At 42.5% G+C, this 232650-nt stretch overlaps 3 protein-coding genes across 3 annotated transcripts; 2 read left to right on the top strand and 1 right to left on the bottom strand.

Annotated features, from left to right (window-relative positions):
* Positions 1-2136: 2136 nt before the first annotated feature.
* LOC129702759 (cilia- and flagella-associated protein 44-like) lies at positions 2137-119421 on the bottom strand. The gene is made up of 32 exons (XM_055644704.1): positions 117029-119421; positions 113874-114005; positions 109414-109552; positions 107172-107334; positions 97581-97683; positions 94821-95037; positions 94225-94339; positions 86708-86872; positions 85272-85424; positions 83978-84025; positions 75608-75707; positions 72040-72134; positions 70614-70823; positions 63346-63456; positions 62522-62671; positions 57664-57912; positions 54183-54331; positions 50613-50892; positions 46353-46408; positions 38412-38574; positions 36782-36912; positions 35340-35530; positions 30454-30628; positions 25940-26117; positions 21291-21746; positions 17103-17306; positions 13358-13553; positions 10719-10829; positions 9785-9915; positions 7439-7555; positions 6853-7054; positions 2137-2315 (listed from the first exon to the last, which is right to left on the bottom strand). The coding sequence occupies exons 1-32, from the start codon at positions 117039-117041 to the stop codon at positions 2152-2154; spliced, it is 5067 nt and encodes a 1688-aa protein (XP_055500679.1). The 5' UTR covers positions 117042-119421; the 3' UTR covers positions 2137-2151.
* A 2514-nt stretch (positions 119422-121935) lies between these two features.
* LOC129702758 (uncharacterized) lies at positions 121936-150657 on the top strand. Its single transcript, XM_055644703.1, has 9 exons — positions 121936-122862; positions 126089-126460; positions 130556-130576; positions 131796-132047; positions 134231-134302; positions 138299-138364; positions 140136-140372; positions 143902-144318; positions 149006-150657. Exons 1-9 carry the CDS (start codon positions 122832-122834, stop codon positions 149893-149895), a joined length of 2358 nt encoding a protein of 785 aa, XP_055500678.1. The 5' UTR covers positions 121936-122831; the 3' UTR covers positions 149896-150657.
* Positions 150658-159335: 8678 nt separating this feature from the next.
* On the top strand, positions 159336-213575 carry lamp1a (lysosomal associated membrane protein 1a). Its single transcript, XM_055644702.1, has 9 exons — positions 159336-159479; positions 166255-166373; positions 171638-171851; positions 176413-176571; positions 180356-180537; positions 196634-196756; positions 197365-197431; positions 209043-209210; positions 211456-213575. The coding sequence occupies exons 1-9, from the start codon at positions 159431-159433 to the stop codon at positions 211593-211595; spliced, it is 1221 nt and encodes a 406-aa protein (XP_055500677.1). The 5' UTR covers positions 159336-159430; the 3' UTR covers positions 211596-213575.
* Positions 213576-232650: the final 19075 nt, after the last annotated feature.

Raw genomic sequence — 232650 nt, 5'->3', positions numbered from 1 at the left:
TAGAGGCATTAGTTGTGATCTTTCAAGAATCACTAGAGTCAGGGATGGTTCCAGATGATTGGAAAATTGCAAATATTACTCCGCTGTTCAAGAAGGGTGCGAGGCTGAAGAGTTGAAACTATAGACTGGTTAGCCTGACTTCAGTGGTTGGTAAAGGACGAGGTTTCTTGAAGCACACGATAAAATAGGTGTGAAAGGGAGATCTTGCCTGACGAACCTGTTGGAATTCTTTGAGGAAGTAAAAAGCAGGATAGACAAAGGAGAGTTAGTGGATGTGGTTTGCCTGGATTTTTAAAAGGACTTTGATAAGGGGCCGCTGGTGAGGTTGCTAAAGATGAGAGCCCATGGTATCAGGGAAGATAGTAGCATAGATAACAGTTTGGCTGGATGGCACGGCAGAGAGTGGCAATAAAGGGGGCTTTTTCTGATTGGCTGCCAGTGACGAGCGGATTTCTGCTGAGGCTGCAACTCCTCACGTATATAAATGATTTTGATGAAGATATTAAAGGCTTTTTGGCCAAGTTTGCAGATGATACGAAGATAGGTGAAGGGGCAGATAGTGTTGAAACATAGAAACATAGAAATTAGGTGCAGGAGTAGGCCATTCGGCCCTTCGAGCCTGCACCGCCATTTAATATGATCATGGCTGATCATCCAACTCAGTATCCCGTACCTGCCTTCTCTCCATACCCCCTGATCCCCTTAGCCACAAGGGCCACATCTAACTCCCTCTTAAATATAGCCAATGAACTGGCCTCGACTACCCTCTGCAGCAGAGAGTAGGGACTTGAGAAAGCAGGGACTCAGCAGAAGGACTCGGATAGGTTTGGAGATTGGGATGAGAAGTGGCAGATGGAATGCAGCGTAGCAAAGTGTGGAGTCATGCATTTTGGTAGGAATAAAGGCATAGACTATTTTCTAAATGAGGAGAGAATTCAAAAATCAGAGTTGCAAATGGACTTGGGAGTATTGGTGCAGGATTCCCAAAAAGTTAATTTGCAAGTTGAATTGGTAGTAAGGAAGGCAAATGCAATGCTAGCATTTAATTTGAGAAGGATGGAATACAATAACTAGTGTGTAATGCTGAGGCTTGAAAAAGGCACTGGTCAGAGTATTGTTAGCAGTTTTGGGCCCCATATAGGAAGAAGGATGTGCTGGCATTGGAGGGGGGACAGAGGAGGTTTACAAGAATTATTCCAGGAATGATTGGGTTAACATGTGATGAGCATTTGATGACTCACTGGAGTTTAGAAGGGTGAGGCGGGGGACCTCATTGAAACTTACCGAATATGTTTCCACTAGTGAGAAAGTTTAGGACCAGATGCCATAGCCTCAGAATAAAAGGACATACCTTTAGAAAGGAGCTGGGAAGAAATGTCTTTACGCAGAGGGTGGTGAATCTGTTAAATTCATTGACACAGACAGCTGTGGAGGCCGTCAATGAATATTTTTAAGGTGGAGATAAACAGTTTCTTGATTTGTAAGGTTGTCGGGTTGTGGGGTGAAGGCAGAAGAATGGTGTTGAGAGGGAAAGAAAGATCAGCCATAATTGAATGACAGACTAGACAATCGGCTGAATGGCCGGATTCTGCTCCATGAACATAAGATGCATCATCAAGACACAAAGGAAACAAACTAATTTACATTTGTACTGGAAATATTTTCAGTAAGATGATATAGAGCACTATCACATCTACATTGCCCCATTTAGCCATGATTTAACTTTGATTCACACACGTTGGACTTCTGTTCTGTTAATGAAGCCTAATTCCTGGTTCATAATGGGTTCCTTTTCCTTAAGGTGACAATTATTTAAAGCTCAACTCTGTGCCTTGGAGTTGCAGCCTTCACCTTATACCTGCACAATTGTCTCAGCCCTTGCACATCAACAACGACAACTTGTTTTACGTAATGCCATTAACGTATTAAAAGCATCTCAGGTTGCTTCTCAAATCAGAGAAAGTTGGATAGAAGCACCTAAAGAGATATCAGGAGGCCTTTCCAGATATAGGGAGGAGATGGGCTAATGAGAGACACAATTTAGACTTTAATGTGCCAAGCGTGCCGAGCTAGTAAATGTCCAGTACCAAACATCTAGTTACCAGCCCAGCCTGCTTCCTCTTGTATTACGCACACACTGTAAACACATGCTTACCTCCCTTTGTGTATCTTTCTGTGGAATTTATTGTTATTGATATCAATCTTCTCTTTCAGTTCTTCCAATGTCATGTTCACTGTGAGAGTTTGCAATGCTTCCAGATCAACAACACGACCAAACTTCCGAATCATTTCTTCAAAGCATTTTTTTTCCAACTCTATAGCAGTACAATTGCATGGAAGAAATTAAAAAGTGAATTTTTGATTTTTTATTCACTTTATTGAAGATGGTAACCTATGGATTATTCCCAATAAGAACAGACGTAAACCACAGCTGGGCTTGTGGTGCAAGGGCCCTGTAAGAATATTATGCTATGGCAGTAACTGGGCAAAAACAGTCCGGACTGCACAGTTAACATTCTTGCATACAAGGATACCAGAAAAAAAGAATCAAATGTACCAAGTTACATTCTGGAAGGATCGCCCACTGAGACTACATGGATAGAAGAAAATAAGAAAGATGTATTTTAAAAGAAGTGCACTATCGGCTAGGAGTAAGAGATTGAGGAACAGATATGCAGACAGATTACTAAAAGATGCCAAAGCATCTTGGGTTGTCTCGTGAGTGACTTTAACCTCCCCATTATTGACTGGGTCTTGCTCAGTGCCAAATACTTACACTGGACAGAATTTGTTAAATATATCAAAGGTTTCCTGAAACAGTATGTGGATAATCCAACCCAAGAAGGCAATATACTGAACCTTGTGTTGGGAAACGAGCCTGGCCAGGTGACTGGTGTTTCAGTGAAGAGTATTTTGGGGATAGTGATCACAACTTCATAGGTTTTAAGATTGATTTGAGTAGGGATCGGTCTGGACCTTGCGGGATGGTACTAAATTGGAGTAACACAAATAACAATGGTTTGTCTGCATTTTGAGCATTGCGTGCCGTTCTAGTTGCTCTATTACAGGATGGATGTGGAGGCTTTGGAGAGGGTGCAGGAGGTTTACCAGAATGACGCCTGGGTTAGAGGGTATCAGCTAGAAGCACAGGTTGGATAAGACTTGGATTTTACACAGAGGGTGGGGGGTGCCTGGTACTCGCTGGCAGGGACGGCAGTGGAGACAAATACAATAGTGGTATTTAAGAATCTTTATGCAGAATATATAATTTAAGAATATATGCAGGGAATGGAGGGATATGGATCAAATGCAGGCACATAATATTAGTTTATCTTGGCATCATGCTCATCACAGACATTGTGTTCTCTTTGGTATCTCTGTTCTAGGTTATAAAATCTAAAGATAGAGGGGAAATCAGAAGAATGGGAGGAGGAGTGTACATTTCTGATTATGCATGGAATTATTCTAATTGTAAGAGAGGCTAAAAGATGAGAGAATTATAGCATAGGTACAACTCAGAAAGAGGCCTGTCTGCTCATTCTATTTGTGCCAGTTGAAAAAGAGATAATCTGACATAGCACCATAATCCAGTACTGAGTCTGTCAACCTGCAGCCTCAACAATTCATATATCCAAGTTATGTGACAAGAGTTTCTTTGTCTCCCACCCTACTTCACAGTGAATTTCAGCCCTCCTATTGAATTAAATGAAATTCTCATCTCCCCACATCATCTTGCCCATGACTTTAATTGAGCGTGTATTAAATTTTCCAATTTGATATAGTTCTTTCTATTTACTCTGTCTAGAATGTTTTAATTAAATCTCCAGTTAATCTCCTTTGTTCCCAGGAAAATAATCCCAGTATGCCCAGTCTTTCTTCATTGCTGACATTTTCACTCTGACAACATTCCTGCACCATCTCCAGTGCATCACATCTCTCTTATAATGTTGTGACCAAAACTGTGCACAGTCCATCTGTAGTCAAACCAGTATCTAGCATTACCTCCGTTCAAGGACCCAAGCAATCAACTCCGTTCAAGGACCCAAGCAATCAAACTCCGTTCAAGGACCCAAGCAATCAAACCTCTACCTCCGCTACATCGACGACTGCTTTGGTGCCACCTCCTGCACCCGCACACAACTGACTGACTTCATCCACTTCACCACTAACTTCCATCCGGCACTCAAATACACCTGGACCATTTCCGACACTTCCCTACCATTCCTTGACCTCACTATCTCCATTGCACTTCTGACCGATATACACTATAAACCCACTGACTCCCATGGCTATCTGGACTACACTTCTTCCCACCCTGCTTCCTGTAAGGACTCCATCCCCTACTCCCAATTCCTCCGTCTATGCCGCATCTGCTCCACGGATGAGGCGTTCCACACCAGGACATCTGAAATGTCCTCATTATTCAGGGAACGGGGGGTTCCCCTCCTCCACCATAAATGAGGCTCGCACCAGGGTCTCTTCCATACCCCGCAACACTGCTCACTCTCCCCATCCCCGCACTCGCAACAAGGGCCGAGTCCCCCTAGTCCTCACCTTTCATCCCACCAGCCGTCACATACAAAAAGTAATCCTCCGTCAGTTTCGCCACCTCCAACGTGACCCCACCACTCGCCACATCTTCCCATCTCCCCCCATATCTGCCTTCCGCAAAGACCGCTCCCTCCATAACTCCCTTGTCAATTCTTCCCTTCCCTCTCGTACCACCCCCTCCCCGGGCACTTTCCCTTGCAACCGCAAGAGATGCAACACTTGTCCCTTTACCTCCCCCCTCGACTCCGTTCAAGGACCCAAGCAATCGTTCCAGGTGTGACAGAGGTTTACCTGCATCTCTTCCAACCTCATCTATTGCGTCCGCTGCTCTAGATGTCAGCAGATCTATAACGGTGAGACCAAGCGGAGGTTGGGCGATCGTTTTGCCGAACACCTCTGCTCGGTCCGCAATAACCAAGCTGACCTCCCGGTGGCTCAGCACTTCAACTCCCCCTCCCACTCCGTCTCCGACCTCTCTGTCCTGGGTCTCCTCCATGGCCACAGTGAGCAGCACCGGAAATTGGAGGAACAGCACCTCATATTCCGTTTGGGGAGTCTGCATCCTGGGGGCATGAACATCGAATTCTCCCAATTTTGTTAGTCCTTGCTGTCTCCTCCCCTTCCTCAGTCCCCCTGCTGTCTCCTCCCATCCCCCAGCCTTCGGGCTCCTCCTCCTTTTTCCTTTCTTGTCCCCGCCCACCCCCGCCCCCGATCAGTCTGAAGAAGGGTTTCGGCCTGAAACGTTGCCTATTTCCTTCGCTCCATAGATGCTGCTGCACCCGCTGAGTTTCTCCAGCTTTTTTTTGTGTACCATCTAGCATTACCTTCCTGCTGTTACATTCTATGGCTCAGGTAATAAAGGAAGGACTCCAAATGTATTTTTAACCACCTTATTGGCTTCAGGAATATGTGGACATGTATTTCACTTCACCTTGTTTCTCCTTCCCACGCAACAACTCCAATTCACTGTATGCCCTGTAGTACTTCCAATGTTGTATTGCCTCATGTTTTTGTGAGTTCAATTCTATCTGCCACTTTTCCGCTCAATTGACTCAATCTAAATATTGCCTCCTTACTGCAGATGTTTTTTGTACTGAGGAAATCTAGGGATATGGGAATTAGGTAACATAAGGTAAAATAATAGCTACTAACATATTTAACAATGACAGCACAGCCTCAAATGCTATTTTTGCTCTTCTTACATTATGTTCTGTAGTAAAGCTGAGACACAAACCGTCCCAAGTAAACTGGAGTTATCCACTAATGAGTAAATGAGCAGGTCTGGCTCTTGCTATCCTTCACCCCTTAGTTACCCATGGATAAATCTTTTCCTGCAGAGATTTTATTTCACAATAGAATATACGTTAAACAAATACTTCTTTAAATATATGCCATAAGAATATCATTGAATATGAAAGCAAATCTTTGAAACTAATTTCTCAAAATACCTTCTCAGGATTTTAGTCCAAATATTATGTACATTGAGGTGTACCTTTTAATTCTAAATTGATACATGTGGCATATGGGACTGGCTAATCGAGTTTAATGGAGATAAGTGTGAGGTGTTGCATTTTGGGAAGCTAAACCTGGACCAGGACTGGTATGCTTGCTTTCATAGGTTGGAGCATTGAGTTTAAGAGTCAGGAAGTCATGATGCAGCTTTAGAGGACTATACTTAGACCGCATTTGGAGTATTGTGTGCTGTTCTGGTCGCCTTATTACAGGAAGGATGTGGAAGTTTTGGAAAGGGTGCAGAGGAAATTTACCCGAATGATGCATGATTTAGGGAGTATTAGCTACAGGGAGAGGGACACCTGGATTGTTTTCTCTGGAACTCCGGAGGTTACAAGGAAACCTGATAGAAGTATATAGAATTATGATAGGCATAAATAGGGTAGACAGTCAGAGTCTTGTTCCCAGGATTGAACATTGAAATACTAGAGGGCATAGCTTAAAAGGGTAAAGTTTAAAGGAGATGTGGGGGTAAGATTTTTCCACAGAGTGATGTGCCTGTTGGGGTGGTAGTTAAAGCAGATACATTAGTGGCATTAAAAGACTTTTGCATAGGCGTATGGATATGCAGGGACAGACGTTTGGGTCAAGTTGCCTATTCTTGTGCTGCATTATTCTCTGTTCTCTATGTCAATATTTTCACAGCTGCCTATTTGAGTTATAGAATTGACACTGTCCCTTATTGTGCTTTTGTAAGTGTCTTCCGAGTCTTGCCAGTGCTATTCATTGCTGAGCCTGGAAGTAGTTTCTGATAATAACTTCCATCTTGTTGCCGTATGCAGTAGTTACCTGCTATTTCAGCTTCCATCTCTGCTTTGTCTTGGAGAAGCTGGACATGTTTCTGCCTGGCTTGCTTATACAGCTCTCGCTGGTCGGTCTTCTCCACATGCAATTCTTTGATCCTCCTCTGCAGTGACGTTAAAGCCAGATTGGTGAAGACCAGCCCAGACACTAGATCACTTGGCATGTCTCCATTGACAATATACTCTATCTGCCACAGTTGGAGAAAGAATATTGTGTTTTGCAATTACCGATTTGGATTTTGACCATGCTTATCTCTGTCTTTAAATGACAATGTGAAAATAATTATGCAAATATTAGCAGCTGTTGTTATATCTTAAGCTGTTGTGATGCATCTTAAGCAGCCGGAAAAAGGTGAACCATATGTTCCCATATCTGCCCCAATGGTTTTCCTGACATGTTTAAATTGACTAAATAAATATTAAGGTGGACGCTCTATGCCTCAAGGTTATTTGGCCAACATCAAAATGTAAATATTGCTTGAGATTTTGCTGTCTATATCCTTGGTCATAATAAATCTCCAACATACTGATGTTGAAATTCAATTTTCTTACAAAATGATTCATTCTCTTACCTGGTGCAGTTTTAGAGGAACAACCACAAAGAGTTCATTCAATTTCTGTTGTTTCTGTCGTTGCAAAACCTCCAGGTCATTTTTTGCAGATTTGACTGTTCCTTCAATAACTTTTACCTGTGTAATTATGGTGCAATTATATTTATGGTACAAACCTCTAGGAACATGCTGTCCATTGACAACAGACATAATTTATGATCAATAATATTAATGCCACTGATGGCCACTGTCCTATTGAAACTTGAATAACACCAGCTATCTCTTAAAGTTTCAAATAGAATTGAAAGCTGAACATTTTATTTTGTTTCTGTTTTCCCGAACACATGCATTTCCAAATTTAGTCCATTCTTAAGTTTGCCAAGGGCTCTGTCATTAATAGCTTATAGGAGCCGATTGAAAGATAGGATAGTGACCAAAGGCTTGGTTCAACGAGTGAATTTACAGGAATGTCTTCACTGCAAAGGCTAACAGGTGGAGTATTGAGTGACTGAGTCATGCAGCATGGAAACAAGCCCCTTGGCCAATGACTCGCTGCTTATCATCAATCTCCTATATACAGTGCATTAATCCCATTCTATTTTCCTCACATTTCAATGAATTCCCCCCAGAATTTTAGTACTCACCTATACACAAGGGCCATTACAACAGCCACCTATGACTCTGCACATTTGTGAAATGTGATCACAGGTCGCACTGGAGGTCATGATTGATTCTGGGTCACTGGAAGGGTGAGGCAGTGATTATAATAGCTGTACCATATGGCTGCCCAGTGATGTGATGTGACTGGGTATGTCACAGTGCAAACTGAAGTAGTCAGTATGAACAAAATAGAATTTGGAGGTGGGACTGGCTTTTTTTATTTTTTACAAATTGTTTTTCTAATTAACAATTAATGGTGGAAGTGAAAACAAAGAAATTGAACAATCTGTTGGTTGAGATGGATCATTCACTGACTTCTGACAGTTGTACCCTAGGCTATCGACAGAGAAATAAGAGATTTTGAGCACAACATTTCATTCCTCCTTAAGTATGAAGGCTTCGGTTTAGTCACTGTGGCACTTTTGTCCAAAAAGGGAATTGTAAACTATAACTCAATAGTTTAAATATTTGTGTACAAATTGGCCAGTTTCCAAATTTTAATTTCCGGGTGGTTTTGCCTCTGCCCACATCACCTTTTTACCAGCATGATGATCCACCTGAGTAACCAAGGTAGGATTAATGGTTTCTCTGTGTTACTTAAATTATACATACTGAGGAAATAGACGGAGGGAGAAAGAGAATGGGAGAGCAAGTAAGAGAAGGGAGGGGGAAAGCGAAGGGGAGGGGGAGAGGGAAAGAGGGAGAGCAAACGAGAAAGGAGAGAAAAAGTTTTACTGAGGGAGAAAGAGCTATTTTTATTTTATTTCAAAATATATGTTATTCGAGAAATAAATATATACAATACCTGATCCTTACAAAACTCCATCCAACATTCTCGGAGGCTATACATTCAATACTGTTTACACAAATTAGACAAATTTCCCCCCCACCCTTGCCACTCTTGTGGCCCACTGGCATGGAATCCCTTCCCTTATATTGAGGGGCATCTTCACCACACCCTGCCTCCCATGTCCAGCAGCGGAAGGACCCTAGACTGTGGTCCTTCCCCACAAGGCCTTGGCGTTGGCTGCACCAAGCTTCAGTGTGTCCCTCAGCCCATACTCCTGCATTCTGCAGCGGGCCAGTCAGCAACATTCCCCGACGGACATCTAGCTCTGCTGGGAGGTCAACAAAGCTCGGGCAGACCAAAGAGCATCTTTCACTGAGTTGATGACCTTCCAGCAGCACTCAATGTCATTCTCTGAATGTGTCGCTGGGAACAATCCATAAATCACAGAGTCTTCTGTGATAGAGCTGTTCGGAATATGCTGATGGAGAATTGGGGCAGTTTTAAATTTTCCTTTTGGCTCATTCCTGCACTTTTTTGACAAACCTTCCTTTGACCTCCTTCAAGGACATAGTGAGGCTAAAAAGTCATTGGTTAAAATGCCTTCAGGTTCCAGATGACATTGTCAGAACGAGTTAAGTATGCGTAAACCAGAATGTTGCTGGTTTCAGTTGGGTACCTCAACCAACAAGCCAAGAGCCAGACTTAATGGAATCCAATCTATAATGCAGATCTTTGGAGTAGTCCACAGATTAATTTTCTGTTCATCATAAAAAATTGCTAGACTAGCTGGTTCCTTCTGCATCTTTGGCACAACTAGAATTTACTCAGTGTTACTGCACTGCTGAACTAAAGTTTTGCCTTGTTTTCTGAAAGTCACTTTAGTTGTTTTTAAATGTAGAAAAGGTAAAGGAGCAAACCTTTTTAGCAATCATATCATATTCCTTTTTTATTAATTCTAGTGTTTTTTTCTCTTCTGTTAAGGCCTCCTCAATATCCAGTCGTTTCTCTCGAAGTTGAAGAGTGTTGTCAAATAGTGCTGGGTCACACGCTGTATGAAGAGGATAGGTGACAGATATTGTATGACTTCATTTATTTTTATATGATACCATAGCAAACTATAGAAATGTTCTGTCAGGGAATCTGAATATTCTTAGAACGGTATAGTACAAGAACAGTCCCTCCACCCCACAATGTCCATCGCTCCTAGTCTCTACCTCTTTCCCTCTCACCTTGCAGTCTACCACTCTCCCTCACTTTGTTTCAGCTGTGGTGGGAGTGAGAATGGGTGTGGTGGGCCCCAGTGCCTGATGGAACGGTTCAGAGTTTGAGGGCTAACAGTGGGAGAAGGATGACAGTCATGGATTCGTCAAAGCGTTGTCTAAATTGGTCAGCAGAATCTATTATGAATTTTTTTTTTTTTAACTAATTTTTGTCGCTGCGAACATACCATTAATGAATTAACCTATGTAGGTACCAATTGCCCTATTGTCAATGATTCATAGCCTGCCTTAATAAGGGTAAAACAGAACATACTAGAGACACTCAGCAAGTCAGGCAACATCTGTGAAGTGAATTGTTGTTTCAGGTTGATTTCTGGAGTTTCTGTATGTCTCCGATGTGCTCCAGAAACCTCGGAATTTGCATTGTGGAAGAGGTGGAGATTGGTATCAGGATGAAAGGGAAACATGTGTGAGAGAAAGGGAGGATATAGAGTTTTATTGTCCAAGAGATAGACGTGTTGATAACATGATAAGGTGAATTACAAATGCAATTATCTTTTTGAATTATTCCAATAAAATCATATTTATAGATTTTGTTGTGGCAGCTAAAGCAGTACATGTTATCTCTTACTATCTGGGCAAGCAGTGTCATCCACTCCACCATCATCGGAATCTGATTCATCCTCTTCATCACTATAGCCCATATCTTCATCTGATTCTTCTTCACTCTCATCATCTGACTCTGTAAAGTAGAAATGATGGACATAAATAATGATGGCTTCAAAAGTACTGCTAGAACTATTAATGTTGATATGCAAGGAGGGAAAAATAATAAACTCCAAAGCAAGACTGAAAGACAGAGCAACGTCAACCTAAGAGAAAACCAGAACTTCAGCTAGATGAGACGTGTGCAACAGTGGGCAATATGTGAACATGACTGAAACCAGCACCAATATTAATATACTGGGCAAAACTACAAAGAGACTAATGGAACATAGGTACAGTATGGAACAGGAACAAGCCCTTCAGCTCATAATGTCTGCACATGATCCCTTCATTCCCTGCAGACCCATGTGCATATCCAAAAGCCTCTTGAATGCCACTGTTGTACTTGCCTCCACCACCACCACCCCTTGCAGCGTGTATAGGGCATCCACCACCCTTTGCATAAATAATTCACCCAACACCGCCTCTAATCTTTGCCTCTCTCATCTTAAAGCTAAGTCCTCTAGTATTTAACATTTCCATCGTGGGAAACAAGTTCTGACTGTCTAACCTATCTACGCCTCTCATAATGTTATGTACTTTTATCAGATCTCCCCTCAAACTCCAGTATTTCAGAGAAAATAATCCCAGTCTCTCCAACCATTTGCTGTAGCTAATACCCTCTAAGCCAACCATCATTCTGGTAAACTTTTTCTGCACCCTTTCCAGAACCAAAGGATACAGGTTTGAGAGAGGAAAGGTTTAATAGGAACCTTAGGGGTAACTTTCTTATACAAAGGGTGGTAGGTACAGTAACCCTTGTTTTAATGGACCTCTTTATAATGGATTTTAGTTATAGCGGACAGACCTGCAGATGCCACCCCCAGCTCGCATCACTTCCCCTCCGCTTACAGCCCTGGCTTACAAGGCGTACGAACGAGGCCTTCTTCACGTTGGTCACGTTCACGTTGTAGCCCCTGGGGACAGCTCTTTCATTAGGCCGCCGCCACTGACTGGACGCATTTGGTCACCGTGGGGCTCCTTCCCTCTCACCAGCACCCTAGATCCACTGTTTCCTCCTCCTCCCCCGGAGTCACTGGTGAAGAAGTGCTCGCTGGTGCAGACCAGTAGCATCAGCGCCTAGTTTTAAGGCGAAACGACACAAAATGCTAGAGAAACTCAGCAGGCTGGATCAGTCTGAAGAAGGGTCCCGATGTCATCTATCCATGTTCTCCAGAGATGTCACTTGACCCGCTGAGTTACTCCAGCACTTTGTGTACTTTTGTGTATTAACCATCATCTGCAGTTCCTTATTTCAACTAAATACAATGATAATACCTTACTTGGCTATAGTGGACAATCAGCAAAAATGGACACCATTCTCCCCCGATCGTCCGTTATAACAAGGATTTACTGTATTCTGAACGAGTTGCCTAAGGAGGTAGTTGAGGCAGGTACTATCACAATGTTTAATAAACAGGTGGACAGGTACATAGATAGAATAGGTTTAGAAGGATATTGGCCAAATGTAGGCAGATGGGACTAGTGTAGATGGAGCATGTTGGTTGACATAGGCAAATTGGGCCAATGGGCCTGTTTCCACACTATGTGACTATGACTCTAACATAAACAAAGTATTACATGAAAAACACTAAAAAAAGGCAGCAATATTACTAGAGGCCCGGGAGAGGCAACTATATTTGTATGCCAGAGAAGGAATGATACAGGAAGCAACATCAACCTTCTCACATAGCCAGTCCATTAGGACTGGCTATGTGAGAATGGTCTGCTCAAACTGCAACGGGTGCCAATGGGTCTCAGCATTGTTCATACTTCTGCATGTCCATGGTATGAGGCAAAAGTCTGAGATGAGCAAGAGATGTGTTGCTGCTATATCTGATCACTCCAATACAAAATGGCAGAGGATTTGGCTGCCAGGGATAGCAGGCGTACAATTGGCAACCTATTTGGAAAGAACTGAACCCCATATGTTGTATGAAGGGATAGGGAACAAGGTACAATACTAAATAGGGGATTGTTCTGGAAGAAGTATTAATTCCTGAGAAAATAATATTTTAGGATCTGCATATTCCTTTGCTGGTGTCTCCCTGCTGCTGCCTGCTTAGAAACTCTCCACCTGCTACCATATTCAAGCCAGAAGCTTTATAGAACACTCCCCAGTCTACTGTGGTATACCTTTCTTCAACTTTCAGCAGTCAAGAGAGCACAATCCCCACATTCAACAGCCACCTCCACTCTCACCAACCCAAATGGCCACCAAACCACCTAAATGTCCAAAAAAAAACATCCCCACGAGGACTGCAGTTATTAAAAGAAAAGGTCTGTCATTAATGTTGAAGTAAACTGATAGAAGTGATCATACCAGTATTATCATTTAATTGTGAACTGTGCAATAAATAAATCTACACAAATATTTGGTTTTGCATTGTGATTAACATATGTATTATTTTGAAAAATGCAAATCAAACCTGTTATTCTTTTGAATTCTAAATGAATCCCATGAAAAATGGTAAACAGTGTGAAGAAAAGCATTGTTCTGTGCACCTGTAGAAATTTTTGCTTCGCTCCTTTTTCTTCGTTTGATTTTCTTCTTGAAGACTTTGGTGAGGAAATCAGCATGTCTGTTGTTTTCACCCAGAGATATCTGGAAGGTTGTATAAAGAGTTTTCTCCTTTTCTTGTTGTTTAACAATATCTCGCTTTTTGGCCTCTTGTTGTTGAAAACATTCCTCTGACTTCATCTGTAATAGAAAGTTCACCAATTTTTGTGTGATTTGTGAGCTGAAGGATGTCAAAGTAATATTGTAAGAATAACCACAGCAGCAGCAGGAATTATTTGATCTACAGGAGAGCTTGCATTTATATAGCCACACATCCTTAAGCTGCCTTTGTATTTTTCAAATGTAAGGACGATTGTCCTAGTTGGAATTATCATTCGACAAGGGTTGTTGCATTTTTATTTCTATTTTGACATACAATCTTGTGAATTAGGCAAAATGTAAAATTGTGCTGCTTCAGGGTGGAAGGTACAGAGTCAATAGACAATAGGTGCAGGAGTAGGCCATTCAGCACTTCGAGCCAGCACCGCCATACCGTGTGCAGACGTGGTGTCGACAGAGAGAAGCCGAAGCAAAGAAGTCGAAGCCAAAGAACCTAATGGAATCGAGTCCGAAACGCCAATAAACCGAAAGAGTACGAAGACGAAACGCCTACTAACCGAAAGGATGGGACGCCTAAATGCAAACTAACTGAAAGGGCGGGACGCCTAAAAGCCAACGAACCGAAAAGCTGCGTCGCCAAAAAGCAAACTTACCGAATGGCCGCTCTGCCGAAACACCACCGACCCAAAAGGCAGCGTCGCCTAGAAGGCAAAGGACCGACTGCCACTTAAGAGAAAAATCCAATAACGGACTTCACGATGCCGGGGGGTGGGACTTGTCAGCGATTGTTCCAGACCCCCGCGTCCATCACGTCACTGTGAAGGGATGAACATTGTCCCACACCTCCGCTCCACCCGACCCACAGCCCGCGAAGGGTGGCCGTGGGACAGTGGGGGCTGTCCTGAGGGATGCGCACCTTCGGCCGGTTTCAACTTAGTGCTAGGGTTCAGATTGCCCAGTCACCTATGGCTTGTGTGGGAAAAGGACCCCCACGATCCCGTCTCCCCTTATCTCTCCCTCTTCTCTCTCTCCCCCTCTCTCTCTCTCTCTCTCTCCTTCTCTCTCTCTCTCTCTCCTCCTCTCTCTCCCTTCTTATCTCTCTCCTCCTCACTCTCCCCTCTTCTCTCTCTCCTCTTCTCTCTCTCCCTCTCTCCCTTCTTTCTCTCTCTCCGCCTCTCTCCCCACCTCTCTCCCTCCCTCCATCTCTCTCTCCCTTTTTCTCTCCTCTTTCTTCCCCTCCCCTCTCTCTCCCCCTTCTCTCTCACCCCCCCCTTCTCTCTCACCCTCTCTTCTCTCTCCCACCCTTCTCTCTCCCTCCCTTCTCTCTCTCCCCCTTCTCTCTCTCCTTTCTCTTCCCCTCCTCCCCCAACTCTCTCCCTTCTCTCTTTCTCTCCCCCTTCTCTCTCTACTTCGTCTCCACTGGCGGGAGCGTCCCACAGTCACCGACCGTGATGCACTGCCATCGGACCCCAACCCCCACATCACGGTGACTTCCCCCCCCCCCCCCCCCCCCCCCTCCCCCCTTCAAATAAGTGCGCTCAAATTGAGATCTCACATCTTTGCGAGGGAGGAAGGGATGGAATGGATGTAATCACCGGCTAAAGCAAAGGCCGTTAAGACATGGAAATAATGCCACCAGTTAATTAACCATGTTCCCGAATGTAGGAACGATTTATACATGTAACATCTTTGTTTTTAAATTAATGTAGCTCTGTTTTGATTTTTAATGCCGAGTTAAAACCCCATCCCTTGGGATGGACTTGCGGCTGCTGGTTTCACAGTGCCTTCATTTTCACACGGACACTGCTAGCTTTTGATTAATTAACTTGTGGCATTATTTCCCTGTCCTAATGGCCTTTGTTTTAGCCTGGTGTGGGGGTTGGGGTCTGATGGCGGTGCATCGCGGTCAGTGACTGTGGGACGCTCCCGCCGGTGGAGACTGAGGAGAGAGAGAAGGGGAGAGAGAAGGGGAGAGAGGGGGGGGGGGGGAGGGAGGAGAGAGGGAGAGGAGAGGGAGAAGAGAGAGAGGGAGAGAGAGAGAGAGAGAAGGGGGAGAGAGAGAGAGGGGGGAGAGAGAGAGGGGAGAGAGAGAGAGAGAGAGAGGGAGAGAGAGAGAGAGAGAGGAGAGAGAGAGAGAGAGAGAGGGGAGAGAGAGAGAGAGGGGGGGAGAGAGAGAGGGGGAGAGAGAGAGGGTGGAGAGAGAAGGAGGAGACGGGAGCGTGGGGGTCCTTTTTCCACACAAGACTGGGCAATCTGAACCCAAGCACCAAGTTGAAAGCGGCCGAAGGTGTGCATCCCTTGGGACAGCCCCCACTCTACCACGGCCACTCTCCGCGGACTGTGGGTCGGGTGGAGCGGAGGTGTTGGACAATGTTCATCCCTTCACAGTTATGTGATGGACACTGGGGACTGGACCAATCGCTGACAAGTCCCGCCCCCCGGCAACGTTATGTCCGTTATTGGACTTTGCTGTTGAGCGGCAGTCAGTCCTTTGGCTTGTAGGTGACGCCGCCTTTCCGATAGGTGGCTTTTCGACAGAGAGGCCATTCGGTAACTTTGCTTTTAGGCGACGCAGCTTTTCGGTTCGTTGGCTTTTAGGCGTCCCATCCTTTCGGTTAGTAGGCATTTCGGCTTTGTACTCTTTTGGTTTATTGGCGTTTCGGCCTTGTTTCAATAGACAATAGGTGCAGGAGTAGGCCCTTCGAGCCAGCACCGCCATCCAATGTGATCATGGCTGATCATCCACAATCAGTACCCCGTTCCTGAATCTCCCCATATCCCCTGACTCCGCTATCACCCTTTCTGCTCTATCTAGCTCTCTCTTGAAAGCATCCTGAGAACCGGCCTCCACTGCCCTCTGAGGCAGAGAATTCCGCATTTACTCTGTGCATTCCCTCACGATCTTATCCAGCTCTCTAAGATCACGCATCCTCCTGCACTTCAAGGAATAAAGTTCTAGCCTACTCAACCTCTTCCTATAGCTCAGGCCTTCGAATATTGGCAACATCCTCGTAAATCGTTTCGGACCCCTTTCCAGCATAACAACATCTTTCCTATAACAGGGTGACCAAAACTGAACACAACACTCCAAATGTGGCCTCACCAATGTCTTGTACGACTTTAACATAACCTCCCAACTTCAATATTCGCTTCTATATTTATTCTCCCTTGTGCACTCATCCTGACTTCATTTAAATGGATCCAAACAATTTGCTTTCACAGCAACCTGCGGTAGTGAATACAACATTCTAACCACACTTTGGGTAAAGAATTTCCTCGTGTTTTTTTGGGTCATTATCTGATGTTGATGGCCTCCAGTTACTTGTTTCCCCTCAAGTAGAAACATTCCCTTTATATCCATTCATAATTTTACAGACCCCTATTGTGTCACCCCTCAATCTTTACTCAAGAGAAAAGAGACTTTGTCTGTTTCCCTTTTTCTGAAATGCATGCAGTCTTAATTCTGCCTTTTAGGTAATTTGCTTGGATAAGAATCCAGCTCGACTCCTATAGAAATACAGATGGTAGCTACCTTTAATTTCTAATCTCAAAATATAAAATGATTTAAATTTCACCAAAATTAAAAATTGTTTCATCACAAGGCTAGAGAGAAATAAATGGGCTGCCTACTTGTGTTTCCACCCGTTCATTAATTCGTTGGTTGACACGATCCTGCAAAATGTCCTCACTCTTTTCAAATTCTTTCAAGAGAAGAACTTCTTCAAAAAGTGTAACATGCCGCAGGTCAGCCATCTTTAAAGCAATGTCCAATTTATATTTTTGGTGGCAAAGAACCCGCAGCTCTGCATCAAAGTTATTGATTAATTCATTGATCTAGAGACAGAAAAAAAACACTAAGTACTGGAGTAACACAGCGGGTCAGGTAGCACTCTGGAAAACATTTATAGGGGGCGTTTGGGATCGGGACCCTTTTTCAGACTAATTGTAATGGTGGGGAGAAAGCCGGATGAGAAGAGGGCCTGGGACAAAGCCTGACAAGTGATAGGTCGATACTAGTGTGTTGGGGGGTTGATTGGCAGATGGGAGGATGAAGGCCAGAGGTGAAAAGAAGATAAAAGGCTGTAGAATATGGAGAATAGGAATGAAAGATGAAGCCACAGGAAGCATTACAGTTGGGGAGGCTGGAGGGGAAAGGGTAGTGGGTTCAATGTGTGCACATCTAGATTGGGACACAAGGAAGAGAGGAGGGAAAATGGGGGTGGGAGGCTTGGGTTCTGACCAAAAATTGGAGAATTGAACATTCATATCTTTTAGTTGTAATCTACCCAAGCAAAAGATGAGGTGATGTTCTTCCAGTTAGCATGTGGCCACGCTTTGGCAATGGAAGGGGTCCGGGGCAGAAAAGGTGGTATGGGAATGAAAAGGGGAATTAAGATAGTTGGCTGTCCCTGTGAAGGAGACAAATATCGAGAAGAGGGGGGGGGGGGGGGGGGGGGGGGGAAGAGAGATATCAGAGATAGTCCAAGTGAATTTGAGGGTAGGGTGCAAGTTAATTAAAATTAATCACATCAACATTGATGTAATGGTGCCAGTTTAAGTTTGGAACTAGGACTGTTTAAGGTAACCAATAAAAAGGAAGGCATAGCTGTGGCCCATGTGAGTAGCCATGGCAAGAAAGTGAGAGTCAAATGAAAAGTTCAAGAGAGAGTTAGATACAGCTCTAGGGGCTAGTGGTGTCGAGGGATAAGGGGAGAAGGCAGGCACATGTTATTGATTGGGGACGATCAGCCATGATCACAATGAATGGCGGTGCTGGCTCGAAGGGCCTCCTCCTGCACCTAGTTTCTATGTTTCTAAAAGTTGTTGAGGGTGAGAACAATTTCTGCCAGAGGGAGAAGTATTTTAGTTGAAGAAAACTGATTGGGCTTCTGTTCAAGGAGGAACCAGAGGGCCTTGAGACCTTCATGAAGGAAATAAACTCGACGTCTATGGTAGAAATGGCAATTTGTGGCTACGAATTGAAAGTTATTGAAGTATTGAAGAGCTTGTGGGATGTTTCAGATGTATGTAGGAAGGGCCTGCACAAGGTGTGACAAGATAGAATCAAAAAATTACTGGCATTTCTTAATCAGTTTCAGTTGAGCAACAGAAATTCGGAGCAGAGGAGCGAGATTTTTTAAAATGAACAATTAACAAGGTTAGTTTCAGTTGAGCAGCTAAAAACAGCATCACGAGTGACTGCTTCTAAGTGAAGTATAAAAAGGAAAGCAGGCATGTGTGCAGTGGCCTGTTAGGAGTGGCTGAGTGGAAGTGAAGTGCATTGTGGAGGGTAAGTGCTGAGGCTTTGGGTTGAATGGCTTCGCTAATAGTGGGACCCTTCTTCAGATTGAAAGTAGGGGGTGGGGTGTGAAGAGCTGGAGGTGTGAAAAGACCATGACCTCAGGCAGGGCGGTGCCTGGTAGGCAAATTGTTGACTAGAGAAGGTGTGATGTCAAGAGGGTACAATGTGAGGAACGGTGGAACTGGTAAATTGACTAGGGTGGAGAAAGGGGGAGGAGAGGAGTGTGAAAGTAGAAGATACTTAAAATTACAGACTTCATTGTATGAAAATTCATAAACGGAACTGCCCTGGCAGACCCATTGTTTCTGCTTGTTCCTGCCCCACCAAGCTCAAATCTACATACCTTGATTCTATCCTATCCCACCTTATCCAATCCCCTCCCACCAACGTCCAGGACACCTCGCATGCCCTTCAACTCTGTAACAACTTTTGTTTTTCAGGCCCGTTCACTCCTTTATCATGGATGTTCTGTACCTCTACACCTCCATCCCCCGGCAGGAAGGACATAATGCCTTTTGTTTCTTCTTCAAACAAAGATCCAAATAATTTCCCTCTTCTAACACTCTCCTCTGCCTAGCAGACCTGTCCTCACCCTCACAAACTCCTACTTTGACTCTTCCCACTTTCTCCAAGTCAAGGGTGTGGCCATGGGCACTCGCACGGGTCCAACCTATGCCTGCCTTTTTGTTGGGTATAGCAAAAGTCTTTATTCCAGGCGTACACTGGCCCTAACCCCCATCTCTTACTCTACTACATCAACGACTGCATCCTCATGGACTTTGTTAACATCACCATTAATTTTCACCCTGCCCTCAAATTTACCTAGACTATCTCAGACACCTCTCGCCTCTATCAATGGACATCGATTGCAAACCTACAGGCACCCACAGCTACCTGGACTACGCTTCTTCCGACCCTGCCTCTTGCAGCGATGACGTGTTCCATACTGGGACATCCGACGTGTCCTCATTGTTCAGGGAACATAGGGTCCCCCCCTTCTGTCATAGATGAGGCCCTCACACTGTCTCTTCTGTGTCCCATAGTGTGCCCTCACTCCCCTCCCCCCAGAATCAATACGGACAGTGTTCCCTGGGTCCTCACCTTTCACCTCACCAGCCTCCACATCCAACACATGATCCTCCGACATTTCCATCACCTCTAATATGATCTCACATCTTCCAATCTCCACCCCTTTCCACCCTCCGTAGGGACTGCCCCCTCCACAACTCCTTGGTTCACTAATCCCTTCCCACCACCGCCTTCCCAGTTATTTTCTTGCAACTGCAGGAGATGCAACACCCATCATTATGCCACACCAGAAAGCACACCAACAACTCTACTTCCTTAGGAAGTAGGAAGGCTTAGGAAGTTCATCATGTCCCCAACAACTCTCACCAATTTCTATAGATGCGCTGTAGAAAGCATTTTATCGGGATGCACCAGAGCATGGTTTGGGAACAGCTCCATCCAAGACTACAAGAAATTGCAGAGAATTGTGGATGCAGCCCAGATCATCACACAAACCAACTCCCTTCCATTGACTCCATTCATACGTCATGCTGCCTCGGCAAAGCCACTCGCAAGGACGAGTCGCATTCTGGCCACACCCTCTTCTCCCCTCCCATCAGAAGCTTTTCACTGTACCTCAGTACACATGACAATAAAATAAACTCAAAATCTTTCCTTAACTCCATCCAGGAACCCTGACAGTGCTTTCCGGTTGGACAGAGGTTCACATGTACCCCTCTAAACTCATCTACCACATCTGGTGTTCCCAATGTGAGCTTCTGTACATTGGCAAGACCAAACGTAGACTCGGTGGCCGTTTCGCTGAACATTTGTGCTCGGTCCACTTGGCCTGTGGGATATCCTGGTTTCCAACCATTTCAATCCCCTTCCCACTCCCACACTGACCTTTCTGTCCTGGGACTCCACCATTGCCATATTGAGGTTGCCATGCAAACTGGAGGAACAACATATATTTTGTTTGGGTAGCTTACAACCCAGAGGTATGAACACTGAATTCTCTAATTTTAAGTAACTTCTACTTTCAATGAGATCTAATGACGACCATGCAGGATTATAGTAAAATCCATCAGGAACTCTGTTGCGAGGCTATGAATAGGGAGATAGGGATATGGAGATTCAGTAGCAATGGTGCGGTGGGAGAATACTGCACGGCAGGAATTGCATTGAGATCTAGCAGAAATTGTGTGAGAGAGACCAAATAGAAAGTGTTCCTGAATAGGATTATCAGTATTACCAACTGGGGTGGAGGATTGCAACCCTCACGTGGTCCGCCCTGTTTCGACCAATGCAATCAACCCGGCGTGCACAATCAAATAAGATCAAATAGTACAAGTTGTCCTACAACTTTAGGCTGTGCACGCCATATGCAAGAAGAATATTACCAACAGGTTTAAGGCCCATTTACAGGCTGGCTAAAAGCAATTAAACCTTTTAACGCAAGCTAATATGCTTTTATCTCAATATTATCATCACCGTTTCCAGCATACCTTCCTTAGTATTTCTGTTTGCATGTATAAATTTGTTTTCTCTTCAATCATTTTGATTTCCTCTTCCAACTTTGACTGCTCTGCCGTTTCATACACTACGAGTTTCACAGCACTTCCTTCTATTTGATGATTTGTGCTATCTGATGTTGCGTTGGAATTTCCAGGTATTTTTTCCGTCTCAATTGCCTGCTCGTATTGTTTTGTACGTTTCTTACTCGGAAGGTTCTCACCTCTGAATTCCAAAAGCTTTTCTTGATCATACTGGAATTTCTTCTCAGGCATTTCATCAGGATACATACTTGGGACCACAGGAATAGGGAGATGTTGTGAAGGATCGAGCTTGATCTGTATTAACACCAGCTCCTTAGTTAGATTGGTAATTTGCTCAATAATATCCAGTTTTGTGTTACGAAGGCTGATTATCTTTTCGCTCATTTCGCTTTTGAGTTCATGGATCTGTACAAAACAATGACAAGAATTAGCCCACACAAATAGAATACCCCTGGAATCATAGATTTTGAAGTCTGTATCATTTCCCAACATAGAATCTGGTGTCCGATATGAAAGAATAAATTTGACCAGAGACCGCCCTTTAACCGACTGAGTCGACGCTCTTTCTAGAGCAGCAGTTCCTTGGACACAGCCTGAGTTAGCAGCATGGATTGGATGAAACGGCTTGGATGACTCCAAAAACCTGATGTGGTCCTTCAATAGTTTTAACTTTATAGATCAATGCAATATTTTACATCAAGTGCAACACCTATAGAGTGATATCAATAAGAAGGGATAAGAGATTCAAAGTGGTTAAAGCTGGAAGAGTTAAAGGGTTGGTAAGATAATAGGCTAAATTGTGAGAAGGATATAAATCCCCAACTTGGTTCTGTTTTTGAGAAAGGAAACATACGGTTAGATTAGAGGAAAGTTCATGTATTGCTTTGTGAAATGGATGAACAACTTTTTCCATGTGGATGATAAGAACTGTGTAATTCATTGGGTCAAACATCTGGGGTCTGTGCTGTAACATGCATGGCTCTGCATTCAGGTGAAATTTGTTCTGCTGCCTGTAATTTCTCACAGTTCTGTGTGCGTGTTCATTAAATAAGATGTTCAGACTCTATCAGTGATCGTGCAAACTGGTCATACCATATAACCATATAACCATATAACAATTACAGCACGGAAACAGGCCATCTCGGCCCTACAAGTCCGTGCCGAACAAATTTTTTTCCCTTAGTCCCACCTGCCTGCACTCATACCATAACCCTCCATTCCCTTCTCATCCATATGCCTATCCAATTTATTTTTAAATGATACCAACGAACCTGCCTCCACCACTTCCACTGTAAGCTCATTCCACACCGTTACCACTCTCTGAGTAAAGAAGTTCCCCCTCATGTTACCCCTAAAATTCTGTCCCTTAATTCTGAAGTCATGTCCTCTTGTTTGAATCTTCCCTATTCTCAAAGGGAAAAGCTGATCCACATCAACTCTGTCTATCCCTTTCATCATTTTAAAGACCTCTATCAAGTCCCCCCTTAACCTTCTGCGCTCCAGAGAATAAAGACCTAACTTATTCAACCTTTCTCTGTAACTTAGTTGTTGAAACCCAGGCAACATTCTAGTAAATCTCCTCTGTACTCTCTCTATTTTGTTGACATCCTTCCTATAATTGGGCTACCAAAATTGTACACCATACTCCAGATTTGGTCTCACCAATGCCTTGTACAATTTTAACATTACATCCCAGCTTCTATACTCAATGCTCTGATTTATAAAGGCTAGCATACCAAAAGATTTCTTTACCACCCTATCTAAATGAGATTCCGGCTTCAAGGAACTATGCACGGTTATTCCCAGATCCCTCTGTTCAACTGTATTCTTCAATTCCCTACCATTTACCATGTACGTCCTATTTTGATTTGTCCTGCCAAGGTGTAGCACCTCACATTTATCAGCATTAAACTCCATCTGCCATCTTTCAGCCCATTTTTCCAAATGGCCTAAATCACTCTGTAGACTTTGGAAATCCTCTTCATTATCCACTATCTTGGTATCATCTGCATACTTACTACAGATGCACAACCTTTTATCCGAAGATCCAAATAACGAAAACCTCCGAATAGCGACATTTTTTCGGTCCTTGAAGAAAGGTCCTTGAAAACGTTCACCGAGGGCGGCCCGCAGAGGTGACAGCGGAACCTCCGGTCGGTCCTCGAAGAAAGGGGAACTAAATCCCCGTTCATAAAAGAGAAGGTGAGGGTATATTGCGCGGGAGGGTTAATAATTGACAATATGCTGCTACCTGCCAGCTGAGTTAAAAAGTTCCCACGGTAGACTCACGATACACAGTGTATCGTAAGTCTCGCGTGGGAACTTTTTAACTCAGCGTGCAGACAGCAGTAGATTGTCGCTCCCTTCAGTTTCACCCCACCTACACCCCTCTGCTTCCCGGCCATGTGTGTGACCCCTTCCCTCCTCTCTCCAGCTCCCCGCTCATTGCACTGGCGCGGGGGCTTTGTACTGTCTTCCCGTCGCGATCCTAGCAGCACAGTGCCAGTCACCAGAGACGTCAGGACCAACGGAACACCGACCCCCAGGCCCACTGCAAGCACGGAGATCCCAGATCAGCAACTCCAGCCCAGCCCCGTTCCAACTCCAGAGGAACACGCTCCCCGTATGGGCAGAAGCTGATGGTGTGCAAGGGGCGTCGTGTTCTTGGGGTCACGCAGCTCGGGCTGTGGGCGAACTGCCACTTGTCGCCATAGCGGCCCATCGGGGAGCGGATTCCTCTGGAGTTGGAGGGGGAGGGGGTATTGTGCTGTTTGATCGCCCCCTACTATCCCAGGGACAGGGAGACAGGACATTCACCGAGGGCGGCCCGCAGAGGTGACAGCGGAACCTCCGGTCGGTCCTCGAAGAAAGGGGAACTAAATCCCCATCCATAAAAGAGAAGGTGAGGGTGTATTGCGCGGGAGGGTTAATAATTGACAATCTGCTGCTACCTGCCCGCTGAGTTAAAAAGTTCCCACGGTAGACACGATACACAGTGTATCGTGAGTCTTGCGTGGGAACTTTTTAACTCAGCGTGCAGGCAGCAGCAGATTGTCGCTCCCTTCAGTTTCACCCCACCTACACCCCTCTGCTTCCCGGCCATGTGTGTGACCCCCATCCCTCCCCTCTCCAGCTCCCCGCTCATTGCACCGGCGCGGGGGCTTTGTACTGTTTTCACGTCGGCGATGGCAGCAGGGCCGTGCGAGTCACCGGAGACGTCAGGACCAATTGGACGTCGACCACCAGGCCCACCGCAAGCACAGAGAACCCAGAGACCCACAGCCAGCAGCAGCCCAGCCCAGCCCCGCTCCAACTACAGAGGAACCTGGGTTGCGGATGACGGGGCGCAGCTCGGGGCGTCGTAGGGGCCCATCGGGGAGCGGGTTCATGTTGATCCTGACGTCTCCGGCCACCTGCTATCCTCCGGGAACTGTACCGCCCCTGCAGGAGAGTGGGGTTGTTTGCAGTTGCAGAGGGAGGGGGCAAGGGCGGTACAGTTCCCAGTCTCAGCTCCAGTCCAGGGGGGTGGCCGGAGACGTCAGGACCAACGGGACAGCGACCCCCAGGCCCACTGCAAGCACGGAGATCCTAGAGACCCACAGCCAGCAGCAACTCCAGCCCAGCCCCGCTCCAACTCCAGAGGAACACGTAGGGGCAGAAGCTGATTGTGTGCAAGGTACGAATTGTTCTTGGGGTGGCGCAGCTCGGGCTGTGGGCAAACTGCCACTTGTCGCCGTAGCGGCCCATCGGGGAGCGGATTCCTCTGGAGTTGGAGGGGGAGGGGGGTATTGTGCTGTTTGATCGCCCCCTACTATCCCAGGGACAGGGAGACACAGCGGCTTTTTAGACTGGTGGGCAATCACTTCCAAAGTTCTGCCCACACAGTCAGTACACCTCTCCTACACTGCATTTCATACAAACATTTATTCTACAAGAAAAAACGACATTGAAGACTCAAACTCGCGACCGAGTATCTGCCGGGATCAAGGCGCAAACTCACGACCTTGCGGATATGAGCCGAACACTCTACCACTGAGCCAGCCATTAAAATCTACGCTAAAAAATTTCCATTCTGAAGACCGACAAATTCTGAATTACGAAAAGTGTCTGGTCCCAAGGCTTTCGGATAAAAGGTTGTGCACCTGTAATCCAATTTACCACACCTTCATCCAGATCATTGATGTACATGACAAACAACAAAGGACCCAACACCGATCCCTGAGGCACCCCACTAGTCACCTGCCTCCAACCCGACAAACAACCATCCACCATTACCCTCTGGCTTCTCCCATTCAGCCACTGTTGAAACCATCTTGCTACTCCTGCATTTATACCCAACAGTTGAACCTTCTTAACCAACCTTCCATGAGGAACCTTGTCAAAGGCCTTACTAAAGTCCATATAGACAACATCCACTGCTTTACCCCCGTCGATTTCCCTAGTAACCTCTTCAAAAAATTCAAGAACTGAAAGCATCTGCAAGATAATTTACCATTCCCATGCATTTTAAAAGAATCTGAGTTACAGAAGCATAACTCTAACACATGCAGAAACAGCAAGCAAAAAGAATACAAAGCACATTCTGTGCTGATACAAACCAGTTCCTCAAGGAGAATAAGCTGGTTCCTTTTCTTCTCTGCATTAATACGCAGATGTTCTGGTACAGTGTAGTCAGGAGCTGTTTTTAACTTGAAATCTCCCATGTGCTCCTGAGCATTTTTGATTGCCAGCACATCATTTGGATCTTCGTAATTATCATCAGGTTGGCTTAAATAACTACAGAAGATAAAATGGAAATGTAAAGAAATTAATGATGCTTCTGTGTAGGCAGGGTGTTCTGGCCTCGAATGCAAACAAAGGATCAAGAGAACAGGAGTGGAGCACTCCACATCCACAACCTGTTCCAATATTTAACGATATGATTGCCCGAACTCTTACTCCATTTACTTCTTTCGTAACCCATAACATTCTTGTTCGGAAAAAAAATCAAAATCACCACATTGAATAAAATAACAAAACAGTTTGGAATAGCTGGGATCCATGAGGCACACAGGTTCCATCTACAGTACGTCACAGCATCTACAAAAGTTGTGCTCAATCAGTGAAGCAACTACCATCATCTGAATCAATATATTATATTAAACATTCTGAACCTTTCTTCTAATGAGCCATACCGGGCTAGTTTGGGCATTTTATTTCCAAGTAGGATGGGACTTGGTTTATTTAATAGCAATTGTAATATGAAGAACTCAATCTTACTGACTGAGAATATAAAACTTCAACATCAACTGTTCTCAATGTATGATGTAATTTCAATTATCAGAATTAGTTTATCATAAAAAAGCATTCTAAGTTACTTTTCATTGTGCAAACAGAAATACTAGATTGGTTAGAAGAATCTACCTCAATATTGGACCTGGCTCCTTTCAGTTAGAAGACACAAAGTGCTGGAGTAACTCAGCGGGTTTGGCAGGATCTCTGGAGAACATGGATAGGTGTTGTTTGGGTCGGGACCCTTCAGACTGATTATAGCTTCATAATTCACAACTCTCAATCCATTAGACTCACAGCTGGTCTTTTTATATATGGCCTTTAACAATATGTCTCAAAAAACCCTCATTTGTATCAACCTATTACCTGCAAGGCTTTGTACTGTCTCTCTTCCCTTCCAGCTTTTCCCCCTCCTACAATCAGTCTGAAGAAGGGCCCTGACTCAAAGCGTCACCTGTCCATGTCCTCCAAAGATGCTGATTGACCCGCTGAGTTACTCCAGCATTTTTCTGTAAACCAGCATTTGTTTCTTCCTTTCAAATTCCTATTCAAATATTGTTTCAAATAATAATTGCGGTATGAAGGGTTATATCTAGTTCAACCATCTAAAAGAGACGATGACACTATCTGAAAAGTGCATTGTATGCACACAATATAATTTCAATCAAATTAATATATTTCAGATAAGAAGCATTTTGATCCAATTCACTTCATGTAAAGCATAATTCGAGCTTAATTAGAAGTGTTTATCTCAATTCAAGACATAACTCTGTTTAGCTAACAACAATTAAATCATAAACATATTTAACAGTATCCAACAGTGCCCAAGGGATAGAGACAACAGCATTATCTGCAAAACTCACTCAATTTATGAAGTGATTTATATCAATTGAATTGATTTGCATATGTGAAATTTTCTTCATGGTATTGGGCAAGACGTTTAGGATGACAGTACACCTGGGGTGGCTCCGTTTAATTGATAGCAATCGTAGTACAAAGCATTCTCTTGTTCAAATGAACTTACAGTATTGTCTGTACAGACCATTCTCAATGTCTTAATTCTCAAGGTAACTTCTTCCATAGAAACTGAGCTGAGACTCTCCATTTATCTTGTGAGTGTCCTTCATAGGATCTAATTAGTGTTGTGTTTCTCAACATTATGCTAATAACAACTCCATAAAGGCGTCATTGGTTGCAAAGTACCTTGGACATCCAGTAATCAACAGTATTTTAACATTCCCAATATTGGCTGAGATCGCCTCAGTTAAGGTGCCTTAGCTTAGATAGCGTGGAATTTGTTCAGTTCATCCAAGTAAGTTTTGAAGCAATATGTAGAGAGCCCAACTACAGACAGGGCAGAACTCAATCTTAGGAAATGAAACTGGACAGGCGATGGTAGTGTTGGTGGGGGAACACTTTGGGAACAGTGCACATAATAATATAAGTTTCAAGGTGGCTATGGACAGGGAAAAAATTGGTCCTCAAGGTTAGATCTTGAATTGGAACAAAAGCTGATCTCAATAGTACTCCGAAGAATCACGACCTGAAACATCACCTTTCCATGTTCTCCAGAGAAGCTACTTGCTCCGCTGAGTTACTCCAGCATTTTGTGTCTTTTCTTTCAATGGCATAAGTGAGGATCTGCTGAAAGCCAATTAGGAGCAGATTCTTGTGGTTAAAACAACTGCTGATAAGTGGGAAGGAAGTCAAGCATGTTCCATTAAAGGTGAAAAGTTAAAATGACAAGATTAGGGAACCTTGGATGAGAAAGGATATTGAAGGTTTGATCTGGAAAAATAAGAAACATGTGGCAGGTTAGATGACTGGTTTTGAAGGAGTCTTGAGTAATGGGATGCATAATAGTTGATAAATCCCCAGGGCCAGAGAGATCTATCCCAGGTTGCAATAAAACCAAAAGAGAGGATAGCTGCAGCCCTGGCAGAGATTTGTGCACCTTGGTTAGCCACCAGTGAGTTGTCAGAAGACTGAAACATTGCTAATGTTGTTCCTTTACTAATGAAGGGCAACAAAGATGAATCAGATATCCTGACATCAGTTGTAGGGAAATTATTTGAGAAAATACTAAGAGATTTATATATGTTTGGAAAGAGGTCAATGATCAGGTAGAGTCAGCCCGCCTTTGTGTGGAGAAAACATGTCTCACCAATATTGATCGAATTTTTTGAGGAGGTAACTAAGAAGACTGATGAAGGCTGAGCAGTGAATGTTGTTCATATGGATGATAGCAGGGGCTGGCAGGAGTTTGCGCCAAAAACTAAGCGGACACAAGTTGTGTGCCTGAGACTGTTTTAATCGGTAAGATACAACTCCCTACTCCTCAAATGGGCACGAGTGTTGCCCGACCTTAACTACCCCTAAGGGTCAACCCCGTGACTTGCGCCTCCCACACCGAGACACCTAACTCCTCTTTCCAGAGCCGAGGGTTCGCTCTGCCAGTGGCCTACCAATAGGTGCCGCCACAGGATCTTAGTAAAATATTTGACAAACTCCTGAATGGTAGGTTGGTGTATCCGGTCTATGGATAACTACTTGCATATGTGCAATCCAGTTAAAGTTTAAACCAACTCAATTTGCCTCACCAGAATGTTTTTAGCAATATCCCAACAAACTTTTGTGAGGATTTTATACTCCTATCTCTCACAATATTTAGAGAAATGGAGGTCCATCAAAAATGCTGAGTACAAGGAGGTTTCATGAATGCATCCACTACTTAATGGGAATAGGTTCCACATTCTGATCAATGCAAGTTTGTCCTGTGTTTCCTAATTCCTGTATAAACTGAAACTCTCGAGTCTCGTTCCCCCTCAAGTAAAAACATATTTTCAATGTTTAAGTTGTAAAAAACCTTGTGAACTATTAAACAGGGTAAGTACTCTGACAGAAACAATACCTTAAAGATTACAAAGTGCAAAGTTCAAATCACCATGCCAAAATTGTGGTCTAACATGTAACTAATTCCAATTTATCTCCATGTGTCAAAACCTGTGCAAGTTCACCACTCCCTTCCACATTTGAGTGGTTAGAGATACAGATTAAAAATTGCATTTTTCTATAACTCATAAGAACTATTTAGTTTCCCACACACTGTGCTTAACTGTATAAAAAAAAATGTTTAAACTACGGATGCTGAAGTTCTGACCAAAAGACCCAGATCTGTAACGTTAACTGTTTCTCCTTCCACAATGGCGCGTGGCCTACCTGGGGTGGAGGGTATTGCACCGAGGTGTTCCCTGCAACCTGTTTCTCTCGCGGTTCACAGACTCACCAGCCGCCTGCCACTTTTGCGGGCTGGAAGAGTCTGTGTACCACGTGCACATGGAGTGCGTGAGGCTGCAGCCACTGTTTGAATATCTAAAGGGGCTGCTCCTTGCCTTCTGGCTGCATTTTTCACCCACCATCCTCATCTTTGGACACCCTGTGCATAGGGGAGGGGGTAGGGCTGAAGATGTCCTGGTTGGGTTGCTCCTGGGCCTGGCCAAGCTGGCCATCCGCGAATCACGGCGCCAGACGGTGGAGGGCTCTACCCGAGCCAGCTGCCTGCCCCTTTTCCGGGGTTACGTCCGTGCCCGGGTGGGATTAGAAAGGGAATACGCCCTGTCTGTGGGCACCCTGAGGGAGTTCCGGGACTGCTGGGCTCCGCAGGGTGCAGGAAAACCCATGTGTGGTCCAAGAAGAACGTGTAAACTCCATACAGGCAACAAATAAGGTCAGGATTGAAACCGGGTCTCTCATGAGCCAGTGGCTATTTGCAAACCTTCCCTCTTTTTTACTTCCCCCACTGTAAATCACCATGTAAATAGTGAATTAAAATACAACTCACAGCTCTGTCCATTCTCTTTTCCTCTGCTCAATTTTGGCTTTTGCTTTATCTGTTTGGCTAATCAAATTTTGTAGTCTTTCAGCATGTTGAATTCCAATAAACATCTTTGATACAGGTTGTTGTGACCCTGCCAATAAATCAACTTCCAAGTCCTGGTCTGTAGTCTTATCAATACCTAGAGAGAATAAAGCACCAATAAATCAAATTGTGGGTTAAACCAACGCATTTGCATTCAAACTACAACAACAACCATAAGAAGACATCAACAACAGATCACAAGACCTGCAATAGGATCTTTGTCCATCAACACAGGAGACCACAATGTAGCTTGGCAACCTTTAGCACCTAACAAGAGGGTTGCTAATAGCCCTGTCCCACGGCACGAGTTCATTCCAAGAGCTCTCCCGAGTTTAAAAAGAATCAAACTCGTGGTAAGCACGGAGAATGAACGTAGGGGATACGTCGGAGCTCGGGGACGTCTCTTAGCAGCTCTTAACGCTAATGGCAGGTACTTGGGAAGACTGGCTAACGGCAGGTAAGCACGGGAAGACTTGTGAAGATTTTTCAACATGTTGAAAAATGTCCACGAGAGCCCCAAGTACAGACGAGTGGCCATTACCGTAAATCTCCGAGTTCGAATCAGGGCAAACTCGGGAGAGCTCTTGGAATTAACTCGTACCGTAGGACAGGCTTTTAAGGTTCATAGTGAAGATAGACATTACCAAAGTGCAACACCTCGTACTTCGACCTCCATCTGCCATTTCTTTGATCATTTCTGTACCTGACCGATATCTCACTATAATGTATACATTGACAGCCTTCCTCACTGCTCACGTCCACCAATGTTGTTAATAAAAAAGAAATGCAGATGCTGGTTTATACCAAAGATAGATATAAGATTGGAATAAAAGCGAAATCATGCCAATAACAAAACTCAATTTACATACATTACACCAATCCCCTTTTAAAATAGTTAAAGATAAACTTAAATATTTAGGAATTTACGTAACTAAGACATATACCTCTTTATTTAAACTAAACTTTCCACCCTTACTGAATAAACTACATAAGAATATTCAGTATTGGAAAACACTTCCCATTTCAATGCTTGGTAGAATTAATACTATAAAAATGATCTTCTTACCGCAACTACTGTACCTATTTCAATCAATCCCGATATATATCCCAACATTTTTTTTCAAAAAAGTCGATTCCATTATTACAAGCTTTATTTGGGATTATAAGAATCATAGAATAAGTAAAAAACATTTATGTAAGTCAAAGATAAATGGAAGTTTGGCCTTGCCAAATTTCTTGTTTTATTTTTGGGCAGTCCATATTAAAAACATGAATTTCTGGCTGGAAGAAATGGATCAGCAACCAGATTGGTTAAGGATGGAAAAGGAAGACTGTTTACCTTTTGAAATTGGTTCGATTATATTTGCTCCCACAAAACTGCACAAAAAAACCTATAGGGAAAACCCTATAATACATAGTGGAATACGAATTTGAAAACAATTAAAATAAAGCTTTAAAATTGGGTAATATACCACTATGTCTTCCCATTGTAAACAATCCTTTATTCAAACCATCCATATTGGATAAAGGTTTCACACAATGGAAAAATTACGGAATTAAGAAGATTGGACATCTTTATAGGAAAGGCATTTTTCTTTCATTTCAAGAGTCACAACTGATTTATGGACTGCACTCAAATAATTTCTTCAGATATCTACAAATGAGGGATTATGTTAAATCTAATACACAAGTTTATAGGACTAGGGAACCAGAAATTCTTGATGAATGTTTGAATAAGCATCCTAACACTGAAAAATTAATAGCTTATATTTATAACACCTTCTTAAACAACGAGGTACCACCGATGGAATTATATAGATACACATGGGAAAATGAATTAGGTCAACCTATAACGAAAGATATTTGGGACAAAAGTCTACAACATATACATCAATGCTCGTTAAATGCCAGACATGCAATTTAAAGTCTTACACAGATTACATTACTCCAAAATAAATCTAAATATAATCTTCCCACATATTTCTCCTATTTGTGATAAATGTCTGCACCTAGAGGCCAATTTAACACATACTTTTGCAAATTGTACAAAAATTAAAAATTTCTGGACTGATATTTTTGGAATGATTTCTGAAGTTGTTAATACTAAATTGGATCCAGACTCAAAATTAATAATACTTGGAATATCAGAACAAAGTTTAACACTCACAGCAAGCCAACAAAACTTCCTCGACTACAGTATAATAACTGGGAAAAAATTAATATTAAAATTTTGGAAAGGCCCTATAATCCCCACAATTAAAATGTGGATTGTGGAAATGTCGGGAACCCTACATCTAGAAAGAATTAGACTTGTCTTAATGGACAAACAATAACTTTTTGTTAAAATATGGGCTCCATTCATTAACTATTTGAAGGGATAGATTGGCCCGGCACGAAAACCCAACTGAAGCTTGAACTCAGGATTAGATGAAAAGTTATACTTAATAATCTAAGTAATTCATTCCAACGTTTCTCTTTTTTGATATTTGTAATTCTTTTTTTCTCTTTCTCTTCCTTTCTATCTATATAAAAAAACACTAGAAGCAGAATTAATCGACAATTAAAAATGTTTTTTTACTATAATATGTAACTATACTTTACCATAATGTGTTTGCTTCTAATAAAAATATATATTTTTAAAATAATAATAAAACTCAGTGGGGCAGGCAGCATCTCTGGAGAAAATGGCCAAGTGACGTTTCGGGTTAGAAACACTTTTGGTGTCATCTGTAAACTTGCTAAGCAACCCATCATCATTTATGTCCAAGTAATTTATATACAATGCATTCAGAAAGAATTCAGACCGCTTCATGTTTTCCACATTTTGTTACGTTACAACGTCTAAAATGGATTAAATTCATTTTTTAAATTATCAATTTACACACAATACCCCTTAATAAAAAAGTGAAATCAGGTGTTTAGAAATGTTTGCAAAGTAATTAAAAAGAAATAACTGAAATATCACATTTACATAAGTATATGGGCCCTTTACTCAGTACTTTGTTGAGACACCCTTGACAGTGATTACGGCCTCAAAACTTCTTGGGTAAGACACTACTAGCTTGGCACAACTGTATTTGGATAATTTCTCCCATTCTTCTCTGCAGATCCCCTCAAGCTTTGTCAAGTGAATAGGGAGCGTCAATGCACAGCTATTTTCATGTCCCTCCAGAGATGTTCGATCGGGTTCAAGTCGGGGCTCTGGCTGGGCCACTCAAGGACATTCACAGACTTGTCACAAAGTCACTCCTGCGTTGTCTTGGCTGTGTGCTTGTCGTCGTTGTCCTGTTGGAAGGTGAGCCTCTGCCACAGTCTGAGGCCCAGAACACTCTGGAGCAGGTTTTCATCAAGGATCTCTCTGTACTTTGCTCCGTTCATCTTTCCCTCGATCCTGACTAGTCTCCCAATTCCTGCCACTGAAAAACATCTCCACAGTATGATGCTGCCACCATGATGCTTCACCGTAGGTATGGTATTGGCCAGGTGATGAGCGGTGCCTGGTTTCCTCCAGTTGTGACACTGGCATTCAGGCCAAAGAGTTCAATCTTGGTTTCATCAGACCATAGCACCAGAGAAAACAACCCTTTTGGTGAACTCCAAGTGGGCTGCCATGTCCCTTTTACTGAGGAGTGGCTTCCGACTGGCCACTGTACCATAAAGGCCTGATTGGTGGAGTGCCGCTAATATAGTTGTCCTTCAGGAAGGTTCTCCCATCTCCACATGGGAACTCTGGAGCTCTGTCAGAGTGACCATCGGGTGCTTGGTCACCTCCCTGACCAAGGCCCTTCTCCCCCGATTGCTCAGTTTGGCCGGGCGGCCAGCTCTATGAAGAGTCCCGGTGGTTCCAAAGTTCTTCCATTTAAGAATGACGGAGGCCACTGTGCTCTTCGAAACCTGCAAAGCTGCAGAAATTGTTTTATACCCTTCCCCAGATCTGTGTCTCAACCCAATCCTGTCTCGGAGGTCTATGGACAATTCCTTCGTCTTCATGGCTTGGTTATTGCTCTGACATGCACTGTCAACTGTGGGACCTTATTTAGACAGGTGTGTGCCTCCAAATCATGTCCAATCAATTTAATTTACCACTGGTGGACTCCATCTCAAGGATAATCAATGGAAACAGGATGAACGTAAGCTCAATTTTGAGTGCCATAGCAAAGGGTCTGAATACTTATGTAAATGGGATATTTCAGTTATTTCTTAATAATTACTTTGCAAACATTACTAAACATCTATTTTCGCTTTTTCATTCTGGGGTATTGTGTGTAGATTGATGATTTAAAAAAATGAATTTAATCCATTTTAAAGTAAGGCTGTAACGTAACAAAATGTGGAAAAAGTGAAAGAATCTGAATACTTTCTGAATGCACTGTATGTCACAAACAGGAAGCCCCAAGTTAGATCCCTGCAGAACTCCACTGGTCACAGACTTCCAGCCAGAATAACACCCACCACAATCCTCATCTCTGATTAGGGCAATTTTGAATATACACGACCATTACTGTGGATCTCATGCATCTTAATCTTCTGGATCAGCCTACCATGAGGAATTTATCAAATGCCGTACTAAAATCCATGAAGAACATCCACTGCCCTACCCTTATCGATCACCTTTGTCTCCTCATAAAGTCAATCATTCCTAAGACATGCCGAGGATAAAGCCATGCTGACTACCCGAATTAGCAAATTCTCTTCGAAGTGTGAACCCATTCTGACCATGGCAATATTTAAACATGTCAGGTCAGTTGAGATTTTAAAAAATAAGATAACAAATGCATGGGGATATTTGATCCTGAAAAGGACTTTACCTGCCCCTTTGTTTTCCTTAAAAAGATTATCTTTGCTTTTTTGCGCCACCTGCAGTTGGCTCCTTCTCAGCACGTCCAACTTCATTTGGTGATACTTCTCAGAGAATGATGTGACTCGATAAGTTGACACCTTGTGATCACTTTCAAAACAATGCACGATAATTGTGTCATACTCTACTGCATTTCGAAACCTGTGGAAAGATGGTAATTTGGTAATTAAAAATAAAGCTACATCATTAAAATGTTTAAAAAACTAAAAAAGTCTACAAAATATTTTTGTTGTCAAAGTTTTTAAACTCTGATCTGTATTTCAGAACATTTTCGCACAAAAGGGTGGTGGGTGTATGGAACGAGCTGCTGGAGGAGGTAGCTGAGGCAGGTACTGTCACAATGTCTAAACAACAATTGGACAGGTACATGGATTGGACAGGTTTAGACGGATATGGGCCAAATGCAGGCAGTGGGAGTAGTGTAGATGGGACATGTTGGTCAGTGTGCACAAGTTGAGCATTAGGGTGCTATCACTCTGACTGGGAAAATATTACCAGTCCTTAGCAGAAGACTGCAACAGTTCAGGGAGGCAGCTTGCCACCAGCTTTTCAAAGGCAATTAAGAAAGGGGTAATAAGTAACAAGTGCTAGTGTAAAGAATTCTAACAATGAATACAGGGGGGGGGGGGGGGGGGGGGGGGGGGTTCCTATCAAACAGGCTCCATCACAATTTTTTGTCACTGAAAGCTGCCTCATCTGCACGTGCATCAAGAAATGTGAGTTGTAAATATACATTTTTGTCTGGATTTGTTTCCTTTTTTTTCACATTGCAAGAAATTGAATTTTATTCCATATCTCAAAATTTTGGGTAGTGATTTATGAATGCTGCAAGGGTGAATTCTTTCTCCTGAATAGCCATTCCCCGGGTTTGCTTGTACATAATTATTTGTGATAGTCATAGTGTGGAAACCGGAGCACTCGCTCCAGCAAGTAATATTAAGGAAGTTCCAAAGAGATTAAGATGACATCAAAGGAAAGATGATAAGCAGAGAAAAGATAGGCCCCTCAGAATTTGGTTAATGGGAATATGTGAAGAATTTTTAAAAGAATGTCAGAATAGTGTAAATGGGTGGCAGATGGTCAGCGTGTACTTAGCGGGCCTATTTCCATTCTGTATGCCTCTATAAAGTATGACATAATTTGACTTAAATCAGAGTATATTCTGTTGGATGTACTTTGTATTCACTGCAAGGTCAATACAGTTATCCTTCCTTGGAATCTCAGCTGGGATTTATTAGACCTTTGAAATAATTTTTGAACTTGTCCACTGCTTTTCATAATTTCTCTCGCAATTCAATCAAGAATTCTAATGTTGAAATGATCAATATGATAAATGACAATTGATAGCATAGTGAACACTTGGGAAAGTGATGCTTGTATTTAAAACTGTACCTGGCTTGTAGTTTTTGGAGGCCAATTAGATACTTCTCTTGTTCCCATGCCATTTCTTTGTAAACAAACTCAATCCGGTCAGTTATTTGTCTGTTAATCTCTTCTTGAATCTTTTTATTAATTTCAAAATCCTAAAAGTATGTTTCAAAAGACAAAATCAATTCCAAAAGAAATCCAGATAAATTGGAAAGATGAGCTGATAATTGGCAAATAGCATTTTATGTGGATAAATATGAGGAAATTAAATTGTAGAGGGGAGATAAAAGTGCAGATATGAACTGAATGCTTCCAGGCTTCAGGATACGGAACATGAGTGGCATCTTGGTTACAAATTCCCAGCCTTGGCTCAAAGCCAGTCCTGCTGTCTTGGGCATCAAAGTGTTCAAGTTCCACTCCTACACTTGAGTTTCTGGTTTATGACTAAAGTTTCCTTTCGCAACTGGACAAATTATTAGATGAGAAACTATTATTTTAGAGGAGAAATCTGCTTATTCCAGCAGAGTATTTTACACTATCCCAATCAACGCTCACTCTTCAAAATTATTTAATTTCATTATTGTGTAATTGATAATCTTGTTGCTCTGAATCAGTGCCAGTGAAACAACTCGTAATACAACTATCATTAATGCCCTTGGAAAATATTCACATCACAATGCTATGACAAAATTCTTACAGCCCTGCCAATAATTGCCTCTATACCTCTCCCATGAAAACACTGTAATTAAGAATGTTAATGGGCCTGTGTCACAGGCGACTTTTTAGGCGACTGCAGGAGACTATGCAGTCGCCACATGTTGTTCGCGGGTGGTTGCCGGGGTGTCGCCTTCATGGTCGTGAGGAGTTCCCGCATTCTGGGAATTAGTTGCGGCCTCCTTATGTTCGCTGCAAATTTTTCAACATGTTGAAAAATTAGCGGTGACTAGAATGAAGCCGCCATGGAGGGTAGCGAGAATTCTTGTGCCGTAGGTGGGTCGCCAGGAGGTCCTAGTGGGTTGCCAGGAGGTCGATGGTTCTCGTAGGTTCTCGTAGGGTGTAGCCAGTGCTGACAGGTGAATTTCATTGGCTCATTGGGGAAAAAATAACGTAAGCAGTAGTTTTCAGACCCAAGGATAACTGACCGGTAATGTTAATGTTCGCCGAGCTTCACAGCCATGTATCTCTGGCTTCTTAAGAGTTGTCTCCACTCCTTCTCCCCCATCTCCCCCACCTCTCTTAAAGGACTTACCGTACACTGTGCTTAGCCGTCTTAATTACAGCGCCAACCTTCCTGTTCATCGCGGTGTGTGTCTGTATCACCTTGGCTTTGCACCATGGGAATTTTACTCAGACCGTGCTGCCCCGCTTACCCTGTCCCCCACCTGCATAATGGAGGAAGCAATGTGTGTGTGTGTGTGTGTGTGTTCCACTCTAACAGTCGCCGTTCCAGTTGCCAGTTCTTCAGGCAACTGCCAGCACCTTGACAGTCGCTGGTAGTCGCCTGAAAAATCGCCTAAGTGGGACAGGCCCATAACTTCCCAGTTGTATGTCATTCTAGTCAGAATATCATGCCCTCCTCGCTTGTGGTTTAATAAAGTTTTTCATGATTGTAATTGGTTAATCAAAGATTAAATAATAAACTCTTAAATGTCACCTCTTTCTGGAGCTGGACATGTTCAGGGAGTTCTGCATTTTTGATTTGAAGTTCCTTGAAGTCGTTTTGCAGCTTATCTAACTCCACCCTTTTCTTTGCCTTCTTTTCCTCTGCCAGCTTCAATATTAGATCCGACTCTGCCTTCTGTTTAGCATCTTCAAGACTTTATACATGGCAAAAATAGAAAAATGTCATAGTATCTAGTAACTGTTCAATTCACATCTACAAAAGCTGATGAGTAATGATGAATTGGTAAAAATAAGCTACCAATAGGTTCAGCCGTACAACCCAAAGGAATCAGCAGTAGACCCCAGAAAGAGAGGCTGAAAAACATGCTCATACTTCAATTCCCGAGGTCTGTGCAAGACAGGCACGTGCCATCAGGGTAGGCAAGGTAGGCACTGCCTACCCTGATTAAAATTATGAAATGGTAATTGTTAAATAGAAATAGTAAAGGCATGGGAGAATTATGCCTATCTAAGAGATCAATCTCTTAGGTAGGCATAATTCTCCGTGCCTTTCAACCGCAGCACTTGTAACACGCGAAGGTCTGTGCAGCCCAGGTGCCGTCGGCGCTGCTTCAAGCCGTCAATGACAAGCGGGGCTGAAGGCAGCTGAAACTTTGCCTTTGCTGTACTGCACAAGCTCAGCAGCCATCTGTGCATGTACAGCGCAAGCTCCTTGGTGAGTTTTTCAAATATGGAGTATTTGGTAGTGATTGCCCATGGGGTTCACTGTCGAGGACTTCATAATGCAGAGAGCATTATAAACAGTGGAGCGATTAACCCTGGAAAGGGGGGAAACTTCTCTCTGAGTTGGACCCAGGAAACTGAAGCAGGCTCACGTAGACTTAATATTTTCTTGATGTTATTAATGACAGATAAATGGATGGGAAGGGTTTAGAGGGCTAAGGGGCACATGCAGGCAAATAGGACTATCCCAAGACGCCAACTTGGACGGCACGACCAAGCTGGGCCGACGGACCGTTACCGTGTTGTACAGCACCATGACTAAGGCCTGTCCAGTGGGATTGACATGTTTTGTATTTTTCCTTTCTCAAGATGCAGTGTATTTTGGTGACTATTGCAAACTGCAGACCAGAAGCGCCTTCAATACCCAGATATACCAGATCCACACAAAATCTTTTTTTGCGGAAACTGTTTATAATGCTCCCTGCATTATGAAGTCCTCGACAGTGAACCCCATGGTCAATCACTACCAAAGTGTCTGCCCATACAGTCAGTACACCTCTCCTACACTTGCCTCCCATACTAACTCACCCGAAACCCCCCACTCCCCTCCCCCCCCCCCCCCCCCCCCCCCCCCCCCCCCCCCCCCCCCCCCCCCCCCCCCCCCCCCCCCCCCCACCTTTCCCTCCCCACTCCAGTCCCGCCCCGACCCTCTGGGAAACTGAAGGGGGCGACAATCAACTGCCACGGATACAAATAATATAATACACAAGAAAGGGCAGATGACAAAAAGTGAACACACAGTGCTGGAGTAACACAAAGATGCAGCAGAATTTTGGAAACGTCATCCCGTCACCCATTCCTTCTCTCCAGAGATGCTGCCTGTCCGGTGAGTTAAATAGTGCCCACGGTAGACTCACGAGTAACTACAGTACACTCACGAGCTACTACGATCTTACAACGAGTTTAAAAGTTTTAAATTTTTACTTCAAGAGTAAATTTGACTCGTGGAAATCTTTCATCATGTTGAAAGATTTTCACAAGTTAACAAGTTTCCCGAGTACCTGCCGTTAGCGTTACGAGTTCCGACGTTCCTGCTACGTTAATTCTAGGTGATTCCCACGAGTTTGATTTGTTTTAAACTCGGGATCACTCGTGGGTGGACTCGCACCGTGAGACAGCGCCATAAGGCAGCAGCTCAACTGCTGTTCTATCTGTTTGTTTTCCTTCTGTTAAAACAGCAGTTATTGATTTTTCTTTCTTTTTTATAAATGAGGGGTTGGTATTTATGATCGACCAGCTGTCTGGTGTGATTTACAAAGATGATTAGACAATTGAGATCAGAGCTCATCATATTTTTGCCCAAGCCATCTTCTAAAATGTATCCCACAAGAACCAGATGATTTGTTAATTTGGAATAATGCCCTTGCTGCTTATTTTTAATTATATCCAAGATCTTTACATCCCCACCCCACGCAATCTGAAACATTGTTTGAATTTAATTCCTCTTTATTTGTGAAGATAATTGCAAACAAGGACTTACATTAATATTACAACTTCTATTTAGATTTCAGATCATCCCAGAGCACTTTACAATCATTGATCTTTGAAATGTTGACTTAGAGCTGAGAGAACTCCAACTGGCCCATAACATTAGCTCATTCAGAACCTCTTCAATGCCCACTCTCAGCAAGAAATTTCCCTTGTCATAATTGTTCACACCATTGCCTTAACTATTCTTTCATATTTTCTATATTTACATACCATTTTAGATTTTCCTTCACTGTCATCTGGTGTCCTTTTACATACTATTTATTTTCTTTTTTTTAAATTCTATTTTACAATTCACCCTGAACTCTTGTTAGTTAACTAGATATTAGTAAAAAAACAATTGTGCTGGAATTATGTGTTTAAGTAACAAAAGCATGGGTATCCTTCATGAAGGTTTTGTTTCATTTTCATATTTATTTCCATTGTGATCCAGGGAGTTCTAGTTGTGGATATGCTTTCCTTTCTCATTATGAGAATCTGCTCAGTTTGTATCGACTAATCATCACTTTCAAAGCCCATCATTGCTCAACAGCTACATCCAACACCAATCTTGATTTCAATTCACCCTTCTCAAATCACAGAAAATGTTTCTTATCTAATTGGATATTTACATCTTTTAACTTTTCTTTATCCTTTTCCATAAATACTTCAACATAAATGCAGCACAAACACTGAAATCTATATGTTTACACACTGAATCCACATGCCTTGCCCTACTATATTCCCCATAAATAGGTTTTGTGTTGTTTCTTCCTCATTAGTACATAAACAATTGATTGAGAGTCCTGAAGACTTGAGACTGCAAATGCTGGAATCTTGAACAAAAAATAGACTTCTCCAGTCCGAAGAAGGATCCCGACTCGAAACATTGAATGTTTGATTCTCTCAACAGATGCAATTTGACTCGCTACATTCCACCAGCAGTTCGTTGATTGAAAATCCTAATTAATATAATTTATTAATATGTCTCTTCCAATGTTTGCACAATTTAATTGTATATCACAATCATATAATGGGGGACAGAGTTCCATGAGTGACCTTTTCTTTCCCAGTACAATGCAGTTTCCTACAGAGTGGAAAATGGTTGGTGGAATCGATGTCGATACATCGAAGCAGGCTGTGCATGAGTGTTTTCTATCTGAGTGGGTATTACCAAAGCAAGTTAATAGGATAGCCAGAAATGGAATAAAAGATTGGTTAGAAAAGAGAAATCTCTGCCATAGATCACCGCAAGAGTCCACCATTCTTTGAAAGGATATTGTTTGCAAAATCATTGCATTAACTGGGTTTGTTACCAAAGGCAGTAGAGGGTCAGCAGGGGAATAGAAACATAGAAAATAGGTGCAGGAGTAGGCCATTCGGCCATTCGAGCCTGCACCACCATTCAATATGATCATGGCTGAGTATCCAACTCAGTATCCTGTACCTGCCTTTTCTCCATACCCCCTGATCCCTTTAGCCACAAGGGCCACATCTAATTCCCTCTTAAATATTGCCAATGAACTGGCCTCAACTACCTTCTGCGGGAGAGAATTCCAGAGATTCACCACTCTCTGTGTGAAAAAAGTTTTCCTCATCTCAGTCCTAAAAGATTTCCCCCTTATCCTTAAATTGTGACCCCTTGTCCTGGACTTCCCCAACATCGGGAACAATCTTCCTGCATCTAGCCTGTCCAACCCCTTAAGAATTTTGTGAGTTTCTATAAGATCCCCCCTCAATCTTCTAAATTCTAGCGAGTACAAACCGAGTCTATCCAGTCTTTCTTCATATGAAAGTCCTGACATCCCAGGAATCAGTCTGGTGAATCTTCTCTGTACTCCCTCTATGGCAAGAATGTCTTTCCTCAGATTAGGAGACCAAAACTGTACGCAATACTCCAGGTGTGGTCTCACCAAGACCCTGTACAACTGCAGTAGAACCTCCCTGCTCCTATACTCAAATCCTGAATTAGACAGAATTGAATATTAGGGATGAGGAAAGTTAGTGGGGAATGGACACTACAAGCAAAGAAAGTGGATGTTGCTTATAGGACAGAAATACTTTCTCTGACCCAAGATGTAGAGCAGGTAGGGCTTGGGTATCATCACTTACATGGCAATAACTTTTTTGTTTGCATGCTGTTACTTCACAAAAATATAAGAAACAAAATGCTGGAAATACACAGTAAAGTCACAGAGCTGTACAGCATGAAAACCCCCCCTCCAGCCCACCTTGTCCATGTTGGCCAAGTTAGCATTCTAAGCGAGTATCATTTGCCTGCATTTGGCCCATATTCCTCTAAACCTATTCCTTTACATATATCTGTTCAAATGTCTTTGGAATGTGGCAATTCTATAGCTTCCTCTGGCACAAAGAGGGACTTCCCTGAATCTCTTGCCTCTAACCTTAAGCCTCTGCCCACTAGTTTCAGAATCCTCTCTCCTGGGAAAAAAAACAACGATCATTCACTTTATCAATGTCCTCATGATATTATGCACTTTAGTTAGGTCACCTTCAACCTCCTACACTAAAAGAAAAAAGTCTTAGCCTTTTCAACCTCTCCCTACAATTCAAGCCTACAAGTCCAGGAAACATCTTGCTGAATCTCTTATGCACCCTTTCTAACAGTAATATACTTCCTATAGCTGGGTGACCAGAACTGCAGACAGTACCTCAAATGTGGTTTCAGCAATGAGCAGTTTAGCTGCATCATGATAATCCAATAATTGTACTCAATACCCTTCAAAAAGGCAAGCATGTCAAATACCTTCTTCACCACTCTGTCCATCTGACTTACAACTTTCAGGGAAGCCTGCATCTGTACCCCCAGATCTATCTGTTCTGCAACACTTTCCAAGGCTCTACCATTTACTGTGAAAATCCTATCCTGCTTTGATATACCAAAATTCAACATCTTATACTTGTCAGAGTTACCGTAAATTCCATTTGCCATACCTTGGCCCACTTTCCTTACTAATCTAGTTCATTGTCCAAACTTAGATTTCCGTCCTCACTACCGACAATACCACCAATTTTGGTGTCCGCTGCAAATTCACTGCCAATGTTATCCGAATCTTAATGTAGATAACAAATAGCAGTGGACCCAGCACTGACACTGCAACACTAGTGAGAGAAATGGGTAATATTTTAGCTTCATGGCCTTTCATCAACATTTTAGAAACTAAACAAGTCTTAAGATGCAGAGAGGAGAGAGTGAGCCGAAGTTCGGGAATGTGTGTGAACTTCTGATATTTCTTAACAAGAAATGGGTGTTGGCCAAAAATTACTTCCACAACCTCTCTATCACGTTGCTATCATCACAATTATCTACCCTTATCTACCTTGCATTTTCCCTTTCTCTTGGTCAGACAGCATTATCCCCATATATATTAATAACATATTCTGGTCTTGTTACCAAATGTAATTTCATCGATCTACAGTGCTCTCCATAATGTTTGGGACAAAGACCCATCATTCATTTATTTACCTCTGTACACCATAATTTGAGATTTGTAATTTTTTAAAAAATCACATGGTTAAAGTGCACATTGTCAGATTTTATTAAAGGGTCATTTTATACATTTTGGTTTCACCCTGTAGCAATTACAACTGTGTTTATACATAGTCCCCCCACTTCAAGGCACCATAATGTTGGGGACACATGGCTTTACAGGTGATGGTAATTGCTCAGGTGTGTTTAATTGCCTTCCTAATGCAGGTATAAGAGAGCTCTCAGCACCTAGTCTTTCCTCCAGCCTTTCCATCACCTTAAAAAATGTATTGCTGTTTATCAACATGAGGACCAAAGTTGTGCCAATGAAAGTCAAAGAAGGCATTATGAGACTGGGAAACAAGAATAAAACTGTTAGAGACATCAGCCAAACTTTAGACTTACCAAAATCAACTGTTTGGAACATCATTAAGAAGAAAGAGAGCACTGGTGAACTTACTAATCGCAAAGGGACTGACAGGCCAAGGAAGACCTCCATAGCTGATGATAGAAGAATTCTCTCTATAATAAAGAAAAAAACCCAAACACCTGTCCAACAGATCAAAAACACTCTTCTGAAGTCAAGTGTGGATTTGTCAATGACCACAGACCACAGAAGACTCCATGAACAGAAATACGGAGGCTACACTGCAAGATGCAAACCACTGGTTAGCGGCAAAAATAGCTAGCCAGGTTATAGTTTGCCAAGAAGTACTTAAAAGAGCAACCACAGTTCTGGAAAAAGGTCTTGCGGTCAGATGAGACAAAGATTAACTTATATCAGAGTGAAACATGGTTGTGGTGGTTTTATGGCCTGGGCATGTATGGCTGTTAAAGGTACTAGCTCACTTATCTTCGTTGATGATACAACTGCTGATGGTAGTAGCATGATGAATTCTGAAGTGTATAGACACATCCTATCTGCTCAAGTTCAAACAAATGGCTCAAAACTCATTGCCAGGCGGTTCATTCTACAGCAAGACAATGGTCTTGAGTTTTTGAGTTTTTCAAAGCTAAAAAAATGGTAAATTCTTGAGTGGCCAAGTCAATCATCCAATCTGAACCGAATTGAGCATGCCTTTTATATGCTGAAGAGAAAACTGAAGGAGACTAGCCCCCAAAACAAACATAAGCTAAAGATGGCTGCAATACAGGCCTGACAGAGCATCACCAGAGAAGACACCCAACAACTGGTGATGTCCATGAATCGCAGACTTCAAGCAGTCATTACATGCAAAGGATATGCAACAAAATACTAAGCATGACTGCTTTCATTTACATGATACTGCTGTGTCCCAAACATTATGGTGCCCTGAAAGGGGGGGGGGGGGGGGGGGGGGAAAACTGCTGTAATTTCTACATGGTGAAACCACAATCTATAAAAATGGACTTTATTAAAATCTCACAATATGTACTTTAACCACATGTGATTTTTTTCTATTACAAATCTCAAATTGTGGAGAACAGAGACAAATGAATAAATGATGCGTCTTTGTCCCAAACATTATGAAGGGCACTGTATGACCTAACAAGTGCAACTTTGGAGGACATAGAACCAGAAAGCAGCTTTCATGCCTGTTTCAGTCCTATGATCTGTCTTTGAACTACTTTTACCAGCCTCGATTGCATAAACTCTTAAAAGCTATGCAAAGCAAAATTCTATAAATCTCAGAAATGTTTTATAGGCTTGGGTATTAAGGTTTACAAAGCAGAGAAAGGTAGAGAATTAAGAAATATATTAGCCCTGAATTGCTGAGCAGGTTTGAGGGGCAGGATGGCAGGACTGGCAGCACTCACCTCATTTTCACCCTATTAATTCCGAAATAATAAAAATCAAGCATGTTTGCAACAAATAGATAATATACTCTTATCGTAGGACTCTCCAACAACATTATTTAAGCAGCCCCATTAACAAAGCAGAACATCCCAACAAGTTCAGTAAGGTCATCAGAGAAAATGTGGCACTAATGTGCATGGATGGATATTAGAACTAATGACAACGTTTGTGCAAAAGGTAGGTTCAGAGGAACATAAAGGAGGACCGATTAGCCGTGAAGCAGAAGGCTTTAGGGAAGACAATTTTCCATTAAAATTCTAGCATCCAAAAGTAGTGATTAACTATAAATCTGAACTTTGAACTGTATAGATTTAAGTAGATCTATTTATTCAATAAAACACACCACATTTACATCATGTGGACAATGTTTTTTATATTTCTGAATAACAGCATACCTGTAGGCATTTGGATCATCAATATCATTTGCTAGTTTATCACGTGCAAAACCCATCTGTTGGAAATAAATAAATATATTATTACCCTGTGTAATTAGTGTACATTTCAGCAAATCATACATATTAACGTTTGATGTTTAACGTCCAAGTCAAAGTCAAAGTCAATTTTATTCATCACATGCACCCGAAGTTGCAGTGAAATGAAGTAGCAGCAAACGCGAAGCTCATCTCATGGTTAAATATAAAACCAAAGTTGCAAAGGTAGGCTTAGCCTACTTCGGTGTCTCAAGAGAAAATTCTGGAAGTGGTTAAAATTTTCTCTTTATACTCTTCATACCCCACAGGATATGTCGTGTCGGTTCGGCATCAGATTGTTTTTCGGCTTAAGATCAGATGGGGAATGAACATGAAATTGAAAAGCCTCTGTGGCAATCACAGCAGCTTGGAGTCACTGCCACTATTTTACAAACGCAAGCTCAAGCTTCCCCCCCACCCTCTTGTCTCCCCCCGGCTAGTGATTTGATGGATGCGGGGATCTGGACCAATCGCAGACAAAGTCCTGGACAAATCCCGTCCCCGGAGACGTCATGTCCGTTCTGCGTCTTGTCCTTTCAGCGTGGTGTCCGTTCGGCTTCGTATCCTTTTGGCGTCGTGCCCATTCGATATCTTGGCTTCCACATCTTGGCTTCGGCTTCTCGTCCTTCGATGTACCATCCGCACACGGTATTGATTTGATTTGATTTGATTCAACTTTATTGTCATTGTCCATAGTACAAGTACTTAGACAACGAAATGCTTTTTCCCATACAGCCATACGAATAATTTTTTTTTAAACAAATAAATAAACAAATAAATACATTGAAAATGTTTTTAAAAAGGACAGATAAATAAATAAATAAAAGCACATAACACAATCATCCATAACATAAACATCCCCACAGCGGTACCAAAGTTTCCCACTGTGAGGGAAGTTCAGTCAACCTCCTTGTTGATGTTCCCCGATGTTCACCCATGTTGGGGTCTCCCAAGCCGCCCACAGTCACCGCTACAGGCGGCCCGATGTTCAGGCCCTCTCTCCGGGATGATGGGACTCCGATGTCGGAACAGAAGAACATCCTCAGCGGCTTGTACCTCCGAATCAGCCACTTCCTACCAGAGTCCGCGGTTCCCGAATTCCACAGGCCGAGCTGGGCGGAGATTCAGGCCCTCGGCAAAGGGTCCCAGGATTCCGCGATGTTGGTCAGCGCCACCCACGCTGGGAGCTCTACAAACCACAGCTCCGCGATGTCGATGCTGCAGGCCCAACACTCCGGAGCTTCAAACGGCGATCCCAGGTGAGGCATCGCCCGCTCTGCGATGTATCCAGCGCTGCGCCACCGCTGCTGAAGCTTTGGTCTGGTCCCCGGCAGGAAAGGCCGCACCAATCCAGTTGGTAAGCCGCGAGGAGGGGGGTGTGGGCGTGACTCGAAAAATTGTCGCATCCTCGCCAGGAAGTATATTCATATAATGTCATAAAGGGGCATAATGGAGGTGATAAACAGAAGATGTAAAAGAGGCTCTTAAGAGGCTCAGGAGATAATAGGTTGGGAGTGGAAATAGAAGACATTGCAGGTTCTTGCATGGCTGGTTAGGTAAAAACAGAACCTGGGAGGAGTGACAGGTGAAGAAGGATCGTGTGGATACTTTATGTCAAAGACTGCAGTAAGATTGAGAGAAATGAAAGTTTATCACTTGTGGCTGATAAATACTTAAGCTGGGTAGAAACCTGACTGGATTGAATCAAACATGAAGTTGTTGGGAAGACAGATCTAAATTTGAAAGGTGACAACACATTCAATGCTTTTGGAGAAGCATTTTATCTGCCTCAACCGCTAACCCCAGCAGAATTCACTAGACACTCACCAGCCTCTGTGTAACAATGTTGCTCTGCACATCTGCTTTAAACACTGCCCCACTCACTTTAAAGTTATGCCCTCTAGTATTTGATTTTTTTCAAGATTCAAAAAGATTTTGACTGTCTACCCCATCCCTCTCTCTCTCATAATTTTATATAATTCTATCAGGTTTCCCCACAACCTCCGGCGTTCCAAAGAAAACAAACCAGGTCTGTCCAGCTTCTCTCTGTAGCTAATACCTCCTAATCCAGGAATCATTCAGTTGAACCTCCTCTGTACCTTTTCCAAAGCCTTCACATCCCTACTGCAATGGACCAACCAGAATTGCATGCAATCGTTCAAATGCAGCCTAATCAACGTTCTATGAAGCTGCAGCATGACTCTTATACTCAATAACCATATAACCATATAACAATTACAGCACGGAAACAGGCCATCTCGGCCCTACAAGTCCGTGCCGAACAACTTTTTACCCTTAGTCCCACCTGCCTGCACTCATACCATAACCCTCCATTCCCTTCTCATCCATATGCCTATCCAATTTATTTTTAAATGATACCAACGAACCTGCCTCCACCACTTCCACTGGAAGCTTATTCCACACTGCTACCACTCTCTGAGTAAAGAAGTTCCCCCTCATGTTATCCCTAAACTTCTGTCCCTTAATTCTGAAGTCATGTCCTCTTGTTTGAATCTTCCCTATTCTCAAAGGGAAAAGCTTGTCCACAACAACTCTGTCTATCCCTCTCATCATTTTAAAGACCTCTATCAAATGCCCCCAACCTATGAAAGTAACCAAACTAGATGGTTTCTTTACCACTCTATCTACTTGTGTTGCCACTTTCAGGGAGGTATAGACTAAGACCCCAGGAGTAAAATGCTGTTTAGAGTTATGCCATTAATTGTATAATATTCCGAAACATTCACCCTATCTATTCCCCTCATGATTTTATACGCTTCTATAAGATCTCTCCTCAGGCCTCTTGCAGAGAAATAAATGCCTTAGTTTAGAGAAATAAACAGCCTTAGTTTAGTTTTGAGATACAACGTGGAAACAGGACCTTCGGCCACCGAGTCCACGTCAACCATCGATCACCCGTGCACTAGTTCTATTTTATTCCACTTTCGCATCCTACACACTAGCGGGAATTTACAGACGCCAATTAATCTACAAACCTGCATATGTTTGGAACTTGGGAGAAAACCGGAGCACCCGGAGAAAACCCATGCGGTCACAGGGAAAGCACACAAACTCCACACACAGCAAAAGTGGTGTTTAAGAGACTTTTAGATAGGCACATGGATATTCAAGAAATGGATATATATGATCATGTGCAGGCAGATGAGATTAGTTAATCTTGGCATTGTGTTTATATAGGCATTGTGGGCTGAAGGGCCTGTACCTGTGCTACCTGTTCTTCCTTAGAAGATTGAGAAGATTCGGTAAGGCAAATAATATTTTATCAAATTTCTACAGGTGCACAGTAAAGAACATATTGACTGGTTTTGGTTTGACAACTTAAATTCTCAGGAATTAAGGAGATTACAAAGAGTGGTGGACACTGCCTGATCCATCACAGGAACTAACCTCCCCACCTTCAAAGTGATCTATAGAAGACAGCCAATATTATCAAAGACTCACACCACCCTGGCCAGCTCTCTTTTTGCTCGTGCCATGAGAAAGAAGGTACAATACAGGAGTCTGAAAACCATGACCACTAGGTTCAAGAACAGCTTCATCGCATCAACCATCAGTCTCTTAAAAACTACACAAAAGTAACTATGAAATTCAATGGACCTTGTCTTTGATTGAGCTATGTACTTCGATTTTGCACTTACATAAGAATCCACCTGGAATAGTGCATTTCATTTTGGAGGAGAGATTGCATAGGCTGGGTATGTTTTCCTTGCAGCAGTGGAGGCTGAAGAGATGGGGAATGGGCTGATAGAGCTACATAAAATAGCACAATGGCAGAGTGGTACAGGTTCTGTCTGTGTAGAGTTTGTACTTTCTCGCTGTGACCTTGTGGGTTTTTTTCTCAGCTGCTCCAGTTTCTTCCCCTATTCCAAAGACGTACAAGTTTGTGGGTTAATTGACTTCTGTAAATTGCCCCTAGTGTGCAGGATGCGAAAAGGTTATAGATTGTACAATGTACAGCATAGACATCATGAGCCAAAGGGTCTGCTTCTCTGTTGCATGACTGTGATACATAATTAGTTAATGAGCCGAATGCAGCACTAGTGTAGATGGGGCATATTGGTCTGTGTGGACAAGTTGGGTCGATCTGTTTCCACGCTGATGACGCATGACTCTAAACTGCCATGGGTCTTAATTTGCAACCGTAAGTCATTTTATTGAACTTACCCTAGGAATTGGCACGACGGCTCGCTTTCTACTGACTAATTCATCAATTTCCTCTTGAGGAAAAATACAGAAGGCAAAGATGTTGCTATCAGCTCCGCATGTAAGCAGAAACTGTTCATCGTGACTGATGCAAATTTGATTAATGTGACCATAGTCATTGTCATGTACATTAAGACTCCAGAATCCTTGCATGGATTTCAGTTTGTAATCATGTGCCTTAATAGAATATATTCGCACAGCTCCATCTTCCATCCCACAAAATAGAAGGTCCTTTTCCGAACTAGAACAAAAAGAAGTTCAAGTGAGTATCTTTGAACTCGTTGTATTGACTCTGTACTGTCAACAGTGCATCCACATCAAAAATAAATTAATCTAAGTGTGGTTTATTCATTCTTTCATTAACTGTTACTTCTCACACTGGAAAGGGAAGTGTTTTACATACTCACACATATTTTTGTATTCTTGTGACTTCAAAGATATCATTTCTATTGATTAAATTAAAGTGAGTTTTAAGCCAAAAACGTGTGATCAACAGCACGTTGCTGCACATCAGGAGTGCATTTTATCAGTTGCATCATTTGAATTCTGGTCAGAAGGACAAATATCTATGTCATTTTTACAGATAAACCTTTGCAAATTATTGGATTGCACATCAGTTATGCCGGATTAGTAGATTTACCAATTTTTTCTATGCTGCAAATTGCAAATCCATGACATAGAAAATCTGGAGTATGATTGATCTTGACAATAACAGTTTTATATGTTACCATTTAAGCCTATTTGCAAGGGTCAATCTGATTCAAATTAACACATCAAATGCATAAACTGAGTGGCCTCTGGTGTTTTAATCTGCAAAACAATTTAGGCCAGTTACAATGGAACCATAGAAATTAGGACATGTCAGTAACATTATGGCTCAATCTGGGGTAGTCTGAAGATGGGACCCAACCAAAACATTATTTGTCCATTTCCTCTATAATGACCAGGTGAAGCTTAAACCAAGCATGTGTGTAGTGTTGTATTTTAGGAGGTCGAATGTAAGAGGAAATGATACAGCTAATGGCAATATTCTAAAAGTGTTGATGTACAGAGGTATCATGAGGTCCAAGTCCGTAACTCCCTAAATGTGGCAACACAAGTAGATAGAGTGATAAAGAACCAAGGCATCATTAGAAACGGGTGAGTTGCAGGAAGACTGGAGGATGGCAAACGTTGTGCTTCTGTTTTAAAAGGGCTGCAAGGAAAAGACGTGGGTCTAATATTGTAGTGGCTATTTGGCTTGTTTTGTGTGTCATTAACTATGGCATGTGTCTTTAAATTTTAGACTGCCCGTTATATTGTGAGTGGGATTTATGACGTATATTAAAAGGCGTGTTTTGAGCTAAGTTTCTTGTGCAGAAGCTTAGTTGTTAGTTTAGTTTTGGACCAGCATGGAGAAGGTTTACCCTTTGATAATGTGAAGTGTAACGGGAGACACGAGGAGTTTCCTAATATTTAAAGCGATAAGCTGGAGTTTGGTGAAGATTATAGTAATGAGTCGGAAGAAGTTTGGATGTATCTTATTGTTTTTCATCAACAATAAAGAATTTATTCATCAAAAGACTGTGTTTTTGAAGACTTATCTGTGAAGAAGCTCTGAAGGTCTCTGACGGTGAACTTGCATGCATATAAAGACATTCCCCTTAACCATGCAGTCCATTTAGCGGCTAGAGGGAGTAATCTCTTGAATTATATAAATATCTGCCGCTACAAACCTCTGTGGTCGGAAAGCTACTAGACAGTATTCTGAGGGACGCATTTTAAAAGACAAGGGCTGATTAGAAATAGTCAACATTGTTTTGTATGTGGGAGATGGGGCTCACAAATCTGATTGAGTTTTTGAAAAAGTAACCAAAAAAGTTAATGAAGGCAGAGCTGTAGATATTACATATATGGATTTTAGCAAGGCATTTGGCAAGGTTCCGCATAGCAGACTGTTCTGGAAGGTTAGATCTCATGGAATCCAAGGACAGCTAGCTAGGATAGAAAATTGGCTTCATGGAAGGAAAATTGAGGGTGATGGTGGAAGGGTGCTTTTCGGACTGGAGGCCTGTGACCAATAGTATGCCTCAGGGTTCAGTGCTGGGTCCATTGCTGTTTGTCATCTATATAAATGATTTGGATAAGAATGTACAAGGCATGATTCGTAAATTTGCAGATGACACTGAAGTGTGTGGCAAAGTAGATAGCGAAGATGGTTGTAAAAAATTGCAGCAGGGTCATTTTTGGTTAGGCAAATGGGTTGAGGAATAGGTAATGAAGTTTAGATAGATAGATAGCTGGGGCGCAGAGGGAGAAGAAAAGTGTGGAATAGTGTGCATTTTGGTAAGTCTAACCAGGGTATGACCTACAAGTGAATGGCAGTCCTGAACTACTATCTACCTCATTGGTAACCCTCGGACTATCTTTGATCGGACTTTACTGGCTTTATTTCGCACTAAATATTATTCCTTTATCATGTATCTGTACACCGTGGATGGCTCAATTGTAATCATGTATAGTCTTTCCGCTGACTGGCTAGTACGCAACAGGACAGATCCCTGCAGAGCATCGCCGGTCCAGCCAGAGTCACACTCTTCCACCACAATCCTCTACCTCGTTGACCAAACTCCTGCTTCCTGAATCCTATTCACCCAGTTAGCTGACCTACATTGTGACCTATGTTGGCTCCCTGATAAGCCTTCATTATAAAATCCTCCTCCTTCAAATCCTTCCATGATTCCACATTTGTCGATCCGTGTTATTTGCTCAAGACCTGATTCTCTAAGGTCTCTTCGGTTCTTTAATTATGGCATCCTTCAATCTTATGTGTAGGAAATAACTGCAGATGCTGGTTTAAATCGAAGGTAGGCACAGAATGCTGGAGTAACTCAGCGGGACAGGCAGCATCTCTGGAGAGAAGGAATGGGTGACGTTTCAAGTCGAGACCCTTCATCAGACCCGAAACGTCACCTATTCCATCTCTCCAGAGATGCTGCCTGTCCTGCTGAGTTACTCCAGCATTTTGTGTCTACCTCCTTCAATTGTTTTAGGAGAGTCAGGCATGTGTCAGCTGTTTCGATAATACATTCTAGAATTTCCTCCTGAAAAGTTTTACTCTCTACCTCTTCTCTGTAAAAGTTTCATAAAACTTTGTCATGTGCAAGATCTTGTTAACCGTGTTGCGACATATCCTAGGAGATGTTTTACTATATTAGGGAAGGTATATAAGTGAAATGAAAATGAAAATGAAATGATTCAATTTATTGTCATTGTCAGTGTGAGACAAGATCTGCATTTTTAATCCCCTTGTTGCCCGACATAACATCCATTACAGGAGAAGTTGGGTGAAGTGTCTAAGGACACAACGACAGTATAGGGATTTGAAGGCTACCCTATAACTGCCCATTGTGTTGTCGGTTACAAAAATACATATTTTACAGATTTACTGTAAGACCAAAGTTGAAGTACTGTGCATGATTTTGAGCTACATTTTGAGATGTTTAGAGAATAATTTCAATAAGAGTTAAATTATTGCTTAGCATGGCCTACTTGAATTTCATTTTTCTGATAGAGGTTTCAGCTGCATCTTCAATGGCAATGAAAGCAAATGGCTCTTCTTCACTCTTGGAGATGTCCTCGCTAATTTTATGATTATCTGAAAACTTACAGTGGTAGATATATCCACAATCATAATCACCCTGAAAAAAAAAATTTAAGATTGTCAGTGATTTCACCATAATTGGCCCCACACCTTTCAAACTCATTCACTATTTTCACTTTCACCACAACCCAGAGAAATTGTTCACTTTTATGAAAGTGAACCATTTGACTCATTCTACACTGGAATATCAGCAATCTTGTAGCCAGACATGAGAATAAAAAGCTGAATACCATCACCACTAATATCAATTTTGCCTGTCAACTCTAGCGAGGGCGAGGAGTCCAAAGATCCCAGTCAATGCATATTCCAAAGTGTATCCGATTCCATGGATCACTTCTCTATGTGAGTTGACTTCCCATTTTCATCTAAAAAAAACAAAGCTCATCCAAAGCTCTGTTGCCTTATTGCAACTTTCACAAACTTTCATTCACCCACAACTCTTTTGTGATCTACAGCGACTCTGAGGTTGACAATTATAATATTAATTGGTATTTGAAAATCCTCCCGTTATAACATAGAACTTGGAACTGTACAGCACAGTAGCGTGCCCTTGGGCCCACAAGGTTTGCGCCGAACATGATGCCAAGTTAAACTCATCTCATCTGTCTGCATCTATTCTTCACTCTTGGAGATGTTCTCGCTAAATTTATGATTATCTGCATGATCCATATCTATTTATTCCCTGCACTTCCATGTGCCTATGCAACGTGTCTGCCTCCATCACAACCCTGGCATTGCGTTCCAAGCCTCCACCACTCTATGTATAAAGCTTCCCCCTTCACCTAATGGCTATGGCCTCTAGTGTTGGACATTCTCACCCTGGGAAAAAGGTTCTGTCTAGCCTATGCATGCCTCTCATAATTTTATACACTTCTATCCCCCCAACCTCCGATGTTCCAGAGAAAACAATCCAAGTCTATCCAACCTTTCCATATAGCTGAAACCCTCTATTCCAGGCAGCATTCGGGTAAAACTCCTCTGTTCACTCTCCAAAACCTCCACATCTTTCCCGAAGTGGGGCTACCAGAGCCACACACGATATTCCAAATGAAGCCTAACCAAAGTCCTACAGAGCCGCAAAGTCATATTTTCAATGTCCCTAGCAATGATGGCAAGCATACCATGCACTTTCTTAACCATCCTTTCTATTTGTTCTACTACCTTCAGTGAGCTATTAACTTGGACTTCTGAACAAAAGTCTCAACCCAAAACGTCACCCATTCTTTCTCTCCAGAGATGCTGCCTGTCCTGCTGAGTTATTCCCGCATTTTGTATCTACCTATGCCTCTCATAACTTTATGTACTTCAATCTAGTCTCCCCGCAGAGAAAATGATCAAATTTTGTCCAAACTCTCCTTATAGCTCATAGCCTCTAATCCAAGCAACATTCTGGTAAACCTCTTCTGCACGCTCTCCAAAAGCTCCATATCTTTTCTGTAATGAGGTAACCAGAATAAAGATCTTAAAGATATGGGGAGAAGGCAGAAACCGGGTACTGATTGGGGATGATCAACCATGATCACATTGAATGGAGGAGCTGGCTCGAAGGGCCGAATGGCCTACTCCTGCACCTATTGTCTATTGTCTATAGAACTGCACAAAATATTCCAAATGTAGCTTAACCAAAGCCCTATAAAGCTATGACATGACTTCCTGACTTTTACACTCAATGCCCCCGATGAGACTTTCCATTCTGATGTCCTCTTTCTTTAGTGAACTTGGTTTCTCCCCTTCTGTCCTAGATGGATCTCTCACCTACGTCTCCTCTGTGTTCCATATTTCCACTCTTGCTCTCCTTCCCTCCCAGACGGAACAAGAATAGGGCTCCCCTACTCCCCACCAGTTTTCACCCCACCAGCCTTCATGTCCAACACATTATCCTCCGACATTTCCGTCACCTCCAACTTAATCCCAGTCACATCACCAGTCACATCTTCCCATCCCCACTCCTCTTTGCCTTCTATAGAGACTGCTCCCTCTGCAGCTCCTTGGTTTACTCATCCCTCCCCACCCAAACCACTCCCTCCACAGGTACTTTCCCCTGCAACCGCAGATGTAATACCTATCCTTATACCTCACCCCAGGGCTCCAGCCAGGGATCCCAGCAGTCCTTCCATGTGAGGCAGAAGTTCACATGCATCTCCTCTAACCTCATTTACTGCTGCATTCCCGATGTGGCCTCCTGTATATCGGGGAGACCAAGCATACACTCGGCAATCCGTTTTGCTGAAGATGTACGCTTGGTCAGCCTAGGTCTACTGGATCTACTGTTTGCTAAACATTTTAATTCCCATTCCAATACTGACCTTTCTGACCTCGGCCTCCTCAATTACCAGCGTCAAGTCACATGCAAAATGGAGGAATAGCACCTTATATTCCACTTGGGTAGCTTACAAACCAACGGTATGAACATGAAATTCAACCATTTTAGGTAACCTCTAACAACCCCTCACCTCCCCTTTCTCCACCCCACCCCCCTTTCCAGCCCCCCCTCCCACCCTCTCCTATACCCCACCTGGACTCTCTCCTATTTATTCCCTCCACCCCACCTACATTCCTTCATCTGGTTTCACAATTCGCAAGACTTCAATCCTATTGCCTCACACCTATTTATACACCTCTGGCATATTCAACCATCAGCCAATCACAAGCCCCCTTGCCTGTGCATACCTATTACTTACTGCGCTTTCTCTTGCCACTCCTCTCTTCTTGCTTAACTCCCCCTTCCCCCACAATCAGTCTGAAGAAAGGTTCCCGACCCAAAATGTCACCTATCCATGTTCTCCAGGGATGCTACCTGACCCGTTGAGTTACTCCAGCCGTGTCTTTTTTCGTACACTAGCATCAGCAATTCCTTGTTTCTACATTATCAATTTTGGTTCACTTGCAACTTATTTATCATGCCATTTACACTTTCATCCAGATCGTTTATATATATCACAAACAACAGAGGTCCCAGCACTGATCCTGTAGAATACTACTGGTCCAGTCAGGTAAACAATCTTCTACTACTACTACTACTACTACTGTCTTTTATAAACAAGCCAACTTAGATTTCAGCTTCCCAAATCACTATGGATCCAATGTTACTTACTGGACCAACCTACCATGAGACACCTCATCAAATACTTTATGAATCCATGTAGACAACTGTCTATCCTAATCAATCATATTAATTCCTTCCTCAAAGAGGCAAATTTGTGAGACTGGACCACCAAGGACATTTCTTAGAATCAAGTGATATGAGGAAAAAGCAGGAATGGGGTACAGATTTTAGAAGATCAGCCATGATTATATTGAATGGCCTACTCCTGCAGCTATGTGTCTATGTTTCTATGCTCTGAATTGTTTATGATCACAAAGACTTACCACAGACAACCAGAATGTGTCTGGTTTTGAATAGAAACCACACAATATGGGGCTTGGTTGAGGGGGAATGTAGATCTTTGGGAGTTCCGCCTCTGGCTCCCCTTCTTCCTCTTCTTCTTCCTCTTCGTCTTCGTCAGTGGTAAATTCTGGATTTTGTGCCTCCAATTCCTTCTTTTTTTTGAGCCGTTCTTGTTTTTCTTTTTCTTTTTCTTCCTTTATTCGATTTATCCGATCAAGCTCATAGTTTCTCTATCATAATGACACAAATTGTAAGCTCAACAATTAGAAATGCTCAGATTGATTACTTCAGCAAGCAGATACACATTAATGCCCTTGGACTATTTATTTACTGTCAAAATCCATCCCTATAAAAGGTATTACAAATCAATATAAAGGCCATGAGGCACCCAATACTATCAATACAAAAGGTTTAAATCTACAATGTTAGTGATATGATTGTACCAGGAAAAATATATATATATCTTTCATCCCTGACCATGAGAATACCTAACAGGCCTGTGGAATAGATTCCTGATGACAATTTTCTGTTATTTATTCGTGGATTGAGGATGTCGCTGCAATGCCAGTATTAATAATTCATCTATTGCTCCTGAATTGAGGAGAAAATCAAAAGCCAACAGCTTTGGAGGGAATGGAGAATGTTTTAGGGGAATATAGGCTCAGTTTTAAAACAGCCTGGATGAGTTGGCCGTGTTGTATGACTATGACATGTGGGCCAGACCAGATAATGTTGGCAGAGTACATTTCATGAAGAACTTTAGTGAACCAGACTGGTGTTTCTGATAACTAAGAATTTACATGGAAGTTGCTACTGAGTCTAACTAGATTATTATTTTAAATTTTGTAGCTTATTTAATAACCTGCAATTAATTCCCCTGCTGTCATGGCAAGATTTAAACTCTGTCTCTGGGTCAATGGTTCAAAAGTCTGCCTTGGTAGTTCAGCCATTTTATTACAACGTCACTGTGCCTTCACAAGAAATCATTGTTTTATTTTCTCCCTTTTGCACTGGTCGTCTAACCGACAGGAGAGAAAATCAAGGTATCTTTGCAGCTGACTCATGGCAATCATAATTCTGACTCAACTGGGGGGGTGTGGGGTACTGATCCTTCTTCTTTCTTTATTGATTCATGCAATGTTGATCTCTGTCAGCAGGATCAATTGTTGCCAGCGCTAACGGTCCTGAACACTAAAGGATGGAAGAAAGAAACGGTGTTGGTGAACAGGCTGGGGACTCACTTCCCACGCCCTCTGAGGAACTCTTGGTGGTCCGAGGCTGGATGTGGGTCTGCAGGAGAAGTTGGAATTGGAGTAGTGGCTGTGGTAGGAGAGGGTAAACACGTTCACGAGTCGACGTGTCCGGGTCCATGTGCTTGTGGAGTGGGCTGCTGAAGGCTCTGCAGAATCTGGGGATCGCTTTGATCAGGTGCCGCTGAAGGCCCTAAAGAGGTTAGACGAGTGTGTGCATCCGATGCGCTCTGCAGCAGCCTAGAGTGGCACACCAAGATCATTGCGAGGCCAGGCCGACCCCTGCAACTTTGACCCAGTGCCGCCCAAAGAGGAAGAATGATTCTAAGGGGATAATGAGGCGGCCGTAGCTGACAAGGGAAGTCAAAGACAGCATAAAACTAAAAGAGAAGGCATATAACATTGCAAAGATTAATGGGAAGCTAGAGGATTGGCAAGCATTTAAAAAACAACAGAGGTAACTAAAAAGGCAATACGAGGAGAAAAGATGAAATATGAAAGTAAGCTAGCCAATAATATAAGAGAGGATAGCAGAAATGACTTCAGATATATAAATAGTAAGAAAGCAGCACGAGTGAACATTGGACCACTGAAAAATGGAGTGGTGATATTGGACCACTGATGCTGGAGTGGTGGTAATAGGGAATAAAGAAATGGCCGCTGAACTGCATCAGTCTTCACAGCAGAAGATACCAACAAAGTGCCTGATATTCAAGAGAATCAGTGGGTGGAAGTTGGTGGTGGCTATTGCTGAGGAGAAGGTGCTTGGGAAGCTGAAAGGTCTGTGAAGGTGGATAAGTCACGTGGACCAGATGGACTGTACCCAGGGTTCTAAAAGAGGTGGCTTTAGAGATTGTGGAAGCATTAGTAGTGATTTTTGAAGAATAAATATAGTCAGAAGTGGTTCCAGACGATTGGGAAATTGCAATTACTCCACTGTTCAAGAAGGGAGTGAAGCAGAGGAGTGGAAACTATTGGCTGGTTAGCCTAACTTCAGTGGTTGGTAAGATTTTACAGTCCATTTTAAAAAATAAGGTTCTGTATACTTAGAAGCACATGATAAATAGGCAGATGTCGGCATGATTTTGTGAAAGGGAATTCATGCCTGATGAATTTGTTGGAATTCTTTGAGGAAGTAAATAGCAGGGTAGACAAAGGAGAGTCAGTGGATGTTGTTTACCTGGATTTTCAAAATCCTTTGAACAGGTGCCGCACCTGAGGCTGCTAAAGAAGATGAGAGGTCATGGTATCAGAGGGAAGATACTAGCAAGGATGTCAAGTTGACACTTGGTCTGTGTTCACTGGAAATTACAAGGATGAGGGGCCACCTCATTGAAACTTATCGAATAGTGAAGGCCTGGATGGAGTGAATGTGGAGAGGATGTTTCCCCTAGTGGGGGATTCTAGGAAAAGAGGCCATAGCCTCAGAATAAAAGAACATACTTTAGAATGGAAATAAGAAGGAATTTCTTTAGTCAGAGGGTGGTGAATCTGTGGAATTCATTGCCACAGAAGGCAGTGGCCATCAATGGATATTTTTAAGGCGGAGATTGATAGATTCTTGATTAGTATGGGTGTCGGGAGTTATGAGAAGGCAGGAGAATGGGGTTGAGAGGGATAGATCACTCATGATTGAATGGCGGCGTAGGCTTGATGGGCCGAATGGCCTAATTTTGCTCCTATAACTTATGAATATGACCCCACATTGGGAACGACAGATGCAGTAGATGAGGTTGGAGGAGGTACATGTGAGGAATCTATGGAATTTTGGCAGTTGATGTCCAGTGCATTGCCACGTATTTCAAATCTATTTCAACTTTTCTGTATTTTCGTCGGTGAAATTGGACACAAAACATTTCTCGATAATTGTCTTACTTCTCAATATACTTTTTCTTGACTTGGTCTGTGACAGGACCCCATGTTATTTTTTATTGATATTTTCCTTTATATATAGCTAAACAATATAATGGGCCTGTCCCACTTAGGCGATTTTTCTGGCTAGTCGCCTGAAAAACCAGCAACTGGAACGGTGACTGTCAGAGTGTAACATGCACACATCACCTTCTTCACCAGCCCGTTATGCAGGCGGGGGACAGGGCAAGCGGAGGAACAAAAAGGATGCCAGCATCATAAAGGATCCACACCATCCTGGCCACTCACTCATCTCCCTGCTGCCTTCAGGTAGAGGGTACAGGAGCCTGAAATCTGCAACATTCAGGTTCAGGAATAGCTACTTGCCCACAGCCATCAGGCTATTCAACTCAACTCAAACAAAACTCTGATTATTAATAGCCCATCGCACTTTATCTGTTTATTTATATGTGTATATATATATTCATTGGTATATCGTCGCAATGATCTGTTCTGTTCTGTATTTATTTATGCCTACTATATTCTGTTGTGCTGAAGCAAAGCAAGAATTTCATTGCCCTATCTGGGACACATGACAATAAACTCTCTTGAAGCTTGAATCGTATTTCACTTGGTTAGCTTGCAATCCAGCAGTATGAGCATTGAATTCTCCAATTTTAAGAAACATCACTTCGCCACCCCCTCCTATTCCCTCTCTATTTCCTCTGCTCCAACCTGTCCTTCCACCACCAACCCCCCTTGCCCCTTCCATCCTGGTTTGTACTAGTTTCTTCTACCATCTTTCTCCTTTTCCCCTTCCCTCTACCGCCTTTCACATTTAATCCTCCTTCTGGCTTTACATTTCACTCTGCTTCTCTCATATCTGACGTTATTTTGTCTCCTTATCATCTCTGGCCTTGGTCACTTACTCCACCCATCAGCCAATCAAACCCCCCTCAGCTATATCTGCCTATCACTTGACAAACTTTGTCCCACCCCCACCTCTTTTACAGATTTCTACACCCCCACCACACAGTCTAAACAAGGGATCCGATCTGAAATGGTGCCTGTGTTACTCCAACACTTTGTGTTGTATTCAAGATTCCAGCATCTGCAGTTCCTTGTTTCTCTGTGTAACCACTTTTCCTGTTGAGTTTATGTGCCTATATATTTACACTTTGTATTTATTGTTTAAATTTATTAATTTTTTAGACTATTGTTTGTGTACTGTTATTTTTAAATTTTCAATCTACCATTGTCAACTCAAGCTTCACAGTTTTTTGTTTTGTTTAAATGTAGCATTCTGGTATAAGATTCTAACTTGTTTTCATTCATAGAGTCATACAGCATGGACACAGGTTCTATTTGCTGATCAAGGTGCTCATCTACACTAGTCTCATCTGCCTGTGTTTGGCACAAAAGTCTCTAAACCTTTCGTATCCATGTACCTGTACAAAATATATTGTAAATGTTGTAATTTCTGCCTCAATGCCTCCTCTGGCAGCTCATACCATATACCTACCATCCTTTGCGTAAAAAACTTGCCACTCAAGTTCCTATTAAATCTTTCATCACTCACCTTAAACCTATAGTTCTATTCTATACCAACGTCTTACACAACTGCAACATGACCTCCCAACTTTGATACTCTATATTCTATACATAATCTTGCCTATAGCAGGTAGTTAATATAGTTTGATGGGCTAGGGGTTACTGCATCCATTGAAACGTAAATTACCTCTATGCTGGACCTGATGCTCTTGAAACGGTAGTACTGTTTCTGAAGGGGAATCTCAAAAGTTAAAGTTGTGTCCAATTCATCAAGTTCTGGACATGCCACTTGAACGACATATCCATTTTCACAAAATATAAGCAATGTGTTTCTCTCCTAAAAAAACAATGCAACCACTGATTAGCAATTTTTAAAAAATCAAGAAATTTATGCACAACCAACATTTAAATCATAAAAATCACTAAATATTAATGCCATAGAAGGAGACCATCACGTCTGTGCCAGTTTAGTACACATTGTATTGCTAATTTTCTTGCTCTTTCTCTATAGAGAGAGGAACACAATATTTGAGGTCGAAGTTGGAGTGGGGTGACAATTAATGTGGCAGGCAACTAGAAGTTCAGGGTCACTCCTGCAGTCGCATGACAGATGCTCTGCAAAGTTATCACCTAATCTGCATTTGGTTTCCTCACTGTAATGGAGACTACATTGTGAACACCAAATGTAATTCGCTAAATTATGAGAACAAGTGACTCGCTGCTTCAACTAGAAAGCCTGTTTGGGTCCTAGTTGGTGAGAAGGGAAAAAGTGTTGTTGCATCTTCTGTGATTATACGGCAAGGTGTCAAAAAATGAGCTCCAGTTAGTGGCGATGGTAGAGAGTGAATTTACAGCCATTTCATGATAATCTGGACCTAAACAATCCAATTTTTTTCTTCAGCAAGATAATAAGCATGATGAGAAGATTACAACTGAAAAAAGCAGAAAAAAGTTTCACGAAAATTCAATTATTTAATTTCACTCTATTATAGAATGCAATGCAGTACATACATAGGAATGTGGGGACCACTCCAAGCTCACCACCGGTCCCGGCACTCTGATGAATCCCACTGGCACATACTGAGTCCGAAATTGGAAAAAGAACACTGTGTTGTCTTTGCTCTATGAGGGAAGAAGAAAAATGAAGATCCTTTACACATTACTTTCAAAAGGGATTTGGTATGATTGCTTTTATCTTCATACACCCTACCTGGGAAGAATACGGTGAAATAAAGGGAACAGTTTAGTATTTTTGGATTCAATCTGGAGGATCGTAGCACAGAAATCAAAGTGCCTGTATGCTCCCACCACAAATGCCACAGAGGAAATAATGCCAGATTCCAAAATGCATTTTTGCAATGCTATTGATCATGAAGAGCTTGATTACATTAAAGTTATTGATTCACTTTGGCATCAGGCTTGGTGGAGATACGAGAGAATAAAAGCAAGAAGTTACTTGTGGTGAGGATGTACAAGCCCTTTAAGACACAATACGATACAATAGAACTTTATTTATCCCAGGAGGGAAATTGGCCTGCCAACAATTGTAACTATGCAGTAGAAACAAGAAATAAAGGAGTTAGCCAGAAAGATATAGAAATAATTACAGAAGACTAATCAAAATATGGTCTGAGAAAATCAGGTGAGCAAAGGAAGCCAAGAAATTAGTGCTTTCAGGATAGAATAACGTGCTCTAGAGAGGAGTTGGAACTAGACCTGATGTTGTGGGTATATGGAACTAGCTGCGAGAGTAGGTGGTGGAGGCAGAAACAATAATGCAATTTAAAAGGTATACTTGGGAAAGATTAAATCTGCTACTGGAGCAGATTAATAGGATAAGGCCTGCAAAGGGGATTAGCGTAGCTGGGTTTCACTTTGAGCATAGACAATTTGGTCTGAAGGTCCAGTTTCTGTGCTGTACAGCTCTCAATCTTATCTGCCAAGGATATTTCATGGCTCCTCTTTGGCCTCATAATTTATTTCTTAAATTTTCTCCTATGCACTCTATATTTTTCAAGAGACTCCCTCAATTTCAGTTGCCAAAACTTACTACATTGTGAACTGAGGGCCTGTTCTTGTGTTGTACTGTTCTATGTTCTCTATTTAACTGAGAGGAGAAAGATGGTAGGTGGTAGGTATAAGGAATTGCCAGAGGCGGTAGTTGAGGCCGATACTATAACAACATTTAAATTACTTTTGGACAGAAACATGGATAAGGAAGGTTTAGAGGGATATGGGCCAAAATATGCCCAGTTGAGAGTGGTATAGATGGGGCATATTGGTTTTGGGGAACTGAAGAGTCTATTCCATGCTGTATAACTCTATGACCCTCTATTTGACTGAGAAAGTAGGCCAAGGGCCCTTGAGAATGTTGTAGAACAGAGACACCCTGGGGCACAATTACATAGGTCTCTGAAAGTGGAGGCATATGTAGACAGGGTGGTGAAGAACGTGTTTGGCATGTTAGCCTTCATCAATCAGGGCATTGAGTACAAGAGTTGGGATATCACATTACACTGTACAAAATGTTGGTGAGACTGAAGATAGACACAAAAAGCTGGATTAACTCAGCGGGACAGGCAGCATCTCTGCGAGAAGGAATGGGTGAAATTTCGGGTTGAGCCCCTTCTTCAGACTGGTTTGGGGTAAGGGAAATGAGAGATATAGACGGTTGTATGGAGAAATAAAGAACAATGAATGAAAGATATGCAAAAAGGTAACTGATAAAGGAAACTGCCCATTGTTGGCTGTTTGTAGGGTGAATACGAGAAGGTAGCGTGACTTAGGTTGGGGAGGGATAGAGAGAGAGGGAATGCCGGTGCTACCTGAAGTGAGAGGAATCAATATTCATACCACTGGGCTGTAAGCTGCCCAAGCAAAATATGAGATCCTATTCCTCCAATTGGCGTCTGACAATGGAGGAGACTGAGGACAGAAATGTCTGCGTAGGATTGGGAAGGAGAATTAAAGTGTCCGGCAACTGGGAGATCAGGGAGGCTCACGCGGGCTGAGCGAAGGTGTCCAAATCGATCGCCCAGTCTGCGTTTAGTCTCACCGATGTATAAGAGTCCATATCTTGAACAACGGATACAGTAGATGAGGTTGGAGGAGGTGCAAGTGAACCTCTGCCTAACCTGAAAGGACTGTCGGGTCCCTGCACAGAGTCGAGGGAAGAGGTACAGGGTCAGGTGTTGCATCTTCTGCGGTTGCAGGGGAAGGTACCTCAGGAGGGGATGTTTTGGATGGGATGAGATGAGTTAAAGTAAAGTATAAAGTATAAAGTATCCTTTATTGTCATTCAAACTTTTGCTTTGAACGAAATTACGTGCCTTGCAGTCATGACAGAGGATAAAATAACAGAACACACTATGAGCACAGTTTAACATCCACCACGGTGAGTCTACCAGTCACCTCTTCACTGTGATGGAAGGCAAAAGTCTTAAAGTCCTTGTCTCTTCCTTCCTTGTTCTCCCTCTGCATTGAGGCGATCCAGGCTTTCGATGTTGGGCCCCCCGCCGGCTGATGGTAAGTTCCGCGGCCGAATCCGAGCTTCGCAAACGGGCCGGTTCAAACTTCACTGCCCGAGGTTGGCGAAGCTGCCACCCTCCAGTCAAGTGGACAAAGCTGTTGTTGCGTGAGCTCCGGAGAATCGGTCACCAACCTGCGACCTGCCAGTTCCCGATGTTGTCATCCACTGGGCCCGCGGCCGAAGTCTCCGAAACTCCGAAGTTGGGCCGCCGCCGCAGTGCCACCACAGCCCCGAAGTCGGCCAGCTTTGCGATTGTAAGTCCTTGCTCTGCCTCCGGAACCTCGAGGTCGGTCCCAGTTGGAGGCCGCCAGCTCCGCGATTAGGCCTCAGCGCAAATGGAGACGGAGACGGAGATACGACAAAGAAAATGTCGCATCCCCACGAAGGAAGAGATTAAAACAAGTTTTCCCCGACCCCCACACATACACAGCTAAAAATAAACTAAAACATACATCCATCAAAAAAAAAAGACAGACGGACTACAGGCGAGCCGCAGTTGCTTGGGCAGCACTGCCACTTGGAGTTGCAGAGGGAACGGTCTCTGTGGAAGGCAAAAAGGGGTGGAGATGGGAAAATGTGGCTAGTGGTGGGATCCCGTTGAATATGGCGGAAATTTTGGAGGATTATGTGTTGTATGTGACGGCTGATGGGATGGAAGGTAAGGACTAGGGAACTCTGTCTCTGTTGCAACTAGAGGGGGAGCAAGGGCGAAGCTGCGGGGTACTGTGGAGACAGGAGTTAGGGCCTCATCAATGATGGGAAAGGGGAACCCCTGTTCCCTAAAGAATGAGGACATCTCGGATATCTTGGTATGGAACACCTCATCGTGGGCACAGATACGGCTTAGACTGAGGAATTGGGAGTAGGGCATAGAGTGTTTGTAGGAAGCAGGGTGGGGCATCTCCTTGTGCAGTTCCGGTCACCTAGCTAGCTCTAAGTTGTCATTAAGTTGGGAAGGGTGCAGAAAATATATTACTAGGGCTTGTGGGTTTGCGTTATAACGACAGACTGGATAGGCTGGGACTGTTTTCCTTGGAGTGAGTGAGATTGAGAGGTGACCTTGAATGAATGAATGAATGAATGGATGAATTAATTAATCAATCAATTAATTAATTAATTAATTGATTGATTGATTGATTGATTAATTAATTGCTTAATTAATGGATGATATGAATGAATTATATCTTTATTTCGAACAATTAAAAAAAAAGAAGATGAAAATGAATTATATATATACATATATATATACATAAATACATACACACATACATACATATACATGTACATGTATACATACATACATATACACATATACACACATACACATATACATAACATAAATTTAAAAATCCAAAGCCAATTTCAACATAATACACATTAGACTCGTTCGAAAAGAGATAGGAAGAAGCCTATGCTTGTCAAGTCCTACCCCCATTCTTCACCATTAACAAATGCAAAATTCAATAAAATAAACTTAACAGACAATTCAAATAAAACTACTCCAATCAAGCTATTAAGAAAAAAAGAACAAAAAAGAAAAGAACAAAAAGAACAAGCACCATTAACCATTAATGAGTGTGAAATTTACATTCTCCTTCCTCATTATTGTACTTTTCAAAGATATATCTTTTGTACATTTTTTTAAATTGCATTATATTCATACTTTGTTTAATCGTTTCGTCAAGACCATTCCACAAAACCACCCCACAAATGGAAATACACATACTTTTTAAAATGCTGTTTCAAGTTTAGTTTCCCTCTAAAGTTAAAACCCCCGTCTCGGTCTTTGAACAGTTTTTGTATGTTTACAGGTAGCAGTTTATTTTTTGCTTTATAAATTATTTGTGCAGTCTTAAATTCTACCAGATCCTTAATCTCCAGGGTGTGTAATTTTAAATACAGTATATTGGTGTGTTCATGATATCCTACATTGTTTACTATACGAATAGCTCTTTTTTGTAGTGTGCTTAGTGATTGTAAGTTTGGTTTTGTAGGTGTTGCCCCATACTTCCACACAGTAATTTAAATACGGTAACACAAGTGAGCTGTACAGAATATACAGTGCTCTCTCATTCAAAACATGCCTTGCTTTCCCCATCACTCCAATACTCCGTGCTACTTTTGCTCTCACATGTTTTATATGGGGTTTCCAGCAGATTTTGTGATCAAGAATCACACCCAGAATGTATTTTCATACGCTCTTTCTATTTCAACATTATTTATCATTACTTTTACTTGTGTTTTTATTTTGTGTTTTCCAAACAGCATAAGTTTGGTTTTGTTTAAATTTAATGATAATTTATTCAAATCAAACCATGTTTTTAGTTTACTAATTTCTGCTGTGACCACCTCCAAAAGCTGCTGCAAATTGTCCCCATCACAGAAAATATTAGTGTCATTGCAAATAACACAAATTTCAAGAGGTTTGACACCCTACATATATCATTAATATACCAAATAAATAATTTGGGGCCCAAAACCGACCCCTGTGGGACTCCACAAGTTATTTCTAAGCATGTTGATTTGCAGTCCCCTATTTGCACAAACTGATGTATTTTACTTATGTAGCTTCTCATCCACTAGTACAACCCTTCTGATTCCATACTTTTCCAGTTTTTTGATTAGCAAATGATGATCAATTGTATCAAATGCTTTTTGCAAATCTATAAATACACCCATTGCATATTTCTTGTTATCTATAGAACTGGTAATGTCTTCAATTAACTCCATTAATGCCATGGATGTCGATCTGTTTGACCTGAATCCATATTGACTATCAACTAGCAATTCGTGCTTCTCGATAAAAAAGGAGGAGGGGGTATCTAATCTACTTACATACAGTTTTTCTAATATTTTTGAGAACTGAGAGAGTAACGACACCGGCCTGTAATTTGTAAATTGATTTCTGTCTCCCGCTTTGTATAGTGGGATGACTTTGGCAGTTTTCATTTTACATGGAAATACACCAGTTTTGAAAGATAAATTGCAAATATGTTAAGGGTTTTACAATTACACCAATGACTACCTTGATTAAAACCATATCAATGTCATTCCAGTCTGTAGACCTTTTATTCTTACAATTACTAACAATGTCAATAATCTCCATTTCATCAGCTGCTTTCAAAAACATTGAGTTTGGGTTGCTGTCTAACAAATCCACAACCTTCCCCTCTCCTTCTTCTGACTGTGGATTATCGATTTCTTCTGCCAGTTTTGGTCCCACACTTACAAAAAATTTGTTAAACCCATTAACCACATCATTCATATTGCTTACAGTTGTATCATTGTCTTTAAAATACTGAGGGTAGTTTATATTCATTGATCCATTCCTGATAATATTATTTAACACATTCAATATGCCCTTGATATTATTTTTATTATCATTTAATATTTTATTATAATAATCTTTCTTACATATCCTCATAATACTAGTCAATTTGTTTTTGTATCTTTTGTATTTACTTTCTGCTTCTATAGTTCTGAATTTTATGAATTCTTTATACAAGATATTATTTTTTTTGCATGCATTTTGTAGTCCTTTTGTCATCCATGGCCTATCTATATATTTTTGCTTCTTGTTGTGTTGTTTCAAAGGACAGTGTTCATCATATAATTATTTAAATATTATCGGGAATGTTTCATGCGCTTTGTTGGTATCAGTCTCTTTAAACACTTGTTTCCAATTTTGGGTCAGTAATACATTTCTAAATTTATTTATAGATTATTCTGTTCTTACTCTCCTGTATCTAATCTTATTAACATTCTTACACTTAACATAATCACAAACAAACATTACAAAAACCGGCAGATGGCCACTGATGTCATTTAATAGTAACACACTCTTTATGCTGTTTTCCATACTGTTTGTAAATATGTTGTCTATTAGAGTTGCACAGTGAGATGTTATTCTGCTTGGTTTGGTGATAAGTGGAAAAAAACTCATACTGAACAATACATCGATAAATTCATCAGTCTGTTTGTGCTTGTTGGGATTTAAGAGATCTAAATTAAAACCGCCACAAATGAACACAACTCTGTGATCTTTCTTGGCAAACAATCTTTCCATACTATTCTTGAATATTTCAATATTGGAACCAGGTGCTCTGTATACACAACTTACAATTACATTTTTCTTTTTTTACAGGTAGATTTCTACAGTAATAATCTCCATCACATCATCAATATTAGTTGTCATATTTTCCACTATTTTATAATTTAATATTTTATCTACATACAAAGCCACCCCTCCTCCTTTTTTTATTTTTCCTATTTATGTAATTCAGTTCATATCCATTGTATCCATTCAGTTCATCATATCCATTATATCCATTCAGTTCATAACCTTGTTAAGATATATAAGATTATGAGGTTTAGGGTAGGGTAAATGGCTATAACTTTTTTCCCCAGTGTTGGGAATTTGAGAAATAGAGGGCATAGATTAAAAGGAAAAAATCAAAGGGGACCTAAATTTAAAGAGGACACAGATGGCAGTGGATATGTGGCTCCATCATCTACCAAAGGATGCGGTAGTGGCATGTACAATAATTATGTTTAAAGGACTTTTATGTAGGTACATGGAGAGGAAAGATTTACAGGGATGTGGGCCAAATACAGCTAAATGTGACTACCCCTGGTAGGCATCTCAGATAGCATGGGCGAGTTTGTCTGAAGTGCCTGTTTCCGTGTTACACAACCATAGGACACGATGACTTCAAGGTACTTAACATACATTTATCTGTATACAACTTACACCAGTTGCCAATATATCTCCATTGTGTTCATATGCAATAGCAGTGACGTCCTCTGTATGCGGCTTCAGGGCTTGTTTTAGTCGAAGTTCAGCATCACCGACTTGTGTTCGGCCAGCAACTCGAGCCAGGTCTTGAGGATTATATATTTCCAAGACACGGATAACACCATCATGAAACCCCACAACAATTATGTTTCCATCTGGATAGCGCTGGAAACAAAAAAATAGTTTAAATGGTAAAATTGCATGGGAGAAGGAAAACTAATAATTTCTTCAAATTAGTTTACTTTCTGAAAAGAATTCAAAGATGCAGTTCAATGAACAAATTTAATAAGAAATAATACATAGAACATAGAAAATAATGTTAGTCTGCGGGGAACACTGGTCAGTGCAGACTCGTGGGGCTGACAGGCCTATTTCAACGCTGTATCTCTAAACTAAACCATGTAATGGATAAGGATAGTGCAGGCTCACAAGTTAAAATTCTGAACTGTGGCAAGGCCAACGTTGATGGTATTATACAGGAACTTGTTAAAGTTTTTTGTAAAAGTGGGTTGCTTTTAAAAGAATGATGATGAGAGTTCAAGGCATGCATGCTCCTTTTAGAGTGGAGAGCAAGGCAGATGGGCAAAAGGAAGCCTTGATGACAAGAGAAATTAAGGTTTTGGTCAAGAAAAAGGAGACATGGGCTAGGTATAGACAATTGGGATCAAGTGGGTCTTTAGGGGAGTGAGGAGTATACTTAAGAAGGAAATCAGGAAGGCAAAAAGGAAGCAGGAGATAGCTCTGGCACATAAAATTAAGGAAACCCCAAAGATATTTTATGTTTGTTAAGGGAAAGAGGGTGGGTTTATATCTGATTGGTATTATATGGTAAATAAAATTAATTTGTACTTAAAATTAGTCCACTGGCAGCTAAAACAAGACTGTTATGCAATATCTCTCTCTCTCTCTGAGATTAATGACATTTTGTTTTATGAAGAATAACAGTGGATGCCTGACTGCCGAGTAATTTTGCAACATTTTCTGATTTTATTTCATATTTTAGGTCTGTAGCTGTTAATTTTCATACAGTAATTATTTAAACTGCACACAACTAGAAGAAATAAACCAGCAATGTCAACATTATTTCACTGGTTCACCCACTATTTTAGTATCTGCAGTTTTGTTTGATTTCCATACACCAAAAATAACCTGAACATTCGTAGATGGGAACAGGGTTCTTCAACGTGCATAATATTATATTCAGCTGTGTTAGTGCAGGGACAGCACCAGCTGCAGTGCAGTGCTCCAGAGTAGTAGCACTGATGTCAAATCATGCTTGGTAAATACTTCCAAATCTACCAACTCCAAATGCATAAGGGCTAGCGACTCTTTTAAATGCTGCAGGAACAAGGTCTTGCGCTATGCACGAGATTGCACTTACCTCCAGTGGTCCCCATGTTAATGCAGTTCCACCTTGCCTGTACTTCACAGAGACCAGCTCTTCATTTCTCACAAAGTCAAAGATGCGCACTGTGCCTGAAATTGTATTGAGAAAAACAGTCCTAAGAAGCACCAGTTTCCTGAAATAAAATTAATGATGCACATTTGCCCTCAAGGACAACGATTGATATGGTAATTAAGAACACTCTGAGCAACTTGCTTCTACAAAAATTTAGGTAAAGAGTTTGGATAAAGGATTCAATAAAGAAGATCTACTGCTAACAAGAAATAGAAGATTTCAAGTGGATGGAGATACAAGAGACTGCAGATGTTGGAATCTGGAGCAACCAACAATCTCCTGGAGGAACAGCAAGTCGCACAGCATCTGTGGGGGGAGGAGGGGGTTTGGAATTTTCAACTCTTGGAATCAAAATCATGCATCAGGTTTCCAACCTGAAATAGAGTCATAGAGAGTCACAGATTCATACAATATTGAAACAGGCCTTTCGGCCCAACTTGCCCACACCAACCAATATGTCCCATCTATACTAGTCACACTTGTCTGCAGTTGGCCCATATCCCTCAAAACCTATCCTATCCATATACCTTTCTAATTGCTTCTTAAATGTTGCAACAGTCCCTGCTTCAATTACCTCCTCCGGCAGCTCATTCCATATACCCACCACCCTTTGTGAAAAAGTTATCCCTCAGATTCCTATTAAATCTTTCCTCCTTCACCATAAACCTATCCCCTCTGGTTTTCGATTCCCCTACTCTGGGCAAGAGACTCCGTGTGTCTACCCAATCTATTCCTGTCATGATTTTACACACCTCTATAAAATCACCCCTCATCCTCCTGCATTCCAGGGAATAGAGTCCCAGCCTGCTCAACTTCTCCTTATAGCTCAGACCGTCGAGTCCTGGCAACATCCTTGTAAATCTTCTACCTTGCACCCTTTCTAACTTAACAACATAGTTCCTATGACATGATGCCTAGAACTGAACACAATACTCTAAATGCGACTTCACCAAAGTCTTATATAACTGCAACATGACCTCCCAACTTCTATACTCAATACTGATTGATGAAGGCCCATGTGCCAAAATAATTTTTGACAACCCCATCTACCTGTGACATCACCTTCAAGGTGCTATGCACCTACACCCCTAGATCCCTCTGCTCTATATCGCTTACCAGAGCCCTACCATTCATGGTGTAGGTCCTTCCCATGTTAGACCTCCCAAAATGCAATACCTCACATTTATCTGTATTAAATTCCATCAACCATTCTTCAAACCACCTGGCCAGTCGACCAAAACCGTGCTGTAATTTTTGACAACCATCTTCACTATCTGCATTACCACCCACTTTTGTATCATCAGCAAACTTGCTAATCTTGCCATGTACATTCACATGCCAAATCATTGATATAAATGACAAACAGTAATGGGTCCAGCACCAAACCCTGGGGCTAACTAGGCACAGGCCTCCAGTCCGAAAAGCAAACTTCCACCATCACCCTCTGCTTACTTCGACAAAGCTAATTTCTATACATTCAACTATCTCTCCTTGAATCTAACCTTCCAGAGCAGCCTACCATGTCGAATGCTATGCTGAAATCCATATATACATCTACAGCTCTGCCCTCATCAAACTTTTTTGATCACATCTTCAAAAAACTCAATCAGATTCATGAGACATGACCTCCCGTGCACAAAACCATGCTGACTATCCCTAATTAGCCCGTGTCCATCAATATGCCTGTATATCCTATCACTCAGAATACTCTCCTGTAACACTCCTACTACAGATGCACCTCACTGGCCTATAGATCCCAGCTCTTTCCCTGCAGCCTTTCTTGAAAAGAGGCACAGCATTTACCACCCTCCATTCCCTTGCACCTCGCATGTATTTAATGACGATTTTAATGATGACTTTCACCCAGGTCCCCCGCAATTTCCTCTCTAATTTCGTTCAGTGTCTTCGGATATATTGGATCCGGCAAGTTTTTCCTTGCTTCCTGCCATGATCTTCCCTGTTTATCTACCCCTCGTAAATCTTTTTGGTACCCTTTCCAGTTTAATGACTTCCTGTAATGTTAACTCCGCTTTTTTCTCAGCCACAGACGCTGCCTAATCTGCTGAGCACCTGCACCTGCAGTGTTCTTTTTTATTCCATTAACACAGTTTCAGCTTTGCCTTGCATCTTCTTTTCTCTATCACCTCATTCCTTTTAGACAGATCACTTGAAAGCAATGTCTTCACTACACTTTCCCAACTGGCATCTCACCCACTTGTGTTATTCAGTCTCTCCTTATCATCATGATTTCAGATATACCCTTTCCCCTGTTTATCTTTTCCCCTTCTCTGCAACTTAAAATATGTTTGATTTCCAACACTTCCTATGATGAATGATCGCAAACCTGAAGCAACTCTTCCTACAAAGATGCTGCATGACCTGCTGAGCATTTTCAGCACTTTTTTGTTTTTATTTTGGATTTTCAGTATCTACAAGTACTGTGCTTATTGAAATTTGGCCACCATGGGTAAATTTAATGCAAAAGTTCCCCACCTATTTGTTTTGGTTGACTATAGTTCACTGTCACACGCACAAAACGTACTTCCCATGTATTCACTAAAACAATATTTGTATCTATTATATGATATTAATAAAATACAAACCATTATTCAGCAATTCCTATCATTTCTACAAAAATCTATCAAATATATATTTTTTAAAGCGAGCTAAAGGGTCTGTCCCACTTGGACGTTATTTGCGCATCATTTACGCAACATCATTTATATGTCACGATGCGCGCATGGCGCGTGGTGAGACATGGTGGCGTAGGCAGTGACGCGCGGTAGCGTGCGGTGCCCCAGGATTTTGGGATACTCAAAATCCTCGCCTGCCACATGCGTGACGCACAAATGACGTCCAAGTGGGACAGGCTCTTTAGTTTCTTTAATATTCTTTTTTGTGCTCTGACTGCCTGATAAGACAATAATTTATTGCCCATCCCTGATTGTCCCAAGAAGATGGCAATGAGCTGCTTTCTTGATCTGTTGCGGTACTTCTTGTCCAACTTGTCAGGGAACTTCAGAATTTAGACGCAGCAGCTGGTGACATATTTCCATTTCAGGACAATGTATGACCTGGAGGGGAATCTGCAGTGGGGTTTCCATTCACCTGTTACTCTTGCCCTTCTATGTACAGAGGTCATAGATTTAAAGTGCTGTTGGAATGGTCTAGAGATAACTAACTGCAGGCATATATATGAAGTGAGTGGCAGAATGTTCAGAGGGGATCTGAGGAATAACTGTTTTTTTTCCTGGAGGGTGGTTGGAATCTGGAAAACATTATATGAGAGTGCAGGCAGATTCTGTCACACCATGTAAGAAGTACCAAGATGAGCCCTTGAATGTCAAAGGCAAACAAAGGCTTTAGACCAAGTGCTGATAAATGTGTACTTGGAAACATTGGGCTGAACCCCTATTTCTGGGCTACATGACACTAGGGTTTTCTGAACTACATCATGTCACGTCATACTTAAATAAGAAAATGTACCTACAGTCAAGTGCTGTTGTTGCCATCAGATAGGTAAGTGGTGACAGGTCCATAGCCTGGATTACCCCAGTGTGGAAAGAAAATAAACATTCCGGATCTTGCGTCTGTAAAGATATCAGAAAAGCCATTAGGATACTGCAGAAGAACTGTTACTGGAAATAATGTGTGAAGGATACATTGGATATACAATGTGGCGCCATGTTCTGTTGGATTTTGATCCACACTGATTGCAGGAAATGAAAATAATAGAGAAGTATGACCAAGGCACATACAGTGGCTTGCAAAGGTTTTCATACCTCTTGAACTTTTCCACATTTTGTCACGTTACAACCACAAACGTAAATGTATTTTATTGGGATTTTGTATGATAGACCAACACAAAGTGGTGCATAATTGTGAAGTGGAAGGAAAATGATACATGGTTTTCAAATTTTTTTACAAATAAAAAACTGAAAAGTGGGGCGTGCAAAAGTATTCAGCCCCCCTCAGTCAATACTTTGTAGAACCACCTTTCGCTGCAATTACAGCTGCAAGTCTTTTGGGGTATGTCTCTACCAGCTTTGCACATCTAGAGGCTGAAATTTTTGCCCATTCTTCTTTGCAAAAATAGCTCAAGCTCAGTCAGATTGGATGGAGAGCATCTGTGAACAGCAATTTTCAAGTCTTGCCAGAGATTCTCAATTGGATTTAGGTCTGGACTTTGACTGGGCCATTCTAACACATGAATATGCTTTGATCTAAACCATTCCATTGTAGCTCTGGCTGTATGTTTAGGGTGGTTGTCCTGCTGGAAGGTGAACCTCCGCCCCAGTCTCAAGTCTTTTGCAGACTCTAACAGGTTTTCTTCCAAGATTGCCCTGTATTTGGCTCCATCCATCTTCCCATCAACTCTGACCAGCTTCCCTGTCCCTGCTGAAGAAAAGCATCCCCACAGCATGATGCTGCCACCACGTGTTTCACAGTGGGGATGGTGTGTTCAGGGTGATGTGCAGTGTTAGTTTTCCACCACACATAGCGTTTTGCATTTAGGCCAAAAACTTCAATTTTGGTCTCATCTGACCAGAGCACCTTCCTCCGCATGTTTGCTGTGTCCCCCACATGACTTGTGGCAAACTGCAAACGGGACTTCTTATGGCTTTTTTTCAACAATGGCTTTCTTCTTGCCACTCTTCCATAAAGGCCCGATTTGTGGAGTACACGACTAATAGTTGTCCTGTGGACAGATTCTCCCACCTGAGCTGCAGCTCCTCCAGAGTTACCTCTTGGCTGCTTCTCTGATCAATGCTCTATTTGCCCGGCCTGTCAGTTTAGGTGGATGGCCATGTCTTAGTAGGTTTGCAGTTGTGCCATACTCTTTTTATTTTCGGCTGATGGATTGAACAGTGCTCCATGAGATGTTCAAAGCTTGAGATATTTTTTTATAACCTAACCCTGCTTTAAACTTCTCCACAACTTTATCCCTGACCTGTCTGGTGTGTTCCTTGGGCTTCATGATGCTGTTTGTTCACTAATGTTCTCTAACAAACCTCTGAGGCCTTCACAGAACAGCTGTATTTATACTGAGATTAGATTACACACAAGTGGACTCTATTTGCTAATTAGGTGACTTCTGAAGGCAATTGGTTGCACTGGATTTTATTTAGGGGTACCAGCGTAAAGGGGGCTGAATACTTTTGCACGCAACACTTTTCAGTTTTTTATTTGTAAAAAAAAATTGAAAACCATGTATCATTTTCCTTCCACTTCACAATTATGCACCACTTTGTGTTGGTCTATCACATAAAATCCCAATAAAATACATTTACGTTTGTGGTTGTAACGTGACAAAATGTGGAAAAGTTCAAGGGGTATGAAAACTTTTGCAAGCCACTATATACAATTCACAGCAGCAGTAAATTGGCTCAAAACAAAACCACAGTAACTCAACACCATTATCCTCTCATCGGTATCTCCACCCACACCATATTCATGTAAGTAAATGGCTTTAATGAGTATAAGGAAAGTGAATCTTAAGAGCATGTAGGGAATTTCAGTGTTCAAAGAAAGTAGTTGTTAACAGGATATTACGGGAAAATTGATTTTAGGACAAATGTTAGAGGTGAATAGGTAAACAAATAAGAAAGGAAGGAAAAGGTTTCACAGGAATATTACCATCAAAAGTCCTAATGAAAACCACTGGAAACATAGAGTCCTATTTGCATAAAATTGGTGTAATTGACAACTAAATATTTCCAGCTACTAAGTTCCCAGAAAAGGCAAAGGAACAAAGAAATGAACAGGATGAAATTGAGTACATGCCACTGATCAATTGCCCATGTAGGACATTAAACAACCTTTGCTAAAGTTATGAATAAAATAATATATCATAAAGGTATGGAAATAGAAGAATAGGCTGTTTCCCCTACTCCCTTGTGCCTGCTCCATCGTTCAGCAACATGAATGGTCATAAACACATACAATATTCAAACAGGCCCTTCGGCCCAACTTTCCCACACCAATCAATATGTCCCATCTATACTAGTCACACTCTTTGAGTATCCAGAGATAAACAAACCCAATAAGCCAAGGATAGTCCTGGTGTATTTCTATGCAGCAAATTCCCTGTAGTTTTTGGTTGAATATTTTCTTCTAGTTAGTATATAAAACTGTGTGCCTGCCGCCGTCCGTCCACCGTCCGCCGTCCGTCCAGCTGCCTGCCTTTCTTCCTTTTGATTTGTTCCATCATGTGATGTCACAATGCCCAATGCTCACAGATGTCCAATCGGAATGGATCCATTTGCATATGCCTTTGCAGCAGTCCCAGCCCATGGTGAACGTTCCATTGTGTGATGTCACAATGCCCAATGTTCACATATGTCCAATCGGAATGGATTCATTTACATATGCCTTTGCAGGAGCCCCAGCCACTGGTGAACATTCCATCATGTGATGTCACAATGCCCAATGCTCAAAGACATTCTTGCCATAGAGGGAGTACAGAGAAGGTTTACCAGACTGATTCCTGAGATGTCAGGACTTTCATATGAAGAAAGACTGGATAGACTCGGCTTGTACTCGCTAGATTTTAGAAGATTGAGGGGGGATCTTATAGAAACTTACAAAATTCATAAGGGGTTGGACAGGCTAGATGCAGGAAGATTGTTCCAGATGTTGGGGAAGTCCAGAACAAGGGGTCACAGTTTAAGGATAAAGGGGGAAATCCTTTAGGACCGAGATGAGAAAAACATTTTTCACACAGTGGTGAATCTCTGGAATTCACTGCCACAGAAGGTAGTTGAGGCCTGTTCATTGGCTATATTTAAGAGGGAGTTAGATGTGGCCCTTGTGGCTAAACGGATCAGGGGGTATGGAGAAAAGGCAGGTACAGGATACTGAGTTGGATGATCAGCCATGATCATATTGAATGGCGGTGCAGGCTCGAAGGGCCGAATGGCCTACTCCTGCACTTAATTTCTATGTTTCTATGTTTCACCCTTGGGGTCCAGCAACAATGCGAACTCCCACTTGTCACTGGAGATTGACCCATGCTCACCCCACCCCCAGGTATCCAGTCAGGAGAATGAATGCCCACCCACTCTGGGGATACAACCAGGGGTGTGAGCATCTACCCCGGGCATTTAGCTGAGAGAGTGAGCAACTGCCTTCAAGTGGCAGCGGAGGGAAAGTGGGTCACTTGGGCAGGAGAAAAGTAACCACAGCACCTATTCTTCATTCACCAACCTCCTTAAATGCTGGTGAACATCACAGCTTTTGCTTTGCCACAATTTAAAATTAAAGCAGCTACATTATAAAGATATCAAATCAAATTTACAATGATTGCTGCAATTAAAATACAAATAATCTCCCTTTGACATATCTTGTCTTCTGTATGTTTTTGCCTGTTTAGTGCTTCAGTGCAAGGATTCTTCCACTGGCTCCACCATGGCTAATGAAGGGAAGGTGAAAGATGCTGTAAGGAGTTTGGAGACTTAAGAATGATTTCATGTTTTGGATAGCCAACACGTTTGTTAGTTAGAAGACAATAGCAAGCGCAATGGCAGAATCATTGAGGTAGAAGGACAAATTGTTTTCCTGAGCAGCACTCCAGGTTTGTGTTCCCTGAAGCCACCGCATCTCCTCCAGGCAGTGCTTTAACAATTCTTTTAGAAAATGATCACTTGATGGGCAACCTGATGGAGGTATATAAAATTATGTGTAGATCGGATATATAATCAGTCTTTTTTCCCCAGGGTGGAAATGCTAGTGGGCATAGCTTTAAGGTGAAAGAGAAAAGTTTAAAGGATATTTGCGATCAATAACTTTTATTCTCAGAATGGAAGGTGCCTGAAATGAGTTGCCAGGGGAGGTGTAGAACAGGCAAGGAATTGACAGTATTTAAGTAATGTAAAAACACCATTAAGGAATTGAAATTGAGGAAATACCAAGAAAAGAAATTCAATAAAGCTTGAAGAAGAAGCTAACAAATATACAAACGGATGTGCGCAATTTACCAAATAGAGCTAGACAGAGCTGAAATAGCAGAACTAAAAAACGAGCAGTACCCTGAGGATGACAGAGAAAGACTCTGTCTATTATAGACCTTCCCTTTTGTTCCCCTACTTTTCTTTGCATCTTGAGTTGTTTATCTCTATTCCCAGCTCTGAAGAGGTCATCATCCAAAAGGTTTCTTTGCAATCCGCTCACCAATGACACCACCCCCATGGACAGTGCCTGACCTGCTCAGCATCTTCAGAATTTTCTGTTTTTTATTAGTATGACATCAGAGACCATAAGATAATAAGACCATATGACCATAGACAACAGTCAAAAGGTCGTGGGCGCAGTGGCAGACCTACATTTTTGGGGCCCTGAAGCTTGAACTGTTATTGGGGCCCCTTCGCAACCAGCAATGAGGTCTGAGTAACCACTGTTATCTTCTTCAATGGGGCTGTTCCATGACAGATCACCACAAATGTTAATTTCTGTCATAAATGTTAATAGTGTTTTAAATTTTTTATAATTATTTTATATTAAATATATTTAGAATAAAACATCCTTAATTTGAACGTTTATTCATTTATGGCTATAGCCTACATGATACTTTAATAATCTTTTAATTTTTATTTTAACTATTGTTTTGTATTGAATTACACTATATTTTATTAATATTATTATTTTTTTTTAAAACCCTTCTCATACAGTAGACCCAAGTTTTTTAAAGCAATGTGGACTAAGCACGATATTCACCTCCAGAAAAAAAGTAGGAAGTATTGGCCGGGGGTCCAGGAGTCTGGCTAGGCCCCCGGCAGGGTCCAGGGGCAGTGCCCTGGGGCGCGTTCAGGGAGCAACGCCCCAATGAATTGAAAGTGATTCTCAAGCTTTCTGCCGGTAGTTTACATAACAGAAGCTTAAATTTTTCTAACACATAAGCAGTAAAATAACCCTCAAAATATATATATTTCATGAAACATAGAAACATAGAAAGTAGGTGCGAGAGCAGACCACCAGGTCCATCGAGCCCGCACCGCCATTCGCTCATGGCTGAACACTAAACAGACACACTTACCCACAAACAGTAGACACAAGACACAGAACACAAGACACTACCCTCCCCTTTATACCGCTATCACCCCTCTCCACCCCAAGAACCTCGTGATCTCCTGGGGGAGGCAAAAAACCGGATAAAAACCCAGGTCCAATTCGGGAAAAAAATCCGGGAAATTCCTCTCCGACCCCAATCTAGGCGATCGACACTTGTCCAGGAGATCACTCAGGTCTTACTATACTAACCATACCTAGGTCCATATCCCTGCCCTCTCCCCATAGCCCCTTATCCCCTTGGCAGCTAAAAAACCATCTATTTTAGTCTTAAATATATTTAAAGTTTCTGCTTCCACTGCTCCCTGGGGCAGTGAATTCCATAAATTAACCACCCTCTGGGTGAAGAAGTTCTTCCTCATCTCAGTTTTAAAAGAGCCCCCCCTTATTCTGCAACTATGTCCCCTAGTTCTAGTTTCCCCGATCATTGGGAACATCCTCGGTGCATCCACCCGATCAAGGCCCCTCACGATCTTATATGTTTCAATGAGATCGCCTCTCATTCTTCTAAACTCCAAAGAGTAGAGTTCCAGCCTACTTAACCTTTCCTCATATGTCAATCCCCTCATTGCAGGAATTAATCTTGTAAACCTTCGCTGCACTGCCTCCAGGGCTAGTACATCCTTTCTTAAGTATGGACCCCAGAACTGTACACAGTATTCCAAATGTGGTCTCACTAATACTGTGTACAGTGAAATAGGCAATAGACAATAGGTGCAGGAGTATGCCATTCGGTCCTTCTATCACATTCACTGTGATCATGGCTGATCATCCACAAGCAGTACCCCATTCCTGCCTTCTCCCCATATCCCTTGATTCTGCTATCTTTAAGAGCTCTATCTATCTCTCTCTTGAAAGCCTCCAGGGAATTGGCCTCCACTGTCTTCTGTGGCGGAGAATTCCACAGATTCACAACTTTTTGTGTGAAAAGGTATTTCCTCATCTCCGTTCCAAATGGCCTACCCCTTATTCTTAAACTGTGGCCCCGGTTCTGGACTCTCCCATCATTGGAAACATGTTTCCTGCCTCTAGCGTGTCCAATTCCTTAATAATCTTATATTTCAAAAAATGGCCTCATATAGCTAAAAAAACTTTACAAAAAATATGTTACCTGAATGTCTCTTTGCCCAGCACTGAGATGAGAGAAAACTTTTTCACCCAGAGTTATGAATTTGTGGAATGCTCTGCCATAGAAGGCAGTGGTCTTGTCTCCTTCAGCAGCTACTCGGTCTCCCTTCCTGAGCTCAGACACCCACTTCTCCTCACCTCACCTGCACTCACTTCTCCTCACCTACACACCTACACCTTGACTAAACCCCTCACCTAGACGATACCTCACCACCAAACTTCTCCTCACACCTAAACCTCGCCTCGACTAAACCGTACCTCACTAAACCTCGCCCCTCAAATAAACTTCACAGCTCACCTCATACCTTAACCCCCACCTCAATTTAACTAAACCTCCCACCTCACGACTAAACTCCACAACACACCTAATCTGTGCCTTGACTAATCGTCACCTCGTTCCCATTCCGCTATTTATAGCCCCCCCCCAACCCCGGCCTGACATGAGCGGAACGGCTCCAACCAGGAGGGCGGGGGCGAGCTCGGAGAGTGCAATGACTGAGAGAGCCAGTGGGAGGAAAGGAGTGCACGCGCGCTGACGTTGACGTCGAGCCTGAGCCCCGCTCCACAACCCGCGGGTGGCCTCAGCCCCTCCCCGCAGGAGCGGGAGAGAGGCGCCGATTAGTCGAGGCGGGGATTATGTGTGAGGTGGGAGGTTCACTCGAGGCGAGGTTTAGTGAATTGAGGTTTAAGTGTGAGGTGAAGTTTAGTCGAGGAGAGGGGTTTAGTCGAGGTGAAAAATCTGATTAATTTCTAGGAAAACAAAAAAATTTGGAATTCCGATTTAAATCGGAAGAATATCTGGACTAAAGTCGCTTCTGTCGCCCCTATGGGATTAGGGACCCTGAAGCTTATGTAGCGGCAGATGTTCATATCTTTCAGGTAATTAGCACCCTAGCCGCTAAATAGAGGAGAATGGTTGAAGGGGGTGTCTTCGAAACGCATGCGAGCTCACTCACAGAGACCTTCAGAACTTCTTCACAGATATGGCTTCAAAACACAGTCTTTTGATGAATAAATGCTTTATTATTGATAGAAAACAGCAAGAAACATCCAAACTTCTTCCGACTCGTTACTACAATCTTCATCGAACTCCAGCTTATTGCTTTAAACATTAGAAAACTCCTTGTGTCTCCGTAACACTGGCATGATCTGGCATGTGGCCCGCACGATCCCGCATGGTAGAAGGGTTAACCTTCCCCATCGTCTCTCCAAACTAATCTAAAAACTAAACTTCTGCGCAAGCATCTAAGCTCCAAACACACCCCAAAACATGTCATAAATCCCACCCACAATATAACGGGCAGTCTAAAATTTAAAGGCACATGCCATCATCAATGACATGCAAAACAGGCCAAATGGCCACTCCAGCTTAAGCTTCATTAGTTTCACAGTAGATCCGCCCCTGCGTGGGCCAATATTTATTCACAACAGGCAAAAGAAAAGTAAGGGATATAGGGAAGTCAGAAACAAGGAGAATCTCGACCCAAAACGTCACCCATTACTTCTCTGCAGAGATGCTGCCTGCCCCGCTGAGTTACTCCAGCATTTTGTGTCTACCTTCGATTTAAACCTGCATCTGCAGTTCTTTCCTAAACATTACAGTAATGCTAGTTTCTATGCTTTTCTGTTTAATAAACCAAATGAATACAAAACAAATATTTGTACTTACAATGTTTGAAAACGAGAGGTCAAGTTTCCATATTCTACCACTGGCATCCTATGGAAAAATAAAGTTGTAGATTTTATCTTTCGGTCAGCAGTAACGTGGCAAAATTGTTCTTTGCTCTTGCAACTTCTGTCGTAGTTAGATAAATAAGAACAAATTATACACCTGACGTCCATTAATTTCCTTGCTGTATTAAGAAGGAATGTAACAGAAAGTTGAACCGAGAGAAAATCCACTAGCTCCCCCATTCCACTATTACATATGGGATTTGTACTGAGAATATTCAAATATCTGAAAATGCTAGTACAAAGTATTGACATCATTAATGCCACATCAACAGAAGCCACTTTAAGGCTAATGGCTTTTCATTTACCCAAATCACTCATACAAAACATTACAGACACAATTTTACGCCTTACCTCCCAAGGTGATCTTTCCTCGGCAGGCAAACATCCACCAATAGCGTATAAACGAGCTTGAATATTGCCTAGATTCAGCATTGTAGCATTAACATTGCATCGGAATATTAACCAAATAAATTCCTATTATTCATTTAAATTATATGGGACACCCTAATCCCCTATCTTAATCTAATCATTCTTTAAAAAAAATGCTGAATCAATCTCCAAGTTTTGCAATGCTCTTCTGAGATGCACATTGAAACAATGATTTTTCATAGAAGATCATTCTGCTTTAACAATCATTGATATAGAAAAGGAGATCCTGGAACCTCCACATTGAAAGAAAAATCTTGAAATCTTGGCTGGCAACATACTTCAATGGGCATGGAGTCAATAGAAATCAGTCAAAGACTTTTAAGACTGGCTAATTTTTGAAGCAAATCATTAATGGTTATTAAAAAGACAATTCCATAATTAATTTAGTCATTCTGTTGTGAAGTGCATATTTTTATTCTATACATGAAAAACTATTGTAATTAAGGAAAACATGGGAAGGCAATACATGTTTCCTCGATTAAGCATTTGGGCCAATTAATAAAATTTCCTCTCTTTTCTTGGTAGTTTCTTCAGATTGATAATATTCATGATGTTAATGGTTTCTTAATTTCAATTAGTTTTTTTAATTGTGCGATCCAACCCCTCTGTTCTGGATTTATTTATTTTATCTTTAAGCTGCTCAACTAAATGAACTGCAGACACTTAAATAGAACGGGTAAATTAAACAGTTGTTTTATTTGAAAAGAGTTGAATGTTGCATTTCCCGTTGCTGCACCAATATGGTTCCTTTGTGCAATGCTTTTAGATTAGTTGTTATATTATTAGATATTTTAATATACCTGAGCACACCAAATAAGGTTTGAATCTTTGAATTTCACCATGGATTGGAGGTTAACATTTCTTCCAACGGTTAATTCATTCATTGGTTCCATCTCTACTATGGAATCCTCGTCATAAGACTCTGCTGTGTCAATGGTCTCAAAGTCCCACACCTGGAATCAATTGAAGCAGTTCAGAATACATGTGGCTGAGAAACATACCAAATCTATGTGCAGTAAAGGCAACATTTTACCACCTCAAGAGTATCTGTCCAATATCTGTCATTTGAGATGTGATCATGCCCTATACATTCACTGTCATTTCTGATGGAAGAACATGAGTTAAAAGTTACCCACAACTGGTTTTGAATAAGTTGAGAGAAACACCAGCACACATGGCCACCAATACACCATCACAACAGTGCAAAGTATACAGATAAATGAAGCATTTCTAGCCATTTCTAAAATTTATTGGGGCTAAAACTCCTTTAGAATTGACATGATAGCCTGGCCTGTTTTTATCCACTTGAGTATAAAGAGGGAAATAATTGCGTTTGATAGAGGTTTTGTTTAAGAAGGAACTGCAGATGCTGGAAAATCGAAGGTAGACAAAAATGCTGGAGAAACTCAGCGGGTGAGGCAGCATCTATGGAGCAAAGGAATCTTTCGCTCCTTTGATGAAGGAATCAGTTGTGAGGGGAGTGAAGACCAATTTGAGATGCAGTACTGAGATCAGACTGTAATGAATGAACATAGCGGAAAATAGGATGCAGTGGTATAGGTTAGCTTAGTTTAGTTTAGTTTCTTGTTGCGTGTACCGAGGTACAATGAAAAGCTTTTGTTGGGTGGGGTTAGTTTGCCCCAAGTGCCTCATCAACAGCAAGAGCAGTGAACCAGAGGAATCAAAGGAAAATTGTCTTGAGATCTAAACTGAAGGGCGGTCATGGTGGTGCAGCGTTAGAGTTGCTGCCTTACAGTGAATGCAGCGCCGGAGACCAGGGTTTGATCCTGACTAGGGGTGCTGTCTGTATGGAGTTTGGACTTTCTCCCCGTGACCTGCGTGGGTTTTCTCCGAGATCTTCAGTTTCCTCCCACACTCCAAAAACGTACAGGTGTAGATTAATTGGCTTGGTAAATGTAAAAATTGTCTCTAGTGAGTGTAGGATAGTGTTAATGTGCGGGGATCCAGTGGGCCAAAAGGCCTGTTTCCACGCTGTATCTCTAAACTAAACTAAACTAAATTCAGGTTCATAAGTTGTTCAAAAAGGCAACCTGTAGTCATATTTCTATATAGAACAGCAGTAATATTATATCAACCTAAAGTAGCGGTTTGTGATGAATGAAGCCAGGGAAGAAAACAGACTTCATACTGATTTTGACATAGGACATATATTTGGTAGCAAATGCCACGTTCGTTTATCCCCTGAGTTTTAATATCTGCCGGTATCATTACTCACCCGCACACATCCATCACTTCCAATTGTGATAAGTTCTCCTTCATCCAGTACACACTGATTTATGGATCCTTGATGACAGGGCTTTCCATCCTTTCTGCTCAGCTCTACCTTAATAAGACCACCATCCCATAGCAACATATTGCCCCATTCAGAGCCAGATATTACCTGCAACAGAGCAGTACATTATCTCACACAATTACATAAATAACTGCATAAAATTATTCTCTGAAATCTCTCTCGTTCAATATTACCATAAATAATATTTTATTGGTTATTCACTTTATTTCCTGTGGATAAAGTTGCTTACAAACTACAAAAGTGCTAAGCTACAAAAATATATATAATTGGATCTTAAGATTCAGGATATTTATGATAAATGAATCCAATCTCTTTCTTATATCAATTATGTATTCCAGTTTTCATTGTGTGGTATTATTTGATTACAACTTATGAATGTATCCAAAAATACAGGAAGCTAAATTGAAAACAGTAAATGCTGGAAATACTCAGCAGATCTTGCAGCACATGCGGAGAGGAAATGAAGTCAAGCTTTCTCGTCCATGGCCCTTCATCAGATTTCCATAGTCATACTGCATAAAAACAGGCCATTCAGGCCAAAATGATCGTGCTGGCCAAGATGCATCATCCAAGCTGATTTTGCACTCGTCTGGCCCATATCGATCTAAATCTTTCCTCTCCTTGTGCCTGTCGAAAGTATTTTAAATAGTTGGCGCAGTGGCCCAGGTGGTGGAGCCACTGTCTCACAGCACCTGAGACTCAGATTCAATCCTGACCTCGGGTGATGTTGGTGTGGAGTTTGTAATATGGTTAACCTAAGAACCTTGCGTACAGGAGAATCAGGATTGAGAGTGTGGCTGTTAGTGAAGGTAACTTAAATGCCATGTTAGGAGAGGTAGTAAGAAGATTAGGGAAGCATGGTACAGAAGTAGAGGACATTTGGGGAAAACAGACTTGGTATCATAGAGTCACACAGCATGGAAATAGACCCTTTGGCCCAACTTGCCCATGCCAACCAACATGTCCCATCTACACTTGTCCCACCTACCTGTGCTTGCCCCATATCCCCCTAAGCATCCAATCTATGTACCTGTCCAAATGTTTCTTAAATGTTGTGATAGTACCTGCCTCAACTACCTCATCTGGCAGCTTGTTCCATATACCTACCACCCTTAAAATCTAAGCCTGCTCAACCTCTCCCCATAGCTCAGGGTCCTGTCCTGGCAACATCCTTGTTTATCTTCTCTGCACCCTTTCCAGTTTAACAACATCTTTCCTATAACAGGGTAATCAAAATTGAACCCAATACTCTAAATGTGGCCTCACCAATGTCTTGTACAACTATAACATGACCTCCCAACTTCTATACTCAATACTCTAACTGACTGATGAAGGCCCATGTGCCAAAAGCCTTCTTGACCACCCTATCTACCTGCGATGTCACTTTTAAGGAACTATATACGTGCACTCCTAGATCCCTCTGCTCTACAACACTCCCCAGACTCTGCCATTTACTGTGTAGGTCCTGCCCTTGTTTGACTTCCTAAAATGCAGCACCTCGCACTTCTCTGTATTAAGTTCCATTAACCATTTATCTGCCCACCTGCCCAACCTATCACGATCCTGCTGCAATTCTTGACAACCTTCTTCATTATCTAAGATACCGCCCACTTTAGTGCCATCTGCAAACTTATAAATCATGCCTTGTACATTCTCATCCAAATCATTGATGTAGATGACAAACAGTAATGGGCCCAGCACCAAACCCTGAGGCGCATCACTAGTCACAGACCTCCAGTCTGGAAAACAACCTTCAACCATCACTTTCTGCTTCTTTCCATGAAGCCAATTTTCTATCCAGTCAGCTAACTCTCCGAGGATCCCATGCGATCTTACCTTCCAGAGCAGCCTACATTATGGAGCCTTGTCAAAAGCCTTATTGAAATCCATATATACAGTCTATCCTGAGCTAATTCTGCTACCACCATCATTTATTGCGACAAGTGATGGCTACCACTGATTGTCGCCGAAACCTTGCGTCCTTTTCAGGATGGACAATGAGACCGAGGCCAACATTTGTCACACGATGGACACGAAAAGAAGAAGAACATTTTTAGTCACATCTTCAAAAACTCAGTCACATTCATGAGACACGATCTCCCACGTACAAAACTATGCTGATTATCCCTAATTAATCCCTGGTCATCTAAATGCATGTAGGGGGGATTGGTGAGAAAGGAGCTTGATCTGTGAACTGAATGCGATGGTTCTTGGTTCTTGGTTCTTGGTCCTCCAAAATATTCCAAATAGAATTTAAACTGGAGGTGGATCAGGATTATATCGCACACATTAATACTTGTAGTTAGTGATTGTAATTGTTTTGGCCTTTTTAATTTTGACATAATAGAGAGCACTATAGGAAGTCAAAGATCCTGCTATTGTCAAGCAGGTAGGGAGTGAGATAGGCAGGTAGCATTTGCATGTCGAATGTGTGTTAGATGGTGTTATTTAATAAGGCTCACTTGTACATGGCTAAATGCCATCAGGGGGGTTTAATGTAGGAATTTCTGGAAATCATAAGAATATTGAGCAAGTTTCGTTCATGGTTAATCCAAGCTCCTTATATACTGGAGAGTCATGATGGGAAATGGGGTCAACATAGTGACGGTAATTTAAAACTCATGTTAGGAGAGGCAATAATCAGATTAGAAATATGTTTAGATTGCAAGGCATACATATATACCTACATTAAAAACAAGATGGTAACCAGGGAGAAGGTAGCACTGCTCAAGGATAAAGGAGGGAATTTGTGCTTGGAGTCTAGAGATATAGGCGACGTATTTGCCTCTGTTTTCACCAAGGAAAGGGCATGGAGGACAGTGATAGCAGTGTGGGGAAGAGTAATATGAGAGGGCAGTTTGAGATTAAGAAGGAGGAGGTGTTGGGGCTCCTGATGATGATTAAGGTAGATACACCCCTAGGACCAGATGGGATCCATCCAAGATTATTGAGAGAAGCAAGAGAGGAAATTGCAGGAGACTTGAAGATCTTTGTGTCTTCTCTAGCTATTAGGCAAAATCCCAGGAGAATAACTATTGTTCCTTTATTTAAGAAGGAAAGTGGAGAGTATCCAGGGAATTATGGGCCAGTAAAGACCACAGCAGTGGTAGGGAAGCTATTGCAGAGGATTGTTCAGGATAGGAGAAATAAGACCCAAAGCCTGTGTTGGGGAGACACCCGGTGGTAAAACATAATACAACATACCAGTAGGGAATGTAACATACTGCAAAATTTTGATATCAAATGGGGACCCAACAGATCCATAGTACAAACAATAGTGGATTATAAATGGATCCAAAGACGTGCATGTTTGGTGAAAACAGATGCAAATACCTCACCTTATTGGCTTCTGTAAATTACCCCTAGTGTGTAGGATGCGAAAGTGGGATAACATAAACCTAGTGTACGGATGACCAATGGTGTAGACTCAATGGCTCGAAGAGCATGCTGTATCTTTGTATCTTTATAATTAAAAATAACTTAAAATGATAATGCAGGTGACAACCTGGAGGCACTCCTCGCCAGGTGGAAGGACAAGGAAAAGATAAGTGTGGAAAAGGAGTAATTATACTCACAGAAATAGCGAATAACCAACAAGAACAGGTGAAATTAGTAGCAGTAAAGCGTGCATAGTTTGAGAAACCATGAAGGTGAATGGTGGCGGCTGGATCGCCTCCTGCTCCCAAACTAGCCCCAAGCCTGGACGGGAAATTATGCCACAGGTAAATGTGATACGACATGTACACCATTCACCCATCAGGGATGGCAAAAGTGGAGATATTAAACTACAAAGGGTAGTATTTAATGGACATGTGTTAGGAAATTAAGTTATCTGAAAGTAGAACCGGCAACAGTATTGGGGAAACACATTTGAGGGAGAAAGGAAACATGCTAGGAAATTGCCACAACTAAATAACAGTGAATGGTGCAAGGAACGTGCTGGGATTAATTCATGAATGTGGGAATTTTGTGGAAAATTATTCAGAATTGGCTGAACCTCTGCAGGAACTTACTAAGGGAGGGGAAAGGTGCGTGGGGCGGGGAGGCAAAACTCAAGCAAGCCCTGACCTCTTCTTCCCAGCTCTGGGGCAGCCAGATTTGACTAAACCCTTCCAGTTGTTCTGTGATAATAAGATAAGTCACCATTCAGCAGTAGCAACACAATGGAGACAGAATGAGGCCATTTGCATACTATTCAAGTATGCAAAGCACAGTGGTTGCTGGGCTGCACCAAAGTGCGCAAGCACTCAACAGTATGATACGGGCAGTGGAAGTCTCAGAACCCATCATTCTGGTGGGGACTATAGTTTTATATTCTCCTCACAGTATAGTGCAACCATTAGAAGTAGATACCATTAGGGCAGTATTAGATAGTTGAGAGTCTGACAAGCACATACAGGTAGTCAACGACAATGCAGTGAATTTGGCCACAATGATGGTGAAGGGAGGAAAACATTCTGTGTACAGAAGTCATAGACACGTGGGTGAGCAGCAGAGTTGTAGAAGTACCTTTGGAAGGGCCGGATGTGCAGGAATTTTACATGGATAGATCATTCTAATGATTTGCCTAGAAAAGCATGGATAGTGGTTATCTGCGAAGGGAAAGTGCTAATAGAACAAATACCAGGTCAGCATTGTTGGTGGAATTAACAGCCTTTACAGAGGCCCTCAAGGTAAGAACTGGCAAGATATACATACTGATAGCTGATACCCCCTTTGGGGTCACATGATTATATGATGGATGGACAAGTATATGTCGTCTCCTCTGAAGAATACATACAACACAAGAAATATGTTAAAAACCTGTAATCAGCAGCTGTGCTAAGAATAAGCACCTATAAAAAGATTCTGAACCCACAACACAAAGTAAATGTTATGCAGAAAGAATGGCAAAAGCATTAATGGAGGATGAATGGGAATGGGCGGGGACACAAGTTATGCCTCCAAAAGCAGAGTAACCAATACAATGGAGAATTTAAAGAACATTCACAAGTCCATCCCATGGGAGAAAAAGCAATAGTGGAAACTTCAGGAAGGGAGTCCAGAATTGCATAGGACTAAGGATGGAGAGCAGGTGAAGATTAAAATCTTCCCAGAACGACTGGAGTCCAAAACCAGTGAGTGGACCTCACAGATTTACATTCGCAGAAGAAACGAGTACCCTAATAGACTTGAAGGGGATAGCTAGGTGGAAGTTTTGGATCCAGCTGAAGCCATATACACTATAAAGTAGAAACTTAATGAACACTGCCAGCAGTTTACTGGATTTGTTTCTGCCTCGTTGCAGATTTATAATATGCATGCATCAGAATGAAATCATGAGCACTCCGATGATACCCCATTTAATCATCAGACAAACAAATTGGAATAAGAAACAAAACCCCAGACCGAATGTGTCTGTAGATGATGATAGAAATACAACTACCTGCACTGATGGAGCAGCACAAACGATAGGCCAAATGGTGTAGTGCGAGGGGGAAATTGTTACTTAGACATTTTGGAATTTCAGTGTTTGGGATTAGCTACCCAGAAATCTACAGGAGAAGACACAAGTTTAGTTTAATTTTAGTTTAGTTTATTATTGTCACGTACATCAAGCTACAGTGACAAGCTTTTTGTTACGTGCTACCCAGTCAAAAAAAAGACTATACATGATTACAGCCTAGCCATTCACATACAGATCAGGAACAAGGGGTACAAAATTTATTGTAAGATAAAGTCTCATTAAATATAATTTAAAGGCCTCCAATGACAGGAGGTCAGGTCTGCGCTCTAGCTGGTGAGAGGTTGGTTCAGTGGCCTAGTAACAGTTGGGAAGAAACTGTTCCTGAATTTGGAAAGGCAAGCTGCCACAAAGCCTGCATAGGTAGCAGATGAGCTATAGAGATCAGAGTATATAGTGGGCTAAAAGTGGCAGAGTATCAGGAAGACATGGCTAAAAAAAGTATGCCAAGCTTTATCAAATCCAGAATCAAAGTACAAGGAATGCATTAAAAACTGATACAAAATGTTGAAGTAACACAGTTGATCAGGCAGCATCGCTGGAGAACATGGAGAGGTGATGTTTTGAGTCAGCGCCCTTCCTCTTGAGACTTTAGTGTTAATAGATTGATAAATTTAAAGAGACAAGAGTATTTTATTGTCATATGTCCCAAAACAGAACAATGAAATTCTTACTTCTGGTAGCACAACAGGTATGTGAGCGTAGTACTCAGTAGACACCATTATAAACAATAAAAAGTTCAATAATAAAATTAAGAATATAGTGCTAAAACAAAAAAACAAAGCCCCCAGTCCCTAATGCAGTTCATAGTTCAGAGTTTAGTTGGAGTTCGTAATGTTCATTACTCTGATGGTTGTTTGGAAGAATCTGCTCCTGAACCTGAATGTTGCAGTTTTCAGGCTCCTGGATCTTCTTCCTGATGTCAGGAGTGAAATGAGAGCATGGCCAGGGTGGTATGAATCTTTGATGAATTGGCTGACTTTTTGTGGCAGCTTCTTCTATAGATCCCATCGATGGTGAGGAAGACTGTATTTGTGATGGACTGGACAGTGTTCATCACTTTTTATAATCTCCTTTGTTCTTGGGAATTCAAATTGCTGAAGCAGGCCATGATGCAACCAGTCAATATGTACTATATCATACACCTATAGAAGTTCAAGAGAATATTTGCCGACATACCGAATCTCCTCAATCGTCTAAGGAAGTTAAATCCCCCTGACTCTCAGCCTGAAAGGTCTCAACCCAAAACATCACCTATTCCTTTTCTCCAGAGATGAAGAAATGTATGTCTTCTGGGTAGCTAATCTTCTGCCACATTAAGGAAGTAAAGACATTGATGGGCTTTTTTATGAATGCATCAATATGCTGGGACCAGGACAGATCTTCAGAGATATGAATGCCCAGGAACTTGAAGTTGTTGACTCTCTCCACCACCAACCTATCGATGAAGACAAGGTTTGTGGATCCTCAGCCTTCCTCTTCCTTGGTTTCAGTTCCTTGGTTTCACTGATGCTGAGAACGTTGTTGGTGTTCTGGTACCATTCAATTTTCCAAATTATTGGATATTACTCCTACTAGTGCTTTTAGATACTTGTAATTCAATTACATTTTTAATTGTTACACTGTAGTATAATACAATTTTCAGTCTGAAGAAGGGTCCCAACTGGAAACATCACCTATCCGTGTTCTGCAGAGATGCTGCCTGGCCCTCTGAGTTACTCCAGCACTTTGTTTCTTTTTTTTTTTGTAAACCAGCATCTGCAGTTCCTTTTGTCTATATCGCATTAAAAAAACTAGTTTAACTGAAGGGGATGGGGCAGTGTAGTGAGACTCGCTGGATAGCTCTTAGGGACTGTACAGACATGACTAGCCAAACGAATTTCTTCCATGAGGTTACTATTCTATAATTCAGGATATAGAAAATGAATGACTGTACCTTTCCATCTGGCAACTCAACATAGCCCACAATGTCCGTCAGAGCTGTTTTGCCAAACCTCCCAAGTTCACCTTGTAGTTTCAGTCCAGTGAAGGTTTCCACCATCTTCCAAAATCTGTGGAGGTGAAAAAAACAATGAAACCCTCTTAGTATAGATCAGATGTCCCCCACATGGGAAACAGTTAAGTTGAATTCTCAAATTAATAAGTAATTGGTAAAGTCTCAAGCAACAAGGAACTATATGTATCTACAATATGGATAATTGAGGTAGATAAATTCACTGCTCTAATGCTACCATTTGGAAATGTAACATTTTAATAGTATGTGCTTTCGCTGACCTGCACTTGCTTTAACCGCGTACGAATGTAAAAGAGAAGTGTCGACATTTTTTAAGGATGCTATCTGTCTAGGCTTGCGCAATCAAAATTAACTGACCACCTGTTAATATGTAAACAGAAAGGATATAATTCAAGTCTGAAGAGGGGTTTTGGCCCGAAATGTTGCCTATTTCCTTCGCTCCATAGATGCTGCTGCACCCGCTGAGTTTCTCCATCTTTTTTGTGTACCTAAGATATAATTCAAGCTTGATCACATACTTGATATGACCTGTTCCCGAGGAGGTCAGTTGTTCTTCATTTTCCAGAGAGAAGGTGATCCGATAAACTTCCTGGGAAAAGGCTTTTGAGCGTAGCACAATTTTTTCCTTTTTCCAATTCCAAATGGTGGCCATGTAATCTGGGTATTCCCCTACGCTGACCAGAAGGTTGCCTGACGAGTTAAAGTCAACAAAACTATAGGCTCTCTCTGTCCCATCTGGAAAGGAAATAGACATAATAAATATTTCCTCCGGTAATCTTGTTCATGACACAACTGAATTGTCAATCCATCACACAATTCTCACATCATACCATATGTGAGATGTGATAAATACTTTAATTAATTTAACTTAATTTCATTAAAAACAATCACAAGGGAAATAAATGACTGGTTACTTACTGCAGTAAATCTCTGATAATTCCGGAACCTTGAGACTTTAGTATTAGCAGATTGGTAAATGTTCCTGGCTATTGGGTATTACTCCTATTTGTACCCATAGAAACTTTTCATTCAATTATTTTTTCTAGTTATTACTCAGTGGTAGAATACATTTTTCAGTGAACATATCAAGTTTAAAGGGAATTCAAAAAATGGAGCACCGGTGAGTTTAAAGGAAGTGTGGGAAACAGGCCCAGCAAGTGTGGGAAACCATTTAGTTAAAACTGAACCATCCGGATTTTTGAGTAGTTAGATATTTAACTGTAAATTGCATTAATATATGGACCTTGAACCGGAACTCAAAACACCTTGCAATTTTTTAAACACCAGGAATATCTAATTAAACTTTGGGTTTTTAATTTACTGAAAAAAAACAAGTACCTGAACTTTGCTGATCAACAAAGACAGTGTACAATAATCTAATCTGTTTAGTTTGACTTGGTTTATTATTGTCACGTGTACTGAGATACAATGAAATGCTTCTGTTGGCATGCTACCCAATTAAATCAGATAATACTATACATGAATACAATCAAGCCAAATACAAATACAACAGACAAAGCAAAGAGAAATAAATCAAATTGCATAATATAGTTTTTAAGAAGGAACTGCAGGTGCTGGAAAATCGAAGGTAGACAAAAGTGCTGGAGAAACTCAGCGCGTGCAGCAGCAACTATGGAGCGAAGGAAATAGGCAACGTTTCGGGCCAAAACCCTTCTTCAGACTGAAGAAGGGTTTCAGCCTGAAACTTAGCCTAATTCCAGCACTCCATTTTCTCCAGTACTTTTGTCTACCTGCAGAATATAGTTTTTCAGCACGATAGCATTATACTTTCAGAGAAAAAGTCAAATGTCCACAATGAGAAAGGTTGGAAGACAGAGACTACACCCTAGCTTATGGGAGGACCATTCAGAAGTCTGATAACGGAGCCAAAGAAGTTGGAGTTAAGGGGCTGTCCCACTTGGGCGACCTAATTGGCGAGTTTAGAAGAGTTTTAAAAAATGACATGTTGAAGACCTCCTTCAACTATGTAGAAGACCTCCTTCGACCTCCTTCAACTATGTTGAAGACTAGCTTCAACTAGCTACGACTAGCTGCAACTAACGTCGGGAAAATTGGACACCGAATAGTGGAGAGTGAATACGACCTCCTTCGATCTCCTTCGACCTCCATTCGACAATAATGAAAACTATCTACAACTACCTTCAAATACCTTTGACTACCCTCCATTAACTATGACTAACATGCCAACCTACTACGACCTACTACGACTAAACCTACAAGTAAAAAAAGTATTGATTTTTTCCATGGCGACCTTTTTATACTCGCAGGCATTTTTTAACATATTGAAAAAAACTGCGCGACCTAGCTGAGGCCTCAAGTACGTGGAGACCAATCTCGAGCATGAAGGAGAGTTACGAAGACCTCTTACGACCTCTTGACGACCATGCTGCGAGTATGAGTCGAGGGAAAACTGGCCAGAATTTGCGGATTAGTCGCCCAAGTGGGACAGGCCCTTTAGATAGTACATTTTGCAGACCATTGGATATTATTAGTACCTAAAGACACTTAGAGGAAAAACAAGGAACTGTAGATGCTGGAATATTGTGTGGAACACAAAGTGGTGGAGTAACTCTGTCGGTCAGGCAGCATTTCTGGAGGAAATGGACAGGCAATGTTCTATACTTTCAGCGCAATTTGTTTTAGTTGCGGTTGTTGAAGCAGGTACTTTAACAATATTAAAATACAGGATAGTTACATGGACTGGGAAGGTTTAGAGGCATCTGGGCCAAATGCTGGCAGGTGGGACTAGCACAGATGGGGCATATTGGTCAGCACAGACAAGTTGGGTAGAAGGGCCTCTTTCTGTGCTGTATGGTTCTACGACCAGCCTGAATTAGACTACGTTCTTCACCTGACTCTATGTTGCAAATTACATCAATGGTGTCCCAAACATTACCATGGTATTATAGATGTAAGGATATGGTCACTGTGTATAACACATAGTCAGTTGAGTGATGGGAATCTCTGAACATGCTTGGATGATTGTGCCTACAACCACATCAAGTAATGCAATGCAATCTAGCCAAAGCAGTCCACTTGATTGGCACACCATTCACCACTTTGTATTCATTCCTCCACCACCAACCATGTGTACCATTTAAAAGATGCAAGCCATCAACTCACCAAGGCTTTTTTCACAGAACTTCTCAAACATGTGAACTTAGAGCAATGGTAATTAAAGGCACATCCATGAATGATGGGGCAATGAAAATCAGATGTATTAAAAGACGTAATTGGCCTCACAGAATTTCACTTACCTCTCAGTATTCTGTATGGCTTCAGGGAAGGATATTCATAGATAATAATATTAGGCTTGGTGCCCTTTTCACCTACAGCAAAATAATCTCCATCAGGGTGAACCTGTTGGGTGAACAAGAAAACAGGAATTAACTGGATAGATTGACTTTAGTGGGTTTACTTTGTGCCAGTGACTGGAAAGGTTCTCTGTTTTGTAGTGAGGTTTTTTTTCAAATGTTCTGAATTGTATCATGTGTAAATTAGTACAATAGCTTATTCACTGTAAGGACAGGACAGAGTAAAGTTGCTGAGACCAACCAGGCTCATCCCACTACAATTTGGTGAATGATAATATGTTGAATATTTCAGTGGTTATTTTTTTATTTTAATGTTCTGGTTCTGGATATTGCTGGCGAGGTCGGCATTTTGTGCCCACCATTAATTGCCTTTGAAGGTGGTGGTGAGCTGCCAGTTTGAATCACTATTATACTACAGGTGAAGTTAGCCCTACAGAGCTGTTTGGGATGATGTTTCAGGATTTATACTCAGCAGCAATGCAGAATCTGCAATATATTTAAGGTCATGATGTGTGGAGCTGAGAAGAGAATTTGTAAGTGGTGTATCTGCTGCAGTTATCCTATGCACCCACGGTGTTTCTTTAAAGATGTTCTACTGTTCTCTTTGCCTTCTTTCATATCAATTCACTAGCCCATCCAGTTTTGAGTTTATGCAGATTAATATGATATATACCTGTCTAGAATCCCTTTTTAACTCATACTTTTCAAATCCATTGTTAAGGCCCTGTCCCACGATGCCAGTTTACCCAAGAGCTCTCCCGAGTTTTTAAAAAATCAAACTCGTGGTATTCTACGAACTCCTACGACCTTCCACGAGAATGTACATGAACTCCTACGAGCTCCTACAAGTATGTCTACGTATCCCGTTGACTTCTCATTCTACGGTCTCCTACGTTCCTCTTGAACCAACTACGAGGAGCCATGAGTGGAAAATTGATCACATGATTCCCCCTCCGCTTTAAGGGGAGCATTTTGCTCCCCCTATCCTCCATCCCTTTGGCCCCCAAGAGAGACGATCGCAGTGGGGAGAGAGAGAGCGCAACATGCCTTTCCAAATCAACAATTCATTCCATGCTTGCGTTGCTCGCTGCGGTCCCCAGCCCGGTTACATTCACACTTGTAAACCACACACTGCCGGGGACTAGGGGAGAAATGTTTTAGATTCCCCAGTAGGAACAGAGAGAGAAAGCTGGAGTTACTCAGCGGGTGAGCATCTCTGGAGAGAAGGAATAGGTGACGTGTCTGGTCGAGACCCTTTTGCAGGCTGAGAGTCAGGGCAGAGAGAACTATAAAGCTACAGAGATCCAGAGATGCTACCTGACCCGTTGAGTTACTCCAGCTTTTTTTTATGTCTATCTTCGGTTTAAACCCGGCACCTGCAGTTCCTTCCTACACACAAGAGAGAGAGAGAGAGAAAGAGAGAGATAAATGGAGAGAGTGGGAGACAGAGGAAGAAAGAGGGAGAGAACGAGAGAAAAATAAATAAAGAGAGAGAAAGAAAGAGAGACGGAGAGAGAAAGAGAGAAAGAGAGAAATAGAGAGTGCGAGAGAGACTGGGGTAAGAGGGGGGGAGAGAGAGGGGGGAAGAAATATAGAGAGAAAGAGAGAAAGAGAGTTAGAGAGAGATGAGAGAGAGATTGAGAGAGTGAGAGAAAGAAAGGGGGTGAGAGAAAGAGAGAAAGGGAGATTGATAGATAGAGAGAAAGAGAGAGAGAGAGAGAGAGAGAGAGAGAGAGAGAGAGAGAGAGAGAGAGAGAGAGAGAGAGAGAGAGAGAGAGAGAGAGAGAGAGGGGAGGGAGAGAGAGAGAGAGAGAGAAAGGAAGGAGAAAGCAACAGAGAGAGAAGAGAGAGTGAGAGAGATATATATGACACCTTTCCACACCAGCACCGTGTGTGCTTGCTTTAAATTCTGACTGTGGCAGGTCAACTTTGCAATGTTGTGCTTTACACTGGGAATATATCTGGAGTGTGAGGAAAAGTACTTTCTGTTTACAAACTCTCAACCAGGGCCGGCCTTAAGCCGATTGGATCGATTGCTCCCAATTGGGCCCCGTGCCTAAGGGGGCCACGCGCTAGGGTAATCAAAAGATCCTGGAGCTCCGCAACTGTTCCCCCTGCGAGAGGCATAACTGAACCAGCGTTGCTTTCGGCCGCACGTTCGCTCGCTCTTGGTGCCGGCACTTCTCCCCTCAGACTCCGCCAAACAAACACACACACTATGTCCGGCAGATCAGTGCGGGCCGAGACCAGGAGCACTTTGAGGAGCAGGGCGAAGGATGACATCAAACGGGTCATGGCAGCTATCGAAAAAGTACGGAAATGTTTAGGGGGAAATTAAAAAAAAAAAACCAAAGGGGGGGGAAAATGAAAACCACGGGGGGGGGGGGGGGGGGGGGGGGGGGGGGGAGATGGTTTGAGTTCCTCTTTCCCCTGACTCAGTTTGAAGAAGGGTCTCACCGGAAATGTCACCTATTCCTTTTGTCCAGAAATGCCGCCCGACCCGCTGCATTTTGTGTCTATCCTTTAATGTCTCAGCTTTGCTTTGGAGTAATGTACTCTTGACTCGGGTAGATCTACCTCAGGTGGAGGGGGGAGAGAGGGGTGGAGAGAGAGAGTAGAGGGGCGGAGGTGGAAGAAAGGGATAGACGGGGAGGGGGTGTGAGGGGGAATGGAGAAGGGGGAGGTGGTTCGTTCCCTCAAGGTCCCGGGGGAACGTCCCGCCCCTCCAGTCGCCGTGCTTCACGCACACAGCCCCGGCTTGACCCCTCTCTCTCCCCGGGAAGACGCGGTGAACAACACAGGGAGGGCCGGGCCGGGGGTTGGAGCAACGTTTACAAACCTCGGCCTCAGCACACACCCGTCAGCCCGGACCCCAAAATCTGTTCCCGCCGTCGGCCCCCTACCTCCCTTCTCTCCTTCCCTTCCCTCCCTCCCTTCCCTTCCCTTCTCTCCCTCCTTCCTCTATCTCTTATCCCTTCTCTCCTTCCCTCCCTTCTTTCTCTCCTTCCTCTCTCACTTTTCCCTTCTCTCCTTCCTTCCCTCCCTTGTTTCTCTCCTTCCCTCCCTCCCTTCTTTCTCTACTTCCCTCACTCCCTTCTCTCCTTCCTCCCTTCTCTCCTTCCCTCCTACACACACACATAAAGCACAGACGACTAACACACACATCACGCACAGACAACTAACATACACACAACTAAGACACACACGCACACACGCACACCCACACACCTAAGTTTAGATGGGGTAGATGTCCAAAGGGTAGGATGGGGCTGAAGCCCAAAATTTAATGCCTGGACTGGTTTTTCGCCAATAGTTATTAGTTTTCCAGATCTATTTGGTCCATTAACTCACAGGCACTTTTTAAGCGCACATTTTGATTACTTTCCATTCTACCATAGAGATGTGAAGTCTGTAATAGACTTTATTTGTATTTCTATGATTCTACAGACCTTGGCTGGGAACCTGGGGCTCACTAAAATTGTTCCCAATTGGGCCCCTCACCTCCTAAGGCCGGCCCTACTCTCAACGACGGACGGGGCCACCCTTCGTGTCAAGAGGTGCATCAGATGCCCCGTTTCTTCTTCTTGACAGACAAAGGAGACAGCTCTTGGTAGTGGAATCACCCAGTTTTATTGTCTGTTTCCATATCTCCTGTTCCGCCTCGGGCGAAACAAGACTGAGCAAAAGGCCAGAACCCAGGAGCGTTGTACCGCAGTGCGCTGGCCTGAGCGCCAAAAATACACCGGAGATGGGGTTTTTCTGGAAACGTTTCAATCTGTGGTCTTTGCTTTTCTTCTCACCTCATGAACCCTTCCACCACAGCTCCAACGCCACACCCCCGTCACTTTACTACTACTACACACACACATAATACACATATATATACGCACACATTATAGATACACACTCGTACACATACAGACTCATACACAAATTCACATATATACACACAAATACATATATAGAGACACACACTCATAGGCACACACTCATATATATACTCATACACACACACACTATATATACAAATCATGACTCCCAGGTGACTAGTTTTTATATGTGCTGACATTAGCTGAATAAGGCATCTGTTCTGTTGTACAGGTGCACAACCTTCAAGTTCCAAATATCCAGACTCAGTCCAAGAAGGTCCTTGACACCGAGTTGACATCGACCTCCCGCCGGGAACTCCGATACACAGATATACAGCGGAACTCTCGGTCCTCGAACACACAAATACAAAAGAGAAGGTAGGGTATATTGCACAACACACCCGCTGAGTTTATAGACTCACGATACACAGTGTATCGTGAGTCTTGCATGAGGCACACACTGCATATATATCTATCACACACACACCCCGTTCTATATACAATCATGACTCCCAGGTGAGTCTAGTTTTTACTCACAGCCAGCAGCAAACTATGGGCTGCTAGCGGCGCATAAGGGAGCGGGTTGCTGAGACGTCAGGACCACCAAAGCCGCTCCCCGATGGGCCGCACAGCAGTGGCATTAGCCTTCTTCAGATCAAGTTGCGCCCCCTCATCGGGACACCGACCCCCAGGCCCATTGCAAGCACGGAGATCCCAGAGACTCACAGCCAGCAACAACTCTGTTCCGTTGTACTAACTGGCAACTGGACAGAAAACAACCCTTCCTCCTCAGTATCTGCAGGTCTGAAAGATTAAGGGCAAGTGATTTTTAAATGAGTGAACAGTGTCATTTTTCATCTTATTTTAAAAGCGCATTGGGCGGAATTCTTACTTTTTTTCCTTCGTTGACGAATTATCTACGAGTCTACTACGGTCTGCCCACGAAATAACTAAGAAGTAAAAAGTAACAATTTTTTTCTTCATGAGTATTTTTTACTGTGTACATTTTTCACAGTGTTGAAAAAATGTCACGAGTTACCGGGTTTCCCGAGTACCTGCCGTTAGCATTACGAGCCGCTACGAGACATCCACGAACTCTTACGGACCCGCTATGGACATTCTACAAGTTCGAATCAGGGGAAAACTCAGGAGAACTCGTGAATTGCCTCGTATAGTGGGACAGGGGCTTTACCCGAGTATATTGTAACTAGTTTGGTTAATGTGGATTGGTTACTTCACACTAACCAATGTAGTGCTTTATTATTAGAAGCTCCGCCTACTACACTGTTACTATTATCAGAACCCAACGTACTGTCAGTCTATTGCCACTACACAGCTGAAGCAACATGGTGTAGTGTATTGTAAGTGCCTATCAATAAATACTGTTGTACCACTGGGAATGACTGGGCCATTTACAGTTAATTTCCCTTATTTTAGCAACTTAGTAGACTGAGGTTAGTAGGTTTGCAAATGACATCAAGGTTGTTGGGATCATGGACTGTGAGGAATACTGTTAAAGTATACAGTGGAGATAGACACCAAATGCTGGCGTAACTCAGCGCAACAGAGTGAAACCCAGCACAAATTGGAGGAACGGCACCTCATATTTCGCTTGGGCAGCTTACATCCCAGTGGTATCAATATTGACTTCTCTAACTTCAAGTAACTCATGGTTTTCCTCCCTCTTCAACCCTCCTTCTTCCTAGTTTTCCGACACACATGAATAAATAAACTGATATAGTGCAAATAACAGATAATGGGCTATTAATGATCAGAGTTTTGTCCGAGCCAAGTTTAATAGCCTGATAGCTGTGGAGAAGTAGCTAATCCTGAACCTGGTTGTTGCAGTCTTCAGGCTCCTGTACCTTCTACCTGAAGGTAGCAGGGAGATGAGTATGTGGCCAGGATGGTGTGGGTTCTTGATGATACTGCCAGCCTTTTTGAGGCAACGACTGCGATAGATCCCCTCGATGGAAGGGAGGCCAGAGCCGATTATGGACTGGGTAGTGTTTACTAGTTTTTGTAATCTTTTCCTCTCCAGGGCACTCAAGTTGCCGAACCAAGCCACGATGCAACCGGTCAGCATGCTCTCTACTGTGCACCTGTGGAAGTTAGAGAGAGTCCTCCTTGACAAACCAACTCTCCGTAATCTTCTCAGGAAGTAGAGGAGCTGATGTGCTTTCTTAATAATTGCATCAGTGTTCTCGGACCAGGAAAGATCTTCAGAGATGTGCACGCCCAGGAATTTGAAGCTCTTGACCCTTTCAACCATCGACCCATTGATATAATTGGGACTGTGGGTCCCCATCCTACTCCTTCCAAAGTCCACAATCAGTTCCTTGGTTTTGCTGGTGTTGAGGGCCAGGTTATTGTGCTGGCACCATATGGACAGTCGCTCGATCTCTCTTCTATACTCTGTCTCATCCCCATGAGTGATACGTCCCACAACAGTGGTGTCGTCAGCGAACTTGATGATGGAGTTCGCATACGCAGTCATGAGTATAGAGTGAGTACAGCAGGGGGCTGAGCACGCAGCCTTGAGGTGCTCCCGTGCTGATTGTTATCGAGTCTGACACATTTCCACCAATACGCACAGACTGAGGTCTGTGAATGGGGAAGTTGAGGATCCAATTGCAGAGGGATGCGCAGAGACCCAGTTCTGCGAGTTTGGTAACCAGCTTGGAGGGGATGATTGTATTAAATACCGACCTGTAATCAATGAATAACAGCCTGAAATATGAGTTTTTGTTGTCCAAGTGGTCCAGAGCGGAGTGGAGGGTCAGCGAGATCGCATCCACCGTTGTTCTGTTGTGGCGGTAAGTGAACTGCAGTGGGTCCAGGTTTTTGTCGAGGTAGGAGTTGATTTGCGCCATGATCAATCTCTCAAAGCACTTCATCACCATAGGCGTTATTGCCACCGGTCGATAGTCATTGAGGCACGTCACCTTACTCTTCTTGGGCACTGGTATAATTGGTGCCCTTTTGAAACGGGTGGGAACCTCAGACATCAGAAGTGAGAGGTTGAAAATGTCCGTAAAAACTCCAGCCAGTTGGTCCACACAGGTTTTTAGAACACGACCAGGTATACCATCAGGTCCAGGCGCTTTTCGAGGGTTCACCCCTCTGAAAGATTTCCTGACGTCGGCCTCTGTGACTGAGACTGAGACTGAAATACCAACACAGCGAATGGGGGCTCGGGAAGGCATATCGGTGTTCTCCCTATCAAAACGTGCGTAAAACACATTGAGCTCATCAGGGATTGATGTTTCGCCGACATTCGAGCTGCCTCCTGGTTTCGCCTTGTAGGAGGTGATCAAGAGTCAAGAGTCAAGAGTCAAGAGTCAATTTAATTGTCATTTGGACCCCTGGAGGTCCAAACGAAATGCCGTTTCTGCAGCCATACATTACACACAAATAGACCCCAGACACAACATAATTACATTTAACATAAACATCCATCACATAGCTGTGATGGAAGGCCAAATAAACTTATCTCTCCACTGCACTCTCCCCCCCCCGATGTCAGAGTCAAAGTCATAGCCCCCGGCTGGCGATGGCGATTGTCTCGCGGCCATTAAAGCCACGCCGGGTGGTGCGAGGTCGCACACCGGGTCTTGATGTTGGAGCCCCTGGCGTGCGCTCGCAGAGTCCGCGGCCATTCCAGCTGCGCGGGGCAGTGATGTAGGCCCCGCTCCAGGAGCTCTTCAACCCCGCAACTCGGGCGGGAGAAGTCGCCGTTGCAGGAGCCCTGAAAAGCGGTCTCCCTCCAGGGAGCCGTGGGCTCCCGGTGCCGTCGTCCACAGACCCGTCGTTGGAGCCTCCGACTCTCCGGTAGCAGCAGCAGCAGCAGCAGCAGCAGCAGCAGCAGCCTCCGACTCAGCAGCAGCAGCAGCAGCAGCAGCGGCAACGCTCCTCCACCGCTCCACCCGCTCCGGACCCGGCCAGCTCCGCGACGGCAACGGTGAGTCGACACCTGAGTGATTGCATTCAAGTCCCGCCACAGCTGCCAAACATTTGTCTCATCCTCCAGTTTGGAGCAGAAGTCCCTTTTGGCCTTTTTGATGGCCTTACCAAGGTCGTATCTGGACTTCTTGTAGAACACTGTATCATCAGACTGTGTTAATTGACTGATAAATATTAACACATCATATTGTGTTAATTGACTGATAAATAATAGCTAATTTACTGGAGTGATCCTTCTGATCCTTTAAAAAATTAACATAAGAGCAGACAGGGGCAACAGTGAACATCACAGCACTTCTCAATCTATACAATGAATATTAGAATGCAAAGTAAAATTTCAAATTATAGGTTGAACACTGTTTTTCCGGCACCCTCAGTTCCAGAGCCCTTCTGGATTATCCATTTTTCTGGATCAACAGAGGTCACGTGATAATGAAACGACAGTACACAGCTGGCCCCTCCTGTGTATCTAAAGCACCATGGAGTGCCAGAAACTTAAATAAAACAAATATAAAATGTAAACTGAATGTGAATGGAATAGGCTGCCGACCCCATCCCTGGCTCCCACTGTCTCCTCGGCCGTTTAGAGCCCCTGGTTTCAACACCACTCCCAACTTGCAAGTTGCACCTGTGAGCCCTTCTTCACCAGGTTAGGCAGATCAGGACCTCTGGAGAATATGGATAGGTGACATCGGGAGTTTTCCTCAGAATGATTCAGTTGGCTGAAGTACTGCAGCACTTTGTGTCGTTTCATCTTAAAACTAGACGCCGAAGAGGTGGCAGGAGGAGGCAAGCCAAGGTGGGAGCCCGCTCCTCTCTCTCCCCCACCCCAGTTCCCCATTCCTTACTCTCCCCTCCCACCAGCCCCCTCCTCCCCCCATTATTGCTGCCTCCTCCTTCACCCCCGGAGTCGTCGACCCACTCCACCTTGGAAGTGACAGCAGGTAAGAGTGGAGAGAGCCCCATGGTGACCGATGGGACAAAATGAAGATCTACAATATGAGCCGCAGCAACAGCCGTATGAACCGGTGAAGAAGGGTTCGCTGGTGCAGACCAGTGGCATTCGTCCTAGTTTTAGTGAAACGACACAAAGTGCTGGAATAACTCAGCCAACTGAATCAGTCTGAGGAAGGGTCCCAATGTCACCTATCTATGTTATCCAGAGATCCTGACTCACTGATTTTTTCCAGCACTTTGTGTCCTTTCAGTGGGTGAAGAAGGGCTTGCTGGTGCACCTTGCTAGTCGGGAGTGGCGTTGGAAACTGGGGCTCTACACGGCGGTGAGGATGGTGCGAGCCGGGGATGGGTCGGCAGGTCCATCCACTACATCTAACATCTGTTATAAAGGGGGTCGTTAAAACAAGGGTTTACTATATTGTCTTTGCGAAACAGTTTGGGGAGAAGATTGAGAGCATAGTTAATTCTTTCACGATGGAGGGACACAACAAGAAAGACCACTCGCAATGCTATCTGTGGCCGCTCAGGGAATTTCAATTGAATTCTCATAATTTTGTACGAATTATAGGAGTGGGTAGACCATCAATTGCCGGAAAATCGGTGTTAAACCTGTACTGTAATCTGCAATTAATCAAGTTAAATATTATTTAGGTGGTTTCAAAAGCAACAAAGAGCAGATTAGCAGTGTAAATTAAATATATTGTTCTAATTAGTGTATTGTGACACTGGCGGAATGAAAAATTACCATCACAATGCCAATGCCTCCCCCACTGTTGCTTCGAATATATTGTTGCCCTTTCGTCCTAATATCCATGAAATTCACTAGATTGCCAGCCACAAACATGATGGTTTGCTCGCCAATGAGTTGTAAATTCGCTCGTCGGGTACTGTCATAGCCAAAAGAATGACTGGTATCAATATGGTTAAGTAGGACAATAATAAAGATGTTTGGAGGATGACAAACAAACGTAAATAGATTTAACATACATTAAAATCAATTAAATTTATTCTACACTGGAATTCGTTCAAAAACATTTACTGGACATGGATTAGACGACCCTCCATAATGTTTGGGCCAAAGGCCCATCATTTATTTACTTGTCTCCGTACTCCACAATTTGAGATTTGTAATAGATGTAACATGTGGTTAAAGTGCACTTTGTCAGATTTTAATAAAGGCCATTTTTATGCATATTGGTATCACCATGTATAAATTACAGCAGTGTTTATACATAGTCCCTCCATTTCAGGGTGTCATAATGTTTGGGACACAGCAATGACTGTAAATGAAAGTAGTCATGTTTAGTATTTTATTGACATCCTTTGCATGCAATGACTGCTTGAGGTCTGCAATTCATAGATCGCACCAGTTGCTGGGTGTCTTCTCTGGTGATGCTCTACCAGGCCTATATTGCAGCCATCTTTAAATTATGTTTGTTTTGGGGGTTAGATCCCTCCAGTTTATCTTCAGCATATAAAAGTGGTGCTCAATTGGGTTCAGATCAGGCAAATGACTTGGCCACTCAAGAATTTACCATTTTTTTGCTTTGAAAAACTCCTTTGTTGCTTTAGCAGTATGGGATCATTGTGTTGCTTTAGAATGAACCGCCAGCCAATGCGTTTTGAGGCATTTGTTTGAAGTTGAGCAGATAAGATGTGTCTATACACTTCAGAATTCATTATGCTACTACCATCAGCAGTTGTATCATCAATGAAGATAAGTGAGCCAGTACCTTCAGTAGCCATACATGCCCAGGCCATAACACCCCCCACCACCATGTTTCACAGATGAGGTGGTATGCTTTGGATCTTGGGCAGTTCCTTCTCTCCTCCATAGTTTGCTCTTGCCATCACTCTGATATAAGTTAATCTTCGTCTCATCTGTCCACAAGACGTTTTTCCAGAACTGTGGTTGCTCTTTTAAGTACTTCTTGGCAAACTATCACCTGGCCATCTATTTTTAATTTAAATCTTTTTATTTGAATTTTTGAATTTCACAGCAATTTGCATACATACAATGATAACAGACAGTGATAGTCAGGACATAATTGTACAACAGTATGTAAACGACCCTCAAAACCCTTACCCTTACCCACCCTCGATCCACCCAAATCAGGTCGGGACCAAACAGGGACAAACAACACTCACATACGTACACATCCACACAAATACGATATTTTTATTTTTGCGGTTAATCAGTGGTTTACATCTTGCAGTGTAGCCTCCGTATTTCTGTTCATGAAGTCTTCTGAGGACAGTTGTCATTGACAAATCCACATCAGACTCCTGAAGAGTGCTTCTGATGTGTCGTACAAGTGTTTGGGGATTTTTCTTTTTTATAGAGAGTATTCTTCTGCCATCATTTGTGGAGGTCTTCCTTGGCCTGCCAGTCCCTTTGCGATTAGTAAGCTCACCAGTGCTCTCTCTCTCTTCCTAATGATGTTCCAAATAGTCGATTTTGGTAAGCCTAAGGTTGGGCTGTCTCCAACAGTTTTATTCTTGTTTCTCAGTCTTCTAATGGCTTATTTGCATTTCATTGGCACAACTTTGGTCCTCATGTTGATAAACAGCAATAACATTTTCCAAAGGTGATGGAAAGACTGGAGGAAAAACTAGGTGCTGAGAGCTCTCTTATATCTGCATGAAGGAGGCAATTAAACCCACCTGAGCAATTACAAACATCTGTGAAGCCATGTGTCCCAAACATTATGGTGCCCTGAAATGGGGGACTATGTATAAACACAGCTGTATTTTCTACATGGTAAAAAAAAATGTATAAAAAAACCCTTTAATAAAATCTGACAATGTGCACTTTAACCACATGTGATTATTTTTCTATTACAAATCTCAAATTGTGGAGTGCAGAGGCAAATAAATAAATGATGTGTCTTTGTCTCAAACATTATGGAGGGCACTGTAATTGATAGTGGTATTCATTTTAAGGTGGAACCATGTGAAAAAACATTACTACAATTTACAAAGGATACATGAGGACAAGCAAATTTGTTGGTATCCGTGCTGTTGATGAAATGAACGGCTTTGAGTATATTTCCTCATAGTCATAGAAGAAATCATCTGCGAGTGTTGCTTCTTCTGTCTTCTTGGTTTCATTTCCATCCTGCTTCTCTGTAATTAACAACACACCCATTTGGTTTGCCTACACATAAACATGTTAATGCAGTTGAAATACTGGCAGAGGACTATAATTTTATTTTATGCTCCATTTATAGGTAATCTTAATTGCAACTGGCATAGCTACATTGTAAATATGTTGTACACTCTTAAATCATTGTGAGAGACTGAGACAGGCACCATAGTTTGGCAGTCACAACAACTGTAAATATAACCTTATATCCAACACTCCACTCTCCTGTGGAGCTCATCTAAATGCTAGACAACTAACTACAACCACAGTCTGCGTCATGGTGATGACTATTGGAGTCCTCAAAATGAAATTTTACAAGCTGTACTTGACAAGGTTTATTCCATAGTACCCAGTCGGTCTTCCTCTTTGGTGCTGTGGTAATTAGGAATGAAAATGACCACCGTGGTATAGAAGATTGGGTAATGTGCACAGTCTTGAACATCAAAAAAACGAAGGAGCTGATCATGGACTTTAGGAGGGCACATCATCCGAGGACGTACACTCCATTGAGGATAAATGGGGATCCTGTGGATAGGGTGAACTGTTTTAAATATCTGGGAGTCCACATCTCCGAGGATATGACATGGGCATCACACGCCTCAGCACTCGTGAGTAAGGCAAGGCTGCGCCTTTACCACCTCAGGCAATTGAGGAAATTCAGAGTGTCTCCGAGGATCCTCCAGTGCTTCTACGCCGCGGCGGTTGAAAGCATCTTGTCCGGGAACATTACCATCTGGTTTGGGAATTGCTCTGCCAAGGACAAGAAGGCTCTGCAGAGAGCAGTGCGTTCGGCCGAACGCACTATGGGAACTTCACTTGCCCCCCTGCAGGAATTATACATCAGGAGGTGCAACTCCAGAGCCAACAATATCATGAGAGACCCCTTCCACCCCTGCAACGGACTGTTCCAGCTGCTACGGTCAGGCAAACGCCTCCGTTGCCATGCGGTGAGAACAGAGAGGTTGAGAAGGAGTTTCTTCCCAGAGGCCATTTGGACTGTAAACGCATATCTCACCAGGGACTAACTCTACTGAACGTTTTTCCTTCCATTATTTATTATGTAAAGGTATATGTGTGTTATGATTGTGTTCATAGTTTGTTTGGTTGTTTGGTTATTTGTCTTTTTGCACAAAAGTCCGCGAGCATTGCCACTTTTATTTCACTGCACATCTCGTATGTGTATGTGACAAATAAACATGACTTGACTTGACTTGACTTGACTTGACTTGACTTGGTTGTGCGAAATTGCAGCAGGATGTTGATTGATTGGCTAGGTAGGCTGAGGAATGGTTGATGGAATTTAATACAGAGAAATGTGATGTCTAACATGGGCAGGACCTACACAGTGAATTGTGGGGCTCTGGGGAGTATCGTAGAACAGAGGGAGCTGTGAGTGCAGGTGCATGGTTCCTTGAAGGTGGAGTTGCAGGTAGATCAGGTGGTCATAAAGGCTTTTGGAACATTGGCCTTTATCAGCCAGAGTATTGAGAATAGAAGTTGTGAGGACATGTTGCATTTGTCAAGACGTTGGTGGGGCCACATCTAGAGTATTGTGTTCAGTTCTGGGCACCATGTTATGGGAAAGATATTATCAAACTGGAAAGGGTACAGAAAAGTTTTATGAGGATGTTGCCAGGACTAGAAGGTCTGAGTTATAGGGAGAGGTTGAGTAGGCGGGGACACTATTCCTTGAAGCGCAGGAGGATGAGGAGTGACCTTATAGAGGTGTATAAAATCATGAGAGGAATAAATCGGGTAGATGCAAAGAGTCTCTTGCCTAGTGTAGGTGAATCGAGGACCAGAAGACATAGGTTTAAAGTGAAGGGGAAAAGATTTAATAGAATCTGAGGGGTAACCTTTTCTCACAAGGGGTGGTGGGTGTATGGAACAAGCTGCCAAAGGAGTCAGTTGAGGCTGTAGTTGAGGTAGTTGAACATTAAAGAAACAGTGAGACAGGTACATGGATAGGATAGGTTTGGAAGGATATGGACCAAACAGTGGGACTAGTGTAGCTGGGACATGTTGGCCAGTTGTGCCGAAGGGCTTGTTTCCACGCTGTATCACACTATGACTCTATAATAAGATTAGTGCCATACATAAGTACAATCCCCGGTTATGTACATAATGCATAGAAACAGCCCATTCAATCTATATGCAACAGTCGCAAGGTTTTCACGCCATTTCACAGTCCCAACCACAGCTGATAAAGGCCTGTTGCAGCTGTCAGCCCCATCAGGTTGTCCCGCGAACCAGCCATCTTCAACCTTCTTGCCCTGGTGGCACCTCCCACATTTGTCCTTGAAGATGTAGAAGGTAAGGCCATCGGTTCTTCCTCCTGTCCAGTGTTCACCACCGTCGCCGACTCCCAAAATCACCTCTCCGGTTCCCGGTCTTTGAGCAGGGGCCGGGCTCGGCTTCTTCTATCTCCAAGTTCCACGGGGGACATACCAGGCCTACTGTCAGGGGATGGCTGTGGCTCACCAGGACCTTCTGCGCACGCAGCACGCGGGTACTTGAACAACTCAATAGAGAGAATCTGTTTGCAGGTAAACAATTGGCTGGCAAGTGGGAGCCTTCAAAAGTGAAATAGCAACAATACAGGGGCAGCATGTTCCTGTTAAAATGAAGGGCAAGTATGGCAAGTTTAAGGAACCCTGGGTAATGAGAAATATTGAGGCCTAGTCATGAAGTAGAACGTACAACTACAGAACAGTACAGCACATGAACAAGCACTTTGGCCTACAATATCTGTGCCGAACATCATTACAAATTGAACTAATCTCTTCTCTGTGCGTAATCCACATAATCTAAATTCCCTGCATATCCATGAATCCATACAAAAGCCTCGAAAATGCAACTATCATCCCTGCCTCCTCCACCACACCTGCATTTCGTTCCAGGCACCACTTTAAAAACACGCGTAAAAAATGCCTTGTGCATCCCTTGTCAACTTTGTTCCACTCATTCAGCTGCTCATCTACATGAAAGATATGATGCTATAATGGTTAAACAGAGTTAAGGCACAGATCAGTATGATCTGATTGAATGAAAGGCAAAAGAATGATGAAGTATTGTTCTAATATTCTTAGAACAAAACCCCCAGGCTTTTCTATTTTTTTTAGAAGCCACGCATGTTGGCATAAGCCTTTATTGTCAATTTCACTTGTTTTTACCATTATATTGGGGGCGCAAACCGATTTCCCTTTGAGATCTCTTCATCAGAGGAATTGGGAAGATATAGAGGACGTAGACAAATCCTAGTAAGCTCAAACAATGCCCATCTGCCAGAACCTGTATACTCAACTCTGCAATTTGGATTGTGTGCATTTCCCAGTCATCTATTACAGGAAGGTTGCAAAAGCTTTGGAAAGGGTGCAGAGGAGGTTCACCAGAACGATGCCTAGATTAGGAGATTATTAGTTACTGAGAGAGGTTTGACTGACTTGGATTTTTTTTTTTTTTGGAATACCAGGGTGACCTGATAGAAGAATATAAAATTATAAGGGGCACAGTTAGCGTAGATAGATAGAATCTTTTTTCCAGGATGGAAAAATCAAAGACCAAAGAATGGCTATAAGGTGAGAGAGGCAAAGTTTAAAGGAGATGTGCAGGGCATGTTTTTTTAATATAGGGGGTGGTGAGTGCCTGGAATGCACTGCCAGGGGTGATGGACGAAGCGATACATTAGTGGCACTAAAAGACTTTTGGATATGGATATGCAGGGAATGGAGGGATATGAGTAATGTGCAGGTAGATAAGCGATGGTTTTCCATCATGTTCGACACAGACATTGTGGGCCAAAGGGCCTGTTCATGTGCTGTGCTGTTCTGTGCAAACAAAGGTCAAAGCATCCCTTGCATATTATTGATTAATTATTTTCACCTTTCTGATGTTCATCTTCAATTAGTATCTAAATGTTATTATGTGAACTATCTGAAAATATTTTTATCTTAAATACACACGATATTCTGACCATGAGACAAAAAATCCCTGGCTGAATCAATCAAACTGAAGACATAGTATGGCACCAAACCATAGTCGGTCCCAGGGCAAGCCAATCTACTAACTGAGCTCTAAGGCTGGATTAGCTGACCAATAAAACCCTACTATAAATGAGCTTTGCCCTGGGGCAAATGATCAATAAAGCTCTGGTCTCAAGTCAGCTATATTCTTGATAGCGCATAAAAAATGTGAAAAGGAAAAAATATATTGAGCCATCTGGTTGAAAAACAAGGTTTTACTATCGCCCAGATTGAAACATGGAAATTTGACGATATTAATTAAATAATCAGGAACTTTTACCTTCCTCATTAGCTGAAGAACCTTCTGCCTCTTGCATATTATTTTCATCTTTCTCATCCTTCTGGCCACCATCAGGAGCATCAGAAGTAGGGATTTCTGTAGATTGCTCCTGCACGACCTCCTCTTGTTTTTCTGAATAAACAAAATAAATAATTATTTAACGCTTTGTAACAATCAACAAGAATACCACATATTCACTCAATTTGATTTCACTTTTGCAAGATCTTGCAACTGCTATAAAAACATAAACCATTGAAATATTCAGGCAGGACTTGAACCAGAAGCAGATTGAATATCAGGGTGTCCTGCCACCAGTAAATACACCTTACTCAAGACCATTCTTCAGTCTGATGAAAGGTCTCAACCTGAAACGTCAATAATCCTTTTCTCCAGAAATGCTGCATAACCCGCTAAGTTACTCCAGCTATTCAAGGAGGGAACATATGTGTGGAGTCAGAGGATGTAGGTGACGAAAGTGATCAATAAAGGTAGGGCAATGGATGGTAATTACATTGATTTTATTGTCATTTGATAGTCCCTCAAGGTAGGCTGATCCAGATGCATTAAGATGCATGGGATCCATGATGACTTGTTCATTTGGATTCAGAAGTGGCTTAATCATAGAAGACAGAGTTTGGAGTCACGGATAGTGAAAAAGGCTGTCAAAGTACACAGTGGGATATAGATCAGTTGAAGAAATGGGCTGAGATTTGAAAAAATAGTACACATGGAACTTGGTGGCCATCCATTGTGAGTGGCAACACAATGAGTGATAAAGAAGGTTTATCGTATGCTTGCCTTCATCGGTTGGGGGCATTGAGTATAAGTGTCAGGAGTTCACCTTGCAGCTTTATAGGATTTTCGTATGGCTGCATTTGGAGTATTGTGTGCAGTATAGTCTCCCCATGACAGGAAGGATGTGGAGGCTATGGAGAAGATGCAGCAGAGGTTTACCAGAATGCTGCCCCGATTAGAAAGTATTAGCTATGCGGAGAGACAAGGAACTGCAGATGCTGGTTTTCCAAAACAGACACAAAGTGCTAGCAACAAAAGATACAAAGATGTCAGTCTGAAGAAGGGAAATACTGTCTGACCTGCTGAGTTACTCCAGTACATTGTGTCTTTTTTAACTATAAGGACTGTTTGAAATATTTTCTTTTGAGAGTCAGAGTTGAAGCTGATAGAAGTATATAAAATTATGAGAGGCATATATAGGGCAGACAGTTGGAACCTTTTATCCCAGGGTGGAATTGTCAAAGACTGGAGCGCATAGCTTCAAGGTGAGAGGGCCAAAGTTTTAAGGTGAAAGCAAATTATTTTATACAGAGAGTAGTGATAGGCTGGGAGCCCAATACACGCTGCCTGGGTTGGTGAGGGGGGCAGGTACTAGGTATGTTACAATACTTACCTTCAGCGGCGCTGCAATTCTGCCACTGGCTGTGTGCACGATTTTGGCGCGTTTGAGGGGGGGCGGGGTTAAAACGCATTTTTTTTCCGACCTGGTCCTGGATTATATTTTGTTGGAGTGCAAGATTTTGCTAAAGAATCGTTCCGACGGCCGTTCTGTGCGTTTTTTTTTAATTTTGCCCGACAAGTTAATCGCTGGAGAGATTTTAAAATAAGCTTCTGAAGCCGTCAACGCCGACAATGGGGACGGATTTTATGTAGGGGACAGGTATAAGAAAGTAGTTTATTTTTATGTATAAAAGTGTTTCTTAAGATGCCTTTAATTCACATTTAAGTTACGAAACGGTGATTTTTTTCCCCGAAGAATCGGCAGTGTTTTTGCCGCCGATATGGGGACTAAATCACTGCAACCGCAACATTCCAAATGGTCGCGTTCCAGAAAAACACACTCGCAAGCTGAAATGGCCATTAATTTACAGGTATTAAACATTAAATTCCTTCCATTTGGCCTATAAACCCATGACAATGAGATTTAAAAATTATGTTATATTGTGAATTCTTGTGTGAATGTTATTTGGACACTTAGGCTATTTAAAAATGTTAATCTATTCTTAAGAAATCGATAGATGTTGAGATTTAAAAATTATGTTATATTGTGAATTCTTGTGTGAATGTTATTTGGACACTTAGGCTATTTAAAAATGTTAATCTATTCTTAAGAAATGGATAGATGTTTAGATCTAGTAATTGAATTTTGTAATTAGCTACAATTAGGTAACTAACTAATTATATGCTTTAATTTCAAGTCATCTAAGTAAGATTGTTTCATATTTGTTTCAGAATGCTTTCAATCTATAATAACTGAAAATGTATTTTAATTTTTCTTAATCTTTAAGAAAGTTATGGGCCTTTGACTGTTCTCGATCACAGGTTTTGTGTTAAGTCAAGATGCTAATTTCCGAGTATGAAAATGGCCATAACGTTTTTAATACTGAAGATATGAAAGTGAATAAGGTGTCAAATTAACCTTCTTTTTATGCTTTATCTGATGGGATAAATTAAAGCATTGATTTTTAAATCTCAAAATTTTGTAACATTGCTACAGGTACTATCGTAGCACTTGAGAGGCTTTTGAATACACACATGGATATGTAAGGAATAGATTGATCACTTGGAAAAGGAGATGAGTTCAACTTGGCATCATGTTCAGCGGGGAAATTGTGGGTGCTAAGTCTTGACCCTCTGCTGCATTATTCGACATGTTCTCACACTGTATTCTCCATCTCCCCCTTTCGTAGACGCCCGCTTCCCGTCTCCCCCCATGTCAGACGCCCGCTGCCCGTTCCACATGTAGGAAGGAACTGCAGATGCTGGTTTACACTGAAGATAGACACAAAGTGCTGGAGTAACTCAGCGGGTCGGGCAGTATCTCTGGAGAAAAGGAATACGTGACGTTTCGGTGGAGACCCTTCTTCAGCGCTTTCCATCGCCTCCTGTGCCAGACACCCGTCTCGTGTCTTCCTCTTCTCACCGATACCCTCTCCCAGATTCCCGCATCCCATTAACCCATCCCCACGCTCACTCCCCGTCACCCGCAATGTCAAATGCGCTGTGCCCATGCAACCCAACCCCCACTCTGCAGGTGCCCACTCCCTGTCGCTCCTGTGTCAGGCGTCTGCTCCGTCCTCCCGCGGCAAGCACCACCGTCTCCACCACCATTCCCTGGCACTCATCTGTTTCTCACTCACCCTGGGACTCCATTTTAATCGGTTGCTTGGCAACGATAGATGCGGGTCTCCCGGCAGCGGCGCATTCTGGGATCGCGGAGGAGTGCGCTGGGCTGCGGTGGGTGGTTGCCTGGGCAACGCCGTTCCGGCGGCTGTCGAAGGCCCAGTGCGGGCGGAATGGGGTTGTTTGGTCAAAGCTACAGCAGTGCGTGAACTTGACCTGTGCAGAGTGATGGGCAGAATAGATTTATTTCATGCATTTAGGGAAAGCTTCTTAGGAAGTTGGTGACGGGCTTAAGCGGCTGTATCTGGAGGGAGCGAGAGTCTGAGAGAAGCGGAGGCGTTGGGTTGCAACAACTTTACACTGGACTGAGGGCGGTGATGAGAGGCCTAACAGTAACAGTACACCCGGTCTGATGTACGATGCCGCTGTGCGCTGTTTCTGCGATCGGAATAGTTAAAGCTTTAGATTTATATCAGGGACGAAGAGCGCCGTTTTTTTAATATTTCAAAAATAAACTATGTTCGTAATAAAAAAAAATAAACAAAACAGAAACAAGGCAAAACTCAATACTTTCAGTGTATTCTCAATGATCACCACCCCCTTTGGCCTGTCTTCACACCTTACACTTCTTATCTATGTATATCCCTCTCCCCTGACATCAGTCTGAAGAAGTGTCTCGACCAGAAATGTCACCCATTCCATCTCTCCAGAGATGCTGCCTGTCACGCTGAGTTACTCCAGCATTTTGTGTATTTTCAATCGAAACCAGCATCTGCAGTTCCTTCCAATGCATTCTTAGTATCTATATGTTAAATATTGCTTGGGTTATGCCCTGTTTTATTAGCACCTATTTTCATTACACTTCGCACTATTGCCACTCACGTGGCCCCCTGGGATGATATAATTGAACAGCACAGCATAAGTACAGGCTCTTTTGCCACAATATGACGAACATGATGCCAAGACCATCACATCGATCTGAACAACCCATATTCTGCCATTTCCTGCATAACCATATCCCTTTGCAAAAGTCTTTTCAATGCCACTAACGTATCTACTTCAACCACCACCCTCCAGGCAGCACATTCCACGTACTCACCACCTTCTGTGCAAAAAAACATACCCTGCAAATCTCCTTTAAACTTTGTCCCTCTCACCTTAAAACTTTGCCCTCTGGTATTTGATTTTTCCGTCCTGGGAAAAAGATTTTGATTGTCTATTCTCTCATCATTTTATATACTTCTATATGTCTCCCCACAACCAAACAAACAAAACAAGTTTATCCAACCTCTCGCTGTAGCTAATATGCCCTAGTCGTGGCATACCATATGCCTTCTGTAACACAGCCTTTCATACAGTCAGCAACCCAGGCAATCTGGGTGTCATCTGCAAACTTATTAACCAACCTATCTATGTTAGCATCCATCATTTATATGTATATCACAAACAGCAGCGGTCCCAACATAGATTCGTGCAGTGGGGCAAAGCTTAAAGGAGATGCGGGGGGGCAAGCTTTTCACACAGAGGATGATTGGTGCCCAGAGTACTCTGCAGTGTGTGGTGGTGGAGGCAGATATGATAGTGGCATTTAAGAGGCTTTTATATAAGCATGTGGATATGCAGGGAATATCCTATGGATATGGTATGGATCATGTGCAGCCAGATGAGTTTAGTTTATTCAGGTAACTAGTTCGACAATGATAGTGTGGGACGAAGGGTCAGATTCTCATAGAGTCATAGTATCATAGTCATACGGCATGGAAACAAGCCCTTTGGCCCAACTTGCTCACACTGACAAAATTATCCCATTTACACTAGTCCCACCTACCTACATTTGGTCCATATCCCACTAAACCTATCCTATTAAGTAATATCTAAATATTTCTTATGCGTTGCGATAGTACATACCTCCTCCAGCAGCTTGCTTCATACACACACCATTCTTTGTGTAAAAACGTTACCTTTCAGGTGCGTATTAAATCTTTCCCACCCTCACCTTAAACCTATGTTCTCTGGTTCTTGATTCCCCAACTCTGGGTAAGACCAATCTGTTCCTCTCATGAATTTGTACACCTCTATAAGATCACCTCTTGTACTTCTGTGTTCCAAGGAATAGAGTCCTAGCCTGCTTAACATGTTCAATCATAGCTCAGGCCCTTGAGTTCTGGCAGCATCCTTGTAAATCTACTCTGCACCCTTTCCAGCTTGACAACATCTTTCCTATAACATAGTGCCCACAACTGAACACAATACTCTAAATGTGGCCTCACCAACATCTTATATAACTGCAACATGTTCTCCCAAATTCTATACTCAATATTCTGACTGACGAAGGCCAATGTGCTGAAAACCTTTTTGACCACCCTCCCTGTGATATCACTTTCAAGGAACTATATACCTGCACCTAGATCCCTCTGCTCTACAGCACTCACCAGAGCCTTACCATTCATTGTTTAGGTCCTGCCCATGTTAGACTTCCCAAAATGCAACACTTCACATTTCTCTGCATTAAATTCCATCAACCATTCCTCAGCCCAACTAGTCAACCGATCAAGATCCTGCTGCAATTTTTGACTCCTGTGTTGCACTTTTCTATCTTTCCTGTTTCAAGCGGGTTATGTGTAGGAGGGAGGGGTATGCCCTTCTGAGAGAGGAGAAAAAATTGATAGGACAATGGAAGACAGGAGGCTGATGGGAGGAGGGTAGAAGGAAAGATTTGGAATAAAGTAATGAAGGTCTTTTGGGGGGATAAGAGGAGAAATGTGGATGTGGTAAAGAAGAGTGGGAGCTGAGAATGGGGAGAGAGTTACCAGGGGAGAAGAAGGACTGCATATTAGAGGGTGGACCAAATGTAGAGGATAAATTGAGAATGGCCTACCATATGAATGGGGTTGCGAGGGTTGGTGGAATTAGTGTATTAGAGATTGGAGAGGTGACAGGAGAAGGGAGAATAAGTTGGTCGGCGGTTAAAATAAGAGATTTTTCCATGGGCTGAGGGGTGAAGAGATTTGTAAGTTTACATGGGAACTAGAGACTGTCATACAGATGATTAAAATGGAATTACATTGGGCTGGGGTTGGGGAGAGTTGCTTACATCAAGATTTGAGACGTTTACACTATTATAGATACAGGGATTTATTCTTCAAAACCACACAGTAAAGATGACTGATAAAAGCCTTTCAATGTGGGTTTTTTGGTGGTAATGACTTTGGTCGTCCACCTCGGTTCAAAGTTACTGACAAGGAAGTTGAGTAACAGTTGTTCACTTTCTATCTGATGCATTCAGTAATTATTTGGGAAGGTAAGGTTCACGCTTTCAGAAACCATGATTTATTACAATGATAGGTCTACTTAAGAGTCTCCCATGGGCTTTAAATGTTTTAGCGCATCAATGGTTGTGATAATACAGATTAATGCTCTATTTAATTCAAGATAACTGACAGAATGTCACTGCTTTAGCTGAGTGTCAGTCACCGGGACACAACTAACTGTGATGAGTCATCCTATCTAAGTAGGACTATTTTCTTTGTAATGTAAAGTTCAATGTACTGTCATGAATACATTGAATGATAGCAGCCGATATTTGGTCCACCAACCCACACATAGTAAAATAATAATGCCATTCAATAAGCCTATGATCAATCTGCATCAAATTTAATTCCCTCCTTATGCTCTGTCAGCTAAAAAAAACTGACCAATGTTAAATTTATCGCAGTCGCTGCTTCAAAAAGGCTGGCAGTATCATCAAAGACCCACACCATCCTGGCCACACACTCATCTCCCTGCTACCTTCAGGTAGAAGGTACAGGAGCCTGAAGACTGCAACAACCAGGTTCAGGAATAGCTATTTCCCCACAGCCATCAGGCTATTAAACTTGGCTCGGACAAACTCTAATTATTAATAACCACTTTCTGCTATTTGCACTTTATCAGTTTATTTATTCATGTGTGTATATATTTATATCATGGTATATGGACACATTTATCGGTCTTGTAGTAAATGCCTACTATTTTCTGTGTGCTTAAGCAAAGCAAGAATATCATTGTCCTATACAGGGACACATGACAATAAACTCACTTGAACTTGATTATCTTAATTATTATGTGTAGGAAAGTAATCCAGTCTGTACTTGAAGGGATGTTTCACCTAATTTATTTCCTGAATAGCTTGCATAGCATTTTAAGGTAAACCCTTATTGTCCTAAATTCTTCTACCTGTAATTTCTCCTTATACTAAAACTTTCTTTCAAAATCCTATTCACTTGAATTCACCCATTAATCGTCTGTAGCAATATTAATATATAGTCATAATAGTTAGTATGTAGAAATAATATATAGTCACAATAATTAGCACACAGATAAAGCCTATTTATTGTAACTGATCCTCAGGTGCTTTACATGAGAGTTAACCATTTAAATATGCCAAATAAAGGATATAATATGGACACAAACTTGGTAAAAGATTTTTGGGAATTATGGGATTATGGGAATGCAGCAAAGCATAGCATATTTAGATTTTTGTGGATAAATATGAGGTTATCCACTTTGGCAGTAAGAATAGAATAGCAGATTAATATCTGAAAGGTGATAGATTGGGAAATGGTGAGGTGCAACAAGATCTGTCTACCTTTTGTGGACCAGTTGCTGAAAGTAAGCATGCAGGTGTCGCAGGCAATTAAGAAGACAAATTTAATGTTAAATGTTATGGTGGGAAGATTCAAGTATAAGGATTGGGAGGTCATACTGCAAGAATTTTATATTAAGAGAGAGTAGATAGACTGTTTTTATTTTCCCTTGAGCGTCGGAAGTTGAGGGGTGACCAGATAGCAGTATATCAAGTTATAGGAGGCACAAATAGAATCAATAGTCAGAATCTTAATTCTGTGATGTGGTATCAAAAGCAAAAAGACACAGGTTCAACAATTCAGCACAACAGCATGTTGGGAGCAGCAATGTGTAGTCAAAAAAGGACGTGTCGTTTCAGTGAAACTGCAAAACAGGATTTTACGTGTGCTAAACAGAAACAAAAGCATGGAATGGACAGAGCCAAGTCAAGATCCTATATTACCGACAATCTGTCATTGATCAACCACATTTAATGACAAGTAAAAAAAACGCACCAATGCCTCTACTTCTTCAGGAGACGGAGGAAATTTGGTCTCTAATGACTCTTACAAACTTCTACAGATGCACCAGAGAAAGCATACTGTCTGTGGTATTATAGCTTGGTTTGGATGTAGTCCAGTCCATCACACAGATCAGACACCCCTCTATTGATTACATTTACAGCTCACGTTGCCTCAGGAAAGCAGCTGACTTGCCAAGATATTTCCCATGCTAATCATTCCTTCTTTTCCCGCTCCCTTCGGGCAGAAGATACAGAAGCTTAAAAGCACGTACCAACCAGACTCAGGAACAGCTCCTTTCCCACTGTCATCAGAGTTTTGAGCGACCTTTCCATACAGTCCTGATTTACAACTACAATGTTGATAACTATATCCTGCATTCTCTAGCTTTCTCCTCACTTTGTCTTTTGTACTTGTGTTTGGCTTGATTTTATTCATGTATAGTACTATTTGATTTGATTAGAAAGCACACACAAAACAGCACTTCACTGTAGCTACCTGCATGTGACAATAATAAACCTAAACCCATTAAATCTCATTTGGGTGAACTTGCAGAATTTGATGTACAAAATAATGCCCCCAGTCATCTGAAAGTTCTATATATGCCAGTTGAAACTATTTTGAAGTCTGTGTATTTACCTCTTCTGTACTTTTGACATTTTTATCTTCACAGAAAGTTCAACTATCCTTAAGAATGGCGCAATATGAAGGGATTCAACTTGAGAGTAAGTTGATGCTTTGCACTTTATGATGGCTTATTCTTTGTAAAACTTTACAGAACGATATGCGAGGTAAAATAACCCATATCTTCCTTTTTTCGGCTTTTATTTTCATACTTGTAACCTTCAGTAAATAATGTCAGCATGGTTTGGTATATTTGACCATTTCTTTTAAATGTTTTATCCATGCTCCTTCATCCAAAATTGCAAAGGCCCTTGCAGAGATATTTGCATTATCCTTAGCTACAAGTGAAGATTCAGAAGATTGGAGATGGCTAATGTTGTACTGTTATTTAAGAACAGTAGCAAGGACAAGCCAGGAAACTGCATGCTGGTGAGCCTGATGTTAGTGATGGAAAAGTGTATTCTTCGGGACAGGTTGCACCAGCATTTTGATAAACACGGACTGATTAGGGATAGACATCATGGCTTTGTGCATGGGAAAGCATCACAGAAATTGATAGTGTTTTTTAAAGAGCGCACCAAGAAGGTTGATGAGAGCAGGCCTCCTCATAGGCTCCAAAGCCACACTCAGCAAAATCAATAACCCCACTCTCGCCATCGACGGCACCACTGTCTCCCCATCTCCCCAGGCCCGCAACCTTGGCGTGATCTTTGATTCCACCCTCTCCCTTGAGCCTCACATCCGCCATGTCATTAAAACCTCCTTCTTCCATCTCCGCAACATCGCCAAACTCAGACCCTCTCTCACACCTCCCGCTGCTGAAAGACTCATCCATGCCTTCATCTCCTCCTGACTGGATTACTGCAACTCACTTCTCCTTGGCATCAGCTCCACCTACATCAACCGACTCCAACTGGTCCAGAACGCAGCCGCCCGACTCATCACCCACACCAAATCCTGGCATCACATCACTCCAGTCCTCAAACAACTTCACTGGCTTCCCATCTCCCACCGGATCAACTACAAAATCCTGATCCTCACCTACAAAGCCCTCCACCATCTGGCCCCCCCCATATCTCACTGACCTCCTCTCCCCCTACCAACCCTCACGGTCCCTCAGATCCACATCAGCCGGTCTCCTCTCCATCCACAAGTCCAACCTCCGCAGTTTTGGGGACAGAGCCTTCTCCAGGGCAGCTCCCAGGCTCTGGAACTCCCTCCCCCAACTGATCCGCAATTCCGTGTCCCTCACCATCTTCCAGTGCCGCCTCAAGACCCATCTCTTCACCTCTGCCTATCCTTAGCCCCACGTCCCCCTCCCTTTTCTTATGTGCATTAATTGCCTCATATTGTGTTTTGTATTGAATTCTGTCTTTACATTGTGTACTAGTCATGTCTCTACTATTTATTTCATTCCCCTTACATGTTTTTCCTCTACCTGCTAAATTTTTGTAAGGTGTCCTTGAGACTCTTGAAAGGCGCCCATAAACAAAATTTATTATTATTATTATTATATGGACTTTAGCAAGGCCTTTGACAAGAGCCCAAATGATAGGCTGAATTGGAAGTTTTGATCACATGGAATCCAAGATGAGCTCTCCAATTGGATTCAGATTGGCCTGGACAAAGGAGTTAAAGAATAATTGTGAGGGATTGTTATTCTGATTGGAACTATGTGGACAATGGAGTGCCGGAGGGGTCGTTGCTGGGTGCACTGTTATTTGCTATCTACATTCATGATTTGGATGGCAATGCAGTTAACATTGTTAATAAATTTGCAGATTACATCAAAATGGGAGGTATGTTGGAGAGTGAGGAAAAATATCAAACATTTACAACAAAATCTATATCATTTGGGAAGGTGGGCCAAGAAATGGCAAATGGAATTGAATCCTAATAAGTGTAACATGTTGCACTTTGATATGTCAAACCAGGGCAGGACTTGTGCAGTAAATGGTGGAACAGTGGAGAGTGTAGCAGAACAGAGAGATTTTGGAGTAGAGGTGCATGGTTCAATGAAAGTGGCGAATCAGGTAATTAGCAGAAACACGTGAAAGAATGCACCGCCCTCTCAGAAAGCTATGTTCTCTGCCTCATAATCAGGTCTCAGGTGGATAAGCTGAGACTTTTTCTTTGGAGCATAAGAGGCTGAATGTTGACCAACTTGAGGTACACAAGATCATGAGGGGTACGGATAAACTAGACACACACAATCTTATTCTTAGGGTAGAGGATTCTAAAACTAGAGGCTTAAGATGAGAGGGGAAAAATTTAAGTCGGATCTCTAGCAACTTTTTGACTCAAATGAACAGCCCATTTCAGGAATGAGCTTTGAAAAAGCCATAGCAGCGGATACAATTGTGACTTTTAAAAAACATTTGGACATATATGGCGAGGATCTGTTTAGAGGCCTTTGGGCCAAAAGCAGGCAAATGGGAACTTGGTAAACATGAACAAGATCGGCCGAAGAGTGTGTTTGCTTGCTGACATATCTCTATGTCTATTCCACGATTTTTCAGAAATAACTGTCCTATGTGTCCAGAATTTAAACACTTTTAAGAATCATTCATCTCCTTTATTAGAGCATGTACATATAACACACAACAGGATAATACAAGAGTTTAAGGTTACACAAAAAAGCTGGAGAAACTCAGCGGGTGCAGCAGCATCTATGGAGCGAAGGAAATAGGCAACGTATCGGGCCGAAACCCTTCTTCAGACTGATCGGGGGCGGGGGTGGGTGGGGACAAGAAAGGGAAAAGGAGGAGTAGCCAGAAGGCTGGGGGATGGGAGGAGACAGCAGGGGGGCTGAGGAAGGGGAGGAGACAGCAAGGACTAACAAAATTGGGAGAATTCGATGTTCATGCCCCCGGGGTGCAGACTCCCCAAACGGAATATGAGGTGCTGTTCCTCCAATTTCCGGTGCTGCTCGCTGTGGCCATGGAGGAGACCCAGGACAGCGAGGTCGGAGACGGAGTGGGAGGGGGAGTTGAAGTGCTGAGCCACCGGGAGGTCAGCTTGGTTATAATACAAGAACTGGCCCATTGGCCAACAATGTCGTTGTCCTGTCATACTGTGACACAACTTATGCTGTACCTTCCAATAATGAAGGCTACTCACCGATTTCCTTTAGCGAGGTGCTATTGAGTCCTGTGGCAATTTCTTAGACTGAAGCAGTAATTTTGGGATAGGAGTCAATAGCTTTCTGAGGGGGCAGTGCATTCTTTGACGTGTTTCTGCTTCAATGTTAGTGTGTGAATTCTAAAGTTGATAAAAAATATCAATATGGTATCACAGCTAAACAACTTTTCTATTATTTTCATTTAGTCACTGGCAAGGATCGTGACACCATGAAGAATTACATCCAAAGTTCACATGATATTCTAGTGTCTGCACTGTATAATATTGACCCCCTGCTTGACCAAATGATTGCATCCCATCTTTTGACCCATGAGAATTACTGTGAAATCCGAACTGAGAAGATTCCACCGCAAAAGGCTAGAAAGCTCCTTGAAATTGTGCAGCTTCAAATGAGTGACAGCGATGTATGGAAATTTGTGGAATGCCTGAAGAAATGTAAACACCATTACCCCCGTCTGAAAAATTGGCTTGCAGAGGACATTGGAAAGTTTTCAAATGTTGCAAACAAAACACCATTCTTCATTTCTGTAGAGCAGCACACATTGAAAAGCATAGAAGGTATGTTAAAATTGTACATAATCTTGGAATGTACAAAATTCAGGACTGTTACAAAAAGGCTATTTTTTTTCAGCTTCCAATGCAATCTTTAGGGCTTAAGGGTCTAGATCTATGGGTTTTGAGGTCTCCGATTTGGCAAATATGGGATCTGCAGACTCTGCCATTGATAGGCAGGAGGTTCTATATATGGTCAGTAGATAGGGTTTTTGGAAGATTCTGCATTCCTATTATTTTTTTGCTGGACTCTGTGTGTTCACAACAAATATATATTCAAGGGATTCACTGCCTTCTTGGTTGTTGCATCTCCATTTTGAGTATTTTCAATGACCAGATAGATCAGAGTAGTGTATCTATCCCAGGAGTCTAGTGTTAACCTGGCTAGTGGATCTGGCTACGTGCGATTAGGACCTCAATGTTGGTTGTGTTAACCTGGGAGACATTGATTTGTCAATCATATACGTTTAGTTTAGCTTAGTTTAGTTTAGTTTTGTTTAGAGATACAGCTTAATCCGTGCCTGGAGCGCCCAGAGAAAAGCAACATTTGTTACAGAGAGAACATACAGACTCCATAGAGACAGTACCCATAGTCAGGATAAAACCTGGTTCTCTGGCACTGTAGGGCAGTAGCTCTACTGTGATGCCATATTAGAGTGGTTCTGGTGATAAGATTATGTAGGATGGTATCAAAGTTTCCATGATACAACTGTGTCAGCTGTGATTCAGTTGGTGGTAGTCGTGCCTCTGACTCCAAACCTTGTGTGTTGACATCCAACTCCAGAAACTTGGTTGCAGTAAAGCAGAGCTGAAGGGTTGCAGCCCCCTCAGGCATGCCATTTCTTTGACTGCAACCCCATCTGCTCTCATGAGAAAAAACAATCCCACGGGCCTTTTTGAAGTAGAGTGAGGCGTTATTCTGAGCAGAGAAATTACAGGTGCTCTGGCTGAAATTTATGTCATTAAATAAGGGTGAGATACCGGAAGACTGGATGGTGACAAATCTTGCGCTCTGTATAAGAGGGGATGCAAGGAAAAGCCTTTGAACTATAAGCCAGTTAGTCTAACATTTGTGGTTGGAAAGTTACTGGTGAATATTCTGAGGGATGATATACATGCATTTAGATAGACAAGAAGATTAGGGATGGCCAACACAGTTTTGTATGTGGGAGATCATGTCTCATAAATCCGATTGAGTTTTTTGAAGATGTAACCAAAAAGATCGATGAGGGCAAAAGTGTAGACATTGTCTATATGAATTTCAACAAGGCATTTGACAAGGCTCAGCATGGTAGGCTACTCTGGAAGGTTAGATTGCATGGGATTCAAGGAGAGCTAACTGACTGGATCAAAAATTAGCTTCATAGAAGGAAGCAGAGGATAATGATGGAATGTTGATTTTCAGACTGGAAGTCTGTAAATAGTGGTATGCCTCAGGGTTTGGTGCTGGGTCCATTGTTGTTTGTAATCAAAGTCAATGATTTGGATGAGAACATACAAGGAATGATTAGTAAGTTTGCAGATGACTAAAGTGGGTGGTATTGTAGATAGTGAAGAAGGTTGTCAAAAATTGCAGCAGAATAGTTGGGCAGTTGGGCTGAGGAATGATTAATGGAGTTTAATACAGATAAATGCGGGGTGTTGCATTTTGTCAGTGAATTGCAGACAGCTGCAAGATTAATAGAGTTATCATAGCAGTGGATTTTAACTTTCCCAATATAGACGGGGACTGCCATAGAGCCAATGGCTTAGATGGGGTGGAATTTGTCAAGTGAGCCCAGGAAACAGTGCAAAGCTCGATCTTCTTTTAGGAAATGAGGCAGGGCAAATGAGTGGGTGAGCATTTTGGGATCAGCAACTACAGTTCTATGAGTTTTTAAATAGTTATGGGTAACAACAGAGCTGGTCCACAGTTAAAGTTCTAAATTTAGGGCACGGCGAACTTTGATGGTGATAGACGGGAACTTACAAAAGGCGATTGGAATAGTTTGTTTGCGGGCAAAGGGACATCCCAAAGTGGGATGTCTTTAAAATTGTGATACTGCGAGTTCAAGGTTTGCATAATCATGTATGTCCCAAATTCTATGAATGTAGATAAATCTGTTGATCCTGATCAGGCACATTCAAGGACTCTGCTGAAAGTTTTAGAAGAATTGCAGCTGACCTGGCTGAGATACATGAATCACCATTTGATATGGGTGATGTGCCAGTAGACTGTAAGGTTGCTAATGTTGTGCCTCTATTTAAGCAACCCCACAAAGAAAAGCCTGGAGACTATAGACCAGAAACCTAACACTGGTTGTAGTAAAGTTACTACATTTATTCAAATTATTCTGAGGGAGATTATTCAGAAGCAAAATGTATATATGCATTTGAAAAGACAGGGGGGAAATGTTGTCTGAATGGACTTCAGCAAGGCCTGTGGTAGGCTGCTCTGGAAGGTTCGATCTCATAGAATCCGGCTTGCTTTTCGGACTGGAAGCCTGTTACTAGAGGTGTGCCTCAGGGATCCGTGTAGGGCCCATTGCTGTTTGTCATCTATATGAATAATTTGGATGAGAATGTACAAGCATGATTAGTAAGTTTACAGATCACACAAAAAAAAATAATTCGTTAGTCCACATCCGACATGTGGGAGTCATTCATTGGGTAAGTCCACAGCTGACACGTAGGAGTCTTTTAAAGGCCAGCTGATCGAAGTTCAGGACCGATATGTTCCAATATGGAAGATGAATAAGAATGACAAAGTAAGGGAACCATGGATGACCAAAGAGGTTTTAAATTTGGTCAAAAAGAAAAAAGGAAACACATGCAAGGTTTAAGAGGGTGGAATCAGACAGAATATTTGCGGAATATAAAGAAAGGAGGAATAACTCGTGGGCAATTAGAAGGCCGCAAAGGGGCCACGAGATGGCTTTGGTGAGTCGGATGAAAGGAAGTCCCAAGGCTTTGTTTGCCCACATTAAAAACAAGGGGATAACCAGTGAAAAGGTAGGACTGCTCAAGGATAAAAAAGGGAATTTGTGCTTGGAGTCAGGGGATGTAGGCGAGGTACTAAATTAATACTTTGCATCTGTTTTCACCATGGAGAAGGACATGGAGGACAGTGAGATCAGTGTAAAGAATACTAATATTGAGGGCAGTTTGAGATTAAGATGGAGGAAGTTTTGGGGGTCTTAAAGTGCATCAAAGTGAATAAATCCCCAAGACCTGATGGGAACTATCCCAAGTTATTAGGAGAGGCAAAAGAGGAGATTTGCAGGAACCTTGACAAAGATGTTTCCATCTTTCCTAGCCACAGGCCCGGTCCAGGCTAATAATGTGTGCTGGGACCTCTATTGTTTGCGATATATATAAATGACTTGGACGTAAATGTAGACAGGTTAGTTAGTAAGTTAGCAGACAACACCTACAGAAATGGACAGAGAAATGGCAGATGGAGATGGAGTTTAATCCGAGCAAGTGTGAAGTGTTGCACTTTGGCAGGTCAAATGCAAGGGGAAAATAAACAATTAATTGTAGGATATAGAAAGTGGCAACACAAGTAGAATGATAATGAAGGCAGTGGCGGACTGGGTCTAAAAATATTGGTTGCCAGGAGACAAAGGGGGCCCACTTCGTCAGGGGCCCCCTTGATATAGGGGCCCCACTTCATCAGGGGCCCACTTGCCATCGGGCAAGCTGACACCCTGGCCGGTCCGCCACTGAATGAAGGCATATGGTATATTTGCCTTCAATGGGCAGGGCATTGAGTATAAGAGTCAGAAAGTCATGATGCAGATTTATAAACCTCTTGTTATGCCGCATTTGGAGAATTGCTAACAGATCCGGTTACCCCATTACAGGAAGCACATGGAGGCTTTGGAAATGATGCAGATGAGGTATGCCAGAATTATATCTGGATTAGAAGATACTAGCTACAGGGTGATGTTTTGAATTGGATTGTTTTCTCAGGAAGACCAGAGGTTGATGGGAGACCTAATAAAACTATATACAATTATGAGAGGCATATATAGGGTAGAGAGTCAGAACCTACTTCCCAGGATGGAAATGTCAAATACTATGTTCTATATTCTAAGAAACTCTTTCACTGTTTTACAGGTATCAAGCGTGGATCAACAGGTATGTCATATGTAAGCCTGTGGTGCTGAATACACTTAATTCTTCTCTTTGTGGTTGCATCTTTTCATCTTGGTGCTCATTTGCTTCCTTTAATTGAAATACTTTAAGGCAGGCATTGTATTGTATAATTAAAGGATTGGATCTGATCATTGCCATCAATAGTCTTCTTCTTCTTTCGTGTGGCATGCATAGCATAAAGTTGTTGGACAACTTGTTCTATTTGATCTTCCGTTTGTGCACGTCGAGTTAATTGCATTAGTCGAAACTGGGCAGACCATGTGAAGGTTGCAATCTTCCACCCCACTATCAATAGTGATTCACATGTACTAAATGTCTTATTTGTAAGGCTTTAAAACAAGTGATACAATTTGTAAAACATCTAAGAATAGGAGCAGTGAATACAGAAATACAGGACCTTTATAAATCACTGACGTTACACAGCTGGAGTGATGTGCAGACACTTCACTGAGTAGTTATTAGACAGGGCAGCACAATGGCGCAGTGGTAGAGCTGCAGCCTCACAGTGGTAGTGTTTGGTCCTGACCTCCAATGTTTCCTATGTGGAGCTTGTACATCATCCCCGTGACTGCATGAGTTTCCTCCATTCCTCCTACATCTCAAAGACGTGCGGGTTTGTAGTTGAATTGGCCTCTGTAAACAATGGCAGTGGATGAGAAAGTGGGATGGCAGTGTGGAGAACTAGTGTGGATGGGTGAGCGATGATTGATGTGGACTCAGTTGGCTGAACGGCCTGTTTCCATGCTGTATCTCTAAACTAAACACTTCCCATAGCTTTGGAATGGAATTTGAACCCACAATCTTCTGATTCAGCACTAAGCAGTATATGTGCAAGTTTATAAAGAAAGCAAGTTGGAAGAGGACGAGAATAACCTCCTGGTATCTTGGGGTAACTGATGGGGCTGGGGACTTCCAGAAAGAGTCATCTAATTTTGCTCAAGATTCCAGCATCTGTAGTTCCTGGTGTCTCCATTATGTTGTGTTCATGTGTGCACTAATATAGGCATTGATGGCCTATTAAAAAGCATGATCACTGCATCCATTATATGAATTAATGAATTAAACTAATTGATGGTTTGCGTTCTGTGTAAGGTTGATCATGAGAAGAGCCTTTTGTAGTTTTATGATAATAGCTGGTTAAACGTAATCTTATATAAGTTTAGAGGCAATGTGAATAAGTCTGTAATTTCTATCCCAATAGAACAGAAACTACAAAAACAGGCAAGCATATTGTGCCAGAGACTTGGTCATCTGATCACCCCTATTGCCATGAAGTTGTTCTCCAATGAAACAATCTCGCAGTATGAGTTGGATATTGTGCAAGGAGAGACCACACTCTACTGTCAAGCCCAGCGTTTAATAAACATTTGCCTGCAGAAAGGAGAGCGTTCCTGTCAAAAACTCTATGAAGCTCTACATGATGAAGATACAGTCCTGGCAGAAGACATTGATGGTGAGAGCATTTAATGTAGTGCTGTGACTTTTGGGCCTAGCGGGAAAGAATCTTGACTTGTCAGGTTGTTGAATGTAATGATCTCAGGACATTCAGTTGTTAGACATTTTGAGTATTAAACAAGATCATGAAGTAGGTTACTTTCTGGGGCTCTTGCAAGAAAGAATAAATAGCGTGATACACATTTACATTTATACCAAGCCAATTAATCTACAAACCTGTATATCTTTGGAGTGTGGGAGGAAACCGGAGCTTCCCGGTTTCCTCCCGCACTGGTCACGAGGAGAAGGTCCAAACTCTGTACAGACAGCACCATAGTCAGGATCGAACCTGGGTCTCTGGCACTGTATGGGTGCAATTCTACTGCTGCTCCGCCATATCGTCCTATAACCTTCAGTTCAGTGTGAGCAGTGCGAGCAGTCTGCCTCCAATGTCCTGTCATTTAGACAATAGACAATAGGTGCAGGAGTAGGCCATTCGACCCTTCGAGCCAGCACCTCCATTCAATGTGATCATGGCAGGTCATCCCCAATCAGTACCCCATTCCGGCCTTCTCCCCATATCCCCCGACTCCGCTATCTTTAAGAGCCCTATCTAGCTCTCTCTTGAAAGTATCCAGAGAACTTGCCTCCACCGTCGTCTGAGGCAGAGAATTCCACAGACTCACAAGTCTCTATGTGAAAAAGAGTTTTCTCATCTCCGTTCTAAATGGCTTACCCCTTATTCTTAAACAGTGGCCCCTGGTTCTGGACTCCCCAACATCGGGAACATGTTTCCTGCCTCTAATGTGTGCAAACCCTTAATAATCTTATATGTTTCAATAAGATATCCTCTCATCCTTTTAAATTCCATAGTATACAAGCCCAGCCACTCCATTCTCTCAGCATATGTCAGACCCGGGAATTAACCTCGTGAACCTACGCTGCACTCCCCCAATAACAAGAATGTCCTTCCTCAAATTTGGAGAACAAAACTGCACACAATACTCCAGGTGTGGTGTCACTAGGGCCCTGTACAACTGCAGAAGGACCTCTTTGCTCCTATACGCAACTCCTCTTGTTATGAAGGTCAACATGCCATTCGCTTTCTTCACTGCCTGCTGTACCTGGATGCCTACTTTCATTGACTGATGAATAAACACATGTATTTTATTCAAGGACATCTATTTATTTTGGTCATTTTAAATTTGAACTTCCTGTCTGCTCTTTGGCCATAAATTTAAATTTTTTCTTCCTTCTTCAGGTGACACTTATAGAAGAAATAGTTTCCATATATTCACCCTCTTTAACTTTTTCAGTACTGCTCATTTAGATTCAAAATATTGCAGATGCATGAAATATGAAATAAAATAGAAAGTGCTGGAAATGCTCATCAGGTCAGGCAGCAATTGGTCAGAGAAATATAGCGTTTCAATGGATTGTCGATTTTGCTAACTGTCGATCATTTTGATGGATTGCTAACCTTTCATCAGATTGGTTCTGATGCAAGGTTACTGGACCAAAATGTTAACACTATTTCTAATTTCTATTTCCTACTGGTCTGCTAAAAATATTTACATTTTTTTCTGTTTCATTTCAATTAGATCAAGGGTTCCCAACCTTTTTCGTCCCGTTTACCCCAAGCAACTTTAATAGCACATAACAATGTTATTTCACTTATTTATGAACAACTAATGATGAACAGATACCGGTATACCAGAACCAAACACAGTCAGGCAATGAGAAAAAATATGTACAGAATCAACAAATTTACCCCCTGGGCAGGCAAAGTCTACCCTATGGGGGTAAATTTACCCCAGATTGGGAACACTTGAATTAGATCATCCCTCGGTCCACTAAATTTAACCATCCAAACCAAAGAATGTTCTTTGATGAGGTTCCATTGGTTTCCTGCATTGTCAAGTCAGCTATATGTAGCTACACGTATGTAGCTATCAGCTACAAGTCAGCTACACACTGATCTGTTTTGTAGTCAATGCCTACTATGCTCTGTTGTGCTGAAGCAAAGCAAGAATTTAATTGTCCTTTCAGGGACACATGACAATAAACTCACTTGAACTTGAATTTGAATTTTAAAATCCTGTAAATGGAATGGAGTGTTCAGTAAAGATTGGTGATAAGTTGTGTTGTGGTCAACCTGTTACATATTATGTTTATTAACTAGCAACCTTTACACTTCTGCAGATACAGAACAGCCAGCTTCATTATCATTTCACAATTCTACTCCACAAGAGGAAACACAGCCAGCCTTTTCCTGTGAGTAGGTTCCTTTCATAATCATTTCCTGAGTTTGGGCTATGTATTAAAAGCACACTCTCTCGATATGCCTTCAGTGGCACACACCACTGTTGCAAGAAGTATTCAGATTATTGTTTGAAGGCTTTCACTGGAATAAATTTTTCAAGGAGACTGGACCAAGGGGGACCCCTGGGTCCCGTCCCCCCAACCCCCGGTTTCGGGGGGGGGGGGGGAGGAAGAGAGAGAGGGCAGAGAGAGAGGTGGCAGACAGAAAGAGAGGGTCAGACAGAGAGAGGGGGACAGAGACACAGAGAGAGGGGCATAGAGAGGGTTGCAGAGACAGAGAGAGAGGGAGGGAGGGAGAGAAGAGGGGGGGGGAGAGAAGGGGGGGGAGAGAGAAGCGGGGAGAGGAGAAGGGGGGAGAGAGAAGGGGGAGAGAGAGAGGGGGGGAGAGAGAAGGGGGGAGTGAGGGGGGAGAGAGAGAGGAGGAGGAGAGAGGGGGGGGAGGGGGGCAGAGGAGGGGGGGAGAGGGAGGGAGGGAGGGGGGGGGGAGTAGGGGAGAGGAGGGGGAGAGGAGGGAGAGGAGGGGATTGGGAGAGGAGGGAGGGGGAAGAGGAGATGGGGGAGAGGAGATGTGGGGCGAGGGGAGGAGGGAGGGAGAGGAGGAGGGGGGGGGGGAGAGGAGGAAGGAAGCGTTGGGTTCCGTCCCCTCAATGCGCGATTGTGGTGGGGAGGCAGCCTGCGGCATCACACACACATAACCACCCCCCTTGATAATGGAGAGGGGGGGAGACAGGGGGAGGTTGGGGGGAGGAAAGGGGGGTAGGGGAGGCAGGGGAGTGGGGGGAGCAGCGGGGAGCGGCGGCGGAGGAGCGGGGGGAGCAGCTGGGGGAGCAGCAGGGTGCAGCGGGGGGGAAGCGGGTGTTAACCAAAGGACTGCGAATTTGGCAGAGGGGGGGAACGTCACTCGCAGCGCTTGGAACACAGCACAGGCAGCTTGCAGCAGACCCATTGTGACGTCATCAGCGAGATCATCTCGTTTATTTTCAAAGTTTTATTGGATTTGTGAACATTTTCATAAATAACACTTGAAATAAAGCACGATTTTTTTAGATAAGGCGTTTTCAGACTCCACGGGATAAATCTCTACCGGAATATGTAAAAATCTTACCGTTACCGTGTCTTTTTTTCGAGAAGATGTGACACACACAAAAAAATAAATACACAAATACACACCACACATGCACATCCAAGATCAGATTTTTATAGTTATAATAAGGATATAGTTAATGGGGAGAGCTGAGGGTGGGTTATAGAGCAGGGCTGAGACTGAAGGCCAACATTGGATTGGAGTAAGGATAAAGGACTGGATTCAGATGACAAGAAGGGGATCAAGTATGGCAGGTTGGAGTTGGTGGGGAGATATATACAGGAGAATATGAACTTTGAAACAGGAAGGTCAATTTGCACAAAATATAGATTTGTATTTCCTTAGGCCTCGGATGTCAAAATCAATAAAGCAATTTTTCAAATGAATTTCCTGATGTGATACAGGAAAATGTGCAGCTAATTTGAGCATTGCAACTTCACACAAATAAAAAATATGATAATTACCAGATTATCTCATTTAGGGTGCAGCTGAGGAATAAATATTGCCCAGAAAACTCACCTATGAAGTAATATTTGAATGAGAAGTCAGAGATTCACTTAAATGTCTCATCTTTGATAGTACAACACTGGTACTGTCATGCATTGGAGTCATCCTAATTTATTTGCTTGTACCTCATGAAAGTTATTTAAACCCATATTCTGTCATTGAGAATAACTATCAAGCATATCTGCATGAATGATGTGGACAATAAAATCCAGTTTGACTTGTATTACTGGAGCATTATTGTAGAAAGGCAGTTGAGAGTTAAAAGCCAGGCGAGTCAATGGTAATTAAAATGTTACAGCAGCAGGAAGCAAATAGGGATTGAAAAGCAAAAAAGCTGGAGATGCTGGAAATCTCTAGACTTATAAAACTCTGATGTTGGATGTGTATTTATTTGTGTGTGTGTGTGTGTGTGTGTGTGTGTGTGTGTGTGTGTGTGTGTGTGTGTGTGTGTGTGTGTGTGTGTGTGGTGTGTGTGTGTGTGTGTGTGTGTGTGTGTGTGTGTGTGTGTGTGTGTGTGTGTGTGTTTGTGTGTGTGTGTGTGTGTGTGTGTGTGTGTGTGTTTGTTTGTGTGTGTGTGTGTGTGTGTGTGTGTGTGTGTGTGTGTGTTTTGTTTGTGAGTATGTGTGTAATCGCATCTTCGTGAAAAAACAACGCGGTAACGGTAAAATCTTTACATATTCCGGTAGACATTTTTCCCGTGGATTCCAAACTCGCCTTATCTACGATCAGCCATGATCACAATGAATGGCGATGCTGGCTCGAAGGGCCGAATGGCCTCCTCCTGCACCTATTTTCTATGGTTCTATCTGAAGATTTCATGCTTTATTTCTTGAGTTATTACTGAAAATGTTCAAAAATCTGACAATGAATTTAAAAAACCACTGTCTTTTGCTGATGACGTCACAATGGTGTGCGCGCTGTGTTCCATGCGCTGCTAGTGACGTCAAACCCATAGGCCACCCACCTCCCACCCCCACCTCCCGAAACCGCTCGTTGGAGGGACAGGACCCAACAAGTCCCACTTGGTCTAGTCTAAAATAAAAGCAGAAAATGCTGTAAACACTCAGCAAATCAGACTACATCAGTGGGAAGAGAAAGAGAGTTAACATTTTTGGTTGAAAACCCTTCATCACAATTAGGGAGACTAAAACTCATTAAGCTGCAGAGAGAATGGGGAAGGGGAGAAAGTCTCTGATAGTGAAAACCCATGAAAGGGGATCTGAGGGGGAGGTTTATGGCACAGAGGGTGGTTAATTTTGCACAGAGGCAGAGCAGATTCAGCAGCATGTGAGCAGCTGAGAGGAGGAGCAGCGCAGGAGATTTGAACTAGAGGCTTTTACACATGAGACTTCAGTGTGGAGGCTGAGTAGAGGCTGATGACAGGATAAGGAATGGTCCATTTTATTTGTGACTCTTCCTTGATCTTTGTGCAGTAGAGATGGTACTTAGGGCAGTTGTATGCTCCTCCTGTAGGATGTGGGATGTCAGGGAAACTTCCAGTATCCCCAGGACTACACCAGTGAGAAATATATCCAGTTGCATCTTCTGACTCAACCCATGAGGGAACTGGAGTTGTAGCTGGATGACCTCAGGATTGTTCGGAAGAATGAGATAATCATAATTAGGAATTACAGTGAGGTGGTCACAACTACAGAATAGGCAGAAAGTAGGTGGGGTGGCCACCAGAAAAGGGAGTAGGCAGAGAGTGCAGGAATCTGCTGTGGCCATTCCCTTCAAAAACAAGGATATCCTTTTGGATACTGTTGATGGGGAGGAGGGGGGAAATGACTATTCAGTTGAGAGCAACAGCAGCAGTCGTGTCTCTGGCACCAGCCCTGGCTCTGAAACACAACAGAGAGGGTGAAATCAGACAGGGTTACAGTGATAGGAGACTCATTTGTTATGGAGATAGGCAGGAGGTTCTGTGGCAGCAAACAGGGGCCCCAGGATTGGTAGAAAATATCTTGGAGCAGCAGCAGAACAAGAGAGAAAGTGAGCAGCCACTTGCTGTGCACATTGGCACAAATTACATAGGTAGGAAAAGGGATGAGGTTCGACAGAGTGAATACAGAGAATTAGGCAAAAGAATGAAATGCAGGACCTCAATATCTGGATTACTCCCTGCAATAATTTGAAAGCATGTTCTTGAAGGTGTATGTGCTGCTCTTTACAATTTACTCTATGAGGCAGCAAGCTTGTGATATGTCTGAAGCAAGCAGATTTCTATGATTCATATTCAGAACTGACAACTTAATCTGTCGGTTTTTTTAACTCTTTGTTATGATATTTGATATGTATACAATACAAACTGTTAGCTCAGTCTCATCCCAGCCCTTTATATGACATTTATTTTTCAGTGCTGGAAGATTTAAGACTGAAATGTGGATTTGGTGAAGAGATTCATCTGCAACAAGTACACAAGGGTTTGTATGTGGCAGGACATACGTCTTCTCAGAAATTATTGTGGTAGGTGATGTGATGGCAGAGAGTGACCAGGTGGGATATGTGTGGAAGTGGATCGGTTATCAACTACTTCTTCAGCTGTTTTGATCTCGGACGTAATTCATCAGGATTAAAAAAATAGTGCTTGGGTATCTGTCCAGTTGGCTTGCTGACATGACTGCCCTTCCCTCTCCCATTAAAACTACTTTATTTTGGCTCCCTTTTCAAAATACATCAATTTTGCAAACAGCTTAAAGGCAGAGGAGGGGGGGAGGATGCTGTTCATAGAAAATTAAAATTGCTGAACACAGAGAGTGCATGCAGATTACCACTGGCTAGGATGTTGCTGCAAACAGTGGGGTCTCATAGAGCTGATGAGCATGGGATTCATTGCATTCATTGGGGTGACAAATATCAGCATTTTTGGTTGGCTGCAAAGCAATGTAGGTTTTCCTTTTTTGCTGAAATGCAAAGGTTGAACGTAATGGATTGTGTTTGCATTGTTCCAGAGTGGGGGTGAGGGTAGGGGGTGGGTAGGGGGTAGCTCTGAGCCAGAGTAAAAGTTGTCTCTGAACCAAGCCAATATTACTCGTACAAAAGCAATATGCTGAGAATCTGAAAATGGGGAATAGGAGGGGAGAGAAAGGTGCAAGGTCAGCAGGGTTCTGGGGTGGGGAGGGGGAGGGGGGGGAGGGAAAAAGTAAGAGGGGGAAGATTATAGGGTAGAAAGGGGAGGGGGGGGGGGGGGGGGGAAGATGTTTTGTAGAGGTTACCTAAAGTTGGAAAATTCAATGTTCACACCATTTGGTTGTGAGCTGCCAAAGCGGAATGTGTGGTGCTCTTCTTCCAATTTGTGTGTGGCCTCACTCTGATTATAGAGGAGGCCCAGGATGAAAAGCGGAGGCTATGGAGAGGGTGCAGAAGAGCTTTACCAGAATGCTGCTGCCTGGATTAGGGTGTTTCAGCTACAAGGAGAGAATAAATTTGAATTGTTTTCTTGGGAATGTTGGAGGTTGAGGAGAGGTATGATAGAAGTATACAAAAGTATGAGAGGCATAGATAGGGTATACAGTCAGAATCTTTTTTCTAGGGTGGAAATGTCCAACAACTTGAGGGTCTAGCTATAAGGTGAGAGGCAGAAAGTTTAATGGAGATGTGTAGGACAATTTTTTTTACACAGAGATATCGGGGCCTGGAACATATTGCCAGGGGTAGTGGTGAAGGCAGATATGATAGCAGTGTTAAAGAGGCTTTTTGAAAGGCTCATGAAAGTGCAAGGAATAGAGCTGTATGGACCATGTACATAGGCGGATGTGATCAGTTTAACTTGGCATTGTATTCAACACAATCATTGTGGGCTGAAAGGTCTACTCCTGTGCTGTACTGCTTTATGATATTTGTAATTGTACTGGGAATACAACAGCACTGATCCCGGTATCAGTAGGAAACATCAACAATTCTGCCAACAGTTTGGCTGAGCTATTTACAGGATAAAATTCCATTCACTCCACCAAGCCATATTTTGAGACCTTGTGCCAAATATAGCTCCTGCATATTCCAATTTCATTCCAATCCATGTGCGATTGCAAATCCAGAGTCAGGAAATGCAAAGGTAGGATGCCACAAACCCAAGGCATGTTTATTATTTTGGAGCCCAATTGCCTGCCTTTCATTCGACTGTGTTGGTTTGAAAACTAAATTCCAACTCATTCCTTCAATATGGTGTTAAGTCTCACTGTTTCCTTGTTTCAGAGCTCATCAGAGAAGCAATAACACTGCTGCAGTTGGATACTGGAAGGGTCATGTCATTAAATATATGTGAATTTGGTGTGTTGCTGGGACTACCACGGAAGGATGTCCAGGAGTGCCTTTTTGAACTTGAAAATGCTGAAGATGTTCATCAACTTGCTGCAGTGATACACACATTTGTGGAAAAAACCAACAATACTGAGAGACTGAGACAAAAGATGGCTTCTGTTAACCTCAATCGTAGGTCAACAATTCATAACCTTTTAGATTTGAAAACAACGATGTTTTACAATATTCACATTATGTTCCAAGTTTGCATCTGAGTTATATGTTACAACCAGAAAGTATGTGTCAAAGGAAAGGACACGTGCAATTTTCTAGAGCCTTTCACTATCTTATTCCAGCAGCAGTGGTGCAGCTGATAGAGCTGCTGCCTCACAACACCAGACACCCAGGTTCCATCTTGACTTTGTGCTGTCTATGTGGAGTTTGCATGGTCTCCCTGTGTTTCGTCTGGGTGCTCCAGTATGCCCCCACACCCCAAAGAAGTGCAGGTTTGTAGGTTAATTGGCCTCTATAAATTGGTCCTTAGGGCATAGATCCAAAAGTCCAACAACATAGCTCTAGTGTGAAAGGGTGATTGATAGTAGGCATGGACTCAGTGGGCCAAAGGGCCTGTTTCCATGCTGTTTCTTACAATCAATTAATCATTCAAAAACACTGCCTGAAAAACACTTCGAAACAATAATTATGATGTCGATTTCTATACAGAACTCCTTGAATTACAATAATTTACAATCTGTCATCATCTAACCAATAGCTTGGCATTTCTATTGTTGTCCTATCAAAGAAGATTACTTTACATTTTTCATCAAATCCTACAACAAATATGGGGCCAATTCAGACCATCTTGTCTATTTCTGACCGCAATGCCTATTTATGTTAATTCCATTTACTCACATTAGGCCCATATCAGTGTGCATCTTTCATATCCAAGTACCAATCTAAACACCTTTTGAACACTGTTGTTGTACCTACCTCCTCTGGAAAATATTCACTACCTTTTCTATGAAAAATAAATTCCTCAGATTTCTTTTAAATTTTTCAAATATCATCTTAAATATGTGCCTCCCAACTCCCCTGCCTGGTAAAATGATTCTGACCCTCTAATCCAGGCATCATCCTGGGAAACATATTTTGCACCCTCTCCAAAGCCTCCACAACCATCCTGTATTGGGCGACTAGAACTGCACGTAACCATCTAGATGTGGCATAACCAAGTTTTATAAAGCTGCAGGTACACAAAAATGCTGGAGAAACTCAGCGGGTGCAGCAGCATCTATGCAGCGAAGGAAATAGGTAACGTTTCGGGCCGAAACCCTTCTTCAGACTGATAGGGGGTGGCGGGGAGAAGGAAGGAAAAAGGAGGAGGAGGAGCCTGAGGGCTGAGGGATGGGAGGAGACAGCTCGAGGGCTAAGAAAGGGGAGGAGACAGCAAGCGCTAACAAAATTGGGAGAATTCAATGTTCATGCCTGCTGGATGCAGGCTCCCCAAGCGGAATATGAGGTGCTGTTCCTCCAATTTCCGGTGTTGCTCACTCTGGCAATGGAGGAGACCCAGGACAGAGAGGTCGGATTGGGAATGGGAGGGGGAGTTGAAGTGCTGAGCCACCGGGAGGTCAGGTAGGTTCTTGCGGACCGAGCGGAGGTGTTCGGCGAAACGATCGCCCAACCTCCGCTTAGTCTCACCGATGTAGATCAGCTGACATCTAGAGCAGTGGATGCAGTAGATGAGGTTGGAGGAGATACAGGTGAACCTCTGTCGCACCTGGAACGACTGCTTGGGTCCTTGAATGAAGTCGAGGGGGGAGGTAAAGGGACAGGTGTTGCATTTCTTGCGGTGGCAACGGAAAGTGCCCGGGGAGGGGGTGGTACGGGAGGGAAGGGAAGAATTGACAAGGGAGTTGCGGAGGGAGCGGTCTTTGCGGAAGGCAGAGATTGGGGGAGATGGGAAGATGTGGCGAGTGGTGGGGTCACGTTGGAGGTGGCGAAAATGACGTAGGATTACTTGTTGTATGTGACGGCTGGTGGGGTGAAAGGTGAGGACTAGGGGGACTCTGCCCTTGTTGCGAGTGCGGGGATGGGGAGAGAGAGCAGTGTTGCAGGGTATGGAAGAGACCCTGGTGCGAGCCTCATCTATGGTGGAGGAGGGGAATCCCCGTGAAGAATGAGGACATTTCAGATGTCCTGGTGTGGAACGCCTCATCCTGGGAGCAGATGCGGCATAGTCGGAGGAATTGGGAGTAGGGGATGGAGTCCTTACAGGAGGCAGAGTGGGAAGAAGTGTAGTCCAGATAGCCATGGGAGTCAGTGGGTTTGTAATGGATGTCGGTCAGGAGTATCACCTGCGATGGAGATAGTGAGGTCAAGGAATGGTAGGGAAGTGTCGGAAATAGTCCAGGTGTATTTGAGTGCCGGATGGAAGTTGGTGGTGAAGTGGATGAAGTCAGTCAGTTGTGTGTGGGTGCAGGAGGTGGCCCCAAAGCAGTCGTCGATGTAACGGAGGTAGAGGTCGGGGATGGGGCCCTGGTACGTATTGAACAAGGATTGTTCGACGTGCCCAACAGAGGCAGGCGTAGCTGGGGCCCATGCATGTGCCCATAGCTACGCCTTGTGTTTGGAGGAAATGGGAGGAGTCAAACGTGAAGTTATTGAGAGTTATAAAGCTGCATATGACTTTTGACTCTTATACTCAATGGCCCGACCAATGAAGGAAAGAACATCATATGTTTTCTTTGCCACTCTATGTACTTGTGTTGACATTTGCAGATAGTTTGGACTATGATCCCTTTATACATCAATCCTGTTTAGAGCCTCCCCAAGTGCAACAGCTCATACTTGCTCAGATTAAACGCCATGTGCCATTTCTCTGCCCATTCGTGTAACTGATCTATATCCCGTTGTATCTTCTGACAACCTTCCTCACAGTCCTCGACTCCAACAATCTTGGTGACATCTGCAAACATTTTAACCAACCCATCTATATTTACATCCAAGTCATTTAGATATATATATATATATGATTTGGATTTAGTGTGTAGGAAGGAACTGCAGATATTAGTTTATACTGTTGAGACATAATGCTCGAGTAACTCAGTGAATCATGCAGCATCTCTGGAGAAACGAAACACGTGATGTTTTGGGTCGAGAATCTTCTTCAGACCATCTTGCATATTAGTATTAGGCGTTAGGTTGAGGGTCTCTGATTAGATCTTAAGGACTTGTTCTTGTCTACCTTGAGCACAGACTTTCCACAATAAAAATTCTTCAAAATGCTGTGACACTACATTGTGTTTTATGAATATCACAGTTAACATATTTGCCAAGGTTGCCTACCAAAATGAAGTTTGACAAAGGAATATCATTGATATTTTTGGTTGTTTTATGTACTACAGTGGTTTGGAATTATATAAACTCCAGTATCATTGAACAATAGAGTGAGTTAAAGCCCCCACAATGCCATCAGGAGAACAGACCATATAATTACACTATGTCCACCTACTCAGTAGAAGGATTATCACAGTATCAGACTTGGTTTTGATGTCAGACTTGGTAATCAGCCCAGCAGGAGTCAGCCGAGTCATGCGTGGCATGGGTGTGGTACGGAAGGATATTTATCCCATTGACAAAGTCCTGTGCCCACATATCATAAATGCTGCCAGGCTTGCTTGGGGTGGTGGACTTAATTATTCTTTATTCTCTTCCCTAGGTTTGCAACTGTCATGGAGAGCACATTTGTTGCTAGAACTTCTTCAAAGTGGCTTAGCTGATTGTCATTGCTGTGAAGACGTAATGCCACAGCTCAGCAATATCTGCCTTTTCATTGTGAGGGACTGCCTGGCTGAAAGGGAAGCAGATGCTTCCGAAGTACCAACCCTGGATATTATGGGATGTCTCCAGAAGCTGGAAAGAAACAGATGTGCAGACATGATGATCTTTAGGGAATTGGCTGAGCTATGGAGCGAGGGATCTTCTGAAAACTTCCAAAAATGCGTTCCTTTGATTGCTCAGCTCGTTAAAGACACTTTCCCCCATGTGGATACAATGGAGTTCGATACAGTTCTAATACGAAAAGGTGTTTATCAATGCCATCCCCGATCGCTTAAGCGAGTTGCCAGCTTCAAAGGTAATCAATCTGTTTCTATCAGTATCCCATCGTGGTGGAGCAAGTTTCAAATGTGGCTAAGTGGATAGTATTCTTGCCTCTGATCCAAAAGGTTGTGAATTCAAATCCCACTCCAGAGATTATAGTATCAAGGACAGCACTGCAGTGTTGAGGATATGCTGCTCTCAGAGGTGCCATCTTTTGAATGTGGCATTAAGCAAGTCTGTCTGTGGTCTAATGTTGGTGTAACAGTGACACGGAATATTTTATGAAGAAATCGCTCCAACCAATATTAATAATCTCTCATTCAGCATCACTAAAATAGATGATTTGGTCAATTACAATGCTGTTTGTGAGAGCTTGCAGTGGGCACATTTGGTTCTGCATTTCCAATCTGTGATTATACATCATTAGATTTGAAGTTCTGTAGGATGTTCCAATGTTGTAAGGCTCCATAAATATAAGACTTTCTTCCTTTCCAACATGGGAAATATTCTGTTTAAGAAGGAACTGCAGATGCTGGAAAATCGAAGGTAGACAAAAGTGCTGGAGAAACTCAGCGGGTGCAGCACCATCTATGGAGCGAAGCAAATAGGCAACGTTTCGGGCCAAACCCCTTCTTCTGACTGCTTCAGACTGTAAATATTCTGCTTTCAGTAATGTTCATGTAGATCTATGCAGCCTAGGAATAAGGGAGGGGATATAGTCCCTGCTGTCATAGAGGAGGGGAGTGGGCCTGTGGGCAAGTAGCATCATGTTCATAAGTTCATAGGTTATAGGAGCAGAATTAGGCCATTCAGCCCATTCAATCATGGCTGATCTATCCTTCCCTTTCAACACCATTCTCCTGCCTTTTCCCCGTAACCCCTGATATCCGTATCATGAAGAGAAAATATAAATATGTTGGTTGAGATTCAGGCTTGTGGGGAGAGGAGAGTGGAGCCATGAGCAGGTGAGAAGGACCAGGTGGTGGTGATGCACTTGGGAATAATGTTCAAAGAATGTGGGAATAGGGCTTAGGTGTTTAGATCATGTAGATCAAGAGGGAAGAGAAGAAAGGTGAACTCTTAATAGTTGTTGCAGCAAAGGAAATTACTGAACATAAGTTTGAAATAATGCCAACAGGAACCCCATCATATGTCAAGTTTGGGCCAGTCAGATATACACTCCAAACATTTGTGTTCTGCTGAGGATGGGTAGCAGTCCACCAGCTCAACAAAGCACACAATCAGAGTAAAATCATCTGCCCAGCATTACTAGCTACAAACAATGTGCCACAACCTGATATGCATACAATTGTGGTCGGGTCAGGCGTGAAAGTGCCACAAGCCCTCCGGTTCCAGTCAGCTACAAAACAACCAGTCAGGTCAGGCCTGCGTCAGGCAGCCTTCTTATATCTGAGCAGGAGACTGGGTTCTGCAGGGCAAGAAGGAATCTGGGAGTAATTAGTAAATCAGTAGATTCTGAAGGTCCAGTGAATTAGGAATCAACTCTAAAGAGCATGAAAAGTCATCAGAAGTGGAAAGAGTACGAGAATTAATGTATTAAGGATTGCTTTATTTTAGAGTAACAGTTACACAGCACAGAAACAGGCCCTTCAGCCCAACTTATCCCTGCTGACCAAAATGTCACCTGAATTAGTCCTATCTGCCTGCATATGGCCCATTTCGCACTAAACGTTACCATATACATGTCCACATTTATTTTCAACATTGTAATTCTACTGCCTCTACAATTTGGCATAATCAAGGACGAGTCACATCTCGGCCACTTCCTCATCTCCCCTCTCCCATCAGGCAACACATATTGAAGTGTGAAAACCCACATCTCCAGATTCAGGGACAGTTTCTTCCCAGCTGTTATCAAGCAACTGAACCATTCCACCAACAACTAGAGAGCAGTCCTGAGTTACTATCAACCTCATTGGAGATCCTCAGACTATCTTTAATCTGACTTTAGTGGACTTTATGTTGCACTAAACATTATTCGCATTATTCATTTTATCGTGTATCTGTACACTGTGAATGGCACGATTATAATCATGCATTATCTTTCCGCTGACTGGTTTGTACGCGACAAAAGCTTCTCATTGTACCATGGTACACATGACAATAACCTAAACTAAACAAAACTACATTTCCTCTGGCAGCTTGTTCTGCATACCCACCACCCTAAGTGTGAAAAAGCTTCCTCTGAGGTCCTCTTTAAATGTTTCCATTTCACTTTAAACCTATGCTCTCTCTCGCCCACCCTGGGGAAAACCAGGGGCCTAGCTCAACGGCTTCCCCCCATCAAGGATGGGGCTTCCCTGCTGCCATGAATATAGGCGCAGCAGCATGGTCTGCCACGCAGCACCATGGTGAAGAGCAGACCCATGTAGAGGATGTAGAAGAGACCCATGCAGAACTTGTTGTTTCTCCATTCCTGTGATCTTGGCAACATCTGTTTCTTTTATGAAGATGATACAACATATTCATTTTTCAACTAAGGCATGAAGTCTTGCAAATACATTCTCATTAAGAAAGCATTCTCTTAATACGTTCTCATTAAGACAAAAACATATGTTTCATATCTACAATGTTGACCAATTCCAGTGCCAAAAGGGATATAACCTTCCCGACCACTCCTAATAGATCAGCCCGTCGGGTCCTGGCAACATCCTTGTAAATCTTCTCTGTACACTTTCCAGTTTAACAACCCCTCCTCCTATAGCAGGTGACTAAAACTAAACACAATGTTCCAAATCCGGCCTCACCAATGTCTAGTATAATTGGAACATAACATCCCAACTCAATACCCTGACTGATGAAGTCCAATGTACCGAAAACCTTCTTGACCACTGTATTTACCTGTGATGCCACTTTTAAGGAACTATGTATATGCACTACTAGACCCCTCTGTGCTACAACATTACCCAGCATCTTGCCATTCACTGTACAGGTCCTGCCCAGGTTTGATTTCCCAAAATTCAACACCTTGTTTGTACTTATCTGCATTAAACTCCATTAACCATTTCCCAGCCCATCTGATCAAGATCCTGCTGGAATTTTTGACAACCATCTTTGTTATATATATTACCCACTTTAGTGTCATTTGCAAAATTACTAATCATGCCTTCTACATTCTCGTCCAAATTATTAATATAAACCACAAACAGCAATGGGCCTTCATCAATTCCTGAAGCACACCACTAGACACAGGTCTCTAGGATGGTGAAAACAACCTTCCACCATCACCCTCTGCTTTCTTCCATAAAGGCAATTCTCTATCCAGTGGACTAGCTCTCGCCTGGATCCCATGCGATCTAACCTTCCAGAGCAGCCTACCATGTGGAACTTTATTAAATACCGTGCTGAAGTACATGTAGATAACATCTACAGCTTTGTCCTCATCAACCTTTTTGACTACAAAAAGGTTACAAAATTATGCAACTGTAAAGCAATTTAGAATGTTTGACTGCGTTAAAGATACTACACAAAAGCATTGTCTGCTCCACCGCGAAATATCCTCAAGGTATGTCTACTTTGAAGGTTCTCCCTTCTCCCAGCTAACAATCTATCCTACATTTTCCTTGATATTCATTCCCTTTGTCCTATTTTCACACCTTACACTTCCTTATCTACCCCCACTTCGGACATCAGTCTGAAGAAGGGTCTCCCATGCTTTGTCACCCATTCTTTCTTTCCAGAGATGCTGTCTCTCCAGCAGTTTGTATCTACCTATATAAAACTAAGTTTGTTTATTGCCCATGCAGTATAATGTGGATAAATGTGAGGTTTGGAAAGCAGACTATTATCTAAATGGTGGCCGACTAGGAAAAGGGGAGGCAGCGAGACCTGGGTGTCATGGTACACCAGTCATTGAAAGTAGGCATGCAGGTGCAGCAGGCAGTGAAGAAAGCGAATGGTATGTTAGCTTTCGTAGCAAAAGGATTTGAGTATAGGAGCAGAGAGGTTCTACTGCAGTTGTACAGGGTCTTGGTGACACCACACCTGGAGTATTGCGTACAGTTTTGGTCTCCAAATCTGAGGAAGGACATTATTGCCATAGAGGGAGTACAGAGAAGGTTCACTAGACTGATTCCTGGGATGTCAGGACTGTCTTATGAAGAAAGACTAGATAGACTTGGTTTATACTCTCTAGAATTTAGGAGATTGAGAGGGGATCTTATAGAAACTTACAAAATTCTTAAGGGGTTGGACAGGCTAGATGCAGTAAGATTGCTCCCGATGTCGTGGAAGTCCAGGACACGGGGTCACAGCTTAAGGATAAGGGGGAAATCCTTTAAAAACCGAGATGAGAAGAACTTTTTTCACACAGAGAGTGGTGAATCTCTGGAACTCTCTGCCACAGAGGGTAGTCGAGGCCAGTTCATTGGCTATATTTAAGAGGGAGTTAGATGTGGCCCTTGTGGCTAAGGGGATCAGAGGGTATGGAGAGAAGGCAGGTACGGGATACTGAGTTGGATGATCAGCCATGATCATATTGAATGGCGGTGCATGCTCGAAGGGCCGAATGGCCTACTCCTGCACCTAATTTCTATGTTTCTATGTTTCTATGAGCAGCATATAAAATGTGGAGAGGTCATTGCACAGGAATCCCACACTACAGTCCAAATGGAAAATGTTATCTTTCATTGCAAACAAATAGACAATTTATTATTTATTTTCTTGCCTGAGTAATCAGTCCATATCTATTTTTATTTTAGGACTTCCAGTAAGAATCATTCAGAAGGTTATTCAGCCCAAAACTATGATGTCATTCCTATCAGAGGAAATAACAAGCTTTGGAAACCAGGAGCTGATGGATGAAGAATATGCACAACTATGCTTGAAAACATTAAACATTCTTCAGAGGGTCCAGGACTATCAGTCCAATAAGTTGCCAACAAAATGCAATAGACAATTGGACAAAAAAGAAGTTGCAATAGAAATCAGGAGACTTTTGACAGCTGAAGATTTCAGGTGGAATTCCTTTGATTCAGGCATGAGGGCCCGGCTTCTGTCACTGGTTGACTTTGAGCCCCTCTCCTGCAAAAGGCTTTTGTTTCTGAAACTTCATTATGACACCTTCCTTTCTTTAGCAGCGTATTTGAAGTCTAATGAACGGCAGTATTTCCAGTTTGTTTTTGAAGAGGTTCACATGTACCAGTGTAATGTGGAGATGCGTGGGGTGCGCAGTGTACGAGATCCTGTGACAATAGATGGGGGAATGGAGGAGGTTTTCCAGTTTTCCACCTCCGACCGTGCTTCCTTTTTGGTCCAGGTTCATTGCAGAGGCTATGTAGACGGTCAATATTTCATGTGTAACCAACCGCTCCTGTACAAGCTGTCCAATGTATCCAGCAATTTGCAAGAAGAGACTAAAAAAGTTGGTACAATAATTGCCAAACAAGCTGGCACGACTTGGGTACGTGAAAATCCTGATGGAGGGTTGAAAGAAATTGCAGAGAGAATAACGCAGAGTTCCATTGGAAATGTAGAAATGGGAAGTTGCTGCTTCCTCATCAATTCATGGGGCGTTGATTGTGGAATCAGGATCCTTTACAAGGATGACAAAATCTTCGCAACAGCAGAATGGAATGCTGATGTTTGCTGACCTCTGAATTGGTGTCAAAATTGCAGTACCCCACTTCCCTGGCTGCAGGGTGTATTTTGATATGAGATTTTACTGCCATTTTCACCCAGTTTACTGCTCAATGAGCATGTGATAAGCAGCCAAATTAGTTTGGAAACATTTGGCTAGAAGTATCGTCACCGAGAGAGTCAGGTAACAGCAACATGACCTAATAAAGCCCATTACAGTGCCAGGCTTTCACAGACCTTCTGCAACAAGAGCATCTATATTCCATTGCATTGCCATTGCTGAGTCATACATCATTGACATCTCAAGATCATTAAACATTAATTCCCTCTAATACAATGCAGCTGCAGTATAGTCACCTGCAAAATGCACTGCAGTTACTTGCCTGAGCTAGCCTGACAACTCCTTTCATACCTGTACAATAATTTTAGTTTAGAGATATATCATGAAACAGGCCTTCAGTTGACCGAGTCCATGCTGACCATCAAATGCCTATTTACACCAGTTCTATGTATCCCACTTCCGCATCCATTCCCTCCATACTAGGGGCAATTTTACAGAGGCCAATTAACTTACAAACCTGTACATCTTTGGGATGTAGGAAAAAACCTGTCCCCCCAGGAAACTCAAGCGGTCACATGAAGAACGTGCAAACTTCACACACCCGAGGTCAAGATCGAACCCGGGTCTCTGACATAGTGAAGCAGCAGCTCCACCAGCTGAGCACAAAAAGACAAGGGTGGCAGATGCATGGAAATGTCAACAGCTGCAATAATAAATAGCTAATTCTTCATTGTCACTAGTTCTGAATCCTGGTACTTCCTCCCCAATATTGATGTGGTAGTACCTTCAGTAGAGGACTGCAACAGGTCAAGAGGTGAGTCACCAGCACCTTCTTGATACGCTATGTATGTTGGCTTTGCCTGCAAGCCTACATCCTATAAAATGAGAGTCACTTATAATTCATACATAAAGCCTTGGCAGGCTCCAAAATAGTCAATCAGAATTAGGCGAGCAAATATGCTGAGAGATTCCAGGCAGTTGCAAGACTAAGGAGATTGTTATAGAAGGGCATTTTAATTTCCCCAATATAGGCTGGGACCTTTCATTGTTCTAAAGGCTTAGATGGGATGGATTTTGTCAATTTTTTTCAGGAAAGTTTCCAGAGGCAATATGTAGAGGATCCTATGTGAGAGCAGACAAGGCTTGGACCTCTTAGGAAATTGTGCATCTACTCTTATCTATTCTCCTCATGATCTTATATACTTCTACAAGATTACCCTTCATCCTCCTATGTTTCAAGTCCATGCCTGCCCAACCTCTCCCTTTAGCTCGGGCCCTCAAGTCCTGGCCGCATCCTCGGAAATCTTCTCTGCATTCCTTCCAGTTTAACAACATCTTTTCCAAAGCAGGGTGACCAAAACTGAACACAATACTCCAAACCTCACCAACATCTTGTGCAACCTGAAAATACCATCTCAACTTTTATACTCAGTACCCTGACTGATGAAGGCCAAAGTACCAAAAGCCTTCTTTACCACCGTGTGAACCTGTGATGCCACTTTATACAAACTATATACCTGCATTCTTAGATCCCTCTGCTATACAACATTCCCCATGGCCCTGCCTTTCACTGCGAAGATCCTATCTTGCTTTGACTTCCCAATAGGCAATACCTCACACTCACCTGCATTAAACTCCATGAACTATTCCTCAGCCCAACTGCCCAACTAATATAGATCCTGCTATAATCTTTAATAGCCATCTTAATTACGTACAATACACTCACTTTAGTATCATCTGCAAAATTAATAATCCTGCCTTGTACATTCTTGCCAAATCATTGATATAAACCACAAACAGCAATCAGTCCAGCACTGATCCGAGGCACACCACTAGTCAAAGATCTCCAGTCCAAAAAAACCTCTATTTAAGAAGGGCTGTAAGGAGAAGCCTGGTACTCCTTCCTTCCATGATGCCAATTTTGTATCCAGTCAGCTAGCTCTCCTTGGATCCCATGCGATCTAACCTTCCAGAGCAGCCTATCATGTGGAGCCTTATTAAATATCTTGCTGAAATCCATGTAGATAACATCTACAGCTCTGCCTCATCAACCTTTTAGGTTACATCTTCAAAAAACTCAATCAAATTTGTGAGACGATCTCCCATTTACAAAACTACGCTTACTATCCTTTATCAGCCCATGTCTATCTGAATGCATATACATCCTATCGCTCAGAATATTCTCCAGTAATCTGCCTAGCACAAATGTTCGGCTCACTGGTCTACAGTTACCAGGCTTCTCCTTGCAACCCTTCTTCAATATAGGCACGACATTAGCCACCCTCCAGTCTTCTGGCACCTCACCCATATTTAATGATGATTAATATATCTCAGCCAGGGCACCTACAATTTCTTCTCTAGCTTCCCGCAGTATCCTCCAATATATCTGATCAGGCCTGGGAGATTTGCCTACCTTCATATGCCTTAGGACAACCGTCACCTCGACCATAATACTGACTGTCCTCAAGACACTTCAGTCTATCCCGTTCCCCAGTCCTCATGTCTTTCACCACGGTAAAAACAGCAAAATACTCCTTGAGGACCTTATCCATCTCCCGTGTTTCTACATAGAGATGTTTGCTTTGATTTCCGAGGGGCCCTATCCTTTCTCTAGTTACCCTCTTTCCTTTAAAGTACATAATTTCCTTCCTCCTTTTTGCCCTCTTGATTTCCTTCTTTTGCTCGGCAGTTCCCAAAACTCCTCCAAGAATACACTTGATCTCATTTGCCTTTACCAGTCCCGTGCCTCCTTCATTTTCCTTACCAGGAAAATAGAATTTCCACTGAGTGATAAGTTTCAATTCTTTTTAAATTTTTGTTAATGTTGTTTCCCTGAAGGATTTGGTTTTTTCATCTGATATATGCAAGTTTCATTTCATTTTCTGCTCACCCATGTACCATTGTTTAAGCTTCAAGTTCCCCATAAAATGAAGAAATTGAACAAAACAATTACTGAATTTCCCCAATTGGGAAGGACTAGCATGTTCTTATCCTTCCTGTAGAGCTAACAGACACTCTCTCACAGTGCCAGAGTCTCAGGTTCAACCCTGACCTTGGGTGCTGTCTGTGTCGTGTTTGCATGTTCTCCTGTGACCTTGTGGGTTTCCTTTGGGCGTTCTGGCTTCTTTCCACATCCAAAAGGCATGCAAATTGATGTTAATAGGCTGCTATAAATTGCCCCTGGTTTGTAAGTGAGTGATAGAATCTAGGAAAGTTTATGAAATGTAAGTAATGTAGGTAGGATGAATGTAGATGAATGGATGATGATTGGTGTAGATCGATATACAGATGGCTGGTTTCCGTGCTCTATCTGTCTATGATTTAAATGTTTAAACTAACAGGGCAGGTGGATGGGAACCAATGCAATGAGACAGAGGGCCACAAAAGGGGAACAAAAGGTAGAAGGGAGATAAGGAAAACAAACCTGAAAGCTTTGTGCATTAATGCGAGGAGCATTTGTAATTAGGTGCATGAATTGAATGCACAGTTAGTAGTTAAGGGATATGATATAGTTAGAATTACAGAGACATGGCTCCAGGGTGACCAAGGCTGGGGGGATTCAATATTCAAGAAGGATAGACAGAAAGGAAGAAGAGGTGGGGTGGCATTGCTGGTTAAAGAGGAGATTTATGCAATAGCAAGGAAAGACATTAGCTTGGATGCTGTAGAATCGGTATGGGTAGAACTGCGAAATAGCCGTGGGCAGAAAACACTTGTTGGAGTTGTACACAGACCACCAAATAGCAGTAGGGAGGTTGGGGATAGCATCAAGCAGGAAATTAGGGTTGCATGTGGCAAAGGTACAACAGTTATCATGGGTGACTTTAATTGACATGGCTAACCAAATTGGTAACAGCGCTGAGGAGGATTTCCTGGAATGTATACGCGATGGTTTTTTAAACCAATATGTAGAGGAACCGACTAGAGGGCAGGCCATCCTAGGCTAGATATTGTGTAATGAGGAAGGATTTGTTAGCGATCTTGTTGTGCAAAGCCCTTTGGGCAACAGTGACCATAATATGGTGGAATTCTGCATTAGGATACGGTTAATTCAGAGACTAAGGTCTTGTACTTAGCAGGATGACTTTGATTGTATGAGACGGGTATTGGTTAAGATAGACTGCCAAATTATACTTGAAGGGTTGACAGTGGAGATGCAATGACAAAGATTTAAAGACCGCATGGATGAACCCCAAAAATTGTTCATCCCTGTCCTGCAAAAAAATTAAACGGGGAAGGCAGCTCGTGGCTAACAAGGGAAATCAAGGATAATGTTAAATCCAAGGAAGAAGCATATAAATTGGCCAAAGCAGCAAACCGTAGGACTGCATCCACAATTCGCTGCAATTTCTTGCGGTCTTGGATGGAGCTGTTCCAAAACCAAGCTGTGATGCATCCTTTATTAGATTAGATTAGATTAGATTAGATTCGTTTATTGTCATTCAGACCATTCGGTCTGAACGAAATTCTGTTTCCCTGCAGTCATACATATAATTTTAAAAAAATGACAAAACACATAGTCAACACAAATTTAACATCCACCACAGTGAGTTCACCAAACACCTCCTCACTGTGGTGGAAGGCAAAATCTTAAAGTCTCTGGCTCTTCCCTCTTTGTTCTCCCTCTGCGCCGAGGCAACGGTTCGAACTCCGCGGGTGGTCGCTGCCTCGCCACAGCTCAGAGGCCGAGCCAGGTCTCCGCTGCCGCTGCCTGCCTCCGCCACAGCTCCAGGGCCGAGCCAGGTCTCCACTGCCGCCGCCGCCACCGCCACAGCCACAGCCCCGGTGCCGGGCCAGGTCTCCGCCGCTGCTGCCGCTGCCGCCGCCGCCACCACAGCTCCAGCCGGGTCAGGTCTCCGCCGCAGCTGCCGCTGCTGCCGCCACAGCTCCAGGGCCGAGCCAGGTCTCCGCTGCTGCTGCCGCCGCCGCCGCCACAGCCTCGGTGCTGAGCCAGGTCTCCGCTGCCGCTGCCGCTGAATAAAGAGGCAGGGGGAAGAGAGGGAACAAGAGTTGAGATGAAGGGGAGAACCTGAGATAGTTTGAGAAGAGAGTGCTTGGGTTGGATTTGAGGTGCAGAGGGGGACTGAGAGGAAGTTGTGGGGTGAGGGTGGGAAGCTGAGTATTTCCAGTGTGCAAGAGGTGAGGTGTAAGGGAAGACTGGACATCTGAGAGATGGGTGTGCTTCAGGTGTAGGGGAAAACCTAATGTTAGGTGTGCTTGGGGAATAGTGGAGAACAGATTATGGTCTGGGTGGGTGGGCTGGGTGGGTGAGCAGAGGTTTTCTATTATTTTTTTTTTCTTCAATAAGGTTGTTGGTGGCATGATCCGAATTTATCGCCTATCCCTAAATTTCACTGAGATGTCGATAATCCACCAGTTCTGGTGCAGGTATTGCTACAGTGCTTTTGGGAAGGTTTAGACACAATGGCAAAGAATTAGTGGCAATATCTTTCCAAATCAAAATGGTTTGCAAATTTGGATAGGAACCTGTAGATGGTATTGCTTCCATGCACCTACTGCCATTGCCCACCTTAGTGGGAGAAATAGACGGTTTGAAATTACTGTTGGAGTAACTTAACTAGAGTGTGTATTGTAAACATTGCACATGGTATGACTGGGATTCTAGATCTCTCTGCTCGTCAACACTTCCCAAAGCCATACCATTTACTGTAAAGGTCCCGCCCTGATTAAACTTCCTAAAATGCAACATCATGCATTTATCTGCATGAAACGCAATTAGCCATTTCCCTGCCCACTTGCCTAACTGATCAAGATCTTGCTGTAACCTCTGAGAACCATCTTCGCTATCCACAATATCACCCACTTCAGTGTAATCTGCAAATTGAATATTATTGTCTTATTCATTCTCATCCAAATCGATCCAAATCTTCAATACAGCACCGCCATTCAATATGATCATGGCTGATCATCCAAAATCATTACCTCGTTCTTGCCTTTACCCCATATCTCTTGATTCCTTTAGCCCTAAGAGCTAAATCTAACTCTCTCTTGAAAATATCCAGTGAATTGGCCTCCAGTGCCTTCTGTGGCAAAGAATTCCACAGATTTACAACTCTCGGTGAATAAGTTTTTCCTCATCTCAGTCCTAAATGGCCTACCCCTTATTCTTAAACTGTGACTCCTGGTTCTGGTCTCCCCCAACATTGGGAACATTTTTCCTGCATCTAGCCCATCCAATCCTCTCTCATCCTTCTAAATCCCAGTGAATTTGGCCCAGTCGACCCATTCTTTCATCAAATGTCAGTCCCGCCCTCCTGGGAATTAACCAGGTGAACCTACGCTGCACTTCCTCAATAGCAATAATGGCCTTCCTCAAATTAGGAGACCAAAATGGCACACAATGCAGTCTCACCATGACCCTATACAACTTTAGTTTAGTTTAGAGACAGACCCTTCGGCCCTCTGGGTCCATGCCGACCAGCAATCGCCGCACATTAACACTATCCTACACTCACTAGCGATAATTTTTAGATTTACCAAGCCAATTAACCTTCAAACCTGTACGTCTATGGAGTGTGGGAGGAAACCAAAGATCTTGGAGAAAATCCAGATCACGGGGAACATGTAGAAACTCCGTACAGGCAACACCCATAGTCAGGATCAAACCAGGGTCTCCGACGCTGCATTCGTTGTAAGGCAGCAACTCCACCGCTGCGCCACCATGACTGCTGTAGGACCTCCTTGATCCTAAACTCAAATCCTCTCGCAATGAAGGCGAAAATGTCATTAGCTTTCTTCACTGCCTGCTGTACCTGCATGCTTACTTTCAGTGACTGATGTACAATCACACCCAGGACTCGTTGCACCTCCCTTTTTCCTAATCTGACACCATTCAGATAATAATCTGCCTTCCTGTTCGTGCCATCAAAGTGGATAACCTCACATTTATCCACATTTTGCTGCCTCTGCCATGCATCTGCCCACTCACCCAACCTATCCAAGTCACCCTGCAGCCTCATAGCATCTGCCACCCAGCTTTGTGTCATCCGCAAACTTGGAGATGTCGCATTTAATTCCCTCGTCCAAATCGTTAATATATATTGTAATTAACTGGGGTCCCAGCACTGTGCCTTGTGGCACCCCACTAGTTACTACCTGCCATACTGAAAAGGACCCATTAATTCCTACTCTTTGCTTCCTGTCTGTCAACCAGTTCTCGTGTGACAGGGACCCAATGGGGGAACGGGTGAGTGTTGGAATATTGCGTTGGGGGAGCAGACCCAACGGGTCTGCACTTGGTCTAGTACTTATTAAAACTCTGATTATGTTAATGTGTATATGTGTGTGTATATGTGGTGTGTCTTTACATCTTCATGAAAAAACTACGTAGTAACGATAACATTTTTACATATTCCAGTTGCCATTTTTCCCGTCGAGGCCGAGAACACCTTATCTGAACATTTCATGCTTTATTTCTCGACTTATTACTGAGTCTAAAATAGGTGAAAAGACTTTCAAATTAAAACCACCAGCTTCAAATGATGACATCACAAATGCTCAGCTAGCAGAGACTAGCCTCAATGAAAATTTAATCCTGTATTTGACACGTTATTTGCGATTAAAGCTTTAAAAATGCCAACATTCACAAGATATTTACATATTCTGATTCACATTTCCCCCCTCTCTTTTACTGAACATTTTATGCTTTATATCTCGACTTATTACTGATTAAAGTTAAAAAGAAATCAAGCCTCAATGAAAATGGCATCCTATATTTGACGTTATTCGCGCTTCAAGTGACGTCACCCCCCCCGGACCGCAGACTCCTGCCCTCCCCCGGGTTATTCACATTTCTCCCCCCCCGGGTTATTCACACGTCCTATCCCGTGTTATTCACACACCCCCCCCTTCCGTGTTATTCACACTCCCCCTCCCCCGGGTTATTCACAAACCCCGCACCGCCAAAAAGGACGAGTGTGAGTGGATAGGGCGGGGTATGGGGAAAAGGAAGAATAAATATTAATATATCAAGGGGGGGGGTTAGTGTGTGTGGGGGGGGGGAGCGGTTAGTGTATGTGTGTGATGCCGCAGGCCGCCGCCTCCGCAACCATGAGTCGAGGGGACGGGACCCAATGGGTCCCCCTTGGTCTAGTATAATTTAAAAACTCTCATCTTGTATATGTGTGTGTCCTTATATTTTGTGTGTATATGTATGGGTCTTTATATTTTCGCGTATGTGTGTGTCTTTATATTTTAGCCAAAACACGGTAACGATAAGATTTTTACATATTCTGAGTCACATTTTTCCCCTCTAAGCAGTGAGCAGCTTCACTTAAGATTTTATGCTTTAATTCACAACTTATTGCTGATTAAAGTTTAAAAAAACCCAACTCCCTTTTAAAACGACCAGCTTCCACTGATGACGTCACAATGAGTTGGGCGGCCAAGATGGCTCGGGTCGGAGCCCGATTCACCCACAGAATATTCCACGAGTTTCGAGTGACGTCAGGGGTCTACTCAACGGTCGACCTGCTTCATTCTCACTGCTTGATGCACTCCTTGATGCTTCATTCTGACTTCGCAATCTTTAAAGATCAGACCGTGATTTTTTACAGATTCTTAATATGACATTTATTGAAAAAAATATTAATGTTGCTTTCATTCACATCATTTCCACTGTTGTTAAAAGACTTTGCGATTTTTCACTTCTTTGAATAATACTTCGCGATTTCACTTATGTTGGTTTAATTCCGCATTTTTTCGGACCGGGCTTCTACCCGCCTCAGCTGGGGTTTGACGCGGCCATCGAGAAGTATCGAGACCGCATCGGTGAGGTCTGTCGGTTGGCCCGGCAGGAGTTGAGCTGGCGTTGCTGCTTCTTCTCCGTGCAGGCCAACACCACCCCCCCCACCCCGGGTTATTCACACACCCCCCGCTGCCTCAAAAAAAAGGCAGCCAATTACCCCCCACCCTGGTTATTCACAACCCTCGTGCTCTCCCCGGGTTATTCACACCCCGACCTCCCCCTGCCTCGCCTCAAAAAGGCAGCCATCATCAAAGACCCACACCATCCTGGCCACACACTTATTTCACCATTGCCATCGGGGAAAAAGGTACAGGAGCCTGAATGTTACGTCCAGATTCAGGAACAGCTTCTTCCCTACAGCCAAGCAAGCATTTCATTGTCCTATCTGGGACATATGACAATAAAGCACTCTTGACCCCCCCTCCCCCTAGCCTAGAAGTTTTAGAATTCTAATAAGGTTGCTTTAATCAAGCCTACTGAAAATATTCAATCGCAAGTATTGTATTGGCACCTTTCCGGGTGCTGAACTTTCCTATTTGCTCGCGTTTCAAAATCATTTCTGCCTTTGGAGCTCCGGGATGCAGCCCTCCTCTGGTGCCCGGGTGATGGACAGCGGAGACCCCGCCCCCGTGACGCAGCCAGTCACATGAGCGGCTGGTGCCCGGCTGCTATCGAGTTGTCCGTCTCACTCACAACGAAAGTGCTTTTCTCTCCGTCGCCATGAGCCTTGTCGTCACCTATCGCCTCTTGACACCACTACTGCTGTTCGGTAAGGCTGGCAAGCAGAAGTCGGCGCCCGCCAGCTTGTTATCAACTGCGGTCGGTGTGTTGCCGGACGCCAACACCTCACCGGCCCTGCTCGGCGAGCAGGGCCTGCAGTTTGTATTTGACTCGGCGCGGGCATGAGTAAACTGCTAGACCGCGCGGCGTCGTCACTGGCCGGGGTCGAGCGGCGCTCAGGCCGCGAGAAGATGGCAACCGCCTGCTCGTGGGAGGGAGGGAGGGTTGAGCTCGCGGAGAGGAGGCGGTCACGTGAGGCGTGGAATGATCGAGAATCGGGAGGGAGCACCTGACGTAATTTGAGACTTGGGATAAGGTGCTCCTCCCCCAGGGTCGTGGAGGGGGACTCCCCTCCTGAGGCTGAGGTGGATAGCCTTCCTCTGATGTCATGTAGACCCCTTAACCTCTCCCAGGTGTTATGAAGACCAGGTGGTTGGCTTTCTTACTTGTGTCATGGAGGAAGTTGGTGGGGTTGGTCCCTTGCTCCTGACACCTATGTCATGAAGTACTCCCACAGCGAAGTCATGAGGGGAGGGTGGTGTCATCCCCTGCCAGGGTCATGAGGGGTGGGTGGTTTGCTCCCTTGCTGAGGTTATAGAGTGAGGGAGGTGTGATCCCTTGTCAAGGCAGTGGGGCGAGGGAGGGGTACTCCCTCATCGAGGCAGTGGGATGCGTGCGACCAGAAACGTGCACAATTCTCCAAATGTGTCCTGACCAATCAGTCTGAAGAAGGGTTTTGGCCCGAAACGTTGCCTATTTCCTGCGTTCCATGGATGCTGCTGCATCTCCAGCATTTTTGTGTGGCCTAACCAATGTTTGATACAGCTGCAGCATGAATTCCCAACTTTTATACTCGTGCTCTGAACAATGAAGGCAAGCATGCTACAACCTTAATATTAAGACCAACTGCAATTTCATCTATCACAAACAAGGGAGGTCCCATCACGAACCTTCAGTCGGAAACGCATTAATCCCCCACGATCTTCTGAATTCTATGACAAAGCCAATTTATCTGGATTCAATTTATCAACTCACTGTTGATTGCATGTGACTTACCGTATTTCCCTGCAATAAAGACACAGCTGCGTCGAAGACGCAACCCCAATTTAAGTTGCTGAATTTTGAAAAAAGGATTGTGGGCCAAGATCAAGGGTTTGGTTTAGTCAAGGGGTCGGCAACATCGCCTATGGGACTGGCTGCAGTTCCCAGATCCCTAGTGTCCCCGGGACTAGCTGTAGCGCCCAGGTCGCCTGCCCCGGGACTAGTAGTAGAGCGAGCCCGGGACGGAGCAGCCAGCCTTCTGTCCAGTAGCTACCCGCCAACCACCACCTACACCGGTTGCGCCTGTGCCGAAGGACACCATGACAGGCGGGCCGGCAGAAGGCGCTGAGGTGGTGGCCGGTTCCACTGTCCGGTCCCCAGCAGCCGCTCACAGTGATCCGAGCTACTTCCCTCCCCTGGCCAGACTCCCCACACATGATGTGAAAGAAACTCTTTCCCCCCCCCACCAGCAGCGCTGTCCTTTTACAGCCACTTCCCACTTTACAACCGCTTCCCATCAGCTGCCAGTCCTTCATTATGGTGGCTACTTTCCCAAGGCGGCATGAAGTGTAGATGGAGTCGATGGTGGGGAGGCTGGTTGGTGTGATAGATTGATAGACTGGGCTACATCCACAATTTTCTGCAATGTCGTGGACTTGGGCAGAGCTGTGACAAAACCAAGCTGTGAAGGATCCCAAAAAGATGCTTTCTATGGAGTGTCAGTAGATATAAGCAAGAATCATTGGAATCCTGCCGAACTTCCTTAGTCCGAGGAAGTGGAGGCATTTGTGTTTGTTTAGCCATAGCTTCATTTTGTTGGTCCGGGACAAATTGTTGGTGATATTGTTGATAATGCCTAGGTACTTGAAGCTCTTGACCATCATCATTTCAGCACCATTGATACTGATTGGGACATTCCTCCACCTTGATTTCGGAAGTGAATAATTAGTTCCTTCGACTTACTGACATTGCGTGTTTGTTGTCAAGACACAATGTTACTGAGCTTTCCATCTCCTTCCTTTACTCTGTCTCATTATTGTTTGATATATGGCCCACTACAGTGGTGTTAGAAAGGCTCAGTTAGAAATTGGCAAGTATGATGTTGTGAGAATTGCAGGGACATGGTTGCAAGAGGACCAGGGCTGGGATCTGAATATTTAGGGGTATACGTTTTATTGAAAAGACAGACAGGTGGGCAGAGGGGGTGATGTAGCTCTGTTGGTGAGGAATTAAATTTAGTCCCTTGGGTGACATAGAACCAGGAGATGTAGAGTCTGTATGGATAGCACTGAGGAATTGTAAAGGTAAAAAATACCGTAATGGTAGTTATCTACAGTCCCCCAAACAGTAGTCTGGATATAGGGTGCGTTGAATTGAGAGTTAAAAATTGGCATGTAGCAATGGTAATGCTACGGTGTTTATGGGAGATTTCAACACGCAGGTAGAATGGGAAAATCAGGTTGGTACTGGACCCCAAGAAAGGGAGTTTGTGGATTACCTCCGAGATGTATTCTTAGAGCTTGTGCTGGAGCCTACCAGGGAGAAGGCAATTCTGGATTTAGTGTTGTGTAATGAACCGGATTTGTTTGGGGGAAGGTAAAGGAGCCATTAAGGTATGATAGTATGATAAGTTTTAATCTACAACTAGACTAAATGGGACTCTTAGGTCCCTGTTACACAGGAGGCTTGGTCCCGCAACGCAATATTCCACCACTTACCCATAGCCCCCAACTGCACAAGCGCAGCTCATTTCCCCTTATCCCTAGCACTTTCTCCCCCTCCTCTTCACTCTCCTTTCCCCTCCCCATCCCTCCCTCGCGATGGCGCAGGAAGGGGCGGACCGTCCCGGCAGGAGAGTAGATCGATCTGCGTACATGTGTTTTTATAACGATTTGTAAACCTCACTAACTTTTACAATATACGACCGATCGGAATGAAACTTGGTGCACTTGCAGCACAGGAGAATGGTGAGCAAGCTGACGAAAAGTCGTAGCACTATCATGTACTGTTTTTTGCGCAAATAGAAAAAACGCGCAAAACGGATGAACACAAGATCAGAGTTTTAGTTATGTATAGATTTGAGAGGGGGAGAGGGAATCCAAAGTGTCAGTATTACAATTGAACTATGGAGCTGTGAGGGAGGAGCTGGCCAAAGTTGACTGGAAAGAGACCTAAGCAGGAATGACAGTGGAACAACAATGGCAGGTATTTCTGGGAATAATTCAGAAAGTGCAGGATCAGTTCATTCCAAAGAAAGATTCCAAGGGGAGTAGGGGCGACTGTGGCTGAGAAGGGAAGTCAGGAACAGTATAAAAATAAAAGAGAAAAAGTATAACATAGCAAAGATGAGAGGGAAACCAGAGTATTGGGAAACTTTTAAAGAGCAACAGAAGGTAATAAAAAAAATATCTTTCCACAGATATTGCCTGACATGTTAAAATATTTCCAATTTTTCTGTGTTTTGCATTTCAGATTTCCATAATGTTTTTGGAATTGCATTTATTCTAATATTGTCATGCATTTGCAATGCATATGCAGACTATGCAATCACCAGTTTTCGTTCAAATTTCGTTCAGACCAAAAGGTCTGAATGACAATAAACGAATCTAATCTAATCAGTGTCCCTGCTATTTGCTGACCTTTAGCCAAATTCAAACTTGTCTAGTGTGGATTTTCTAACAGGAACTCGCACGTCAGTGCTGGCATAATTCAGTTAGTGAGACTTTGCACTCACTAGAATCGCCCATGACAAAATCAGCTGATATGTGTAAGAATTGGTATGGGTGAGGTAGTGGCCCTGAAAAAAGCCAGGCTACAAAAAAAAATAACTTGCAGTTTAGCCATTTGGCAGAAGCTAAGAATGTTCTGCCATTCAAAAAATATTTAGAAAACCAATAATTAAATAATAATTTCTGGCTTAATTCTTTAAATGCTCAAAAGTATTAATAATTAAATAATCTAGCAAATCAAAAATGAATTGGTCTAATGGAGCTATTTCCCTTTCAATAGAAGTTAACTGAACTGATCCCTGCAGTTTTCCTCCATAGCGCATAAGGAATTATAGTCATTGTAGCCTCATAGAATAGTCAGTTGTTGCTTATTGTGACAAATACAAATGTTTTGCAGCCAAACCTGGCTACTAAAAGTACTTCAAGCTAGTTTTCAGTTTATTATTATTAGTTTTCAGAAAAGTCATGGATAAGACCACAGCTATTGGCTGAATTTGTAATCAGTACAAAGCTTTTATGCTCTTGAGAAAACAATGTACTATCCACCACAACCCTTGCTTCCTGAACTCTAACAGACAAACTGGAGTACACAAAAACGTCAGCCGCACAGACATTGCAAAATCCCTTCTGACCATTACTCCCTCTGTTAACTTGTTTTGCTTATACAAAATCCTCAACCTACTACACATTCTCCCATCTTACAATAACTTTTGTGCACATGTTTTTCCCTGTACTTTTAAATCTTCAAACCTGACAGACTCTTAAATGCTTCATTCTTGCAAAATACCTTTGGATATCTGTACAGGTACTATATGTTCAAATCATTTACGTTCTTGGAATAATGGTTTCTTTAAAACAGTGACGAAATTTACTGTGATTGCGGCGCATCTTAACCCGTTTGATCCTGTTCATTATTTCAAAGGTTTCAAATGTCTTTTATTGTCACCTGTACCAATTAAGGTACAGTGATATGCAAATTACCATACAGCCATATGAAAAAGGGAAAAACCCCATAAAAGTTAACATAAACATCCACCACAGCGGATTCCCCACATGCGTTCCTGACGGAAGGCAAAAAAGTCCAATCTTCTTCCTCTTTATTCTCCTGTAGCTGTCAGTTGAAGATGATGATCCCGCAGCCGGCAGTCGAAGCCCCCATATCGGGGTGATCGAAGCTCCCACCTCGGGGTGGTTGAAGCTCCTGTGGCTTGGAGTTCCTGAAGTTGGTCTCTGAGCAGAGACCGCAAGCTCCTTGATGTACCCACGGTTGGAGCTCCGAGGTTGATCCCTGGCAAAGGGATTGCGGTCTCTGTGATGTTAAAGTCCCGTAGGCTCCCCGCGGTAGAGCTCTCGAAAGTCGGTCTCCAGCAAAGGCCGCCAACTCCTGGATGTTAGGCCGCAGTGTGTACGGAGATACGATACGGAAAAAAATTGCATCTCCATCGAGGTAAGAGATTAGAAAAAGTTTCCCCTAAACCCTCCCCCACCCCCCACATAAAACAAGGTAAAGAACACTAAAAACATACATTTTACACATACTATTAAAACACAAAGAAGGAAGGGACAGACGGACTGTTGGTGAGGCAGCCATTGCTGGTGCCACCCGGTGGATTTGAATGCTTTGTTTCACATTATGCTTCCAGTATTCCAGTTTCTGCAGTTCTTTCATATACATACTTCAAAGTATTTTCTTTTGAGTATCTCATTAGCTTCTGTAGTGCAGTACTTGGAAGTATTATCTTCTGATAACTAATATTGTTGCATTGAAATAAAGATGGAGTTTGCTGGAAATACTCAGGTCAGTAAGCATCTGTTGGGAGAGAAACATTCAGGTCATGATCTTTCACCAGAACTTCAACTTGGAACATTAACTCTTGTTTCTCTGACATGGAAACATCAAGATGGATAATGTTATATGACTCCTGTTATTTTAGATGTAATGCAGGGTCTGATCAACGTTGTTTACCATTCCAAAGCATTTGAAATAAAAGCCGATAATCAGCAAAGTTTTTAAATTGCTGTTTTCTAAAGATAATTCACAGGCACTAACAAGTGTTCTGAATGTGGATGGACTTGAAGCACATCAGATTTTTTTTAGGAGGTTTTAAATTATTTTTATTTTTTTCTCTGAATTCATTCATAAAATGTGGGTGTTATGGACAAAGTGGTATTTATTCCCGTCAATAATTATTGTCAAGAGCATTGTGGTGAACAAGCTGCTTTCTTGAAACTTTGCATTCCATTTGTTGAAGGCACTCCCAACAGCATTGGGAATACCAATGACAATATTTTTTATTTCAGAATAGTGCATGACTTATTTGCAATACATTTTATAAATCATCCAAAATGTTGTCTTGGAGTGGGAAGGAACCTTTATATTTTATGGCATGGTAATCAAATGGATTGTCTGGGATATTATTGAGAACATTTTGCAGCTATAAAAAATATTGATCATATTCATTTCTAGAAGATGTAGGGTGCTGCTTATTGCATGCTGTTTATTTGGTTCCCTAGTTTGATAATAGTAGATTGCTGGGAATGGAGACACAAGAAACTGCAGATGCAGGAATCTTGAGCAAAACAAAATGCTGGAGGAACTCGGGCAGCATCTGGGAAGGGAATGGACAGGTGACCCTTCTTCAGACTGGAATGCCTAAATTAGTTCACAGATTGTGGCAAAGGGTAGTTTTTTGCCTGATTATCCATATTTTAAAGTAAGAGATATTTAAATCATTCAAGACAAAACATTAATGCGAAATAAAGAAATGCACTATTTCTTATTAATCCTTGTTAAAATATTAACTATTTCACATGAATTAAACTCTGCATTAAATATCTGCATATTTTGCAAAGGAATATTACAGGACCAGTTTTCTTTTAAAATTCCACTGCTCTTAAACCAAGAGTACACGGTCGATATAACTTACAATGTTTACTTTCCATTGATTTCAAACATAAATTTAACTAAGAAATTAACTAATCTTCTTTATGCAGGTTTTATACAGGTTATATTAACAAAGAGATTTGAGGTCAAAGATGCAGCAAAAATCTGTTTGCTAGCTGAATTCTCAGCTGACTTTTCTCTCAGCTATGAAACCACTGCGAGAACGAAGGTAAGTTATGTCCATTTTTCCTGTTTTAGAAAATCAGTTTTGCCCCAAGGGGCAAACTTTAATTGTCCTTTTTTTCTTTCTTGAGGAATTGGGATGACAAAGAAAAATAGACACACAATTAAGGTTTGCCCCTACCACACATAGCTTACACAAAAATATAGCAAAATATTACTTGGGGAATAGTATAAATTACTCATTTAGTTAAGAGATCAAGCAGATAGCTACTTTGTTAATATTTCAAAAGTAACTGAATTGACCTTTACTGGTTAATATTTAACATTGAATCAAGTGCTTAGCATGCAGAACTGAAATACCCTTTGACTCGTTTATCTTTAGAACATGTTAGCTCAGTTCAATAGCTATTTAGCACTTCAGTAGAAAATATTAGGAGGGAGAAAGCCTGAAAAGTGGTGGGGGGCACTAGAAAGCCTGGCAAGTGATAAGGGAACGAGGTTAGGAGCCATTAGGAGGTAGTGACCATAATAGGGTAAGTTTTAATCTACAATTTGAGAGGGGGAAGGGTAAATCGGAGGTGTCAGTGTTACGGTTGAACAGAGGACTATGGTGCCATGAGGAAGGAGCTGGCCAAAGTTGACTGGAGGTATGCCCTAGCAGGGATGACAGTGGAACAACAAAAGCAGTTGTTTCTGGGAATAATACAGAAGGTACAGGATCAGTTCATTCCAAAGAGGAAGAAAGATTCCAAGGGGAGTAAGGGGCGACCGTGGCTGAGAAGGGAAGTCAGGGACAGTATAAAAATAAAAGAGAAGTATAACGTAGCAAAGATGAGCGGGAAGCAAGAGGATTGGGTAATGTTTAAAGAGCAACAGAAGATAACTAAAAAAGCAATAGGGAGAGAAAAGATGAGGTACGAAGGTAAGCCAGCCAAGAATATTAAGGAGGATAGTAAAAGCTTCTTTACGTATGATAAGAGGAAAATATTGGTTGAGACCAAGGTTGTACCCTTGAAGACTGAAAAAATTAATTTATAATGGGGAACAAGGAAATGGCAGATGAGTTGAACAGGTACTTTGGATCCGTCTTCACTAAGGAAGACACAAACAATCTTCCTGATGTACTGTTTAAGAAGGAACTGCAGATGCTGGAAAATTGAAGGTAGACAATGGTGCTGGAGAAACTCAGCGGGTGCAGCAGCATCTAAGGAGCGAAGGAAATAGGCAATGTTTCGGGACGAAACCCTTCTTCAGACTTCAGGAAATGGTGTTGGCTCGACTGAAGGCTGATCAGTCGACTGAAGGCTGTATCCCAGGGTACTTAAGGAAGTGGCTCAAGAAATCGTGGATGCATTGGTGATCATTTTTCAATGTTCTATTGATTCAGGATCAGTTCCGGTGGATTGGAGGGTAGCTAATTTTATCCCACTTTTTAAGAAAGGTAGGAGAGAGCTATATTTAAGAGGGAGTTAGATGTGGCCCTTGTCCCTAAGGGGATCAGGGGGTATGGAGAGAAGGCAGATACGGGATACTGAGTTGGATGATCAGCCATGATCATATTGAATGGCAGTGCAGGCTCGAAGGGCCGAATGGCCTACTCCTGCACCTAATTTCTATGTCTATGTTTCTATGAGAGAGAAAACAAGGAATTATAGACCAGTTAGCCTGACATCGGTGGTGGGGCAGATGCTGGAGTCAATCATAAAAGATGAAATAGCGGCACATTTGGATAGCAGTAACAGCTTCGGTCCAAGTCAGCATGGATTTACGAAGGGGAAATCATGCTTGACTAATCTTCTGGAATTTTTTGAGGATGTAACTAGGAAAATGGACATGGGGGAGCCTGTGGATGTAGTGTGTCTGGACTTTCAGAAAGCATTTGATAAGGTCCCACATAGGAGATTAGTGGGCAAAATTAGGGCACATGGTGTTGGGGGTAGTGTGCTGACATGGATAGAAAACTGGTTGGCAGACAGGAAAAAAAGTAGGGATTAACGGGTCCCTTTCAGAATGGCAGGCCATGACAAGTGGGGTACTGCAAGGCTCGGTGCTGGGACCGCAGCTATTTACAATGTGCATCAATGATTTAGATGAAGGGATTCAAAGTAACATTAGCAAATTTGCAGATGACACAAAGCTAGGTGGCAGTGTGAACTGTGAGGAGGATGCTATGAGAATGCAAGGTGACTTGGACAGGTTGGGTGAGTGGGCAGATGCAGTTTAATGAGGATAAATGTGAGTTTTTCCACTTTGGTAGCAAAAACAATAAGGCAGATTATTATCTAAATGGTGTCAAGTTGGGAAAAGGGGAAGTTCAATGGGACCTGGGGATCCTTGTTCATCGGTCAATGAAAGTAAGCATGCAGGTACAGCAGGCAGTGAAGAAAGTGCATGTTGGCCTTCATAACAAGAGGAGTTTAGTATAGGAGCAAATAGGTCCTTCTGCAGTTGTACAGGGCCCTAGTGAGACCATACCTGGAGTATTGTGTGCAGTTTTGGTCCCCTAATTTGAGGAAGGACATTCTTGCTATTGAGTGAGTGAAGCGTAGGTTTACAAGGTTAATTCCTGGGATGGCGGGACTGTCATATGCTGAGAGAATGGAGCGGCTGGGCTTGGATACTCTGGAGTTTAGAAGGATGAGAGAGGATCTTATTGAAACATATGTGATTATTAAGGGTTAGGACACGCTAGAGGCAGGAAACGTGTTCCCGATGTTGGGGTTAGGGTTAGGGTCCAGAACCAGGGGCACAGTTTAAGAATAAGCGGTTAGCCATTTTGAAGAGAGTTGAGGAAATATTTTCACACAGATTTGTGAGTCTGTGGAATTTGCTGCCTCAGAGAGCGGTGGAGGCCAGTTCTCTGGATACTTTCAAGAGAGAGCTAGATAGGGCTCTTAAAGATAGCGAGTCAGGGGATATGGGGAAAAGGCAGGAATGGGGTACTGATTGGGGATGATCAGCCATGATCACATTGGCTCGAAGGGCTGAATGGTCTACTCCTGCACCTATTGTCTATTGTCTAAATGTCAGGACATTGGAGGCAGATTGTCCAAGTGATAGGTGGATACAGGTGAAGGGGGATTTGATTGCCAGATGGGTGGACAAATGGGTGGCAAGTGATGAAAAGTTCAAAAGGCTGTCGGAAAAAGAATAACGAGGAGTCAAATGTAGCGAGAGGTAGGGATGTGTGGATGGTATGGGGAATGGAGTAGTGGGAGAAATAGATGCGCACCGGAGTGGAGGGAGCACAGTAAGAGGGTTGAAGGGGGTACAAAGGAGTGGCGTGTTACCTTAAGTTGATTAATTCAATGTTCATACCATTGTGCTGCAAGCTATCATAATGGAATATGGGATGCTGTTCTTCCAGTTTGCGTGTGGCCCCACTCTGGCAATGGAGGAGGCCTAGTTCAGAACGATTTGTATGGGAAGCGAAGTTAAAATGGTTAGCAGGCCTTGTCAAACTGAGGGCAAGTGGCAAGATGGTCTCGCTGATGTACGCTTAGACTTGCCGATGGAAAGGAGGAGAAAACTTTTGTCAAACCCTTGTGCAAGAACAAATGTTTTATGAGTCTAGTTTTGATTTTTTGATTGTGGGAAAAGAAGCCCATGTTTCAAACATTTTGCAGTTCTATGATTGCGGAACTGAACTGGAAAATGCACACTGTGGAAGAGAAAAGAGAACAGATTGCCTGTGCACGAGAGCAATGAGTCAATGAGGATAAGAATAGGAGGGATTGAGCCATTGGTATTTGTAGAGGTGGTTTAGATGGAGTACATTTTGTTTTTGTTTCTGTATCTAATATTGCACTAGTAAAATAAACAAAAGGAACTGTCGATGCTGATTTATAAAAAAAGATCCAATGCTGGAGTAACTCAGCATCTCAAGCAGCATCTCTGGAGAACACGGATAGGTGACATTTCGCGCCAGGACACTGCTTCAGATGATTATAGTGGTAGCGGGACAAAATCTAGCAAGTGATAGGTGGATCCAAATGAGGGCGATTTTTGATTGGCAGATGGTTGGACAAAGGCGAGAGATGAAAAGACAAGGATAAGGATAAAAGATTCACAAACTGACGGCAGCGCAAGGAATAAAAGTGAAGGGGGGTGGGGGAGAAATGGATGCACATCCAGATGAGGCACAGGGAAGAGAGGGGGGGGGGGGGGGGGGGACGGAAAAATACGTAGGTTAGTTATCTAAAATTGGAGAATTCAATGTCCACACCACTAGGCTGTAAACTACCCAAGCAGAATATGAGGTGCTGTTCCTCCAGTTTGTGTATGGCCTCGCGCTGCAATGGGGAAGGCCCAGGAGAGAAAAGTCAGTATTGGAATTGGTGTTAAAATGGTAAGCAATCAAGAGATCCAGCAGGTATTAATAGACCTAACACAAGTGTTCAGCAAAACAGTTGCCAAGTCGATGCTTGGTCTCACCAATGTAAAGGAGGCCACATAGGGAGCACCAAATGCATAGATGAAGTTAAAGGAGGTGCACGTGAGCCTCTGTTTCACCTGGAAAATAATCCAGCATCTGATTGTTTGGATAGCTTGATAAACTGGCATATGACCCACTTGTTAGTTCAAAATGTGAGCCAGGGGTCTGTATTTCCAGCTGAGTGCGGGGCTAGTCAGGAGTTTTGGGTTTGCTCTGCCGGTTGGATGTGTGGGCAGAATTGTAATTCAGGAGCAGTGGCAGATTTGTAACAAGCTGGATTCGAAATCCTTGTGTATTTCACACTCCCTTTTAAACTTACCTGGTTGGACAGTTAATTTTTCTTAGAAAGGGAAATAAAAATGTTTTAGGTTGTTAATATGAGTACCATTCAATAGTCTAGCAAATCTGCTAGTCCAGTGCCACCGAAGTCCCAAGGATGCTGGATTATCTGGATATATATCTGGCGATGCAATGAATTAGTTGCATCCTGATCTGCCAAGATGTGTTAGCTGTAGCTAAATGAAAATTGGATATCTGAGCATTAGCTGTGCATTGAAACATATTTGCATTGTAGTCCAGCTGTGATATGAACAGTTGTATTATATTAATCAATTGAAGAATGATATCCATATTCATAGTTAAAAATGAAATATGTTAGAAGTAGAAAACAGTTCATTAATGTTTACTGCAGCAAAGAAATGTTGGTGAAATGTGCCAACGCAAGATTGAATTTATAAAAGTAAATGTGCAATAATAAACATACATGCACAAACAAATTTGGTCCAGTGGATTAAATCAACATTTAAGCAAAGTTATTGCTGAGTTATTTTAACCTTTTGAGAAAATGTTAAGCTTTTTTTTCTCTTTCTGTTCAGGCTGCAGCTTTGTTCTCCCTACCACAAGATGCACAAGAAAGCCCTCAAAGTAATTGTAATAACATGACTGCACCACTACTGGTAGTCAGCTTTGGGAATGGCCATTCTCTCAGCATGAATTTCTCAAGAAGCAACATATCATACAAGATGGAGGAATTGACTCTTGTCCTCAATATGAATGACAGTACATTATTTCCCAATTCAAGTAAAGTTGGTAAGTCTGTATTTGTGTTTGAGACTTCTCACAATTTACATTACTTGATCCCATGAAACCTTTTCTGCTTCACTAACTGCTTTGCCAATTTTTGTCCAGACTATCTTGTTATTTGTTTGCCGGAAACAACAGAGACTAGGGGGCGCTGCTCTGGCAGCAGCCATGTCAGCAGCGCGTCAGTTTTTTCAACCTTTTTTTATTTTTTAGTATGTTTTAAAGTATGTATTTTGTGTTTCTTTGTGCGGGGGGGTAAGGGGGAAACCGCTTTGGCCGCCTCCTCCACGGAGAGGCGAGTTTTTCCAGCTATTCACGCCTCCCCCGTGGCCTAACATCAAGGATCGGCGCGGCCTTTCCCGGAGTCACGCCAGGGGCTTCAGCGGCAGGCGCAGCGTGGACTTTCGGCGTTGAGTGGGTGAGCCCTCGCTGGAGGGGAGCGCTTCGTTTCGCTGGCCCGGGGCAGTCGGCAGCCTGAAGCCGCAGCCTGAAGTCGCGGTCTGCAGAGCTCCAGCTGGTGCGGCGTCTACAGCCCGGGATCCCTCGTGGGGGACCTGGGGGAAGTAGAAGCCATCACTGCCGGCCCGCGGCCAACCTCTACCGCGGGTCCGGCATGGACTTACCATCACCCCTGGAGGGGAGCTTCGACCATCGGCCCGGGTCTGCAGTGCTTCTGGCTGCGGCGGAGAATTTAAATCTCGACCGATCGGCCTACACCATCTTAAAGCCGCGGTCTCCGGTGAGGAAGAGCCGATCCTGGACTGACTTTGGACTCTGGTCCTGTCCACAGGGGGGAAATGGAGGAGGACTGGCCAAATTTTGTGCCTTCCACCACAGTGATGAATGCTGTGGTGATGTTTGTGTTACAGTTTTATTGTGGTTGTGTGTTCTTTATTATTGTACTGCTGCTGACAACCCAAATTTCCACTGACCCTGGTTGTGTGGCAATAAATTATATCTATCTATCTATCTATCTATCTATCTATCTATCTATCTATCTCTATTTGTCACCAGAACCTTCCTCTCCTGCTTTTGGCTCATTGAAGTCTCATGTCAGCTTACAATACGCTTGTCGGCATAGTTTTGTGTTTGAGAGTTTGTGCCTCACTAATTTGATTGAGTTTTTTGAAGTACCAAGAAGGTTACTGAAGTCAGGGCTGTAGAAGAAGTCTAAATGGACTTCAACTGGACCTTTGACTGCATTTTGCCTATGGCCTGCTAAATCCTTCCTGTCCATATCATGTATAGCATTGCTGGGGTGGTGGTGGAGGCAGATAGGATTGTGGCGTTTAAGAGGCTTTTAGATTGGCAGCTGGAAGTGCAGTGTATAGAGGGATTTAATTAGTGAAGTATGATTTTGACAAGCAGAATGCTAATTTTATATCGATCAACTTTCCCAATTTTCATGTTTATATTGAAGAACTTTGGTAGGTCATCTGGGATGGAAGCAAGTTTGGGATTAAAGTAGAAATTCTTATCCAGTTGGCTGTAATTTGATAAGTGAGTGCTTATAACAAAAGCTTAAAATATTTGAGAGAAATTAACTGGCTGGTTCTTGAGTCTTTCAAGTTTACAGAATTTTCAGAAGGAAGTAATGTTAATTAAGAATTATGTGAATATGTTTATGAATCATATAACCAGCAATCACCTGTACACCAGTTCTATCCTACATACTAGGACAATTTTTACAGAAACCAATTAACCTACAAATCTGCACGTTTTAGGAACGTGGGAGGAAACCAGAACACCCGGATAAAACCCACGCAGTCCCAGTCAGAATCAAATCCGGGTCTCTGGTGCTGTAAGGCGGAAACTCTACCACCGTGCCGCCTATTTTAGAGTTTAATTAATCGACATTAGGGTTCAAGTTTGACTTTGGGTGCTCCTGCGCAGAGTTTGCATGTTCTCTCTCTAACTGCGTCGGTTTTCTCCTGGTCAGCAGTTGGCTCCTGAGTGGCAGAATAGTTGATATCCATGTTGGAGAGAAAAGGTTGCAGAGAAAGGAAGGGGAACAAGATTCTTGGGAAAACTGTGAGAGCCAGCATAGACTTGATAAGCCAAACAGTAGCATCCCATACCATAAGCAGGGCTCGAAATTAACAGTTGCCCGGGTGCCAATGGCGACCTACAGTCTCGCCGGGCAACCTAAAAGCCGCGCCATTTTGCCCGGCTTGGCAAGCACCCCGGACACCTATCGTTTAATTCTGAGCGGGCCGCCTTCTCGATCTCTTTGTCTCTGTCTGTCACTCTCTGTCTCCGCCCGCCATCCGTATCCGGGTCTCCGCTCTCCGCTCGCTCCTCATCCGCCGGCACGGCCGGCTGCCTTACACTTGCGCACTACCGCAACCTGCACATCCTCCCCCTCCACATGCGCACAACCACGGCCAGCACATCATCGGCCATGGTTGTGCACATGTGCAGCCCTGCACATGCACACTGCCACGGCAACTGATCGGCGTCGGCCACTTTCTCCCTCCCATTGCATTGTGGGAGAACTGGCCGCCATTGCTGTCCAGTCGCCGCCTCACAACGACCGCTGAAAACGAACGCAGAATCACTCCCTGGAGCTGGAGTAACTCCCTGAAGTAACTCTTGCTTCTTGGTTTCGTGGTCCTCCAAAAATAATAGCCTATTGCATTTTATCTGTTTATTTATTGTGTGATATATGTGTGATATATATATATATATATCCTTTTATTTATATATTATAAATAATTCCTCGGGCACTGTCTGTTGAATTTGCACATTCTCCCTGCAAGCATGTGGGTTTCCTCCCACATCCCAAAAATGCATTAGATTTGTAGGTAAACTTGTCTGTAAAATTGCCCCTAATGTGTAGGGAGTGGTTGAGAAAAGTGGGATAACAGAACTTGTGTGAATGGGTAGACAAAAATGCAGGAGAAGCTCAGCGGGTGAGGCAGCATCTATGGAGCGAAGGAAATAGGCGATGTTTCGGGTCGAGACCCTTCTTCAGACTGATGTGAGGGTGCGGGGGGGCGGGAAGAAGAAAGGAAGAGGCGGAGACAGTGGGCTGAGGGAGAGCTGGGAAAAGGAGGAGAAAGCAGGGACTACCTGAAATTGGAGGTCAATGTTCATACCGCTGGGATGTAAACTGGCCAAGCGAAATATGAAGTGCTGCTCCTCCAATTTACGGTGAGCCTCACTCTGGCCATGGGGGAGGCCCAGGATAGAAAGATGGGATTAGGAATGGGAGTGGGAGTTGAAGTGCTAAGCCACCGGGTGATCAGGTTTGGTTATTGCGAACTGAGCAGAGGTGTTGGGCGAAGCGATCGGCAAGCTTACGCTTGGTCTCACCGATGTAGAGCAGCTGACACCTAGAGCAACGGATGCAATAGATGAAGTTGGAGGAGGTGCAGGTGAACCTCTGTCGCACCTGGAAAGACTGCTTACGTCCTTGAATGGAGTCAAGGGGGGAGGTAAAGCAAGAAGTGTGGCATTTCCTGCATTTGCAAGGGAAAGTGCCAAGAGGTTTGGGTGGGAAGGGACAAATTGACCAGGGAGTTACAGAGGGAGCGGTCTCTGCGGAAAGCCGAAAGGGGAGGAGATGGGAAGATGTGGCCAGTGGTGGGATCCCGTTGGTAGACAAAGCTGCAGAAAATCAGCGGTGAAGCAGCATCTATGGAGCGAAGGAATAGGTGACGTTTCGGGTTGAGACCTTTCTTCAGACTGATGTCGGGGTCGGGGGGGGGGCGGCGGGGGTCGGGAAAAATAATGGAAGAGCTGTGTGAGAGCTGGGAGTGGGAGGGGAAGGAGGGAGACAGCAAGGACTACCTGAAATTGGAGAAGCCAATGTTCATACCGCTGGGGTGTAAACATCACTTCGACCGAGCACATTATCGCACGTGTCATGCAAGCCATCTTAAATGACCACCTAAACTGCCATTTGGCAACCTAAAAAGCTGCCTAGGTTGCCCGGCTGGTAACAGGGAAAAAAAGTTAAGCCTGCTAAGGAGATATTAATGGTAGGGCTGAAGATGTCCTGGTTGGGTTGCTCCTGGGCCTGGCCAAGCTGGCCATCCGCGAGTCACGGCACCAGACGGCGGAGGGCTCTACCCGAGCCAGCTGCCTGGCCCTTTTCCGGGGTTACGTCCGTGCCCGGGTGGGATTAGAAAGGGAATGCATTTCGTTGTCTCTGTACTGTACACTGACAATGACAATTAAAAAATTGAATTGAATCTGAATAAGCCCTGTCTGTGGGCACCCTGAGGGAGTTCCGGGACCGCTGGGCTCCGCAGGGTGTTGAATGTATCCTCAATAAGGATTGTATCATAATTGTATAATAGTTTATTATGGATATATGTTTGTATTGTATTTATGGTGGTGGGTTCTGGCTTGTTTTATTGTAGTGTAAATATTATTTTTTAATAATTGAATAAATTTTTTGATTTAAAAAAAAGGGAAAAAAGGAGATATTAATATAATAGAAAATGTTGTACCTTGTAGTTACTTCTGCTGTTCAGTGTATTAACTCCTATTTTAGCAAATGTATTTATACGTGGCTATTTCAAATAATTTTATATTCATTGGCTGTTTTGGATCCCACCAGATTTGTTCAATACCGCAAGATCTTTAGACATCATTGCAAAATTGAATACAACATACACATGCTTGAGTGATTCTACTGTATCCATGGAGAATGTAAACATAACCCTGAGTAAGGTCCAATGGGAAGCACTTCCACCAGCTGCCAACTTCAGTAAAACGAGTAAGCTTTTCTGTTCTGACACATTGTAAAAGTATCAATTAAATTGTTTTGTATTGATAGTTGGAAATAGAATCGCATTGTATTAAAAAAAATAGGATGCAGATTGTACATTTTTGTATCTTTCCTGCCACTCAGGCAATGAAAATAAACAAATTCATTTGAAATTTGATGGCAAAAAGAACAGTAGAAGAAGACAAATTCATCCCATTTATCATATTCTGTTCTGCTTTCACACATTAATTGCAAGTTACTGCCGCAGGATGATCTGGAATTTCATAAACAATGAATTCATAGAACAATTAAGAGTAGAAATGTGTACGAAACTCTACAACAAACGGAGACAAATGTTTTCTGGAAAGGGAACAAACTAGTACCCACCTATCGAGTTTTTTTTTTTTTTTACCAACCCCCGCTTGACCTCCCTCCCCAATGCTGCACGGTTTGTCCTCAATAGAGGCCTTACATTTGTACCCCTGTGCTCATACCTCAATGTGTTCTGAACTTACCATTACGTCAAGCTTTTCTTCCTCTGCTTCTGGACCTATTATTTTTCCTAAGCGAGAAGCCCTCTCTCACCCGTGGTGATCCTTTCACAGAAGACAGGTTTGTGGTGGAAAGAAGATATTCTGGCTGGACCTCTGCTGTTTGTCATATATTTAAGTTACCTAGACGTAAATGTAGATGGGTTGGTGAGTAAGTTTGCTGACGAATCCCCAAAATTTGGAGGAGTTGCAGACAGTGAGGAATGCTGTCGACAGATACAGTGGGATATAGACCAGGTGCAGAAATGAGCGGAGAAATGGCAGATGGAGTTTCACCCGAGCAAGTGTGCATTGTGGGAGGTTATAATAAGGAGAGAGTATACAGCTAAGGGCAAGACCTTTAACAACATTGATAAGCAGAGGGATCCTGGAGTCCAAGTTCATAGGTCGCTGGAGGTGGGAGCAAGAGTAGATAGGTGGTTAAGAAGGCTTATGGTATGCTTGCTTCTTTGCTAGGGGCATTGAAGTCAGAAAATTATGATGCCGCTCTACAATTATGGTTAGGTCACATTTAGTAAGTAAGTAAGTAATATTTATTTATATAGAACTTTTAAACAAAATCACTTTGAACCAAAGTGCTTTACAGAGATTGATTAAACTAATTGAATAGATTAAATGTCAATAAATCCATAAAAAATAAAAAAGACACAGAACAGTACACTATAGAAATCAACAAGAAACGTCCCCCACAGCAGAATTCACTGTGAGGGAAGGCCTCCTCAGCCAACCCGGTGTTTTCAGGCCCTCTTGCCGCGAAGCTGGATCATCGGCGTCGGGTGAACATTCTTCAGCGGCTTGAACTGAAGCGGCCGCTTCCTCCCCGAAGACTGCATTCTCCAAAGTTTGGAGTATTGTGTACAGTTCTCGTCACCCCATTGCAGGAAGGACGTGAAAGCTTTGGAGTGAAGGTGGGAAATCTGTGGAATTATTTGCCACAGAAGACTGGAGGCCAAGTCAATTGATATTTTTAAGGCAGAGATAGATACATTCTTAATTAGTACAGGTGTCAGGGGTTATGGGGAGAAGGCAGGAGAACAGGGTTGGGAGGGAGAGAGATCAGCCATGATTGAATGGTGGAGTAGACTTGATGGCCTGAATCGCTTAATTCTGCTCCTATCACTTATGATGTAATGAGAGCGCAGAAGTTTACCAAAATGCTTCTTGGATTTGAGGAATTCAACTACAGGGAGAGGTTGGATAGACTTGTATTGTTTTCTCTGGATTGTTGGAAATTGAGGAAAAACTCTAGTAGTATGTAAAATTATGAGAGGCATAAATTGGATGGACAGAACCTTTTTCCCAGGGTTCCCTTATGAACATAATTCCAAGGGTAGTGGTGGAGGCAGATATGATAGTGGTCTTTGAGATAGGCACATGAAAATATTAGAAGGCAATGGATCATGTACAGGCAGGTGAGATCAGTTTAATTTGGTATCATGTTTGGCACAAACACTGTGGGCCAAAGGACCTGTTCCAATGCTGCACTGTTCTATGAGAACAGTAGAGCACAAGAAGGTTACAGAGGAGGTTTATCAGATAGCTGCCTTTCTCCCAGGGTGGAAATGTCCAACACCAGGGGACATTGGATGAGAGGGGGGGAGTTTTAAATGGAGGTGTGCAGGACACCTGTCCCTACACCCCCCTCTCTTGCATACATCCAGGGACCCCAACAGCCCTTCCAGGTGACACAGATTAATGTGCATCTCTTTAAAGATCATCTATTGCATTTGGTTCTTCTGATGTGGCATCCTTTACATCGGCGAGGCCATGCATAGATTAGGCGGTCGTTTAACTGAACACTTGTGCTCAGCCTGCCAAGGCCTGTTAGATCACCCGGTTGCTAACTGTTTTGACTCCCTTTCCCATTCCGACCTTTCTGTCCTTGATCACCTCTAATGCCAGAGTTAGGCCACATGCAAACTGGACGAACAGCCCCTCATTCTGCTTGGGTAGCAAACAACCTAAAGGTATGAACGTTGAATGCACTCCACAGATGCTGCCTTACACACTGAGTTTCTCCAGCACATTATTTTGCTCAGTTTCTCCATCCTACGAGAAACTAATAAAAGTGTAGGATCTTGAATACAGGTTCACATGTTTGGCAAGTGCCTGTAGAAGCTGCAAACAGATGGGTGGGTGACTGGTGTGTTGTCCTTTATTGCAGAGGGGATGGTGAGACTCATTGGGACCTTTGAGTTCCATTTTCAGGTGCATGCACAATGAAGAATACATTGCCTAAAACACACTGATAAAAAGCCATTATGGGATTTTCCTTTGAAAGAAATTAAGTTAGATTTGTCTTTGTTTGCTGAGAGATGAAAGATTATCTAATTGGGATCAGAAAGATTCTGTGAGGAATTAACAATGTACAGGCCGAGAGGCTGTTTTCTCTAATCTAGGACACATTCCTGCAGCCTAATTGTCTCCCATTCATGATTGAAAGAAGGAGAAATTTCTTGGAGTAGAAGTTTTATATCTTGGAATTCTCTACCTCAGAGATATTGATGATCAGTCATTAAGTATTTTCAAGTTTGAGATCAAGACTGGAGATTGGATGTGCAAAATGAACTTAGCTGCAGAATGTTCCTTGTTGATATGCTTGGGGATTGCAGGGCTGTGGACAGGAATCCTGTTTCTTTATTTGCAATTTTGGTTTTAATGTTTTTGAACTGTTTTTAGTTTTGATTATTTGCTGTATTGTTTACTCTGAATGTTTAATGCCTTTCTTAAAAAAAGTTCCCTAACAGCTGTTAATGTTTTAAAGGGATGGGGAATCTTCACTGGAATATTGACACCCCTTCTTTCTAACATAGAAAATAATAAATAGGTCAACTTGCCTCAATTCAGAGTAAGAATAGAGAATGTGTGGATACAGGTTTGCTTGCAGTGAAATATTTTAAATATAGTCCATTTAATCAAAGGAAAAGTTGCTACAAACTCAAAGGGAAATGTGTAATTGGAAGTAAGAATATGCCTCACCAGGAGTTGAATCCATTAGGAACAAGAATGAGACTGTATAAAGCTTGCTTTACAGATCCTTTATTTGTTAATTTATTAATTCTACACTCGTGGTAATAGGCATTTGCAGTGGGATCAATGAATAGTTCTCAAAATTTCCTAAGTATAAGTATATTGCTGTTAGATGACAATGTTTTTCTGTTAGTTAGGATGGAAACCTGTATCTAAGGCTTTATTTTGATTTTTGTAAAGTCCATGTTTACATCAGAGCATTTTTTTTAAAGAGACGGAATGCCCTGCTGATGTGTCTACCTCTGCACCACCCATCACCCTGGCTCCAACGACTGCAACACCTGTAATACAGAATCCCATTCAAGGAAAATATAACCTATCCAATAACAATGTGACCTGCTTTCTTGCTGCGATGGGACTGCAGATTAATGTTACACAAATGACTGGCAATAAGGTAACACATTTGAATCTTTACACTTCAAGTGTACACATCACTTTATAGATTCATAAAGCATGGGAATAGGCCCTTCAACCCAACTCATCCTTGCCAACCAAAATGCCCCATTTAAGCTGGTCCCATTTACCTGCGTTTGAACCACATCCCTCTAAACTTTCCTGACAATGTACCAGTCCAAATACAGTGCCCTCCATAATGTTTGGGACAAAGACCTATCATTTATTTATTTGTCTCTGTCCTCCACCATTTGAGATTCGAAATAGAAAAAAACACATGTTAAAGTGCACATTGCCAGATTTTAATAAAGGCCATTTTTATACATTTTGGTTTCACCATGGATAAATTACAGCTGTGTTTATACAGAGTCCTCCTATTTCAGGGCACTATAATCGGGCATGAGATTTTTCCGCGGAAATCCGGGGATTCTGATTATTCGGTAACGAGGAAAAAAAAGAAAAATCGGGTTTAAAAAAATAATTAAAAAAATTAAAAATAGCCGCTTTCAATGGCTTTCCGCTTTAGCGTCACGGCATCGTCAGGTCCGCGTCAGCTCGAGCTGGGCCAAGATGGCGCCCGCTGGCGGGAGAGCGGCTGAGGTAAATGGTGGTGGCGAAAGGGAACCAGGACCGCAGGGCAGAGGGTTCAGCCTCATCCGCGGCCCCAGTCTGGGTGGCAAGTGGGAGCTGCTGCTGCAGCCGGTTCTGCTGCTGCTCTCCTGGGGTTGGACGGACATGGACGTTGCGCTGCACTACCTCCCCCCCCCCCACCCCGCTCTCTATCCCTCCCCTAGTATTACTCTCCCTTTACACCCCCCCACTCCCTCCCCTAGTACAACGCTCTCCTTCCCCCCCCCCCCCCCCGGTACAATTCTCCCCGTACCCCTACCACACTCCTTCCCCTGGTACAAAGCTCGCCTTACCTCCCTCCCCTGTACACCTCTCCCCTTACCCCCACTCCCTCCCCTAGTACAACACTCCACTTCCCCCCCCCCCCCCCCCCCCCCCCCCCTCATCCTCTAGTACAACTCTTCCCTTACCCACCCCTTGGTACAACTCTCTCCTTATACCCCCCCCCCAACTCCCTCCCATGGTACAACTTTCAATCCCCTCCACTCACCTGGTACAACAAAAAGGGAGTCTGTGTTGAGACTTGGCATCCCATGAAAGATAATGGGAATACATAGCATCCTTCTAGTATATGACTTGCTACAGTGCTAAAATAAAGAACTGTGTCATTTGAAAAACAAAAGCATTCAAGAGTTTGTATGTCAAAGACACTACAATGTTCTTTCTTTTTACCTGATTCAATCAGGTAAAATACGTTACGGTATAATTTAAAAAAATTACAGTATTATTAAGGGTTAACAGGCAAGGAAATGGTGGCGTTTCAAGGTATAATTATCAAAAATTATTTGCATAAAGACTGTCATCTTCCTATTTTTAATGTTTTTTCCTGTCTCATGCCTGTATAATATTTGATTTGATTTAATTTAACAACAATTATTTTTCCCTTAGTCATACAAAAATAAAAAACACAAAACACTGAACACAGTAGTCCACAACACAAAATTCCCCACAGCAGCACCAAAGTTCCCCACTGTGAGGGAAGGAACCAAAGTCCAGTCAACCTCTTCGCCGATGTTCCCTAATGCTCACCCGTGGTCGGGGCTTCCCGAGCACCCTCTAGACGCCGCTACGGGTGGCCCGATGTTCAGGCCCTCTCGTCGGCCACCTTCCACCGGAGTCCGCGGCTCCCGATGTCCACAGGCCACGCAGGGCGGAGATTCGCGCTGGCGACCCCCGGTAAAGGGTTCCAGGACTCCGTGATGTTAAAGTCAGCGCCGCCCGCGTTTGGAGCTCCGCACTCACAGCTCTGCGATGTTGGAGCAGCGGCCCAGTACTCCGGAACTCCAAGCGGCGATCCCAGGAAGGTCTCGCCCGCTCCGTGACGTTTCCAGCGCCTCGCCGCTGCTGCTGAAGCTCTGGTCTGGTCTGGCCTCAGCACTTCAACTCCTCCTCCCACTCCGAATCCGACCTCTCTGTCCTGGGTCTCCTCCATGGCCAGAGCGAGCAACAGCGGAAATTGAAGGAACAGCACCTTGGGGAGTCTGCAGCCTGCGGGCTTGAACATTGAATTCTCCCAATTTTGTTAGCCCTTGCTGCCTCCTCCCTTCCTTAGCCCTCGGGCTGTCTCCTCCCATCCCCCAGCCCTCGGGCTCCTCCTCCTTTTTCCTTCCTTCTCCCCGCCACCCCTTATCAGTCTGAAGAAGGGTTTTGGCCCGAAATGTTGCCTATTTCCTTCGCTCCATAGATGCTGCTGCACCCACTGAGTTTCTCCAGCTTTTTTGTGTACCTTTGATCTTCCAGCATCTGCAGTTCCTTCTTGAACACAATGCTCAAAACATACTGCTAAAGCTAAATAAATGGTCAATTCTTGAATGGCCGTCAATCACCCGATCTGAACTCAATTTAGCATGCCTTTTATATGCTGAAGATAAAACTGAAGGGATCTAGCCCCCAAAACAAGCATTAGCTAAAGATGGCTGCAATACAGGCCTGGCAGAGCATCACCAGAGAATACACCCAGCAGCTGGTGATGTCCATGAATCGCAGACTTCAAGCAGTCATTGCATGCAAAGGATATGCAACAAAATACTAAACATGACTACAGGTGCACAACCTTTTATCCGAAATTCCAGAAACCGAAAAGCTCCGAAAATAGGACATTTTCGGTCCTGGAAAAAAGGGAGGGTATATTGCCCGGGAGAGTAGGAATCCCTAGACCTAGTACAGTGAGTGTCCACCGAGGGTCGCCCGGAGAGGTTCCGCGGTCACCTCTCCGGGTGACCCTCGGTGGACGCTCACCGAACTAGGTCTAGGGATTCACAAAAATGCTGGAGAAACTCCGCGGGTGCAGCAGCATCTATGGAGCGAAGGAAATAGGTAACGCTTCGGGCCGAAACCCTTCCTCAGCCTGCCCTATCAGTCTGAGGAAGGGTTTCGGCAAAGGGAGGGGAGAGAAGGGAAAAGAGAGAGGAAGGATCTGCCGGACATGCTGTGTGTGTGTGTGTTTGGCGGAGTTTGAGGAGAGAAGAAGGGAAGGGAGGGAGAGGTCCAGCGGCGGGAACGGATGCTTGGGTCCGGGCGTGAGCTGAGTCCGAGGTTTGTAAACGTTGCTGCAACCCCCGGCCCGGCCCTCCGTGTATTGTTCACCGCGTCTTCCTGGAGAGAGGGGGGAGGGCGGGAGCCGGGGCTGTGTGCGTGAAGCATGGTGACTAGAGGGACGGGAGAGCTGCCCCGGGAGCGTGAGGGCACCTCCCCCTTCTCCATTCCCCCTCACACCCCCCTCCCCATCTACCTCTTTCTTCCCCCTCTACCTCTCTACTCTCTCTCGGCCCGCAGCGATCTGCCGGACATGCTGTGTGTGTGTGTGTGTCTGTGTGTGTGTGTGTTTGTGTTTGTTTGGCGGAGTTTGAGGGGAGAAACGCCGGCACTAAGATCGAGCGAACGCGCAGACAGAACAAACAAAAGCAACGATCATAGGTCGGAATAGGTGACCAAAGATCTTTGTAGGTGACATTTCAGGTCGGGACCCCTCTTCTGACTGACTCAAGGGAAAGAGGAGCAAGAGCTATGGACGGTACTAAGGACAAGTGAATGGAAGATATGCCGATATCCTATCCCTTGACTATCAGTCTGAAGAAGGGTCTCGACCCGAAATGTCTACCAACGCCGCTCTATGAACGTTGCTTTCGTCCGTCTGTCCACGCTTTCGCTCGCTCTTGGTGCCGGCGCTTCTCCCCTCATGGTAGCTATTGAAAAAGTCGAAAACAGTGATGCAGCCTGATCCGCTGATTTACTCCAGCCTTTTGTGTCTGTCTTCGGTTTAATCAGCATCTGCAGTATGTGTCGTTTAAAAAGTACAAGGCGTGTGCCGTTTAAAAAGGAAGTGATAAAAAACATTTAAAACATTTAACAACACCTAAACTGTTCCCCCGCAACGCTGCGAGAGGCATAACTGAAGTCGGGTCGGGGTTACTGAAATGATGGAGGTTACGCTCCGGTGCGGACTACGCGTCAGTTCATTGTATTTCGCAGGAGTGGACCATCTTGCGCGCTATAAGATCTTTGCTTCAATTGATTTGATTACTCTAGCTCGGGGGCCCCCTTAGGCGCGGGGCCCAATTGGGAGAAATAGGTCCTATCGACTAAAGGCCGGCCCTGATTGGGTAACTGCCGGGATCGAGGCGCAAACTCGCGACCTTGCAGCCACGAGCCGAGCACTCTACCACTGAGCCACATTGTCCCAAACATTATGGAGGGCATTGTTTTTTAAATGTTGTACCTGCCTCAGTATTTCCTCTGACAACTATTTTCATATACCCACCACCTTATGTGTGAAAGTGTTGCTCTGCGGGTTCCTGGTAAATCTTTCCTCACTCACCTTAAACCTACGCTCCCTAGTACTTGCTTCTCCCACCCTAGGGAGAAAAAGACAGTGCATTTACCTTATCTATTCTTTATTTTATATACCTCTATATAAGATTACCCCTTAGCCACCTACACTCCAAGGATTAAAGTCCTAGCCTGCCCAGCCTCCCCTATAACTTAGGCTCACGAGTCATGGCAACATCCTTGCAATTCTTGTCTGTACCCTTTATATAGCTTTAAACCATCTGGGTCAGGTTCTGCAGGTAAGTACATGTGTTTAGAGACCACAGATGCCGATTTTAGGCAAGCATCAATTTACTCCATTAATGTTGGAGAATGGCCTGCTCCCACTTTTATTGTTTCAGTTTTTATTGGATAAACCTGAACTAACTGTTCTACCATCTCTTTCCTACATGACCTTTCTCCTCTTCCTAAGTGGAATGCTCATATTTCCCAATGGCATAGGAGGCAGTAATTCCGCCCATTTAATCCTCCTTTTTTTCCTGTAACCTATCGTTTCTCACTTACCAACAGCACATCACCTCTGATTCTCTCATTGCCCACTAAGGGGAATTAATCTACTAAAAACAACAATTTGGAATGAATGAAGAAATGCAAAATCCTACTATGTAGATTGATTTATCGTAAACTTATTTTGAGCAGAAAGGAGGAATTTGTTGCTAAACCTATTATTTGATGCCTCAGTTCTTTTGAAATGTGTTTTGAGTGTTATTTTTATTGGAAACATTTGCCAACTGTCTTTTTATATTAAGCTCCTTGTTTGCTTGGCTCACTAAATACATTTCTGAGTAGATAACTTGGTAATCATTTGGAATAATTCAACTTAAAGCACTTTTTAACATGCAAATATTTTTAGCTTTTACAGAGCAGAATTAGTGTAACAGAATTAGAATTCAAATACAAATTGTCTTTTAAGCATTCAATTCCATTTTTTACAACAAAGCATTTAGTACATAATTTGTTGCTCAATGGTTGCACTGATCTGAGTGCGAAAGTGCTAGATACATCCTAAATCCACATATTTGAGCATATAATCAAAAGGCAACATGTGGGGGAAAACTGTTCCTCCAAGTGGTTAGGACTTGGAATGCATGTTTCAATGGGATTTGAGAAACAGATTTTGCTGTAGCATTCAATAATGAATTTGAGAAATATTTAAAATAAGAAATATCAGAATGTATTGAAGTCAAAAGTCATAGTCATACAGCACAGAATCAGGCCCTTCAGCCCAACTTGCCCATACAGACCAAAATACACTCGTCCCACCGCATTGGGCCAATAGCACTCTAAAATCCCCTCTCAGCTTAAACCTATGTCCCCTGGTTCATGATTCCTTTACTCTGTGGAAAAGACTGCATTTACCCTAATCTCTTCCACTCATGATCTTATACACCTCTATAAGATTACCCGTCATCGTCCTGATTTCTAAAAAATAAAGTCCTAGCCTGCCAACCTCTCCTTATAGCTCAGGTCCTCCAGTGTTGGCAATCTCCTCTGCACTCTTTCCAGTATGACAACCACACAGAGTGACCAAAAACCTGAACACAATACTCCAAATGCTACATCACTCATGAAGATGGGCTCTGACCTGTCGTGTCTCACAAATCTGAGTTTTTCGAAGATGTGATCAAAAAGGTTGATGAGGGCAGAACTTTCAATGTGGAATTTATGGATTTCAGCAAGGCAGTCGACAAGGTTACACATGGTAGGCTGCTTTGGACGGTTAGATCGCGTGTGGTCCAAGGAGAGATAGCTGAATGGTTTAGAAAATTGGCTTCATGTAAGGAAGCAGAGGGTGATGGCGGAAGGTTGTTTTTTGGATTTGGAAGCATGCGACTAATGGTGTGGATCGGTGCTGGGCCCATTGCAATTTGTCATCTATATCAATGTTATGGATGAGAACGTACATGGCATGATTAGCAAGTCTGCAGATGACACAAAAGCAGTTTCTATTGTAGATAGTGAAGATGGTTGTCAAAAATTGCAGCAGGATATTGATCATTTCAGCAGGTGGGCTGAGGGAATGATTGTTAGAATTTAATACAGTGGAGTGTGAGGTGCTGCATTTTGGGATGTCTTACATGGGCAGGTCCAAATAAATGAATGGGAATGCTCTGGGGAGTATTGTGCATGGGGATCGAAGTGTGCAGGTACAGTGGCTTGCAAAAGTATTCTTACCCCTTGAACTTTTCCACATTTTGTCACGTTACAACCACAAACGTAAATGTATTTTATTGGGATTTTATGTGATAGACCAACACAAAGTGGTGCATAATTGTGAAGTGGAAGGAAAATGATACATGGTTTTCAATTTTTTTTTCAAATAAAAAACTGAAAAGTGTGGCGTGCAAAAGTATTCAGCCCCCCTGAGGCAATATTTTGTAGAACCACCTTTAGCTGCAATTACAGCTGCAAGTATTTTGGGGTATGTCTCTACCAGCTTTGCACATCTATAGACTGAAATTTTTGCCCATTCTTCTGTGCAAAATAGCTCAAGCTCAGTCAGATTGGATGGAGATCATCTGTGAACAGCGATTTTCAAGTCTTGCCAGAGATTGTCAATTGGATTTAGGTCTGGACTTTGACTGGGCCATTCTAACACATGAATATGCTTTGATCCAATCCATTCCATTGTAGCTCTGGGTGTATGTTTAGGGTCATTGTCCTGCTGGAAGGTGAACCTCTGCCCCAGTCTCAAGTCTTTTGCAGACTTTAACAGGTTTTCTTCCAAGATTGCCCTGTATTTGGCTCCATCCATCTTCCCATCAACTCTGACCAGCTTCCCTGTCCCTGCTGAAGAAAAGCATCCCCACAGTATGATGCTGCCACCACCATGTTTCACAGTGGGGATGGTGTATTCAGTGTGATGTGCACTGTTAGTTTTCCGCCACACATAGCGTTTTGCATTTAGGCCAAAAACTTCAATTTTAGTCTCATCTGAACAGAGCACCTTCCTCCACATGTTTGCTGTGTCCCCCACATGGCTTGTGGCAAACTGCAAACGGGACTTCTTATGGCTTTTTTTCAACAATGGCTTTCTTCTTGCCACTCTTCCATAAAGGTCCGATTTGTGGAGTGCACGACTAATAGTTGTCCTGTGGACAGATTCTCCCACCCGAGCTGTGGATCTATGCAGCTCCTCCAGAGTTACCATGGGCCTCTTGCCTGCTTCTCTGATCAATGCTCTCCTTGCCCGGCCTGTCAGTTTAGGTGGACGGCCATGTCTTTGTAGGTTAGCAGTTGTGCCATACTCTTTCCATTTTCGGATGATGGATTGAACAGTGCTCCGTGAGATGTATACACACGCTTTTAAAGAGCAAAGCTTACCCGAAACATTAGCAGAATCAACGATCACATTAATACTTAAAAAAGATAAAAACATAGAAGAACCAGGTTCATATAGAGCTATTGCTTTGTTAAATACGGATCAAAAAATAATAGCGAAAACACTAGCCAGTAGATTAAGCAGGTACGTTAGTAGATTAATAAATGGAGATCAAACAGGATTTATACCTAAGAGACACTCATTCAATAATTTGAGACGTTTGCTTAACATAATGCACTCACATAAACCTCACGACCAAGAGTTATCTATTATCTCACTGGATGCAGAAAAAGCGTTTGATCAAGTAGAATGGGATTATATGATTAAAGTATTGCAAAAATTCCAATTGGGAGAAAACTTTATCGCATGGATAAAACTATTATATAACAAACCTACGGCTAGAATATTAACTAATAATATTTTATCCTCGAAATTTGAACTATCAAGGGGCAATAGACAAGGATGCTCATTATCACCGCTGTTATTTGCTTTGGTAATTGAACCCCTTGCTGAAAAAATAAGAACACATCCGGATATTTATGGTTATAATACAAAATACTCAAAGAATAAAATATCCCTATATGCCGATGATGTACTACTGTACATCACAAAACCACAAATTAGTATACCAAACATATTAAACTTAATTGAGGACTTTGGATCCTTTTCAGGATATAGAATAAATTGGAACAAAAGTGAAATTATGTCGATAAAACCAAAAGACTCAACACAGCTTCGGAAATTTCCCTTTAAAATAGCTACAGAAAAATTCAAATATTTGGGAATTGAAATTACTAGAAATTACCAGGATATGTTTAAAGCCAATTATAATCCTTTACTCAAGAAATTGAATAATCTGATTAAATTCTGGAAAACACTTCCGATGTCCTTAATAGGCAGAATAAATGCTATTAAAATGGTTTTCTTACCACAAATTCTATACCTATTTCAATCAATACCTATATACCTCCCAAAAAAGTTTTTCAAAAAATTGGACTCAGACATTACAAATTTTATATGGGATTATAAATCCCATAGAATACAAATAGCACACCTTAATAAACGAAAAGAGCTGGGGGGTCTAGCGCTCCCTAACTTTATGTATTATAACTGGGCAGTAAATATTAAAAATATGATTCACCTGCTGGACAATTCTGCACAGCAGGCGGACTGGATGGTAATGGAAAAAGGGGACTGCTCCCCGAGTAATATAGGAGCGACCATCCTCTCACCAACAAATTTGAATAATAAAAATTATAATAAAAATCCAATTATACATAACACAATAAGAACATGGAAACAAATAAAACAGACTTTAAAATTAAGAAACCTATCTCTTTTAATACCAATAGTCAATAATCCATCGTTTAAACCATCAATCATAGACAAATCATTTATACAATGGGAAAGAATGGGAATTAAAACGCTCGAAGATCTGTATGAATTGGGGAATTTACTATCATTTCAACAACTACAACTGAAATATAATTTGAAAAATAACCAATATTTTAAATATCTTCAAATTTGTGATTATCTGAAAAAACACACAAAAGACTATCATAATATGTCTTCCGACTTATTGGATGAAGCAATGAAGACCAAGGCGGAATCAGCTAATTTAATATCGTACCTATATAATATCATTTTAAACATAGAAATACCCACAACAGATGGAATTAGAAAAGATTGGGAACAAGAATTAGCTATAAAAATCTCAAAAGAGACCTGGGATAATCATTTACTACAGGTGCATAAATGTTCGATCAACGTACGACATACGCTCATCCAATTTAAAACATTACATAGATTATATTATTCAAAAACTAAATTAAATAAAATCTTCCCTAATGTTTCACCAATCTGTGATAAATGCCTATGTCAAGAAGCTACCATAGCGCACTCTTTTGTTTTTTGTACAAAAATCCAAAAATTCTGGTATGAAATATTTGATATTTTTTCAAAATTGATCAATATAAAACTGGTACCAAAACCAGAATGGATTATCTTCGGAATATCGGAAGGTAACCCTGAATTAAACGTGTTTCAGAAGAATTTAATTAATTACGGGCTAATAATGGGAAAAAAGCTTATACTTAAACTCTGGAAAAATGCGCCGACACCAACAATAAAAATGTGGATATCAAATATGTTTGAAACATTACATCTGGAAGAGATGAGATTCCTCCTAGCAGGTAAAGCAGACCAATTCCAAAAGACGTGGTCTATGTTTCTGGACCTATTACAAGTATGAGGTGCAATAGTAATCTAAAAAAAACAAATATATAAATAAGCGGAATCAGGACCTGGTAACGGGAGGTAAAATAACAAAAACAGACTTGGTTGGTAGTCCCCTTTCTGCGGAGTTTAATGTTATAATAGAGCGATTGTTTCTATTTTCTCTTTCTCTCTTTTCTAGGGTCTATTTTCTCACTTTACTTCCTTCTCTAACTTCTTTCCTAAGGGGCTTTCTTTTCCTTACACTCTTGCACTGCACGACTCTCTTGCACTTTCTTTACTTTCCTTACTTCTACCTTTTTCTTAAAGCTCAAAAAAAAAAAAAATGAAGCGGTACTAAAAATGTATTAAGATATATGTGTTGTGTAGAATTGTAATTTACCGTACTTCTAATAAAAAAAAAATAAAAAAAAAAAAAAAAAGGGATGGTGGTGTATTCAGTGTGATGTGCACTGTTAGTTTTCTGCCACACATAGCGTTTTGCATTTAGGCCAAAAACTTCCATTTTAGTCTCATCTGAACAGAGCACCTTCCTCCACATGTTTGCTGTGTCCCCCACATGGCTTGTGGCAAACTGCAAACGGGACTTCTTATGGCTTTTTTTCAACAATGGCTTTCTTCTTGCCACTCTTCCATAAAGGTCCGATTTGTGGAGTGCACGACTAATAGTTGTCCTGTGGACAGATTCTCCCACCCGAGCTGTGGATCTATGCAGCTCCTCCAGGGTTACCATGGGCCTCTTGCCTGCTTCTCTGATCAATGCTCTCCTTGCCCGGCCTGTCAGTTTAGGTGGACGGCCATGTCTTTGTAGGTTAGCAGTTGTGCCATACTCTTTCCATTTTCGGATGATGGATTGAACAGTGCTCCGTGAGATGTTCAAAGCTTGGGATATTTTTTTATAACCTAACCCTGCTTTAAACTTCTCCACAACTTTGTCCCTGACCTGTCTGGTGTGTTCCTTGGGCTTCATGATGCTGTTTGTTCACTAATGTTCTCTAACAAACCTCTGAGGCCTTCACAGAACAGCTGTATTTATACTGAGATTAGATTACACACAAGTGGACTCTATTTACTAATTAGGTGACTTCTGAAGGCAATTGGTTGAAACTGGATTTTATTTAGGGGTATCAGAGTAAAGGGGGCTGAATAATTTTGCACGCCACACTTTTCAGTTTTTTATTTGTAAAAAAATTTGAAAACCATATATCATTTTCCTTCCACTTCACAATTATGCACCACTTTGTGTTGGTCTATCATATAAAATCCCAATAAGATACATTTACGTTTGTGGTTGTAACGTGACAAAATGTGGAAAGATTCAAGGGGTATGAATACTTTTGCAAGCCACTGTACATAGTTCCTTGAAAGTGGCATCACAGGTAGCTAGGTTGATCAAAAAGGCTGTCAGGAGGTCATGTTGGAGTTAAATAAGATATTGATGAGTCCACATTTAGAGTATTGTGTTCAGATTTGGGCACCATGTTATCGGAAAAATGTTGTCAAGCTGGAAAGGGTGCAGAGCAGACCTGAGCATCCATATACCTGCCTAGCTGGTTTTTTTAAGTTGGGATAGTCCCTGCCTCAACTACCTCCTCTGGCAGCTTGTTCCATACAAGGTGTTTCCTTCATTTGTGTAAGGAAATGTCCACAAGCAAATGTTGCCAACTGGAACATTCTTCAAAAAACGTAATCAGATTTGTAAGACATGATCTCCCACACCAGGGCGGTGCAGTGCCATAGCGGTAGAGCTGCTGCTTTATAACAGCAGTGACTCGGGTTAAATCCTGACCACAGGTGCTGTCTGTACTGTTGTTATGTATGTTCTTCCTGTGACCGCATGTTTTTTCTCCGGATGCTCCAGTCTCCTAGCACAGTCCAAAGACGTACAGGTTTGTAGGTCAATTTGCTTCGTTAAAAATTGTAAATTAACTCTTGTATGCAGGATAGTGTTAGTGTAAGGGGTGAACGCTGACGGCGCGGACTCAGTGGGCCGTAGGGCCTATTTTTGCACTATCTCTTTTTTATTTTTTTTATTAATATTTTTATTAGAAGCAGTGTACAGTAGTATAAACCGCGGCATATGACAAAATACTTTTATTGCACATCTTCCATTGTAATTTTGACAAAAATGAAATAGAAAAAGAGAGAAAGCGCAAGAAAGAGAGAAAGTGAAAGAAATAGTGGATGTGTAAACCCCTAAACTACCAAAGAGTGTAGTCAAAGAGTGAGTAAGTAAAAACTTAAAAAAAAAATAAGACAAAAACGAAAAATAATAAAAAATTTAAAAAATTAAAAAACGTGTTGATGTACCTGCTTCATTTCTCACCACACCCATCACCCTGTCCGTAAATCGGTTTAATTCCGAAGTTGTGTTGCACCATTCACCTATAGTGAATCAATGAAAGGAGACCATATCTTTGAAAATTGCACTGATTTTCCTGCTAGGCCGAGTCTCATATCTTCAAGATGTAGCATCACAGACATGCTTGTGATCCACATTTTAAGAGTTGGGGTAGACCCATTTTTCCAGAATTTAAGAATGGTGGGGTTTTTTTTTGCCATTACCAGGCCATAATTAAGGAAACGTCTTTGAAATATTATGATAGCTCAGAGCATGCTCCTGCTATTCCGAAAATAATAAATTCTGTATGGGGGTCCAGTTTAGTTTTTTAATAATTTTGAGAAAATTTCAAAGATTCCTTTCCAACATTTATGGAGTTTTATGCAAGAGGCAAAGGAGTATGTTATAGTTGCTTCTTGAGAAATACATTTGTCGCAGATAGGAGATACATTTGGAAAAATCTATTCAGTTTAGTTTTTGAGAAGAAGGGTTTCGGCCCGAAACGTTGCCTATTTTCTTCACTCCATAGATGCTGCTGCACCCGCTGAGTTTCTCCAGCATTTTTGCGTACCTGCGATTTTCCAGCATCAGCAGTTCCTTCTTAAACAATAATTTTTGACTAATATAGTCTGCGTATTATTTTAAATTGGATTAGAATATGTCTAACATTAATCCAACAATTATGTATAGGAGATATTTTTCCCATCTGTCTTTGGAGATATTTAGACTTAATTCGTCTTCCCATTCTCTTCTAATTATGTCTGACGATGGAACTTCTATATTTAGCAGGATATTGTACAAGTATGATATTAGATTATTTGCGTTTCTATTCATACCTTCATCTAATATATCTGGCAACAGAATTTGGTACTCATGGGTATATGTTTTCAAATACCTTTCAGACTGTATTTCGACTGTAATTTCTGGAATGATAGAAGGTTTCCCATTTCGTACAAATCTCCAACCTTTTTAATTCCTAGTCTTTCGCCAATAAATAAACATTTTATCTATAATACATGGTTTGAACGACAGGTTATTAGCTATTGCAGAAAGAAGAGATAGATTTCTTAATTTAAGAGTGAATTTTACTGGTCTCCAAATTCGTAAAGTGCTATGAATAATCGGGTTTTTCTCGTATATTGTGTTCTACAACTTTATTGGGGATAGAAGGATGGCGTCTATATTAAAAGGCAAGCAATCCTCTCTCTCCCCATTACTAACCAATCTACCTGTTGACATGCATTATCCAACCAATAAATTACATTTTTAATATTCGCTGCCCGATAATAGTATAAGAAATTTTTGCGATATCTCTAAAGTCTACAAAACCATGCTGACTATCCCTGATCAGCCCCTGTCTATCCAAATACACATATCTTATCTCAGAATATTCTAGTAATCTCCTACCACAAATGTGAAGCTCACTGGCTTATCGTTCACAGGCTTTTCCTTGGAGCCCTTCTTAAATAGAGACACAATATTAGCCCTCCCCTGGTCATTCGGCACCTCACCTGTGTCTAATGATTTGTATATCTCATCAATTTCTTCTCTTAAAGTTGGCATGTGGATTGGTTGGAGCATTCAAATTGGCTAATTAAGCAGCTAATAAAAAGTAGGCAAGGTGAAGAAGAGTGACCGTGAAGGTTACAGGGAGGCCTGATGGAATATGAGACATAAATAAGATAGACAGTCAGATTGATTTAATTGAAGTGCCACTAAACAAGATCTAGCCTCTTATTGTCCAGTGGTGACAGGATCCAAGACTATGATCCTACCCCACAAAGCTTTTGCAGTGGCTGTATTTTGGAATGTTCCAGTTGGCAACATTTACTTGTGAACATTTCCTTACATTGGAAGACCAGCAAAACTTTTAAACAGACGGAAATACATTAATTTTTAAACAGACGGAAATACATTAAATTTTTCCCCTCTTATCTTAAACCTATGTCCTCTGGTAGACACAAACTGCTGTGGTAACTCAGTGGATCAGACAGCATCTCTGGAGAAAAAGGAAGGGTGATGTTTTGGGTTGGATGGGTCCTTTTTTCTCCTGAGTTGCTGCCTGATCCACTGAGTTACTCTAGCACTTTGTGTTTATCTTTGGTATAAACTAGCATCTGCCATTCCTTGTTTCTACATTATTTTCTCTGGTTCTTGATTCCCCTACCCTGGGTATAAAATATACTTCCATAAGACCCCCCTCCCCCTCAACCTCCTATGCTCTAAAGCAGGTGTCTCCAAACTATGGTCCGCGGGCCACATCCGGCCCGCTGCAAGCTCTTAACATGTTCCGTGCGGCGGGCTATTTAGTGGGTTCTGTGGCAGCGCGGGAACTTACGCGTCAGTTTGCCGTTGGTCAGGGGTCGGCAACCTTGTTCTGCAGAGGGGCCCAAACCCATGTCTGAGTGGATGGCGGGCCACATCTTATCAACTCCAAAGCGCTAGAAGGAACTCTGGGGCGGCAGGGGTTAAAGATCGGTGGAAGGAGGCGCTCGCTTTTGGTGCGGTGTGCAGCAGAATAGAGTCGAGTCTGTGCTGGTGCCAAGTCTGTCCTTCCCTGGGCTGTGCCTCCAGTGTCCCGCTAGGGGATCGTCGTGGCAGCTGACAGAAACCCAAGAAGGAGGAGAAAGTGAAGAAGTTCTTTTAAACAAATTTTCCCTCCTTCCCCACCTCACCCCGATCCAACCGGAGAAGCCGGAGACTCCCGCCTGGAGAAGCGAGTGATTGATAGCAACCTTCCGGCTGCCATGCAAATCCCGCAACCGCTGTTGCCTTCGGTGTCTTACACCTCAATACACAGACACACATGCCACACGCACAGGGCTGGCTTCAGCTGCCCGAAGCAGAAGCGCCTGTTGTGATTCCCAAGGCGAACCCCCCTTGGGTAGACTGAACTTCAGGAGGGTTGTGTTTACAGCGAGAACTGAAGGATCTCCTCACCACTCACACGGGGCCTGACCCTAGTCGGCAGCGCAACCACTGTCAAAATTTAAAAAAGCAGTTCCATCCTTCCTATTATTGTGGTTGCATAAACATTTATGATTTTGTTGGTCAACCTTGATTGATGGCTATAAGTTTAGTTTTGAATTTCTTTTATTTAATTTACTTAAGTTCTCTTTTGAGTTCATTAAATTTATAAAACTAACATTTCTTTATTTTTTCCTACGACCTGCAAAAATGTGCCAAATATATAATGTGGCCCTCATGCTGAAAAGTTTGGAAGCCCCTGGTCTAAGGCAAAGGACCTAGCCTCCCCAATGTTTCCTCACAGCTCAGGCCCTTGCCTCCTGGCAACATCTTTGAAAATCTTCTCTACTCCTTCCAGCTTAAAATAGGTGACCAAAACTGAACTCAATAATCAAAATTTGGCCTCGTCAACATCTTGTACATCTGTAACATAGTATCTCAATAGTCTGACTGATGAAGTTGTGTTTGATTATGTGCATTAGTATGGAATGTGAATCTGGTTGTTGCAGTCCTTCAACGTTACCTTGAGGCTGAAAACTTGCCTTTCTGAATCTTTTTATATTGCTTTATGGCTGAAAGTTTAAACAACATTAATTCAGAAACAATCAAGCAATGATTCTCAACAGACATTAGAAATAAGTTCAGAAGAACTTATTTCACACAATTTGTACATGTATCCACTGACATTTTAATTTTAAACCCTTGTAATATAATATTTAGTTCATTATTTTAGAAATAATGTTTCAACGTGGAATGCTGATTTTTGTTTTGCAGATAACAACAAATGTTTTTAACATTGATCCCCACCAAGTAACTGTTAGTGGAAACTGTAGCAGTGATCATGCATCCCTTCAATTGACAGATAATTGGACCATGCTGACTTTTCAGTTTGTTGTGGTGAGTTAAGTGTATTAAATGTACTTGTACCTGAATTTTGCATGTTTTAGCTGAATGCTTTCTTTCGGAAAAGGCTCTTTCATTATACTCTAACTTGCTTGACTTTGAGTAAAGCACATTGGTGAGACAATAGAATTTATTAAAAAGAATCAGAAATAAAGTACTTTCTCCCTAATGTGTTGTTATACACCTTAAATCTAAATGAGAATGCCCTGCACGTCCCTGAATGGGAGCCCGCACAGTAATCTGGTCTGTAATCGCTTAATACACAAAATCTAATGGATCAGTGGATAAGTATAAATGAGTAGGAAGGAACTGCAGATTACACCAAACATAGACATGAATGGGTGAACTGGGTGACATTTCATGTCTCCAGACTAATTATAAAAAGTAGTTTGAATAGTCTGTTTGGATTTATGTTTTGGATTTCTCAACAAAAAATAGTTAATATATTTAACACACTAAACTCAAATTGTAAGTCAAACTGTGTTTTCTAAAGTGCCTTTTCAGAATAATGTCACTGGCCTTAAAGAATTATCCTTTTTGCTCAAATCTGACCGTGTATAAATTCAGCTTGGTTTATAAAATTTTGGTATCTCTTTATTCAGAATACTACTCTCAACAATTTTTATCTGAAAGGGATCTTGATCTCCACAAGCCATGTTCCATCTCCAGGTAAGTTTCAGATTTTAAAAACGACACCATTAAGTTTAGCTGTGAGCTATTATTTGGAACAATAAAGGTACACATACTACATATTTCAAATACTCAGTCTCATGGAAAACAAGATTAAATCAACATCAATTTTCTTGTAAATAGTTTTCACGGTAATAATTTATTAGATTTCCATTAATTTTACAAAATAAAATGTTATTAAGAATACTTTTTTGCATGTCCTGCAGTTTGACTACTGCAAAGGGACTGTAGGTCTTGGGGAATGTTGGGGAGAAGGACCTAGGAACACATGTACTTGGTTCCCTGAAAGTGATGTCACAGTGAAGGTGATGAAGAAAACCTTTGGCATACTGGCCTGCATCACTTAGGAATAGAGTTTGGCAGTTGGGATGTTATACTTAAATTGTGCAAGACATTACTGAGGCTGCATTTGGAGTCTTATGTAGGTATGTTACAATACTTACCTTCAGCGGCGCTGCAATTCTGCCTCTGGCCATGTGCGCGATTTTGGCGCCTTTGGGGGGGGGGGGGGGGGCGGCGGGGTTAAAAACACGGGTTTCTCCTACCTTGTCCTGGATTATATTTCGTTGGAGTGCAAGCTTTTGCTGAAGAATCGTTCCGACGGGCGTTCTGTGTATTATTTTTTTTTTAATCGCCCGACAAGTTCAGCGCTGGAGTAATTTTAAAATCAGCTTCTAAAGCCGACAACGGGGACGGATTTCAGGTACGGGACAGGTAAATGAAAGCCGTTTATTTTATGTATAAAAGTGCTCCTTAAGATGCCTTTAATTCACATTTTACGTGGCGAAACAGTGATTTTTTTTTCCCCCATACGAACCGGCAGTATTTTTCCTGCCGACATGGGGTTTAAATTCACCACAACCGCAACGTTCCAAATGGTCGCGTTCCAGAAAAACACACTCGCAAGCTGATTTAATGGCCATTAATTTACAGGTATTAAACATTAAATTCTTTCCATTTGGCCTATAAATCCATGTCAATTATATTTAAAAATTATGTTGTATTGGGATTTCTTGTGTGAATGTTATTTGGACACTTAGGCTATTTAAAAATGTTAATCTATTCTTAAGAAATTGATAGATGTTTAGATCTAGTAATTGAATTTTGTAATTAGCTACAATTAGGTAACTGACTAATTATATGCTTTAATTTCAAGTCACCTAAGTAAGATTGTTTCATATTTGTTTCAGAATGCTTCAATCTACAATAACTGAACATTTATTTCAGTTCTCTTAATTTGTAAGAAAGTTATGGGCTTTTGACTGTCCTCGATCTCAGCTTTTTAATGGAAAAGCAATAGGGAACAAGATGCTAATTTCCGAGTATGAAAATGGCCATAACCTTTTTAATACTGAAGATATGAAAGTGAATTAGGTGTCAAATTAAACTTCTTTTTATGCATTATCTGATGAGATAATTTACAGATAAGGATAATTTGATTTTTTTAATCTCAAAATTTTGTAACATTGCTATCTTATGCTCAGTTTTGGTTACCTTCTTTTAGAAAATATGGCATTAGGTTGGAAAAAGTGCAGAGAAGATTTATGAGAATGTTGCCAGGACTCGAGGGCCTAAGCTATATGGGGAGGTTGGGCAGGCCAGTACTTTCTTCCTTGGAGGGCAGGAGGCTGAGGTGATATTCTAGTAGTGTATAAAATCATGAGGGGAATATTCTATATGGAACGAGCTGCCAGAGGAAATAGTTGAGGCAGGTGCAAAATAATATTTAAAAGCTATTTGGACAGTGATATGGAGAGGAAAGGTTTGGATGGATATGGGCTAGATGCAGACAAATAGGTCTAGCTTGGTCAGTATGGAGGAGTTGGGCCGAAGGGCCTGTTTCGGTGCTGTACTGTATGCTTCTGACTTTTAGAAATGTTATTTTTTCTGTTTGAAATTAGTCTTTTTATAATTCTAAATTAAAATTTATTTTTAAATAAGGCAATCGAGTAAAGCTTTTGCACTTTTCCTTGGACTTTCTTTCAAGTAACCTCAGTTAGAGTCAAAGTCATACGGCATAGAAACCGGCCCTTAGGCCCTGCCCATGTCAACCTAGATGCCCCATCTACTCCTAGTCTATCTGCCGTGTTTGGTCCATGCCCTTCTAAACCTTTCCAAAGGTCTTAATTGTTTTTGTTGAACCTGCCTCAAGTATTTCCTCCAGCAGCTTCTTCCATATACCCACCACCCTCTTTATGACAAAGTTAAAAGCGTGAAAAGAGTTTGGCAAATTTTCTGTTCAGAAGCTAAAGGAGAGCATGTTTTATGTCCATAATTATACATGTTTTGATTGCAAAATTACCTTTGGTAATGTTAATTCCAGGGTTTTTGGTCTTGAGGTCCACAAAATGTCATCCAAGATTTTATACGTAAATTCAATTGATATTCAAATGTTGAAATGCACTTTGTTTAAACCAAGTTTGGACATGAGAAATCAATTTGAGCAAATTCAGCAGTTTTTGAAAGTATATTATGATTGTAATCTGTATGGTCTTGAGTTAAGGTTCACAACATGTGACAAAATATTGACAGTTTTTCCCATTTAAACATTAATAGAAAATATTGAACACATTGTAAATTTGTCTTGCGGATGTCACCAACAAACACTGATGTGATTTTTTTTTTTGTAACCGTTCATGTCACCAATTAAAATGAGAAATTGTTAAGACACATTCGCCTAGCAATTTTGCAGTTCTACAAAAGGGGCATTAAAAGTATTACGCTGGTGCAGTGAAAATTTACATGCATGTTGCCAGGACACAAGGGCCTGAGATACATGAAGTGGTTGAGCAGGCTAGGACTCTATTCCTTGGAGTGCAGCAGGACGAGGGGTGAACTTGTAGAAGTACAAGGTGTTGGGAGAAACAGATCGGGTAAACGCATAATTTCTTGCCCAGAGTAAGGGAATCGAAAACCAGAGGACATGGGTTTAAGGTGAAGGGGGAAAGATTTAATAGGAACTTAACTTTTTTACACAAAGCATGGTGGGTATATGGAACGAGCTGCTGGAGGAGGTAGTTAAGGCATAGCTATGTTTAAGAAACATTTAGACAGGCACATGGATAGGATATGCTTAGAGGGATATGAGCCAAACTCGTGGGTGGAGCTAGTGTAAATGGGATATGTTGGTCGGTATGGGCAAGTTGAGCAGATGGGCCTGTTTCTACACTGTATGACTCTGACTGGTCAGTATTTTGTGTGAGGACCTACTACTGCTAAATTATATGGTGCACAAAGCCCAAACTGTTATGTGCAATAAAACAAGGCCAGCATAAACCTGGTTCTCTTTATATAATTGTGGAGTGATGGAGAGAAAAGAAGGGTATGGTGGGTCATATGTCTTTGGAAGAGAGGCCTAGCATGTGGGTCATAGTATCAGGCAGGTGGATATTAGGGACCTCAAGCGTGAGGTCAGGCTAATGGCAATGAGATCAGGCCAATGGTAGATGGTGTCACAATCATACCACAGGAAAATAGGAGTTTGGGGGAAAAGGCAAAAGAGGTGAGATAGTTTTGTTGATCAAGAAAGGAATTGGAGCAGTTCTGATTAGTGATATAAATACAGTGGATGGTAATATGGAATTTGTTTGGTGGAATTAACAGCAGGATGTGGCTTCTTGATAGTACAAGTCATTGGCATGGCAGCTTTGAGCAGCAAGCCCACTGATTAGATGAAGCGTCCAAATTGACTGATTGGGTAGCTAATAAAACCAGGCAATGTGTTGTGGAGCAGCGTATTGGGAACGACTATGTTGAAAGCAAGGCTGTGTTGAAAGCAAGGCTGTGTAGCTCAAGTGCGAGTATTTGGCGGGTGTTAAGTGCTGTGTTGAGGTCAAGTGCAGGTCTTTGTTAAAAGACGTTGGCGCGGACACCGAAGCAAGAAAGCTATCAGAGGCAGATAGGAGGATAAGTTATAGTTTGCTCTTGTGAGACTTTTTTTACTTCTCTCTCTGTCTTGGTTTAGTTGCATTGGTAATGGCAGATATGTTGGTACAATGCTCCTGTCGAATTGAATTGAATTTTATTAGCCAAGTATAGAAACATAGAAAATAGGTGCAGGAGTAGGCCATTCGGCCCTTCGAGCCTGCACCGCCATTCAATATGATCATGGCTGATCATCCAACTCGGTATCCTGTACCTGCCTTCTCACCATACCTGAGGGCCACATCTAACTCCCTCTTAAATATAGCCAATTTGTATGTATACATACAAGGAATTTGCCTTGGTGCTTTGCTCGCAAGTAACAACACAAAATACAGTAGATACCGGGGTTATGTTTCGGTCTATCGAACCTGCAGTAGAACTCGTTCAGGTTGTTGGTCAGCTGACGATTGTCCAAGGAATGGGGGGTTTTCCTCGTAGCTGGTGATTTCTTGCAAGCCTTTCCACACTGAAGAATAGTCATTAGCTGAGAACCTGCTCCTCAACTTCACAGAGTACCTTTCCTTGGATTCCTCTTCTCAACTTGTACTTGGCCTGCCTATAGAGGTCTGCATCCCTGCTCCTGTAGGCCTCATTTTTGGACTGGCGGAGCTGTCTTCTTCTTGCGTATGGCGTGCACAGCCTAAGGTTGTTAGACAACTTGTTCTATTTGATCTTATTTGATTGTGCACGCCAGGTTGATTGCATTCGTTGAAACAGGGCGGACCACGTGAAGGTTGCAATCTCCCACCCCGCGGAGCTGTCTGAGCTGCTGTAAACCAGGGCTTGTCATTGTTGAACCTGACCTCTGGTCCTAGTGGGAATGCAACTGTCCTCACAAAAGCTGACATATGATGTCACAGCATCTCTATATTTATCGAGGCTTGTGGTCACTTCCCTGAACACATTCCAATCTGCAGTCAAAGCAGGAATGTGGGAAGTCAAGCAAACTGCTGTTGTCCCTGATGACTACACCAGTGGGAATTGTGTCCAGGTGTAGCATCATAAAGTCTGTGTTAGGAAACTGGGGCTGCAGTTGGATGGCCATCTGGGAGAATGAGAGCTCCTTGGACAAGATGTATGGCGAGGTTGTCACACCCAAGGTCCTGGAAGAGATAATGTGGGTGGCCACGAAGAAGTGAAATAGACATGGAGTGCTAGTGACCCTTATGGCCAACCGTTTCAAAACAGGTACACCCTGGGTGCTGTCAGGGAATGACATATCAAGGTTAAGCAGCAATATCAGACAGGGCTATAGCGCCGAGCCTGGCTCTAATCGGGGAAGGGTAACATTAGGCAGAGCCATATTGGTAGATGACTCTTTAGTTAGTGGCGCAGGCAGGAGATTTTGTGGCAGCAGTCCAGATTCCAGGTGATGCCAGGGTCCAGAATGATTCTGTGTAGCTACACTCTGGTGGCTTTCACTTTTATCTGAGGGCTTGCATGCCATCACTTCCTACAAGGCAAAATCAGGGGGCAGTTCAGGCGATAGCGTCACTCCCAGACGAGCTCAATAATTTCCACGCAGGCTTTGATAGGGAGAAGGTAGACACAAAATGCTGGAGTAACTCAGCGGGACAGGCAGCATCTCTGGAGAGAAGGAATGGGTGATATTTCAGATTGAGACCCTTCTTCTGGGTCTTATGTTTTCTTATGTCTACTTTTATAGGGAGAATACTGATAAGCATTCCTGGGCCCCCTTAGCACCCGATGGCATTACAATCTCAGTCACAGAGGCTGATATCAAAAGATCCATTAGGAGGGTGAACCGTGAGAAAGTGTCTGGAACTGATGGCATACTTGGTGGTATTCTTAAAACCTGTGCAGACCAACTGGCTAGAGTTTTTGCTGGCATCTTCAACCTCTCATTACTGAGATCTGAGGATTCCACCTGCTTTAAAGGGCATCTTGAATACCAGTGCCCAACAAAGGTAAGGTGACATGACTATGACGACCATCTTGTGAAACTAGCATCCGTGGTGATAAAGTGCTTTGAAAGGTTCGTTATGGCGCATATCGACCTCCCTCAACCAGAACCTGGGCCCACTACAATATGCTGACCGCCGCAACAGGTCAATGAAGGATGTTATCTCGCTGGTTATGCACTCGACACTGTACCACTTGGACAATAAAAACATATACGTCAGGGTGTTGTTCATAGATTACAGCCTCAAACTGGTTACAAAGCTCACGGAACTGGGTTTCTGCACATCTCTCTGCAACTGGATCTTCAAATACCTCATCAACAGAATATAATCAGGAAGAATTGGCAGTAACACTTCTTCCTCGATAACCATCAGCACGGGAGCATCTCACAATAGCATGCTCAGCCCTTGCTCTACTCACTCTACACTCATGACTGTGTAGCCGGGCACATTTCCAGCTCAATCTTCATATTTGCTGATGACACCACCATTGTTGGAATTATGGATGCTGATGAGTCAGAGTATAGGAAGTAGATCAATCGACAGACTGAATGGTGCCAGAACAACAACCTTACGCTCAACGTCAGTAAAACCAAAGAACTGATTGTTGACTTTAGAAGAGGAAGGCCCTGGATGTACAAACCTGTCTCCATCAAAGAGACGGTGGTGAAGAGAGTAAAATAAACTTCAAATTCTTAGGTGTGCATATCCATGAAGATCTGTCCTGGACCCAGCACATTGATGCAATCATAAAGAAAGCTCAGCAACAACTCTACTTCCTAAGAAGATTGAGGAGATTTAGTATGTCGACAAAAACTCTCTTGAACGTCCACTGGTGTCCAGTAGAGAGCATATTGACTGGTTGCATCAGGGCTTGGTTCAATTCAAATTCCCAGGAACAAAGAAAATTGTAAAAATAGATTAACACCGCCCAGTCCATTATGGGTACTGACCTCCCCACCATCGATGGGATCTACAGGAGACACTACCTCAATAGGGCAGCCAGCATCGTCAAAAGACCCACAGCGCCCTAGCTGTTCTCTCATTTCAATCCTACAATTTGGATGAAGGTATAGAAAGCTGTAACGTTTGGAGCAACTTCTTCAAAAACACTCTGGCTATTAAACACTACAACCTCCACATGCTCCGAACTACATAGATTTGGGGGGGTGTTGTTTTTGTCTTTACACTATTATTGTTTGTTTTTATATGCTGAATTTGTTTTGTTTATTGTGTTTACAGTGTACTATGTTCTGCTGCTGCAAGTAAAAATTTAATTGTTCCATTTTGGGACATATGACAATAAAACACTCTTGGCTTAACTCTTCACTTTCCACTGAGTCCACTTCACTTACAAAGAAAATTATAGTAAAGTTCAGTGCTAACTAAAGTCATAGTCGTAATGCATGAAAATAGGCCCTTCAGCCCAATTTATCCACGTCGACCATGATGCTCCATCCAAGCTAGTTCCAGTTGCCCGTACCTGGCCCATATGCCTCTACACCTTTCCTGTACCTATCCTAAGAAAGGCGGGAGAGAGAAAAAAAGGAATTATAGACCAGTTAGCCTGACATTGGTGGTGGGGAAGATGCTGGATTCAAACATAAAAGATAAAATAGTGGCACATTGGGATAGCAGTAACAGGATCGGTCCGAGTCAGCATGGATTTACAAAGGGGAAATCATGCTTAACTAATTTTCTGGAATTTTTTGAGGATGTAACTAGGAAAATGGACAAGGAAGAGCCAGTGGATGTAGTTTACCTGGACTTTCAGAAAGCATTTGATAAGATCCCACATAGGAGATTAGTGGGCAAAATTAGGGCACATGGTATTGGGGGTAGAGGGCTGACATGGATAGAAAATTGGTTGGCTGACAGGAAACAAAGAGTAGGGATTAATGGGTCCCTTTCAGAATGGCAGGCAGTGACTAGTGAGGTACCGCAAGGCTCGGTGCTGGGACCGCAGCTATTTACAATATACATCAATGATTTAGATGAAGGGATTCAAAGTAACATTAGCAAATTTGCAGATGACACAAAGCTAGGTGGCAGTGTGAACTGTGAGGAGGATGCTATGAGAATGCAGAGTGACTTGGACAGGTTGGGTGAGTGGGCAGATGCAGTTTATTGAGGATAAATGTGAGGTTATCCACTTTGGTAACAAAAACAGAAAGGCAGATTATTATCTAAATGGTGACAAGTTGGGAAAAGGGGAAGTACAACGGGATCTGGGGATCCTTGTTCATCAGTCAATGAAAGTAAGCATGCAGGTACAGCAGGCAGTGAAGAAATCGAATAGCATGTTGGCCTTCATAACAAGAGGAGCAAAGAGGTCCTGCTACAGTTGTATAGGGCCCTAGTGAGATCATCACACCTGGAGTATTGTGTACAGTTTTGGTCCCCTAATTTGAGGAAGGACATTCTTGTTATTGAGGGAGTGCAGCGTAGGTTTACAAGGTTAATTCCCGGGATGGTGGGACTGTCATATGCTGAGAGAATGGAGCGGCTGGGCTTGTATACTCTGGAGTTTAGAAGGATGAGAGGGAATCTTATTGAAACATATAAGATTATTAAGGGACACGTTAGAGGAAGGAAACATGTTCCCGATGTTGGGGGGGGTCAAGAACCAGGGACCAGAGTTTGAAAATAAAGGGTAAATCATTGAGAACGTAGATGAGTACAGCCAGGATGTTTAGGCACTAAAAAACTCTGAAATATGCAGGCTCAAAGGCATAATAAAATTACAAAAAGGCATTTATTGGCCAAAAAAGGCATGTATTTCCACCACCAAAATATGGTTAAAATTGATAATACAAAGTATGCTACATTAAATGACCATAGTTGCCTGGTTGCACATAATTACCAGCATTTTTTTTCAAATTATCTGGTGTTAAACTATGCCGTCTGTCAGACATAATATGCTTCAGTTGTGAAAAACCTCTTTTTACCCGAGCTGAGGTCACTGGTGCATACCCGAAACAAGCTACAGTCTCTATACTCATGTCGATATCTTATGCATTGCAACTACCTTTGAGAACTTTAGCTATGTTTTGTATTTCTTCAAGAACTTTGTTACCTAAAATCACTCTCACATTTTCCTTGTATGTCTTTACCCACATCGCCAGGAACTTTATGAATATCGTCAGTTACTTTGTTGAAAACCTACAAGTTATTCACTAATGTTTCGCCACGTTTCTGAAGGGAAGTGATAGCTTGCGGGAAGTTTGCAAAATTGGAATCAATAAACACAAGATCGCGGTGGAGGGATTTTTTCTGCATGATTTCACAGACGATCCTGACTGCAGTAGATTCTTCTTCAAAACAGTTGACGATTACTTTTATCTTTTCAAAATTTGAGCATAGTAGAGTACAGCAGAGAGTCATGTACCTCACCTAGTCAAAACAGGCTGAGGAGGTAGCGGAATCTCGGGTGCCAATTCCTTGAACAACTACACACGTGACGGTGCTTTGAGGAAGATTTTCTTGACATTGGAAACTAGGCGACCGTCACTTGGAAACAAGCTATGTATGTGCTTGGCAATTCTATGAAGTCCTTGAGCTAAGCATGTCAAATGCAACATTTTGGGGAATAAAACATTTAACAGAAAGAGCAGCTTTTTTCATGAATGAAGCTGCATCAGTCACAAACAGAAGAACATTTTTGTGTTTTATACCTTCTGGCCCAAGTACAGCAAGTCAAGATGTAAATAACTGAGCAATAGTTGAGCTGTTTGACTTCTCCAATACTTCCGATGTCAACAAATACTCCTTTGATGGTTGACCTGCCTCCAGTGTACCAATGACCACATTGGCAACATATCTCCCCACAGCATCGCTTATCTCTATTGAGATCCATATTTTGTTGCATGCAACTTCATCTCTAATTTTCTGCACAACAATGTTGAAGTTGATGTCAACATAATTTTTCCGTAATGATGACTCGCTTGGTATATGTTCCTCTGTGTATTTCTTTAAAAAACATCTGAGAGATTTGTTTTTATATTTCCACAGTGGAATTCCAGCATCAATGAATGCCTTGCACAGATCACTCAAACTCAGATTTGCGACTGGAGCCAGCAGTAAATGTAGTGAGGAGACAAGCTTGGGTATTTTGCTTGGGAAATCTACACCCCAGTGGTATCAACATTGACTAATTTTAGATAGCCCTTTTCTTCTCCTTCCACCCCCTCCCCATCCCAGATCTCCCTCTAGTCCTACTGTCTCCGTCTCTTCCTTTTCCTTTCCCCCCCCCCCCCCCCTGCCCACCCACATCAGTCTGAAGAAGGATCTGGACCCGAAATGTTGCCTATTCCTTCGCTCCATAGATACTGCCTCACCCGCTGTTTCTCCAACATATTTTGTCTACCTTAGATTTTTCCAGCACCTGCAGTTCTATCTTAAATAGATCTTGGAGAAGACTGAACTAGAGGGCAACGGCACAAACGAATGAACGACCAATGGTGGCGCCCCCGGTTTCGCCCCAGTGGTGGAAATTTTCTTATAATTTATACTATGTTAACACGTTAATAATAATGCTAATATTAACGTGTTAACATAGAAAAAGTCAATGTAATCACGGTACAACCAGAAAAAATAGCACGACCTATTAGCAAAAAAAGGCTGATTTAGGCCTATGTCGTGAAAAAAGCATTATCTTGGTGAAATCATCAAAGGCATGAGAAAGGACATGGCATTTATGGCAAAATCCTGGCTCTAGAGATGAGGAAACACTTTTTCCACACAGTTGGGAATCGAATTCTTTGCCTCAGAGGGTGGTGGAGGCTGATTCTCTGGATACTTTCAAGAGAGAGCTAGATAGGGCTCTTAAAGATAGCGGAGTCAGGGTATATGGGGAGAAGGCAAGAACGGGGTACTGATCAGCCATGATCACATTGAATGGCGGAGCTGGCTTGAAGGGCCGAATGGCCTACTCCTGCACCTATTGTCTATTGTAAATATTTTTGTTGTAAATGCCTCAACTTCATCCTCTGGCAACTTGTTCCATGAGCCCACCACCCTCTGTATGAAAATGTTGCGGGTGGGAATTAGTGGTAAATTTAGTATTGTAATAGACGCGTTTAAATAAAGTCAGGACATGGTTTAGTTTGACCTGGCTGGTTGGCTGGTGTCGTTTAAGTGTAGGAGTGAATTAATATGATTTGAGAAGTAGAAATTCTGCTCCATGTACTTTGTTTTCATTCATCCATCTCTCCTACGATTACAGATATCTGAATCCTTATCTAGCAATACAACAATTTAATTCCTCTTCCTTTTGAGTCACTCCTTAAAACGTACCTCATATCAAGTTTTAGGTCATTATATTTTCCTGAATAAAATTGTTCCTGATATTTTCATGAAATCCCTCTGATATTAAGATGGCTTTTATAAAATGCATCATATTTGTAAATCAAATTCTGGATGACACATCCAAAATTGCTTATTGTTAAAGAAGAAAAGGACCAACATTATCTCAAAGGTATTTGCAACCTATGCAGGGTTTAGACCATGAATAGAAAGAGGCTTTCTTCATTTTCTGGATAGTTAATAATTAGTGGTCATTAATTTCAAGGCCCTTGAATTGTAGAATTGAGGTATTTGGACAGATCTATCTGCAGGAAGAAATCTGATTTTGAACTATTTTTCCTTCTGATACGTAAAACATTCTATTATGGTTTGAATTAAGATTTTACTGATGCTATGTGATCCGTTATTTTATTGACATTGTTCTTTGTATTTTAATTTAGGAAGATTTAAAACTGAAAATACCAGTCTCCACTACCTGCAGACAACTTTGGGCAAATCTTACATGTGCCAAGCTGAACAGGTTCTCCAGGTGACCACAAACTTTTCCATCAATGTATTTGAGCTCCATGTGCAGCCATTCAAAGTGGATAATTCAAAATATGGAACTGGTAAGTTCTTCCCATTTTCAATGGTGCATCATGCGAACGCTTTGTTTTCTGCACTGATGTTCATGTTCTGAAATTCTAAAAATGAGTATGTAGTTTGTTGCATGAATGGGTTTTTCCCTTTTGTAATTTATGTGTTTGTCAGATGGCAAGATAGCTACATCTCCTTGCTATTGATACAATGCATATAATTGTTTTACGACGTGTTTTCTTGCTCATTTGTACATTCTGTGATTATCTGAAAGGATGATACGCACACATACAGCTAGCATTAAATCAGCAACATTTCAATTAAGGTTGGTTTTATTTAACATATTATGTGCCTTGTCCATGTCCTTGTCCCACAAGATATACTGAGTATAACTGGTCCTAAAAAAATAAACATAGTGCTGGAGTAACTCAACGGGTAAGGCAGCATCCTTGAAGAAATGGCAGAGGATAAATGTTAGTGTGGTAAAAGTAAGGACCAGCTGAGTTATCTCCTTGTTCCCATCTGGGGGGAGGGGAAGCAAGAGAACTACGTGACACAAAGGAGACACGGATGAGAGATCCATCTACGACAGAAGGTGGGAAACCACGCTTACTAAAGAACGAGGACATATCGGATGTCTTGGAATGGAAAACCTCATCTGGTGAGCAGATGCGGCAGAAACGAAAGAAGTGATAATATGGTAAAGAAGGCAATAGACAATGGGTGCAGGAGCAGGCCATTTGGCCCTTCGAGACAGCACGGCCATTCAATGTGTTCATGGCTGATCATCCCCAATCAGTACCCTGTTCCTGCCTTCTCCCCCTATCCCCTGACTCCGCTATTTTTAAGAGCCCTATCTAGCTCTCTCTTGAAAGCATCCAGAGAACCTGCTTCCAACGCCCTCTGAGGCAGAGAATTCCACTGACTCACCACTCTCTGTGAGAAAAAGTGTTTCCTCGTCTCCGTTCTAAATGGCTTACTCCTTATTCTTAAACTGTGGTCCCTGGTTCTGGACTCCTCCAACATCGGGAACATGTTTCCTGCCTCTAGTGTGTCCAAGCCCTTAACAATCTTATATGTTTCAATGAGATTCCCGCTCATCCTTCTAAACTCCAAAGTGTATAAGCCCATCTGCTCCATTCTCTCAGCATATGACAGTCCTGCCATCCCGGGAATTAACCTTGTATAGGCATATGGTATGCTTGCCTTGATTGGTTGGGACGTTGAGTGTATGTCAGGAAGGCGTGTTGCAGCTTTATATGACTTTGGTTAGACAGCATTTGGAGAATTGTGTGCGGGTTGCCCTATTGCAGGAAGGATATGGAAGCTTTGATGAGGGTGCAGATTGCTGCCTGGATTAAAGGGTATTGGCTGTAAGGAGAGGTTGGACAAACAATGAATTGTTTTCTTTGGAGGGTTGAATGGTGAGGGATAACCTGATAGAAGTATATTAAGTTATGAGAGGTACAGATAGGGTAGCACAATCTTTTTCCCAGGGAGGAAATGTTAAGGTCTAGAGAGCATAGCTTTAAGGTGAGAAGGGCAAAAATTAAAGAAGTGCAGGGTTTTTTTTAACACAGTGGCGGGTGCCTGGATCGCACTACCAGAGGTGGAAGCAGATACAACAGTGACATTCAAGGGGCTTTTAGATATTGGATTTACAGGGAATGGAAGATTTGGATTATGTGTAGGTAGAGGAGATTTATTTAACCTGGCATCATACTCGGTACTGGCACTGTGGGCTAAAGGGTGCTGTACTCTTCTATGTGCTATGCAGATGCTAAAAATCTGAAATAAAAACAATAAATGGTGGAAACATTCAGCAGGTAAGAAGCTTCTATGGGTAGAGAAAAAAAAACAGTAATGTTTTGGGTCAAAGACACTTCAGCATTTTGTTTCTCCTACTTTTATGAGTACTTCATTACCTGTGACGCAATTGAAATTGTGATATAAATATTGAAACATTTGTAATGGTGGAAAAATGGAGCTGATCTCAGAAATAGGAACATGACCTAATTGAATGGAAAGTTGGCTCCAGTGGCTAGATGTTTCATTCTCCTCTTTTGAAAGTTCTTAACAGTAGAACTGTTGATTTGCACTGAACAAATCCATCCAAATAAGTCTGTTTAGGTGAGAGTTTGACATGAAATTGGGTGCTTTTGTTTAAAATATCTTTGCCCCAAAATGATGTGTGTTTTAAAATATGTGCTGGATTTTTAGACTCGTGAAGCTCACTTTAAACAATCGATTTCTAAATATTAATTTTCTTTTGCACAGCTGAAGAATGCCAAATGGATAAAGATGACATGTTGATCCCAATAATAGTTGGTGCAGCTCTTGCTGGCCTTGTGCTGATTGTGTTGATTGCTTATCTTATCGGAAGAAAGAGAAGCCACGCTGGATATCAAACCATTTAATCTTGCATAGATTTAGCTATTCCACCTCTGTAACTAATTCTATTTCAAAAAAATGCATACACATTCTCTCCTAGAATCTTGGGGATGGACCTGCATTAAAGGGAGTTAAGAGAAAATTGTTTACTGACAAATGGAATCCTCTGCCTGACAACTTGCTTCTAATAATATGTTTTTAACAAAATATGTGAAATACTTACCCATCCCCAAGTCTTGACATAAGGCATGTCATTGCATTACCTGTGTATAACCATGGAACTGGAGAGTAGTATTCAATGCTAAGTGAAAACTAAAAGCCACTCTGAATAGAGAATGCAATGTTGCCAGGAGGGTTTACACATTTAATTCAGGTTGTGAGTGAGTGGCATCTGTACACCAAGTTTCAATATTAATGCTTCTACATCATTTATTTTATCCCAAGAGGTGATGTGCAATGGGTAAGATAGAGGCCAGGTTTGTTTACACTATTGAAGGCAGCCAAACAAAGGAGACCAGCTTTTCAATAAAGGCTATGCTGCTGTAGTGTAAGAGCACCTTAAGAAAAGGACTGTTTGTGAGTAAATTAATAACATTTTCACACTTCTACTGTGTAACCAAGAGTGTTAATTCCTACTTTAAAATAGTAATGGTGTGTTGTGCTTAAGTGATTTTTTTACCCAATAGACCTCATATGGGTGCATGTGTATGCATACACAGTGTGCCTGTAAATTAGGCTTCTTAAAAATTAAGCTCCCATTCGCTCCTGCTCCCAACCAACCCCCTCCCCCCAAAAAAATTATAAATAAATTATAACAACTGGCACATTGCAAAGATTTTATTTTAGTTTGAGTATTGTGTAATCATTGGAATGAGACCTTTAGGAATGGGCGTCATCTACTCCTTGTTTTTTTACACACAAAAATACTACCTTGAAGTGCAGATTGCGCTGCAGTGTTTGACCTTTTCAAAATATAAAAGCACAACATTGCTCTTGGCTTCATTGGCCTTTGACTGCTGTTGCAAATTACACAGTGATTGTTTTATATCCATTCGAAGTGTGTTAAGGATGAACAGCTTTAACTATAGTAATTGATGTTAATCCTACAACAGTTTCCTAATGGCTGATAAATTAAACTAGATGGCTGTTAATTAAATTCAGAACTACCATTTTGTATGATAAGCACCTGGTGTGTGAACTGTAAACTCAAAAGATGTTGGAATAAACTTGAGAGATGTTGGAGTAAAGTTTGCCCTAAAGCATTTAACATGCACTAATTTTGCCAACACAACATGGGCATAATTTAAGCTTGGTTCATTTTGAGAACGTGTTTAAAATCTGGTTTATGTATTTAAATCTTTAGGTTGTTTATAAACTGTTTTCTGGGATTTAGGGTGATGTATATTGGGTGCTCTTAATGATTAGGAGCTGGCATTCTCTATTTGTTTTTTTTCCTCTACTTCTTTTAAAATCAATTAAATGGTGTGCATTTTTGTGACTGCACCTTTTATGTATGTCTTACCGTAAATATTTTGGAGTCCAGCCTGCCGACTGTGCTTCGGAGCTTGTTTGGGATGTTGCCTGAGACTTGGCACATAAGGTGTATGGATTACCTTTTAACTGTGCTAATAAATAGTTTGTTTCTGAAAGGGCTATGTGCGAGTTTTCCCTCTTTTGTTAAAGGTATTTGGCCATCTCTCATAAGAAAGGGAATCTTATCTCTATAACGCATTGAGTAATTTTTTGGGGGAAACCCAGTTTCTAAGACCACTCCCGAGTATGTTCTTTTGATTTCCCTTTCCCAATGCATTCTTGCTTTTATAATTTTCTATAGAATATTCTTTTTTCTTTTTTTTTTTAATTTTATGAGAAATGTTATCAGAAATTAAGTTTGTCCTGTTCCCACATTTTTGTTCTCTTTGGTTCTGTAATCCAGGTTGATGTTGGAGATAAAAATTTACCTGACATACTTGTGCGCCAATAAAAATTATTTCTTTTATCTGTCAGATATGTTTATATTTACATTGAAGCACAAATTCAGTTATTTAATAATTTGATATCTGTTTTAACATCTCTTAGTGTGGCTTGGTGTAATGCTTTCCAGGTAAAGACCCTGTGAAATCCATGGCAATTATTATGTTAAAGGAGTGATATAAATGTGACAAAATCATGCAGCAGTGTATTTTGATAACTTTGATGCACTGAATGAGAAACTTCTCACGGTATTTTTCTGAGACCAAAAGAATTTTGCTATGTTATCCTGTGATTCCTGTTTTTCTGCAGTTCGATTTGTACTGTGCATCATTTGCAAATTTATGCAAGTTCTTGGATTAACAAGGAACTTCTTTGTTTTGTGAAACCAGCAAAGCAAGAATAAGGAAGGAGAAATTTAGGTTTGTTGAGATCGTCTGAGTTAGAGCAATTGCCAAAGACACCAAAATCATACGGCATTGGAGAATTTAAGAGCAATTTAAATTTGAGTACTGGATAACTGGTGAATTTAGGTGAGCTGAATTTAGCCATATGAACTTGAGGTTACATATTTCCAATTACATTTGCAAAGCATCCTGTTATAATGCAGTACGTTAAAGATAAATATATTTTTTAAAAAGGGCTTTGGGAACGTTAAGTATTGCTGACAGCCTCTTGTTGGAGTAAAATGCTTTTCTATATTGTTTAATAATGTCAATGACTTTCTTGGGGTGATGTAGGGGTAGAGTTGCTGCTTCTCAGTGCCTGAAATCGCGTGGGGTTTCTCCGGGAGCTCTGGTTTCCTCCTACATTCTGAAGATGTACAGTTTATAGGTTAATTGGCTTCTGTAAATTGCCTCCAATGAGTATGATGCAAAACTGAGTTAACATAGAACTAGTATATGGGTGATCGTTGGTCAGCATGGACTCAGTGAGCCGAAGGGCCTGTTTCCACGCTGCATCTCTAAATTAAATATAAATGGGCCATTTGTGTAATACAATATTAATCATTTTACACATTGAATCTGCACCAGCTGGTTTGAAGATTAATTCAATTAGACCCACTGCCATGTTAGTTATCCATAGCTCTGAAGTATTCAAACATAACCTTTTCGAAGATCTCTGTTGAAAATGTATTAACCTTTTGGCAGAGCATTCCATGTTCAAACCACTAATTTTAAATGTATTATTTTTGCTGCTCTGGTTCTTTTGGATAACATAGTGGTCCACTCAATATGACTGTTGCCTCACAGTTCCAGCAACGTGGTTTTAATCCTAACGTCTGTTTGTGTTTATTTGCACATTCTCCCTGTGACTGTGTGCTCTGGTTTCCTCTCATTGGTTGTTAGGTTAATTGGTCTTATAAATTGGCCCAAATATATGTGTAGGGGAATGATAGACTTAGTTGGCCAAAGGGTCTGTTTCTGTTTCTGTTTATTGTAACTATTACTCTTACTGTTTACTGACTGGTGCATTCCGACACAAATCATTCATAATAGAATCAACTTCTTATCCCTTTCTGTCACATGGAGATCATCTCTTAGAGCAACAGGTGACAAGGAACTGCAGGTGCTGGTTTATACCAAAGATAGACACAAAATGTTGGGAGTGACTCAGTGGGTCAGGCACCATTTGGAGAAAATGGATGTGCCATTTCTGGTCTGGACCCTTCTTCAGACTGATTGTCGAAGGGAGAATGGGAGGAAAAATAAAGCAAAGAAGAAACAGGACAAATCTGGTTTGACAACAGATGACCTCAGGCAAGGAGGTTCCCTAATAGGCTGACTGTTGGCGAGGGACAGGTGTGAACCGAAGAGAGATTCGTAGTTGCGAACTGTGGAACTAGTTAACTGACATTTAGTGGAGGCATCCAGTTACCTGCCCATCTACTGTGTTTATTACTGGGTTTGGAATTGTGAGTAATTGGGCTGAAGGGCTGTTATCTCTACATTCCTAAATTCAGGACAAGTATAAACGATAGTGTCTCACAACTAATCCCACTTTGTAAACCACTAGTTCAATGTTATTTTCTGTATTTTTGCAATTATTATTTCACAATTAATTAATTTTTTTATACTACTGATATTCAAATACTAAATGAAGACAAGATTGCAGATGCTGGAATTTTGAGTAAAAAAGAAACTGCTGGAGGAACTTGGCTGATCTGTCAGATTCTGTGGATGCTGCGGTTCCTCCATAGATGCTGCATGATCCACTGAGTTCCTCCAGCAGTTTGTTTTTTGTACATATGCTAAAGTTGGTCCATCATTATGTGCCTCAACACGTGTGCTGGCTCCGCCTTTAGTGCATCCTTTTCCAATAATTTTTGTTTTGTTTTTGAATCATTTGATGATTTTCTCCAACCTTAATATAAAACCGAGTGGCTAGTATTTGTGGACTTTAAAGTTCCTCTTACACCTTAAAATGTATAGACCGCGTATCTATTTTTAGTACTCGCAGCCTGATCATTTGTTTTCTCAACAACTTTTGCTTCTGCAAAACTAATAGCACACTGGACTGCAGGGAAATGACAAAGCTGTTCCTGTAATTCTGCATTTTATACAAGAACAAAAAATGCAATTTTAGTCTTGCAACACATACTGGTCAGTAGAATTATGCCAGTGCTCAAGTTACCTTGCATCCAACTTTTCTGTATTGCACATTTATTTGATCTCTAGATTAAAGGATCAAATGAAGACTGGACAGTCACACACTGTCTCAGCAGGAACATCTTCACAAATGAGAACTTAGCATGTGTATTCATCAAGATGAAGGGCATGGAGGAAATAAGTTCAGTGTGGGGAGTGTCAATATGCTAGGACAGTTTTTGAGATCAGGAGGGAGATGGTGTTAGCTGGATAAAGACTATAGGGCCTGATGGGATCTACCCAGGCTATTGAGTGAGGCAAGAGGGAAAATTGTAGTGATATTGATGAAGATCTTATCTTAAACCACAGGCGAGGCCTCAGAGGACTGGAGAGTAGCTAATGTTCATTTATTTAGAAACACAAAATAGGTGCAGGAGGAGGCCATTTGGCCCTTCGAGCCAGCACCGCCATTCATTGTGATCATGGCTAATCGTCCCCTATTAATAACCTGTGCCTGCCTTCTCCCCATATCCCTTGACTCCAGTAGGCCCTAGAGCTCGATCTAACTCGCTCTTAAATCCATCCAGTGACTTGGCCTCCACTGGCCTCTGTGGCAGGGAATTCCATAAATTCACAACTCTGGGTGAAAAATTCTTAAATGACCTCACTTCGGTCTTAAATGACCTCACTTCGGTCTTAAATGACCTCCCCTTTATTCTAAGACTGGCCACTGGTTCTGGACTCACCCAACATTGGGAACATTTTTCCTGCATTTAGCTTGTCCAGTCCTTTTATAAATTTATATGTTTCTATAAGATCCCCTCATCCTTCTAAACTCCAGTGAATACAAGCCTAGTCTTTTCAATCTTTCCTCATATGACAGTCCCGCCATCCCAGGGATCAATCTCGTGAACCTACGCTGCACTGCCTCCATCACAAGGATGTTCTTCCTCAAATTAGGAGACCAAATCTGTACACAATACTCTATATGTGGTCTCACCAGAGCCCTATACAACTGCAGAAGAACCTCGTTACTCCTATACTGAAATCCTCTTGTTATGAAGGCCAACATTCCATTAGCTTTCTTCACTGCCTGCTGTAAGCCAACTTTCAGTGACCGGTGTACCTCCCCCTTACCTAACCTAACCCCATTGAGATAATAATCTGCCCCCTTGTTTTTGCCGCCAAAGTGGATAACCTCACATATATCTATATTATACTGCATCTGCCACGCATCTGCCCACTCAACCTGTCCAGGTCACCCTGCAACCTCCTAACATCCTCTTCACAGCTCACACTGCCACCCAGCTTTGTGTCATCCGCAAACCTGCTGGTGTTGCTCCTAATTCCCTCTTCCAAATCATTAATATATATGGTAAACAGTTCGGCCCCAACACCGAGCCTTGCGGCACTCCACTCCCCACTGCCTGCCATTCTGAAAAGGACCCGTTCACTCCTCTTTGCTTCCTGTCTGCCAACCAATTTTCTATCCATGTCAACCCCCTACCCCCAATACCATGTGCTCTAATTTTAGTCACCATATGAAATGTAATATGTCAATAAGCATTAGGTACTGTGGTACCACATTATTGTACTTCTAACAAAAATAAATAAATAATGAATATTATTTTTCTTTTATCTGTGAGGTCAAGTGTGTCTGTCAGAAGCATCACCATTTGCAAACAGTCCATGTGGAATAGTTTTTATTCAAGGTCTGAAAATATGTCGCCCATAAACACACAGATCCTTGCCTTCCATTTAAATACAAAAGATTTGCATTCCTCTATCCATGCCTTTCTACTATTATACCTTTGTCCTATTAGTGCATTGCAATAAACAGATTTAATGGACAACAGCTCAAATGAACCATAACTTAATTGCAACCAGTAATAACAATGATCTCGTCACATTGAATGCACACCTTGTAGCAAGCTATTTCAGTTGGGTAATCTCAAACAAAATACTGCAAATGCTAGAAATCAAATGAGAAATGTGCTGAAAGCAAACAGGAATCAGGTGGCCCGTATATAGGGAGAGAAGTAGGGTATGTTATGCATCAGAGTTACACAACATGGAAACAGGCCTTTTGACACAACTTGCCCTTTGACACAACTTGCCCATGCCCACCAAGATGCCCTGTCCACACTGGTCCCACCTAACTGCATTTAGCCATGTACCTGTCCAAATGTCAATTGTTATCATACCTGCCTCAACTATCTCCTCTGCCAGCTCTTTCCATATTCTCAACGCCATCTAGCTGGCAGCATGGTGCTACAGTGATAGAGTTGTTGCCTTACAGTCCCAGAGACCCGGGTTCGATCCTGACTATGGGTGCTTGTCTGTATGGAGGTTGTACGCTCTCCCTGTGACCTGCATGCTTTTTCTCTGGGATATCCGGTTTCCTTCCACACTGCAAAGACATACCGGTTTGTAAGTTAATTGTAAAGTGTGTGTAGGATAGTGTTAATGTGCGTGGATCGCTGGTCACCACGTACTCGGTGTGCCGATGGGCCTGATTCTGTGCGGTATCACTAAACGAAACTAATCTGGAAAATATTGCCCCAAGGCTCCTTCCCCTCTCACCTTAACCCTAAATCTTGATTCCCCATCTCTAGGTAAAAGACTGCACTCATCCAGTTTATTCCCCTCATAATTTTATACATATTTATAAGATCATCCCTCTGCCTCTTGACCAAAATTAAACACAATATTCCAACAGAGGCCTCACTAATTAATGTCTTGTATAACTGTAAAATAGAATCCCAACTTCTATACTCAAAATCCTGATTAATGAAGGCCAATGTACCAAAAGCCTCGTGACTACCCTATCTACACGTGACCCCACTTTTAGGGAGCTATATACCCACACTCCTAGATCCCTCTGTTCTACAACATTCCCAGGGCCCTACCATTCACAGAAGGTCCTACCACAGTTGACTTCCCAAAATTCAACACCCTGCACTTACCTGCATTAAACTCCATTAACAAATATTTGGCTCACTTGCCCAGCTAATAAAGTTACTGTTGTAATTTTTACAACAGGATCCAACATCCCTGCCTCCAATACAACCTACCTTAATGTCATAGAATGAGACAGTGTGGAAACAGGCCATTAGGACCTACTTGTCAACACCAGCCAACATGTCCCAGCTACACTAGTCCCAAGCCAGCATTTGGTCCATATCCCTCCAAACCTGTCCTATCCAAGATTCTTAAATATTGGGTTAGTCCCTGCCTCTGCTATCTCCTCTGGCAGTTTTTTTGAATATATCCACCACCCTATATGTAAAAAAAGGTTACTGCTCAGATTCCTATTAAATCCTTTCACCTTAAACCTATCTGCAAACTTGCCAATTATGTCTTCTGAATTATCATCCAATTTGTTGATATAAACCACAAAGAGCAATGGTCTCAATACCGTTCCGTGAGGTACAGCACCACAGATCTCTAGTCTGAAAAACAACATTTCACTATTGCCCTCTGCTTCCTTTCACAAAGCCAATTCTCTATCCAGTCAGTTCGTTCTCCCTGGATCCCATTCAATCTAGCTTTCCAGAGAAACCTACTATGCAGAACCCTGTCAAAGGCCTTGCTGAAGTCCATATAGATTATTTGGCTTTTCCCTTGTCAACCTTTTTGGTTACTTCCTCAAAAAACTCAATCAAATTCGTACGACACGATCTTTCACGCGTCTTATCCCTCAGTACACTCTTAAGATACTTGCTTACCACAGATATTAGGATTACTGGTCTATAGTTCCCAGGTGTTCCCAGGTGTACCAACTGGTCTATAGTTCCCAGGGACCCTGCAGTCCCTCCTAAATAGAGGCCCAACATTAGCTATCCTCCATTCTTCCAGCAGGACACAGCAATGTCATGTAAATGAAAGTTAGTCATGTTTAGTATTTTGTTGCATTTCCTTTGCATGCAATGACTGCTTGCAGTCTGCGATTCATGGACATCACCAATTACTGGGTGTCTTCTCTGGTCTCTGCCAGGCCTGTATTGCAGCCATCTTTAGCTTATGCTTGTTTTGGGGGCTAGTTCCCTTCAGTTTCCTCTTCAGCATAAAAAAGGCATGCTCAATTGGGTTCAGATCGGGTGATTGACGGCCACTCAAGAATTGACAATTTTTTAGCTTTGAAAAACTCCTTTGGTGCTTTAGTAGTATGGGATCATTGTCTTGCTGTAGAATGAACCGCAGACCAATAATGTTTGAGGCATTTGTGTGTACTTGAGCAGATAGGATGTGTCTATGCACTTCAGAATTCATTATGCTACTACAATCAGCAGTTGTATCATCAATGAAGATAAGTGAGACAGTACCTTCAGCAGCCATACATGCCCAGGCCACAACACCCCCACCTCCTTGTTTCACAGACCAGGTGGTATGCTTTGGATCTTTGGTAGTTCTTTCTCTCCTCCATACTTTGCTCTTGCCATCACTCTGATATGTTAATCTTCGTCTCGTCTGTCCACAAGACCTTTTTCCAGAACTGTGGTTACTCTTTTAAGTATTTCTTGGCAAACTGTAACATGGCCATCCTATTTTTCTGGCTAACCAGTGGTTTGCATCTTGCCTCTGTATTTCTGTTCATGAAGTCTTCTGTGAACAGTGGTCATTGACAAATCTACACCTGACTCCTGAAGAGTGTTTCTGATCTGTCAGACAGGTGTATGGAGATTTGTCTTTATTATAGAGAGAATTATTCTGTCATCAGCTGTGGAGGTCTTCCTTGGCCTGCCAGTCCCTTTGCGATTAGTAAGCTCACCAATGCTCTCTTTCTTTTTAATGATGTTCCAAACATTCATTTCTCTAACAGTTTTATTCTTGTTTCTCAGTCTAATAATGGCTTATTTGACTTTCGTTGGCACAACTTTGGTCTTCATGTTGATAAACAGCAATAAAAGTTTCCAAAGGTGATGGAAAGACTGGAGCTCTCTTATACCTGCATTAAGGAGGCATTTAAACACACCTGAGCAATTACAAATACCTGTGAAGCCATGTGCCCAAAAAATTATGGTGCCCTGAAATGGAGTGACTATGTATAAACACAGCTGTAATTTCTACTTGGTGAAACCAAAATGTATAAAAAATACCCTTTAATAAAATCTGGCAATGCACACCAAAACCACATGTGAATTTTTATATTACAAATTTCAAATTGTGGAGTACAGAGGCAAATAAATAAATGATGGGTCTTTGTCCCAAACATTATGGAGGGCACTGTATCATACAAAGACTAGTGCAGAACATTGCAGGTATGACGGAGAACAGGTTCACCAGGTTAATTCCAGTGAAGGCGGGATTGACATATGGTGACAATATGGATCGACTGGGCAAATTCACTGAAATTTCGTATGAGGGGGTATCTTATAGAAACACATAAAATTAAGGGATTGGACAGGCTGGATGCAGGAAAAATGTTCCTGATGTTGGGGGAGTCGAGACCAGGGGTCACAGTTTAAGAATAAGAGATAGGCCATTTAGGACTGAGATGAGGAGAAACTTTTTCACCCAGAGAGTTGCGAATCTGTGGAATTCTCTGCCACAGAAGGCAATGGAAACCAATTCATTGGATGTTTTTAAGAGTTAAATATAGCTCTTGGGGCTAACGGAATGAAGGGATATGGGGAGAAAGCAGGAAAGGGGTACTAATTTTGGATGATCAGCCATGATCATATTGAATGGCTTGAAGGGCCGAATGGCCTACTCCTGCACTGATTTTCTGTTTCTATAGTATGAAGTATTAGTAAAATAGTGGCTTGCACAAACAGGACAAATTGGTATATTAGGCAATGTTTGCAGTATCACTCTGAGCAGTTGTGCCTATTACTGAATTTTGTCCATTAACCCAGTATGAGCAAGTTGGGCCAAAGGGCCTGTTTCTGTACTTTATGAGTCTGACCTATGGAGATAATGAATCAAGAAAGGAAAAGAACAAAATTTAGGTTAAGGATGAAAATGGGCACCCTTCTAAGTCTGTACAATAGCAGGAAACAATACCAATATAGTCAACAATGTACTGGAGTGAGAGCTGAGGGTAGAACTTGGTTGGGACAAAACAAATAATCACTCCATGTTTCTCACAAACACACACCTTAGGCTAATGTTTAAGAAAGAACTGCAAATGCTGGAAAAAATCAAAGGTAGTCAAAAAATGCTAGAGAAATTCAGCAGGTGAGGTAGCATCTATGGAGAGAAGGAATTGGCGACGTTTCGGGTCGAGACCCTTTTGTTCACCTTGGGCTAATGTTGGTTCCCAAAGCTACACCTTTGATCTGGAAATTAATCAGGTTTTGTGCGAGAACAAGTTCAGCTAGGTGGAGGGTGAAGTGGTGAAGATGGACTGGTTGTGTCTATTGAAGCAAAAAATAAAGGGCCCTCAACACAGTAACTCTGAACACCAGGAAAACAAAAGAGCTCATTGTCGACTTCAGGAGGCACAGCACCGACTTAGCCCCCCTACACATCAACGGCGAGTGTGTGGAGAGGGTCAACACCTTCCGGTTTCTCGGTGTCCATATCGCTGCTGACATCTCCTGGACGGACAACACGACAGCGGTCATCAAGAAGGCTCAGCAGCGGCTGCACTTCCTGAGGGTCCTCAGGAAGCACAACCTGGACTCTAACCTGCTGCTGACCTTCTACCGCTCGTCCATCGAGAGCCTGCTGACATACTGCATTACAGCATGGTATGGCAGCTGCACCATGGCAGACAGGGAGAGGCTTCAGAGGGTAACCAGGACAGCGCAGAGGATCATTGGCTGCCCTCTCCCCTCCCTGATGGACATCTGCACCTCCCACTGCCTTAGCAGGGCAAAGAAGATCATCAAAGACAGCTCCCATCCTGCGTTTGGACTGTTCGACCTGCTGCCCTCTGGAAGGCGCTATAGGTGCATCAAATCCAGGACAAACACTCAGGAATAGTTGCTTTCCGAGAATTATATCTACTATAAATTCAAATTCACACAAGCACTGACTACACCGCCCAACACGGACTTCCATCTGTATATATGTATATATGAATGTAGCGCCGCAGAATTTGTGCACCTATTCCCCCTCCCCCCCCCAAATCCCTTCTGTTTTTTGTTTTCTGTCTCTTGTTTTTTGTGCTAAATTGTATGTATGCACTGAGTACGAGCAGCTTTCAGTTTCACTGTACATGTATAGTGACAATAAATGGCATATCTATCTATATCTATCTACATTGTGTGGGATGTAGATGTTGAGGGATTTAAAGGGTTGGGGACAAGAAAAATGGACTGTTCAAGTGATGGGGGAGAGGGTGTCAGAAGGATGTTTGGTGGGAAAATACTGAATCAGGGAAGAAAGAACAGATCCAGGACAAGAAAAGCGATGAGTTTTTAGTACAAGGAAAGACTGAAACTCTGCGGCTGTCTGGACGATCCTCTTTGTAGATTTTGAGGAGGAGGAGAACACAACAAGGGGCTTGAGTGGAGTCTGAGGCAAGGGGATGTGAATGGAAGAAATCCAAGGAAATTAGTTCAGTAACTGGAGACAATGCCCTAATGTTCAGTGATGAGGTTATTGCCCTGATGAAGAGATGTCTGAGAGCTGATGATAGACACAGAAAGTTGGAGTAACTCAGCAGGTCAGACAGAATCTCCGGAGAACTGGATTAGGTGAATTTTCAGGTCGAGACTCTCAGACGTTTTGAGAGCTGATGTCTGGCTTTGCAAAGTAGATGTCAGTCCACACATTGGCAGGTTTGATGATAATGCTGGGGTTGGTTCTTGGTGAGCAGACTACTGAACGTTCAGAGGGGGGTAGGTTAGAGTGAGTGAGGGCAGGGGGAAAAAATTGAGGTGATCAACATTGTTTCAACTATTAACAATGTGTAAATCAAAAGGTTAGGAGGCCAGAATAAAGGCTTCAGGCGGGTCAGGAAATCTGGAGGCAAGAGAAAGGCTCAATAAATGTAGATAAAGGAGAAGATGACAAAAGAAGAGTTTACATCATGCAGGGTTGGAATTCAGTGAGCTGAGGAGATGAGACCTCTGTTGAAGTCCAATCCAAGCTCAGAAAGGGGAGGGAGATGAAGCCAGAGGAAAGTAAAGCAGAAGGGCTCGAATTGTCAGAGGGGAATGAGAATTTAAGAGTTGGTCAAATTAGCAAGCTTCAGATTCTTCAGATTCAGAAAACTTTATTGTCTGTCGTAACAGAAAATCTTCTTTGACGTGGCTCAACATACAGACAGGACAATGTAGAATGTTGCCTGGGTTTCAGCAACTAAGTTACAGAGAAAGGTTGAACAAGTTAGGGCTTTATTCTTTGGAGCGCAGAGTTAAGGGGGGACTTGATAGAGGTCTTTAAAATGATGAGAGGGATAGACAGAGTTGACGTGGATAAGCTTTTCCCACTGAGGAGGGAAGATGCAAACAAGGGGACATGACTTGAGAATTAAGGGACAGAAGCGTAGGGGTAACATGAGGGGGAACTTCTTTACTCAGAGAGTGGTGGCTGTGTGGAATGAGCTTCCAGTGAAGGTGGTGGAGGCAGGTTCGTTTTTATCATTTAAAAATAAATTGGATAGTAAAATGGACGAGAAAGGAATGGAGGGTTATGGTCTGAGCGCAGGTATATGGGACGAGGGGAGAATACGTGTTCGGCACGGACTAGAAGGGTCGAGATGGCCTGTTTCCGTGCTGTAATTGTTATATGGTTATATGGTTACTGATAAGCAGTCATACAACACAGATTTCTGAGAGCACACACAGTGTGTATCGATCTTAAAAGCAAATATAAAGATTAAAAACTGTAAAAATAGACAAGATAAAAGTTGTGGATATGTGTAAAGTGACAATGCGTCAGGGTTAATTTGTCCATTGTTCATTTTTTATTTAAGCTGTTTATGGCAATTGGTATGAATGAGTTTTTGTGGATGTTTTTCTTGGATAGGGGGACTTTATATCGGCGGCCTGATGGCAGAAGTTGGAAAGACTTGTGCAGGGGGTGGGTGGGATCCTGTGTAATGGATTGGCTTTCCTTTTAACTGCCTGGGTGTGGAGTACTGATAATTGATTTTGAGTTTTGCCAGTTATTTTGCTTGCCTGATTGATGATCCGGGAAAGCTTTGATTTGTCTTTGACAGAGGTGAGGGTGAACCAGGATGTGATGTTAAAGGTGAGTACAGATTCTATAAGTGATTTATAGACAGCTGTTAAAATGTCCTGTCTGACATCAAAGCTCCTGAGTTTCCTCAGCAGGAACAGGCGTTGCTGTGCCTTCTTGTACACAGAGTCTGTGTGCTGGGAGAAGGACAGGCGGGTGTCAATCTCTGTGACCAGGTAACTAAAGGCCTCTACCTGCTCAACTGTCTGCCCATTCAGCCTCAGAGGTTCAAAGAGAGGTTGGGGGGGAAGATGTTCGCCTCCCCCCACAACACAGCAACTTGGTCTTGGAGATGTTAAGCTCCAGAGAGCTCTCTTTGATCCACAGCATCAGGGTGTTGACCTGCTGATAGTAGGCAGCCAGAGAACTGTGATCCTTGATGTGGGCCACCAGGGCCATATCGTCTGCATACTTAAAAAGGGAAATGTCACTGTTATTGTTTGTTATGTTGTTTGTGTAGATGGAAAATAAAATCGGTGATAAGACACAACCCTGGGGGACACCAGTGTTTAAAATCATGTTCTTGGATTTAAAACCATTTACCACCACATGCTGAGGCCGGTCCTGCAGAAAGTCTTTTATCCACAGGATAAGTGATGGGTTGACGTAGATCCAGAAGGCGGTTGCAGAGAGTGACCGTGTTAACTGTGTTTAAAGCTGAAGAAAAGTCCATAAATAAAATCCGTGGGTGGGGGTGTGGGGAGTCCAGCTGTCTGCTAACTGTGTCCAGGAGAGTCAAACAGGCATCCTCCACCCCACGCCTTGCCTTATAGGCAAACTGGAGTGGGTCAAGCCTGTCCACCACCATAGCAGTGAGGTCATCACTTACCACCCTCTCCATACACTTGGAAAGAATGGATGTGAGTGCCACCGGTCTGTAGTCCTTCATCTCCCTGGCGTTAGATTTCTTCGGCACCGGTATGAGTGTGGACTCCTTCCACATCCGTGGGACACAGCTGGAGTCAAGGAGATGCTGGAATAGCTGAGTGATAACATCACCCAGCTGAACTGAGCATTCCCTCAGCACCTTGCCCCTGAGCCTGTCCGGGCCAGAAGCTTTGTGAGGGTTGATGCGGCCCAGTATAGATGCAACCTTCCTTTTATCCACTGTGATTGATGAACTGCTGGTGAGGGTCCAGTCATTCTGGGGGGGTGTCCTGTCAAACCTGCTGTAATAGATGTTGAGTTGCTCAGCAAAGGTGGCAGGGTCAGAGCATTGGATCAGGGCCGGTTTCTGGGCTCTGCCCATCATGGTGTTAAGTCCCTTGCATTGCCAGTGGTGAATTTTTCCTCCACTTTGTTTTTGTAGTGGAGTTTGGCCAGCCTGGTCTTCCTTCTCAGCTCACTATTATACTGTTTTACTCTGTGTTTGTCTCCCTGTAGGAATGCCACTTTTCTGTTGTTAAGACACTGCTTCAGGTCCTTGGTAACCCAAGGCTTGTTATTAGGGTACAGCTTGACCTGTTTTGTTGGTATAACAGCATCCACACAGAATGACAAATAGGAGGAGATAGAGTCTGTCAGCAGATTTAGGTCTCCCTCACAACTTTGGAAATATATTTCCCAGTCAGTGATCTCCATGCAGCCCCTTAATGCATCGACAGAGTCATTGTTCCAGACTTGAATAGTTTTTGTTTGTATATCTTCTGTTTTTAGTTTTTGTCTGTATTTTGGAAGCAGCAGAATGACATTGTGGTCGGAACGACCGAGTGGTGGGCGGGGCTTTGAGACATAGGCTCCCGGTATGTTACCAAAACACAGATCCAGAGTTCTGTCAAGTCTGGTAGGTGCGGTGACATACTGCTCCAAGTTTGGAAGCAGTGTGGTGACATTGCATCTGTGAAAATCCCCGAGCAGGAAGACAGGCTGATCGCTGCTCTGATTGACAGCTCTGTTGAAACAGTCAGCAATGCGCTCCACTGCAAATGCGTTATCAGGTCCAGGGACATACGCTAGGGTAACTGTGATCTGTGTGAATTCACGGGGAAGGTAGTGAGGCCTGAACGACACCGTCATGATTTTGTGGTGTTTGCTGCATTCAGTCTCTCTGACAGTGGAGTTGACAGCCCACTCTGTGTTGACAGCCATGCAGAGCCCTCCCCCAATCAACTTCCGCGTCATCCTAGTGTCTCTGTCAAAACGGATGATCTTAAATCCATCAATATCGACATTGGTTATTTCTTCTGACAACCATGTCTCCATGAAGCAAAAGAGACTTGTTTGACGGTAGTCTGAGTCAAGTTTGATGAGTGCGGAAAGTTCAGTTATTTTGTTGCGTAGTGACCGCACATTGGAGAGAGTTATTGCAGGTAGTGGCAGCCTCCTACCTCGTCTCCTCATTCTGTTCCGTATTCCTCCTCTGGATCCCCTTTTCCTACGAATGCACTTGATGTAATGATTCCTCTGTAGCTGAGGAATCCCATTCAGGGAAGAAGGTGTCACTTGTAGAGCCAGGGAAGCAGGCCGCAGATCCAGCAAAGTGTCCCGTGAATAGGTGAGCCTCCCTCCATGGCGTGTCATGGGATTTGCCGGTGTAGTACATATCGCAAATACTGGTTCCAGAAAGGCGGTCAGAACACACAAACTCGCTAAATACTTGACCGTGGTAGTCATACTTGCTGTCGTTCAATACCACACTTAATGACTCTCAGAAAACCACTAAACAACTCAGAAAACATGCAAACATACGGGAGCAGTGCGCCACGAGTCGCTCACAGAGTAGCGCCCCGCCCTGAAAGAGGAAAAAAGTATTTTGTTAGAGGACTGGAGGCAGGATGATATGGTGATAGATTGTGGCTGCTGCTGGAGAGAGAGGTCAAGAATCTGCAGGTGGACACATGATGTAAGTAGGTATGTTACAAAACCTACCTGAATCGTGTCTGAGAATCTGTTCCGGCCCCGTGTGTGTGATTTTGGCGCTGTTTAGAGGGGGCGGGTTTAAAACGCGATTTTTACTAGGCTGTTCCAATCGAAAATGTTCAGCCTAGTAAATCATTAACGGAAAATCGCTGGAAGACCCCGTCGCAAAAGGTATTATTAGTTTTTATGGCCTTGTATAATAGTTATAGTAGTTTAAAAATCACTCTCTCAACCCGCAACCTCTCGCAGCCCCAGGGTTTTATAAAGCAAACAATTAAAGGTACGTACCTTATTTTTACATTAAAAGGGGCTTGTTAAGAACCCTGTATATAAAGTTTTCTATAGCGAATAGTTCATTTTGGGCTCTTTATATCCCGCAGTATTTTTCTGGGCATTTGAGGGCACAAATCCAGCGCAATGTGAACGTTCTAAACCAGCGCGTTCACAGGAACCCACTAGAAAGCCGATTTAAATTGACTTTAATTTACAGCAATTGAACACTAAATTCCTTCCATTTGGCCTATAAATTGATGTAAATGAGATTTAAAAATCATGTTTTATTGTGAATTATTTGTGAATATTATTTGGACACTTAGGCTATTTAAAAATGTTAATCATTTATTAAGAAATTGATAGATGTTTAGATCTAGTAATTGAAGTTTGAAATTAGCTACAATTGGGTAACTAACTAATTATATGCTTTAATTTCAGGTCCTCCAAGTAAGATTATTTTATATTTGTTTCAGAATGGTTCAATCTATGATAACTGCAAATTTCATTCAGTTCTCTTAATTTTTAAGAAGGTTATGGGCTTTTGACTGTCCTCGATCACAGCTTTTTTGTTATGTCCATAGAAAATCAATAGGGAACAAGATGCTAATTTCCGAGTATGAAAATGGCCATAACTTTTTTATTACTTGAGATATGAAAGTGAATTAGGTGTCAAATTAAACTTATTGTTATGCTTTATCTGATGGGATAAATTGCAGACTTGATTTTTTAAATCTCAAAATTTTGTAACATTGCTAATGTAAGTGTGGTTGTTAGGATCTGATAGGAGAAATACTGAATATCTTTAAAACATCTGTGACCTTGATCTGAAATTTGAGAGAGAGCAAATCAGCTAGAATATTCGAGGAATAATTCAGAGTCTAAGGAATTCTCTAAAACAGGAAGCAGTTAAGATTTACAAGGCAAATATGACTGAAATCCTATTGGAGAATGGTGTAGAATCACAGACTGGTTACAGCAGAGAAGCAGGTACTTTGGACCATGGGAACCACACTGTCTATGGAATGAGAGAATGTATATCCACCGTCTCTCTTTTAATGGTATTGCCATCAATAAATGATATTCCCTCATCACAAGCATTAACCAGGAACTCTACATGAGCTACCATATAAATATCAAGGTAACAAGCAGATTGGAGGCAGGGCAGCTTGTGGGGAGAACACCTGCCAGTCCAATGTCTTTCCACCATGTTCTATGGCACGTCAGGAGTATGATGGAATACTCTTCACTTGCTTGGATGAATGAGTGCAGCATCAAGAATTCTCAAACACCATCCAGTACAATGAAGTCCAATTGTTCTGCCTCCATACACAAGCCTAAGCATTCATTGCTCCATCACTGGCACATAATGAAAATATTATTATGAAAATAAAAGAAGCTGAAGATGCTGAACATTGAAATAAAAATAGAAAATGGTGGAGCCATTCAGCAAGTTTAGTTTAGGTTAGAGATACAGCTTCGAATCAGGCCCTTTGGACGACCGGTCCACGCCGACTAGCGATCCCGCAGACTACACACATTAGGGACAATTTACAATTTTACCAAAGTCAAATTTACCAATTTTACCAAAACCTACAATCCCGTTCGTCTTTGGATTGTGGAAGGAAACTGGAGCAGGGCGGTCACAGCGAGAATGTACAAACTCAGTACAGACAGCACCCATAGTCAGGATCAAACCCAAGTCGCTTGTGCTGTAAGGCAGCGGTCTGCAGAGCTCCAGCTGACACAGCGTCCTGGGCCTGGGATCCTTCGTTGGGGACCCGGGAGGAGGAGAGTTCTGTCCGGCGGCCAACTTCTACCGCGGGCGCGGCGGGGACTTACCATCCTGAGCGGGATCCTTCACCGAGGATCCCTGGAGAGGAGCTCCGACCGCCGGCCCTGCGGTCTGTTCTGCTTCTGACTGCAGCGCAGCGGGGACTTTAAATCTTCGCCCGCCGGCCTGCGGCCTACACCAACTTGAAGCCACGGTCTCTGGTGGGAAGGCACCGATTCAGGACTTACCTGGACTTTACCTTGTCTACACATCTGTGGTCGACCGCAGCGGTGGCTGTGGAGGGTTGAGGTCCCGACCACGGGGGAAAATGGAGAAGGACTGGCCAAATTTTGTGCCTTCCATCACAGTGATGAATGCTGTGGTGGATGTTTGTGTTAACATTTTATTGTGTTTTTGAGTGTTTTTTTTTTATTGTAACGCTGCTGGCAAATTCATTTCACTTGCACTTTATGTGCAAGTGATGAATAAAACTGATTGATTGATTGATTGATTGCTTACAATGGAACAAGGACTGGTCCATTGAGTCTATACAGGGTTTATGGAACAGCATGGCTGATATGAGTGCCATCTACAAAATGCACTACAGTTATTCACGGTCCTAGACTACTTCAACAGCAGCTCCTAAACTCATGTTCTCTCCCACCATGAAAGGCAAGGGCTGCAGGCACAGGAATGTCTCCAATTGGAGGTCCCTCTGCACAATATCCTTGCTTACCAATTACCGTTACGTAGACTAAATCCTGGACTTCCTTTCCCGATAGCACTGTGGGTAGCAGCGGTTTAAGAAGATAGCTCACCACCCCCTTCTCAAGGGCATTTACAGATGGGTAATAAAGGCTTGCCTTGCCTTGCAATTCCCAGATCCAGATCCATTGCAAAACTGCAGACAATCCCACTCCCCTGCCCTCACCCCACAGCCTTGGATATTCTTTCATTCAGAGGTACAGGTTTATCCTGATATCATCTTTGGTTCTTTTGCTAAACATATTCATCCTATATCTCACCTCCCCCTTCAATGAAAACAATTTGTACCTGATTATACATTTCATGATTTTTCTTAAATCCCCTCTATCAGACCCAGTGTTCCCACTCTACTGATAACTAAAGATCCTTACCCATCTCATTATTTTCTAAATCGCATCTGCATCCTCTCCAAAGCCTTTTATTTTCCATAAAGTTGAACATGCAGTACTTGACATAATGATCCAGTGTTTAGGTTGTTTATAATATCAAGGGTGGCACTACAGTGGCTTGACCAGCCGGCCACTGTCTCCCAGAAGTTAAACACCAGCTCTCTCCCCTATCCTCATACCTCCTCGAGTCCCACGAGTGTACATTAGGCTACTATCCCAGGCAGGCACTGAGTTTACTTCCTCAGGGTGGCTATACCTGGGAAAGACATTAAACTGGAATTATTATTCAGATTCCCGTGATTATCACTCCATCATAATCCAGTATTTTGTTCTTGTCAGCCCTCCCCTTTTCTTTTCAGCTTAAACTTGTTTTATTTCTAACTTTTCCTATTTCTGATGAAAGGTCATCAGCCCGAGGCGTTACATCTGCTTCTTGCTCTGCAGGTGCCACAGACCCGAGTGTTTCCAGAACTTCTTGCTTTCTTTTGCTACAGTTTCGTTTTGATGACGCTGATCACTATACTCCCACCGCTAACTGCAACCTGGGGGATGGGGGGTGTCACCAGACAGATTTATGTGGAATGGAGAAGGCTGGGGTTTGATGACCAGCCAGAAAGATTACAAGATGGATGCGAATAATAAGCAACACAGTTCTTGTCCATTCATCTCTCATTTATCCAACAATACCAACAGCACAACCTTGCAATCTTTGACCACTTAATGTACATTTTGCAACAGTGCTTCAAACCTTACCCTACTATATTCCAACATTAAAACAACTATTTATCCAATTGTCATACAGATTGATATTAATGATTAAGACATTGCTGTTCTATTTTAACCAGAAAGATTCAAAATATAACAGGTTGTAGGTGGAGAGCAGATGCTTTGATCCTTCCAAATTCAGCCAAGGATTTTCAAAACTATTTCATGATTAAAAAATAATAATTTAGAGTAAAGTTCTGTGGAGTGCAGTTGCGCACCATCAGTTCGGATGAATACACAGTACTTGTTCCCAATAACTGTTCCTAGAACATAATTCCATGAGGAATAATATCCAGGTGAATCCTTTCTCTGCGGTTTCCAAGTAGTCTGCAATTGTGATTACCAGGTAATTACTTACATTCAATTGAGATGATAACACTCCCAAAATGACACATTTTTCTTAAACTTGTATCAACTGATTCCTTGTGGCATACCTCAAAGGCATAAATGAGTTCTGATGCAGGGTCTCGACTCAACACGTCAACAATTCCTTTCCCTCCCCAGATGCTGCCCTACCTTCTGAGTTCCACCAGCACTTTGTTTTATGCCCACGTTCCTTCAGCAG

This window comes from Leucoraja erinacea, chromosome 13 (genome assembly GCF_028641065.1).
Source record: "Leucoraja erinacea ecotype New England chromosome 13, Leri_hhj_1, whole genome shotgun sequence".
NCBI classification, from domain to species: Eukaryota; Metazoa; Chordata; class Chondrichthyes; order Rajiformes; family Rajidae; genus Leucoraja; species Leucoraja erinaceus.
This window is presented reverse-complemented; position numbering and strand designations above follow the sequence as displayed.

Coding starts and splice junctions, on each gene's coding strand:
- LOC129702759 (XM_055644704.1), bottom strand. Junction 86,873..94,224: donor TTGAGTTGCCAGATGGAAAG/GTACAGTCATTC, acceptor GCTCTGTTGCAG/GTAATATCTGGCTCTGAATG. Junction 84,026..85,271: donor ACCTTATTTGGTGTGCTCAG/GTATATTAAAAT, acceptor ATTTTTCCATAG/GATGCCAGTGGTAGAATATG.
- lamp1a (XM_055644702.1), top strand. CDS start 159,431: ATGAGCCTTGTCGTCACCTATCGCCTCTTGACACCACTACTGCTGTTC. Junction 171,852..176,412: donor TCCCAATTCAAGTAAAGTTG/GTAAGTCTGTAT, acceptor GGATCCCACCAG/ATTTGTTCAATACCGCAAGA. Junction 209,211..211,455: donor TAATTCAAAATATGGAACTG/GTAAGTTCTTCC, acceptor TCTTTTGCACAG/CTGAAGAATGCCAAATGGAT.
- LOC129702758 (XM_055644703.1), top strand. CDS start 122,832: ATGGCGCAATATGAAGGGATTCAACTTGAGA. Junction 134,303..138,298: donor AACACAGCCAGCCTTTTCCT/GTGAGTAGGTTC, acceptor TTTATTTTTCAG/TGCTGGAAGATTTAAGACTG. Junction 140,373..143,901: donor GGCTTCTGTTAACCTCAATC/GTAGGTCAACAA, acceptor TCTCTTCCCTAG/GTTTGCAACTGTCATGGAGA.